At 40.0% G+C, this 252,077-nt stretch overlaps 3 protein-coding genes and 2 long non-coding RNA genes across 13 annotated transcripts; 4 read left to right on the top strand and 1 right to left on the bottom strand.

Annotated features, from left to right (window-relative positions):
* The first annotated feature begins 15,533 nt into the window (after window positions 1-15,533).
* Window positions 15,534-136,156, top strand: CCNY (cyclin Y). 5 transcript variants are annotated; one of them, XM_058824686.1, is made up of 11 exons: window positions 25,682-25,746; window positions 55,772-55,869; window positions 88,874-88,948; window positions 94,625-94,659; window positions 105,160-105,260; window positions 108,273-108,308; window positions 112,492-112,549; window positions 112,654-112,773; window positions 123,458-123,624; window positions 127,324-127,486; window positions 133,228-136,156. In XM_058824686.1, the coding sequence occupies exons 3-11, from the start codon at window positions 88,882-88,884 to the stop codon at window positions 133,342-133,344; spliced, it is 864 nt and encodes a 287-aa protein (XP_058680669.1). In that variant the 5' UTR covers window positions 25,682-25,746; window positions 55,772-55,869; window positions 88,874-88,881; the 3' UTR covers window positions 133,345-136,156. The 5 variants fall into 5 exon arrangements, with proteins under 5 accessions (XP_058680660.1, XP_058680698.1, XP_058680687.1 ...); XM_058824677.1 differs by lacking the exons at window positions 25,682-25,746; window positions 55,772-55,869 and adding an exon at window positions 15,534-15,930; XM_058824715.1 differs by lacking the exons at window positions 25,682-25,746; window positions 55,772-55,869; window positions 94,625-94,659 and adding an exon at window positions 15,780-15,930.
* A 14,208-nt stretch (window positions 136,157-150,364) lies between these two features.
* GJD4 (gap junction protein delta 4) lies at window positions 150,365-154,334 on the top strand. Its single transcript, XM_058819009.1, has 2 exons — window positions 150,365-150,428; window positions 153,154-154,334. Exons 1-2 carry the CDS (start codon window positions 150,365-150,367, stop codon window positions 154,332-154,334), a joined length of 1,245 nt encoding a protein of 414 aa, XP_058674992.1.
* A 17,573-nt stretch (window positions 154,335-171,907) lies between these two features.
* FZD8 (frizzled class receptor 8) lies at window positions 171,908-175,192 on the bottom strand. Of its 5 annotated transcripts, none has more exons than XM_058803910.1 (2): window positions 173,563-175,192; window positions 171,908-173,460 (listed from the first exon to the last, which is right to left on the bottom strand). In XM_058803910.1, the coding sequence occupies exons 1-2, from the start codon at window positions 174,544-174,546 to the stop codon at window positions 172,537-172,539; spliced, it is 1,908 nt and encodes a 635-aa protein (XP_058659893.1). In that variant the 5' UTR covers window positions 174,547-175,192; the 3' UTR covers window positions 171,908-172,536. The 5 variants fall into 5 exon arrangements, with proteins under 5 accessions (XP_058659893.1, XP_058659901.1, XP_058659918.1 ...); XM_058803918.1 differs by having other exon boundaries at window positions 171,908-173,466; window positions 173,572-175,192; XM_058803935.1 differs by having other exon boundaries at window positions 171,908-173,445; window positions 173,572-175,192.
* Window positions 175,193-182,928: 7,736 nt separating this feature from the next.
* Window positions 182,929-186,998, top strand: LOC131565457 (uncharacterized). The gene is made up of 3 exons (XR_009275451.1): window positions 182,929-183,087; window positions 183,961-184,036; window positions 186,912-186,998. It is a non-coding gene; the product is annotated as an uncharacterized LOC131565457 (long non-coding RNA).
* A 3,462-nt stretch (window positions 186,999-190,460) lies between these two features.
* Window positions 190,461-208,267, top strand: LOC131565462 (uncharacterized). Its single transcript, XR_009275453.1, has 3 exons — window positions 190,461-190,517; window positions 207,684-207,778; window positions 208,167-208,267. It is a non-coding gene; the product is annotated as an uncharacterized LOC131565462 (long non-coding RNA).
* The last annotated feature ends 43,810 nt before the right edge of the window (window positions 208,268-252,077 follow it).

Raw genomic sequence — 252,077 nt, 5'->3', positions numbered from 1 at the left:
ATTTGTTGGATTTTTGTCAATAGTTAATTTTCAGCATTGTTATGTAAGTGAGAATTCACTGTTACCTGTGAAACAGTCTCAGATTAAAAACCCAAAATTCTTCACAAGTTTTGGTTTTTTCTTTGTTAGGGAGCTTTAAGTTTGAACATTGTATAAATTGTATATTCAATAAAGTTCCTTGACCCACATTTCTAGTCTAACCTAGATAGTTATTTATTTTATGTGGGTTCCCGATGTCAACTTCAAAAGTTATGTTATTCAGATGAACAACATAAATTAATAATCAGTGCATATCTGAAAATCTTTGAAGATATTTTTGTCTTCATTTGCAGTACCATGTGCCACTGATGCTGACAGCTTTAGGACATGTGTGATTAGTTCTCTCTGCAGACAGAAACCTTTTTTTTGTCCTGTATTTATGCTTTCAGTCTTATCAGTACCTCACCAGAAAATCCTGATTTACAGAGTTGTTATGGATGTTGCTTCTCTAGTTCTCTATGCCTGACCCATTCCATCCCATCTGGAAACCAGTGGTTGCCTTAAGCTCTTGCAGTTTCTGTGCACCTCACCATTCTCTTTGTGTAAATTGATTTGCATTAGGAAGTAGGATAGCAAAGGCTTTTAATTTTAATTCAACAGATCAGCTTGTTGAAATAGGACTGTTAAAATAGTTATCCTTAAAAATGTATGGGTTTTTTGGTCCATATAGTTAAATTGCATATATGATAGGGTGCAGTAACTATAGACTTCAGGATACTCAGATCAATGGTGAATGTAACAGTGGCATAAAAAGTTGCAAAACCGAGATGCTTATTTGTCAAAAAAGAGATGGAGATTTATATTCCTTTCCCAGAAAATCCCACAGATACTGAGTTAGTCTCTTCTGGCAACCCATCAGGGCCTCAATACTTTCTTTAGCAGTGTTTTTCCCTTTATTATATAAAGGAAATTGATTAGTGATGAAGACACTTGCCTCCTGCTATGGCTGGCTAAAAAGACTTGGTTTGCACTGGAATAATATTTCATATCTTTTCTTATAGTAAAAAACCACAAACCCTAAACTCAAATCAAACATAAAACATTAGTGAAGGCTTCTTTCTTGACAGCCCAGGAGTGTGAAACCCCAGAAGGATTAGAACAACATTAAAGTTCCCTGTGATATGTTCCCCTGGTTTCTTCTGATCTGAACAGACCAGTGGGTGTGATGAAATGCCATTTGTTTATGGCTTTTCACAAAATGAGCTCTGGAAAGTATGAAATGTGGTGAGCAAGGTACTCTTTTGTTGGAACCTGTTCTGATAGCACAAATGCCATTTAACTTACATCAATGATGCCCATAACACAAGAAGAGAAGGTGCTCCTGCATGGTAATTCCTATACTCCCCATGGATATGTGATGAAGGAACAGGATTTAGCAATTAAAATTGATTTCAAAATAAGAGAATGAACAGAACAGAGTATCTCATGCACACTTCTCTGTGCAACATATATTAAATGCTTGAAGCTTCGAGTAAATGTGTATTTGGTAATGCTTAGTTAATAGCATAATGCATCTCTCATTGTGATGTTTACTTCTGTGACTTCACAATCTCAAATCTTTGAACTTGTGACCTAATTCCTATTTCTACTATAGCCAACTGTTGTATTTCATATTTCTAGAGTCCCATACAGCCTCAATCATATTTCTAAAGTGTCGTACCTTCTCAGTGATATTTCTTGGGGGCAGGTCTTCACAGCACAGACATCTTCTTCTGCTTGCTGCTGCTCCTTAGTCAGGATTCCTTCCAGACTCTCCCTGACTGGCCAAGCCCACTCCCTTTTATCACAGTTATCTTCACTAGCTACAGCTGCAGCCCAATTATGGACATCGCAGCTGCAGCCCATCAAGAACAACCTGGGCTTATCAGGGCAAGGCCTATATACAGATATTCAAATACAATACAGATATTTTACTAGGACTCCTACTGTATTTCCCCCTTTTCTTTTTCTTACAGTGACAGGTTTTACATATTCTACTTACAATTATACAATACATGTATTTTTCCCAGCTCTCGACTGTATAATACAATACAACTAGGACTCCTACTATAGCCAACAAGGAATAAGGATATAGAAGAAGGTCTAACTGCTACACCAGTAATAAAATCTTGATACTTCAGTCTGTTGCCTAAGCTTCCTGTCCAGTGCTTGGGGATGATAGTCTTGCAAAGGAAACTGTAAATCACATTGGAGCTCTGCTGAGTTGGGTGGTTAGTGAAGATAGCGCAGCTTTATTGTGCAAATGTTTGAGCTAAAAGCAGCATTCATTCCAGATCTTGTGTAGTGATGCAATCTGAAAAAATGGAATCCCAGTTGTGCAACATTTCTGTTTCAAGCCTCATTAGAGAACTGGGTTTTGTGTTTATTCAGACTTAGTGTTTTAATCCACTTGTTCAGATAAGGTCTTGTACCACTGGGGTCTGAGGGTTTGCATTTTATTTGCTATTTGTAAAAAGTGCATTTTTACTTTGTAGGAGTGACTTAATCTTGCTTTCTTTGACTTTGTGCTGGTTTTGGCTGGGGTAGAGTTAATTTTCTTCATAGTAACTGGCATGTGGCTGTACCTCAGCCTTGTGCTGAGAGCAGTGCTGATAACACAGAGATGTTTCAGCTATTGCTGAGCAGTGCTGATACAGCACTGAGGCCTTTTCTGCTTGTTCTGAGGAGGCTGGGGTGGCACAAGAAGCTGACCCCAGCTGGCTGAAGGTGTTTCCACATGCTGATACCATGACTCCACAGGATGCCATTCTCTGCATGTAAAGCTGAGGAAGAAGGAAGGGATTCAGAGCAATGGTGTTTGTCTTTTCAAGTCACCGTCACATGTGATGGAGCTCTGCTGTCCTGGGGATGGCTGAAAAGCTGCCTCTGCCTCCCCATGGGAAGAGATGAATGAATGAATTCCCTGTCTGCTTTGCTTGCATGCACAGCTTTGGCTTTACCTGTTAAACTATATCTCAATCCATGAGGTTTTTTCCACTTTTACTCTTCCAGTTTGTGCTGTATCCCAGCATGAGGAGAGTGAGGCTGCATGGAGCTGAGCTGCTGGTTGGGCTGAAACCATGACAGACTTGTTAGCTAAGTACAGAAATGAGGCAAAGTTCTTTAAGTCTGTATTCCCCAGAGATCTGCCCTAAAAACAGGATGAAGATTGGAGGTGGTGGACTCCCATGCATACAGGAAAGGATTTGGGATATGCCTGAGTTGGGATTTATGTCCCAGGGCTGTTGGTAAACCTGTGCCTTATGCAGATTCCAAGTTCTGCAGCAGAAGCCTGACAGTGTAGGTAGGAATTGTTTCTCTATTAAGTTACATTCATAGACATTCCAAAATTACACTTGCAAATGGACATTATTTTTTTTCTTGAGCATACAGGGTACAATAACCAAGCCACTACTCATCACTGTATGTACTGCAGGTGAGAGAAGCTTCAAAGATGTAAATGATGCTCAAATGCATAAAATAGAGGAACTAAAAAGGGCCTGTGTCCCTCCTTTGAAAATGAAAAGAGTCCCTGGAATGCCCTGACAGACAAAAGAAAGTAGGATTTCCCAGATTTCAGGAGCAAGAAAAAGCAAGAAAACTTGGTATACACAGCTGTGAATATACAATGCTGTAAACTTTTCAGGAAATGTGAAAAATCAATGTACATAGAGATGACAGCCAGATGACATAGGCAATGCATTAGTCCAATGGGAACTTATCTGGGTGTAGACATCATGGACACAATCTGAAAAACTTTGGCCTTTGCCTGTAAAAATATTTCTAGCTGAAGTCCCAGATGTGTACAGCAAAAGGTAAAAGAAATATTTCTGTAAATAAAAGTATTAATGAGATATGTGGAACAATACACAAGTACCTTTATCTTAAAAATGCTCAGAACTAAAACTGCCCATTCTTAACCTAGACTTAAAGAAATGAAGGAATAATTTTTCTCTTATTTCAGGTAGAATTCAGTGAACTTTGAGACAGTTGCAAGGAAGCTAAGATTTAATTTTTCCAGGCTATGCTTGTTCTCTAAATCTGTGAAAATTAGTTTTCTAGGACTCTCATGCCACTGCTTCACATACAAATAATACTCTATAATCACAAAGGAAGTCAGGAAGAACTGAGAGAGCCTTGCAATTCTAGGCCCCTCCTCAAAGGGTAACTCACCTCAAATTTATTATAATTTATTATACATTGTTATATCCTGATGTAACATATTTTTGTTGATTTTGTGATGGTAACAGCTCCTCTTATGCTCAAGTAGATTGCTAGAAGTTAAGATTAGCATGACATTACAACTTTGGAAGTAGAATCAGGTAGCTTGCAGTTTTCACATGTTGTCTAACTAATAGTAAGTTGGAGTGGGTGAGTGATTGTACAATAGCTGTTAATGTTTTCTTTCCGAGAAGCTGCATGAAAAGAGATTAAGTTTCACTTGGCTATATAGCATCTCATTTCCATGAACATTGTTAATTTGTCAAAAAATATATAACTCCTCCTTTGACAGAACATTAAAATTTTAATTTTCCTTTAGCACAGCAGAAAAAATTGCATCTATTTCTAAAAAATATATTTCAAGTATTGCACCAGCAGAGATCCAGCAACTGTGCTTATGAAACGAGATATTTCAAAATTATTATTTCCAGCATGATAGAAAAATGTGGCAGAGTAATAAAAAGCCAGTGCTGGTTTTAGCATCCGTATTACGTATTTCTGGTTCTTGGTCTGTGCTCAGCAATGCTGTCTGATGTTCTAGGTTCTTGAAGTGGAAGCAAATGATATAACCAAAACAAAGAAAGCAGCACAGTGGAAGATTTCAGATAAACTGCTGAAGCTACAGATGTCTGGCACAAGTCAAATTCACATGATTAAAAATCCTCTCCTGCTTTTATTTCAGCATCTTAGAAAAAACATTGAAATGTCCTGCAAAAGCAACTGGCAGTATAGGAGTAGTGATAGGGAGGATTCATGAGAATATATTTGCTCTTGGAGCTGATTCCCAAATTTAGGCTGCTGTCTCAGTCACTTAAGCCCCTTGAGTGAGACTGTGACCCAGAAAAACAGCCCTATCTTTCCCCAGTCACGTATTTCCACTGCTTCTCCTGAGCCAGTAATAATGTTAGCACAATTCCATGGTAAGCTGGGTTGGAGACTAGCTGAAAACTTTGCCTGATTTGCCTTCAAGCAGAACAGGCTGTTTGAGCTTCCTGTATGGCCATACAAATAATAATGTGGGCAAAGGAGAACAGACATGATTCTGCATGTGGGAGATCAGCTGGATTTATGAGTGAACACATGATTCAGAGTGAGTGTCAGTATATCTTGTGTTTTTGAGGAGATGAATATAAAAATTGGCAAACTATAATCGGGGCCAGCAAAAGTTCCCAACTCATGTGCATAGAGAAGGAATTGCAGACAAGGATTTTCCCTCCTCTGGTTATGTGCTGGTCCCATGGGAAGGAAAGGGGTTTTGTGTTTTTCAGTGCTGGCCATTTTGAAACACTTTGTGTACTATTAGTAGGATCTGGAAGACATTCTGCATATTGGATGCATCTGTAGTAAACTGAGATTTTCAGTGGTGCAAGTGAAAATGAGGCTGTTGGATCTTGTTTACTTTCACTGGAAAAAAGGCCTTTACCTCCAAAGCTCAGAGTGGCAAGAATCCCTTCTGAAATGATCCTCATGCATTTGTTCAAGTGTTGCAACCACTGGGCCAGAGTGATTTGACTCTCTTGGGACAGACTCTACTATGCAGTTTTTAGTGATGCACCATTCTACAGGGGTCCCTGACACATTTACTGCTTTGATGGCACCTGCAAACTGCACATTAAGTTTAAGCACATCTAAAAGCAGGATGGATATCTGGAAGAGTGAGCACTTGCAGTGAGACAGTTAACTCAGTGGTTGTATTTCTGCTTCTCCCAGTCAATATTCTGGGAAGTTTTGCTCTGCAAAGCTGGTTTAGGTTTTTTGGTTTGTTTTTGGAACTTTTTAAACTCTTATCAATGGGATTATGCATGATTAAGGGTATAGATCTAACTCAAAGAGTCTGTGAGCCCTAATGCTCTAGATGAATGATAGAAAATTTGTTTTGCATGACATAATGTATAATTTTTTCTCCTTTTGTTTGCTACCCTGTGGCCAGCAGAATGATTTATCCTGAACCTAAACACTTTGCCAACACATATTTGATTAGAAATATTAGCCATTACCAAGACACATATTTTAGCTATGTAGGCAATCCCATACCAGCTGTGAATTCTTAAAATAACTCAGTCTGAACAACTGGGAAAATCATGAAACCAATTAACAGACTCAGACAAAATACTGTATTATGCTAATGGATAATCCACCATATTAAACAGTGAAATGTATCTTTCGCAACTTTATTTTGGACAAAGACAATTAAGGGTGAGGTTAAAAACTTTGTAAGCTTGAATACATAATTAGTGTCCAAAGATTGCATTTCACTGGTTTTCAGACTTTAAGGGGCAGCTGCAAATATCTGACCTGAATTGCCTAAGCACTCCAAATAGGGAAGTTTGCTCTGCAGTCTTGAACCAAATTTTATAATTCATGTAACTCACCCAGTATGAGAAATTATTTTAACTGAGAGATTACAGAAACAAGTATTTTTCTATGTGTTTTTGCCATTTATTGGAAAGGTTGTTCTGCAATTTTAGGAGTTTTACTTCAAAATTTGAAGAAAATGGGCATATGTTTATAGATGGATATTCTGTCCTGTGTTACACAAGATATTTTTCTGGTTTTCAAAATGAATTTGAGGAAGCCTTTCTTTTTTGTTTGGAGCTAAGCTTATCTAGAGGGCTACAATTTATAGTCATATCTTTTTATATGCTTTTTATGAATTCTTTAGACCTTAATTGTCAAATTATGTGACAGTTCAAAGTTCCTGGAATGTAAAAATCTGGTGTCTCGAAATAATTTCTAGTTAAGTAGTTTTAAAGTAAAGAGGAACTCATCACTGAATTAATTGGTGTTACAGAAGTGTCACATGCATGAGCACAACAGAAGTATGCTGCAATAAACCTGGTGATGCACCGAGCTGGACCTAAGAAAATCCCTGTTTCAATGCCCTCATTTTATTTCCTGAATAAATTTCCTTAGCACTCCCTAAGGGGCATTTTTTGAGTGACAGCAGAGGACACTTGGGTGAAGTGTTAGCTGAAGAGTTCCAGCAGTGAAGGGTAGCATTAACTTTGAATGAAAAACAGCAAGCTAGTTCCTTACTTGAGATAAAAATGTCTTCATTAATTATATTCTCTTTAATTTGAAGTGTAATTCAAATTGACTAGATTCTTCCCAATGTTAGTCAGCAGTTTCCTACAGGAATGGCTGTGCTGAGTTCCCTGTTTAACCACACACTGCCAGATGCAACTGCAGGTCATGGGGCCTGCTGGCTGCTCAGCTGCTGAAATTCCAGAGCTGCCACAAGGACTGCAGGACACTGAAACATATTACAATTATTTCCTCATTAAGAGTTTAAAAAGTATGGCTCATTTTGCCTTTTGATTATTAAGAATACTTGCACAATAGTATAATTGTATTTTTATTAGTTGCTCGTGGTTTTATTTTCATGTTTGCTAGGACACTTTATTCTTTATTTCACCATAAAGTCCTGCTTCTTTAGCTACTTTAATTCTTGTCACTTTTAACTGTGTGAAATGGATTCCCAGACAGCCAACAGGAAGTGTTTTTAGGTCAGCAGCTAATTTTCCCAGGCCCATTTTGCAGACTCTTGTGATTTATACCAACTCTATTTATAGAGGAAAGACTTTTTTTAACCTATGAACTTGCTATCCTCATGTTGGCATTTTTTCTATCAGCTGATGTATCTGCTTGTTGAATGATGGTGACAGCAAAGTTAATAAGTTACACAAGTGGAAAAATGTATTGCAACAGACAAGCATTTAATAATGTAATGATGGTCTAGGCACTGCCTGCATCCTGCAGTGTTGGTGTGCATGTCAGGAGCACCATGGGAGGACAGCACATCTGTGATTACAGAGTATTCTCTTCATTTTATTTACTTGGTCCCCTTTCCTGTAACACATGAACAACTTGCTGTTTTAAAGATTTTAATCTTAAAAAAACCCTTTCATATAGTGAGGTTCTATGATTTCCATTCACTGAAAGGGATATGAGATATGGGGGTTAAGTGGTGTTCAAAATTCCTGCAGAGTCTGCAATAGAGCAGAAAAATGAATTTGGGTTCCTTGACTGTGGGCATATCTCTGGGTGGTTATTCTCAATAGTAAAACAATCATTGGTCCTGTCTCTGTGGGTTTGTAGTTTAAAATGTGATAACAAAAACCCATGAGTTTCACCTGACTAAAGGAGAAAACTTTCTTCTTCCCCTCTTTCCCCAACAGAAACTTAATCTAAGGATCATGCCAGGTTTTGCTGTATTTGAGGGGAAATTTTTAAATGTTGACATGGAAGCCTCAATTTCATTTCTGTAGGCTTGCTTGTGTCCTGGATACTTTTTCATTGAGAGAGAAAGAACTCTGGAATACAAAGAAATAATGTTTTTATTACTTTTATTGATTTTGTAGCCTTTCTACTCAAAGAACATTGATATCAACGACCACTTATGGTGGACAGAATTCACAAGTAAAGCTTTTGGCCTTTTTTCATGTATCATTTTCAGTCTTACATTGTTTGTCAAAGGAAAATGTCCTGCCTAATCCCACATAGGATTCCTCCCACATGAGGAAGTGGAACAAAATCTGTAAGAAGTACACACTCAAAATTACATAGCTGTTGATCATTCATTAAGTGCATTAATTAATTTTTGGTTCTTTACCTTTAAGATCCATATTTCTATTTTTTGTATTTTCTAGACGTATACATGGGGGTTTTTGGCCTCTCTACAGTTACAATTGAGCTCCTACAAGTATTCACAATTGTAGTACCCTGCTAAAAATCAAAAAGGCTCATGCCTGGAACTTTTCTGTTGAAAACTTGGATGCTTCAATTTAATTTTCACACTGAGAATTTTCTCACTTTTTAATTTCACCTCTTGATTTGAAAATTAACTCATGAAAGTCCATTTTCACTCAGGACAGATGTTAATACTTACAGGAACTTAGCTTGAGAATGTGTTTCACAGGAATAATTCCTGAGATTCATCTGTACAGCTCACCATATTTAGCTTGATTCCCTGTCTCTGAAACCTATAACTTTTCTTCAGATCTATCCTTCAAACAAAACACTTTTTTTATACTACTTTAAAAGGATGGTCTTCTGGGGAGCTGTAAGATAAAGCAATAAATTTCTATCATATTCTTCATACAGAGAGCTCAGCCTGACACGTGATAGACACATGATCTTCTGGTGAGCCATGTTTCAAAAGACTTCAATCACTTGCATATTACCCTTTATTAGCTCATATTACAGTACTTGTAAGCTCATACTACACAAAAATGTTTTTAACTGTGAGCTGCCACTACTGATACTCAAAATTACGAGGTATTGACAGTTAGTAAAAGTAGGGGATGTTATTTTCTCAAGATGAATCTGAGAGAAGATGGCTTTGTATGAACATGCTGTCCCAAATTGCTGGGCCTGGTTCAGTTCTCATTCTTGGTGGAGATTAGGCACAGCTTCATTGAAACTAAACTAGTTGTATTTGCCTAGACTTGTATGACATAAGAAGAGACTAACACGTACCCCTTTATAGAATGGGATCTTTCACAGGCAGGACAGACTGAAACACAGTAGGCTCTTATTCATACTCCATATAGACTCTCTAGCTAGCAAAGTGCTTTGTGGCAGCACTGCCTGGTTTTACACATTTTGTTTTGTTTAGTTAGGCTTTTCTCTACAAGGGGTTTTATTGTTCAAGAGGGGGCACTCCCACCCTTGCTCATAGTCAAGTCATGGAGTAATTACTGCTCTTTACATGCCAAGATCTCAGAGCAAGAAAAGGCAGCCAATCCTGATACAGGAAGACACACACTGGCACAAAAAAACTAACTAGGGAGACAATGAAGAGAGGAAAACACAGAGTGAGCCTGTATGGGATTGTGCTCTATCTGCCTGTGACAGTAGCATCAGGGGAAATGTTGTTTTTCCCCAGTAGTTTTCCAATATAGTTACTCCATTCACTGATGAATTGAGAGTATGTGAAACTGTGCCAAAGCTAATCAAATCAAATTCCACCCAGCTGGTTAAATCCAATTGCCTGTGCCTTCCTCCACAATGCAAGGGCATGCATGGTACACTGTGCTGAGCTGCCTCCTCCCTCCCAAAGCTCACTGCACGTTTGTGCACTGTGGGTGATCATTCCCCATAAGCGTAATGCGTGGGCTTCTGGCTGCTTGAGTGCAGATCTTATCTTGTTCAATCCCTGGAGAAACAATAAAATAAAAAAGAACAGTTACATATATATGTATATATATATGTGTGTGTGTGTGTGTGTGTGTGTGTATAATATTCTAGCACAGCTGTTCTTCAAATGTAACCCCTAAAACAATGACCAATCTTCCCCTACTTGTGGGGAAACTGCCTCTTTCTGCAGTGATTTCAAGCTGGTGAGAAACATGGCAATAATAAAAAAAAGATTGTAATATAAGATAATACACACTTATCTGGGCTGTGTATGTTTCAGGCAGTACTCCAGCACTCGCTCTCTGGTGTATCACTTTCCTTCTTGAAGCAATTGTGTCCTCCTGTACAGTAAGTGGCAATAGGCAGAGTCCTCTGGCTGCCACACTTCAGAGTAGGAGTGTGATTCAGGGCTTTGCATTGTTGCCTAGAACAGTATCCCTTCATGGGCTAGCATGAGACTAATATCCCAATTTATGCACTAAAGTTGAATACATTAATCAAATAGCCCCAGTTTCTGCCCTGATCTTCAAAACAAATCTTTATTTACTCTTTCTCCTTTTCTCACTGATTCCAGTAAGGCATTTGATTCCTGAGAAACAAATGTGCCATTCACCAGAGGAATAACTCCACTGATACCATTTGGGTATTTTTAAAGCCAGTCCCATCTTTTACATACTCCTTGTTAGGTCTGGGTGTCTTTCCTGTGGACAGTAGCTGCAGCTCTCTGCCATGTGCAGAACCCTCCTCCTCTCTCTGGGGACAGCTCAGAGGTTGGGGCTGGCGCATAACTTGTGTCAGGCTGAAAGGATGTCTTCTGGCAGGCACTGGATTTCTACCTCCAAGAAAGAGAATACTGTCTTAGCCCTGGAAGAATCAAGGGGGAAATCTGCCATAGGAGTAGTCTATGTGCACAGTATACTTGAGGGAGGGAATCTAAGACATGATCCATGAATGCATTCCCTTGAGGAGCAGCACAGTAAAAGGCTTTGCCACACAGCCTGGGTCAGAATCAAGTGTCATGCATTCTGAACTTGCCTTCAGGAAGGAAGTCTGCTAACACTGCTGAATTCAGACTTGTAACAATAAATGCAAATATTAACAATAAGAATTGTCAGAGGGATAATAACATTCCTCAGATGTGTTCATGACTGACTTTAACTGATTTGGAATTTATTACTATCGTAAAAAAATTTAGCTATTACAATCAACAAAGTCTAGGGTATGATTCAGTTGACCAGGCTGAACACTTTGCACATGGGAATGTTAATTTTAAGCTTTTGCTTAAACTCCAGACAATGATTAGCTCTGTGAGAGAACTGACACGATGCATTTGAGAGTGACTGCACACCCAACCTGCGAGTACAACTCCAACCAAACATCAGATGGCGGTGTGGGGAAGGCATTGTGTGACACGACTTTCTCAGGCTGCATTTGAAAGATGAGCAGAACCAAAAGATCTGGTGATCACCACTCATCTATGGTTTTGAGGGTTTTTGTTGTTGTTTTTTTTTTTTTTTCTTTAACTGTACTTCACAAATCATTTGGTTTGTGAGCAGGAAATACTTTTGGATTAAATAATACTTCTAATTTTTATCCGCTCAAAATAGATAAAAAGCTTATATAAGCAAAACACTGACCTATATCTGAGGGTTTGAAACACATTTTTTGACAACGTTCCAGGAAGATTTCAAGCACAAAATTCAATGGGTCACATCATTAATTTTAGCCAATTAAAATCCATTGTCTTTTCTATAGTGGAGTGTTTTCTGTGCAGTGGAGATGCTACAGATTTAAAATATTTTTTGTGCAGGAATAGGCACTTTTAAAACAAAAGTATGTCAGCACTGACCAATTGTGAAAGCCTTGGCCTTAGTTTAGGGACTTTTATGGTGTTCCTCAGCTGATGCAGTTGCTCCAGAGGGCAAACTCATTAAAATACATAAATCATAAATCTCAAGAACAGAAAAATCTCTAATCAAAGAAGGACATACATTGATTTCTAAGCATGTCAGTAAGGTGCAGTGAGCTGTTCCTGCTTTACTGTATGAATATTTATCAAATAATGCAGTTACATTTGCATCATGCCTTTCAGATAGCTGAAATAATCATAATCAAACCCCAAATATGTTTTCATGGTATATATTTCACCTCTTCTCAGCTCTTACATACCAGCAGGAGACCATTACCCTAGAGCAGCATCCCTTTTCTTTGATTTGAAATATGTATTTCAGCACCTTTGTCATTATAATGTACTTCAGCAAGCTCCTAGAGTGAAAAGAGGAGGAATAAAGGTAAAAATTTAGAATTAAAGACTGTGAGTGAGAAAATAGGTAGCTGTACAGAATAATAGAACTAGGGATAGAATACAGAATGGTTTGGGTTGGAAGGGATTTTAAAGGGCATCCATCTAGTGATCACATAGTCACATCTAGTGATTAAATCCAGTGATTACATGGTCACAGCCAGTGATCACAAATTTTAAATACATTAAATTACAATGTTTAGTTTTATAATATTAGTTTTAAATAAAACACAAAGCTTAAATCAATCCTTTCTAATAAAGAAAACATGTCTTTTTAAGCTCTACTTAAACATTTAGAGAAGCAAGCTTCATAACCCATCTCCATCATTACGTGGCCTGTTTTGTTTCAAAGCTTGTGAAAATTGCAGAATAAGTATAAACTGCAAATTTTGTCTAAGATTTTACTACAATAGATTTACAATTGTTACAAGTTTCTAAACAATTAGGGGTTATGAAATGTTTATGAAAAAATGTGGGATTGATAGTGCAAGCCAAGAGTTGCCCAGTTAGCATTACCCAAAAAGAACTAAAAAGACAATGGTGCTGGTGCCCTAGGAGCTGTCACAGAGGTTGAAAAGGCCACAAATGAGCACATGTCCCTGAATCCTGCAGGAAGGTGGAATTTAACAGGGCAGCTCAGACAAGTCTTCCGCAGAGATCTCACTAGCTTGAGGTGCCTTTGTAAGATGTGGTAAGCCAGGCATTTCAGTAACATCTTACTGTTCTGTTGTGTATATACCGAGACAATTTAATTATTTTAAAATTGAGATTTTCTGATTGTTGCTTATGCCCATTTCAGATTTAACCTCCCCTGCTGCCAGGTTAAGGTCAGGCCTGGTCTGAGCAGGCTCAGGCTCAGCTGGAGAGCAGGTGAGCTCCAGTGGAGGGGCTGAGGTGCCCTCAGCAAGGGATGGCATGGTGCTGGAAGGCACTAGTTAGCATGACATCCTCCTAGACAGCATTTCTGAGAGCAGCCAGAGCTCAGCAAAGACTTTCCTTTTGTCTGGATGCAAACCACTGAATACACTAATACAAAAAAGATGCTAAACCTATCCCTAATTTATCTTCACTTACTCAAACACATAGGGACGATGTAACTCCAAATCTCCTGATGTAACCCCAAATCTACTGCCCATCCATGTTTGGGGAGGGCAGTGTCCCTAAACTAGTTACAGAAGACATCCCCAAAACAGTTTGATTTTGAAAAAAACTCACATTATTTTTCTTTCTTCTTGATTCTTTGTATCCCACTAGAGTACATTTGCATCAATAAACATTCAAAAGGCAGTTGAAAATTAAAAATTTGATTTTCTTTGCAATGTGTGATGTGAAAAAAAAAAAGTAGGATAAAAAACTTACAAGCCTTTCATGTAATCATCTGACTTGAGCAGATCTTGTGAACACATCAGATATCATGAGATGCCGGGTAGATTAAGTCATGGCTCCCTGGACACAGGGCTGCAAGTCAAAGCATCTTTTATAAACACAGAAAAGTGCTTTTCTCTTGTCAAATTATCAGTGTATTCATTCAACTACCATGACTCAGACCTCCAGCAGTCAAGAGACTTGCTCAGATTACAAAGATTTAAAGGAAAAAAACCCCACACAACAAAAAAGACTAATGAAAGCCATGCACATCCCCATTACTTTGAGTAGGGCAAAACTGGATTTTTGACTGGGAAAGCCTTAAGCACAGGGAAGGTGTTACAAAGGAGCACTTAACACCCTCTCATTGCTCTGTGGCCTGTTATCTTTGGGACGGTCAGTCCACAGGAGAGTTTAACAAGTTCTCAAAGAATCCGTGCAGTCCCTACAAATCTCTGGGACAGCAGTGACTCTCTCCGGCTGGATGCGGGTCCCCACGGCGGGGCAGGCGCGGGGCCAGCCGGGCCCGGGCTCCGGTCCGGATCCGAGCAGCCAGGGGGTCCCCCTGCGGACAGGAGCTCGGGGGGTCCCGAGGAGCCCTCGGGGCAGCGGGGCGGCCTCGGCCCGGCCGGGCCCCTGAGGGGAGGGGAACGACCGGGAGCGACGGACAGCGCCTGCCGTGCCCGCTCCCCCCGGTACTAACGCGCTGAGCCCCGGGCTGTGGGAGAGGGTCCGTGCCCGCTTCCCCCGGCACCAGGGCGCTGTGCTCCGGGCTGTGGGAGAGGGTCCGTGCCCGCTTCCCCCGGCACAAGGGCGCTGAGCCCCGGGCTGTTGCAGAGGGTCCGTGTCCGCTCCCCCCGGTACTAACGCGCTGAGCCCCGGGCTGTGGGAGAGGGTCCGTGCCCGCTGCCCCCGGCACAAGGGCGCTGAGCCCCGGGCTGTGGGAGAGGGTCCGTGTCCGCTCCCCCCGGTACTAACGCGCTGAGCCCCGGGCTGTGGGAGAGGGTCCGTGCCCGCTGCCCCCGGCACAAGGGCGCTGAGCCCCGGGCTGTGGGAGAGGGTCCGTGCCCGCTTCCCCCGGTACTAACGCGCTGAGCCCCGGGCTGTGGGAGAGGGTCCGTGCCGTGTGCAGGACCCTCGAGTGAGGAGGGCCGGGGACCCAGGGGCCAGCGCGCCGGGAGCCCCGCGGCCGCGGCTCAGGGGGGCTCCGTCGGTGGCTGCCAGGGCGGCCCCTCGGCCGAGTCGAGCTCCGCCGCCTCTCCCGCAGCCCGCCCGGCGGGAGGCGTCACCGCCCGCTTGAACCGGAACCGGTTCGCGGGGGCCGCCCGGGGCGGCTGCTGCTGCCGCCGCCGCTGCTGCTGCTGCGGTGTCGCTGCCGCGGAGGCTGCGACGCTGCCGCGTGGGTGCGTGCGCGGAGCGGGCCCGGCGGCTGCGCGGGGGCGGGGGAGGATGGGGCTGTGCCCTGGCGGGCCCCGCGCTGCCCGCCCGCGGAGGAGGGCGGCTTAGCTGCCGCAGCCCACGCCGGCGGGTCGCGCTGCGGGGCCGCCTCCGCGGATGAGCCGCCGGGGGGAACCGCCGGCGAGTGCAGCCGCAGGGCGCCGCAGCCGCCGCCTCCTCCCCCGCCACCGCTCCCTCTTGTCGCCGCTGCCGCCCATGGCTTCCCGCCACCCCCGCTGACCGGCCGCCCCTCGTCTCCTCCCGAGCCGGGCCGGGCTGGGGCCGGGCAGAGAAGATGGGGAACACCACGTCCTGCTGCGTCTCCTCCAGCCCCAAGCTGCGGCGGAATGCCCACTCTCGGCTGGAGTCCTACCGCCCCGAGGCCGAGCTGAGCCGGGAGGACACGGGCTGCAACCTGCAGCACATCAGCGACCGGGAGAACATCGACGGTGAGCGCGGGCGGGCGCCCGGGGAGCCCCCGCAACCCTTCCCCTCCCTTCCGCTCCCTGCGGCGGGCTCGGCTCTGCCCCGGCCATTCCCCGGCGGGTGGGGCCGGGCCGGCCGGTCCCGCTGCCCCCGGCACCGCGTCCCTCGGGTGCTAGTCCCTGTGCCCGCGGGGCTCACGGGGATGCCGCGGTGCATTCCGCCTCCAGAGCTGCTCCTGTCCCTTGGGAGAGCTGTGCGGGACCCTTCCAGCGGGGGCTGGGAGCATCCTCGCACCGCGCCGCATCCTCTGGCTGGGTGCAGTTCCGCAGCCCCGGGTCTGCGCTGCCGAGACCCTGCGCCCTTCAGAGGATCGTGAGGTGACATTAGGGGCGGTCCGGCGGGCTCGGACACCCGGGCTCGGCCGTGGCCCAGGGCAGCGGCCCTCGCCCTTGGCAGGGCTGGCTGTGCCGAACTCACGTCACCTGCCGGGATGTCACCTGCCAGGCCTCTGCAGGAGTGAGCGTTTAAAGGACAAACCCTGCCGGAGATAAAAGTGGGAGAAATGTTTCCCATGACAACCTTCTCTTCCAGTGACTTTTTCTTCCGTTGCTGTCATGATGAGGCGCAGTGCTCATCATGAATACTGCCTTGCCCTCTCTTTCTCTGCAGAGATATTAAAAAAGCCATGTTCCTGTTGGTTTAGTCGTGACTGAATGTGGTGCCATTCGGGCTGGCCAGAATACAGCTTTATTTTAAAGATGTGGGCTGAGTTAATGTATACATGTAATTTAGTTTTTGATTAGCTGAAGTATTTAGTCCTAAAACTTTACTTGCTAAAAGGTCAGCTATCTCATGGGTTTATTCAGTGAACAAACCCATGAGGCTTTTGGTAGAAAGCCAGAAAGAAGGACTTTGGTGCCCTTCAGTTTGCCGTCCACATTTTTTTCACAGCTTATTACATTGTGATTTTAGTGCGGAATTCAATGTTCTGTCACTTCTTGACACTGGTAAAGTTGTGAATCCCGTGGAAGCATATAGGTACCCTCACCAGTTTCTTTCAGTGAGGTACATTCTAGAAATAGGAATGTTTTTCAGATGTCTTTGCTACATGCAGCTGAAAAATGGAGTGTAACAGGATCAGTAGGTGGAAAAAAATACATAATGGTCTGATCTGAGAAAGCCAGGGAGATGAAAGAACCAATTGTTGATCTGTGAATGATTAATTCTTCCAGCATCAGTGGTGTGCAGTGTAGCAGGATGCAGCTCTCTCTGATGGTACGGATTTCTCCATCTATAACAACACAGGCTACAGTAAACTTTTTGGTCAGAGATGTGTGGGTTTTGTGCCTTGTTCTCAGTGTGCTTTTTTTTTAATGGATGGGAAGAAGAGCTTTGATGGGAATAGTAAGTGCATGTGTGCTTGCTGAAATGTGCATGCAATGCAGATAAGTTCCTGCATCTTAGCAGATATTTGCAAAGAACCCCAGGAGATCTTTATTGGTTGGTGGTTTCATTTGTTGTGTCAAGGTACATGGGTGTTCTCTCTTCTCCTTTAAAGTGTGGCATGTGTCAAATGTAGAGTTGTACCCTGTTGTTAGAACACAGAAAACACCTCATGCATTATTTATATTTACATTTGTTGGTTTTCATCTGGAGCCATTGTCAGTTTCAAATGGGCAAGCTGTCTTCAAATTTGTGAACAAACAGTTATTGGTTTCCTTTTTATGCTTTACTCACTCTTGGCCATTTTTATGGATAGAGTCTGACAAGTAAGTTTTCACTGGGAGGACTGATGGGTAATAGATGTCTATGCATTCAAAACAACTGGACAGACTGGGATAAAACAACTTTCTGAAGCGTGCTTTGTTGCAGGTCTGTTGCACTGCAGTCACGCTCACTGACGGTCTCTTGGTTAGAGGTGATGACTGAGTATTAAATGTAATAGGGTGATTCTTTGTTTCTGAAATTTTATTTTGTATTGGACTAGCTATTATGTTTTTGTTGTTAGATTGTTTGAAGTTGTATGGCATACAGACATTTATGGATGTGACATTGGGATGGGGAAAACCCTTCACAGTAGAGACCTCTGATGATATTTTTGCCATTTTAGAATGAAAGAACAATAGTCTGGTTATCTGTGTTGTGAAGAGAGAATGCTGGATGTTTGTTCCTGAGTGTTCCTGCAAGTCATAAGGTTTCTCAAATTAGTAGTGTTGGCAAATGTGCCTTTTTTTTATTAAATGAATGATGACAAAGACTAATGCACTGAAAGGAAACTTTTTTGACACTTCAAATTTATTTCTCACTGTTCTTCAAGTGAGAGCCCTTCCATCCTGCTTTGGTATGTGTGTCAGTGACAGGTCTCAAAGTGCAAATTCGTGTCTCTAACAAGCATTTACTTTGTCACTGGTACTTTCAGGAACTGTAAAAATCATGTCATGCAGTGTCTTAGTTACTGTGTTTTGTGTAGAAGTTGTTTTCATGCTCATACTGATGGAAATTCAGGAAACAATTTATTTTTTGAAGTGGGTAAATCTACTTGAATAAATGAAGAACTTTTAGAACCTTTAAGTCAGCTGTGGGCTATTTTAAGCTTTTAAGAGATGTGTGGTTTTCACTGTTCCAGGCCCTGTTCTGGCAGTACGGGAGAGACAAAAAAAAAAAAAAAAAGAGGGAAGGATGTCAAATCTTAAAGTGTAATTTAACTGGAAATTTTAGTACTAGTGGAACTGTTTGACGTCTGCCTCTTTTATGTACTGCATAAGGAAATAGTCATCAAATCTGCCTTCAAAAATCATGCTTTTGACTTCTCTAATTCAAGTTCCATACCCAGTCCACTAGTAGTTTTTCAAAGAACTGGTGGAGAAATTATTTTCCAGTAGGAATTGGTTTTATAACAAAATACTTCTACATCACTGGTACTTTGCTAGAAAAATCTCAATTTCTGTAATATTTTACAACTGTTTGTAAATTGGTAAATCTGAAGGAGAAGGGGAATTTGGAAAGAATTTTGATGAGGAGGAATTTATCAAGAGAATTATTCTGGAGAACAGTAAAGTTGAATTTACCTTTTTTTCCTCTTTTTTTTCTTCCCCTCAAATTTCTCAGAAGGTAGTGGACTTCTACAAACATCCACACAAGCAAAATGCCTCTCTGAATATTGTGCAGTCACCAGAATGTTTTGGTTTTGTTTGTTTATGAATGCTTTTTGTTTATTTTATTGTTAGTTTCCACAGGCCCATGATAATGAAGAACAGTTAACAGAATTTTAGTGTTTTTCTCTTTTGAGGAAGAGCAAGAAGGTAACTGTAACATACAGAGATTACCTTCTGGTTTTGATGATTTATTGCTTAGGGTGAGCTTCCACATTTTTCAGTGCTTCACTTTCTGAAGTTAACTTTAAAAAAAATTGTGGCAGTGCATTCAATACTTGTAGATTCCTACATCTGTTTGCCATCAAGACCTTTTTTTACAGCAGTCAATGGCAGCCATAAGTAAAAACGGTTGAGACCTTTGTGTGGCAGATTCTGTATCTCTTAGGATGCAAACTCTGGCCTGTGCAAGCAGCTTGGTGTGTGCTCGGTGTCAGTGCTCGCTGCCTGGGCTGCCCAGAGCCCGCACTCCCCTTGCTCTGTGCTTCAGCAAGGCACAATCAGAGCCAGTTTAGCTTGGGAAAGGTGCTCAGGTGTGATTGCTCTGTTTGGAGCATCATTTCTACAGTCAGCTTTTTAAAGTATGGATCTCTAGTGAGGGAGTGAAAGGAAATGTCTTACTACAAATATAATGGTGTGAAGCAAAGCTGATACCATACAATGAAACTGGCCAAAAGGCTGTTCTTGAAACAGAGACTAGATGGAGAATTCATAGGCTATTTCAAGAAAAGATGGTTCTTAATGTTCAGCTTCTCCCCTTTTTCCCCCTTCATCCCACAAAACTCAGATTTATTTTTTTCCCCTCTTGATAAACTTCTGCTAGTGTCACTAGGTCATGCATTGCTAGTTCACATAATGCCTTGTGCAACTGTGCATCACTGATAAACCTTTTCAGCCCTTTTCAGTCATGGGTCAATCATGTTAATTTTTTTGCTGTATAATGTACAGGCTCCTTAGAACGGACTGCTTTTAAAAAAGCTATTTATTTGTTCATTTATGTTTTTTTTTTTTCCTCCAGCTTCTTGGAACTGGCATAAGAGGGTCTCTGACATGGGATTAGTTACTATTTGTATGTTTCTTGGTTGCTAGGTTTTATAAGAGTTACAAGATTTTAGCAAAATAGAAGGAAGTTTTAAAATGTCTGCCCCATATACCTAATGGAATTTTGCTGAAAGGGAATACTGGTGTTTTCAAGAGCTAGGGCATGATGGGTTGCACATTGTGAAGGAACTGACCTACTTCACTAAAGTCAGGACATAAGCATTTCAGAAGCAAATTAAACATCCAGTGTGCTGCACACAGGCATTCCTGCTAAAACACGGATTGTAAAAGGATAGGCCTTCTTTAAAAACAAAGCCTATTTGGTTTATGAAAATTGTCTTTCAAAAAATGTTCTTGTTTAGCCAGAACTCCAGCACAGAGGTGATCTGTGTATTTTTCAGTACTACTGTTTAGGTGTTTGGTGTTATCTACCTAAGCATTTGTCAGAAGTCATGTATCAAGGTACCCCTGTATTCTGATGCATGAAAAAATTAAAAATGCAGCCTGCTGTGGCCTACATTGTTGAACCTAGGCCTAAACTGCACGTTGCTAATGATGCCTCCTGCACAGCTTTCTTTTTCCTTCTGTTACCACCTCATCTGGTTATTCTGTCTGTGCCCTGCTTCTCCTCAGAGACACCATCGTGTCGTACAGAGCCTTCCTGAAACCTCATTTTTGCATTGTTCACATCAAAATAATAAATTTACACCCTGTATTTTCATATTTAGCTGGAGAAACTTTCAGAGGTACACACACTAAGGCTAGTCATATCTGAACTTACTTCTAAGAAATTTTATTAGTGCGCTGCCATCTGATTAGTATTTTCTTTGCAAGTGAGTTGTACAGTCTTGGCTGGGTAAATTGGTACTTGAAACAGAAGGAAAAACTTCAAATTATAGGTGTCAGAAAATGGAAGGACTACTGTATTTTGAGATGTTTTGGACAAAAACCGGTCCTGGTGGGACACCATACAGCAGCTTACTGACATCATGAATGCCTTTTTCTAGCTGCTGTGGTGTCCTGAGGCTGGAAGGGGAATAAGTGAGCAATGTCTGGCACTACCTGATGGCTGTCCTTGTCCTGCCAGCCAGATGCACATCAGACACAGTCTAAAGATCTTCCTTGCTTAACATCTTTGCAAGAATATGAAACACACTTTGCAAACTGAAAGCATATATATAGCCTGTCTCTGAGCTTTCCATGTAGAAATGAATTGACATTACTTTTGCTTCTTTTCCATTCCTTTGGACTTGGAGAAATAGAACTTCTAAAATTTATTAATTTTCTATGTGCATTCTGACATATGGGGTGATCTTTTTCACTTCATCCTGCAGAATATTTAATATATGTGCCACACCTCTCTGAAATGTATGTGAAGAGCTGGTAAGCATTAATAAATCTTTTAAATCTAGAACTATGGATGGACTAGATGGACTATTCCAAGCAGTGTGCATAGGTGGTGCCTTCACTGGAGTAGTTACTACTTCCTGTATCTTCTGTAAGGAGAACGAGCAGTTTGTAAGGAGTTTTATTCCTTACCAACCAACTTTAAAAGCAAATATTCCAGAATTGCTGAAATGGACTGTTGGGATGTTAATTTCCTTAGCTGAAGCCTTTTGCAAAATTGACCAAAGTTCAGAGATGGTTTTACTGAGCTCAACTTAAACTAGCTTTTGTTGCTGATTCTGTAGGCCGCAGTAGGAGCATCACCAACTCTTGTGCTGCTTCTGGGAGGACTGGTTTTAAATTTGGGGTGCTCAGTAGCCTGAACTGGGTTGAGAAAGAACTTAGTCTTCAGGCCAAAGCTCCTGTTTCTAATCCTTAACTAGTATAGAAGCTGGCTAAAGAGCCATGGTTGGCATTAATGGAAAATTACTAATGAAAACTGGTTGGAAATTTGCACAAAATCCTGGTTTCTCCCCCTTTAGTTTTAATTTGTTTGTTTCCTTTCTCTTCATGCTTATGACATTTTGGGGCTGCAAATTGGAAAGGATTTTTTAGATCATTCAGCTAAGACAAGATTCTCAGATCATCAAGATTTGCATTTTCCATGAACTGGTGTTAGAATCGTGGAACATTTTGAGTTGGAAGAGACCCACGAGGATCATTGAAGTCCAACTCCTACTTATTTACTTCTCTCTTTACTTCTTTGGAAATGAATACTGTTTCTTTTAAGTCAGGGTGATGCTGTGACCATGTTGCTGAAATTCCTTTGGTATGCCATCAATAGGTGCAGTTTGCACTGCAAAACTGTTCTCCTCCTGTAGCTTTTGGTGGTTTGAACAAAATGTATCAATAAAGTCAATGTTTTTGGTACTGCAAGTGGCACTTGATTACTGTCTTTGTTTGCATGAAAATGTTGCAGAAGGCTGCAATAGTTGAATGGTCAGACAAGGTTATGGAATAGAGCTAATCCCAAGATTAAAAGCGAATTTTCATCCACCTTGTGTGACATTTCCCATGCTCTTTTCTACTGTGACTCTTAGAGGGAGAATCTGCACTGTAATATCCTTCTCTCTGCAATCAGAAGAGTCAGCCTTCAACTACTGACTCCTAATTTTCTTTTAAATAAAAATCCACCCAGCCTTAGTTTAAAAAGTTCTATCTCAAACTTTTGGCTTGCTTATCTTTTTTTTGTCTGCAAAATGATTCTTAGCTATGGCTGAGATCCAGAAGATATCAGATGGGAAGTGAAAGTATTTACTTTCAGCAGTATTGAAACCAATATGAGAACGTGTTGAAATTTTAAAGGATTGTTTTCTTTGCTGTGTTGGTATTTCATTAAGAGTGGGAATTGATGAATTGTTCCTTCATCTGAAAGTTGAGTTGTAAGGAGACAAAACTTACAGAAGATGTAGAGTACTCCAGGGCTTTGTAAAGTCAGGCTACACAAAGTGATGTGATGAAGATGCAAGACTTAATGGTACAGGGATTCTTTTCTAGATCCAGAATGTAGAATTACTGGCATGCTTAAAATTGTTTCTGTTCTGCATTTTATCCCTGCACATCAGTATTCTGGGAAGCGGTACCTTTTTTTTGCCATGTTGTTATTTGTTTTATGACATCTTAAGGGACACTTCCAACTTCAAAAGATACTTATTACCATCTTAGTTCCTGGGAAAAAGTCATTCATTTCAGATATTGAAAGTAGTACTGCATGGGAAAGAAAGCATGCTTGGTCAGCAGAGATATTTCACATTGCTATCCTACACTTTTTCACCACTGTGCAAGCTCTCTGTGCAGGGGGTAATTTAGGAATTGTCAGTAGATGAGGCTGTGTATGTGAAATGACTGGCAGCAGTTATGCTTTTGTGCTATTTATCAATAGTTCCATTTTAAAGCTAAATATATGGTTTCTTTATCCTCCTTCCTGACTTTCCTGTGGAAGGACATTGCATTAGATTAGAAGGTCCAAAGTTTGGGAATTGTAGCTGATCCTGAGCACAGCAGACCATGCTTCCCTGCTTTGACTAAAAGAAGCTTTCAGGCTGTGGTCAGTGGGCTTTACAAGCAGTAATTATATCTGTGAAGTACTTGGTGAGCTGTGTTGTGCTGTGAAGTAATGCAAGTCATCTAAAGACCTTGAAGAAGGTCTTTCAACATTTGAAATTAATTAGATCTCTTCATTCCTAGGCTCATGTTAGGAGTTTTAGATCTCATCTGTTTATCTAGCTTGAAAAAAGTTGTCTTTGTGGTATATAGGCAGTTTTCATTCAGTGAACTGTAGTCTCTACTAATTTGGTGTGGGTCTGCCCCCACTTCCTCCTCTTCAAAGAATGCTGTTAGAATAACCAGTGTGAAATACAGGTTGAAAAAGAAGAGGTTACAATTAATCCTAAAAGAAATTTTGATTTCCAGACAGTTGGTTTGCTTATTATAGAACGACAGTTTCCCATGTGTTTGCGAGGTAGAACCACAGCTATTAGGAATTGGGATCTTCAAATCTCTTTTTATTCCTGTTTGTTTTCTCTTTATTTTGGAGAACTTTGAAAGACTCATTTTGTTTTTATTAATTAAGTTTATGAAATACGGAACTGAAATCAACAGAGTTAAAATTAATAACTCCAGTGGCAAAATATTTTGCCTAACAATTCATAGCATCATTCTGCTTTGTTTATAATTAGGGAAAAAAGAGTTTCAGATTTTATTAGAAAGAATTTTATGTCTAGTTGCTGGCAAAGTTTCAACTGCTGCTATAGGCAGAATCTTAAATCCGTTGGATCTCCAAACTCAGTAAAATCTGTTGAGGATGACCCATAATGTAAAATTCTCTGCTCTATTCACTATCACTTTTAAAATAAGGATTGTAATTAGCCACTTGACACAGTTGTTCATAGATGTGGTTTGAAATCCTAGTATTTCCATTTTTAAATAGTAATCAGTGATTGATTTGTTTGCATTTGGAGTGAACAGTTCCTGTATCTTAACTTCAGAATTACGATACATGAGCTTTTTCTGGTTAGTATAATGATATGTCTTGTTAAATTCACATGCAGAAGATTTCATAGTTCAGATAGTACAACAAGCATCAAGGTAAGATCCAGTTTCACAAGGGAGCAGCAAGATCCTTTGTGTGTGCCTGTGCTGTGAGCTGTGTGCCAGTCCCACCTGGTGCTCCCTGTGAATGCTCAGCTCTCAGTGGCCCCTCCTTGGAGCTGGTTGTTGTGACTGTTCCAGGCTGGCAGAAATCCACATGCAGTTATTCACTCAGCCGGTGGAGGCTGGAAGTGTGTGGAGAGTTTGGAAGTGCAATTGTGTTTTAAGCTTTCAAATCACACTTCTGCAGCTAAATGTCCTCCTTTCTTTTAGGATAATTCACTTGGGGTAAGTGTCTAGAATGCTGCATTCATAATATTCAGTCAGACACAGAAATTTGAATTGTAATTGTATGGAGGATTTTCTGTACTTTTTCATGGGATTAGGGACAGGAAGGATTCCTGTAACTGAGATGGTTTTAGAGAGCAAGTCTGTGATAAAAAGAATAAGAAGTAGGAGAGATTTAACTGTTTGTTTCATAGAGAAAAAGAAAACAATACCACCTTTGAAAGCTAAAGGAAACAAAAAAACAATTCAACGTTCCACATATAAGCAGTGATGCAAATTCTAAATCTAGAAAATAGTGTCCCCTGGGCAAAAATGGATATTTAAGTGAAGGGGACAGTGCCAAGTTAAATTGGACTGGAAATGAATGTTTTGTGAAAAGTAAGCTCTCAACATTAAATCACATTTCTTTAAAAAATATTATGGTAAAGAATTATTTTTGTAACAAGTATTTGAGTCACAGTTCATGCAATCCAAACGATAAGGTTTTATATTACTACATGAGAACCTGAATATTATACAACTGCTCTCATACTTTCACATACTTGGTTGTGTATAGGGGGATAGCATGTAAGAAAATACAGTGCAGAAGGTAATCTCACATCTGAGGAGTTGCAGCTGTGCTAATTACCAGAGATTAGGAACAGGCCTGCCCTTAACAGGCCACAGCTGTGTCCAACAAGGACTCGTGCTATAAAAGAGTGGGTTAGCTGGGTGAGGGGAGTTGGTTGTGCTGTGAAGAGAGATGGAGTTTGTTGGCTGCACTGTGAAGAAGGAGAAGGTGTCAGTACTGTGAGGAGTTGTCCATGAGAAATCACCAAGAAGGTATGGAGGCTTTTGCAGTAAGATGGCAACAGTTGTGGGTTGTTTTTTTTATTGCTGTTGTTTTTCTCCTTACTGCATGTTTTGATTTTGAATATAAATTTGCAGCTCAACAGCAGTGAAATTAGGTGTGATTGTGGGTAGAAAAGGAGAAGAGAACTTAAGGAACCACTTCTGTAGTTTTTTTGTCTCTGGTTTTGTGTTGATTTTATCAAAATGGCTTCCCATGGATGTACCAATGTCTTTGTTACTGTAGGGGAAAAAGCAAGTGTACTCATGCTGACTGTACTGGGTGGTTATTTGAGCGAGGAATGGTGCTGGCACTGTGGCTGCTGCCAGGCCTGGGTGCTGCAGAGCAGGAGCTGGCAGTGGCATCCCTGCACCAGGGAAGGGTTTGTGCAGCATGGCCTGGCCATGGCCCCTGTGCCCCAGTGTCCTCCTGCCCCTGGTGGCAGGGTCAGCTCAGGGCCTGCTCTGGAGCTGGGTAACTCATGCAAACCCAGCGTGCCGTTTGTCCTTGGGGTATCTGTGAGCTGCAGGAGGCTCTGGGCTTTGGCAGAAGCAGAGCACATTCTGCCCCAGTTATTTTGTCTTTGTGTGTATGGTCTTGAATGGAAACTTTGGTCTTCAGGTCTTATGTTTAACAAATGTATTGGAATATAATGTTTTGAAAGTAAGAAGTTAGTTTATGGTGTGTTTCTAGTAAAATGGTAAAAGCAGTTTTGAGCTGAAAGATCAATCTGTTCCTTTTAGATCGTTCTTCCAGTGATTTTTGATGATTCCTCCATCCTTGTTGCTTTACTGTGACTGTCCGATTTTTATCTCCTTTTTCTTCTTCCCCTTTGTTTTGTGTCACTCTGTCATAATCTGCCTTACTTGCTTGTGCTCAGCCCAGCCTTCTTCTACCCACACCACACAGACATCCTGTCTCTGGTCTCATCTCCTCCTACTTGCCCCCTTCTATTTTGCAGTTCTTTTGGGGTGATGAGGAGTGCACAACAGTTACAGTTTGTTCTAGAGCAGGGCCAGTGAAGATTCCAGGGTGGCAGCATGGCTGTCAACACTGAATTCAAAGCCCTGTATTATCTTAGGTCATGGTTTCATTTCAACATTTGCTGCACATTCCTACTTTCCTCCCTCTCCTACATGTTTTACAGACAAGCAAATAGTCCTTGTTCTCTTGGATCTGTGTGATGGTTATCCATAAATTGGTAAGGTTTCTGTGTTTCTGGATTGTGTCTTTGGACTTCCAAGTGCATTTTGATATCTATAATTTTCTTAATATCTTTTGGAGATTTGTGTTTTATAATGAGTGTATGTACTGAAATACAGTTTGGGATAACAAATAAGCCATGGTGCATGAGCTGCAGTTCTTAAACAGGCTGTGAAGCTGTGTAGGTTTTTTTCTTTTTAAAGAATGTGGAATGCATATGCACTGCTTTCTTCTGAATAAAAAGCTGAAAAGAGAATTAAGACTCGGTAGGAGTCTTAAGATCTGCATTTCATGGAAGAAATTTCCTGGTAATTACCATCTTTGTAATTGATACTCTGCCCATTATTCAATGTGTCCAGCTGTATGTAAATCTTCTCTAACCGTGTGTTTTTGCATTTCTTTCCTCATGCAAATGAAGAACCTTCTTGGTTTCTATCAGGGGACTCAAATCTGACTGATTTCATGTGCCCTAAGTGAAAGACAGGGTCTCTTGCTGGGAGAGGATTTCTTTCTATTGAAGGAATGGGAATGTGCTTGAGTTCACCGTTGTCCAAACCAGTGGGATTGGTGGCTCTTGGTGGCCTCTTCTGGCCAGGGATACCTGGCAGACCAGGTGGCACCCAGAGAGGCTGGCAGGGCAGTTGTGCTGTCCCTGTGAGTTCCTGGAGTCCAGCCCAGTCCTGTCCTGCCAGGCAGTGATGGGACCATGTCTCGTGCTCCTCCTTCTCTTGGTTTTGTTAGTCTGGGCTCTTGGCCATGTGTAGGGTTTTGTTTGTAGGTCAGAAGAGATCTCTATCCCTGCTGTCTACTTCTAGAAAAGTGTTTTGCAGAAGGCTGCTGATGTGTGCTGGTCATGTGTGCTTGCTGTGCTCCCCTTGCTGGCTGTGCCATCGTCTCCACCAGCAGTCCCTGGTGATGCTGTGCTAATCAAAGCTGGGGCAATGTCACATGCTGAGTCAGCACACTGTCAAATGTGGCTGTAGCTGTATAACTGGTCTTATTTATGCCATAAAATTATATTTGATTGCCGCTAGATTTCATGAGAGTGTGCTGACTTATTTGAACCATTGCCAGTTCTTACACAGAGGTTTTAATCCTGGTTTTCATTGAGGTAAAATAGCTTTGATGCAGATATAAAAGAGATAAGCTGTTACAGGTAACTATCAAATGGAGGGTGGTGTAATTCACGATGAACTGCTTTGGCAGGGGTGCAGCAGTATATAATGAAGTGTGAAGTGTCACTTCAGCAGTGCATATAAACTGTAGACTCCAGTGCATTGCTGGCTGTAAAACACATTTGCAATGGTACCAAAGCATCTAAGCTTGTGCTATCAAACAGTTAACTCCTATGATAAATTTTCTAACCAAGGCCCATGTGAGAATGTCTTGTTGAAGTAATTCAGAACATGGAACTTGCTCTTGCAAGACTCTTAGTATTCAACAAGGCATTTGTTGAAAGAGGATATTGCGTCTGATTTCTATATAGTCCTGTTAGCTTCCTATTGCTTGCTGCACATCTCTTTCCTCAAGTAACTAAGGTACTTTTTTTCTTTGTATCTGATAAAAAATAATAAGGCAAGTATGCACTGGGAGAACTTAATTATTGATGTCCTCTAGAGAGTTGATAATATCTACTTGTAACCTGGAAAATAAAGTTTACCCAGGAGCCTGACTGGTATCTGGAAAGATCTCTGTGGCATTGTTCAAGTAAGATTTGACAATATTTACTTACTGTTTGTGGAAAAACCCAAGACTTAGTTCAAAAAAACAGTTTTATGCCACTGTGAAGTGGCGTTACTTGCCTGTCTTGCTGTTTGGGTCTGGTGGTCTTTTTTCATGCTCTAAATTTTTCTTGTATCTTTTTCTTTTGTCTCCTGTTTATCCCTGTTTGGCAGGGTTTATTATTTGCCACAAGTAAGCTTTCTTACCTATTCTTATCTTATAGCAAACTGAAGGTTTTCCAGGACTCGGCCATTATAGCATTTTTTGGTGCCATAACTAAACTTGGGGTGTATTTTCTCAATGGAATTTAAAGTAGATTGGGAGGAAAAAGCCTGAGTTTCCTTCTGATAATATATAGCAGCTATGTCCAGGCACATGCCTTTGTGTTTTAAATAAATAGCTGGTATTTTGGTAGTTAGCATTAATTATTTCCATTAGCTTCATTCCTTTGATTAAAGGGCATCATTGTCATCCCTGTGGTGGTACCCTGACCTAGTAAACAACGGAGAATCAGAAATTACTTGCAAATGAAGGTGGTTGTTGTGAAGAACAACACTTTGTGCTCATGCTTGTGCTTATTGGCATAATATATTAATAATGGCTAATTTATGTGTTTTTAAGCTGAGACAACAGTAAGAAATGTCCTTGGCTCTCTATTTATCAGAAATATGAAATTAACAAAAACCCAAAAGGATTTGTGATATGAACAAAGAAAGCTGAAAACTACTTGAATATTAAATAGTTTGCAAATACTATGCCTGACTCTTGGGAACAGAATTCATTTTTAAGTTAATATATGTCTTCTTCCCCTTAATGGAAATTTTTATTTCCCTGATATTAAATATTTTTAGAGACAATATCTTGATGCTGCAAGCTAGAATTAAAAATATCAGTTGGCATTTTTCAAGCAAAGCCATCTCCATGTCAACAAGTAATATTTGTGGGAGAATGAAAAGCTCTTAAAGCATGCTAGAAGACATAGTTTTATTCACTGGAGCTGCAGACTGTAGTACAAGTTGCAGCATCCCTAATTTGCTTGTTCCAATACCCTTTTCAGGGAATTTAGTAGAATTGCATTAAGGAAAATTTGTCTCTTTATTTTCGAAGGTGATATATCTTGAAGTGAGGTCTGAGGTTTGACGGTTTCTTCAGGGTGTGGAATTTTTCAGAAGCCTGCAAGAAAAGAAACGGAGATGTTTTCTGCCAGTTTAGACCAAAGAAAAAGTTAATCTAGTCCTTGTGGTAAAAAGAATTTAATTCTTTGCTTCCTTAAAAATAAAATATTGCTGGCAGATTTGAAGTAGATTTTGTTGTAGTTATGGGGTTATTTGGTTTTTTGTGTACATGTACATATGTATACATGTGTTTATGTAAATTCATTTAAAACCCCTCATGACTACAACATTTTGGTCAAGAAAATTCAGGGTTCTGTGTGGCTGTAGAAACTCTTGGGACATGTATTCGTACCAGCTGTGTGTAAATTACATAAAACTGATAACAGCCAAAGACTCACTTTGCTAATTCCTTTACAACTCTGTACACTGTACAATTGCTCTTCTTGACTTCTATTGTTAATTCTCCAAAAAAAAAAAAAAAAAAAGAGAAAAGAGAAATACCTTGGTTTTGACTGCAAACAAGGTTATCCTTTTGGGGTTTGGTGCTTGGTTGCTGGCTCATATAGGAGTCCTTCATTCTCACCAGTCCTGGCTGACAATACTTTCTCCTGTGCTGGCTGTTGAGGTGGGAAGGGCACGCACTGGGAGGTGCCCTGTGGGCCCTGCAGGGCAAGCAGCATGAGGTGGGCTCACTTGGCTGGGATGTATCCAAGACAAGGTCAGCAACTTTGGTCTTCTTTGAAGATTAAGTTGGCATTGAATTATACATTTGACTTGCTTTTTTCTCTTAGAGTGAAGTTCAGCGGAGTCTCTACTTGGAGTTTAATTTATAGCTGTTTTGATAATAGGATTTTTTCCATAGCTCAAGGTTGTAGCTTTCTACCTTTTCAACCACCTGGGTTTTTGCAAAGGACAAATTTTTTTACTATCTCAAATATTTTCTCTGTGAAAGTGTATTTAAAAGGTAGCTGACCAACTGGACTCCTGTCTTCAGACTAAGGGTCTATTTCTGCCTCTGTCCTTTTCTGATGAGTATTTGCAATGTGTATATTATGCTAAGAGACTCACTAAATGAGACTGACTTTTAGAAAGCCAAACCTCTTGATAACTCAATAAAGCTAAAAAACAAATGCAGAATAAGCCTTCACTAAATTTTATTTCCTTCCATGAAGTGCCTTACATACTTGTCTTCAAGTGTTGTGTTTGCATGTAGCAGAGAATTTGAGAAATCCCAGTTGGCCCAGACAATGTCTCTGCCAGCAGCAGCTGCTCAGATAAAGTGCACAGCACCATCTGCACTGTGCTGTGCCAGAAGAGCTTTACAGAACTGGAGAATACCTGTAAACATTTAAGACAGAGGCAAGAATTACAACTGTCTTTAGATGTGACTCTTTTTCAAGGCAAGATAGCAATAGCTGTAAAAAAAATCATTCCTTGTTTATAAACATCTGTATTAGATTTGGATTGCTTCTGGTACAGGAAAGTAAGTTTGTCTGTGGGATTCTTTTGGAGTGCCTGTATTCCCAGGTAGAAGGGCACGTGCTGGAGTCCTACAGAGCTGTGCTGGTGTGTGAGCAGCAGGCATCCTTACATATTTGACACTTTAATTTTGTAAGGCCTAGGCTACATGGATGGTCTAGGAGCACACAGTGACAAGTTTCCAGAGTTGACTAGAATGCTAAAACACACTAATTATTTTTTGTTTACTTAATTTTATTCTCAAAAAAATGATATATTTCCTAAGGACATCCATATCAAGTGGAATTTTCAGTGTGAAATATGGTTTTAGTGTTTGTGCTGCACAGTTGCATGCCCATAAAGGTTGATGTTTGATTTGGACTCGAAGGGAGGAGCAAGGGGGCATCTTTCTCAGTCAGCTATAGAAATAGGATAGGCTTTCTAAAACTCAGTAGTTAGTGTATTTTAGCCTTGGCCTCGTGATTTCTGAAGGAGCTGTACACAGTCTTATGATTTCCTAAGGTCTTAATTTTTTTTGCATAGAATGCTGGGAGTGATCTGAGTTTTGCATGTCCTGTAATTACACTTTGGTAGGAATGCTGTGGGGTCATCAGCTGTGCTTCATGGTCTGGGTTTTCCTTGCCTAAGCAGTGTGTGAAGGGGAAAAGAAACTGGCAACATCAAACTTGAGTTAACAGTTACAGTTTTGCTGCTCTGTGTATTGGGGAGCATTGTTAGCACACACTGAAAAGAAAGCTGGTTTTATATTGGGAAATACATTGCTTCTGGATAAAAGGAAGTGTTTTCTTCTAGAAAAGGTGCTTACCAGAATATACTGCCCTTGATTACATGGGCATCTTTAGTAATAGCAAGAATTACATACCTGAAAGGTAAGCAAAAGTCGGAGGCTAAACTAAAGTTGAGGACTAGCCACCAAGTTGTGTATCTCAAGTCTGATGATGCCTTAAACAGCAGATTAAGGGGAAAAAATTCTATCCCCCCCTTCCCCAAATTCCATACTGCACTTTTTCACAGGACAGATACTCAAGGAGGAAGCAATATTGCAATTTGAAACCACAGGCAAGTGCTCATGCATTTGTGGTGTTACTGTTTCAGTTCCCCTTCATTTCCAATGAATAGAAAAAACTCCTGAAAGATTGTATTTCACAGATTAGTGTTCAGAATGTTCACTTTACAATAGTCAACAGGTGACATTCTACACCATAATTTTTATGGATTTTATCTAAAGCTTATCCAGAACACTGATTAAGAAAACAATTTTACCTTGGCAATTTTGGTTCAGTTAAATACGAAAGATGTAACTTTTGTACATGTCTGTTGGCATGTCTTGATTTGAAGCTTAATGAAGAACCCGTCAGATAAAACCTATAAAATGTAGGTATCAGTATTTTCAAACTGCCCCATATCAGTTAATTTTCTGAAGTTTGAAGTCTTGTCCATTTTTCATCTGTTCTGTCATCATTTTCAAGCTGTTTCCAGTCCTTACTAAAATTCCAAGAAAGTCTCTACATTGTCTGATGCTTGAGAAGTCTGTCTATAAAAGTAAATAGACAGAAGGTGACGTTATTCTGTGATCTGTTATTTTTTGCTGTTATCTATTTGTAGTCACTGCCTGTGACTTGACTGATTCTCAGATGCTCACTTCTGTTTGTTTCCTACATGTAATAACCAACCATTTGGCTTTTTGCCATTTCTTGTATCTAAAAATAAGAGACAACCAGCTGATCAGTACCTCCAGTGCAGGTGTACAGTGTGACATGGGGTTTTATTTGGAAAATGGGCATTTTAACAGTGTCCTGCCCAGGGCTGTTCTCTGGATTCTCTATCTTGCTTTCATTACATGTGTGCAGCACTGGCAGCTGTGTTGGGGACAAGGTACAGCAGCACATGTTGTGTTTCTGCCTGGAAGTGGCTGTATTTAATTGATGGATGAACAGCCAGAGTCCACTATTGGCAGTAGTCCTGTTATTGTTTTTTTAACTAGAAATTGTTCAGTGATGGGCATTGAAATTCCAATGAGGCAGATGGAAAGGCAGCAGAAGGCTTTTAGATTTAACAAAATTGAAGTCTTTGCTTTGGCAAGACTCTCAGTTCTTCTCTCTGTTTTAACTTTGTCATTAAGGAGGGGAAGAAAGTTGCTCTAGTTAAAGAAATTAATTAATTAAATTGCAAATTAATTGCAATTGAAATTAATTGCAAGCAGGTGTTAATCTTGTTAATTCTGGTTTGTGTTGATCCTTTCAGCTGTATCTACTAACAAAGCTATATAAGCATTTTTTCTGTGAAGCTGCTCTTCTGTCATTTTGATGAGACTAAGTTATCTCTTTGACTGTTAGTATGTAATATCAGTTTTAATTGTATTGCCCTTGAAATATTATTGATGTATTCATCATAGATTGTCATGCTTAAAAGAAAAGGTTCTGTTACTCATGAACACTGCTTGTTTTCTCTTTTAGCTGGACTGCCTTACCTTGTTCTGACTGCTGTAGAAAGCCCTATAGACTACTAAAGAATTGTCAGCTCTCTGGATGCCTGGTCTGGCTTCTACCTTGTTCTGCATAGTTAAAGTATTCTGGTTTTGAAATTAATATATTTTCAGAAGCTGCTTGTTGCCATTGAAATCCTATTAATTTACTTCCAGTGTTTTCCATGTCAAGTCATCTTTTATAGTCCTCTTATGTATTTTCAGTTTGTCTTTTCTGTGTTGTGAGAAAAATGCCCTTATGCATAGGGTCATTACACTATGTGATGCTGTGCTCATTCTTAGTTGTTTTTTTTTAAATGCATAGTCCTTCTAGTAACAATGACAACCCCTACATATTCCTACTTGTGTATTAATGTGAATATTCTTTAACGGAGATTGGTTTGGGAGTTTGGGTCATTTATACACTGCAGGATATTGAGAACTAAAGGATACATGTAAATACAGCAAGAGGCCAAAAATATTGCTGTAGGGATTCTAAGCAGATGCAGTGTCTCTGTCCCTCCCTCTCTGTTTCTGTATTACCACTGCTTGATAAATGGTTCATATAGGAAGTTAACATGGATGAATATTTAGAAAATAGATGCATCACCTTGAAATGTAAATGTGCTAGGAAGTGAGACCAACAATGTTTAATTAATGTTTTAATGTTTCTTAAGCTGATCCAAACTAAGAAATAGATATTTTATTGTAATTTGGATTTAGGAATTGATGCTTGCTCAATTGATGCCTAATCATGCAAATTAACTTTTTTTTACAAATATGCATCTGCTGGTTTTCTTTACCATAAATGTGATAAATTATTTATAGACATTTTCAGATAATTATGTTTCCAAAATAAATAACTGTTTATTCCAGATAAATAGTTTCAGATAATTATGTTTCCAAAATCTCCCTGAAAGGAGTGTAACTCAGATTGCCAGCCAGAGCAATGACAGTCAGAATTGTGTACCAAAGTTAGAGAGGACCTGCTGTGCTTATTGTTCTGTTTAAGTAACTTGCTGGGACAGCACTGTGAAATCAAGATACGGGAACCCCATCTCTAAAACCTCTGTTACAGTGTTTAAATGTGTGAAAGATTTGACTGGGTTATCTTCTTGTTCCCTTTGAAGAAAGTAAATGATTCAGTGGGCTTCAAGTATATGATTGAATGGCCTTTTTTTCCCCTGGGATTTTGAGATATGTTATTTTCAGGGAAACAGCAAATCACATCTGTATGCCTTAGTATTTAAATTTTTAAAATACCAGTTTTGTATTGGTTAACAAAATTACTGGAAACTGCTTTTTTATCACAAAGGAGTAGAGCTTCTCGTTTTAAGGTTGCTTTAGCCTGTTGCTGGATGCTGTAAGGCAGACATTGTTCCTTTCCTAGCTAAACTGAAGTCAGAACAGAATTGCAGTATGCTGAGAGCAAAACAGCTTCAGGGTTAACCCTGCTCTCTGTGGGCACATTGATCCCTTGGAAAGGAGTGTTTGTGTGTGCTTTGTCTAGTTCTAATTTTTGCTTCTTCAGTGCAGAAATATAACTGCCAGGTAATTAATTTATTTTTTGACAGATTGTTTTCCTTCACTGGATTAATTTATTTACAGATTCAAAACATTCTAAGTTCTCTGAAGTCCCAAATTCTGATGCTAATTCCAGCTAAACCTGTGACACCTGTGCTCATTTATCTTAACCATGCAATCCCTTTTAAGGGCTTGAATTTTCCTTTCTAATCTGCCAGCTCAGATCACAGTGTCTCCTTTCAAAGCCACTCGTGTGCTCTGAAGTTGAGCACTGATATCATCTGGGGCTGTGGCAGGCTGGAGCCCCATGGGTTTTATCTCTGTCTGCCATAATGTGCCTATAGTAGGCAAAATTTCTGGTATGATCATATTTTGTTTGCATTCTGAAAAGTCTGTGTCAGTTGGTTTTTTTTTTCTGTAGCCCAGTTAACCAGCAGGTAACCAATACAAAACTATAATTTTAAAATGAGCAGTCGATACAAAGCTGCCATGTAAATACTGGACTTCAGAAATGTGTGAAGGACTCAAATTTTATAACATTTGGGAAATGACTGTGCTGTTTATCAAGCAGTGGTACTGTGGGACATAAAATGTACAGCGTGCTTTGGTTTTATCTTGGGGGAGTGTTTGCAAATTGTGTATTTGTTTCCAGAGTTTTATGATATGAATGAGTTAGTGGGCTTGGAGTCTGCAGCTCCATGAAGAATTCCATGCCCCAAAGCAGAAATGCAGCACATTTGCATCCTCTGTGTTAGTCCTGCTTCTTGGAGATTTAATTTAAGGGTTTTTCAGTCCCTAGAAATATTAATTATCAGAGCTGGCTTTGAGATCTTGGCATAATTACATGGGGATTCTGGCATGCTTTAAGAGAGAAATTGGATAGTCTTTCCTTACTTTGCAGTTGAAAGCTCCTTTATGTTTTGTCTGTGAAGTCACTGTGTCACTGTTGCAGGAAAAGGGCAATTAGGCTGGGTTTTTTACCACTACAAATTGACTTATGGCTTCTTCCCTCTGGGAATCAGTTGGGAATGAGCTTGAAATGGAGGTACTGTAAAGCTCCAACTTTAGGCTTCCCATATCTGAGTCTTTATCATAAGAGGATTGGGTAGGTTCTAAAGTCCTTGTAAAGCAAGAACAAATCCTAACCCAGTTATGTCCCTTCAGAAAGGTGAATGGATAACTACTAGAGGCTGTATTTAATTTTGTGTAACAGCAGTCTTGACAGCCAGAGGGTGAATAAGTTGTTTCAAACAGGCATACAGCTTTCAGATAGCAAGGAATTGCAGTGTTCTGTCTAGAGGTAAGAGTAGGTATTAACCATTAAAATATACAGCAGATATAATAACCAATGTATTAAAAACTCTTAAAACATGATATTGGGTTTGAGTCTCTTAAACCTTGTTTGTTTGTTTGTGGGTTTTTTTTTCTTTTATGGGAGTTGTGAAAACAGAAGGATTCCAAAACTTTAGTATGTTTTGCCCCTGAATCAGCAGCAGCATATGCCTTTTCTAAAGAGGAATTTGGTTTGCATTTCTTGATATATTTTTGTCTTCCATATGTTAGAAATGCTTTCAGAGGCCTTTCCCAAAGCTGTGTAACACCTGCAATTTTTTTACCCAGAACAATCAATACATTGTTAAACATAAGCACCAGCTGAGTTCGTGGTTCCTGTAATTTCCCATCTGATTTGTGGGGCTAGCTTGTTTCATACATACTTGTTCAGTTCTGAGATATTTCAGGAACAGATACCCATGAGTGTTTCAGTTGCAACATCAATAAAATTTTTAATGGTTTGATTGACCATTCATATAGTATGTCACATGCTGAGAAGGCTGAAGTATTAATAATAATAATAAGGTATTTTCCCTCATTCTGTCTTCTGAGGACAGGAGTGCTCTGTAATTGGACTTCAGGAGTCATCTGGTGGAGGACTCTGCATAGCTTATTCTTTAAATTTGACAAGGTTGTTGTAATTTTTAAGAATGAGCAATTTGCAGCTGGGAACTGTTTCCCATAGGATGGGAGGAAATGAATCCAAATTCAGACTTTCTGTTGAATTTGTTTTGTACATATTTTTATGACTGGGGAGGAATTATTTTGACTTCATTTCTCTTTGCAGAAATGCCTATCTTCTTTCTGCAAATTAGCTTCACATTTTACTAGGTGACTTTGAATAGGCTTCCTCTTTCTCTTCCTGTCCTTAAATAACCCCTCGTTCAAGTTTGGTGCATTTGAGCTTCATTTTTGCTATCAGGGCTTGTAATTAATATTATTAATTTCAGTGCTTAAGGATCAGTGCTGTTATATTTTAACTTACTGGTCATGCTTCCCCTTGGCTGAACACTTTGTGATGGGAAAGAAAACTCTCTGTGTCTGGCTGATCCAATGTGGAGCCATGGCCTGAGCAAACCAATATTCTCCTTTTTCTTAGAGAACTGCTCAGTGCTGATGCAAGTCTTGGGGGCTTCTATTAGGGCTAGCATTTGGTAACATCATAAGGATGTATGGCTGGCCAGTGGCATGTTAGAGACATGTGGGAGGTTGTCAATTAATTGTGTGTTGGTAGGGGATAGTGTCTTGTAAGAGAGAAGATGTTTTCTGAAGTGTTTGTCTGGAGAGCTCCCTTGCTCCTGCACGTTTGTTCAGATGTCTGACCATTGTTGCAAATGGTCACCCTTCCCAGTGTTTGCTCTTCCACGTGTAGAAATTTGCTTTTCTTTTGGGTTGAAGTAAACCAAGTGTTGATTTGGCTCTGGCTGTCTTTTCATTACAAGTTTTTTTAAAGTTTGTTCTCTCCTCTGTTTTCTGTATAAAATTTCAGCAATAGTGTGATGTTGAAGGAAAAAGACAAAAATATAATGTTGCTTACATTTTTTCTCTTGTCGTTCTCTGGTTGAATTCACTGTTGATGGTGGATCAAGAACCTTTTTCCTTCTTTGTACTTGACAAAACAGAGGAATAGAAATGAATGAACTAAGATTTACTGTTTTCTAGTATGGTCAAGTTGAAAACAAAGGAGGAATGCATTTGTACTAGGAGGTGGGAGTGAAGGACTTAACCTTACATCATCTCTAAGGATCTATTTTACTGATAAGCAATGAGGTGTGCCTGTAGCTTGAGGGCTGTATATAATATAATTTAATGGACAAGCATGTTTTAGTGGATTTTAACTAGTGGAAACCTCTATCAGATGTAGAATGATGAATTCACTGTGTAATACATTAAGCAGAGACTTCTGTTTCTTCTTGGTCATAGCTAAACCAGTCTTAGGTCTAGTTCTGGTTCAAGCCTGGCTCCACTGCATGCAGACATTCTCCCATGAGCCAACTGCATTTTATTTTTTGTGGTTAAACCACAAAGTGTGTGGTTAACGGAACTATTTATCTTGGTTTCCTTCATATTTGTGGAAATGTACTGTGAGGATTTTACTGTGTAAAAAGGAGATTGCAAATAAAGAGGTGTGTGATTCTCCAAATCTTTCCTCTTCCACTCAAATGGGAAGTATTTTGTAGGGTTATGTTTAAATCCTGTCTGAAAAGTAAAGATTTCTATTAATCCATGCAAATGTCCATGTCTCCTGCCCTATCTTGAGTTGGAAAACAGAACAAATTTGAAGTCTTGTTGTTTGTCATCTGTCTGAGATTGAATGAAGGACTGTTAAGAGAGAGTCGCATCCCAGTAAATACAGTCACAGAGATAATTACAAGTTTTCATAGCTAGTTGAAAATAATTTTCCATTTGACAGGCGTTTTGGTATTTACTCTTAATTCCTGCTGCTTTCCCATATGCAGTTTAACTGAAGTGGTGTTAATTATGGTGCTGGATGATGAACATCCTGCAGGCAATGGGGTGGTTGTTCTCTGTTCCTTAAACTAGCACAAACAGAGACTTCTCCAGCTTTTAGCTGTGCTGTGAAGTTGTCAATGCTTTGATTTTCCTACTGCCAGTCTTGTTCAGAGAAACACAGTTTCTTCTCACATGTCCTACTGAGAAATCAGCAGATCCAGATTAAATGAGAGGAGTTTTGGTCATGTGTGGATTTGGGCTTTTGACTTGTGCCAAGACCATGCTCATTTTATTTTAGACTTCAAAGTAAACTCTCAAATACCTTCCAACCCACACAGCTCCCACCATATGGATCAATAACGTTGTGTTTTTTGATTATTAGGTTAATTCAGAGGAGCTACTTCCAATAATTTTTCCCTTTCAAACCACTGAGCCACTGTATTTCTGTATTTAGGTTGCTAACTGAGTGCTAACATACTTTAATATCACAAACTGTTCTTCAAGCTTGAAGGTACTTTCCTAACATTTACTTCAGTAAACTTAGTCTTTGGGGTTAATAACTCGAGCTTATATCAGGGGTAGATGCTCCTTAGTGACATCTTTCTTTTTGTTCCTCGGTGGCAAATACAGAGTGTTAGTATCCTAGAAGAAAGCAGAAAACATGTTACATATATATGAAGAATGGTTTGATTTTGGTTTTTTCCATCAGTCTTCCATCTCTTCCTCCTGGTTTCATTCCTTCTTTTCTGCAGCTTCTGTTGTTGTCAGATCTTATATTTGCTTTTAGTATTGCTTTTGCTTGTGTATGAGGGAAGCCTGTTTGGTATTTTTTAATAAAGAGATTCATGCTTTCAAGGCCAGGTGCTTGAAATTAGTTGTTTAAATTAAAGGAGCTCAATTCTTAATGTCTGTGTTGAGTGCATATAATTTCTGTGAAAATTTTACATGACCAATATTCTAGCCCTCTTTGATTTAGGATACTAATCTGGAGGAAGTGTTCAACTGTGAAGCAACTTGTTATGTTTAGGTTTTAATAATATTGAATGGAAAACACATTTTTGTTCTTATTTTTAGAAGGCATAAATATGACAAAAGCTAAGCTTTTCCACTCTCTCTGTGATGAGGCTTTCAGTCAGGTCCCTTACTTTACCTAGATTTGATAAACTAATCTCTGGGTTGTTTGGTAGAATTTGCCTAAATGTTAGTGTGCAGCAGGAGCAATGTGTGTAAACTGTTAAAAATGATAATTTGCAGGCTAAGTCAGGAAAGCACAGCCCAGCTTCTGCTGAATGGGACCAGGATGTCCCCTTCTGTTCTTAGTCTCTCTTTTTGTGTGTCAGGCAGGTGGCTGGCAATGTCTTTGGTAAGTGGTCTGCCCTCAAGATTGCAACATAAATAACTCCATTAAGACAAAAGGAGGAATAGAATTACAGCGTCTTCCGTCCATTCACAGAAACGTAATTTGGCTGTTAAAGTTCTCTTAATGTACAGTCAGCTAGGAAAGTCTGCTAATGCCCTCTGCAGCCTGGGAATTTTATCTCCTGTCTTTTCTCATAGATTAATGGAAATGGGCTTTCCAGGAGCTGTGAAACAGATGTCAAAATTGCAGCAGAGAGCAGTGACCAACTCTGCCCTCTGTGTTTCTTGTTATCATTGGATCTCAGCATGGTTTCAAGCCAGGATGAAAGGAGCCACATCAACATAGCAATTCCTTTTGCGTGTGGTGGATGTTTATTTTAAGTGTTGGCTTCAGAATATTTTTGATACATTCAGAAAATCTGTCTGTTAGGAGAGCAGGAGAGAATTGGTTTGGGTGTGTAGATGCAGTGTGATAGGGAGTCTTGTGCCTTACAGTTGCTAATGTGGATGGTAGTGTGTAGGAAATCAAAATACTCCCTGCAGTTCCCCAGCTTTCCTTTCTCCTTGGCTCTGGAAATAAAAAAAAACTTAAAAAAAAAAAGTTTTGGAGACTTCTTTTTAAAAAGAGCTTAGTTCTTAATTAGCTTACATTTTTAACATTTATTAAAAGCTGTCATATAATTCCTGCCCTCAAAGCTGTAGAGCTCAGATCTTAAGGGATTTGTTGGGCTGGGAGTTTGCAGTTTGGAAAATGTGCAAAGGTAAAGTAAGGTGCCAGTTTTCTTACTGTCAGTTAATGTTTTTTCCCTACAACTTCTGCAGTCTAGTCTGTTATTCACATATTATTCAGAAGCTGATGTTTTTAGGGCTTGGGAAAGACTAAGATACCACCATAGAAAGATGGTGAAATAAAAACAGGATTAGAAAGTATTCATAAGGAGTGTTTTCTTGTGAATAGCCTGAATTTGTATAGTGCCTTGGTTCATAGGACATCTACACATATGGGGCAGTTATGGACTAGGTTAATGAAGGGGTTTTTTATCCTCAGTGTCTATATTCGGTGTCTTATTTCTCTTAACAGTATCAGAATGGGTGAGTTACACTGAAGGTGTACCTAAATCCAGCATTCCTGCGGCTGCTCAGCTGTTTCATTATGTTCTAGCTAAAGGCAATTCCAGTGCAATTTCATTTCTATGCAGAGTCTTTTCCATTACTTTGTTCATACTTAAATTTTTTTCCATTCTTTTAAATTAAGATGTGAGATTTTCTGAGCCTGTATGGCTTATTTTTTTTCCTATTTGTATCAGTCTGAGCAGGCAAGGGCTCTTAAGGGGTGTTATGTTCAATGGAGATTAGATTGACGTTAATTTACCAGGAAGAAACAAAAATTACTGAGAAAAATTTACCACCCATGCTTGCTCCTTTGGCCTTTAACTGAAACAGAACTGTGCTACTAATATGTTTGCAAAAGTTTTCAGACAGCCTGCAGATAAATATTGGGTGATTAAACAGGTTGTTACTTGTGTCAGGGATGTCAGTGGCTGTGCCCCTGTATTGGCAGTGAGGCATGTGCCCCGTTTCTACAAATAAAATAAAACATCAATTTGAATTTACAGTATAAAGGATGGTTTATACCCATGACTTGATTTTTTTTTTAAATTAGTTTCTGAATTCCTGCCTTAAGAAATGAGGTTTTGAACCATGTGGCACAGTGAAATTGGTCAGTGGCAAATACATGGGAAGAAAACTAAAAATGTCCCATTGCTGCCTTGCTGTTGTATTTCTGAAATCTTGAAGCCACCCCTGCTTGGTCTTTCCTCCAAGAGGTTTGACATGAAGATGCTTCAGTGATTCACCAACGCTGTGCAAATGGTTGAAATATTTTGAGACACTTTTCCTTCAGGCATCCCATGCTGTGTATGTAGCAGGTTCAGATGTTTTGAGATTGTAGGAAGTCTCCCCATCAGCTGAGAGGTCAAAAATATCTATGTTGTCCTTGGGTACACTTCTCCAGTCTGCAGTTAAAATTATAATTCAGAAAAGTACTTCTAAGTTTGCAGTATTGGATGGAGACAGATTTTGTGGAAACACTGTTTCGGGTGAGTCCAGAGAGTTTTATATTGCTCAGATAAAATTATTTATTTCAGTACTGGGCAAATCCAAGCAAGTATTCTCATATGTTCCTTTTTTTTTTTTTTGTTCGTTTGTATAGCCAACTTAAACCGATGCAAGTGTTTACTCTTAAAGTATCAAGGCATTCAACTTCAATTTGAAGACTGTAGTGAGTTGACCCTGGCTGGAAGCCAGACACCCACCAAAGTCTCTCTGTCACTCCCCTCTGCAGCTGGACTGGGGAGAGAAAATATAACAAAGGGTTCATTGGTTGAGATAAGGACAGAGAGAGGTCACTCACCAATACTGTCATGGGCAAAACAGGCTAGAATTCGAGATATTAATTGAATGTACTATTAACAAAATCTTAGCAGGATAATGAGAAGTAAAAACGGACCTTAAGAACACCTCCCCCCCTCCCCTCCCTCCTTCCCAGCTCTGCTGTCTCCCCCAGTGGCACAGGGAGATGGGAATGGGGGCTGTGGTCAGCTCATCACACATTTCTCAGGCTGCTCAGGGAGAGGAGCCCTTGCTCTGCTCCAGCCTGGGGTCCCTCCCAGAGGAGAGAGCTCCCCATGAACTTTTCCAGCATGAGTCCCACAAACTGCTGCAGTGCAGGTCCCTCTTGCACAGGGTGCAGTCCTTCAAGGGCAGGCTGCTCTAGCATGAATCCCCCATGGGGTCACAAGTCCCACCAGGAAACCTGCTCCAGTGTGGGCTGTGCTCTCCATGTTCTGCAGGTCCCTGCCAGGAGCTCCCCACGGGGTCAGAGCTCCTCTCAGGCATCCCCCTGCTCTGGTGTGGGTCTCCTCTGTGGGCTGCAGGTGCATCTCTGCATCCCGGTGGCCTTGTCCAGCACCATGTCCATGTTGGAGCCAACTGGGGTTTGCTCCCTTGGACGTGGAGGAAGTTTCTAGCAACTCCTCACAGAATCCACCACTGTTCCACACCCGCTGCCTAAACCCAGCCATACAAACCCAATACAAACACTTAGAGGAATCACCACAATAAATAAAATGTTCAAGGTTAATGATCCTCACAGGTAAATGTAAGTTTTATCTAAATGTATTTATCAGTGTTTCCTGATTAGATTTTATTATGGCTTTAATAATACGTCCCACTGTATCTGTGCAATTTTCACCTAAATTTATTTTCTTAAGAGTTTAATGCTCATCAAAATACTTGTTAGTGGTTCTTGGGCTCTGAGCTTCCTCACATACTCCTCTGACTGGTAAACTTAATGATTGCCAGAGTGGTAAATGATATTTTTGTTTATAGTCTTTTTTTCCACTAAATAATCAATGATCAATTTGAAACCAAATTAGTAGTTTTCTCCATCTAGCCCTTTTATTCAACCACTGTTTTTCCCCACTCTGCCAGAGGAGCTGGCTGTGTTCTGCTCTTTTTCTGTCCTGTTTGTTGCTGCTCTGATGATAATGGATGGGAAGTTGTGCATCATACAGCCTCTTGGACATAATTTAGCCATAGCAGGGCTTGTCTGTATTCTAGCTGGTGACAGCCTGCCCTTCATGTTGGTGCATGATGTCTGCCAGGTGTGCCATCAACCAGCAGGACCTGGGAGAGCTGTGACACCAAGAAACCCCTTTGTTACTTTACAGTTTGTAAAATAAAGGTTGCTGAAGGCAGTTTTCTAGAAGGTGGCTTTTATGTGGGTTTGGAGGGCTTGTGGAGGTTGTGTGTGTGGCACAGATGTGGGCAGGCAGCTGGAGTGCCCAGCCCATGGGCTGCCCACTGGGCATGGCTCCTGCCCAGCCTGGCTGGGAGGGCCTGCACTGTGCTTTGGGCTCTGTTTGTCACCTGCAGAGCTCTGATCTCCCAGGAGGTGCCTGGTCATGGGCAGGCACTGCACACCTGGTGAGCCCTCAGCAGCAGGGCCTGCCTGGGGCGCAGTGGGGAAGGGAGGAGTTGTGCCTCTGCCCTCAGCTCTGTTCAAGCCATAAACACCGACATGTGAGATGACTTGGCAGGGCGTGCTGCCAAAGACAGGCCAGGCTGGTTACACCCCTCAGGGCCATCCCCAGTGTGTCCCTTTGTCCCTTCCAGCAGCACTCAGGCTGTGCAGGTGGGTGGGGAGGGATGCTGCCCAGCACGTTCCACCTGCTGTGTGTGCGTGCTGCTGTCTGTCACTGACTATTTTATGAAAATCCTTTTGCTAGCATTTTTTTGTCCTAAGAAGCTGAGAGGCCTCAAAAATGACATGTAAACAATAACTATCTGACGGCTGTGCAATGTGGTCTGGAGATGGTTTACCAACTATCAAGGTTGCATCATTGATTGGTCTCATGTGGTTGTTTTTAATTAATGACCAATCACAGGTCCAGCTGTTTTGAGGCTGTGAACAGTTGCAAGATTCTATTATTCATTCCTTTCTTTGCTAGCTTCATGATGTCTCCTTTCTCTTTCTTTAGTATAGTTTTAGTATATAATTTTCTTTTAATATAGATAATAAAATAATAAATCAGCCTTCTGAAATATGGAGTCAAGATTCTGATCTCTTCCCTCGTCTTGGGGACCTGCAAACACAGCTGTCCTGTGGGGGAATCACGGGCAGAGGCTCTTCCTCTGGGGTTAGGCATCCACACTGTCGGGAGGAAATCCAAACACTTGGATCTGTTTTCTGGCACATTGCCCTGCAGGGAAGTTTGGTACTTTCATGGATTTTCTGCCTTAATTTAGAGGGAGGTTATATTTTTATCTACTTTACTGGTCAGGTGGGAATTATTGTACAATTAAATGCAGCAGTATTGAGATTATACAGCTTTTTTTTTATAAAGAAGAATAAAAAAATAGAAGACATGCAGTGCTAATGTAACTTCTATTTTCTTGGGTGTGAGGTTTTTTCCTTGTTGGGCTTTCATTCCACTTTTTTTCCTGATCAACTTTGGTATATGAAGAGCATGCAGCATAGGCAAGCTCAAAGCTTCTTGCTTTTCCTAACCCTGTATGGGCTTCTACTATGCCTTGATAGACCTTTGGGATTAATTAGTGTTCTTCAAAAAATAAATTAGCTATGCTTATTACACTGGGTTTGAATTTTGCACTGAGGTTTCGTTTTAATAAGGTGACTGAGGTGTAGGAGGAAAACATCTGTGACATTTGTCCTAGCTATGTTTTCTGTAAATACAGTTTTTATAGGGCTAGGCTGTAGATCAATGCAATATGCAAGTCGAATCTTCTGTATTAGCTATATTGTTTTTTTAAAAAATAATTTCAACAAATGCTATGTCTTTCTTAAAATTTGAAGCAAACTTCTGCATTCTGAACATGCTTTTATTTTTCTGTTTAATTTTGATATTTTTAAAGTGTCTTCCTTGGTTGTGTATTGATTTTGGAAGATCATGATATATAAACAAATGATACTTTACTGTTGTGTGATTATGTGATCTCTTTAATATGGTGCTAATTTGGGCCTGTGACGTTGATGTTTTTAAGATGTACATTAACTGCAAATGGTGGTTGGTAATTGTGGCTTCTCTTACTTGCCTTGGAAATGTCTCCTGAATTGGAATTTTTCCTTGTGATTTCTTAGTGTCACTGCTGTTGCACTGCAGGTGAGAAGAATGAGGAGTGCTACTTCTCTAGCACAGCAAATTTCTGCCCTACTTTGTTGACAGCATGCCTGAGACTAAAGAAGTACTGAGATCTTGAAAAATGTTTGCTCTTCTGAAAATATTACGACTCTAGTACATAATGTTCTCTCAGCAGTTGCCTTTCTGATAGATAAAAATAAGCAGTGATTCCTGAGGAGGACAAAAGCTATCATAAATTCCATTAAGATCTGAACAAATGCTTCTAAGTGTTCTTGGAAGTAATAATGCAAAAGCAAGTCCCCTGTTACTTACCATATGGCACTGCTTTAGATCTTGCTGGGAGGTCTTGACTGGTTTATTGTAGTGATTGCATAACCTCTCACTCCAGAAGCTTGTTCACATTAATAGCTGGCTGAGGGAAGCCTGGACCTTCACCTTCTTTAGAAGGTATGGACTTCAGGTTTTAGCTTTAAGGGGATTCACTGCAGGAACTCAAACTAGCTTTCCTTCTCAGCTTTGTTCTTGGAAGCAGAAGGAGTCTTCATCTGATTTGGTTTTTTTTTCCTTTCATTTTTCTTTCTCCTCCCTAATCAACGATGGATATATTTTAAGAAAAATTCAGGGTCTGAGACTGCAATTTGGGTTTTTTTTCTTAAAAGGTGGGATTGTTGACATGGGGAACAGTTGGCGTGAGGAATGGTTGACTGCCTCTGAGGGCTGAATTTTATCTCAAAGGATGAGAGATCAGAATGACGTTTGTAGAAAATATTATTACCCACTAATTTTCTACCTTGCATGTTTTTGCATTATATGATTTACAGCCTAATTATTGGTGTTTTGGCAAGAACTGCTAATAAAAAGGGGGTTTTGGTGTTGGGTTTTTCCTCCCAAACTTCTCCTCCAGTTCAGGTTTTTAAATCTCTCAGGCAGTGATATGCTCCCTTTTCCTTGGGGGTTTGTTGTAATTTTGAAGCATAGTCAGTATTATGTTTCTTTAAAGATTCCGCCCAACATCTTTTCTCCAGCTTTTCCTCTACATACATTTTCTCTAATTTAAACAGTGTTAGGAGTTGCCTTCAAGATTTTTTTGTGTACAGTGTAGGAGGAGATGGACTCCAGCAAATTACTGCATCTCTGTGTGCTCTTTATTGTACTGGAAGGACTGTGAGATGTGATTTCAAAGTCTGACAAGACACCACACAAATTGTTTTTTTTGCTTTTACACTGATTGGTGCAGTGAAATGCAGACAAGGTGATTGGGAGTGGGGCATTATGGGCTGCTGTCTGTGTGATTTGTTCTTGGGTGACATTTAGCATCATTTCTTTTTGTTCAGGGATGAATCCTTTGCTTACATAACACAGATGCACATCAAAGCAGTGTCCTCAGAAGTACACTTACTGTATCTTTGATTTTTTTTGTTGGATTTTTTATGTGTGTAAAATACATAGCAGTGTGGGTATGTAATGCATTTTTATTTTGCAAGGTTGGTATATCTGACACTGACTCTTGTTGAATAATTAACTTTCTCAGTAAGGAAACTTTTTTATTTATCCTATAGAGTTTATTTGATAGTATTTTACAGTGCGAGTATTTCTTTCTGACATAATTAAACTTGCAGAAAATAAATCAAACTATTAGATGCAGTATTTCTTATATGGGGAAGATACTTCCTACAGTTCCTCTCCTACTGTCACACCTGCTTTTATTATTGTAATTTATCCATTTCGGTAATGCAGTTTCATGATTGAATTTGTTCTGGGATTACGCATTGTGTCAGTAGGGATCTCCACCTCAATTACTGCCAGCTCTACAAGCCTTTTCCCAGATGAAAAGCACTAGCCATGGCACAAACACCAATAACAAAGCAGTTTAAAGATTTGGGTGGATGTACCATGGGCTTCTAAGGTTGTGTGACTGGAATTTTTAGCCCAGCACTAAATCTATGCTTTCTTTTATGTCTAGTAACAATTATATCTAGTAACAAATTATACTGTAGTCTTCTTTGGCCACCATCTTAGACCTAGATTTAATGCAGGAGCATGTGTAGATGGAAGATTGATTTTGAAATTAATGAACTGAGCTTCTCCACTACCAAGTGAGACCAAATAAACATGTAGTACTTGCTCATTGCTGTTTTTTAGCCCTGGGACTAAAATCTGTACTTGCTTCCCCAGGAAGCTTCATGTTTCCTGCATCATCAGGCATGAGTTATTTGAGCTTCTGGTGTACATACCATTAATGTGCCATTTTTTGTTTCTTGTGTCTCAAGAAATTATTTTCCCTGCCTGCTCTGTGGAAGAGTTGTAGCCTTGCACAGCAGCTTTGTGTTGGACCTTGGTGTCTGCTGACAAAGTCTCAGTCTGTGAATATTGACATTTTATTTGTCTTAGGCCTCCAAGTATATTGAGTCACCTAAGTACTCCTGATGTGGAGATACATCTATTTTAGCTGAGTTTCACAACATCTTCACTAAGTCTTCAGTCTAAGTAGGATGGTTTTTGTTTAAAATGCTGGATTGTGAAGAGAAATCAACATGAACCAACCACTGTGCCAGCATCCCACCTTGTAGACCAGGGGGATTCTTCAAAGCACTCAGCCTTCTTCTTTGAATATCCAAATACTTTTAATGATACTTTATGGCTTCCTGTGCCTCAGCATAAAGTGCAGTTAAGTATATAAACATTATATTTGTTCTTGTAAGGCAAACCTTATTCTGTGTTTTGCAATCCAATTATTTTCCCCTTCCATAAGGGTTATTCATGTAACTAATCCTCCTTTCCTCCTCTGTGTTCAAAAATGAGTTTAATGCTGGGTGATAACAGGCTGTGTAATGGGCTGCCTGTGCATCCTGAGGCTTACTTGAACTCACTCTTCTCATCAGGTACTTACTATTATTATTATTTTAAAGAAGAACGAGGATTGGAGAAATATATACCATATTTGGGTATGGAATCTACTACTCTAAAGAAAATGGAAGAATCTTAATAGCAAGATAACGATATTAAATTCTTGATATGTAGAAATAATAAATTACAGTGGAAACAAAATAATTAATCGTCTTTTTTCCTCTCATAATTTTGGACAGTTAAGTTCAAATTTATTTGTTCATTTATTTCTAACTATGTTCTAATTTTGTTTAGTTTTCCCTGACTAAATCAGTTCATGAAGTACTGCTTTCCTCAAAATAAATGTTTTTTCCCTGACATCTATAAAGAAGTGTTTTATATATTAAATAGGTAGACAGTCCCATTGGCTTTTGTGCATTAGTGGTTATTGGGCTGTAGTGTTGCCTGGGTAGTGTCACTGCACTGCTAAGGGACCACTGCCAAAAGTGAACCTGGGGGGCTCCTGAACTTACCTGAACTTGTGTAAGTTTTACTGTGAGTTGTTGTTTTCTGCCCTTCAATAAAAGTATTTATATTGCATAGAATATAGAGCAAAAGAAAAGTGTGAGGACTCAACAGGCTTCCCAGATCTTTACTTCTGTCACTCGGTTTTCGAAAAAAGCTCTTCTTGTTAGGGGTGAAGAAGTGAGCTGGAGCCAATGTGTCCCGTGTCCCTGTGAGCACGGGTGTGTCAGAGCCAGAGTGGGCTGGCACAAACTCCTTTCTGCATCTGCCTTGGCAGCAGCGAGGAAGGAGCAGTGTTCAGTCTCCAGTAATGCACTTGGGGGTTTTGGGTGTGGGGTTTTGGTTTTTTTATAGTCCCCAGCTCCTTCCTGGATAGAGGTGTGCTTGTTGTGCGTTTGTAGCAATTGTTTCCTATAAATACTTATAAAATGTTGTGTGCAAACAGTGCCCTTTTTATAGCTACTCTTCATTCTTTGTCTGTGGCACAAACCTGCTAATCTGTTTTGCCTTTGGCTTATTGTTTGTCCCCATATCTTCTGAGTCATCTTGAGAAATTAAGTGGTGTTGATAGAATTGGGTAGGCTGTGCCTTGGGGCTATGAATCTGGGGTGTTAAGATGGTATTTATATTTCCCTTTGGCATGGGTTCCTTGCACAAGTGTTTCTGGGGAGTTGTTGACCCAGAGGGGCTGTGTTTGGGCACTGCTGCAGGAGGCACTCACCTTCAGGGAGAGGTGAATATATACCAATATATTACCAATATACAATTTGGTAACTGACCATGCTGCTGGAATGAGCACAAAGAACTCAGGTTCCTTCTTGTGGCCGGTTATTTGGAAATTTTTAAACAAACAAACCCCAGACCAACTAAACCACCCACAGTGTTTTTGACATTGTTTTGAACTCTGAGTGTATTCATGGTCATCTCCAGCAGCAGAAGACCACAGATGCAAGTGTTCCTTCAGGGCAGCAAAAAGCCTCTGGAACATCAGTCTCCAATTTCCCATCTGTGCAGGCACGTCCCAGCAGCTTCAGAAGGGGCTTCCATGTTCCAGTCTTCATTTTCTTTTTTTTTTTACTGACTGATTTTTCCTTATCTGTATGGCTGGGCAGTTCTTTTTGTCTCCCATGCTCTTTTTTTCCATGAGTGCTCTGTGGAGGGGACGGCTCAGCAGAGCCTGCTGGAGAGAACAGTGTGAGTGTTGGCTCTCTGCAGCTTATTCCACAAACCCTGTTTGAAACATTTGCTTTCCTCTGCATTCTGGGTTTCATTCCCTTGGGCATTTTTCCATTATTAGAATGGTAATGGAAAATTGTTTCTATCCTCTCCTGGTGAAATTGGTGTATCTTGAAGCAGCTATTCATGTCTTTCCTTCTTCAGGGTTTAGTAATTAAAGGTTTAAAGTCTCTTACATTGTGCTGCTCAGCAAAATTTTTTGTGCTGCCGTTCTCTGATTTTCTTTAGATTTCCCTTGGTACCATTCATTCCTTTGTTTTGGTAAGGTACCTCCATTTTAGCTGCAAAGTGATCTCTCCTACCCATAGCCCCAGATGCTTTAATCTACGTTTATTGCTTTGAGGAAGGAGCCTTGATTCTTGTGTGAAGGTTATCTGTAAAAACGACCAGATTGCTTTGGATGGATTTGTTAGATTTCTTGCTTTTGGCAGTTGATTGTACTTGAATAAAATGAGGAACATTTTGTGTTTTTGTGTTGTTCTCTTTTGTTATAATTTCAGTTGTGCAAGGCTCAATGTTTTACTTCAAAAATCTATCCAACAAACATTGTGGTTTTTTTGTGTCTTATATTTATATTCAAGGATGCTTCTTTTTTGAGTATTTTAGCTAGAGGAAAATTACCTTACACATATATTTGTGACAAAGATCTGTTTGGTTTATGCCAAGTGTGGTGTCCTATGGAGTGGGCCATGGTGCTTGTCAGGTGGCAGAGACACATAGAGGATAGTGGTTGTTAAGATGGAATATATTAAGAAAATATTAAAATATATTAAATATTTTAAAAAAGCCTCTGCTCCTAGAAAGGAAAATGATGAAACTAGAACAAGAAGGATTGCTGGTGGGGATAATAGATCTTTTTCCTTATACTGCCTTATTCAAACAAGGGCTACTCCCTGGAGTTAGTGTCTGGTGTATAAAGTGCATGGAATGTGCGCCTTAGGTCTTGATTTGATTTTTGCCTTCTCTGGTCAGTATAGATCTCATTAAAGTTGTGGCATCCTTCTGAAGTACTGCAGAGGGACAAGCTGGATTGATTTTAGGTATTCAGAATTTGTCATCCACTTCTGTATATCTGATGTGAAATGTTTCCTTTCTGTCTTTTAAATTTAGTATTTAATTTCTGTATAAATAGGTTCCATTTTCATCTGAAAAACTTTCAAAGTCCTTTTGGGCATCATGAAACAACTGAGCTAATTAAATTTGTTTTCATTCAACTTTAGAGGCACTCTTAGCTCATCAGGGATATTTTTCAGGGGTTTCACATCAGTGGTTCATTTTGTTGTCTTGCTCTGTTTTAAGCAGCCAGTATACAGAGTGTGCATTTAGAATAACATTGGTTCTTACCTTTTAGAATGTAGTGTTTTGTGGTTCAATAGTCCATCTCCACAGGCTGGCACATTTGCCATTTCTAAGATAAGTGAAGCTTAGTATAAGGACAAAGTTAAAGACGTAGATTAAAAGAGAAAAACCAGGTTGTTTTCTTTTGTTCAATGAGGCAATAGATGTGATTTTTAAAAAATGCTTCAGGAAGGACTTGGCTGAACTTCAGTGCACTGAAGGCTCGAGTCTCTAAAGATAGCTCTCTGAAGCAGTAAATTTGTCCTCTGTCCATGAATTTCACTACTTGGTCAACCCTGAGAGCAGGCAGCCTGGCTTTTGTAAGGAAAATGAAAGATTAAAGATTGGTGACGTGCAAAGTAGTAACAGATGATGGAAAGAATTAAGTTAGAACAGTTCAAACAAGGTATTAATAGAAACTTTTTTTTTTTCAAAATATGGTCTGCAAAATGCCTGCTTTCAAGGCTTCTGTTTTTCTGTGTTTATTTTAACTGTCTTCTTGAAGTGTTTTGTGAGATGAAGATTTTAGCTCAGTTTATGGGACACAGCTGTCACTGAAGTGTTCTGCCACCCCCAGCAGAGAGGTAACATTCTCCTTAATCTTAGCATGTTGAATTGCTGCTCTGAAAGGTAAAAAGTTGCATTGGAATTGTTAAAAAATGTGTTTGATGCTACAAGCTAGTATTCTGTGTCAGGTGGAAATCCTTGCACAACCAGGTAACAATTGATCGATTTATTAAAATGTCATTGGCTGCTGTTCAAGGCCAACTACAGCAATAACTGAGCTTATTACAGCAGTGATACTGGTTTACAGCACTGCATTTTCATTTCCTTAAGGTACACTGCTGCCTTTATCTAGCATTTCCTCTTATATTATGACCTTCATTTGCCTTGTGGAAGGTTTCCCTTGCTTTTTTCCCCTTTCATTTGTTTTTTTGTGCAAATTCCCAGCTGTGGATAGGCACCCCTGCTTGCTCATCTGCAGTGTGTGGGGTGGTGGAGAACCTTTGGTTTGTCTGTGGGCTGTGTTTGTAGGGGTGCCAGCTTCTGGTTTATAGACCTCGCTAAACAGGCGTGTTCTGACCCTAACCATTGTGTGATTCTGTGAAATGTCTGATTTGATTTCGCTGCACAATCCCTGGCTGTTGTCCTGTAGCCAGGACCATCCCTCATGGCTGGGTGACAGAGCTGTGTCTGAACTTGCCTGTGTGCCTTCAGTCCTCTGCTGAACTTCCTCACTGTTGCAGGGAGTATTTACTGCAGGCCTAGTCTGCATGTGTGCTGACCCCTATTTAAGTGAAAATGAAATTTGACGTTTCCTTGAGTCTTTTTTGCTGGGTTGTGACTCCCTCCAGAAGCAGACAGTAAGAGTGTCTCATGGAGGGGTCTCCTGGTGCTCTTGAAGGGAACAATTAAAACCACATTGTTAAGCATGAGAAGGACAGAGACATTTTCCTTATGAGAACCTGTTAATGCATTTAATTTGTTTGCCAACAGGCTGTTACATAGTGACTCTTCCAGTTTTCTTAATTTCTTGAGCAATATGTGTTATGGATAAACTTGGTCCAGGTTTACTGTGCCTTGAACTGCTGTAGGTCCTTTGGATCTGAGATTTCCAGCTGGTGTTTTCTTTTTGCAGTTTTCCACTCGTGCTGTTGTCCAGGTGAGGTCAAGTGGTGAGGGCTGTTTTGGGAAGGCATCATGTGTCCTGACACACTGTTCATGTGCCTGTCAAGGGCAGTTATATAAAACCCCTAAATAAGCAGGCATGGCTTCTGACACAGCCTTTTGCAGCCCAGGAGGAAGAATGTAGCATAAGGCTGATCTTAGGCTTCTGGAAGTATGTTATAAACTGCATAAATACACCTCTAGCAAAAACAGCAGAGGGACTGTGGAGCTGTCAGCTCTTTGTCACAGCCTCAGGGTCACTTTGGGCTTGCTCTGCATTTTTCCTACTGACCCATGGTGGGTTCTGCTTCTTAGTGTAGGAGGGTACTTGTGGGACAGCACTGTCTCTCACTTGCCACCCCTGTCAGTAAACTGCTAACAGAGAAACCACCTGGAGATTTTCAATTGGTGATTTTTCCCTAGGGATACTTTATGCTTGAAATTCCTTGTGCTGCTTCATTTTAACCCACTGGCTGAGTAAACAGCCTTCTTTGCAGTATGTATGGCATAACATAGAAGTGGTCCTGCTGCTGTGGATGCTTTAGTTTCATCAGGGCTGCTGACCAGCTGCTGCACAGTTGATAATTGGGATTGAATGGGAACAAAAGCCATAAAAGTCTTTATTTCCCTCATAATTGGGTAAGACAAAATAAATAAGTTTTATTTTAGAAGAAGGTCTGTAAAGGGTTTTTTTTTGGATGTTTGGTTTGTTTTCCTTGTAGCTGAAGTTGTGCCCTATTTAGTGCAAAAATGCAGTAGACATTTATGTGCTTGTAAATATTTTTTCTAAACATATTATTTTGAAATGAATGGCAGGTAAATTGTCAGCTTTTATGCCTTTATCCACCCTGCATAATGTGAAACATTTCTGTTCTGTGGTCAGCAACTTTTGTCATAGGCTAAAAATGGTGTAAAACAGTCATTCCTTTTGCAGGTCTTAAGCATACATCTTTTAATATAGAGTTTAACATTGTAAGAAAGCTCTTATTATATTGCATTGAGATAAAAATTCATTACTGTCTGCTCAAAATAAATTGTGGAAAATATCCATGCAGACAAGTCCTGAATTCATCCACCCTGATGAGGTTGCACAAGGGCCTCCATCATCCACAGCATTATTTATTTTTAAATGTACATCTGTCTTATTCAGAGTCTTTCTCACCTCTCTTCATTATGGCAAGCATCTCTTTCAGTCTGCAGAACCTTTGCTGTCTTTATAAATAACAAACAATTACGTTGCTTCTACACACATCTCTTAAAAATTTAACTACTGATTTAATAAAGAATATTGCCTTAGGAAGATATGTACCTTTTCTGATGAAGATGTTGTGACCTATTTTAGTCATTTGGAGGAGTGTCAGTGTGGTTTTAAAGAGAAAATAATATTTGAACTACATATTTCTTACGTATTACATTACAGTTTCTAGTATTACATTAGTTATTTCCTTGGGGATAGTAGGGTCAGTCCCCAGTAGAGCTTTAAACCTCACTAAGGTGCTTGTTCTCCTGTATTTAAAGTGATGTTTAATAAGCTCCTGTAAATGCTTCATATTATTTTTCCCACTAGCAAACACATTACAGAGTGGTTATGAGTTCATAGGTGGCACATGTGATGCTTAATCCCTCATGTAAAGCCTGGTTAATGCATGTGCAGCATGCAGAAGTGATAGCAAAGGCTTATCCTCAACACTTGGGTTTCCTAATTTGTTCTTCTAATTAAAGATTTTGGCCTGAAATATCCTGCCCAGGCTTAAGTTTTCATTCTGTGTGTGTTGTGTGGTGCAGAACAGAAGAGCTTCTGGAGCTTTTTAATAAACCTAGGCCTGTTGCAAATCAGGGCTGAGTGTTGCTTGCCCTACAATTAGTTTAGAACTCTTGTAGGTGTAAACCTCTGTACTGTTTTCTTTCCCAAAGCAATTAGTTGTTGAGTACATGCCTTTTGAATGTGCCCCTGATGAGTTCACAGGCTGTATGCATGTGGTTCTGTCTTGTTTGTACCAGTCATTTGTGCCCAGAGCAAAGAAGACATCAATAATGTAATGTGGGACTTGAAGGAATTTTCTATGCCTATATTTATGTGGCAATTTATTTTTTTCCACCTTCTGTTCAGTTTGTTCCAGCACTGAAAAGACAAGTCTTTGGGGACTTAAATAGAACGAAGCTTTTTTGTCAGAACATCCTACAGTGATAAATGCCTCAGAAATGTTGGTAGGTATTCTGAAAAACTGCCTATCACTCAAAAAACCATTTAATTCTTCTCGTTCAGTGGTGTGTAAACACCCTTAATTTAGCCTGATATTTACACGCATGCCTTGAATATAGGATGCTGGGAAATACTATTGCTTCAACTTAATGCTAAGAAAATTGGGGAGGTAGTTCTAATAAGATGACCAAGTTGCAGTGAGTTGAAAATGGATAGAATTTTTGACAGGAATATGGTCTACTGTTTTGCTGTGTGACATAATTTTTAACTTGAGTGATGCCTGTGGAGGTGAGAACCTACATTAGCCTTGTCCTTTTTTTATTTTTTCTCTTATCTCTGCCTCTGTTCAACTTCCTCTGAAATTTTTAGTGTCTCCAAGATCCAAGTCTTGGTGTAAGTGGGAGTGTATGTGATGGTACATAGCAGCTACCATCCTTAGGCTCAGATGTACAGGGAGGGGGCAAGCACCTGAAGTGTTTCCTAAACCATCTGTCTGAAGTGTTTTGCCAAGACAGGAGACAGATAATAAAATTTATATCATCAGTTTATAGTAAATTTGATGTCTGCCTCCATTTGTGTGAGATGTATGAATTATATAAAGACTACATGGATAACAGATGCACTGTTGAATCAGATATGCAGTGTGCCATCCTAATGAGATAGCCTTCTGTCTCCTTTTTGCATGTGCTTCTGTTTGAGGTGCTGTGCAGAGCATGTGAAGGAGATGCACACGTTTGATGGGTGTGCTCTAGCTTGCCAGGTATCCATGGTAGGAGTGCAGGCAGTGTGGGAAGACTGGGAGCTTGCTAGAGAAATCAGAGATGTCTGGAGGAGGCAAGGATCAGCCAGATCTGCTGGGAAGGAAAATCAAAGTGCTGCCAGTTGTCGAGGGGGAATTCAGCCCTGTGAAGGGCAGTGAGCATGGGGAGGTCAGAGAAGCTGCAGATCATGTGTGAGAGAGAGCAGAGAGAAGGATTGGAGAGCAAATCCCATTTCCAGCCTATAGCTGGAATTCTTTTTCTCCTCACCAAAAATTCAATTAAGGCAAACCCAGGGCACAGCCACACACTATCAATTTTCAATGTGCTTTTGCAAATTTACTCACCATCTTTCTGCTCTTTGTTTTATGAACACACCAAAATAATGTAGATGTTAATTCCCTGTTAGTAAATTTGTTAGTTTGGTTTTTTGAGGTAATTCTTCTTCAAATTGAGTAGATTGCCCTATTTTATGTTGGAATATCCCCAGAATAACACATAGGCAATAAATTAATCTCTGTCAATTGTGATGGGAGCCTGAGGTGACTGACCCATAATTTAAGCTTTATTTAGCAAGATGGGTTGACTGTGAGCCTAGCAAAATGATTTTGTTCTTTTTTGGGGGGGGGGAAATTAGTAATATTTAACTACAATTTAGTATTATAGTCTGTTCTCTGGTCTAATGTAAGTTCTCACTGTTCTCATGCAAATCCCTTGAATCCTAGGCCATATCCCTCCTTTAAGCTGCTTAATTCTACAGCACAGTTACCCTACATAGCAGTTTTCTGTTTTAGCAACTGAATTTCTTGTATTTGAAAGCATCAACATAGTATGTCCTTTCCATGTGGGAAAATTGATAACTCTTCCCTTGTCCCAGCTGCAGCATCTGTGTGGCTCTCCCAAGTTCCAAATGCTGCTGGTTTTCAGTAACTCAGGGATCCTGGGCCATCTCCTCTCCTTCGCACTGAACCTTTTTGGCGGCCTGAAGCCGTGTGGGCCCTGCGCTGGAGCATTGCCTGTGGGCTGAGCGAGCACATGGGTGCCTCAGCAGTCATTGCCACCTCACCTCTTCATCCTGGAGCTGATTCTCTGTTCTCCACAGTGCTGGAGCCTTTGAGTGAGCCCTGCCCGTTTATTTCAGACTCTGATGTTGGTACTGATGATCCAGGTAGCTCGGCTGCTATAGAGTGGGCAGCCACTGGTGCTGCTGCTTTGACTTGGTTTGGTGCTGCATGTGTTTCTGGATGGATGGATGGAAGTGGGTAAAGAAAATGTAGGAAGTAAGGGAACCTAGTGAAGAAATAGCTGAGTGCTCAGTGTTGATGTCAGGAGAGTAGAGAGAAGTAAAGTTGTCTTCATTTCTCTTCTGCTAAGGAAGAGAAAATAAAATGTAGTAAACATAAAAACCAAAGCCCCAGGGCAAAAGAAATAAGTCCAAAAGAGGGAGAAGATAATTTATGTAACTTTGAAAAATATATACCCTGGGAGGAAAAAAATTGAACTCTGGGGCCATGAAGTGGAAAACCTAGGCTCAGAAAAAGAGATGTACAAATAGGTAATGCTGGATGTTACTGTGGTATTGCAATTCTTTCTGAAAAAAAAACATCTGGAAAGTGTAGGAAAATTCACTTTCCAAATTGATAGCACCAAGAACAGGTTAATGGACATGGGGTGGTGTGATGTCCTGGTTGGGGATACAACAGTGATTTATGCTGTGTACCAGCAGTACGGCACTGACACAGAGGAAAACCAGATGCCCTTAGTTAAGATCTCCCATGTCTTTGCTTCTCATTGCATCTGGAGGTTTTGTTAAACACAGGTCACCTTTATGTCCTTGTTCCTACAGGATATGAGAATAACCATGGAATTGCTGTTCAGAAGGAACATTTGTATTAAATAGCCTAATGCAATTTGCCTCAATTTTTCTAATTTGATTGGAACATAATTTAGCTTTCATCATAGAATTATTAGTGCCAGGGGGCATATTTTAAAGATTGTGGGGACCACTTAGGATCATTTAAATCAGATATGGATAAGTCCCATTAAACAATTGAGCTAATCTTCCTGCCAAGACAGAGCTTAGTATGCTATATGCAGATGTATGTAGTGTTTCATGAGCAGCAAGTCCAATGAAGTTTCTCTGTTAAATTTAATTTCTTTTTTCTTAATAGTTGCTTGTAACTTGTTTGCTGTGCTGCTCTGCCCTACTTCCGCCCATTTTCCTGTCTTTGAATGCACACAAGTGCTGGAAATGGCAAGTTGCTGGCCAGCCACCACCTCTTGGGATGAGCCATCCCTACCTCCTTCCTTTTAGCAAGGTCTTTGATGCACTGCCTTCCCTACCCAGCCTGCCAGCTTTCCCAAAAGGCAGGCAGGTTGTTCCTTTGAGGTACTGAACCTTTTATAAAATTTGTCCAAGTAGGTTTTGTGCTCAGAAAATTTCAGGGCAGACGGCTGAGTGCTAGGGCAGTTAGATATGCCTGATTTCCTTAGGAAGTTAGCTAAAAATAGCGTTATGCTTGGGTATTTATCTACAAGCCAAAACGCTGACATCATCTATTGTCTGTGAGCCCTGTTTGTGAACAACAGAAATAAGCAAGTGTGCCACTTCTGTTGGTGTCACTTCAGAAAAGAGAGAGCTGAAATTTCCTAACCTAGGTAGCAAGATTCTCAGTACTTTCCTACTTAATCTTTTAGCAACATACGACAACTGTTTTGATTCAGTCAAATGCATAGGCCAATTGTTGCATTTATAAATAATCATTAATCATTGTAATGATTATTTCATTATTGTAATCATTTCAAATGTAATCATTATTTCATTTTTTGGTAGACTTCTTGGGCCTTTGGGCAAGGTAGTGTGTTCTGTGTGCCAAGAAATGCTTTGCCAGGTAACCTGAGTTTCACTGAGTTTTGATGAATGTGTCTCTTTGGAAGCCAGATTTAGAATGGTAATAACAACAACAATATCAATATTATTGCATAACAATAATAATGATGATGGAAAGTGTCTGCATATAGTTCATCCCTCTCCCTGTTTGCTTTGCCCAAATCCAGAGCCACTTTCTCTTTGTATGTACTCTATTGCCAAGATGGATAAAGGCAGTTGCTGTTTGAGCAACAGTACTTGTACAAATGCTTAGATTTCCATGTAATTAGACTGTTTATCCAGTATCTTCTGTGAAATACCTGCTAGTTAACAAACAATTGAAAAAAATTTCTCTTCAAGGGCAGTTAGTGTGAAATGTAGCACTTAGTGGAATAAGCACTAATGAAATAATGTCTCAGAGACAGATGATTTGGGTGGTTATTTTTATGCCCTGAATATTGCCTTCATTTGTTGTTCCAATTTTCTTGATTTGTCTTCTTTTTTTTCTATGTGGATAAGCATGGTTTTAAGTGGAAAAAAATCTCACAGGCAAATGATTGCTGATTGCTATTTAATGAAGGACTGGAGATTAACAAGACTAACAGCTAAGCTACTTTATTTACTTGGTAAACACACCATGGTGTAAGAGAGCACACGTTAATGAATTTGAAGAGGCAGCATAAAAAACTGCTTGGGCAGCATCATATGTTTTGTTCTTCATGCAGACCAAATGACACTGGTCAAACACTTTCCAATCTTAGTTGATGCTACCACTTGACTTAAGTAGTATTTATTCAGAGTCTGTGTAGTTATAGCATAGTATGTTTTCCCGTTTACAAACAATTTGCAACTGTTTTAAAGGACTATGTCATTTATTTTATTTTTGGGAAGCTGTCAACCAAGTAACTTTTGCTGTCAATGTGTTCTACACTTGAATTGTAAAGCAGGAACCACTCATTCTCTTGAACATCTTACTGCCCCTGACAATAAAAATGTATATTTATTAGTTCTTGACTTCTGGAGACGTTGAATAGATTATCTAGAAAGAAATAAAGTTTTAGGAGTTCTTACTTATAGGGTTGCACTTGTAGTGAAGAATTTCAAATTCAGAGTAGTTATCTAAAAAGCTATTTAATTTATTAATAGTACATGCTTCATTTTTTCCCATAGTGCAGTGGGGCTTTGTTTGTTTTCATTTTTGGCTAAGCACCTTTTACTTCAGATGACTGCTTCAACAGAAGAAGTTTGCTAAACTGGAAAACCAAAAGAGAAGACCCTAGTTTTAAAATGATATAGTGGTCAGCTGTGAAGCACAGTTCCTGTTCCTTTGAATTTTTTCTGTAAAGGAAGTTCAATATAACATTTCTTGAACATATTATGAAGCTGATGGGTAGTGGACATCCTCTGTATGAATTGTATTATAAATAATCCATTCAAAAATACTAAGAGCCAATAATTGAGCACTTTAAAAATAGGAACTATCAAGAGTTAAAGTTGCCTTTCAAGTTTAATTTATCTTGTTATTCCCCTCTTGCTATGCACAATCCAGAAGTGTGGATTTTTCTTGCCTTGTGCAGTAGCACTGGTCACCTAATGGACTGCTTTTCAGCATCTTTCTTGTTTGTTTGTCACAGACCCAGGTCTCCTACTAATCAAATCTTGTTCCAAGGTAAGTTACACAGTAGTGCTTGTGGACACAAGAATTTTTACTTGTCTTCCAGGAGTTTTATCAGATTTTTCCTTATACTGCAGATGGAGAGCTGATATACAGAATAATTTTGGAAAGGCCTGCTAATTTAATGTTGTTTCTAAGTGCCCAGGAGCTCAGTTTACAGTACATTATGTGCAGTTCATGCTCTTAGTAAAGCTGCTGTTGTTGGCTGAGAGTTTCTACTCAGGAAGAGTTGCAATCCTTTTAATCCTTTCCTTCCTAAAGAAACTTAGGAATCCTTTAGGTTGCACTAGACCTCTAAGATCATCCAGTCCAGCTGTTAACCTGATGTTGCCAAGTCCAGACATGCAGCACATGAAAACTTGCAGCTGTAGATTGCTTCTGCAAAGTTTGGGGTTTGACTGGCAGCAAACAGGCTCTGTGTGAAGGCAGAGGAACCTTTATTTCTGTCATCACTAGAGATTGGTTTCTCTTTACACAGTCCACTGCACACCTTGTTTTCTGTGATGAGAGGAAGAGATGCTTCAGCTAACTGCTCTCTTCATTTGGTGCTGCAGACTTGTTCGTACAGCTGCCTCTTGTGTGTGTAGTGCTGTAGGGGGATAGAAATATAAAGGTAGTGTAGAAAGTAATGTTACCCCTCAGGAGCTGCAGCTGGGCCAATTAGCAAAGATTAGGACCTGACTTTACCAGGCCAGGGCTGTAAGCAATGAGAAGCAGAATGCTACAAAAGAGTGGGGTGGCTGGGTGAGAAGGGAGCTGGAGTCAGTGGCTGCTTTGTGAAGAAGAGTCAGTGCTCTGAGGTGCTGCCCATGAGAAATACCAAGAAGGCGTGAAACTTTTGTGATAAGGAGACAACAGTGTGGAACCCCTGCAATAAGATGGAAACATAGTGACTCTGTAACCATGGGGGAAGGGGAGGTGTGCACCTGGGGTAAGTGAAGGCTGTCCAAGTGAAGAAAGCTTGACAAAGGCTGCACTCAGACCAGACTCCTTTGGCTGAACTTCCTGAAGTCTCAGAACTATGCTGAAAGGTTTCTGGTCACTTTTCTCAAAGTTGTAAGTAATAGGGCAAAATCTGCATATTGGAAACAAGCTTATCAGCTGAGAGTGCTGAAGAGTATTAGCCTTGCCAAGTACAATTTTTTTTTGGAATACAGTGCAATGAAATATACATTAGCATTACCTTGTGTATTTGTTTCAGTTGTGGAGTGGTGCCTTGAACAAGTGCTAAGAGTTTGCTTATTCTGACAAATAGGAGATAGCGGGATATCTCAGGATTTTTACAGGAATAATTAGGGTAATGATTCAGGTTATTTCAGAATAATAGAAACTGGCTATACTTGGTCCTCTGTCCAGTTCTGGGCCCCTCAGTTCAGGAAGGACATTGACATACTGGAGCAAGTCTAGAGAAAGGTGACAGAGCTGGTGAAGGGTCTGGAGAAGAAGTGATTTAAGAAGCAGTTGAGGGGGCTGGGAGTGTTTATCCTGGAGAAGAGAAGGCTCATGGGTGATCTTGTCACTCTCTATAACTCCCAGAAAGGAGGTTGTAGCCTGCAGGTGTGGGGGTCAGCCTTCTCCCAGGCAGTCAGTGACAGGATGAGAGGATGTAGTTGTAAGCTGCTTTGGGGCAGGTTTAGGTTGGAAATTAGGAGGAATTTATTTGCAGGAGGGGTGATTAGATGGACTGTCTGGAGAGGTGGTGGAGTCATTGTCCATGGAGGTGTTTAGGGAAGGACTGGATGTGGCACTCAGTGATACTGTCTGGATGATACAGTGGTGTTCAGGGCAAGGTTGGACTCAGTCTCAGAGCTCTCTCCCAGCCTGTTTGATTCTGTGATTCTTTGATGTGTGCTTAACACCTTTCAGTGTAAATTGCATCAAAATTGTATTTTCACAAATATAATGCAAATTATTTCTAATGACATTACTTTAGGTTTTCTTGGCTACTTTCAGAGAGAGGAGACCGTTGTGCCACATGTTCTGATACACAAGCACAGAAGAACCATATGAGAACAGCCTCAAAGAGGGTTCATGTGCAAGGGGCAGGCACTGATCTCCTCTCTCTGGTGACCAGTGACAGGGCCCAAGGGAATGGCAGGCAGCTGTGCCAGGGAAGGTTTGAGACTGTTATTAGGAAAAGGCTCCTCACCCTTTTAAGGAGGGTGGTTGGGCACTGGAACAGGCTCCCCAGGGAGGTGATCACAGCACTGAGCCAGCCAGAATTCAAGAAGTGCTTGGACAACGTTCTCAGACACAGTTTGATTCTTGGGGTTGTCTTGTTCATTAGTGTACCACTGGCACTCTGATTGCCACATTTGTGAACATAATTTGCTGTACTTCATCATATCCTCATTCTGCCAGCTTGGGAACTCTCCTTTTGCAGTGTCCGCTTGGTACTTTGGGGTTCAGAGCAGAATAACTACGTGGTCTCTATGGTAGAATATGTGACAAGTCAAGGGAAGTGCTCTCCTGGATTCTTGTCCTGTACTGAGGTGCTGACATTGCCAGCATAACAATCCTAACCATAAGTGTCACCAGCCTTCAAGGTATTATATCTGCCTGAGTTATGTGCTGCATTCATTTAATTTAAGTAGAAAATATGTCCATGTAGTGACAATGTCATACATTAGGAGGATAGGTGCCGTTAGAAATTTTGTTACGGAAGCAAATATTAAATGGGATTGTAAAATGACCCTCATGGGCTGTATAAAATGACAGACAAGCTTGCTTTTTGGGTTTTACAAGGGAAATTGAAATTGGTTTAATATACTTTAAAAGATCACAAAATGTATCTGGAGACCTCTCAGATAATACTGTAGGTATTTCTGCTTCTAAAGGCAAAAAGGATACAGGTTCTGTCTATAAAAGAGTAGGTAAAAAATGAAATAACTTCCTTCAACCTATCAACTGTATCTCTCATTTCAGAACATTTTCTGAATTATTTTCTATTACAGGTGTAATACAGAGTAAAACAGGGGTAATCTGGGAGAAATGCAGATGGTTTGATTGAGTCTCATGTGCTCTACCAGTAACATTATTAGTTTTACTATGGAGTACAAAAACATGCAGTTTGCCCTGCTTCATGCTAAGCATCTCAAAGTATTAAAGTTATTCTTAATAAACAATTTACGTTGCCTTTATTTTAGGAATAAGGAGAACAAAAAAATTTAAAATTGAGCTGTTATTCAAAGTACTCTTAATTCAAGCTGTTAAACTTTTATGTCTCTTACGGAGTTCAGGATTACTGACACAATAGTGATGTACTGTAAATCTGTGTAATCTAGAAAGTTGTTTCAGCCTATGTATTTAAGAACTATTTTCCTGGTTTGGCAGGAAGGAAAAAATGTTGTCTGCCTTACAGTTGAAAGTAGGGGGGTAGCAGCTAAAAGAAACAAAAGAACCAAGCTGCTATTAGAGGAGCCAAACCAGCTGACTGTTTATTAATTATTCATGACTGATATGTTCATGTGAAGTCCTTCGTTGTCTGAAGTGTCAGGCTTCCTGATGATATATAATAAACCTCTTGGTGAAAGGTTTCTATTTATACACCTTCAAGCTCCGGAAGGGATGATTGTGGTGATAAATAAGGCCTTGCATATTTTTGAATGCCTGATTTGGGTTTTTTTTTTCTGAAATCTGTTTTGTTTTCCTTGATGTTCTTTTAGGCTTTTCATCTTCCAGCTAATCAACCAAATCTGTGTAAATGTCAAATAACTGAGCGATAAAATTCTTTAGTGTAGCATTTTTTCCTAATGGCTGAAAGTTTTTTGTTCTTTTTCTTAAAAACAAACAACCCTACTGTAAGAGTGTGAAATCATATTGCAGGTTTTTTGCGCCATGTCCATTAGTGTTAATTTTTAGTATTTTTTCTCTCACTCTCGTCATACTTTATTTACTAGCATCTTCAATACTTTGTTTCTTTTAACATTAAAAATAATTAGGTCAAATCAGCTCTGTTACAGCTATCTATCACTATGTCATGTAAAAAAAAGATCAAGGAAGAAGATAGAGAAGGATGAGAAGGGAATGATTATGGGCTTTTAAGTTTTTACTCTTTTCCTGACTCTCCCAATTGCTGAGTTACCTCAAAATTCTACCTCCTTTTCCCCTTTTCCTTTATGTGCTTCAGTCAGTCTCTGCTCCCTGTTGCTGTTGTTCCTCCTGCTGTTTCTGTGCATTGCAGGCATCTGTCATAATTTTCCTCTTGAGCTGTCTTTGGGGAAAGCTAGACTCCTGGGAATTCAAGCAAGATGAAAAAGAGAACACCTACAGGAGGGCTGTGTTGTTTTTAATTAAAAATCTTCCTGAATTAACTCCAAGGCCTAAGGACAATCTGGTTTAAAAAAAAGGAATCTCTTTCACAAGCACCTAAAAGTGTCTGAAACATTTTGGCAAGGGAAAAAATGAAAACAGATCAAGGTATCAAAGCCGGAAATGGAGAGAGCATGAGATTCATATTCACTTTCACTAATGCTGGGTGACATCTCCCTTTGAAGTAATAAGCATCAATTTGCTTGTGAAATAAGCAGCATATGTTTTTGTGGTTTAAAACTAGTTCTGTTTGCCAGTCTGCTGGCAGTCATTCATGCCATTGGTCACTGTGGCTTAAAACCAGCAGCTCTTCTCCAGCCAGTGCAGGAGTGTGGCAGGATGATGGTAGAACATCCATTCGTTTGATGCACAACAGGCAGTTTAACTGTGTGGTACCAGCTGTTATGCATGATAAATTCAAAGGTGCAGTACAAGAAACATGATCCTAAGTGGAAAGCCTTACTTTATATTTTCAACTATCTTGATTTTGGAGCAGTTGGGCGGCAAGATGGTCCATTCCAGCAGCAGTTGTAGAATAGGCTGAATCTGTTTTGTATAGGAATGTTTTTTTATTAACCAGGGAAGAAAGATCTATGGGTTAGATAAGCAACTGTATTCAATTAAAGATTAAAATGTATACAGGCCAATACTTGTATTTCTGTTAGAAGATGCTAAATGATACCTTTTTTATTTGCATGATGATGAGGATCCCCAAATAAATGTCATCACTAATAATATGCAAACTGTTTCAGAATGATAAGGTGTGTGATATATAACAAGGGTATCTTCTAGTGGCATGTTGTGCTGCCTTTCAAAGGTGTCAGTAATGATAGTTGTACTTGATAAAAGTATACACTTGAAACTGTGCAAACACATAGCTCACTTTAAATGTGATGTGTGTCAGGCTCTATTTGCTGGGATGTAGCTGCTGGTGTAAAGTACACTGAATTTGTTCCAAATAGTCATCTACTATTGTTTGGTACCCTCTGGCTGTGTTGAACATGTTTTTTATACCAACTTGGTAACTGGTTTTTGTCAAGGTTTTGCCCTAGACAGTGATGCCTGAAGTTGAGGCCTGGGGACTTTGAAAGTGCACATATTCCACTTTTCAGAGAGTGGTAACTTCTGGCTAAGATTTTGTAGCCTATTGTGGTCTAGAGAATATTTAGAGAGATACTATCCAAATGTTTAATTAGCCATTAGCCAAGATGTCATCAGAAGAACATTGAAAGGCTGGCAACATTGGAAATCGTTGTGAAAGGATGTGCTAGAGCATATGCTTGGATGAAATGGGACATGCATAAGAGGGGGAGCAGTCAAGTGGTGGATGATCATCACCTGCTACGAATTAGACAGACTTAGTTATACTTGGAGATGGGGAAATTGTCATATCTATTGTAGATGAGGTTACTTTGGATGACCTGGCTAAGATCATTCTATTTAAATTTTTTGTTGGGTTTCCTGAAGACTAAGGAAGTAATGAAATCCGGTTTGAAGGGTAATTTATCCAAAACATGTTGCAAAGTTCAATTCTGTGCTTCTGAGAGCAGAAGAGTTAGTTTTTCCAACAATGTAATCATATTTTTAGTTCCCAAAATAATATGTATATACAAATTTCTCAAGAGACTAATAATCTCAAGAGAACAGAACAGACCCTCAGATGGAAGATAACAGCTGGCTGGACACCAGGCTGTATCCAGGGAGGTGATGAAGGGAACAACTTTGCACTTGATTGTATGTGTTGAGAATGTAAATATTTGCAGGAAATATTGGAGTGACTAGAATGAAGATATTCCATAGCAAGATGTTTCTTCAACTTCTGCTTTAGGTCTGAGTGGAAATCAAATAATAACAGCACAATCGGTTCCTCTTTTAATTTAGGTTTCATCAAGGACCTTTACCAATAAACTGTATGAATCTTCATCTGCCTACAATTAACAAATGCTTGAGGTAACTGACCATAGTGGAATTCCATTCTTTGTGCACTGGTCTATCGTTTCTTAGGCCTTTACTACTCTTGCCTTTATGAATAGAAGATAAATGAAGCTTGGGAGTTGCCAATGTAGAAATGATATTTGGAAATGGAGTGAGCCACTGAGAAAGAGGGGTTAGCTTCTGTGAGTGCACTAGAGACTAGGGCAGCCTGCATTGTGTGAAATGTCGTATACATCAATTGACAGTACTAACTGCCTTATGGCCTCTGCAGTGCATTTGCTCATGTGTTAATTTGTAAGTTTTTAAGACTTCTGCTGAGAGTTTTGTTCAGCAGAAAAGCATATGTCATAAGGGAAATTAACACTGAATCAACCATCTGCCTGTAAGTGGTGAAATCTGTGATAATGCAGAGGTTATACATAGCTGGCAAAAACTTGCATTCATGTGCTTTTTTTCATTTCAGGCAATATGAAGGTGGCTTTAAAAATATTCTTAGTCCTGTTAGTTTTCTTTCTTCTTTGAGAAATCCAATAAGGAAAAAAAGATGTTGGTAGAAGAAAGGGAGGAAAATAAACATATTTTGATAACTTCTGTTCTAGCAATTTTACTTTCTTTTTTCTTTATTGGTTTCAGTGAGGGATTGAAGAGAACAATTTTCCACTTGATTGATTGTATCTATGTTACTTTGACAGTTGCAGACATACTAATTAATTACAGAATGGCTATGAAATTTTTCTAGTGATAAGAAGTGGGAGAGAGGGCAGAGAGAGATTTTTCTTATGACAGTTAAAAATAATAAGAAAAATTTTCTTGTGGGAAAAGCATTTAAACAGAAATTTCTTACAGCTATTTGGAGACCAACTTCTCTTTGTTTCAGTCATCTTGGAGTCAGGAGTGAACAAAGCTGTGTTTTTGAAAGGATGCCCTCTGTAAAAATACCATTCTTCTGACACTGGTGTGACCAGCTTGGAACACAAAGTGAGAAAAGCTTATGGTTTACCAGAAGAAAAAGGTGTAATCCTGTCCAATTTTCTGCAAAGTATACGATAGTTTTCTGGTTTTTCAGGTTTAAAAAAAGTGGGAGTAGGCCAACGTGGATTGCCTGTACAAGGTCCTAAAGCTCGAGAGTAGCTCTTTGCATGGTTGCTTTTTGCAGTGCCAGTAAGTGGAAACTTACTCAGGAATGATGGATTCACCCAATGGCAGAAATGCAGGAATTTTGATTTGCAGCGTGCAGTCTTTTCAAGAGTGGATTTGTCTGGTCAGATTGGTGGAACTTACACTAATCAATTTGAATACTCCTCAGTCTCAAATTTTGGCAGTGCTGGGACATCTGCTGTGCTTTCTGTGTCTCAGGAAGCATTCGTATTGTTTCTTTCCTGGCACATCTGAAAGATTTCCTGGTTTTAGGCCTGTTGTTACCCTGTCACAAAGTAGACAGGGTGACACCCCAACTGCCTTCAGCTCTCAGATCTGTGCTAACTTCCAGGATATTTGGAACCTAAATACAACAGCGTCCCAAATCTCCATCCATATTGATTTTCTGAGACATCTCATGCATGTATAGGTGTGTGTTATGTGTCACCCTAAACTATTTAACTGTTTTAAGACTTCACTGCTTTTTAGTTACTAGTAGAAATTACAGATTGGGCAAAAATCTCTACCCTCTGGTCTATTTCCATTTCTGGAACTCTGCTTTGGCTCAGGAGGAAGTTCCACAATTCTTTTGTAAGTGCACCAATATTTTCTCCTTCCCTATCACAAACTTGTCCACAGCCTGCCTGTCCTAGCTCTGTCTTTTGGCTCATTTGGTATTCTCCAGTCCCCAGACTCATTTTCTTAGCTAAGAAAAGTTTTTCAACAATTCCCATCAGTTCTTCAAATACTTGGTTCAAGTTTGGATGTTTTAGTCAGTCCTCTTAATTTGGTGGGTACATAGTAAAGTCTGCTCTAGAAAGGACAGAGCAGAGCATTCCAGGTTATGGCAGCTCAGTTGCAACTTCTGGAAATCTGAAAGTTGTCATAAGCTCTGTGTAAGCTCTTCCTCTGAATCATTACACATGGCTATTGATTTGAAATTGTCTTGTGTTGCTTTAGTGCAGACAGTGCTTTGCTGACTGCTACATGAGCCTTGAGAAGCTAAATGGCATTCTTAGAGCAAGAAACAGCTGTTTTTCTGAAAGGCTTGAAAGTGTCAGTGGTTGAGCCATTAGGAATCTGTGAGAGAGTTGAATGTCCCTGAAGCTCAGGACTCCCAGCCTTTTGCCTCCACTGCAGTGCCAACCTTCCTGTTGCTGTGCTGAAGAAAGGACAGCACTGGAAATGCTGGTAGCTGATGGCCTGTGGGCCTGGAACACTGTATGTGCCTAAAGCATGAGACACGTGGCAGACTTTTGACATGGGTGTCTCAAAAATTGCTCCTGTCTCTTCAGTCATCCTGGTATTTTGAAGAACTGAAATGCTGTGAACTTTCAGAATATGTTATCATATTCAGTTGAGCAGAATAACTTGTGGCATCTCTTGTCATTGTTGAAAAGTGACTAAGATCTCAAAAAGATTTCAGAAATATCAGCTGTTTTCCACTTATTTATATGGAAGCAAATTGGTGGCCAGTTGTGGAAGTTTCATTTGCATATATTAAAGAAGAAATGTAAGGTAAAAAAAGGTCGAAATGAAAACATTCATAAATGTTTTTCAGTATGCAGATATGATCGCATTGAGGACAAATAGTTTTCTGCTTTTGAAGTCATACAGATTGGAGACAGCCTCAAGTTTTAAAGCCTGAGAAAGAGAAAACAAACATGATGCTCATGATTTTTCAAAGGCTGATACATTTCAGCTGGATTCAGCTTGCTAGTGCTTCTGCTGTAAAAATATGTCGAGTTGAACCTTGTCTCTTTTCTATGCTGTTCTTCAGTTCTACGAGTCTTCAAACACAATAATTGGAACTTTTCTTTAGACTGCAAATTGAATGTTGTAACTTCTTCTGTGGTATTTTTCAAAATCTTAGCCTGTCAATGAAAACAGACTGACTTTATTGAGAACTGAAAAGCTGTCATTTGCCTCAAGACCAGGGCACACAGAAGAGTGATAGATAAAGGGAACAGAAGACCTGTCTAACACTTCTGTCACTGGGACTACTGGTGTGGTACATGCCTGAGCGCTTATTGACAAAAGGCTAAGGTTCAGCTGGTCCACAGATTTCAGAAAAAGCTGCCAGCAGCAGTGACGTCAATGTCAGTTCTGGTGACTGTATTTTACAGTGGCTGATCTGCTGGTATTTGGACTGAAACCACTGAAGTTATTGGATAGTATAAATTGGTGTAAATCCATTAACTTTTTTTTTTTTTGCTTTGTTCTTACTTATGGCAGCACCAAGCTCAGACTGTTGTATAATGTCATGCATGTTGTAAATTTTTTTAAATTTTACCCACCTGCCTTTTTGGCCTTTGGTTTTTTTGGTAGCTTTTTTGATGCTGTGAAGGAACTCAATTGTGATTTTGCCTACATGGATGTGTACTTTGGAGAAATATGCTATCGAGCTTTTGAATGTGTAAGAAGTGGCAGGTTTTCAGGCAAGCCTCCAAATCCCTCCCACATATCTGGAGATTATATAATCAAATTGTGTGTTTCATGTTGCTAGGACAAAGTAGAAACAGCAAGTTGAAGTTCTCATTTTTTAAAAGAAGGCTGTGAGGTGCCAAATTTTGCAGCATTATTACAGCAAAAGTAGAAGGGAATTTTTTGAGGGGATGACAGGGATGAAGTACAGATTGGATCCAGACTGGTCACAGGCAGTAGGTAAAGCTGGTCAGTCAAGCCATTTTTCTTCACAACTCAGATGTGACTGAGGGGCAGGCAGAGAAAGACAACTCTATTGCTTTCTAGACAAGAGAGTTTTCTTATGCAAGTTCTCAGAGCCCAGTTGTGTCATTCAAATCATAATACAGCACTGTAAGGCAGTGAGGGAGCATTTTAACATCATAGCTTGAGGATTTTTTGTTTATTTGTTTTATGTTCCATTTCTAATTTGCTGCTCTAGCTGGCAATGATCATGATTTACAAAGTGTGGGAAAACTCTTTTTAAAAATGTGTGTCAGAATGCAAACCTTACTTTGAACATTTTTCTGTATCTAGTTTTTAGAAATATGAACTTGTGGCATTTTGAAAAACATTGACAGAAATTATTTCACCAGGGTCTTGGTATGTTTAAAAAAGAGTAGCGGTTTTGATCTGCATTTACTGGAGTGTTAAAAGTTTATCTGTGTCTCACTGAGCAGTGCTGTTCTTTAGGTGTGTCAGGCAGCCTGGTGTAGGCACCTGGTGAAGTCAGGATCCACTCCCTCCATGCAGCCAAAGCTTTGTTGAAACATCACTTCCTTGTATAGATGCATTATAAGCTGTACATTGAATAACATGTGAAATAAATATCAGTAAAAGTGTTCACCAAGAGCTTCTAGATACTAACTGGAGTTAGCCTGTGGTTTGGCACCTCCCCTGCCCATTGCTGGGTGAGCTTTCACATGATAGTAACCCAGATGGAAACTGAAATCTTGTGTTTCTTGTGTTCTTTCATGGAAGTACCTACAAAATGCTGTGCATTTAATCCACGTTCAAGAAGAAAAAAGAAAGCAACTCAAAATAGGGTAACACTGCAAAACCTAAAGCCTGCCTTCATTTCTACCCAAAAGTAATTTTTTCTGCAGAACTTAAAAAATCTTGTCATTGTTTTACAAATGTTCAATCTGTGGCTTTAGGGTAAACCTATACCAGTAGGAAAAAGAAGGTTCATTAATTCCTGTTGGGCTTGTCCAGATCCTTAGGCAATTTGCAGTGGATGAACATGTATTTAGTTTGAAATGGTGTGTAAGCATTGTTGTTCCAACCAGCAGAACTGCAGCATGGCAGTGCACTGACCTCAGAGGTAACTGGGGCAGTAACGTGGCCTGTAGCAGATCAATAATTGAGCCCTTACTGAACATTTGGTTTGGACTTGTTTCACTTTGGACTGTTTTGATTCCTGCAGCTGATGTACAAGACATGCAGTACTTCCCTTTTCTGCTGCTTTCCAGAACTGCCAGAAGGACAAATGCTTCTGAGGAGGAAGAGCACAAAGGTGCTCTCTGAGGGTGGAAGTCCATATGCTGCCATAAATCTGATGCTGGCTGGACAAGCAGTCTGATTCAGTGGAGACAAGTTAATTAGTGTTAAACTGCAAGGCAGTGACAGCTTTGCTCCTTGCTTAAAAACTACATGCTTGCCTAGAAAATTCCCAGCTTTGGGTTCAGGTAATTTAGATGTTTTGGTAGCTCTCAACAATAAAGGAACTATTTGGTTTAATTTAAGATGTTTATTTTATTGGTTTATCAGATTGCAATGTACCAGGAATTTTATGTGACTGGTGCCTGAAGTTCTGTCAGGCCTTCTTGCCTGTCTCCTCCGTGAGCCAGTGGCAGAATAATAAAACAGGAACATAACAATATTTGCCTTAAGGCTCCACCCTGGGAATTCCCTGAAGTGTTACTATGCACTTTCCAAATATTAGTGAATTTGTCTTCTAGGAACCTCTGTAATCCCTTTTGAACCCATTGGTGCTGTAAGAACTTCAGTGGTGTGTGGAAAGTTGTTATACAGCATTAACGCTGCTAAGGAGCCTCCTCCTGTTGTGCCATTTGAGTATGCCCCTATCTGATTGCTTTTTTTCCCCAATTCCTACAATACATTTCCTCAGAAGGAATATTCAAAGCTTATAACATTGAAGAGGAATTTTGAATGTTTTTTCTTGTCTGCCCAAATTTTTGCATTTATCTGCATCTACTATTTTATCAACCAGTAACTAAGATATTTTTCACAGTTGATGCCATTTGTGATGTTATGTCCTGTCATCTGCAGATTTTGCCATCTTACTGAAATCCCTTCATGGTTTTGAATGTGCTGAAAAATGACAGAACAGTTGTTGAAAAGTGACCATTTCATCCTGTGCTTCTTTTCCCAGCATTTTTGCAATTTGTTCCTGGCCTTTCTGAGCTCTCAGTGTTTGCTTAGTTTTAGAAGCAAGTGGCCTCGTTAAAGCCTTTTGGTAGTCTTAAGCTGTACCAGAGGAGGTTTAGGTTGCACGTTAGAAGGAATTTTTTTTGCAGAAAGGATGATTAGACATTGGAATGGGCTGCCTGGGGATAGGTGCAGTATTTAAGGAAAGAATGGACATGGCACTCAGTGCTGTGGTCTAGACATGGTGGGGGTCGGTCATGACTTGGACTTTATTATCTCAGAGGTATTTTCCAACCTGATTGGTTCTGTGATTCTGTGTATCTGCCAGATCTCCGTTACGTAAGTGTTTTTTATCCCGTTAAGGATAGGACTTAAAGTCTGAGAGATGTAAGCTTCCATTACAAAAGCCTGCTCAATTTTCCCACTCTGTATCTGGATCCTTTCAGTATCAGGACACCATGGTTCTTCAGAAGGGTAGGACCTCCAGGTCTTCCTATGACATGTTAACTTTTCAAGTGACTCCTGCATATATGAAATTGTATTTTTTTTCACTTTTAAAGAGCAGTCAGAGTTGAATTTGGTACATGCTTCTGTACATACAACACATGCCAGTAAAACCTCTCCTATGATGTGAACTGACACATTTTAATGAAGAAAACTTCTGATAATATTTGAGATGAAAAACTGCTGTCCTGAGTAAAATGGCTCACTGTATTTAATTTTCTTATTGGCAGATTAGAGATAGGCCTTTGAATTGGAAAAATTTCACGTCTGCTTAGCAATTGCTTAAACATTTAATCTCTGGTATGACTAGATGCATTTCTGGCAGCTGTACAAATCACTAATGATGTGGTTATTCTTCCCTGTCAGTAGATACCATCAGTAGATTGTCTTGGAGGAGACTTGATGAAATCAGTCTGATTGGCATGCTGCATTAGGTATTCTCTGTTCTGATTTAATACATTGTCTTTCTGATTCTCTTTTCTCATAGCAACTCTTAAAGTGTTCTAGGCTCACGTGTGGTGGTTTGAGCTGTTATGTGGTAGCAATTCACCTTTGCTGCTTTTGATGTGTCTAATGGGTTGAGCATAGGTCTGAATCTGGCAATGAACATTTGAACACATTGAGCTATTAAAGGCAAAAAAAGCTCAGAGGAATTGAACTTGGTGAATTAAATTAGCATTTCCCTGGTAGGCAATAATAGGAAGTTTTTGTTCAAAAATGTTACACTACATATGGCCTGACATTTGGATGTATCTTTCCAGTAGCCTTGGTACCTGGAACAGTTCCCGTGATCTGGAAATAAGATACTGCCTAATAAGTAAGCAACAACGCTTAGTGTCAATGTGAATAGTTAGAAGCATGGCTGGGTTAGTGTAGTGTGTTATTTTACATATTTTTTAATTAATTTCCTGGTAAGGTTGTCAATAAATGTATCAGGAAAGATGAGGGACGTCTGACTGTGTCCGTCTCTGCACCTGAGGGAGAACAGAGACCAAATTGTTTGATATTACTTGACATTTCAGTAGGTCCTCTCCTGAATCTGGAAGGCTTCTTGGGGCAACAGGTATTTCTGAAAAATGGATCCAGATGTTCAAGCAAACTTCATGTATACTCATGGGTTTGAGGAAAGGCTTAAAAGATTAATGAAGAGAAACTGATTCTGAAATTTTCAAGATTAAACAGAATCAAAGAACTTTATTCTGTCTTTCCCCGATTTCTTATATGCCCATGTGTTGTTTTTCAACAGGGCATCCTGTACTGAGAATGGACTGTAAGTAATGCATCAGTCAGTGCAGAGGAGAGCTTGTCTGTAGGAATCCAGTGGGATTTGTTGCTGAAATAAAGGTGTTATATGGAGGACATCAAGAGAGAGTGGGATGTGAAGACAGAGTCCTGCTTTGTTCATAATTCATAGTGAGCAGTCAGCAGCCTGTCCTGGGTGACTCAGTCAAATCAGAAATCTCTGGGTTTATAACCAAGAGAAGAGTAATTTGTGTCAACCTTAGCTGACTGCACCTTGCTTTAGACTGAGTTTGTCACCACTGGATCCAGGTATAGACAGTGGAAATGGGTCAGTATGTCCAGGGTATGATGCATCTGTTCTATCCCAAATATTTGTTTTACGATTTTGTGAAATAGCTGCTAAACAAATGCACTTTTATAAGTGCTTACTTTGTTTATTGAGGGGCTGAGTTAGACATCTAAAAAGCAACTATGAAGTTTGAGCAAGATAGTCCTGTGACACCCTGAGTATGTGCTCTTCTTTTTCTGGCTGCTTAGATTGATGCTTGGAGTCAGTTCTACAGAGCTGTGGGCTAAGTGCAGAACGGCTCTGGGATTTTAATGGGACATTGCTTTTATTCCTTTACCTCAGTTCCTCGCGCAGGTATCCCTGTTCTGGGTTTGGTTTGTAAGGTTTTATCTGCCTGGATTTAGAATGGCTGCATTACGTGATCAGGTCAGCCTCAAGACCTGAGTACTACATGTGATGGCACCTGACTTGGAGGAAAAAAACCAAGAAATAGGAAATTGCTTTTATCCTTTTTTCAGTTGTCCAGGGCTTTTATCAAGAGCTGGAAAGCTGTAAAATATTGAATCTGAAACTAGTTGCTGCACTGTGACTGGGTGTTACTAGTCTTGGGCATTGAGCCAGTGTAATCTCGGAAATAATTTTGTGTTTGGGACAAGGACAGAACATTTCTGTAGGATTTAGACTTAAAAGTAAATTTAAGATTTTTCCGTGGTTGTTTAGAGCTATTCAGATATTCAGTTTAATATGTTAAATCATGATGAAGATAGATGGCAATGTTTGAGATGGCTATAAATTTTCAACAAATAAAATATCAGTGTACTGCTTTTTACCTCGCTGGGAATGGTAGCTCCTATAGTGAGAATTCATAACATATTCAGTTGTTGTAAGGGGCTTCCTCAAGGTCAGCACTTAATGACTCTGAGCTGACTCTTCTGAGAGCAGATGTTTATTGAAGAACTGAAAGACTTAAAATAACTGTCAATTAAAGATCTCTGTCTCTTTTCTTCAAAGTTCAATTATCAATTTCCTTCTTCTTGCTCTTTTTAGTGTGCCTGGTGTATCGGATGCATGAGTGTGGAAGTTGCAGGTTTCCGGTTTTGGAGGGTGTAGTGTCTGGAGTCTGGGTAATAATGACATGGCAGCATCTGAAGTGGATGCATGTTCAGGAATCAGGGAGGTTCCTGTTCTGCCATCAGCCTGCAATGGGACTGAGCCTTCTGGGCACACACAGGGCTGCACGACAGCTGAGTAATGCACCTGTGCATGGGCTGTAACTGAGTATGTTTATGGGCTTTTGCATACATTGACAGATGTAGAGATTCACTGATAGAGGTTTGTAATATCAGTTGACTTTCAGTTTTAGGTGATAATTTTTATGTATGATTTTGACACTGTATCTTGGTAGCTTGGTGATTTGGTTGCCATGTGAATACAAATCTGCAGGGGAAAAATTGAAAGCCTGTTATCAAATATCCTCCTCAGAAAATACTGCAAGTTATATTTTTTGCATCTTAAGAAAGCAGCTCCTGTCCCTGAAGTCAGAAATGTACCTTTGCAAGTGTTGTATAATACACTTGCACTAAATTTTCCGAGAAGCCAGGGTTGATATTTTTCTCTTTGTATTTCACAGATTACCTACTTACTTTAACTTTGGGTCACGCAGCTCAGTAGGGAAGCAAAGAAAAGAAGAGAGCCTGGCACGATGCTATTTTCACTGGCACTTTTAAAAATCATTTCTGTAAGGGAATGAGGAAGGGTAAACTCGTCCTACCCTGCTGGGCTGGTGAGAGCTCCTCAGAGCTTCAATCAATATCATAAGATGCCTTTGTCCAGATGTAGAGTTGAGCTGCAGCTCAGGCTCCTGTGCCCTGGTTTGCAGAATATAATGACTCTTAAGTCATGCATTTTCTTACTGATTTGTATGGCAATAATGTCTGTATTTTGAGGAATGGCGAAATGCATGGACCTTGGTGCAAAGCTGCAGGTAATGCTTCAATCTAAGATTCAAACTCATAATGTCAGCTGTGAAATGATGATTATGCTGCTGAGTTTGTATTGATCTGTGTCTTTAAGTAAAATTGCTTCACTTTGCTGTAGGTTATCACAGCACTTCTGCTGACTGGTATTGTGTGTTTGCCTCAGTGACAAAAATCCCCTACCAGCTGCTAACCAACCTCTAGGTTAAATTTGTGGCAAGAGCAGCTGGGTTCTCAGCCAGCCTCTCTTGGGGCATGGATGGCTTGATGTCTCTTGGTGGGAGAGCATGGTAATACTGTTTCAAGCAAGTGATGTAATTTGGTGCGGCATCAGCTGGTGTAATTTGTTTAAGTCTGTAATGATACTGTGTTTAAAAGATTTTTACATTTGTCAAGTAAAGTTGGTATCATAATGGGTGGTGACTGAATCATAATTTTTTTTCTGATACATGTATGTGAAGAAAAATAACTTGGTATTTTTTTAATTAATAATTTTTAAAAGTCTTTCACAATGCTTTATGTTCCCTTCTGTCTGCCTTTGAATGTGATAGGGCAGAATAATTAACTTTGAATTGGTGGATAACTTAAGTAGAAGTTTGTTAGGGAGAAACACTAAGCACTACAAATGCTAACAAGGACATTAGAGAAATGCGTAAATTTCAGTTCGGGGTTAATAGGACATGGCTTAGTTACTTTCATTGCTACATTTGCTTAAGGGGAGCACAAGTGATGTTGACAAAGCAGGAAATAGTTAAGGTGTTGATAAATCCTGCTAGAGACAGGTGATGTAGCAGTTCAGGTGGTGACGTTCTGCTGCTTTATGTAGAAATGCACTTGGAGACCCCAGCCTGTATTCCTGAAGTGGGCACAGTGATAGGATCACCTCCAGTGTGCTCTAGCTGGCATTTAATCAAGGAAGGTTACTAAGAGAGAAGGTGGAACTGGGAACTTGGGTACTGTGTTCTCAAGTGCCCGCAAGTGTGGTCTAGTAACAAAATGAACAGATTATCAGTGAGAAAATGAGCAGTGATGGGCAATGTGTGCAGCAAAAGCCCAGGAGTGCAAAGCAAGATGCTTTAAAATGGGCACTGGAGTTTCTCTCCCCAGCCTACATTACTTGAAGGCAGCTATATCATATATGATTATTGGGGGGAAAAAAGGTTTTGTGGAAGTGTTCTTATCTATATTACTTGTAATATTTAGAGTGGACCATGCTTCTGAAAAAATGAGAGCAAGCCTTACCCCGTGTTTGTATTCCAACAGCAGAGCTGGAATGCCACACACATTCCTTGCCTGTTGGTGAGAAGTGTTCAGAGCAGTTTTGCTTGGCTTCAGCTGTGTGTCCGTGGCCATGTGCTCACCCAGATGAACTGAGGCAGGTGGCTGTGTGAGTTCTGAGACCTTTGAGGGAGGCTGCTGCATCTGCTGGGTCTGGCTCAGGCCACCCCTGTCTGCTGGGCTGAAACCTGCTCAGTGCCGAGGAGTCAGAAGCTATGGGAGCTCTTGTGTGTGATGAGCTCGCAGGACTCCACTTCTGTCCAGTGCAAGCTTTTCATTCCCAAAGTCATGTTACACAATCTCAGTATGATGAAAATGGTGTTTCAGAGTGAATTTTTGTCCATGAAAGCCTGTGATGTCCTAGGGAGTGTTCTTCCTCAGCTCTGGAGTCAGTTTGTGTGTATTTCAGCATGTCTGCTTGACATCCCTGCATATCCTGCATATAAACAAGTTTTGGGCCCCGTTGTGATTCTTGGGCTAGGTTCTGTTGAAATCTTCCTTAAAAAAAAAACCAAAAAAACCAACAAACCCAAAAATTAATTATTTTTACAAGACTGGTGGGAGGCTCTCTGTGAGGACAGTGTTCAATTAAAGGGTTGTCAGTGTCCTTTACCCTGTAGCATGCCTTGGGCCTGCTGTCAGGAGGAAAGGTGGACATGCTCACACATGTGCTTGTCACTGTTCTTATTAATTTTAACAGGAAACTGAAAATCTTAAAGGTGCCATATTTGAGAAGTTGTTTCACTTTGCTGGCCTTAGGTTTTTAGTCAGATAAGCAAAGGGAAAGTGACATTCTTGTATGTCAAGATTTTTTGATCTAAAGAAGTGGCTTTTAGAATAGACATTGTTCTACATTCCATTATTGTATTTTATTTTTCTTACACTTCAGATGTTTTAGGGTAATGTAAAATGAATCGTGCTTCATGACATTAAGGTGCTGGAGTGTGTCCAAAGGGCAATGAAGCTTCTGAAAGGACTAGAATACAAGTGTTGGGAGAAAGGGGCTGAGGGAGCTGGAGGTGTTTGTCCTGGAGGAAAGGAGGCTCAGGGGAAGATTCTCATTGCCCTCTACAACTGCCTGAGAGGAGGCTGTAGCCAGGTGGGAATTGGCCTCTTCTCCAAGGCAGCCAGTGATAGGACAAGAAGAAATGGCCTCAAGTTGCACCAGGGGAGGTTTAGATTGGGTATTAAAAACCAGTTCTTTACTGGGAGGGTTGTCAGGCATTGGCACAGGCTGCCCAGGGAAGTAGTTGTGTCACTATAGAATCACAGACTGTTGAGAGGTGGAAAGGACCCTAAAGATGATCCAAAACCAGCCCCCTGCTATGAGCAAGGACATCTTCCACTGGAGCGGTTTGCTCAAGTCCTTACCTGGCCTGGCCTTCAGCACTGCCGGGGCTGGGGCATGCCCATCCTCCCTGGGAAATCACAGTTAGGTGCTCCTTGGAGCTGTAGACTTGAAGACAAGGTCTACCTGTTAGCCTGACTCCAGCCTGCTTCATGTCCTCAGTTATCTCCATGTTTAGGTCCTAGAAGGAAATGACCCTCACTGGGATAGGTCTTTAATTTCTGCGGTGTGCACACCTTGAAACATGTTCCGAAGATTGGAACAGTGCAAAAGGAAAAACTTGCAAGTTTTGAGCATTTTTTCCCCCTTTCAATCCTTGGTTCTCTAGGGCTGCTTAAATATTTGCAGTCCATTATTCATATAGCTTACTTTCTAAAATAATGGAATAAATTTCAGTGTTTTTTAAGTAAGTCTGTTTTGACTATCAGTTCTTCTTTGGTACAATAAGAAGAAAAAAAGGACTGAGTAATGCACTTAAATTTCTCTTTTGCCTTTTCATTGCTAATTTCTACAGTTACTCAGTCAAAATTTTTCTTGACCAAATTTACTGCTAGGGTATTAGTCCAGGCTGAAAGACTTAAAAAATTAACTTTAAAAGCATACATTGAAATCTTACAAAGCAGAAGCATATATTCTTCCAGCTGGTATTTGTGTTCACATTAGTATTAATCTCAGAATACTTTTTACTTGGATTTTCTCTATGATTTTAACTTCAACAAGAAATAGTATTTAATGTCTCCATCTTGAGGCATTGCTATTCAAGAAATGTTTTTATTTTCTTGGGGCTTTGCTGTGGAACTTGGGTTACCTGAAGGTCATGCAGCTGTATTTGAAGCCCTGTCTTTGTAGGCTTCACTGAACTGTGTAGCCTGTCAGTGACAATACTGTCCCTGGAGGGATCTTAAAGATTGTGCTTGTGGCACTTGGGGACATGGCTGGGCCATCCAAGTGGTGGACTTGGCAGTGCTGGGTTGATAATCTTGAAAGTTTTTTCCAACCGAAGTAATTCTATGATTCAATGATTCTGTGTTGGACTCAAAAGCCAGAGGAACAGTATTTGAGTATGATGGAAATACATGTATGCACAGTCATGTGTGTTGTGTGAAGCACTTTTTACAGTGGACAGTTGTATTTAAATAAGGGGAATGCTCTGGATTTAATAATAGCACAAAATTGTTGCTCTCTTCAGTTCATGCTGAATTCTGCATATAATGGGGAGAAATAGTTTTTCCTCTCTATTTTCCTGTGGGGAAGGGAATGAAGAAGTGTTTGCATTAGTAATTTTTTTCTTGTCTTCTTGTATCTTACATATCAATAAAACTTTTTAAACTAATTTTGGTTATAGTTAAAAACTAATAAGTGCAGTACTGAAATGTCTGAAAAACTTCCATGAGATGAGCTTGAGAGGGAAAAGATGTATTTATTACTATCTTTCATGTTCTAAATGCAAGGAGACATTAAACAAGAGACTTATGAATCATGTAATGTCAGATCATTTAATTTGCTCTTGAAATGTGTCTAGTTAGTTTGGAGAGACTGCTGTGTAAGGGAAAGCAAATCCTGATAAGTGATACAAAACTAACAATTCTGGATACAAACCTTGTATTTCACCCTGTGGAAAGTTATATCTGTGATTTGCTTCTAGAAGAGAGAATAAATATAGCTGTGCCCAAAAGAACTGCTCTGGGCTGTCACTTGGCTGACTGGTCAGGCATAACTGTACAGAAATGAGCATTATTTGCCACAGAGGGTTTCTTTTATTGACGAACTCTCTCAGCCTCCCTTGAAAGCTGAGATCAGAGCAGAGCCTGGAACAGTCACCATGTAATTGGAACTTGCTGAGAAATGTCGTGCCCTCGTTTGCTTGGAATGGTAGGCTGAGAATGCCATAGCTCCAGGATAGCAAAGATCACATCCAAGTTTTTCCAGCAATCTAGCCAAATCTGAAGGAGTTTATGCTTCCAGCCAATTGGCTCTTGAAAGCCTTCCAAATTCCAACTTTCTTTTCTTTTAATTATTCTCGTTAAAGTCTACTAGAACACGATCACAAACATTTGTTCTTGCAGGAATACTGCATGCAGCTGAGAGGCATCTTCATTTGTGGTGGGTTAGTTGCTGCTTAGATTAGAATTGAAGTATTGTAAAAAGTTGCTGCTGGATCTTGTAGTCTGATAGTGCTGAATCTTTATGCTGTGATTGTGTGGTGTTTGAATGACGTGAGCTGAAATTTGTAGTAATGGATCTCACATCTCAGAAATTTTAGTGTAAAAACAGGTGCAGTTACAGTGAAATCAGCCTATACAATTCAGTCTTGTTTTGGCTTGAAAGTTTTGAAAACCTCTGAACAGAAAGCACCCCAGTGCTTTATTTATTTATCCTAGTGTATTATTTTAGTCACAGTGTTTTATGCATCCCACATTTTGGAGCCATTGATGTACAGAAATCTCAAATGGAAACTTTACTGCTAGATTTAGTCATAGGGCTTTCCAAATGTAAAGTTTTATCATACCTCTTTTGCCTAAATTATGGTGCTTTAAAATAAAGTCAAAGAATATGGATAATAATGGTGAGAGATAGAAACAAGATTGAAAAAGGCTTTGCTCTCTATTTTAGTCTTTGTTTTTAGTCTTCATTTGACTAGAGACAGATGAGGGGCATCCTCTTAGCTGAGGTGTCCTTTTAACTCTCACCAGCTCCTCAGGGAGTGCTAATAACATAATAATGTTTAAGGGTGTATTTTCATTATTGTACTCATGGCTAATTGCTGTTAATTGAGGAGAGCAGCCCACTAGAGTTAGAAAGTAGCAGAAAGGAAAAAGGCGTAATGAGACTTTGGGAATTTATTTCAGCATTTTTTTCTAGGTTCAGTGTTGGGAAACTTATCTCCCTATCTGTGCTTGTAGAATACAGATTTGTTTCTCTTCCCACAGATGGCATCAGCTCATTCCTATGGGCTGGTACAGTGAGGGCAGGAGCACCAAGCTCCCTCTCTCTGCCAGCTGGACAGATTACCCCTCAGGTGCTGCTGGTGCAGAGGTGGGCATGGGCTGGGGAGTCAGAGCTGTGCTGGTGCCCACCCACGTCAGGGCACATGGGAAGCTCTGCCTTGGACATCCCTGTGAACATCATCCCCTTAGCTCAGGTCACCTGTGCTTCCCGTTCCCTTTGCCTCTGTGGTGATTGTTTCTCTTCTCTTCTGACACGCTTCCTTCCTGAAAGAGTGTAGGGCTTAGATGTTACTCATGGATTGCATTCTTGTAATTGCTCAGTAAGAACCCTTGTGGTGTTTTTGTTGTTTTCCACCCACTGCAGTCAGTCACTGTAGTGTCAGGCTGTGGGTGGAGAAAAGATGGCAAAGAAGTAAAGTAATTTGTGTAGTGCCTGGTCAGCTCAATTTCCTGTGCAGTATGCCCTGGACAGGTTTTTTCTTACCTTAAGTGCCTTAAAATAATTTTAAAAAATGAAGCATATGATAAGCCATTAATATGGGATGCTATTTATTTCCCAAATGGTAATGGTGGCTGTGCAGTGGCAGTGATAGGCTCTGGTGCCAGGGGCAAAGGGAAGGAAGGAGAGGATTTCACCAGGTTATTTCAGAATTGAGTAAGACTAAAACCAGTGGTTTACTCAGCTTAGACTTTATTCTGTTATCAAATCACCATCAGAGCTTTGGTGGTGCAGACTTACCTGACTTTCATTGTTCAAAAGGAAGGAAATAACATCTTGTTTTTCTAACAGAATAAACACATTTTCAGACCTGCTGCCTGTGCTGCAGCCCACGTGCGCTGTTAGAAAAGCAGTGACTGTGTTGGTTTTTCCTGTTTGTGTCATGCAGAAGCTTTGATGTGTATTGCTCTGAAGTTAGTTGCTGCAGCACACATCCTTCATTCTCTTGTCGTGCCCTCTCCTATCACGGTAAGATTCACGAGGTGAAGAAACAGTTGGGTGTTTTGTTAAAGTTTTGCCACAAAAGATTTAGTCTCATCCTTTACTGTTTTTTTTTTATCTTGTATAATGTATTCTAACCACAAGTTTGAAAATGTACCTTTTTCTGAAGAATTGCAGCAGAGCTTGGTGCAGTTTTAGAGAGTTTACAGATGTGCCACTGGGATTTGCTGAGCTTTTGTGCTTAATAATTTAAATATTGCTATTTCTGAAGATTTTATAGACCTTAGGCTTGAGGCCCCTGGGATCATCTGATCTGACCTGCATATGAATCATAAGCAAGTAGCTTGCATAAGTTATTCTTAAATTGAGCCCAAATACTCATTCTGGACTAAAGCCCAAAGATGTTTGGCTAGAGCGATCTTCTCAAAAAGGAAAACATCAAGATAAGTTGAGTGCATGTTCCTTGGGTGTGGAGCTTCACTGCCTAATTGTCCTCCCTTTTTTATCATCCAAGCTCCTAATTAATATCTTTCTTTTGGCTTTCATTTTCCACTGTTTTTGTTATGTTGTGTGTTAGATTGGAGAGAGCTTTCAGTAGTTATCAAGTTTTATGTGAAAAGCGGACACCTCATAGTTTTCCTTTTCCTTCAGCTACAGTATCAAGACTCTTAATTGAAGGAATTTTCAGCAGTCTGTCACACTTGTAGCTCACCTCTACACTCATCTAAATTTTTTTCTTACTCTTTGCTCTGCTGTTTCTGCTTTAAAAAGTGGAAGCTGAGGCTGTGTTCAGTTTTTTGTGTTTTTTTTTTTTTTTTTTTTTGTCTCAGTAATGCATTTTAAGATCTTGTTTTTAGATTTAAAATCTTGCCTGGGCTTTAGCCCAAGTCTGAAGCCAAACTGTTTTACAGTTCTCTTCTTTTTATGGCCATATTTGAATGCAGCTGCTGTAGCTTAAGGAATTAAGCTTCTCATAGTGTACAGGGTGAATCTTGTTGCGTTCTTCTGGTGGTGTCTGTTTAGTATAGTTATGTACTAAATTAAGTTATATGCGCAATCTATTCTTTTTTTCCTCAGAGTGATTTTATTTTGATGTGATGCATCAAAATGGCCAGTTATAAAAATTGTTAATATGGCTGCTGCTAAGCAAATAAGAGAATGCAGTCTTAAGTATATTTGCCTGCATTTGTAGCTGTTTTTGTCCAAATCCTCCAAAATTGTGTGAGTTCTGTTAGACACATGATCTCTTATTTGAAGTGTGCATGAGTCTGACTTTGCCTTGGCTAACCAAAAATTAGGTTTCATTTAAATATGCAGCTATCAACTAATCTATAGATATAGATATATGCCTGTGTATATGTATTTAAAGACACAAACCTTTGGTTCCTAATCTTTAGAAGACAAAAGCCCTGAAATTTTCATGGGGTACCAGACTGTTGAGGTGTTTACTGGATGTGGATTATATTTTGCCTAATTTAACAGTTTTTTTCATTTAGTAATGAAAAAAAAAAACCCTAAATTAAACTTGGAAATGATAGAAAAACATTCTAATTCTGTTCAACAGAAAAGAAAGCTACAGTGAAAGATTTGGACTAGCCATGAGACCATGGCTTTTTCTCTTTTGCAATGCTGGATAACTGTTGGAAGAAGTACCCACTGTTATTCTTTCATTTGAAGGCTGTGATGAGTTGCAGAGCAGGCTGATAGTAATGAAGAACATTTTTGTGCAGTTTTTGAGACTTAAAATTCTGGCTCTCATTTTCCTTTCTTCTGAATAACAGATTATTGCTTGTATGAGTTTAAATCTCTTTTTTTATCTTTGACCGTTTCATAACAAATGGGCAAACCTTTCCTATTATGACTGGTTTTCATGGTACTTTTCAAATACTAGAGAAAGAACTAGTAATAACTAAATAACTCAAGAAACAACTAGTAATAACACAAAAGCAGTATGAGTAATCTATTTTCTTTAGGAAGGAGTTAACCTTTTTATGGATAATGCCCTTTGTGATGAGTTACTGGCTTTAGATATTTGTGTATCATTTGATCTTTCTTCTGTAATGTGTTTTGTAGTGACAAATCTGTCAGAATTTGTTGTCACATTCAAAAAGAAAATTGTTTTAAACGTGTACAATGAATTAAGACCTGTAAGAACCACCAGAGACTGAAATCTTTCATGTTGTGAATCCATTCTAATGCTCCAGGGTGCCAGCAGTGGTGCTCTGGAGTGGTGTGGTGCCACAAGTGGGATGCTTGCGTTTGCCTGACCCTTTTTCCTGGAGGAAATGGGGTTGGCCCAGTTGCAGGTGCACACCAAGCAGTGCCTCTGCCTGCAAGCCCTGTGCTGTTCATCAGAGGGATGTGGGGAGCCAGCCTCTCTCAGCAGCACCTCCTGTCCCTTCTGCCACGCTGTGCTGGTAAATCAGGCTTTGCCTTTGCCCATAGCAGTGTTCTCCTGCTCTGAGTTCTGTGCAGGCAGTTTGGGAAGGACAGATGGATGTGTCTGGTCGTTGCTGTTGCTGGGGAGGATGTGAGAGAAGGGATGTGGAGAGAGGAGGATGTGTGCTGCTCTGTGGGGCTCAGTGGTGGGAAGGAGCCACGGTTGCTCCCTGGCTGTGGACCATTGGCTCTGCCAAGACAATTAAAAATCCCTGGACTGTTCTCTGCAGCTGCCGAGATGGGGTTTTGCTGGCCGCCTTTCAGCTCCTGTCAGAAGAGTAACAGTTTATCTAAGAGACAGTGCTTTTTGGTAGTTCATGCATTTTCCAGGCAGACTTTTAAGTCCTCTGTTGGTTTACTGCTTCTGCAAAATAGCACCTTGTAACACAGGCGTTTTTGGGAGATGCTACTTGACTGTAAGATGTGGCAATTGGTTTTTCTTTCTTTTCAGACCTGCAAACAAACTGTGAGCCTGTACCAGGTTGTTATTTTTGCTCAAGCAGATGATTTTCTAGGCTTGAAGGAAAGAAGTGTTTTTTCTGTGTTTTGCAAGCTGGATTCAGTTTTGTGTTCCTGAACCTATTTTATTGACTGAATTTGCACTTCTGTACTTTGAAATGGTTGCTGAAAAAAAAAATACTTGTAGTGTATTAAAAAAGCAAGAACTCTTTTTTTTTTTTTTTTTTTTTCTGGTGATGTATTGTGCTGATAAAAGATGAAGAGGTTGACAAAAGATAATATTGCATTTTTGCTATTTTGCATTTTTAAGTGCTGATTACTCTTCATGTAAGGAGAAGCATCTTGAATTCAGCTTAACAGAAAAACCATCCTGAAATGGAACACAGTCTATACCAGCATTGTCTATGTCAATGGATGGTTATTTTTTTCTTCTATATGTCGAAATAAGATGCATAGATTAACATGAAAACATTCTAGCTCATAGTCCCTTGAAGTCAGAACTCCTAACATAAGATGACATTCTTAGGGTATTCTCCAAACTTGTCTGATTTCTGGGACAATCAGAATAGCTTTCCCTTGAAATCCCTAGATTCCCTTTCCTTTGTGGCATGGATGATAATGATAATAGAGAAGAAGATGAGAAGACGATTTGCAGCTGAGAAGTTGCACTTGTGCATTCTCAGGTCTTCCTTGTAGAAAGATCAAATATTTTCCAGAAGTTGTGCTCAGGTTTCCAGCAGCATGTCAGGCTGCTCATCTCATGGGCTACAGAGTGCAGGGAGGTGAAAAGGAAACCAAGAGAGCATAAAATGGAAAAATACAAATAGAAGGCACATTTGTAAAGAGGTGTGCTAAGGAGAAAAATGCAGGTAAGTGGAAGACCTGGTAAATTATTAAATAGAAGGGCAAGGAGAGCAGGGAAAGGGAAAGCTACAGGGAAAGCTGTAGACAGAAGAACTTGACCCTGGGGCAAAATCACTTTGTTTTCTTTTCCTAAGACCTGGGGCTTAATTTCCAGTATTACTGAGCTTTCACAAGGATATGAAAGGGGAATGAGAGAATTGTAGAAATTCTGGGATAATCGTAGAAGATAAAAATGTCAGTGTTCCTATGTAATCTCACATAAATGCCTGCTTAAAATACAAGAGAATGTACATTTGGAAATAAAATGTAAGAGAGCTGAGGTTGAGAAAGCCACTCTGGGAGAGCAAGGAAATGCTAAAAAAATATGTACTGTTTTAGGAACATGTTTTCTAGTGGATACAGGCCTGTAAGCTTTAGCAAATGGGTAGTAGAGTGCAATTTGGGGACAAATAAATTCAATGGATTTTAAAGTTGATAAGGAAAATCATTCATAGGAGATTGTGTTATGTATGATAGATTTGAATTTGTAACTGGTAAATATCTTTTAGGACTGGTTGGCGTTTTTGGGGTTTTTTGAGATCTTTATTGTAGTTGTGGGGGTTTTTTGTTTCTTTTTTACAAATTGTTACAGCAAAGAGTGTTAATATGTGGAAGTGCCATGTTTTTCTAATCTTGATCACATAAAACACTGTAGCCTAGAGTTTACTTGTTTACATTGAGTATCAATAACTACTTTTTTTTTAAAATCATGTCTAATCTTGGAAACCTGTCTATATGTAGAGGGTTGTGCATTTGTTTGTAATATTTAATTCTTCAATAAGTGCATATAACAAGCTGTTTTCCTGTGCCAAGCTGTGGCTTTGGGGCCTGGTGGGAAGAAAGGGATGGTAAATGGGAAATTCCTGACTTCTTGTATACCAGCTTCTGAAGCTGCTTTATCTGTTTTAATCCAAAAGCAGCCCTTAGAACTGAAGTCTAATCCCAAAGCTGTGTTGATGCAAATGATTTGTGTGCCAAAAAGAGCCACTTGTGCAAAGAAGGATAAAAAAGTGGGCCTCAAGATGGATTCTGTTTTACAGTAGCTGCTTAAGTATGTAAACTTGGTCTTACTAAAAAGAATGAGAAAATCTGTGTCTGCCATTGAATAATCATAAATAGTTTTTGTGCTGTGCTTTCTTTCCAGATTTGAACATGGAATTCAACCCATCAGATCATCCACGGGCCAGTACGATATTTCTCAGTAAATCACAAACAGATGGTAGGTTACTGAATTTATTACAGTAGTTATCTCTAAACCCTCTGTTAGAATGCATGTGATAGTCCTTTAATATGCAATGGCCCCCTCTCCCCAAAAAGAGGCATTTAGAGGCATCATGTTAGTTTTAAGTAGTCACACCTTTAGTTAATTGTCTTGTCAGATCAGTAGTACAAATATGGATGGAGCTCAAGATAATTATATTTTAAGAAATGTTTTCTCTAAATTGAAAATATTTTGTCCGTTTTTTAAATTTTTTAGCACTCTGAACATTAGGCTTCTGAAAAAGGTGTAGAAAATAATTTTTTTTTAAAAATGCTAGCTTATATTAGCTAAAAAGACGTTCCGGGGTTTCTCTGATATAATTATACTGTAAATAAGTTCAGTACTAGATTTTATTAACAAAATAATTCCCATCCTACCCCATCATTCCTTTTCCTTCTCTTGCTATGGATTTTATATAATCATGTTTTTCTGGAGTTTAGTTGATTTTTTTTATACATAGACAAAATGATCTCTAAAATTAATATTTATTAAGCAAGCCTCCTGATAGAGTTTAGTAGAATAGAAGCCATTTACTGTGGCTCTTTTGTTCCCTGTTGGACATGTATGATATGTTGGTTTAGAAATAAATGAATAATGGATACAAAACACATTATTTTCTAGCCGGACTTTCAAAGCAGTTCCTGCATTTTAATTCTGACTGTTCAGCATGAATTCTTTGTCCTCCTTTCTGCTGCCTATAAATGCTGCTTTTGATTTACATAGTAAATTGCAGTGTCAAACACATCACTTGAAAAATAATGTAGTTTTCACTTACTGTATATTTTTTGCTAGTTTTTGAGCATGACTAGAACAAAGAGGATATACATTTAGACCCTAATTGAAGAGTTGATTATGTGAGTATCTCCTTTGACCTTGAGACTCTCCTTCTGAATTCAGCCCTCATTGTTTCAATGCCTCATTATTTGGGTTTGGATGCCATTTACCATACTAATCTGGTTTGGTAGTCTGGCAAATGAATATGGCAATATTTCTATAGTTGTACTATGAGGATTGATGTCTGTTTTATAGTGAATTTGCTGTGTTTTGAAACTGTCTAATCCCATATGGATGCTACTTGTTTCTTGTTACAGCTTGTTGAAAGAAAGGACAAAATAGACCCAAGTTCAACAACTAAGTTTTTGACCAGACTGGATGATTATTCTTTCTTGCGATAGGAGCAGTTAATTTATGGCAATATCAAGCTAATTTTAAGCATTTTACAAAAATCTTTACACCTATGTTAGAGTTGGTCTATGAAGCTTTGTTCTAGTTTAAGTAGTGTGAAGAACATGTTTTTGAGTAAGGGCAATGAATTCAGTGAAACATTATAGAGGTGTTATCAATGGGAGTGTAAGATCAGTTCAGCTGTCCTTGATACCTTGGAAAAAATACAGAGCCTATTTGTTTGTATAAAAATAAAAGGATTCTACAAACATTTATCTCTTGATTTGTTGCCAAGAGCTGTTGTGTTCTGGTGGGACAGCTCCCAGTACTAAGGATTTTGCTTGGCTGTACTTTGGGCCCCTTGTTGAACCAAGTGAGGTGTAGGAGTTAGCGCACTGTTCAAGGGTGCTGCCTAACCAAAATGCAATAAAGTGCTTGTTAAGAGGAAAATAGAGGGATTTTTCAGGGCAGGTAGGGCTGTCATCTGACAGGTTAGGTTACTGTGGAATCTAGGGGACCCCCAAGACTACTTCAGATGATGTAGAAGAGGAGAGCTGAGCTAGCTGTGTTGAAAACACCTAACTTGGGCAAATAACTGCTCCATTACTTGAATAGTATTGGGCTGGAAAACCTTCCTGTTGACTGTAAGATAAAATATTTCTATAGATAAGACCCGTGGACATTTAAAATGCACATTTTACAATACACAGAGAGTCAAGTGACATCAGGATTCAGGGTTTCATCCAGGATCTGGCTCTGGCTGTGAGTGTACATCTCATGGTTTTACAAAGGGAGATGGCCAAGTCCATCACTAGGTGCTAGAGTGACTTGCCAGTGTTATCTTAGGCAATTCCATGTTTGGCTCTCTGGTAGCTCTGTGCTCTTTGAGCCTCACTGGTGGTGTTATATATTTCCTTGGCAAAGCTGTGCTTGACCTGCTTGTGATCAGCATGTGAACAAAGAGCAACAAATAGAATGAGACAGGATGTGGCATCTGGTTTTATTAAGTGGTTTCTAATTGTCTTTGTTCTGTGAAGCCTGGATGCTGTGCTAAGCATGTAAATTGTCCTGCCCCTCTTAGTCAGTAGTCTGAATGGATCTTTAATTACCTGAGCATTCCATGAATCTAGAGAAAAGTTAAAATGACAATAAGTATTAATTTGATTCCTAGCTAGATGAGCTTTTCTAAATGTTTCCATCACTCTTGGGGATTTTCTAGATACTGAATCATATGTGTGGAATTCTTCCTATTTAGGGAGCTGGTACAGAATCTTGCCTGTTATGTTTTTAACTTCTGTGAGTGCTTTATGCAAGTTCTCCTTAATCTGCTGAGCTTGGCCAGTGAGCTGTGGGTGACTGGAAACCCATTATTTAGTGGGTTTTATTATTTAGTACTATTTAGGGTGTGGGGGTGAATAACCCAGGGTTTCCAAACAGCACTTCAACAATGGAACTACCTTTTCTTCATGCAAGAAGGCAGTGTTTGCTCCTCCAGGGTGCTGGTAATGGTGTTACCTGTCAGTGGGCTCCAGCTGCACCCCTCTAACTAAGATTGGGCTTTACACATTCAATGTACTGGTTAAATTTTGCAGTATCAGTGCAACAATGGGCTTCAGACAAAAAGATTTTCAAATTGTATTTATATAGGCAGGTAGAAGTGGAGTAAGCTGCTTTGTCTTTAGTGTTAGCTGGGACCAGTCTTCTCAATTAAAACAAAATTGGATGAGCTGCCAGTTATTGGGAATTCCACTTCCAAAACACAAGATGTTCCTATAATTGTAATAATGAAGAATTTTGTTTTTGATCCTAATATGATTGACATTAAAGTAAATGTATAGAAATGGCACAGTGAGAGTTCTTATTACAGCACAATGAAAAATACATATATACATACAAATACACACAGATGCCTCTGTGTGTATTTCCTCATTCCCTTTAAATTTCAGGGTAAATTCCTCCTATTGCAAAAGCTCAACAGTAAAAGTTGAAAGTTTCTGCAGCAACAGGAGTAGGTCATTAACTGCAGAATGAGGAAAACTGAGATAATTTGGCACCATCTCAGGCTCTACTTGAAGAGTTTATCTTTCAAGTTTTATAATATTTAAAAAAAGTAGTAGTTGAATTGTTTAAACTGACTCCAAATCTGTTTGACTTCACGTCATGAAAACCCCATGCCTGAAATCCAAAATCCTGGAGTTGCAGTTAGGAGTTTATGCTGCAAAATGCTGGTTCATTCTAACATGATGGTTTGGCTTGCTGCAGACCACACTGATTTGTGTGAGCAGCAAAGCATTTTTTATCTGACTGAAGGCAAGTGATGGAATTACCTCTTTATAGTCATTTTGCCTTGTGCAATAGTTGGCTTCCCCTTGTTTAAAATGGGGATTGTGATTATAAAAGAATGGTTGGGACAGAATGTGTTTCTGCTCTGCCTGACTCCCCACTGGTACGTGTTCTGGAGAGAGCTGAGCCTTACACTGTGGCAGAGTGAGCCAGAAGCACGGAAAGGAGCAGCTGCCTTCCTGGAGTGCCTCACCTGAGAGGCCAGGCTAACTGAATTTCTGTTCTATGGGGACACAGGGAAAGGAGGTCAGCATGGTGCTTGCAAGATGTGCACAAGAAGTGCTTCAGAGGCAAAAGGGAGGGGTTTTTATAAATATTTTAACATGTTCTTCTGGAGACTGGCAATAGCAAATGGGATCGAGCTGTGAGTGATGTTCTTGCTTTGGGTAGTAGAGGATTGTACCTTTATGGGGAATTGAGTAAGGGATACAAATACAGAAGAAAAAAATCTAAGGGGTATAAAGGTCATTAAAATGGAATTTGGAGTATATGTGCCAGCTGGCTTTGTAGGATTTGAAGAACTTAGAATGTGGTATAATTATTTGTGATTAAAACTGTTAAATACTTAACTGTGTTCAAAATTTCACTGTTACTAGGTATGAACTTTGAGTTAAGCACTATATTAGGTTTGCACACAGCTTATCAGAGTTGTTTACTGCCTGTACACTGCAATATGTGATACTGGACAAATACTTTAGCTGTTCTTAGAAGTACCTACCATCATTTTATGTTCCCCTGTAGATGTCTTATGTGTGGTGATAAATGCAGTGTGTGGAACTTAAGTGTAGTGCAGTGTTTTAGCAGGATTTCAAGCAGTTTAACAATTTACTAGATCATCAGAACTTTTTTGCTGTTCGTGTTTAATTCTATTTTTTATACAATGTCCATAATTGTGGATTTGAGCATATTCTAAGTGACATGGCTAACATCTGTCATGTATGATTCTCCTTTCTGCTCCCTGGGAGGAAAATTATGTAAGGATTTTTCAAAGTATTTTCTTATTTTTTATTTTCATTTTATGTCTGCATTAAACACAATTATTTCACAGTATTCACACATACAGCCTTGTTTATGTGAGATTGCTTGCTTATAATAAATCACAGAAAATGGCTTCTCATCCAACAGGGAATGGACAGGCTATCCCACCATTGTGAACACTCTTATTTTGCTAAGTGCATTGGTTTGCATAGCTTTCAAATCATGATGCACCAAAGTGCATTTAATCACCTACAGCATGAAACCATTATTATTTTAATCCTGCAGCTTGATTTATGTGTTAGTAACCTCCAGAGTTGTATCCTAAATGCTGTGGTATTTTCACTGGAACAGAGCTCTGCAGGCTCTCTATGGGGTGAGTTAATTGGGCAAGTGCTTTAAAAAAATGAAATAAAGTATGTATAATCAGCTGTAATGAGCATTTTCCTGACAATTAAGACTTTATACATCTATTTCCTTTTTTGTTGCTATTTACTTTCTGACTGTTTTGGCTAATTGTGGCTTTGACTTGCAACCATTGCTTGTGGTGACTGGTTCATACTCACTAAGGAAATAGATTTTCATTGTTACATCCAACATGAATAATAGCTTCAGGCTTGTGCCTGATCATTATAGGGGGCAGTGGTGTAATCCATACAGTTTTAAGGCTTCTCTGTGGGAGTTAGTGCACAGTAAGCTGTGATGAGAATTTGCTAACTCCGTGGTGTGGCTGTTTAGGTGCTTTCATACCTGCAAAGTAGTGTAGGCCACTTTGCAGCAAGGTGCCTTGGATGAAGGCACTGGTGGCTCAGGAGTGCCCACACAGAGAGCTGGGCAAGAATGGCCAAGCCACTGCTACCTTGGATTGCAGCTTACTGCATATTAGCATGCCCATGTGGGCCAGCACCTGGTGAAGTATCCCAATGGATGAGAATTTTAACCCATCACCACGCTAGTGAACATAAATGCCTTTATGCATACAGATATGTGTTTCTTCTGTGTTTGCTATATAAATATACTTGGTTAGTGCAAAAGCAATTATAATGTTGCACGTAAATAGCCGCCTGTTCTTTTTATTATAAATGGTGTATAAGAAGCTTAATCAGGAAAAATAGTCATGTAATATTTCTATCATATTTTGTGTTTTTGCAGTGAGAGAAAAACGCAAGAGTCTCTATATAAACCACGTAAGTGAAAATGCCTCGCTATGCAGCTTTCTCCTTGTTGTCTATATTATAAATGAGAGTTATCACACGTGATTTCCACATTGCTGAGAGGGTGCTGATGCTTCACATGTTTCTTGTGCATCAGGATCCTGAAGTGTAGGCCTTGACTATTGAGTTAGTGGAACAAATATGTTGATTTTAAGACAGTATTATGCACACAAGCAGTGTACATAGGTAATTGGTATCTGGGAAAAAGAGCTGCACACGTTGCTATGATTTTTAAAATTACTACAGAAGCTCTTGAAACTTTAGATTACATTTGTATCCAAGTTTGCATTGGCAGACAACTACAGCATTGGATATTTACACGGTTGTTCTGAAGTGTTGATGCAAGGTAAATGTGAATTGACATGTGCTACATGCGGAGTATGAAGACAGGGGGTTGATATGCTTATATACCCTGGGCATTTTTCAATTCAGTTCTCTTCTGTTTGAATCAAATTCTCAGTGAAGCTGAGAGCAAATGCCCTGTAGCCTGCTTTGGTACAGGAACAGGTTCTTCACCTCAGTTAGAATTGTTTGTACTGCTGAAGCACCTGGAACCAGTGTGTGAAGCCTTGTGCTGAAATATGCGGAGTCATGGCTTAGTAAAATTGAGAAGGGAAAGAACTCATTTTCTGCCAAATGCTGTGTTTGCCTTTAAGGTGAATGGGGAGAAGCTCTCAAGTTTTTCTCTATTTCATTTTTATGACACGACAGCTGCTGAAACAAACAGATATGCTTTATACCCACTTCATCTCTTTGTGCTGAAGTGGACACTTTTCTGGCTCCAGGTAAACTGGATCAGGGCACAAATGCAGGTGGATTCAGCTGAATGCTAAAGTGGGACTCCTAATTGTGATTCACTCCAGGGCTCACACCTGCAGAAAGGGAGGGAGCCACGAGGGCAGGAATGAACTGCTGTGTGGGGTGAGAGGGCAGGGCTGCTTCACTTGTTGATAGAACTGGTTGGTGTTGAGTATTTCTGAAACTGCTGCATGGCTGTCAAAGCAAGCTGAGATTTTCAGTTTCCCAAGAGTTAAGATTCTGAGAAGTCATGGGATACTGTGAGGCTTACAAAACCCTTAATGTTGCCCTCACTAGGTTAGCAGATGTTCTTGGTCCTCATCTTCTAATCCCCTATAAAACATTCCCATTGTTTATAGTGCATGTGAGGGTAATTTGCAGAGCTGTTGTCTTGTTATAAAATTACTTGGAAAGCCAGTGTAGTGGCTTCCTGTGAACTTTATAATGTGTACTCAGTACCAACAATTTCATATGTACAAATTGTGTTGTGAGTTCTGATTCCTCCAGCAGATTAACAAAGATGATTATTACAGATGCTGCTGGAAGCACCCTAGTGCAAACTCTGGTATAAAGTGATTTTAGGTGAGGCTGGACATACCACAAAAAAGAGAAGGGTGATCATATCCCTGAGGAGTTGTGTTGTTGGGAGCTCAGTGTAGCAGCATATGCAGTTGATGTGCTAAGTGCTGTACCTCTTCTTAATTTGTTTTGTTTTTCCCCTCCCAAGTCCCATTCAAAATATTGGCTGAGGTTGCAGTAGTGTAAACTTCCCTCAGTGGTTTACTGCTACCTTAAGTCTTTGTACTTAAAAAGTACTTCTTCTGAATTACAAAGCTAAAAATAACCTTTATGAGGCTGAAGTCCTTACCATGTCTCTGTCTTTATAGGTCAGTTAAGCTTTTTAGGCAATACTTGTAATACTCATAGATAAAAGCTGCATTTTCATACATGTCCTGTAATATTTTAGGTTGTTCCTTCAGCACACCTGTGAGTATTTATTCAGCACCTCCTAAATCTTAAATGCTGAACCTGGTGTACAAACTGGGTGATCCTTTTTGAAGGGGTAGCTGTGACTTGTAACTGGAAACTGTCTTTACATTTTCAGACTGCAGGGAACCATAATGGTTTTTATATCACCTTGTTGGAAGAAATTGAAGGAATTAGTTAGATTTAACAGTTGTATGTGACAAATGATGGGTTTTATTTACATGGTACAATGGTTTATGATATACTCTATAGATTGATCCATTCTTTTCCACTGTTTCTCAGTGTATGCTAACAGGAGCTTTTGCTACTCATCTGTTTCCCTGTTGATGTGAAGTGCTGGGTCCCCACATCTTCTCTGGTGGAAACATTCCAGAGGACATAAATTCTGTACTGTTACTATTTTGTCTTTTTTTTTTTTTAAAGAACTCCTCACCATAATGCAGCACATTTTTCTTTTGTGGTTTTTCAATGATGTCATCTTTTTTGTTGTTTTTCATGCTTATTCTCCTTTTGTGATTATCAAGATAAGCAACAAAGTATTTGTATCTTTTTGTGCAATATCTGCATAATTGGTTATTTTGCAGGCAGAATTGAATTTTTCCCAAGTGATATGGGGGGCTGGTTAGAAAGAGAAGTGTCAAGAAAAGCTGGGTGGGTTTTTTTTAACTACTTGCCAAATTCTGTGTAGTAACAGATTAGTGATTTATACAAATGTTGTTTTGAGATATTACTTATGAAAAAAAATTAGTGTTGACTCTTCCTCATTTAAAAATGCACTTTCTTAGCATGATCACACCACTGTTCTTTTCCCTTCTCACTTGCTTTTGTTTGTAGGATATGTTATTTGCCTGAATAGTTTCCTGTGATCCCCAAACACAAGTGGTGGGCTCCTGCTTTGATTTGTTACACTTTGTCAAGAGCTGACAGTGCCATGTTTCAGATTCACCTTGTCAGTAGGTGTGATGGAAGAAGCCAGCAGCTGCTCTTTTTTTTTGGGGTGGGGAAAGAATGAAAGGAGGGAGTGACAGAGTGCTATGGAGGAGCTGCCATCTCTGTGTTCCCACAGGGCCCAAGGAGACACATGACAGGCTGGGAATGATGCTCAAAGTTCCCTCCCTCCAATGTACCTGACCTGTTTGCTTTCTTCCAGCCTGTTTTAATTCCTGAGCAGTTGCAGCAGACTCTGCTTCTCTTTCCATTGCACTGGCAGTCAGTGTTTTTTGTTATTTTATGGCTTTTTTTATGCTGCCTTGGTGTGCACATGTCTTTTAATCTGCTTAGTCAAGCTGCTGAGAGGGATCAAGATGCAGACTGAGATAGGGGTGTTTCCTTTCTCAGAGAGGAGAGATTGCATCAGTGTCTCTGCCTGTACAAGGAAAGCAAACAGGAAGACAGACATGCTTTGTGTTTTTAGAGGAGGTGGTGGAGAAAGAGTGAATCTTTTATTGTTGTTGCAGTAGGCAGTTCTTTTTTTACTGTGTTTTTTGTAAAGCAAAGGAGCAGGGTGAGGGGAGAAAAAAGGTTGTTTTCTCTTTCAAGTTTTTCTAGAAATGTTCCCTTTCAGACAAGGAGAAACTGCTCTGTTAGCCCAAGTAATTACTTCTCTTCTAGGTGAGATACACTCATAAAATGAATCTATGTTTATGAGTAGTAATACCCCTTAAAAAAAAGGGGTATTTTTCACTTATGTTTCTGTATTTCTGAAGGAAGATAAAGGGTAGGAAAAGGGAAAGAAAATAAAAGGAAATAATGTCTCACCTTTGCATATTTTTTATTCTGGAGACTCCTTGCCAGCCTTGTAGCAACAGCATCCTTTCATCGTTGTCTTTTTTAGGGATCTGGACATGGCTTCCACTGTCTGCTACCTGACAACTGGATGTTAAATTCCAGCAAACTAATACTATTTTTATCATTCCAAGTAGAAAAGTTAACATCTATGTATAGACCAGAATTTTCATCATCTTGGGGAAAAGTTACTGGGCAACACTCATGTCACAGTCCTGGTCTTTCTAAGTGAACCTGTAGTGATTCACATCAGGGGAAGCTTCTCCCCAGACACAGTACTGGGGACTTGGAGAGAGCAGGTGGGTCTTTTGCTGTACATGTCGAGGCAAGAACAATTTCCATGAGCCTTTTTGCATGCTTCCTATGTAGCTCCCAAATTTTCTTGTCAGATTGAATCAAGAGGCTGCTCTGCTTCCCTGTTGTAAAACTACTGGACATGTGACTGATAATCAAACACTCTCAACTAGTGATTAATGAGTAAATAAGATACATGCTGAAATGGGAGCATAGTCTGAAAAGTAGTTTAACCTGTGAAAGCAAAACATAACATAAAACATGAAATGTCGTTTTCAAGTAAACTGCCTGAGGCTGGCTGTTGTAAAGGCTTATAATTGCTGTCCAAATTCCTTAAGATATTTTAATTCCTTACTTGAAGAGAAGAACAAAATAAACTGAAAAATAGGTTAGAGGCTTCTCAGGTGCTCTTGAAGTTCTCCTAGAGATTGCTTAATGTGGCCTTTGCTCCTTTCCATTGCACAGTCACACAAAAAGCAGGTCTAGAGGGGGCCTTTATAGGCCACCTGGTCCATTTAGCAGATTCCCTACACTGATGCCATTCCTAATAGATGCTGCTTAAGATTCTTTCCAGGCATCTAGTAAGTTAAAATTAACAGGCTTTTTTTAATGGCTTACCTAAATTTACTGTTTGAAATGTGTTTTTCTAAAGTCTTCTAGTTAGCTTCTTTTCCTGTCTTCTAGGGTGAAGAATTTTACCTGTCTTGTCAGCCTCAAGGCACTAGGTTATGTGAAGTGATAAACTTTTTAATGGGGAGAAACAAAAGGTGACTTTGGAGTTGGAATGAGAACATGCAGGACAGCTCTTTTACAAGGGGCTGTGTAATACTTGCTTTGCTGGGGATGTAATAAAGTCCCTCTGGTGAAATTGCACAACAGTAGCAATTACACGCTTTGTAAATATAAGCCTTTGAGCTGATTTTAACAGTCAAAGAAATATTTAATCTTTCATGTTTGTAAAGCAGGGTGCTTTATCAGTGGTTAAATAGGGCCTGCATGTGCTGCAGAGGAGTTTACTGGTGGTTGCTGAGCCCCTCAGGAGCTCAGTGGTCTACTGACATCATTTTCTATAGTTGGCATGAGTAAGGATGAGCTTTGAGAGCCAAAAACTTGCAAGTACAGATCTAGTCCAAGCTAAGCTAGTTTTGGGCATTATCAACATTGGTGAAACTTCAGCTGAGGGCAAAGTTGAATCATGAGGAACAAGATGTATTACTTAAGAGTAGTTGGACTGGATTTTTTTTAAATTGTAGTTGTTGGCAGAGGAAGATGAACATACAATGGTGCAGTTTCCTATTACTTTTGTTCTGGTAGATGCACCAAAGGTAGACAATTTTGCTGTATTGGCATTATGCAAGATGAAAATTACTGCAGAGCTTTGCAGAGCCATGCAGAGAATTGTGTTGCAGGGTTTGCTTGATTTGGGAAGTAATTTGTTGACCTGTAAAATCATGTTTCTTCTGTGAAAAATGTTGTCAAAAGGAAATCATGTCCTGAAGCAACAGAAGATCCTCAAGATAGGAACCTCCCTTTTCCAAGTCAGAAGCAGTCCTGGTATTTTTGCTTACTGTTGTAATTTGGCTTTATGTGCACTTTTATGTGCCAGTTTTGCCTTTTAACATCTTGGCCAGCCTCTACTGCCTGGAAGCTAATGGGCATGTCTGCACAGACGGGTGCAAGCAAGCCTCAGTTTTTCCGGGGGGGAAAATATTATTTAATAGGACTTTTTAAAATCATGCCCCAACTTACACCTGGTTTGCAGGAAGCAGAGAAACTACTGTCATTATGTAGTACAGGAGCTCCAAATCATCTTTTGATGGACAAGTGTGAAAGAACACTGGAAAAGGCTGAAAGCTGTTTTGCCGAACTGGAAGCTGGCTGGCTGAGGACCAGCGCTGGTACAAAAGCTTCATTAGGGGAGTGTTGTGCCCCAACAAATGGATCCTGCTGAGTTTCAGGGCAGAGAGCCACCCTAGTGCTGCTGGAGAGGCCAGAGCTGGCCCTTCAGGTCAATTCTGAGTGTGGGTTTTGGGCAATGTGCACCATCCATTAGATGTTACTACACAAAACCCCTCTGAAGTGCCTACTTTAACAAAAGAAATAGTAACATTTCTTCTTTGCCCACAAATTAAACCTAATTTCTAAGTGATGCTTCCTGAGGGAAATTAACTCTCTTGTACGTTCTCATTGTGAAATGTTAGGAATTCATTGTGATCCCTTTCAGAGCAGGTACCCAGAAGCAATTCTGCAGTGTTTGTATGATTTTGATGGCAAACCAAGCCATTAAATTTCTGATAAAATGTTTTTATGTAATCTTCAAGTAAAAATCTGTAGTCCAAACATCTTAAAGCACACAGGATTTGGAAAATTGGAACATGTCAGGATGAAGCTGGAAGAAAATAAAGTGGTGATATTTGCTTAGTACTTTCTGTGCAAAGGAAAAACAACTGCTAGTCTCAAGAGCTAGGAGCACCTGCATTATTAGAAGTTGAATTTTGATCTGTTAGGGCTTTTTCTGTAACACATTCAAAGACTTAGCAAGTTATAAAGCAGAGTTTTCTGTTCTATATCTTTTCCTGTTAAGAAATTCCACAAAGCACCTTTTTCATATTCATTGTGAATAATGAATGTCAGCATTTCTTAGTGGATGTCTTTGGTTCAAATGAGAAAAATAGCAACTGTTTCTGGAGTAAAGAACTACAAATCCTCTCCACCAAATGTTAGAAGATTGGTCCAGAATTCATCTCAAGAGCTTGTTCAGTCTAGTTTCTTGTCGAGAAGCAGAAGCCTGTGTCTAAGCTATGCCTGGCCTATGTTTTTCTCTCTTCTTAACAACTTTCAGTGATGGAGATTCTATCGCTGCTCAAGTAATTTAAGGTATCCCTGCTATTAGAAAAAGGTGGTGGCTTAAGAGGTGATGGCAAAAACACTTCTCACACTTTCATGCACAATCTTAATTTTCCATAGCTTAATATAAGCCTGCTCTTTCTTATCCCACCCACAAGGGTCATGGACAACAATGTCCTTTTCTTTGTAGCTTCCTTCAACATGAATTAAGGCCATTATTTTTGCTTTGTTCCTGGAGAAAACCTTTCCAGCCTGCCAGCTGTCCCTTGTAAACCAGGTTTTTCAAATCTCTGACTGATGTTGCTTCTCTGTCCTCCAGACACTCTGAAATAAATTCATTATTCTTGAATTCTTGAAATAGTGTCAAAAACGGGACATAAAATTCCAGGGGCAAAGTGGATGGGTGCTCTACTCTGTTGCATATATGGTAACTCTATAAATTCTATTGATATATTGCATTTTTTAAAGAAAAAAGTCCTCTGCAGGTTAATGTCAGCTGCAAATTCGATAAAAAATACTTTGGTACTGTGATCCAAGTTTTTGGTCAGTATTTTATGTGGAGTTGACTGGTACCTCTGTAGGATTTCCCTTACTTCAATCTTCCAATTTCAAGTGTTCTCTAGCTGACCAGAATATAATTTTCCAAGTAGTTTTTACCTGCCATGTTTTCCTTGGTTTGCCCTTTGGGAGTTTTATGTGAGATGAAGTTGAGAGGCATGACATCTAAGCAATGTCTTGGCTACAGCAATAGTACTGTAGCTACTGAAAATACAAATCAAGTGAGTCCCACTTCATATCAGTGAGTGTTTTGAATTAGTAAATGTTTGGAATAGCAGAGGTTGTCAAAGCTTCACACGTGTCCTATGCTCATTTTTGCATATGAAAATTTACAAAAGGAGGTGTCCCAGTCTGTCCTTTTCCCTTTGCCAGCCTTATGGTGGAATAGAACTGTAGAAAGGTCTTGTTAGATGATTTGGCTAATTTCTCCAAACGCTCTGTAGTCATTCTCAGCTCTTTCGGTTTTTTTTCTTAATTAGAGCCTCTCTGACTTGTCTAAATGGGAGCATTTTTGTGGTGAGCTGTGATGGATTTGAAATACAAAGGTGTGAAGCTCTTGTACAATTTTGGTCATAGACCTATCCCATTGAAATGGCCATGGGAGTTTGTCTGTAGGACAGTGCTGAATGCTGAGCTGATGCGCAGTAACCCCTTTGGTCCTGTGCAAGGATGCAGAAGGTTCCTGTGCAGCATTTTCTGGGGGCTCAGAAAGGTCTCTTTGACTGAACTGTGGCACTTCAGACATCTCCCAGCTTAGTCAAGATGAAGTATGAAACTAAGGGTGTTTTCCAGCAATTGGCAAAGGCAGAAAATGTTACCTGCTGCATCATATGGCTGCAGTTGGGGATCAGAGTAGAAGCTGGGGATGCTGATCTCCTGACAGGTCAGTTATTCACGTGGCACAGGTGTGTGTATATTTACCCAAGGATGCATAATTTGTAATTGGCTTTATAATTGGCACCATTCTTCTGACTGGCAGAGGTGCTTCTTCCTGCCAAGTTGTTGTGAACAGAAAGTGAGGCATGAGACACCACATATTTTCCTGAGGTGCGAAAAGTTCCAAGCCTAACCAAGTGAGATGTGGGCTGAAAACCCAAGAAGAATTCTGTGATGTGGTAGTTTCAGAAATAAGGTGCATTGCTCTAATTATTGATGTGTCAAATGTTAGAGTGCTGTTTACATAGGAAAATTTAAATCTGATAGTGATGTTGCTATAGAGTTATTTTCTGTTTTTTAGTTGTGTTTGCCTTGAATGAATCCAGTATATTTATCTTAAATTTCATCTAAACCTTTAAAGCATGTTGACACTTATTATGCAGAAAGAAAACTTTCCATGTGTTGGGTTTTTTAAATAACAATGCTGAGATGTGTGTATATCTCCCTTTTTCCCCCTAGCCGCTAGAGTCTCATTTTTGTTGTTTTTAAGTAGCTTTGCCTTTATCATGCCTGTGGAAGGTACTCAACAGACTAATGCAGGTATTTAAACTCAGCTATGGTAGAATAAGAGCTATGAATCACCAGCCTCCTAGTAGTTCTCTCTGTGTGCATCAGTGCTAGATAATAAATTTTATGGCATTAATATTCACAGTATTTCTACTTTTTCTCTTTCTTGCCTAACATACAATAGCTTGGAAGGTAGATGGATTGTCAGCTTTCACAGTGTTACAAAGTACCTTTCTGAAGTCTTGAAGGATTTTTGAAAAGGGGTGTTTTTCATTTTCTTGGTGAACTTTTTCACTCCCAAGAAAAGCAGTTCAGCCAACAATTTTATTGGTCCAGTGAGGGACCTTGCTAGAATTTGTTGGTAAGCTTTCAGGTAATTTGAACGTAATGTTTCTACAATTGTGGCAGCTTCATAAAATGTTGAGTTTTTTTTCAATTAACAGGAGACTGGTTTTTCACTCATAGATGTGAAATACAGAAATATGACTTAGATGTGTGTAGGTTTTGCCAGGAGTCTGTCTGTGTAGTGAATGCTGTTAAGAAGTCAGCTGCCTATGGAAAGTGGAGCATTGGTGAGCTGATGGATGCTGGCACTTGTAATAATATCTGTTTTAGAAAGTGGGCAGGGGAAGATGTGCTGAGGTAGGAGTCACAGGACTGTATCCTGGATACTCAGTTGCTCTGAGCTGGTAAATACCTCTGGATTCTGCTGATGGGATTGACATTGGTCCCTCCACTGAAACACTGCAAACTACATTAATTGTAAGATGAATTAAAATTTCCATGTTGATGTGCCAAATGAATTTTAAACCTATTCTGTAGTGAGTTAAATGTGTAATTTGAGTGATCTTCACTTTCTTGACATAGGTTCTTGGTCAAATTATTTGCTAGTGTAGATGGGATAAGCAAAGATAGAATCCAAGAGGATTAAGAACTGTGAGAGCTATTAGCTGATGTGATTGAAACTGTTCTCTTCAGCCTGGTGGAGTCCTGCCTACTCTAAACAGCTGATGGAGAAGCTCTCTCAGCAAAAAATGTTTAGAAATAACTAGAGTTCTCAAATGCCAGTTTTTTGGCTGGATTTTTCAGTGTTTTTCTATGGTAGTGCAGCAAAAGGATTGAAATATATTGAAAACCTTTTGTGTTAGGATATGGGGTATTTTTTTTTTTTGCTTATACTCTTTTCTTCTGTTCTTTGATCAGTTTTCTTCCTTTCTACTAACAATCTATTATTGATAAATTATTTTTAATGAATTCTCCTTATTAATTTTGTAGTTATAGTGTAAAGATCTCTTTCCCTTGCTTCATTCTGTTAGGAGCTTTTTTGAGGGTTTTAGGGTGTTTTTTTCTGCAAGCATAGTTTTATATTTGTTGCTGAACTAGTCTTTGCTAACACAATTTCTTTTTCACTCTTCCGTTTACTCTTTTGGAATGAGGACAAAAATATAGGCCTTATTCATCTTTGCTTTCCAAGTGTGTGTATGTATTTGAGTAAGCCTGCAGAAAAATTTTTGCATGTTTTTGGGGAAGGAGAGACACAAGGGATTTGGGACTTGAAAGCATTAGCAAGTCTCAGGCAGGGATTTTTGTGACTTTTGCACTGTTAATTATTCCTCAACTTTCTGAACTGCTTCCAAACGTGATCACATTACTGTGTGCATCATGTGAGAGAGAAATTTGTCTTTTTAAAATTCTTACATTTCCTCTAAAAATGCTTTGGTATTACATATTTGCTATTGTTCTTTTGCATGTTTTTGATAGCATCCTCCTGGGCAGTTGAGAAGGAAGTACAGTTCCTGCTCCACTATTTTCCTGGATGACAGCACGGTCAGTCAACCAAACCTCAAGTATACCATCAAATGGTGGGTTTTACAATTTATTTGTTTTTGCTAGCACTTACATTTTATGTGTGTGTTTATGTATACCTATTTATGAACCACTCCTAAGCAAGCTTCAAAGGTTTTAGTTTTTTATAAGTAATAAAATTGTTTAATCAGTCATGCTGCAGAGTTACTGGGTGATGTCTCAGATGAGTGTTTTAAATTTCACTGGTGTCCTTTTACTGTTGGAGAGAAATGAAGTTGATATTTGTAGAGTATTTTTCTTTCCATTTTGTACAGTAAGGGAAAAATAGAGACCAAATGCTCAGGCATTTTGTGCTCTTTGTTAGTGATTGCTGATAGCCTCTCTTGAGTTGGCTGTAGGTTGGTTACCTTGGTGTACACAAATGCAAAAATTTAAGACAATATCTCTGCTGCAGAGGTGTTACATGAGAGACAAATCTATTTAGACTAGCACATCCAAAGGAGTTTGTAATGTGGTTACTAAGGCAGTCCTTAATTTTTCTGTTAAAGGAAAAACAGGGGAGAGGAGAAAGGTTTTGTAGTTTAAACTGATGCCTGATTCCTCATCAGCTCTTTCTGCCTGGAATATAGTCTTGCTTTTCTTCATGTTTCTGTCACTAGTAACTTAAAAATAGTTCTGATTAACACTTGAAAAAGGTTTTCCCTTTCTGAGGTGTTTGGGTTTTTTTCCTCCTTGAATCTCATACTCTTCTGCTCTAAAAACCTTTGTACACAGCAGAAGTGCAGCCTTTTGGGTGGGTTTTGGGATTCTTTTTGCATTATACCTGCCATGACTCGTGGGAAGAAGAGATGAGTTCAGGTGCAGCAGCCAAGAAGTATTTTCAGGTCACAGAAGGACGAGCTGATAGTGGGGAGAAGGTTGGTGTGTTTGGGAGGGACTCAGGTGCATGGTGGGGACAGAAGAGCTGGAGGAGCCCGTGCTGGGATGGGGCAGGGTTCTGCAGGGCTCAGGCCAGGCTGCCAGCATGGGGAGGGTTGGAAGCTGCAAGGGCTCAGAGGGCTTGAGAAGGGACCACAGAGGGTGAGAAACTGAACTCTGGCACACAAACTCTTTGCATCTGCTGTCCAGCTGCACATTTGGCAGGTTGAAAGGTAAGGAGACAGTAGGATTATTGCTTCTGTAGGACAACTTCATTTTTTCCCCCACACCTTGCAGTCTCTGCAGGAAAATAAGTATTGCACATAGATAAATCTATGAGGGAGGCATTTTGCTCATCTTTTCTAGGTCATGTTATGCACTGGTGTGTTTAAAATATTGCTGTATCCACTGCAGCATCTGCAGCAGTCAGGGTGGCTGGGGTAGAGTGATGGAAAGCTCCATAATCATCATTTCTGCACTCTTAGTGCCAGCTGAACCAGTGTATGAAAGGTAGAATGAAACTTGGGTGAGTTACTCTCTTGCAGCCCTCAGAGACTGTCAGATTCTGATACAGATTTCTAAATAGTAAATATTTTCTAAACTTAATTTGACATTTTGTTACAAAGGCAACCATTTGGGCAGCAAGCAGAGCTGTGCACATGGATTCTTGCATCTGCTTTCATTAAGTGAACTGGAGCTGCAAGTGTGTTCCTAGGGGCATAATTTAAAATTAAATTTTAAGATTAATTCATCTTGTGAATATCTTTCTGTCAAATCAAATTCATTCATAAATGTGGGTTTTTCTTGTGTTCAGTAGCAGCTGTGGTCTTTAAATGTCTGTGGTACATCCTGAGTCCTTAAATATGTGTTTGTAGAAAAAAGCCAAATTTAAAAAGCATGTATGATCTGAAAACGTGTAATACAGGTAGTAAAAGCTCATAAAAAATTTAATAAAATATATTTGCTTTTAATGGAGAAAAATGTTTGCTACTGTACGGCTGTTCAAAAAAACCTCCAGTCAAACCTGAAATAGTATAAAATTCTGCTGGAGTTTCAGCTCAAACATTTTCTTTTCCTAACATGCAGTATCTCAGTTTTCATATAAAAATTCTGAAATAAAATCAGAGAGCAACTGCTTGACCCTTAAAAGGTGTTTCAAGGAAAAGAGGGGAATTTTGCATCAGTATAAGACCTAAACATCTTGCAGTGAATCACTGATGAAACAAACTGTCCACAAAGAGAATCAGTGAATTCCCTCCTCCATCCTCTTTCCCCTTTAGCTTAAATTGGTTTTATGCTGCTGCAGTAAGTAAGGGAAGAGTGCTGGCTCGGCTTCATTCTTCAATAAAAATATGTTGTGAGTAAAGCATGAGCTGGGAGTTGGGAACTGTAGGATAATCACAAGGATCCATGCTTTAATTTTGTTCCATCTCATGAGAACAAAATGAGATCTGTTAGTTGTCTATGTAATCAAAACCTTAACTTTCTGTGAATATAAGGACACTTTTTGTCTGTGTGCAGAATATAAGCAGGGGTGCTTTGATGTGTGGCTGAGAGTAGGGGAAATGCATAATGCAGTTAGTTATTCAGGGAGTTGTCTTTCCTGAGTTAAAATAAGTAAGTTGATGCTATAAAACTGTAGGAGAGTGGTATTTGAGTCTGCTGTTTGAGCAGCTATATAAAGACAGACACAAGCAATGGATTTAAATATACAATCATAAGCCAATGGTGATTAAAACGTTTTGTGTTAACCTGGCAGCAAACCTAAAGAGAATGTCCAATGCCTGTGGTGCTTTGTCTTCAGCATTGCAAGTCAGGAGTTTAATCATTGGTTTAGTGGAGTAGGGCATTAAATGGGAAGTATGTGCAACTTGATACATGAAATAAGAAGATAATATGAATATGCTAATAACATGAAGTAAATTTCTTAATTACTAGTAAAAAGGATATAGTGGGAGTGTACAAAACAAACATTATAAAATTGTCTGTTTACAGCAGTTTTCCTGATATCTAAGAGTGAACAAAAGAAAATTGACTGTTGACCATATACTGTTTGTCATGCTTTGTGCTACGTTTTAAATTTGCATGCAATATGACAGAAAACATAATATGCCAGTCCTGAGATATTAACTCTGTATTTTTCTTTACAGTGTAGCTCTTGCAATATATTACCACATCAAAAACAGGTATGTGAATAGTTACTGAAAATATCTTTTATTGAAACAAGTGAACTGCTCAAACCCTAAAAATCCATGCTTAGTTTCTTTCAAAAAGTTTTTGGGTACTCATTTTCTTAACTTACAGGCTAGCAATAAAAAACACACACATTTTAGATAGGTATTATTTTACGTAGAAAAATTAAAATTGGAGGATTAAGTACCATAAAATTGGAACTACAGCTCAACATTGAAAAGCTCTGATCATCCAGTGTTTGGTTTTATATGGGGCACTTCTGCATTGTTGCATATGTTGCACTTACATGTAGAAAAATCTGAACAGTATCTTTCAATTTTGTATTTTTAGCTGCACCTTTGTAAAGGTAACTGTGTTTATAAGTGACCAGTTAGGATTTTGAAATAAAACCCTTGAGTTATACAGTAAGAGTGGCATTGTGAATAGATGTCATTCAAGATGCCTCAGAAACAGAGCAGGTCCTGGCTTATCTCTCCTGGTGTAGTCTGTTTTAGATCTCTGCTCAGTCAAGTTAATGGAAAATTAATAGAAAAAAGGTTCTCTAAAAAGTGACTTGGCACATATGTGAGTTTTCTTCATGTTGAATTGTGCTTTTGTATCTTAAATTCTCTGTCCTCATTATACGTCACAGTATCCTAAAATAATATTTCCTAACATTTCTAAGGAGAGGTTGTATAAATAATTCAAGTTACTTTTGTGTCCATGGTTTTTCAATTGGCCTTTTCAGAGAACTTGGCTTAGATCTTGATTTATCAAGCCACTTAGACTTTTATTCTTCTGGACTATCAGAAGTCCAACTAGAACAAAAGGAGTTACTCATGAGTTCAAAATTCAGCTGGTACTGAACCATTCAGGACCATGGTTCAGGTCACTGGAACCCATCACACTTCTTGAAACAAGGCTGACATCTCAAGAGAATCCTTTATATGTGCAGAAGGGCTTAGGGCTTGATTCCCTCTGTAAGCTCTTGGAAGTCTTTCTAAGACATCAGTGGGCCTTGGACTGAAACATGGCAGTGTATAAAGCAAAAGTTGCAGTGAAATCTTCTCTCAAACTTTTAATCTCATTTACCAAGAAATAAGGCATGAGTGGTCATGCTTGGATTACTTGTTTATCCATCTGTGGTTCCTTTTCCCCCTCTTTTCCATAGTCCCTGGATTAGTTAGCTAGTCAGTTTTTGCTATGCTTGACTAAATAATAGAGATCTCAAAGATAATCAGACCCCAAAGTTTTGTGGAAATAAATTAAGTGTTCTCCGAAGTATCATGGCAGCTGAGTAAAAGGCTTGAGAGAGTTGGACACATCAGAGACTGCAAGAGGTAAGAGACCTCAGTAAGGGCTCTCAAGTGAGCAGGAAGAATCCAGAGCCACAGTGTGTCAGACATGGCCATCTATGCTGTTTGCCATGGAGCTGATCCCTGTCTGCAGTAAATTATACCCATTTGTTGGCTTGCAAGGCCTGATGCAAATGTGACCTACAGCTGGTAGACAGAGAGACCAGACCTTTATAAAATAAAGACTACTCTGTCAGCATCTCGAAAACAAATGCATTCTGACTGTTACTTTCTTGGGAAAGTTGCTGTCTGTCCTTTCACTTTTGGGATGGAGAAGTGATTGATTCAGTAAACTGCTTGCTGCTGCTTTCCCTGGAATGTGCCTGGGGTGGGGAAGTGCTGTGCCTGCCCTTGGGACAGTCCCAGCAGTGATGCTGGAGCCAGGCTCATGTGTGTCAGTGAGAAACTCTGGAATGAGGGATGTGAAACAACTGCTGACTCTTGGGTTCTCTCTGATTTGGGAATGGAGGGACCATGTGATAACAGCACTCAGTTGTGCTTGCTGCTGAAACAGCAAGAGCAAAATATATGTTCTGTTTCCTGCTGTTATAGGAGAAAAGGAAGTTGTTGACGTATGTGGGAGATTTTGGTTCATTAAGGGGGATGGGGAGTATGAAACCACTGTGACTCTTTGACTCAAGGTTCATTTTGATAGAAAATTAGTCAAGCATCTCCTTTTCCAGAGAATTAATTCATTTTAGACAGTATTTAGTTGGTCCTGTTCTCCTGCATAGGAGACTTAAACCAAAATTACTTCCTAATGTTTTAAACCCTCACCAATCTACATTTTTTTGAGAAGCTATGCATGAAATATCATATTTCTTCACATGTTTCTCACAATTCATTTGATTGTAGCGTTCCAGTTATCATTCCTCCCTTTCCCAGTGTCTCCTATCATGGTTATACTGATCGGTGTTCTTAATGTTTTGTTGTCTTGGCTACTCAACAAGTAATTAAAAAACTAAACTCATCTTGTTTTTGAAGGAATGCATAAGCATTGGTGAATTTGCTAAAGAAATAAAATAAACCCCAGCAAGCTGACCATAAAGAATGCTTGAGTAATCAGTAGATGGTCCATTTTTGAAAGAGTACAATGTAAGTTTTAGTGAAGACAAAAACCTCTCAAGTTTTTTAAATAGATTTTTGAGGGCAGTCAGGTGTGACTTCATAGCATACAGCAGCTACAACCTGAAGAAATAAAATAGGAAATTATTTGCATTGTGAAGTGCCATAGTTCACTGTAGCACACCACCTTTTCAGGGAGACTACTTCTGCATTAAGATACTGCTTTTTTAGGTAGGGTTAAAGAGTCTGGCCTAGACTCCTTGCTGGTAGGAATTTTCTAGTAATTACCCCAGTCACCCCAGTCCAGGTTTTGGGTTTATTTTTTATTTTGTTTATTGTTTTGTTGTTTGTTTGTTTTAATTTAGATCTTCTTTTTTTTTTTTATTAAAAATGTGTTTCTTTCCAGTGTTAGCCTCCATTTTAGTAGGAAGAAAAGTCACCTTCAGCTGTTGAGTTAATAAATGTATTTTGCAGACATGAGTCCACTGTAAAACTTGTGGTTTGCATGCTCTGAGAGACATGTGCTGCTAAGCAAAGATAGAAAATATATTCAGTGGTTTGTTTGTTAAGAACTATATGATCAGAGTACCAGGGATGCTAAAAATAAAGATGGGACTGTAATAAGTAGGTCACAGGGATGCACCTGTCCAGAAAGTGCCAGTTCTCGTACAGTTATACTTGGTTTTGTTTGTTAGTGTCCTTGCCAAAGTTACATACAGCAAAAATCTTATGTTGCATCCTGGATGTTAGGCTTGTGAAGTTGCATCAATGTGCTTGCTGCTGTTGATTTACAGGCATTTCAGAGAAACATCTTATGAAACCAGTGAATGAGAATATTATTCTGTCTGAATTTTTTTTGTATGTGCTTCTTTTGGCTTTCAGAAATCATTAGTACAATAGGGTTTTTTAGATAAATGAAAAGTGAACTATGTATGTATTAACTAAAAGATGACTGTAAAAATAACATTGCCTATTAGTGAGCTATTGTAAATGCAGGTCCACTGATGAGGGGAGAGAATGATGCATCTGACTCCATCTTATCAGAAGGCTAATGTATTAATTTATTATACTATATTATATTGAAGAATACTATACTAAAGAATACATAAAGGATACTTACTGAATGCTAAAAAGATGATAATGAAAACTTGTGACTCCTCTCTTTGTCCTGACGCAACTTGGCCTTGATTGGCCAGAGTCAAAACAACTCACACCAGAATCCAATGAAACAATCCCCAAACACATTCCACATGAGCACAACACAGGAGAAGCAAATGAGATAGGAATTGGTTTCTTTTTCTCTGAGGCCTCTCTTGCTGCCTTTCAGCTTCCCAGGAGAAAAACCCTGGGCAAAGGAATTTTTTCAGAGAATGTGAATGCCACAGTAAACGTTTACAGTGTTGGTAATGAAGAAGGAAGAGGAGTTGAGAGATTGCAGGGGTGGACATGAATAAGTTAAAAAAAGGAGAGTAAGCTGGCCTGATTTTATCTAGTTCGTAGTAGTGCTGTTTAAGCCTCGTAGTAAAGAGCACAACAGTTTTGTATCTTGGGCACTGAAAGCTGAGTGTTTTAGCATGTTTTGTAGTATGAATTTCATGTTACACGAGGAGCTTATGCCAAAGTAGGTCTAACCTCTATTTGAAAATCACATTTCATCAGTGTTTCTAAGCACCCCACAGCATGGGGAGTGTTGGAGTTTGGATGGTGCACTGTGTCTGTGAGGGTTGTGTGCTGTTGTGTTCAGATAATGACAGTGCTTTGGTTTTAATACTTTTAGGGACACAGATGGAAGAATGCTCTTAGATATTTTTGATGAAAACCTTCATCCCCTTTCGGTAAGTTCATCTGCCTCTCCTTCCCTTTCATGTGAACTGTCTTTTTTTTTTTCTGTCTGCTTCGTTTTGTTTCAGTCACCTATTTGGAAGTATTTCTTCCTTAGAAATCCGAAGTGCCACCAGACTACGACAAACATGACCCGGAGCAGAAACAGATTTACCGCTTTGTCCGGACGTTGTTCAGTGCTGCTCAACTGACTGCTGAATGTGCCATTGTCACCCTGGTGAGTGTCTGAAGGATGACATCAGCCAGCTGACAGACCCAGTTTTGTTCTCAAAAGCTGTGTTTGTATGATTTCATAGATCTGGGTGCTGCCAGGGAAATTTTTTCTCACTATGGAGACCGAGGAGATTTCTTGATGGGAAGAGATGCCACAGTTCATTTCATGGGTTGACTAAGTGAGGAAGAAGAGATTGGGTAACATGTGACACAAAACCTGGGGTCCTGCCTCACAAAATGAGTGTGTTCCAGGCCACCAAGGTGACTCATAGAAAATGTAGGTGGACAGGGTGGTCTGAATGTGAGAGAATGTTAAAAGCAGAAAGTCTTCAACTTCCAGGGGGTTTGCTGTGTCTCACTGCAGCTCCCAGGAGAGACTTGGGAACAGCTGTAGGTGATTTGATAGCACTAATAAGAATTGACTGGCACATGAAGTATTCAGTGAGTGACTGGGACATGTTGGCTCTCTTGCGCTTCCACTATTCTTGTTGTGGGATTGAACAATTGTACTCAAGTCTGAAGTTTAGCTGCTTTAAAATAGCACAACACAAAAGAAGGTTCAAATTTTCAGCTGGTATGGATCAGCATAGCAATGTGGATTAAAAGAGCTAAAGTGATCTCTACCAGCTGGGAGTTTCTTAATTTTCTTGAAATTTATATCCTGCCAATTCTGACAAGTCTCTTCAGCTTTCAGTCACAATTTTGGCCATGTTCTTCTCTTAGAGGTTTTAAAATAACAAAATGGTTTTTTACTACTACAACATGTGGTTTCATGACAGCTTAGTTGTGCATTTTAGATGGAGGAAGGAGAAATTGGAGAAGGTGAATTTTGAAGCCCAGGCCTACTCATTTCCTTTGTTAATCTATTTTCCTTGGCTTTGAAGATTAGTTGGCAGGCTTTTCTTCTTCAGACAGAATGAGTTGTACTAGCCAGTAAAGAACAGGAATGTGGGAGAAATGGGGCAAGAAACACCCCCCAGTGCTCTACCCTTCCATTTTGTACTCTACCTAGTTGCTTGACAGCCAATATTTGTTTTCTGAAATGACATTTTGCCTATTTTATATAATTGTACTAAGTGTTTGTCCTTCTTCCTTTTCTTCCTAATTGTTTTCTGCTGGAGACAAGATACGTTGTGTGAATCAGTATGTTCTTTTGTAATTTAATTAACCCACTGTCAAATACATTTTATTTGTCTGTTATTCAATCTTAAGTTATGTGATCAGTGTGTGCACTGTTTAGTAGAAGACAGGGGTCTTTTTTCCCCTTTTTTTAGTAGCATTACCTTTCTGTTACTGCAATGCATGAGAAGTGCTTTCCCACAAGTCTTATATAACTACTTCCTTGCCTCTTCTGGTTCTTGTGTGGTTTCCTTGCAAGTAACTCTTTTGAAGCATAAATTTTTTTAGTTCATTTGGTTATATTGCAGAAGCTGTTTCCATAGTTGTTAGTGCTTGAAAACTTAGGTGACTTGGGTTTTTTTTTACTCATTACCATGTGAACAGGAAAATGTATTACAGCCAAGTTCTTAGAGAAGCCATGCAGATGTTTATGGATGAATTTGGTGCAGCTGATCAGTGTTTACCATTCTGCTCTTCTTGCCTGTGTTGTCAGGATAATAACACATGCCTGACCCCCCTTTCCACAAACCTTCAGAGGTTATACATAGTGTTTTACAAGTGTGAATTCTACTGCTGCTGTTCTCAGTTTCCTCTGTACTTCTAGATCCCATTTCTTTATTCCTTTGTGTCATCGGGAGGGGCCCCAGACACAGATCGTGTTGTTTTTGAAATACTCATGCATGGAAACTAATCTGTGAAAAAGCAAGCAGCCCTTTCCCCCTTCCCACACTCCTGAAATCTTAATAATGTTGATCCTGCTGTTTATGAACCTTGCAAGTGCTTTCAGTTTTGATATCCTGTCTGGAGAAGGAGGGATCAGCATTCCCTGCTGTGTTTGCCATAGTCTGGCTGTCCGTCAGCAATCTGATAGCCCTGTCTGCCACTTGCTCCTCTTGGGAGCGCTGCCAGAAGGCAAGAAGTGTGGGGATCTGGGACATTTTGAACAAGATGCTACAGTTGTATCGTTCTTTCACTCGCCCTAATTATTTTTAAACAGTTCTAAGGACCCTTTTTTACTGCCCACATTATGAACGTGGTCTGACGTGCGTGGTTGTATGCACCCACTGTTTGTCTTGGTACGTGCATTAACCAGGTAAAAGCAGCAGTAACAATTAGTTCTACAGCAGGCTGTGTGCATGCAGGTGCTGAGTAAATGTGAAACTCCAGACTCTGAGATAAGCTATTCTGCTGCAAAAAGCCAGCATTGTGTGGCTTCAAGCACTTAATTAAAATATTTCAATTAAAGCCTCCGCTATTGCAGCAAAACCGATTTATAATTAAAGTAAAAAATTTAATTTTCACATGGCCTCCAGAGCTGCCAAGAGATTTCCCATACTGATAGGTAGAAAATTAAAACCTCAGGTTGAAACAATTAAATACTAATTCACATTATTTATTTATAAAATAGTACCATAAGAATAAAATTAGTTTTAAGAATTGTTTTGCTAATTTAAAGCTTGTGACTAGTGGTTCTAACCCCAGTGATCAGCATAACTGTGTTCTGTGACCTGACTTATTGAAAAAAGTCTCTCACCCCAGAGTATTCCCACCTTTGCTAAAACTGAGGAACGCCTGTCTCCTCTTTAGCATCTCCCTCAGTGCAGAGGTGGGAAGTTGTACTTGTGTTAATCTACTAATTGGATGGCAAATAAAAATGAGAACAGGAAAACAATACAGTGTTTGCATGTCAGGAGAATTAAATATTTATGCTTTGTTCTTTTGTTCTGTGAAAACAATCCTATGAACTAGACCTGAAGAGCAGAATGGTCCAAGTTTTCTGCTTTGCCTTGGCACGACTTTCTGAGTTTTTTGCAAACAGGCCAAATTTAAGGCACTTTTATTATACATCTGTGTCCCTAGTGGTTTCATTTTGCATTTGCAAGTGTGCTGGGTCTGCATGCTGTAGATAGATCAGATACAGTGATATGTAAATACATACAGTACACAGGCTGAATTATTCTGACAAGTTCAGAGGAGCATGCTTTTGGAATACCTTAAAGAGCTCATACTGTGACTGAGGGGATTTGATATTAGCAAACTTGAAATTTGAAGTATGTAGGAATAAATTCTCCTTATGAAAAATAGGGATTTAATTAATCCAGCCAGATGTTCCTGAGTTCTTACTGTATTCTTCAGTCACATTTTCAGCACTTAGGTCAAGAGACAATACTGCTGAACTGTATTGTAAAAATTATTGTATTTGCAGATAATTTTGATTTGTTTTCTGTGTATTTGGAGGAATGGTGAAAGTTTATTGGTTTCCTTTCACTGGGATGTTTTTACTTTTGATTGCTGATAAAATACTTTATTTAAAAAGTATTTCAATTGATGTAAAAAAGTCTGATACTTGTTTAAAAGGAAAGGAAAACACAAAAGGGTGTCCAGAGTCCATAGAGACACTTGATCTGCAGAGGTCCTTTTCTGCTGGAGTGTAACCTCCAACCTTTCCACAGCTGATGGAAGGTGCAGGTTTCCCTGAAGACCTTGGAGTGCCATCCAAAGCAGTGCTTGTTGCCTGGTGTGACTCTGAGGCAGCCTGAGTGTGGCTGGGTGAGAGCCAGGGCAGGCAGTGAACCTGGGCTCTGTGGTAGGAACCCCTGAGGAGAGCTGTGTGTATCCCCTGGTGCTGGTGTCCTCCTTTGTCCTGATCCTCAAGCGTTCCTGGGGAGGTGCCAAAGCCCATCACTTGGGCACGTCAGAAGAAGGTCTTCAAGGTGTAGAGAGAAGGTCCCTTGACCTGTGCTGTTGATCCTGAGCTCCCTAGAAGGAGGAGGAACCTGTGCTCTGGGTACTGTGGGACAAGAGATTCTGGCTCCTGGTTTTAGGCTATTCTTGTCTTTTCACTGCAGTCCAATGTCTGACACACGAGAGATTATCAGTTAATACTTACACATCTACTTAGTCAATTCTTGCCTTAGAGTTAGTTGCTGGGATATGCACTTAATGAAAAGAGAACAATAGAGGTGGGCACTGAGGGGGAATTCTCTTTAAATTGAAAGGGAAGAGGACATTCAAAGAGCCTGTATGTGCTGATGCCTCTTGGGCTTCTGTGTGGGCAAAGAATGAATGCTGATCCCAGTTTTAGACTGCAAAGCCAATGTTGCCTAACAGTTCAAGTGCATTTGACATGGATTATAGGTATTTGTCTTAAAAAGAGTAATTTTGGGGGCAAACCTGGAGATGTGTGACTTTTCTCTCGGTTCCATTTGTGCTTTCTATAAATATCTGTAATGGTGCTTTGAAGTTGTTCACCTTTTTTCATAGTTCTATGCTTTTGTTACTTCTTTTCACCATTTGTTCTCAGAAATAAAAATGGGATGAATTTGCAAGGACCACAATGAGATTATGTCCTTTTCCACCAAATGGGTGGCACCAAACCTTTGTGGAATATTTTAAATGCCCAGCTGGGCAATTGCAAACCACGGTTATTTCTGGAGAGTCGTGGTGAGGAACTGGCTGATGGCTTAGAACAGAGCATATGGCAGTTTAGTGATTGGATTAGAGCCTGATTTGGCTGTGTGAGACCCGCTACCAATTATAATCTTTTCCATAAAGATATCATTTCAGTTTCAAGGCATTGTGACACACTGAAGTTTTCTCATTAGAGAGAGATGACTCTGTATTTTTCCATAACATGTTGGGATGGAAATGTCTTTGTTAGCTACTCTGTGCTCCTGCAATTTACAGTGTGGGTTACCTGATGAGGAAAGGAATGAGGTGTTTGCAAATAAAGGTTAATTTGTAGATTCTCAATTATAGTAATTAAAATAGCAAAGCCATTGTCTCCTTTTTGTCCATGTCAATCAAGTGATAAATAACTTAAGCTCCTAGAGTTTTATTGGTAAAATAGAGGTGGAATTTTACATAAAGCCATATAAAAACCACATGGGAGAAGATCATGTTTTGCTCCTGCTGCTGCCTCAAAATTCAGAATTATTCTAGTCATGACAGTGACATTCCTTGGAGATTGCCCATTGCTGAGTGTGCTGAGACTCCCAGTCAACTTCCTTGGGGGCACCACACAATTCCTGACCTCTTACTGTGGCACCACAGGAAATTCTAGTACTGCATACAAATATAATTGCATAATAATTTCAGTTAGAAGGGACTTTTGGGGTTGTGTCTGGTTTGGCCTTTTCTTAAAGCACAACCAGGCTAATCAGGGCTTGACCAGTTGAGTTCTGACTTTCTCTGAAGATGAAAATTTCATAACTTCCACAGAAAACCTTCTCCATTGCTTTAGGGAAGCCTAAAAAAAGAACTGCTGTATTTTTAGTGTTTAGACTGCAACTCCAATGTGATAAGAGGTATCAGTGGAGTATTGGAAGATAATGTTGAACAGCTTCAAGATGAAGTTACAAAAAGAAGTGAAACTTGTATAGGAGCCCTGTTGTATTTTGAAAAATGAGTGGATTTTGTGATTGTGAAATACTGAAATGAAATTATTTCACATTTTAATATTAGATATATATCCTCCTGAAGAGGGGAAAAAAGGGAAAGACGTATTATCCAGTATTTTCACTTTTCTTTCTACTTGAATGTATTATATCATGTCCAAAGCATGCTAAAATATCCTCTGAGGTGGGAAACATGAGATGCTGTTTCACACTAATTAAAAATGAACTCTTCAATGCTATCTTTAGTTTTCAGTTTCTTCAATCGATTTGTGTTCTGTTGATTGGGATGTTGTGTAACCAACACTCTGCTATCCAGGATCATGGGGAGCCTGACATCTTAGATAACTGGGACAGCACAGGATACTGTGGATAGTTACCATTAAACACTTGGGGAGAGCAGGATGGATTCACCCACCTGCAGATAAACACCCTGGGGATTAGCTGAAGCTCAGCAGTGGCCCTGCTGGAGCAGCACTGCTGGGCCTTGGATGCTGTTGCTGATGCTGATAGTTTGTGCCATGTTACAGTTCTGTGTTTGGATAAAAAAGCCCCCCAGGACCAGTGGTTATAGTGGATGGCCTTGTGCCATTTAGCATGCCACTGCAAGTCCAGGGCCTGGGAGTCAAGATCAGAGACATCCAAACTAGGTCAGCATGGAGTTGTTTCAGGTCTGGCAGATTTAACAGCTGAAGATATGTGCTGAAACAAATCAGTTCTGTACTTCTGCTAGACCTGAAATGGCTTTGCAAGCCATTTAACTGCATTCCTGTGGTGCTACATCTAAGCTAATGAATCTCTCCAGAGTTCATTGAACTTCCAGCCAATTTGGGATTATCTATACACATGGAGTGGTAATTTTATTTAATTAGTATAAAGAAAGTCTCTTTCATTCAGATAAATGAATTTTTAACAGAGGCAAATCACCAAATTGGTTTCACTTATGATTAAATAATAATTTGCTAATACTCCAAGTATAAAGGTCAGTCATTGTGAAAGCCTGGTGTTAGTCTGTGGGAAGAGATAGAAAATAATGCAGTATTGTTCCTTTGAAATCTTAACTCTGTGCAGTGTGCATTCTGACTTGTGCTTAGTTATTAAAACATCTCCAATGAGGTGCAGCTGTTGTCCATCAAAGCTTGTTAGCCTGACACATGTGAAATCATGTGATTCATTCCCAAATGCAGAATGTAGGCTAATCATGATAGTACCAGACTCTGAGGTGTTGAATCTGTACATAAAAATGTATGGACAGACCAGGCCACTGGCATTTTCCCAAGCCGAATTGTATTTTCATTTCAGCTCGGATGTGAATTATGGTACAAATGAGCTTTCAATATTGTAGTGTTGTTGTTACTGAGTTCTGTTGGTTCTTTGCAAGCTGGAAAGAGTTCAGAAGTGTGAAACCACTGAAAGTTTTTGCTCATGTCACATTTGGTAACTTTAATCTGTATAAGTAGTCTTGTTATCATTCTGTAAAAAATATCTATACATACAGTCATAGAACTAAGTGGGCAATGAGAAATGTGATGAAGATGACTCTTGGATGCTATGAAAGTGCTTGAGCAGAACTAGGTGTTAAATTAATGCAGAATAAACTTGAGTCTTTTGAGAATTCAGCTTTTCAATGTTTAGTAGAGAAGTACTGAAAAGCTCTGCCTCAAAAGCTTACGTTCAGGATGAAGCAAATTTGGAAAAAAATAACAACGGTGCAACAGCTTCAATTTGTTTTAAGCTTTAGTTCCATTCTTGAGCATGGATACAGCTGTTAAAAGTTGGTGGAGGCAAATAATATTTTAACCTCTGGACACTAAAAGCTCTTTAGTTCTAGTTCCATAGAGGAACACCTGTCAAAATAATCAAAAAGACAGATAGTTCTTAGACTTATGCTTTAAAAAAGAAGGAGAAAGAAAAATAGCATTTTTTACGTTGTTTCTTTTGCATTTTTTGTTTTTTGCCATATAAACCAATTTTTTCCAGCATTCTGAGATGGAAATTGTAATATTCTTTTCTATTGTGACCTTTTAAAATTAAATTTTATTATATTGCTTCATAGCAACTAGTTGTAAAGTAGATGTTGAAAGTGTTTTGCTTTTGAAAATTAGGCCAGTGAAATTCATTACAAGAGAAAAGTCCACTGAACCACATAGTACACTCAAAATCCCAGTCTGTTTGATACAAAACCCATATTTAGGAAAATGACCCTTGTGTTTAAGACACTGTTTAATGTTTAGACATAAATGCATACAAATGGTATTTCCATATCTCACATTTACCATTCCAGGGCCAACATTTTCAGTGATTTTTTTTTTTTTTTAAATGAGGTGGAGCATGCCTCCCTGTGTGTGTGGGAACACTCACTGGCTTTTGCCAGCAGAAGCAGGTGGTGTTCTCCCACCAGCAATGCATTTGTTTGGGATGAGTAGTGTAGTGATTAACCACCCCACCAGCCTTCCTCTTCAAACAGGCTGGGAGCCACCTGGCCGTTCTCCAGAAGTCTCTCCTGATTCAGCACATCTTTGCAGCAGCCAGAAGCACCCCCTGCAGTAGTGAGAGCATGGCAGACTCTGCCTGTCCTGCTCTGATGTCCCATCGTGGGACATTGTGGGCTTGTACTGTGTCCCACTAGGCCATTGAAATGCTCTGAAATGAAACCAGCTCCATTTATCAGAAACAATTAATTTTGGGCACATTTACATTGGAAACTGCTCTATGTGTATTGCTGTTACGAGGTTGCTCTACATCAGCAGGGCAAGAGCTCAAGTATGTACCAGCCTGAATTTGCCAATCTGCAGTCAGTGGGTTCTCTCTGCGAGAGAGACACAGGGAGAGCTGGAAGAAAGACTGTCTATGTGGCTGGGTGAGCTTGATTAAAAGTTGAATACTTACACTAATGTCTCCCAAAGGTACACTGATGATGTCACAAATCCTGGATTACTGTGAGTTCGCACACTGACTGAGGACCTTATTAAACTTTAACAAGTGTTTGCTGCAAGTAGTCTTGTTCTTTTTCTGTCTTCTCTTACTTAAAACCCAAGACTGAGTAAAGGAGGCCACAGCAAGTGAACAAAATAAATGCTCATTTAAGGCATGTTCAAGAAAAGAGTTGAAAGCTACACTAAGTGCTTTTCTAATGGAGAGCTGTTTATCATCCTCAGTTTTAGTGCTGTATGATAAAGAGCTTTGTTCCAGCAAGCAGTGTATCTGGAGTCAAGCCCAAATTATCACCAGGGAAGCAAGAGTGATTTTTCACAGCCCTCAACATGCTATTGGAAGATGCATCAATATGGTAATGAAGTAGGTGTAGGAATAGTCTCATCAAACTCCTATTTAAATTTTAATTCTGATTTCTCAAGTATGTGCCGGTGGGAAAATAGTGGCAAGTTTATGCTGCCTTTTTACTGAGGTGTAATTTCATCTGCTGTGCAGATGGACCCTGACAGGCTTGAGAGGCTGGCCTGTGCAATACTCATGAAGTTCACCAAGGCCAGCTGAAAGGTCCTGCACGTGGGTCAGGGCAGTCCCAAGCACAAAATGCAGACTTGAGAGCAGCCCTGCCAAGGAGAACTTGGATGTGTTGGCTGGGGAGGGGCTGGATGTGTGCAGTGTGCTCTCATAACTCAGAAAGCCAAGCGTGTCCTGGGCTGCATCCAAAGCACTGTGGGCAGCAGGTGGAGGGAATCTGTCCTTCTGCTCTGTTCAGCCGAGTGCTGCATCCAGCTTTGGGCTCTCTGACATTAGAAGGGCATGGATCAGCTGGAGCAAGTCCAGAGGAGGGTGATGAAGCTGGTCAGAGGGCTGAAGCACATCTCCCATGACAGGCTGAGAGAGCTGGGGCTATTCAGCCTGAAGAAGAGAAGGCTCTGGGGATGCCTTGCAGCGGCCTTCCAGTACTTGAAGAAGGCTTACAGGAAAGCTGCAGAGGAACATTTTATGAGGGTTTTTAGTAATAGAACAAGGGCTATAAATGGCTTTAGCCTGAAGGAGGTTAGATTACATGTTAGGAAGAAATTCTTTACTATGAAAGACACTGAAACAGGTTGCCCAGAGAAATAGATACCCCATCCCTGGAAGTGTTCAAGGCCAGGCTGGATGAGACTCTGAGACCCTGTCTAGTGAAAGATGTTCCTGCCCATGACAGGAGAGTTGAAACTACATGGCTTTTGAAGGTCCTTCCAAGCCAAACCAATCTATGATTCTATGTCTTTCCTTGCAATATAATTCTTACCTGTTTACATTTTCTTCTCTAAGTGCCTTTGAATTTCAGCCCCCACAAAATCCTTACTTAATTGTTTTTATCTTTCTAAGCTATAAAGTTCTCTCTCTTTATAAGCTAGAGTTGTACATTAGAAAAGATAGATTTTTCTGATTTTTGTATGCTCTATCTACTATAAATATGGAATATTCATTCTAAATCTGCTAAAACTGGATGTGAAAAGTTGGGATTTAAAAGGTTTGCATTAACAGTAGAGAGTCAAATTCTGCATTGGTGTGAAGCAAGTTATCTGCTAATTTGAGTGGTATAATATTATAACTTCCATATGTTCTCTGCTTATGGAACTCCCAGTGCTAGTGTATTGCTTTAAAGAAGTTTTCTGCTTCGCAGGGATGACTCCAGGGAATGCTGTATTTTCATTATTTGAGGAGCAGTTTTGCTTGCAAAGTTGATAAATTGCCTTGTGTGATATAGAGTGTGAGGAGCTTGTTTACACAGGCTGTCTGGAAAAGACAGTGTTTTGCACCGAACCCCCTAGTAGTGCAGACATCAGGGAGAGCTATGTGCCATCTTCTTACTGAGCTTTGTGTTTCTGCAGTCTCAACATAACGGATTTTGTACATCAAAGTCTTTTCAGAATGATCTGCTAAGTAAAAAGTCAAACTTCCATCTTCACTAATGGGCTTGACACATAATTTGGAATTTTGTTCTTAAATAACAGTGATTTGCCTTCCTTAAGAAGGAAAATATTTTATAATATTTTTATTTTATTTTTAATAAATAAAATAAATATATAAATATAAAATATTTATATTTAATTATCTTACAATAAAATAATCTTCTTGAAAGCATTTTTGACAGCATACTGTTTCAGAATTGCTGGAATGTGAATAATTTTCTTTTTCATTTCTATTTAGTAGCAAAATAGATCAAGTCTTGATTTTGATGTGTTTCCACAGGTATATCTTGAAAGACTCTTAACTTATGCAGAGATAGATATCTGTCCAGCAAACTGGAAGCGAATAGTACTGGGGGCAATTCTACTGGCATCGAAAGTGTGGGACGACCAGGCAGTGTGGAACGTGGATTACTGCCAGATCCTGAAGGATATCACAGTGGAAGACATGTAAGTGAAGGTTGTTTATCTTTGTCAATGAATGCCAACATCTGTGTCTGTGAGGGGGGTGGGAAGTTCTTTCGTAAATTGTGTGAAATTTGTATATTTGTGTTGTATCTAAACATGGTGAATGCTGATAGATGGCATGAGGTCGGCTTGACAGCTGCTTACATGAAAGACATGAATTATTTTTGTTTTCTGGTTGAAGTGTATTTTACCACTGGATATTCAGGCACAATAATGAAAACAGATCTACGGAATATTTAAATGTATGATTTGATAAAATTCCCCACATCCAGTGAGCCTGCATATATTCACTTCAGCATCTTTTCCTGTCGTGCTACTTCTCCATGCACAGAATGGACATGTAAGGCAGGAAAGGAAGTTATCTTAATGACCTTTAGATGATCACCCAGTTATTTATTGCCATTATTTAACATGGATGCTTTTGGGTTTTGACATTTCTCCCCCGCCCCCCCCCCCCCCCCCCCCCCGGTGTTCTGCTCTACTAGTTTTCAAGATGTTAAAAATCCAAACAGAATGAGGTTTCCAAAATAAAAGAGAGATATAAGATGGACAAGACCCAAAATCAGGCCCTTCACATTTCTGTGTGCAATATTCCGTGCCAAAGAATTTGCTAATGTTTCCTTAACAGATTGAGTGGAATTTGAGTAATTTTACAAGGTACTTTTCCCCTTGATCCTTTTCTTATGCTTTTTGAGCATTCAGTAGCAGTGGGGGTCTCCCTCCATTCGCTTCTCCTGGGTGCTTTTAAAGTGTTGCTGAAGCTGGGACCTGAGCTCAAGTGCTGAACAGCTTGAAGCAGTCACAGGTTTGACTGTGCCATATGACAGTATTAATCAGGAATGGTTATAAAAGTGAGGTTTGAAATGGATAATTCTCAGTGCTTTTCTTGAAGGCGGTGTGAACGGAAACAAAAAAAGAAGTTATTGTTTCTGACAAACACATGTGATGGTGCTGCTGTTAGAAGCTGCACTTGAGCTGTGTAACACCCATACTCACATGGCAGACCTGTGCTCACATCAGCCCTTTTCTGCACTGCTTATTCCCTAAGCCAAACTGTGATGAGTCCTTGTCCCCAAGGATTTTTAGCTTCTTACCCTTTCCTTGTAAGATTTTAGGATTCTGACAAACTGGAAACCCTGAAGCCTCTGAGGAGCCTGCGTTTTCTCTGTGTACTTGGTGATCTTCATGGGCTTTGTGTTTAGGGCTCTGTGTGAATCCCCCAGCAAAGATTCTGGTGCTAATATTCCTGCTTTCAGTTTTCCAATTTTTGTTTTCATCCTATCTGCAATGGATTTTTTTGGTGGATTTTTTTTTTCCTTCTTATTTTTTAGTTAGCTGGGACAGTACAGTATGATGATTTTGAAGTCTCTGGCTCTAAGCAAGACAGGGCCTTTCATTGTATTACTAAGGCAGAAGATCTAGGTCAAAATCTTCAATTTGTGTGAATCACTCAGCATAAGTGTATCTTGCAAAACATCAGACAGACCTTTCAGGGTTTTATAAATTAGTATCAGTGCAGTGAACTGTGCCTAAAAGTGAGTGGAGAACTTGGGAGTACTGAAGTGCACTGGGTCCCTGTAGTCTTGTATGTGGCATTACATTGAATTTCTGACGAGTGGCCCAGGAAAGCACATACTTAAAGCAGTCTGAAGGAGATGTATGGGGTAAGAAGGGTATGGTGGTTAGTTAAATTATATAAGTTCAGTAAGAAATATTTGTGTAGTTTTGTCCTTTCTGATCTGTAGCTAGTCTACTGATCCAACTTTGAGATCCTGGAGATGGGAATAATAAGAAACTAAGGTATTTGAGGGTACCCTTCAAATGGGGTACAGCCAATGTCTTCTGCTAGTAAACTAGGCTTTATATTATCAATTAATATAACTTTAGGCTTATCTTGCAGAATGTACAACCTTGGCAGTATAAAAGCACATGTAAGGGTAGTATTTTGTTTCTCTTTATGGACATTTTTTACTTGGATTTTTAAGTTGGAATCTTCAACAATGTGAATTTAAGCCAAAGACTTCATATATCCAGCTTTCAGTTATTAATTGGTGTTTATCATTAAATAAACAGAATTTTGACACAGAGAGTGAGGATAAGGAAGGACAATGCTTATGATGTAAGAATTATAAAAGGGTAAAGAGTGAGAAGGAGAAAAAAAATTCAGTGTTAAAAAACTACTGCACCAGTACTTTTTATCTTCAGATCCTTCCTCTTCTACTGCCAACCGTGCAACTTCTCGTTCATATTTCTTGCGCATTTGTACAGCAGTCAAAATGTGCAAAATTGAAGACAATTCCCACTGGTAGCACAGCAGTGCAGTCTCTGGGCTCTTTAGGAAACATTGATGGCTTTCACCACCCATTTATTTTTTTTTATTTCTCATATCTTGAAATCATTGTTTTGAATGTATCATATATCCCTGCTTAAGTATTAAGTAGGATATCCAAACAATTTATGGAAATATCCAGTCTTTCATTTTGTCAGTTGGCTTATTTCTCAATGTACTTTTTAATGTATTGGTGTAGGTAATAATGTTTTTGTATACCAAAGTTTTACAGGGTAGGAGCCCAAACAGGAGCTTAGTTCCTATCAGATATTTTGACAAATATTTTCCTTTAGATGCTGGAAAACATGTGATCACCACTGTGAATTTTGGTTGCCACGTCTAAGGGAAAAATTGCTTTATTCTGTTCATAAAGAGAGTATGATGAAAAATTCAGGTTTCCCATGACTAATTCTAAATGATTGATTATGAGGAGCTGCAGGGAGTAAATATGTTCTTCAGTAATTTATGTGTTAGAGTAATTTGCAGCGTTTATGAGAGGAGCCTGACAAATTTAGGACAAATTTGTGTGTGTGTTGTTGTGGCATAGCTGTGTGTGCAGACCCACCTAGTGGAGGTAAAGCAGAAACTACGAGAAATTTTTTTCCCTGCTAGGTTTTCTTTCCAAAATCGTGTTAGCTAAACTGATAAAGGTGCCCTTTCACCAGCAAAACTTTGTGTCTGGATTTGATTGGCATTGCAGTGGCAGCTGCAAGGTGCAGCATTGTTGAAAGCGAAGGGAGATGACCCATCTTGTTGTTGATCAACATTGACTCCGATTTATTGATTAAATCAGCCACTTTATATTACAGTGTTAATTAACTTCATGCATATTGCAAAATTCGAGCTCACGATAGGTTACAGAGAAAACTCTAACCCCTCCTTTTGTTTTACAATACCTGTGGTTTGTTTATTGAAAACAGGACCAGCGTTCTCACTGTGATATGAAAAGTTCTCAAAACCTTCATATCTGTTCCCAGAGCAGCCAAAGACTGTTATGAGAAGACTGTCTGAGAATCCTGCTGTTTATAGAAAAGGTGTCTGAGAACCTAGTTATTTACAAAATCAAGCCTGGGAACTGCTGCTTTACAGCTGCCTTTTACTTTCCCATCAGCTGTATACTTTCATGGCCTCTTTCTTTAAGCCATGCTTGAACCAGGCTCTCCACACAGCATCTCTCATATTCCTCATTGGTGTGATAGAACTTGGAAGAGGAGGTCAAACCTTAGGCTGGGATAATGGCGGATAGCAAGAATAAAAAATGAACTTGGTTTGTACCATTTTCAATTTAAAGTAAAATTACATTCAGAATGCACAGTCTGAAATATGCTTCCATGTTTATCTTCTTTCCACAGGAATGAGCTGGAACGCCAGTTTCTTGAGCTGTTACAGTTCAATATTAATGTTCCCTCCAGTGTTTATGCCAAGTATTATTTTGATTTGCGTTCCCTGGCAGAAGCGAATAACCTGAGTTTTCCCTTGGAGCCCCTCAGCAGGGACAGGGCATATAAACTTGAGGTAAGGCTTTTTAGATTGCTCAGTGTTAAATGTATAGGGGGAGTGGGAATTTCTGTGCTGTTTCTCCCATCTCTTCCCAGATACTCCCATGAGATATTAGAATATCATAAGCCTGATTTTCATAATGGTTTTGTTTGAGTATTCATGGCTATGGGGACAGCTTTTAGACCCAGTTTGCTTCTTACCTTGCCTTCCTTTCCATTTCTTTTCAGTTGCAGTTGTCTGTATTGGCCTTGTGGAAGTACCCACAAGTTTTATAATTATTGTATTCACAGTCTAGTGTTGTTTGTTCATTTGGTTTCTTAAAACTGATTATCCACCTTAAATGACACAATATTAACAACCATTGCTGATAATAGCTGTTCCATGTTCTTCTTCTGTAAGTGCTCAGTTTCATGTGGATCCAAGTTTATCTCCCATGATGTTTTTCTCAGTAAAGGGAGAACAGAAATGAGCACATGCCTTCAGTGAATAAGTCATGGATGCTTATGAGATGTGGATATCCCATATGCCAGAAGCACTGTTGGATGGTGTGGGCACTCCGTCTCACTGTGAAATGCTGGGCACTGTGAATACCACAGACAAAGGAGGAATTGAAATTATCAGCTAATTGTGGGCCCTTTGCAAGACTGCAACATATTTTTCCTCATTTTTTGGATATGATTTTTGAAATATGGGCATTATTGCACTGGGTGTGCATTTTGTTACTAATTTTGAAAATTTTCGTTAGATGCTGGCTGTTTTTAACAGTACACATCTTTAATTACATAATGTCTCTGCACTGGAGGTTGTTTGCCTGTGGGTTAGACTGAGCTTTGCATGTTCTGAAATCCTAGTGCTCCTGTGGAGCAGGCAGGCAGTTCTGTGCACGTTTTTGTGGGGGGGAAATGGTGCGTGGGAGAGTTAATTGACTTGTTTGTGACTCTAATGGGAGCTAAAAGTGGTGGAGAAAGAATCAAAGAAAATTTCATTTAAGTTTTATTTCCCATTCTTTCTAAATATTCTTCCTAAATTGCACAGGTAGCTTCAATAAGAATGTCATTCTCTGTATGGAGTGTGATCTAAATCTGCATCAGATTTTGTTTCTATTAAAGAGAATATTAAAAAAAAATAATTTGGATTGTAATTTTACTTGAAAAGAGGTGTTTTACTGAGTTAGGGGAGTCTTGATAGTAAGTGCTATTATATGTATCAAAATTAAATGAATTGCTTTTTGATTTAGCCCACAGTTTCTTAAAACTGTCCATCTATATCACACACAATGTATAACAGCATGTTACAAATGAATGCAACAATGATGCTCCTAAAACCTTAGAAGGGAAAAAAAAATGGGAAATTATGGTAAATAGACAAAGAATACTGGTAATTCTTCTGTACTAGCTAAAGAAAGGGCATATTTAAAAAGAACTAATGGAATATTTTTTCAATAAATCTGTATTATTAAAAACTTCCCCATTGGGCATGCTTTGAGCTGCCAGCAGAAGTTGGCTGTAAATAACCCTGCCAGCCAGGGGATGTCTTCAGGGTAGAGGAGGAGTATCTGCTGTGAACCAGCTTGGTCTGCCACCTCCTTGCCTCTCTGTTCTGTGGCCAGAAGGAAGGGAACTGCCTTGTTCCCTGGCAGTACATGGTTGTCATTAGTGTGCCCTTGAAACTACTTGACAGCATAATTTATAACCCAGTTCCCTGAGCACAGTGAAGCATTTTGCTTGCCAAGAGTCATCAAAATGCATTTGCAGCACTTCTGTAGTCTCTCGTGTGCTGTTCAGACCAGAGTTCTCTGTTTTAAAACAGTTGCCTGGATTGTCAGGTGGAGTAGATGAAGTACCACACAGGCTGTGATATTTTTGATACTGAGAGAAGAGCTGCAGTCTGTGATGAAAGACAACAGCCTCACAGCAAATGTATTCATGCAGGGGAAGGATTTGCCTTGTGTGATAAACTAGAGAGACCTTGCTCAGTCCTAAGATTAAAGCAACTTATGGCATTTGAGATCACAAAAGGTGTTGTGTGGAGAAATAGCTGTATTATAAAATATTTTTGATATTTTTGCATTTTAAATTAATTTGTTATATCTGAAGTAGAAGCATTAGATCTGACATGGCAGAATCTGCATTGTGATTTCTGCAAACATCATGGAGTTGACATAACCATGATGATGAAAAAAGACCCTAAAATGACCTAAAAGGATGAGGCCAGTAAGAAATGTACCTCATCACAGGGAAATGCTGGACAAGATCCATCAGCATAGAGGTGTTACGAGAGATTGCAGTACTTGTTAAGCATTACATCACTTTCTCCAGCATCTGCAGTGGATGTTTTATCTTACGTCATGTTCTCAGAATTGACACTTAAAAAGCGGCTATGTCTTTTAAATGACAAAATGAAAGTAATTTTTTTTTTTTACTTTTTAATTATCTGTGGACTGAAGTGTCCTGATTTTGTTATACCAGTCCACCTAGTAGCCAGAAACCATTTTTATGAACTCTCTTGTTTTTTTCTCCTGTTCTATGGAATCAGGCAGGTTAAAAATGGCAAATAAACTTTCATTAGATCATCCACTCTGTCCACCTGCCAATGCTGTTTGTTCCAAACAGCATGTGTTATAGTGTGTTTTGTTCTTCCTTTTAATTATGTCAAATGTTACGGCTTTCTTTGCTTTTCCTGAGACCTGCTTTCTAATATGGGAGAATTTTTTCTGCCAAGAAGGTTGTTGAGTGTCCAGCCTTAATCTGTTATTTCATCATTTCCTACTCTTGCACCTGGTTTTTTCTGCCATCTACTGAGCTAAATATGAGTCAGATTCTCCTCTTTAGGTTAAGTAGACAAAATGTGTCTGTCCTATTGCTGCTTGTGATCTGTGCTTGTTCCAAGGTTAGATTTTCTAAGAGCATTCATTAGTGCACTCCCAGTTTAACTGATGCTGTCTGAGATCTTTCTTGTTAGGATGGTACTTGAGCACATAGTTCAAACCCTTTGAAATACTTGCTGTTTTCTTGACCCTAAAGAGATACAGTCCCATAGATCAAACAGACAAAACCAGGAGAAAAATATGTAAGTTACAGAGAAGTGTCTGTATATGTCTTCAGCTTTCCACTGTCACAGTAACTTGATTGCAGTTGTATGATCAGAACCCTCAAAGCCAGGAGGAAAAGGAAGAGCAAAACAGAGCAAAACTCACCTTTTTGAGTCTTAGGAGTAACCAGTTGTGCTTTTCTTGTGCTTTATAAATTAAGGAGAACTACCTGCTGTTTGTCCCTGCTCAGTTTCCTCCGGTTTGTCAGTTTTTGGAGGGTGTGCAGCACTCACAGTCTGTGCCTTTGTGCATTCCTGAGAGTGAGCCCATAACCAGCTGTGCTGCTTTCCTGCCCTGCACAAATGTGCATGCAGCCAAAATTTGTACTGCTGCTTCTACTATTACTGCTGCTGCTACTACAGCCATTCTCCAGCCTTCTTTCTCCTTACTTGTCCCCTCTTCCAGTGATAGAATCTCTAGGAGAGTCCTATAACTCAGCAGAGGAACTGACTCGAGTTCTGTATGCATGGGTATAATGGAAGAATAGATATGTGTATGCATTCTAGCTGAATACATACATTACAGCCAAGTCCAAAAAAATTCACATGATGAATTAGTGTTGCTGGTTTTAAAGAATGTTTTGATTTGAGATGAAAAATGGTCCCTTGCAACTGTCAAAAATTGGTTTCTTTTTCTAGCGATAAAAGCAACAGAATTATCAGATGGTAGGTCATTATAGCTATTTTGATTTATTTTAACTGAAGGACAATAATAAATATTTACCATTTTCTGCTTTTTTTGTTTCACCATATGTTATAACAAAGTTGACTAACTACCTTGCCAAGTATGCTCCAAATGTTGATTTTCTAACTTACTTGCAGATGAAGAGGCATCTTTAGATACTGAGCTGCTTTAAATGGCAGTGTGTTTCTTATCCATATGATTCATCAGCATAGCCTAGAGATGCCAAATATTAAGTGCCACTTCCAAGCAACAATTCATTTTGTCTGACCAAGTGCCAAAACAGAAATTTTCCTGTGTCACACAGGCAATTTTGAAGTGATTACCTTCTCTGACTGTTTGATGCCTAAGGTAATAGTCTGATTTGAAAGCTGAAAGAAGCTGAGCTCACCTAAGTACACCTCTTTGTCATGCCATGCCTTGGCACATGATTTCATGGATAAATGTTTTTAACCCATTGAATTGCCTCAACTCTCTTAGTCCATTAAGTTCCTGGTAAATTAAATAAGGTTTTATTAAGCAGTTGTAAGTGAATGAAGTTACAGTCTAAGAAGTAATATGAATACCTTTATTATTTTATTCTGTTGTTCTCTTTGTGTGCACCATGAAGGAAAAACGCGTTCAAGAGTAGTCTTAACAAAAACGTAGTTTTCAGCTAAAAAGTAGCATCTGTTCTCTTGGTGGTGGTAGGTTTTATGTTGGTTTGGGTTTTGGGTTTGTGTTTTATTTTTCTAATTTTATGTTTTGTGGATGGCTTGGCCAGAGCATTAGGTGAATGTGCTCTCAGATGTATGAGCAGTATGTTTCTGCCATACCTGCCTCTGGTCTTTGCAGGACTATTCAAATTAAAGGACTCTTCGCTGCTACAACTTCTATAGCAGTGCTATAGAAGTAAAGATGAAGAGTGAAAATTATGATCCATGGAGTCAGGATGTTTAATTATTTGTAATGCCTTGTGTTATAATCAAACATTCTACTGGGTTTGTTTGTACAGTGGTTTTTATTAAACATCTTATCTTAAGGCATAACTTGAAAGCATTCCTGAGTAAATAAAAAATGCTGCGTTAGTTTGTTGTATTTTTGAATTTGACCTTGAGTACTCCTTGCAGTGAGCTTTCTCTGCAGCTCTGCAGTTTGATTGCCAGAGTTAACATCCCTACTGATGCCAACCACAGCTTGTCCCAGCCATATGAACTCTAATAGACAGGCTATTTTAGGGAACAGTAAATTCATGCATGTGAGGTCCATAATAAATACTATTTTTAAACTTGGCTAAAACAATAGAAGAAACATCAAACATTAACTCCAGTATAGCATAAAAGGAGTTGACATTTGAATAATGTTTGTCTCTCTCTTCAAAAGGTTTAAAAATGACTATGTATTTATAACATGAATTAAATTATTCTGAATATGAGTTTCATTTCCCTATATATATGGAATTATATAAGATAGCCTGGTCACTTAAAAATTATCATCTGCTTCTGAAAGGTGGGTTAACATCAGCTTGGGAGGCAAAGCAGAGTGAGTGTTCTGCAAGACCATTTCTCAAAAGAGAAAAATATAATACAAGATTTTTAGGAAATAAAACATTTAAGGGCCATTCCATTTTTGAATTCTCCAAATACAGTTTCTATAGTTGTTAAGTTTTCCACGATTTTTGATTTATGAAGGATTATACATCAGTTACTTTGTAGAAATGGATAAGCATTGTCAGCTGCCTCAGTGAGGTTTGTGATGGCTCACCTGCAGAGACAAGGCTTGGGGTATGCTGAGTCCTTCTGAAGCTGCCACATTGGGCAATGCAAGCCTTTCTTCCAAGACAAATGAGATGAAAACTAGGATTTGAGGAGAATGTCTTCATGTCTTTTGCTTAATGATGTAACTTTTGTAATTTCACCTGTATGAAGAAATCTGCATCTAGTCTTGCTTTACCTGTACAGCTGTGGGCATTGCCATTGAGGGTTTTTCATCTTGTGTCTTGCAGGCCATTTCTCGCCTGTGTGAAGATAAATACAAGGACTTCAGGAAAGCCGCAAAGAAGCGGTCGGTCAGTGCTGACAATCTGACTGTGGTTAGATGGTCCCCTGCAATTATCTCCTAACAGAGGAGACTGGAATATTCCTACGGACCTACTGTTTCATCCATCCATTTTTTTCAGAGTGGGCTGGGGGCGGGGGGATAAAGAAAAAAAGACTTTTGATTTTTTTTATTTTTAAATCTGTCAAGCTGCCTTTACAGTGCCTCCCCATTGTGTAGCACACGAGTGAAATGCCTAACAGAAGGAGAAATGCAGAAATCGGTGTTTGGGAGAGAAGATCGGCAACAATTATTTTCTCACTTCTACTAACAGCTTTACACTTTTATGAGGAAACAGCAAATCAGGTGCTTGGAAGAAGAAACAAAAAAAATGAAGTAGAGGCAGAAAAATATTTAAGAACTCTGCCATTTTCTATTATATTGTACTCATGAAGGGAAATGGCAGCATGAATAAAAACCCATGTAGTCAGATGACTGTGCACTAGAGGAATGACATTGGGAGAGTTCCATCTTAAAGGTTTCCCTTAATATCTTTTTGTTGTTGTTGTTGTTGGTTTTTTTTGCATTCCTCATTGCTGCTTCCCAGGATAAATTCTTCCCCTTGCACAGCAGGAAATACAAAATCTGTATTTACAGTAGCACAAGCCCCTGAATAAATAGTGTTGGGTTTTTTCACTGCACTTTTCTCTGTAACCTGTCTTATTAGCATTATTCTTCTTAATTATTATGCATATGTTACATATGTTTCTTGTATGCCTTTTATTGTATTTCAAAAGAGAGAACTTGACCATAGTGCTGAACCAAAAGTGTGTACAGGGATCAGAAGATCTTTGTAATTTCATGATGTGTTTTATTTATAGTATACTTGGGTGCGTGTGCCTTCCTGAGTTCTTGGAATCATTTATTTTTTCCTTAATATAAAGATACAGTTGTTAAAGTCTTGAGATGATGATGATAAGACTTGGGCCAAATCTCTGAAATTTGCAACAGATCTTGTGATCCTTTTCGCAGATTTTCATAGCATTAGAAGTTTAGCAAAATTCATCCATTTTGAAGGAGATTTTTTTTTTTTTGTGGACTGACAAGTTCATTCCTTCACCTCCAGGTCCATTGTTGCAAGCAATATTCTCAATTTTTATATGTTTACTTTAAATCAAAGTGAGTCTGTTTGTATAAAATAAAAAATAATAAAAAAAATTGTTTGAATGAGAAGGCCTCTAGAAGAGCAGAATGGAAATCTTAATAAGGTATATGTCACAAGGAGATTTGATTTCGAAGCTAAATACAAACCCTCATGTTTTTCAGTGTAGGTGCTTATAGAAATTAAAAGTAACTGAACTGTGAATATAATTTCCAACTCAGTTGATTGAACTTCTCTGTTGTTATTATTATTTTGCTCTTAACTGTGGCTGTTCCCCCCTTGGCAATTGTAAGAACCTTTATACAAAATAACTTGTCAGTATAAGGATATTTGCTTCATACCACCACAGGGTGATTTTTTCCCCCAGTTGTTTGTTTGTTTTTTTTGGGGTTTTTTTTTGCACAGTTTAGAAAGATAAAGCTGAAAGCTCTCAGTTCCCTGCAATGTGTCCTTGTGACTGTCGCTGAAGGGAATGGCAGCAGATGTCCCTGATTTGTGCACTACTGTTGTAACCCACAAAGATTCCATGTTTGTTTTGTTAAGCCCTATGGGCTTGTAGCTTTCTGGGGGCCCAGAGATGCACACCTGGCTCCCAGAGCGATGCTGATCCAGGGCCTCCGGGCCAGGAGGCACCCACAGGATCACAGCAGAGAAACCAAACAGCTTCCTGTCAGCTTTCCAATGGGATTTGTTTAGTTTGAGACATGAAGGCTTTGTCCATAAATTCTCCTGATGTTCTTTGGGCCTTTAAAATAATCTAATTCTCATCACTTCTTGTTGTGCCAATGCATCAGAACTGTGAGTATCCAAGTCCATTTTCCCCTTGAACATGGAATGTAAGGCAAGTGTTTATAACAAATTACAGCATTTGAAACCTCTTTACAGATAGTATCAAAAGGAACATTTTCAGAACATTTGAAATTCATCCTTTATAAGCATAAATTTAGGCTTTAAAATATGTAAAATATTTTGATTTATCAACACTTTGCTAAACTATTTTCCATTTAACTTGATATCAGGAATATTGGTTTTATCCATTTCTGGGTGATAGAGATATGAACTTTGGATTATGTAAAGATATCAATGCATCTACTATAATTTTTGTGAAGTTTATTAAACTACTTTAAAGATTGTATAGTCTATTTATTGTATGTATGTACATACAGTCTGATACTTTAAAAAGTGGATTCCGTAAAACCTGGCTCAGTCTTGTTTAGACTATTGAATATCGTTTTAGCCTTGTGCACTGGACTCTACCTCTGTATAGGAGAATTTTCCATATTCTTAATTAGTACTGATTCTGTGATTAACTTGGTTATGTTTCTTGCACTAAGAATTAAAAAAAAAATCTGCTGTAAGTGTGGATTTTTTCTTTAGTTTTGCCATATGAATCCTCTACGTTTAGATGGATGTTTCATTCCCTCATGGTTATAGAGTAATTCTTTGCTTTTTCTTCTGGTTTGTTCCAAGGTTGCCAAAAAATACAGTACCTGTCAGTAAATCTGAAAAGTGTCTTTTGTTTGCAAGGTATTCTATACCAGGTAATTAAAAATTAATTATTATTTAGGCTTATGTTGTGTTTAGTGTAGTTTTTCAGAAAATACCATTGCAAAGTTAGAGCATCACTGGAGATGTAAGAAGGGAGGAGAACCATATGACATTTTGATTAACAGCACAAAGACATTGTGTATTGCTGTAAATGTTTTCTGGATTAAGGTTTTCATTATTGCTTTGGTCACCGGCTCAGAACTGAAAAGGTGTAGGAGATATAATAAACCTGTCCCTTCAAGTATCATTGTCTTAATGAATTATTTTTATTTGTTGAGCCAGTGGGCCGCTTGTTTGGTCATTTATGTGTTGATAATTGGATCATTATTTGAAAAAGGCATCTTGTAGGGGTTTTAATCATTCATCCGTATGCAGCCCAGAGTTGTTACCATAATTCCTCTTTCCACCTGCAGACCTCTTTATATTTTATTTGCTGTTTGTATTTCATTGTTTGTCAGTGGAATATATCATTCTGACAGTGTCATGTGGGACTGAGAGCACTGGAGTCATGGGATGAAGTGCAAAAACAAAATGATCAAATCACCTTTTTCCACCTTTCACAAACCCAGTCAGCTCTTCAAATGATGCATGTTTTCTATTGCTAAAAATATACAAAATCCTGTCCTATAGCAGGGTAATGGATTTGTTTTGTTAAGGATTTGGGGATTTTTCTTAGAGAGAGAGAAATTAGCATATATTGCATAATTGCTGGTTACATTTATGGAGTCTGAACTAATACTTGGTGTTTTAACACCTTTCTCTCCAGCTCCCCTAATGCCAGAAACCTTAGCTATAATATAAAGATTAGAAGTAACAAAAAACCTCATCAGAAAAAGGCAATGGTGGCAGATGACAAAATGACATCTGTTAGTGTTGGCTGTATAAAAATAACAGTATGTGGGAGGGAATAGAGGAACTGAAAGAGCAGAAAAAAACCCCAAAATCTTAACACCTGAAGCAACAAATTATTTACAGTTATCCTTAGTTGGTAATGAGCATTTCATTTCCTAGTGATGTGTTTAAACTCCTAATTGAAGTGCTGCACATCCCCTTCAGGCTCATGTTTCTCTCTGCTTCTTCATGGTCTTCATGTGGAATGCACTCAGCTTAGCCTTTAGCACTTTCCTCACTTCTGTGTAAAACACATTTTTCTGTAATCAGAACCTTTTTTTTTACTTGAATTGGCAGTTGTTGATAACATTTGCCTACTCTGCAGTGAGGTTCCCACTTAGTGTCTCTAATGGTTTCTGAGAAATCAGGTAACTATAAACACAAACATACCTGTGTGAGTTCACTAAGATGTACGTGGAAATCTACTGCACCTGAAGTGCAATATGTGTTTTTCTGCTGGTTTTGTCTGTCTTCTCATCAACTGAACTCCATCTTGAGGAAACCACAGAACTGGTGAGACTGAGCTGCATGAACTAAAGGTAATGATGGCAGATGTGTAGTGACCACTGCTCTGTGAAAATGCTTTAAAAAGGGAAACAAGATTTAGAAGAAAAGCTGCTGCTTATAAGGAAAACAATAGTGATAGCAGACGTAGATTATGATGTTGAAAAGGATTGTTTCACAGTGTGGGAACCTGCTTTCCTGGATCTTATGAGAATCAACAAAAAGTAACTGCCGAGTTGCAGAACCACAGCTTGAAAAGGACTGAATGCGTTGAGGACGTTGAGGCACTGCAACAGGTTGCTGAGACAAGCTGGAGATGCCCCTTCCCTGGAAGGGTTCATGGCTGGAGAATTTGAACTAAATTATCTTTAAAGTCCCTTCCTAATCAAGTTTTTCTATGGTTACAGCTAAGAAAGCCAGGCTCGAGTTTATTTCTTGCCTGGCCTGGATCACTGTGCTCTTCCCACTGAAGAAAGAAGCAGCAGGATGGCAAATTGAAGAAAGGCAGGTGACAGAGCAGGACAACTAGACTCTACTTCTTGTGTTCCTTCTAGAATAGTTGGCCTGATGCAATTTGGTGTGGAAAAAGAGTTGTTGTTTCATGCCCTTTACACCATGTTTAATGTATTTCAGTATTATCAGCAGAGGCTTTCAGCTGTTACACCTGGAGATTTTGTTTGGTGAAGATCTGCTAAGCAAGCTTCTTGGTGTGGTGAAATGGGGCTGTACACCCATGAGTTGTCCAGAACCTCTACTAAGAGTTTGTAAAGCTGGATATGTCAACGGTCTCTACAGATGGAGAACAGCAAATAACAACAAAATGTCAGAAATTGTATTTTGTAAAATACAATTTCTCGATGTACTAAGGTCATTTACCTAATGTACCTGATTTAGTTTCAGACCTTTTTTCCTTGCATCTCTGACGCATAGACTGGGGTGCTGTGGTAACTAATGCAGTAAAACTTTGAAGCTGGAAAATCTCTGGAACTATCACTGCCACCCCTTTGAATTCACTGGCAGTGAAGTGAATCCTCAAAAAGCAGATGAAGATTTACTCATGTGGCATGAGGGCTTCTCTAAACAGGCATTAGAGTAAGACATCACCTTCATGTAAGAGATTCCACAGCACACTTAAGTATAGAGCTAATTCTTCTCTTAGCTGTAGGTTTCCTTGCTTCACTGCTCTGGGTTTTCATGCCCCTGTAGTTTAGATGTTAATATAAATTATTCTCCATGGAAACAGTATCTTGGGAACTGGCAGCTGTGATACCCTTGCTGTCTTATATTTAAACGATACAGATCATCCTGTGGCCACATCCTTCTCTTTCATGTATTTCAGGCAAGTGAAGAAATCTGCTGTAGAAAAAAGAGAGGCCAAAACGATGGGGATTGGTGTGCTAGAAGGGCTGTGAGGCACAATTCAGTGTATATATTTTTAAAATAATCCAGGAATTAAGATGGAGAAATGTATTTGTACTTTCTATGCTGTCAATACCAAAAGGCATTGATGATACTTTGAGAAGTGTGATGGTGTTGAAGCTCTTGGGCAAAGAGTTTAAGGGATTATTCAATGGGACCAGATATGCAGAATGTTTTTCATTGATCTGGGGAGGAGGAAGACCAGGCTGTACTGAGCAAAATGGTACAGAAGAACATGTAAAATACATACACCAGATAATCTTGAACATCAAGCATTAGAATGGCAGAACTAGCTTGATGTTGGTACATTATTTCAGTGTTTGCAAAGTATTGGTGGTCCCCTTACTTCAATAGTAACATCCTTTTTCTTGTGTGGCATTCCAGTACAAGGTGGTCCTGTGTAGGCAAAAGCTTAGTACATGTTGTTAATTATTAGAATATAATCAGTAATACTTGAAAGCGGACTTTACAAAAAAAGCTAAAATAAAAAAGTAGTAAGAGTTCCTGTTAAGAACAAAAGGTGCAGAGGGTAACCTGATGCTGCTGTAGAGCTTCATCAGTATGAGCATTAAATAATGAGAGTCTCCTGCTTGTGGCAGCTCTCAGTACATGACAGTCCCACTTCTGAAGTCACAGGTTGGGAAGGTGAGAAGAATTGTGGAGAACAACCTCCTACCCATGTCCCCTGGTAATGACAACCCAACTCCAACTACTGTAGTTACAGTAGTTTAGCACAGCAGAGTTTTGAACAGAGATGGAAAATTATTCTTCCAAATTGCATCATTGCTTTGTACAAAAGTAGGAATTGTTTAAATGTGTAAATCACCACCAGCATTTGTAATATTAAATATTTAACTTATTACTGCCAGCAGGTACATACCTTACACCCTGCCATGGGAATGAGTCCACAGTCTGAATGTGTTCTCTGGCAGTGCTTTGTAGGGCACCTATTCTAAGTCTGTCCTCTGGAGGAATGTTTCTTTTAACCCTGGAAAATAGTTGGGTGTATGTTGATAATTTTGAATGTCAGGTAAGGTGATCTTCCAGATCTGCCTGATTCAAGGCTTTGGATCAATGGTTCCTTCAGCTGAACAGAAATAAATGCTTCAAAGCATGAAGTGACAGTACTGACTTCATCTAGAGAAATTGTGGTCATGTCACCCTGTCACTGAGCTTCAGTGATAGAAGGGCTGGCCTGGTTCTTCTGCTTGCCCATTTAATCATGAGTCTCAGTGAGAACATCATTCGTGTTTCTGACCTGGGAGAAATCTGGCCTATGAAATTGTTGCTTTTCTGTGGTGGCCTGTCATTGTAGTACATCAGAAAGGTTTTTTTGTTCTGCTCTGTTTTGCTGGCATGTGGCAGAACAAAGTTGTTCTGTCCTTCAAAGTGTGCAATAGCTGAACCATGTGTTAGCTGAAATTGTGTGCTCAGACATCTGATTCCCAGCTGTGACATTTTCCCTTAACCTTTTCTAAAATAATTTTCTCTTAGAAAAAGGAACCAAGGCAAGCAATAAGTTTTCTCCAAAATATATGGCAAATCAGCATCTTAATTTTTCTATTTCAGATTTTTCTTTATAATTTCAGACTTGAACTTTTCCTTAACAACTCAGTATGTGTGAACATTTATTTTTGGTTCTAATTGCATTAGATAAGGAATTTTTATGGTAGTTGCTAATAGAAAAGGCAATTATTTAAAATGTTATTTGAACCTGTTGTTTGCCCCCTGAGGAATGCATTTATCTTTGACTTACTAAGAATAGGTAAATCCAGTGATACAAGATTGCAGATTTTTGCCCTATCCGCTTCATCCTATTACATGAACAATGAACTTTTAACCATTTTTCAGTATTTGTAAGAAATTTTACAGATTTCTAATACTTTCAGTATAAACTGAGAGCTTCAGAGGACCAGAAGTACAGAGAACAAAAGAAATCTGTAGCTTTGATTTCTAACAATTAGAGAAAAAAAAATTAGAGCAGACTAGTATCTATCTCCCTCCGCTTTATTTCTTAATAAAGTGTCCCTAGAAACAGCTTCAGCATCTGTTTCCAAATGTCCTGTGTTCTCCTGAATTTCTCAGGATTTGAACAGAAAGTCACAACCTCATCAACTGTTTTAACCCTGAGGTATATTTCTGGGGAAATCGGGCTGAAATGCAATATGAAATGGTATGTGACACAGGAGGGTGGGGGAAGGTCTCCTGAGGCAGTGGAAAAGTGCCCTTGAGCTGAGTCAGCACCAGACTGAGGAAACAGGTGAGGAGCTCAGGCTTCCCACCCCACAGGTTCCTTATCCTCATCCTTGCAGCCTGAGCTGCCACTCTGGGCTTTGAAGTGATTGAATTCTGTGGGTCTGCACTGGTTTGTGCTATCAGGTGTATGTGTTTAGGGCACAGGTAAGTGAAATTGGGTCTGTATGACTGGGCAGCCCCAGTGCAGCTCTCACCTAACAGATTTGCAGCTGTTTTTCCCTGCATGGATCTCATGCATCAGTCTTTGCATCTTCCTGGCCTTCCCCTGTGCTGTCCCTGTCACTGTGCCAGTGTCTGGGACCTGGCAGTTCACCTGGCTGGGCCTCCTCCCTGCTCCAATATGTGATATTTGCATGAGCAGCAATGCCTCTCTTGTGTTAGGTTACACAGATGATTGGTGGCCATCCTAGAATGGGTTGGGTCAAAGGCAACCTCAAAGATCACCTCACTCCGAGCGCCCTGCCATGGGCAGGGACATCTTCCACCAGCCCAGGGACACCTTCCACCAGCCCTGATTGCTCAGGGTCCCTTCCAGCCTGGTTTTGTTGCTTTATCTGCACATTCTTCAGCAGTGTCCTTAGTGAGATTTGTGCATGAAATCAGTGGCAAGATGGAAAACTCATCATTTACATTTGTGTAACAACACCTGCCCTGAGAGCAGGGCACTCACCTGAGTGACTTTGGGTTGCTTTATCAACATGAGAAGAGTTGAAGCCTCTAAACCTGAGGGATGAATCATATAATTGCTGAAGGCAGGAAGGGGCAGTAGGGGACCACATTACTTGAACTTAAAATTGCTTTTGCCTATCTGACATCACAACCTGGGACAGGAATCCCTGCAGATTAGAAAAGGGTCTGGGGGATTCTGACACAAACCTCTAAAGGGGGAATTGGTCCATACATGAGTAGCTGTAACATTGAAGAGAAAAACTTTATCCTTCTGATTCTTTCTGTGTGAGAAACCACATTATTACTGTGGGGGAATGCATTTTAAGCATGTCCTGAAGCACTCATGCTAAACTTCAAAGATGTAAGACCTTCTAAAGTCTACTTTTTTGTATATAAATGAATATGGCCATTGAAAGAAAGGTCAATTAAATATACATAAATACAAAATAACTTCCTTTGTCATGTACATAAAATAATACAATTTATTCAGGAATGCAGGTATGTCACATACTATGATTCTGTTTGGTGATTTATTGGATTGATTCTCCAGAAATGAAAACATCATTGGCAAATTGTGTGGATTAATGTACTTAAACAACTGCTTTTTGAGGTGTTTCCTATGAGTTTTTTGATGGCCTAAATATTTTTTCCCCAGGAAGGGAAGGCAGTCAAAAGAGAAAGCAGCAAAATGTAAAATATGTGGGGGGAGAAAAGAGGAGAAACTGAAATAGTAACAGCAGTGAGGAGGCACAATACAGGTCACAGGGGAATATATCCATAAATACCTGTGGCCAGTTCTCCTGGGTTTGCCAGTGCTCAGCCCACACCAGTTCAAAGAACTAATGCAATTTTTAATAGTGTCAGGAACACAGTAATTGGTAGCAGTTTTGTAGATTAGATTTAAATGGCAAAGCATCTGTCATAATGCAGAGGAGGCAGAAAGATTGAGCTAATGGCCCTGTTTTGTCTTCTTGTGCTGTGTTTGTGCCTTGCTGTAGTAGTAAAATTTCATTTCTGTTACTGGTACTGAAAGAATTTTCAGTGGAAGCTATTTGCTATCTTGGAGTGACAAAATCACTTTGCTCAGGTGCTCTGAAAGGTTTTGTTGAGGCAAAGGGGGTTGGCTGGAGATATTTCTCAGTTCTGGGGGGGAACCACCTTTGGAAAAAAGCTTTGGGAGAGCAGATGTAGGAATGGGAGGTGGTTTATTCTGTGTTTGTGCAGGACACAGTAAACTGAGAGGCTGAGTTGCTGCTCAAGGGATGGGCAAGTAAATGGGGCATAATCAGTAATGCCTGCTCCTTCATGGAAAATAGACTGTCAGACTATCATTGAAAAACAGGACATAAATTGGTGTTCTTCCCTCTAGGCACACAGTTTGTGGTGATTGGGAGCGGGGCTGCGGCTGAGCCCCATCCCCAGTGGGCACAGCTGTGAGAAGCAGCAGGTGAGCAGCACTGACAGCAAGGAGCCAGGGAGTGCCCAGGGGCACTGACCGACCACCAAAGAACAGAGGGCACACAGGTGCCATGCACCAACATGGGGGATGGAAAAGATTGGGCCAAAGAACAAGAAGAGCCTACACCTACAGCCTTCTGAAGGGCCAGGATGGTGCTCTGTATGGGCAGACACCTGAAGCCCTCTGATGAGGTGAGGTGTTACTGTGTGTGGGTTGGAGCTTTCTGGAGTTGTATGGTGACACTCTGTGTACTGTGGCTGCCTTGACTGCCACATGTGCTGTGGCTTGTGCTGTGACACTTGCCCATTTCTGCTGTGTTTACCTTCCTAGCAAAATCTTGCTGCTCTCTGCTTTGGCCCCAGCAGGATGTTTGCCAGTGCATTTATCCATCGTGTGAGATTTCCTTGCCTCTGGACAGCACTGGGAGCTGCTCCAAGGTAGGGAGCAGTGCTGTGTGTCCCCAGCCTGCCTTGGGCATGGGTCCTGTGGGGAAATCCACTCTTAATCATTCCTGTCTGTTTTCCTTTGCTCTCTAAGACATTGGAATAAATCCTTCAGGCTCCTTGTTACCCTTTTGATGTTGTGGTAAGAGTTTTCAAAGGAATGAATGACAGTTGAGTATTGAACTCTTATCAATGGACTGAGCCATCGAGCTGAATTTTATGATGCTTTTCTCTTTAAAACAAAAAATCCTGGTTGATAGAATACATAGAATGTATATACTCTTGCAGTTTAATTAGGGAATTCCTTGTGTACTGCCCAGTATGTGTTGAGTACACTAGCAATGATTATTAAAAATGGCTTTTGGAAGAAAACAAAGCAGAAACCATGAAAACTGCAGGCAACTGGCATGGTAGGACTGTATTATGAAGCAAAAGTTTGGGGCTGAGGGCAAATTCAAATCCTGGAATAAAAATCTGGGGTGATTTTTCCTAATGCTGTGGAGGTTGACCTATCTGAATTTTGTTTAAATGACTTTTTACAAGGCCACACTAAACCTAGACTATTAGCAGGTCACAGTTTAAGGTCAAAACAAACCTCATAAAACCATAAGGTGATGTGGGTGCAGAAACTCAGTTTCCTGTTGTCCTTTAAATGCCCAGATGTACATACATAAATTGTACATCCTGATATCGACACAAGAAATCCAATCATTCTTTTGTCTAGTAAGCTGTGAATAGCCATTATGGGCACTATTAGATTTTTCCCTTCATTGTTCATTAAACAGGGCTAAATATCAAAATTTCTCATTCTGAAGCAGTGTGATAGATGTACACATTCTTTTTAGACAGAAGTACTCTTCTGGATAAGGATTTTATTATGCACAGGATACAGCTTTTATTTATTTAAAGCCATATTTTTAAGACAAAGATGAGATTTAATACAATGTACTTTTTGACATCTGCATAGGAATGAATTTGACTTGAAAATGACATTTCTTCACGTGTTAGAAGAAATCCACAGTTGGTACTGGCTGCAGAGATTCCTGAAGTTTAAGTTGTATGTGAATTAGAGGGGGGAAATCCCTTTTCTCTTTTCAGCTTCCTTCTTTCATTCAGCCTTTTCCCCTGTGCTTGGTTTAATGACCACAGGGTTCCAGTGCATCTGTCCATGGTGAAAGAAAAAGCAGTGTCAGTGTTCAATAACAGAGACAACAGTAAAGGTTTTGTTCCTTAAAATGATCAGCCATGAAATACAAGAAGGTGTAAAGAACTCTTACTTTAAATGCACAGTGGCTGCCTGTATGTTAAATCTAAGATGACAGATTTATTTACTGAAATCCACAACCAGCACAGTAACCTCTTTTGTTGTGCATGGTGCAAACAGGGATATTTGCCCTCCACAGGTCTAGCAATATTCACACTTGGAAACCAAGTATTAAATTTAAAACATGGTGACCCAAAGATTTCTTGCAGTTTTCTGTTTATTATGAAATCTGTTTTCCTATTACCTAGGGCCTTTTCCTTATTTAAACAATTTCCATGGTATCAGCTCACCATGCTTTTGCCTGCCTGACCATTGCTAGGACCTGCTTGAGGGAAGAACTCCTTAGTGCTGGATGTTGGGCACTAATAAAACATGAAATCACCTGCTTCATCATAAAATACAGGATCCTTAAACATTCCAACCTTCAGTTCTGTCTTTGGCACTGTAAAGAAAGGTAACTGTAAAACTCAGTGGTAAATGTGAAGTGCAGAACTTAAAGAAGAGCTAGAATCTCTCTTACACAAGATTTTTTTTGGTGTGTTACAGCAGAGCAAATTTCACTAATAATGTTGTGCTCATGTAGCTACCAATTTCAGTGGGAGTTAAGCAGGTACTAATAATGTGCTTTTGAAAATCCAGTGGACTCATTTTGTACTTTTACTACTTGGTAAATTAAATACTTTTGAAGAAATTGGCCCTGAGCTCCTGAATGAGAATCTATTTTCCATTACTTAATTTTCCTTCATCTCTGTCTTGAAGTGTTCAAAATTCTTGGCTGAGTAGCTGTGAAGTTTCTGAACCAAAGTCTGAAGAAGAGCTGCTTTTTCCATTTGTCATCCTCTTAAAAGCAGGTTCTCTTTAGAAATACAAATTCTGAATATTCAAACGTTTAGGATAAGGGATTCTGTTTGAGACAATGTGGGAGAATGGTCTAAATCCTTAAGAGCATGCAGTAGAACACAGTCTGTTTTTAGGTGTACTAAATTAGTAGAGGAACAGTGAGACAACAGAACACATGCAAGGAACTGAGGCACCAAGCTTTGGTGTCCAAGGGGACAGAGCTGGTGTGGAAGTCAGCAAGGTTGAATCCAATCAATGTGAGCTGAACTTCACAATTCTCGGTGTCCTTCTAGGCTGTTTTAGACACACGTGCATTGGCATTTCTGTACATTTGAGCATGTGTGCATGCAGCTCCTCCCTGGGAATGGAAGGCTGGAAGGGATGGGGAAGAGGGAGGAGCGTTTGTTGGAAGTTTCCTTTCCTTGCACTCAACTCTGCTGCTTCTGGGGGCTGATGAGTTAGAGGCTGAGCAGTGGGGAACAGGAGCAACATTGTTTAAGCTCCCCATGGAATGCTTCATGATGGGACACATTCACTGCTCCCTACCTCAGTGTGTGAAGGCTCTGTAGCCCAAAAGCTGTGCTTGCCTTGCCTTCTCCATGTCTGAGCAGCTCTGGTGGCTGTTCTGGGCACAGGCTCCTTCCAAACAGCAGCAACACCCAGGGAGTGCCAAGAGCGCAGTGCTGGATGTGCCTGTGCAAAGCAAAGGGCTTTCCCTGCTGCGCTGGCTCCTGGCTGTGGGAGTGCTGTGGAGGTTTACATACATGTGTGTACATATGTCCTAAAAAGAGCATTTGTTCCGGACAGCTTTTCCTACTAATTTACTATTGTCCTTCATGGCTAGCTTGTTTCTTTCTTTCCCCCTTCTGCTGTATTTCACAAATTTTAAAATGAGGCCATCAAAATAAATTTTAATGTTTACTGTCCCTGCATTCACAAATCACCTTTGGAAGAGCAAGATTTACTGCAAGATTCCTCACTAACACATAATTTTTGCTAACTAAAAAAATTCTAAGTAACTTTCTTACTTAGACTTTAAAATAGGTATCTGTGTTTTTCCTTTCCTAAATTATGATATGCCAAAGGACCTGGACTAAAATGCCAGCTCACTTTGGCATTTAGTCTGTTAGGGAAGCTGCTATGCTGATCTATTTTGCCTTACCATTAATTATATTGGTAGAGGGATGTTCCTTCATTGCCAGGTGTGGGGTAGGGTGCAGTCTCCCTCAGTAACTCTCACTTCAGTGTCATTACTGTAGGTCTTGACTGGGTAAAACAGATGGGTCTGGGATTTGCTGGGTCAGAGGAATGTCTTTATTTTCTGGGAACTTTTTTGATGTGTGATGGGGGTTGATGATCATTCAGGTGACAGATTTGATCCTTAAGTGGCTTCAAGCTAACTCTGTTTTACCTCTGGATGTCATTCTGAGCCAAGGACCAGCTGCAGTGTCTTTGCTCTGTGAAGTAACCCAGATCTAAGCTTGGGGATGTGGCACAGGTCCACACTGCAGGGAGATGCAGTTCCAGTGCTTCAAAATGTTTCAGTGGCTCTCTCACAGTGATGGAATCTGTGTATTTTTGCAGGATCAAGCCCTAGACCTATGATAAGGGGTTATAAATGTGGACAGCAGTTGTAAATTTTAAAATAGATTAAAGTGTGTCTTCTCATGTTTCACTGTTTGTCTCTGAAAGTTTTCCAGTGGCTTTTAGGGCCCTTCCTAAAACGAGATGTGATGAGGTACTGCTGGATTTCCAAGTTTAACTTTACCCAATACCATGTCAGTTTTTTCTACCTGCCTTTTGTTTTTACTGGAATGCAGTGCAAGTTCACAGATTTGAGAGTTTTTTAGGTTGGGAGGAGTTGTTTGTGGGATTCTAGAGCTGGAGTGGTGGGGCTGTGCACCATGTGCCCCTCCTCTGGTGTGGGAAATGGTGCCAAACCCACGGGTGGCACTGCAGAGCTGGGGCCCTGTCTGCAATCTGCTCTCCCTGTTTCGTCATAGTACTCACAGGACAACAGGGAATACAGGGAACAGCTAAAGATAAAGAATAAACAAGGGGGATTGTGTGGTGATTATGTTCAGCTATGATGTGGAAAATGTTCAGGTGGGATCCCTGCCCTGAAAGATGGGTTTTTGTTTCCTCATCCCTTTGCTCAGCAATGTGGGTCTGTGGAGACCAAACATTTTATAACAACCACCACAGACTGGAGCCAGTGGGGACTGAGGCAGAGGCTTGGGAAGAGGATACACCACAGAAAGGAGAGGCACTGGATTCAAGTGAGATATGAGCTGTTAGAAAAGCTAAAATTAAAAAAAGCTAAAGATGTCTGAAAAAGCTAAAATGTAATTCAAGCTTTCTGACCTGAGCTAAGCTGCACTGTGACAGGAGGGTGCCTGCTTTCTTTTGGAAGAAAAAGGCCATCCTATCTCAGTGCATCCATGCTGAGGGATCAGATGTTGTTGCCTGGTATAGTTCCTCAGGCAACAATCTGGGGGCTTAAATTCCTAGCTGTTATCCCTCTTCCACAAATGGTAGAGGTCTCACAGCAACCACAAGCAAGGATATTTTAACCAACAATATTGACAGAGACAATTTATAGCCTATTGTGTGGATGCAGCTGCTGAGCATTCATATCCTGCCACCGTCTTGGCATTCCTGACTTTATTTTTGACAAAGGGTGTTTAACCAGGAATACCTTCAGAACTCAGCATAATTCATATCTTGGCTATTTGCATCTTTTCTCTATTGACTTTCTCCAGCTTTCCTTCCTTCCCTTACTTCTCACACATACACACATCTCTGGTTGAAAAAAAAAAAAAAAAGAAAAAGAAAATCTGTGTATGTGTAAGTAAATGAAACTAAAATCATCATCACAAACCATAAATAAAACTTGGTATCAGAAGAAATGGCAGTTTGGCAAATATTTTACATAAATCAATTCTGAAACCAATAACATTTCTGTGTTTTCTACTGCAATTAAAAATCTTTTTACACAGATAACAGACAAAGGGTTTTGAAGGACAGTCTTTTCAAACCCCACTTTTAGGGTTTCCTTAGGTGCTTACTGCAGAGAGGATGCTCAGTGTGTTCTGCCAAGGCATTGCAAAGCCTGTGAGCAGGGAGCTGGGGAGAAAGTCTTTGTGCAGGTATTTTTTACCTGATGAAACTATCAGTTTTACCTTTTACCCAGGTAAGAATTGCTCAGTCACAGGGCCCAGCCCAGCTGCAGTGCCCCCAGGTCATGGAGTATCTCCATGCAGCTCCCTCTGAGCTCCCCAGAGCAGTCCTGGGTCGAAGCACACAAGCAGGGCTGCAGTGCCCAGCTGTGCCTGGGCTGTTGGCACCCCACAGGAGTCAGGAAATCACTTTTCTCCCTGCTATATCACACAGACTCCTTCAGCTGCCGTTGCAGGGATTGTTCCTATTTCCTGACTAAGTTTTCACGGTATGTTCATCCTTGCCACAGCCCAGGTTAAAAAGGACAGAGCAACATCCCAAATCTGGTGGAACAGTGGCTGGAAGATGATGGTAAATTATTTTCCCCAAGGTAACCTGGATGAAGAGTGAGGCAAGGAACAAAAAGCTGAGAGTCTGATTTTCACCCCTGCTTTTTCCTGGTGTGCAGCACAGTGGCACAATGTCCAGGACACGCTGTGCAGTTGCATCTTGCTGAGCCCATGGGTGTTCTGCTCCAAGTGGGAGCTCCCTCTACCACTGCTGAGAGGCTGCTGGGTGTGAGAATGATGGTCAATCACCCTTAAGATCTTTGAGTCATCTCCAAGCAGTTTGAGTGAAGTACCGAGCAATTTCAGCCAAAAGCATTGATATAAATTAAAAATTAGTGACTTGCAGCATCTTGAAAAGCAGCCCCACGCTTAGGATTTTTATTTTTTAAAGCTTCCCCTGTTTTTCCTCTTGCCTGCAAGGAGGCTCAGCCTGCTGGCTGGCTCAACACACAGAGGAGAGTTTGGGGTGGCTTTGATTGACAGGGCCATGGTGTTCTGTCAAGGAGATTTTGATTTAAAAACCAAGTGGTTTTGGGAAATTTCAATGGAATAGCTTCCAGTGACCTGAACTAAAGCTGCCTTTCAAAAACCAGGGATGCTCATCCTTTTCTATCCCCTTCCTTCTCTAATCCATCTGCAATTCTTGTGGGGAGACAGAGAGGTCTCTGTTATTTCCTGCTCTATGCTATTTTCTCCTCTCTCCCTGTCTTTCAGCACTGAAGTATCTCAGCAATGCCAGGAGGCTGGTATGCCTGGGAGGGTAAGAATAGTCTACAATGGCAGAGATCACTCCTGCTGTTGCTTGTCCACTTGCAGTTGCCTGGACAGAGGATCCACACAGAGGTGGGAGCAACAGGATCTGACAAGCTAGAGCTTTTGTAAGGCAATGTGTTAAAGCCTGAAGAAGATCAACATTCAAAACCAACAGTCCTGTTCAAATCATCAAAATAATCCTTCATCAACCCATTGTTTTGGCTGAGATCCTGATTTCTGCCTTTGACCCTCAGAAAAAATGCCTTCCTTTTTTACTTTTTCTTCCCTTTTCCTACCCCCTTTTTTCTCTGTCTAGGTCTATTCTCCTTTGGAAATGACAGAACTGTTAGGACATCAGGAGCTGGAAGTGTTTTGAGCCTGTTCAAACATGGAGCACTGGGACTCACTGGGATTTTTGATAGTCACACTCAACTATAATGTGACTATTGTAGGTAAGTATTTTAAAAGAGCTCTCCTCTTTCTTTAGCTGCTTCAAATCCTGAAGCCACTCAAGTGCCCTACTGATGATCAATTTTAATTTCAGGCTGTGGTTCTGTGATCTGTACAGTGAGTTCTTTCCTTGATACCTGATAGAGTAGATTAATGTATTTATTTTCTTGTTAACAGATTGCTTCTCTTTCTTTGATAGGTTTTTCCTGAACATTGCATAAAATATTCTTGCAAGGTTTTCACATTTGGGTCTTGATGACAGGGCTCCCTGTCAGCTGAGAGAAGGGATCATGGTAAAAACACACAGAAGTAATGCTGATTGCTTCTTATACCACCTAAAGTGAGTGGTAGAATGCATGCAATAGTTTAGTAACAAATTAAAAAACTTAAAGAAGAGGACAGAAGAACCACTCTCTTTTACAGGAGGAAGTTTGTGGTTACTACCATTGGGGTTAATTATTGCTTTTCATTCTTTATTTTTGTAAACAAATAAGGATCATGCATTAAAAAAAAAAAAAAAGCAAATCCAAGAAAAAAAAAAAGCAAATCCAAGAAAAATAGTCTTTTCCTTAGCTGTTTGCTGTTTATTTTTCACCTGTGTAATTTAAAGAAGATTCTGTTCCTCTATCATGGGCTACTTTGAGCAAAGTGTGAGCCAGAGGAAAACTTTCAAGGGCCCTTTAAAGATCTTTGCCTGCAGCAGTTGCTGTGGTTTATGCTGTGCACTGCAGGGAGCATCCAGCTGAGCCCCAGCAGGGCTGCTGGAGAGGTTTGTTCTTGTGTGTTAAATCAGGATTGGGTCTTTAGGGACAGGGATGCATGGAGGGGTTATCTCTCAAATGTATGTCACACTAAACTACTTCCTAAGGAGCCATTGATTTTTCTTAAGCAGTACTCCCCATTGTACATGTTCAAATTAAAAATTGATAGTGAAAGAGCATGTAGTGTTTTGAGCCTAATTAACTAATGAGCTTCAAACACTTTGAGGTCCTCACAGGGAAAGAAATGCTACCAAAGGATGAAACATGGTTTGCTAAAGATGACAGATTCTGTAGAGCTGGTGTTTCCTATTGACCCACTGTCAAAAAGTGAGTAACAGCACAGGCTGCCAGCAAACACAGGTGGTTAAAGATAAAATGGAAAAGCCTCAATTTATTTATAGTTGGATAATATATTATTTTGCCAGGAGCAGCAGTTTCTCTGATGATCTCTCATCAACCTTAGATATTCTTCAGGTTTTTCACTTCAGAGTGCAGTTTTACTGTTCCAACCCATAATCTGTCTGCTGGCTGGCCACAAATGGTTTTCAGAGGGCACTTGAAGTGTATGTTCAGTACAATAATAGGTATCACACAATGTTATGGAAATATTTGAATATTTCAAATTCATACCAACTACTGAGAAATAGCTTTATGGGAAATATAGAAGAAAAATCTCCAAGGCACTGCCCGTAAATAGTTTTATAGTTTACAGAAAAATCCTTTGTGACATTTTTTAAAGCCTTTACAGTGTGTATTGGTGCTATTTCACAGATTGCACACAAAACGTTGTGTGAATATAAGATGTGCATTCACTATTAATGACTTGAGCTTTTCAGTACATTTCTCAGCCATTAATTCTGTATAATATACTTTAGTCACTGAATCTTGCTCTTTCTCTGCCTGTGTTTACAATTCCTGTCTTAGCAATAATTAAAACAGAATTAATCTTATAATTCTTTAATGTTGTTTTTTCTCCCCCCTATTTTTGTTTTCAAACAGGCTTTTTCCTCTTTTTTTTTTTTTTTTTTTTTTTTTTTTTTTTTTTTTTTGGTAGGGGATTATTAAATTAAATTACTTTTCCAAAACTATATAGGGAATTGGTGACAGGATTCAAAAGGAAATGTGAGAAATCCAAATGCTAAACTGAACTTCAGATGTTGAATATGTGTTTGTACAGAATGCTTTTTTAACTTTTGACAACAGAATGTTATATCTTCAAGCCTTCCTATCCTGCCCAGGAAAAAGTTTTAGAATTTCATAGAATCATAGAGTGGTTTGAAAGAAGGGAACTTTGTCTGATTGGAGAAAATCTGCTCACAGAGGTGAGCAAAGGTCAGAAATCATGGCCAAGATGGGGCAACCAAAGAGGCAGCAGAGAGAAATGTCTGGGATGCACAAATGTACTTTTATAGAACACTTTGCATAAATTTGCTAATAATAAAAATAATAACTAATTAACAGCTTGCTAGTAAATACCATTCTAAACACAGCAGAGATTTTGTTGGCCAAAGTAAACTTGACATGCAATGTCATGGCCAAGACCAAGAACAAATATTATGTCATGGAGCAATGTTTTTTGTCTAAATGAGTCTCCTACTGTGTTACCTGAACTGTATTGTTGAAATAGGACAAAATTCAGGTGCAGGAGCTCAACAAGGAAGAACTGTGAATAAAATGGATTGTTTAGTCAGTTTTGATTTCTTTTTATTGGAGTGTTTTCATTAAGTTTCTGTTGGCATGGCTTTTTGTATGTTTAACTCCAACATTGTAAAGTCTACATGAAGATTATGGAATATGTCAGAAAATACACATTTTCACTGGATTTTCTGTCCCAGTCAAAAAAAAAAAAAAAAAAAAAAAAAGGAGAGATTGTTTCCTCAAATGCCTCATGTATAGAAAGAGCACCACTGCATGACCTGCCCTCCTTCTCAGGATCTGACCCTTTCTTACCTTTCCTTCTCCTTAGGGAAGCTCTGGCTGGTGCTGATGACCCTGCTGCGCCTGGCAGTGGTGGTGTTAGCAGGGTACCCCCTGTACCAGGATGAGCAGGAGCGCTTTGTGTGCAACACCCTGCAGCCAGGGTGCTCCAACGTTTGCTACGACTTGTTCTCCCCCGTGTCTCACTTCAGGTTCTGGCTCATTCAGACTGTGTCTGTCCTGCTACCCTATGCTGCGTTCAGCATTTATGTGCTGCACAAGGTGGCTGTGCACATTGTCAGCATGCACTCTCTGCTGCATGGGTGCAAGAGCAACAAGGGTTTGTCAAGCCCCAAAGATGTGAAGCAGCTCTGTAGGAATGCAGTTGTCAATAGAGCAGATTGTGGTGCAGACAACCTAAGTGTCCTTAATTTTTCAGGGGCATATACTGTTCATCTTTTTGTCAGGACCCTACTTGAGGTTGCCTTTGCTGCTGTGCAATATTTCCTTTTTGGATTTTTTGTTCCTGACCGCTTTTCGTGCCACCACTCACCTTGCACGAGCACAGTTGACTGCTACATCTCCAGGCCCACTGAGAAATCCATCATGATGATTTTCATCTGGGGGGTCAGCAGTCTGTCCTTCCTGCTCAGCCTTGCTGATCTCATCTGTGCCCTCCGGAGAATGACAGCAAGGAACCAGGAGAACAAGCAGCTGGCAAACCTCTGCACAGAGCAGGAGTGCAGGATACACCTTCCCCCAGCCCAGCACAGCAGCTCCTCTCCACCTCAAAGCAGGGATGGCCCAGCAGCAAACAGCTGCCACACCAGTGATGGCTCCTGCTCACCTCTCCCTGAGGAGGAAGAAGAGGCTGTTCTTCATCCTGGAGGTGTCCCCCAGCAAAGTGCCAGCACTAACCTCAGCAGCAATAATTTCTGTGTGCCAGGAGACCTTGCTGCTGAGCAGCAGAGCACTGAAGCGCCCTTGCGTGCCAGCGACCACCAAGGAACTCCCTGCAGCCAAGTGAGACCCAGACTGCAGCAAGACTTCATTAAAGATTCTGCCCTGGCTTTGAGACCTCAGATGGAGTCTCCCCTTGGGGTTTCTTCCTCTGCTGTTCAGGGCAAGCTTTTAGGGTTCTACCCTTCAGCTGAGCTAAAAAGCCCTGATGAGCAATCGCATTGCAGCAGCTCTAGCTTCCTGAGGTCAAAAAAGTCTGAATGGGTATAGAAGCCAGCGTGAGCCCTGTGCTGTGACCTTGACAGGCAAATCATTGCGTCACTGAAGAGGCTTCAGGGAGTTTCAGCTGAATCCCTTGGCTGTGGTCATGCTGCAGAGACACTCGACTCCATTAGAGAAGAAGAAAAACTTTGAATAAGAGTGTGAAGGGTTTGAACGTTAAGGGACATGTTCTTTAGAAAATGGGACATTTTTATGGTTTTCTGCATGTAGATGGTTTAAAAAGGCTGTGAACTGTCACTGATGTGACTGACCTGGTTTTTCAGGAGTATGTGTGAACACTTGTTTACTCTAACCTAGTTTTATGGCAAAAGATTGAGCTTAGCAAAGATGGGTTGTCTACTCTCAGAAACCTAATTTATCTCCTCATACTAAATTCTCAAAGCCCATTTAAAAACAGGATATTCAAGAAGACGACTAGACAGTGAATAAAATAAAAACAATTGTTTTGTAGCAAAGTGTTAATTTGTTAAAACCCCTGGATCCGATTGCTTGAAGGCAATACCCCACTTCCAGCTAGCAGTGCTGGGGTAGTTCCTTTCTCTGACACTGATACCAGCTGCAGTCTGACCACGCTTGAGATTTTCAACTATAACACCTTCCAGTACCTAGAGGAGCCCAAAGAAAAGCCAGAGAGGGACTTTCTACAAGTGCGTGTAGTGATAGGACAAGGAGAAATTGCTTCAAACTGAAGTAGGGTAGGTTTAGATTAGATGCAAAGAAAATTTTATTTTGCTTGATGGCGGTGAGGCAGTGGAAGAATTTGCCCAGAGAAGCTGTGGATGTCCTGGATGTCCCACACCTGGAGGTGTTCAAGGTCAGCTTGGATGCAGCTTGGAGCACTCTGGTTTTGTGGAAAGTGTCTCTGCCTATGGCAGGGGTGGTAGAACTAAATGATCTTTAATGTCCCTTCCAACCCAAACCATTCTATGAGCTACATCAACCTCCAAAACAGAGTGGCTGCATCCACATCAGCTGCTGGGCATGGTTCTGTGCTTGGGAATTTCCCAGGAGACAGCAAGGAGGTGAGAGCCAGAAGGGTGGCAGGGGGTGCTGCAGCAGCTGACAGGGACTGAGCAGCAATGCTCCTGCTCTGCTGCACTGACACCTCTGCAGGTGTGACATCTCAGCCTCAAATAGGCACACAGGCTCTCAGTTTCAGGAGGTGGGAATGAGTCACCTGACCTGCTTTAGGGGTCTCTAAAGGTAAGATGAGTCACTTTCTAGATACACCTATTTCTCCCACAATGTGATTATCTCAGACCTGGGTTTAGGGAAAATGGTTTCTACCCTGAAAGAAGGATACAGTGGCAATGTCTATATCAAAGTGCTCACCCTCTTTGTCTGACAGACTCATAATGCTAATAGTTTGAAAACATGTCTAAATTGAGTGAATCACAGAAGATTTTATTACGATTACACTTTGTGCCCTCCTTCAGTGTTAATTCTGTCGCATTTGCATAAGCGTGGTCCAGCACCAGAGCACAGCAGTGCGTGAGATGAATTTTCCTTTAGCTACAAGTCAGTGGGGTTTGGAGGTTGCACTTACCTGCAGATCACCAGTGGGAGTGGATGTGGAGGAGCATGTACCCAGAGAAACGTGCTGCTGGTAGTGTCTTATAAAACAAATTATTCTGAGGGTGTCAGGAACTGGTGTTTGTAGATCCTGCTTGGTGCTTTGATGCAGTTTGGAGCAGGCACAGGTCCAGCCTTGCTCCTGGGCTGCCAAGTAACAAATTTCTGTAATAACTCAAGGGCTGGCTCCCATGTGCAGGGCATGAAGGGACAACAGCTTTCACAGTCTGTCTTTTCTCTCCTATGAGTGCATAGGAGTCTGCAAGACAGGCTCATCTCACCTGTGTATTATTTCTCACATGTACAAGGTAAAGACTAGCAATTATCCCTTCTCTTCTGCATTGCCCCAAAATCAGGTGGCTTGATAGGTAGACAGAGCTGCTCTTTGGGTCAGGAACAGAGTGCTTTGGGATCCTGAGGTAGGCTGTGGGCATTTTTAATCACTACCTTCTAAGTAAGGTTTTCCTCTCCATTAGCTCTGTTTGTTTCTGTTACTGTGCATGCTTGTTGTGTGATTTGTCATTTCCAGGGTAGAAGCAGCATTAATTATTAAACTTATCATAGGCAGAAAAACATTAAATATTTAAACTTCTCGTCCTCCAAAGCCTCTTTAATGGGGTCTGTGCTGATTACACGTGCCATGACAAACCATTGCAACAATGAAACCTTTTATGATTCATTGCTTCTTCTCAGATGTGAAAAGGAATGCAAGGAGCAAATGTGGATTCAGCCTATTGCATACATCCCACAGCATGAGATATAATAAATGAGGTAGGAAAAATAATAAATGCATTATGGCTGGACACACTTTGGGTTTTTTTCTCTCTGGTTAGACATTTTTTAATGACTGAAGAGTCTCATTTGAAATTGGAAAGATCCTCTTTGTGTTTGAAATGGAAAGTGAAATTAGTGGATGTCATTGTTTGTCTGCAGAGACTGTGGCCTTTGGGTTGTGCTGCACCTCTGCAAACCTGGCTGATTTTGGGACTTGTGGCTCCATTGAAACATAATTCAGTCAGTGTAACAAGCACTTAATGTGTTTATAAAAACTGCATATTAAAAGAGAAAGATTTGGTGTGGAATTTTCCCTGGGGAGTGAATAGAAACCTATGGCATCAACAACCCGCTCCTAGGGCAATGACTCAGGACCTTTTACTGCTATTTCTCCAAGTCACATACAGCAAGGTCAGCTGATTTGTCAGCAAGGGAAGAAAAAACAAAGATCAGCTGTAATTTCCCCTTGTATTCAATATGTCTGAATGTGGAGGTGCTGTAGACATGCCTGGATGTCTTAGAGTGCAAAAAGAACTGATAGATGCGAACCAAGGAAGCAGCAAGGCTTTCTGCTCTTAAATATTTAGTCTTTTAAACTCATGTATTGGTGTTTTAAGTCCTTCCAGAAAATATTGCATACTCAGAAAAAACATTACAAATGGTTCTTATTATGTTTAATGATGTATCTTAAATAATTTCTTAACCTATCTGCTTCAGAAAAGCATTTCAAAGATGGGTTGGAAGCACAATTCTCCTCAAACTGCCCTCAGGGACCTTTGCCTTGTGCTCAGAGTGCAGGTGTCACTTGCACCCTGAGGTGGCTTTATGGAAAAATACAGAAGAGATATATATTTCTTCTCATCCAGCCTCATGTGGTGCTGACCATGAGATTATACAGATAGAATTGAGCTCCCTGGAAATAAGAGTTGGAACTGATCAGAAAATCTAGGATAAAATAATTTCCATGTAAGAAATAAAATTTTTATTGGAAAATTATCAAATTAGGATCTTCAATTGCATTTCAATAGCAATTCTCTTGCTAAATAAGTATGTAGTAGGCTTTGGAGGCACAGAATTTTCATGTTTTCTGTGCTGCAAAATCAAGTATCACTGGAAGTTTCTGCAGTATGAACATGATTGAAAGAAAAAAACATCAATTTTGTTGCCTCTAACTAAAATATATTTACATTTTTCTCTAAGCAAATATTTTTTCAATTTTTTTGTTTTGTTTTGTAATATATTTTTGAATACCATAGTCAAAGTCAAACTAGTTTAGAAGCCAAGTTTCAGTCAGTTATAATCACTTTATCCTCTTCTTGCACTTTTGAGGTTGGGTGACTTTGATTTACTCTCAGCAGCATAACAGAAAGGTGTGACTCTCTCTTGTCTTGTGAAAGACGCTGTAGACAGGTATCTAGGGAATGTATAATTTCCTGTCAGCAGCAGTTGTTCTCCATGAATATCTCAGTTCAGCCCAGAATAAGTATTGAATCTGAAGTTAGCAGTGTAGAGACATCCTCAATGTATTCTTTCAAGTTATTATCTGCCCTTAAATGATACATCATTATTTCAATTAGCTTTCTGAAACAAATCCTTAAAGAGCATATTAATTGGGCATTATATTATTGTAATGTCCTGATTACAATGGAGAACAGATAAATTGTTACTGCTTGTAGTATTTTAGGACCATAAAGAAATATATCTCAAAAAATAGGACAGTGGAGTAGTTCAAAAGGCTGTTCTTTAATTTCTGTCTTTTGATCTGCTTTTAATAGCCTGATGTACTCCACTGACAGAGAAGTAATTTTACAGCACAATGTCTTACGTTGTAATTGAGTTGCTGAAATGTTCTGCAGATTAGATGGTCCCTGCTCACTCCTAGCATGAACTCTTGCCCTGTGGTACCCAGCAATGGCAGCTCTGAAAGATGAGTTCACCAAGGCAGAAATCTGATCAGAATGTACCAACTGCATCTCTGTGTTAAAATTATCCAGTGTCCATGTGGATAGGTTGCAATCACAATCTGCCTCACTGGCTGCTGATTCCTCCCACTGTACTGTCTGTTTCCTTCCACTTGGTTTGGCAGGCAGGAGGTCCCAGGCACCTCCACAGCTGGAATTTATTCACGGCAGTGCACACCCAGTGCTAATCTGAGAACACTTTCATAACCCCGAGCTGCTCCCACTGCTGTGGGAATGCCAGAGCTGGAGAGCTGTCTCCAGTTCAGTGTCTGCAGGTAACACTTTGTGCTGAGCACTGGATTAGCTCTGAAAAGCTTTCACTGATGGACAATTTACTGAGTGAGGATGATGGGGCATTTGAGCTTGTTGTTAGAAACTGCTGTTTATATATGGTGCTCTCAGGAACGATGGGGGATTTGGGCTCAGCAATCAGAAGTAATTTCCTTCCTTTCTGGCTTTCCTATGTGAGTAACATCTATTTTGCCAGTGAGACTTTAGGCACCACAGCATTTTCTGGCACTGAAAATGTTACCTTTAGAAAAGAAATAACAACAACGGAAATAAATAGGAGATTTTGACCTAGCAGAATAGAATTCTGCATTTTCCCCTGTGATGACTTGCCTTTTCCTTGCACTGAAGATAGGCAATTTTTTTTTTTAAGAGAAGCCAGGATAAGATGCTTTCAGAACCCCACTTGTCCTGACAAATTAAACACCCACTTAGACACCCACTCCTCCTGCTCATTTCTCTGAGTCAGTGTGAGTGATTCTTGCTTCTGACAGACAATATACAGTGCAATGAGCTCCTTCTTTCTGGCACAAACTTTAAAGCTCTGTGCTATCTTTGGAGGTCTAGTGGAGATATTCAAAGGTAGGCAGATGAACATCTTGTGTGCACTGGCTAAGAAATCCAAGCTGTTTTCTTCTTCAGCAAGCCTCTTTCTGAAGCATTTCTCTGAAACATAAATTAGGAATATCTGTAACACAGTTTACCAGTTGTGATGCACTGACAGACACCTGTTTGTCCAGGTTCACCAGAGACTTTCATGTACATCTCGGTATCTTGGTGGGATCTAATCTTGGAATGACTGATAAAAGCTCAGGATTTGCATTGCAGCCCCACTTTGGTCTCCCAGCAATCACTCAGAACTGATCCCATGGACTGCCAACCTCTATGAAATTCACAAGGTGACCTGATTTTAAGGAATGGTACAAATGTAGACCTTTTTTTTGTGTGATATAGACAGACAGACGTGGTAACAATCCACCTCATGGGCTGGAGTTACATGAAACACAGAGCTACTTCAATTTAGAATAAATCAATCCTAATTTTCAGAGCTTATGGCAATAGATTTTAGAATGTGCAGATAAATAGGAAATATTTTTTTCCAAATTACCTTTATCTGAGAGATATATTCCATGACTTTTACACAGAAATATTGACAACCCCTTAGAACAACAGTCTTACATTCCCTATTTACTCAGCCCTTTGTACTTCAGCAAAAATCCTAAAAATAGTATGGGGGAGAAGGAGTCAGGGGTTGATAAAAACATCCAAACAGTTGCTTTATTTTTACATGAAGTTCCTGAAATATTCCTACAAGGATCATTTCCAGAAACAACTTGGCTCAGCACACTTTATCTTCTGAGAAGCTTTGCTACAAATTGAAAGCAAAGGCTTAAGCAAAGCATTTAGGTTGTTTATTTCTGTTGACATGCTCACTGGTATCCATCAGTAATATTCTTGTTGTGTAGAACCTGGGATTCAGCCCACTAGAGCCTGGACACCAGGTCAGCTGAAACATAGTCCCACACAGCTTCTGACACAAATTCTACACAAATTCTGCCCTGATTTTTGAGTATGCGCAGGCATCGTAAGAATAGTCCAGCTGGGGCACCAAAATACAACTTTCAGTGTCTCCAGTCCCTACAGAGCTGCTCTCTGCATCCCTCAGGCAGCCTGCAGGCCCTGCCAATACAGACTGAGCACCCTGAACTCTGAGGACTTCTGCTGATAAATGAGAATCACTTCAGTAGATCACTTGAAGCTGACCCTGTGCTGCATTGAGAAATTGTGGCAAAGCTAAGGCCAGACAGGGCAGCTGTTTATTGCAATTGTGAGCACAAGTCTGTGGCTGCAAAGTTAGCTACAGATAAATTTATTTGGATTGGAGAATCATCAGGATCTTCCTCAAAAATGGGCTATACAAAGCATATAATGAGGGTAATGGTGCCTCAGTCAGCACCTGACAAGAGCTCACCCCCATCTCAGGGAGCACTGAGCTCCCCTGGTGGAGTGTTCCCTGGAATTCCCATGTTAGTGTTGGCAGGAATTAGTTTGTAAAGAGGAAGTGCTGGTAAGTGTCAGCTAATTCCCATTTTGCCAGTGCCTTTAAATTCTTTCTGCCCTGATTCCAGACTGGCTCTTGTGGTGCAGAACGCTGTGTTTGTCCAGTGCCCCAGCTGCCAGCACACACCTCAAAAAGCAGCAAGGTGCATTCTCCACCATCCACCCAGGAGCACCTCTTCCATAGTTTCCAGGATCTTTGGCAGTGTGTTTCCAAAAGGTGAGGAGGGACTTGGTTGGCAGGTTGTCTGCATTGCTGTATCTGACAGATCCAGCCCACCAGCAGCAGCCATGCAGCTCCTGAAGAGGCAGAGGCCTGGTATGAAGGGTGACACAGGAAAGGGGAAAATGGGATAAACATTGTCTTCAGCTGCATACAAAGCATTCCTTGCTGGTTTTCCCCTCTTTGTCTGACTGGATCAATCTCCTCCTCCATGTTATGCTGGTATGCTGGGGTGAGCCGAGCATCCTTGAGGCAATGGAAAATGCCAGCTCATGGCAAATCCATTTTCCAGAAAGGATTCCCTCGCTTCATTGTGGCCTTGGCAGTCACCCTTACACTGGTGATGGTTTCTGTCTGTCCAGAATTGTCTCTCAGCATTCTCTGTGTCCAACAGAGGCTGGGTGGTAACTTTGGGGAAGGTGGTTCCCATTTGTACCTGGGTACCTGGCAATTTGAAGGGAATGCCACCAGCACAGGTGGTAGTGGTGATGACATGAGGAACTGAGGAAAAGCTGCTCTGCTTGCGGCCATGGGCTTTTTGCAGCTCTGGAGTTGGATTAATTGATCAGGCTTTTAACTGAGAGAAAAACCTTTCCAAAAGTTGCTTTAGACAGTCAATACAGACCTGTAGCCATGATATTTTGTGGAAAATCCGTTCCTTAGGATTTTTCCTCCTGAGAAGCTGAGAGGCCTCAGGAACAAAATGTAAACAATGATTATCTGCTGCTGTGGAATGCAACAGGTGCATCTGTGATTGGTCTCATGTGGGTGTTTCTAATTAATGGCCAATCACAGTCAGCTGGCTCAGACTCTCTGAGCCACAAACCTTTGTTATTAATTCCTTTTCTTTTCTTAGCTAGCCTTCTGATGAAATCCTTTCTTCGATTCTTTTAGTATAGTTTTAATATAATATATATCATAAAATAATAAATCAAGCCTTCTGAAACATGGAGTCAGATCCTCGTCTCTTCCCTCATCCTAAGGCCCCTGTGAACACGGTCACACAGACCAAGGAGCTTTACTGCCAGAAAACCTTACCAGAGACAGGTCTGTGAACATGAGCATGTTTTTGGAAGCTCTGTTATATTGGTTTCCCCATTAGAATGGGTTTGCATTGTTAGGACTGTGCCAGCTGTGTGAGCTCTGGGGCAGGCAGCTGTCAGTTGTGCTGGGAGGCTGCTCTCAAAGAACAGAGGGACCTTTGTCCTCCTCTTGAAGATTTATGTAGCATTTAGGTCCAAACTCCTGGTGGCATTAGCCTGAAGACGTCTGTAGCTAGAAAGGTTTTATATTACCTTGGCAATTTTTCTTAACAAATAAAAGAATTGTGGCTCCCTGTCAGCTCCCCAAGCCCCAGTTAGTGCACACCAGGAGCCAGAGTCCCATCTGCCAAACGCCCACTGATGGACACGAGGATGGAGAACTTGTGGGTGTTTTTCTGAGAGTGAGTGCTTCCTCTTGGCTGCCAGTGCCGTGTAAAGATGGAAGATTTACAGCCCACGGATCTGGTGTGCATCCAAGTCTGGTCCCTGGCCCAGGCTGAACCCCTGTTGCTTCCTTCTCCCCTCTGCCATCAGATATTGGAGAGCTGGTGCTGGCTTTTGGAGAGGGTAGGAGGGTCCACACTAAATATCAGGGCTAGGACAGTTCTCAGACAATGCCAGAAAATGCCAGGCTCAGGTATAAGACCTTCATCCCTCATAGTTTTTTGCTCTTTAGCAGTACTTAGCAAGTTGAGTTACAAAAGACTTTGTTTCAAGAAACATTAGGTTGAAGCGTGCTACTATTTTATTTGAACATATTTGCTGCTCTCTAGAGGAGATCATGGAACTTGCATGATTTAAGGATATGTGGTTATGTACTTTAAGTGGTCCTAAAATTTGGATAAATGAAGAAAATTTAAAAAAGAGGAAAGCCAAAGTAAAAAAATAGCCTCTCTAAAATTTTGTCAGGAAATGAAGCAACAGCAAAATAAAACTTAAAGAATAGAGAAGTTAATATACCACAAAGAGGCAGAAGAAAGCAAAAAGAGGCGATACTAAAAAGAGGTAATTCTAAAAGTATTACCAAAAGAGGTGATACTAAAATAACACCTCTTCAATAAATTATTATACTGTATAAATTAATATTATACCAATCAAAGGCCTTGTCAAGAATAACACCCCCCTTCAAATCCTTAGCAGACAAGGTGCAGAATGCTTTTAAGGGGTCAAAGAGGTCAGAGCAGTGGCTAAGAAGAAACCTCTCTACACAACAATCAAAACTATACATTGTGCCAGCTTGTAAAATGACATGAGAGGGCCCAGCAAATATTGTAAAACTTAAGCAAACAGCAATTAAAGAACCCATCAACAAGAAAATACTGAAATCTTGCAACAGAGATGATAGAAATAATCAGCAGCCTCTCTTGGGAGGGTTCAGCTCAAGGTTAAGACACCAACACTTTGTCACAGAGCTGTGAGGTCGGGGTCAATAGTCCCACTGCTCTTTGAGGAGATCTGGTCAAATCCAGATCTGGGCTGCAATAAGCTGCCCACAAAAGTAACCCCTGGTATTAGAGCTGCCAGAGGCTAACTGAGATATTCACCTGTGTCTTTCAGACATGCCAGAAAGTTACAGGACACCCATGTCTCCTGTTTGGAGACGCAGGGAGAGACTGGATGGGAATCTCCAGGATCACCTGGAGCCTCTGTCTGAGCAGCTGAGCTGAGGCCCACAAGTAACTTAGAGTCCAGATTCTGCTTCCATGACCTACTACAGCATTCCTAACACTCTATTGACTGCAGTAAGAGTTCAAACAATGCCTTACCTAAAAAAAAAAACCCTATACTGAGACACCTACCTGCATTTACACATCCTAATCTTGAGCTGAACCTCAGCCTTCACCTAAACGTGGCACTTGGAGGGAGGAGGGAAAAAGAAAAGTATGAAAATGTTGAGAAATATTTAGGCAGTGATAACAGCTAGAGAAACATTACTATAGAGGATGTTACCTTTCAAAAAACATGATACTGGTTTTTATTCAACAAGGGAGACACAGAAAGCTAATTTGGGAGAACCGTATTGCTGCTGACCTGCAATAGCATATGATGCCAAACATTTTCACAGTAGAATTATTTAGAAAGAGAGCACAAAAGGCAAAAATCACACTGGTCATACAATTTAGATGTTTCAAAAAGACACCTTGCAAGCCAGCACCACAACGCTCCAAAATCTTCTAAAATGCAAAAAGAAAAATTGACACTAGAGTCTGACTTCACAAGTACAGTCAATATGGCCACATGGTCATGGCACTGAGGTCTTTGAATTCTCATGTGAGCTGTTGCTAAAGACATAGTTGAGAGAAGTGCATAAAAGAAGTGTTGTATTTCCAGAGGAATATGGTAGGAAATGTAAATACACAGCTGGAAAAATGCTTCTATAGAAACAAAAATATTATCCAGTGTTGACAGAGACAGATGATCTCTTGGTATCAAGAAAACACAGTTGCATCAGAATCTGCCACTTCAGCCATTACTTCAAAAGACAAGACATTTAGAGGTAGACACATTTTATTTTAGGAGACATTACATAAAAAGTTTGTTATGCCCACTGACTGGAAACAAAAAATGGCAGGTGTTTCTTAAAAACAGTGTTCTTTTATCAAAGACCAAATATAATATCACTTAATGTAGAACAACTTATCACTTTCCTTCCAAGAGACTGAAATTATCTATGTAACACCTTATATTCAAAAGCTTCCATAATTTAGTTGAGATGAAGTGAACAGATAGTCTATAAAAGTTGCTGTATGCACATTATTTACTTTCAGCTTTCACAGATTGTTCACTGTTCATTTTGGACCTTACAGAACATTCTAACCAGAATAATTTTCCATTAACTTCTTCTATGACAAGCAGAAATATTCAATTTTAAAAAGTATTTTATCTACTCTATTTTCCCAGAAGGAATTATGTTTGAAAGCACTGTGTAAATTCATGGGTAAAACACTAATTCAGAAAAGCACTCTTGTTCAGAAAAACATTTATGCACATGCTTACTTTAAGTATCTTATAAAATCTCACTGAAATCAATGGGACTTTGGCATGCACTTAAATAGCCCTTACCACCCTACATGCTTATGATCCACTTCTATTCAAGAAAGCAATCAAGCACAAGTTTCTGAATCAGGATCTAAAGGTATTCTGTGAAAACCATTTCTATTCCAAGCTCTACTAATAAATTAGGTTTTTTGTGATTTTGCTTTTTTTTTTTTTTCCATTAAGAATGTATAACGTGAATGTGCTTTGCTTCATTTTAAGCTGCAAAGGCCCATTTTATGTACTGCTTGTTAAATCAGATTCTAATGATTCTTTCCCTCATGCAAATCTTTCCTCTCATTCATGGATTGTATTTAAATTCTGCTCAGCTTGTATTCATGATGCCTTGTCAGTGATTTGCATTGCTCTGATGCATTTGCCCTGGTTGCACCCCTCACTCACTTTGGCTTGAGAACATAGAAGCCACAAATAACTCTTTAGCTGCTAAAAACAACACACACAATTCTTGTACACTAATGAGCTCGAGGATGGCAGCAATGAAGCTCCGTGTGGGTCTCCGTGGTTTCCTGATCTGGCTATTCCAAATGCCCTGCTGTGTCCTGGAAACTAAGATTTTACAACTTGTTATAACAAAATATTCCTTCCTTAGAGTTTTGCGAAAAAGTAACTTCAGTTTAAAACCCACAATGATAAATGTGCTTTCCACCCCGCAGGTTTGGAGAGAGAAAGTCGTGCAGCTCCCTGCAGAGAGGCTGCAGCGAGTACAGAACACACAGTGCCCAAAGCTACACGGTCTGCACGGGAAACATTGCCCCTTCCTTTCCTGAGAGATTTAATTCTGTTCCCTCCCCACATCTGGACAGAAAGGCAAAGCAAGTAATTTGTTTCCTAAGCCAGATGGCTACATTTTCTGATTTACATTGAAAGAGAGCATTTAGATTTCAACCACTGAGAAATGATGAAGGTATCATGTCTCAAACACATTTATGAATAAGTCTCTTCATAGCATGAAAACCATTCTTTTTTATTTCAGAAGATGTGAAAATTGGACATTCTGGTTGTAAGTTTATTTTTGGAAAAAAGTCAATAAGAAAAAAGTAGTTTGAGACTAACGTTTCTTTGTGAAGAATGTCACATACAATTATCAATGACAGAAGTTTGGAGGAAAGAACTTCTAACTAATGCTTTTAAAGTATCCGAAAGCATCAGATATACTTGAAAGTATCTAGTATACAGCTATCCCTGAAAGTATCAGGTATACAAGTCATAGGTAAGGCAAGACTGATGGGATAACAGCCCTTTTTAATGCAACATATTAAAGAAGTTCGATAGTGTCCAAGAGAAATAGCCCAGCTTTCTCCTTTATAATATATTAGACGTCTACAGCAATGTGGCCACATCTTTCCGACTAAATTTCTCTTTTCTTGCAAAGCTGGATTTTAGGGAAGAGCATCTTAGTTCTGCGCTCTCCCCTGTTCATTGCAGCGGGGGTGAGCCCTGTCCCGAGGGTGTCCGCAGTGCTGGGCAGGGTCGGGCAGGGAGCGGCGGCTCCCATCTCCCATCGCCCTTCTGCGCTCCGCGGAGAGGAGAAGCTGCGGGAAGGGCGGGAATGCCGCGGGAGCAGAGCGGGGAAGGCGCTGGAATTCCCGGTGTGCCCAGCGGAGGGCACTGCGGGATGGCGAGCGCTGGAGCCCCGGCCCCGCCGCGTCCCGCTCGCCTCAGCCACCGCAGCCCCTGCCCGGTGCAGCTCCAGAATTGCTGGAAACCTCCTTTTCCCTACCTGCCTGCCGTAGGGAATGGGAGGAATGAGTGATTTTCCTCCAGTACAAGCCACTCCAGCCTCAGCCCTGGGGCATCCAGGGCCCGGTGGGGTCGGGAGCGCGCCGGGCAGAGCCGCGCTCGGGGCCGCGGGGGCTCTGCGAGAAACTGTGCGAGAAACTGCTCTGAAAATGGAGCTGGACTGAGGACACAGCACAGTCAGGAAATCCAGGTGTTCCTCCTAGAATGCATTTAGGTTTCATTAGCCTGGCACTGCGATTAATACTCTCTACTGCAATTTCTGCCTCGCAAGAAGAAATCTGACTATTAATTCACAAGTGAATGTAAAGTGTTTTGAGATGACAGATAGGAGACTGGTAGGAGTGAAGAAGTGTTATCTCAGCCTTCAAAAAGCTTGGTTCAGCATTTGACCTTAGGTACTAGTTTCTGAGGTGCTTTGACTGTCCTTAGTCACCTCAGATTATTGCTCCACATTTTAATACCAGACACTAGTTATTTCCATGCCACCATAGCATTTATTATGTGTGATCCTTTCTGCTGAACTAGTGAAACTCATATACCTGATTACAGTAATGATGGGCAGCTGTAAAACTTAAATAAATAGAGCTGCCTGAAGATTTCTAATTGAGTTCTCTCAAAGGCTGCCTAGAGCTCATCATGACCACATGCAGGGAGCCTGCCTTGTTTAATGTTTTTTCTTTGGACTGACATTTTCAGATCTCTTTATTCTTTTCAGTCTCATCCTATTGTTTCCAGGGTGCCCTTTGTTGCCCAGCCTCTTTAATTCCAGGCACAGATGTGCTGTCCTTCCATACCATCCAGTTTTGGTGTGCAGGAAAAAGAAGAGGGAACATGGCCAGGAAGGGGAGAGATTGCTCCTCACTCCCTTTGCTGCTGGGCCAGCAGCTGCACTGGCCATGGTGTGTGGGGGTGGAAGTGTGTGCCTGCAGAAGCACAGGCTGTGTGCCTCTGGAATGGGGTGCAGGAGCAGGGCATGCTGCAGGCAGGTTGGAACAGGCACTCTGGAGACTGGCTGTGATTCCACAAGCTGGTTTGACTGGTCCACACTGAGCCTTCCTCCAGCATGATCTTGGCTCCTGGTGAGTTTTCACTCCAGGAGCATCTTTTGTAATTTTTCAACACACATTATCACTCGTTCTCTCTCTTCCCTCACATTAGGTGGCCTGTCTCTCCCATGTAAAATGTCACGTTTTTGTTGCTTAAGAGGGTTACCTTACTGTGCAGGCTAGGTCTGGCTTTTGCACTGCATCTAGTGCTTGTGACATAAGTGTGTTGTGGGATCAAGAAGTCGTCTTGTATTGAATTCTCTATTTCAAAGTAGAGCTGGGTTTCTCCCAAGGCCTTTCTTTCTCAGCTAGTGATTCCTTTTTAAATTTGGGCATTCTGCCTTATCTCCCAGTACCAGTTTCCTCTTGTAAAAAACTGTCATTGCTTTCTTCTATAAGCCACTTTCAGGTGTCTGGAGATGTGTCCACCTGAGGGAACCTGGAAAAAGCCCAGGCTCTGAAGCTGTGGTGAAAACTGTGGGTAGGGTGTGCACAGAGGCACCTCTGCCTCTAGATTTCCTACCCCACCTGGGACAGCTTTGAGCACCCCAATACATTAAATATTGTGTAAGAAAGGAGAAACACTTATTTTGTGCCAGTCTAAGCCTTCCCAGAAAGCCTGGTCACATCTGTATTATTACAATATAAAAGAAGTTCCTAATTCCTTCTTTTCTTGAAGCCCCTTCCCAACCAAAAGATTGATTACCAAAGCTTCAGGGACTTCTCCTGCACAGGGAAAACTTTGGAGCACACTTCCAGCTAGCTCCCAGGGACTGTGCTGTGCAGCAGGGCCCAGGGCATGCCCTGTGTCCCTGCTGAGGCTCTGCAGCTCACCTGCACTGCTGTGCCTCCTCCATGAGGCCCACCAGAAGCTAGGCCAGCTCTCTGGGAGGCTGCAGGGTTTTTTACTTTTTGCAGCAGAAGAAAGATCTGTAAGATCTCCTTTCTGAAGCAGGAGCATGTAAAGTAAGGAGGGGTCCTGGGGAAAAAAAAAAAAAAAAAAAAAAAAAAAAGGAGGGAGAATAAAAAAATAAGAGAGCTCCCCAAAGGTATTTTGCTTATTAGAGAAGAAAAAAAATCCCAAACAATGTTTTTGTGCTACCTTGGTCACCCACCTGAGCAGAGCAGTTTGGCCTTTCTGTGGGAGGCTCTCAGCTGCCTTTATCCAGCCCCCAGATGCTGCCATACAGGTTGTGCTCTGGGCCATATCAGTGACAGCAAAACTTTCCCTTGGCTCTCCAGAGCCAGTGTGCGTGGGCGCTGCCCCTGGCCATGGATGAGCCTCTGGCACAGGGATGCTGTGGGCACTCCTGCTCTGCAGGGCAGGGACCATGGCTCTCCTTGGGCTGTTTTCAGTGGCTTTCTGTCAGATTTACAGAGAAGGCAGTTTATCATCAGATCTTGAAAATTAACATGTTATTTCTATCACCTGACCAATACCTTTTGGATCTTCATAGCAAATTTAAATTTTGATAAAGGGCATCCTAATAATGTGAAGTTCATTGCAGCTGTGGATTTTTATTTTTCATGTACCTAAATGCCTTGCTTTTGGCGTTTCTGATTGTTTTTTCCTATCTACAAATTTTATGCTGATTCACAAAAATCTGCACTTCTAATGGAGCTTCTTTAGCTCCATTTCCCCAGGTCTGTGTTTCTAGTGGTTTTAATTTTACCTGATTTTAATTTGTTTAACCTTTGCATTATTACTCAGTCACTTCCAAAGCAGGCATCATGTTTACCTGGCTAGCTCTGAGGCCCCTTTTTTTAGTTCCCCTGTAGCCCCTCTTGGCTCATTCTGGAGGTTAAACCAAAGGGCTACTTCTTTCTTTTACCATAAATGCTTTTATCTCAGTGCTAGCAACCTGCACCAGCAGCCTGTGGGTGAGAGACCTCTCTAAACAAGTTCTCAGAGAGGAGTTGTGGCTGTACCTCTCCTCTGTCTTCCTTGCTGGAACCTGGTGGAGGGGAAGGAACTCAGATTTTTATCTGCAGAACTGATTGTGCTGTGTGGGTCTTCCCCAGCAGGAAAGGAAAGCTGACAGCTGGGAAAAGTGCCACGTTGATTTAGCAACAACCTTGAAAAGAATGTTTCCAGCAATATAGAAAAATAGTGTGGCCTTTTTAACTTACAGCTCTGTCAATTTTCTGATGCTGGTCAGTTGGTGCATAAATAGGTACCATGTGTAAATCCCAGGGGATTTTCCTTTGCATTTAAGAAGTTAAAATTATTTTCCCCATCAAGTAGTTAGTTAGCATTTTAAATTACTCCTTTTCATGTTCCTGGCAACTTTGTAGAAGTGGGGTCTATTAAGTCAGGAGATCTTTGAAAGGGACACCAATAATCAAGTCAGTGCTCAATGAAACAAGGTTTTTCCCACAAATCATGACTGATATCTGTGTCATTAGTAGGGTAGCTGCCCATCTCTTACCATGATTGGCAGGTTAATAAGGGACCTGGGGCTTTTTCACTGCTAGCACACAACCTAACCAATTGCTTTTAAATGACTGCTAATTTGACAGAATATAAGCAGAGTATGTAAAAATATCTGGAGTAATGTCTAATGCAGTTTTTACTCATGGTATTCTGAGATCCCTCATTTTAGAAAACAGATTAGAATGTTAGTTAATAGATTTTAAAATTTTTTGGACACAGTTTTTAAAGAAAATCTTGTAGTTGTTCTTTGGTTCAATTAGGACCAAAAGAGAAGGGAGTTTTGTAATGCAATTGTCCTGTAAAGGAAAATGTTTTAAATTGGGGAGATTATGTGAGCAGACCACCTGTAGGGCATTCATAGCTCTTTTCTATAATGCTCCAAGCCATGCCTTGCTGCCTGCAGTCTGGCTAACAATGCAGGGAAAAGCTGTTTAAAAGGCTGTTCTCCCTTTTCCCTCTGGTGTTCACTAACTGTTACAAGTCTTCCTCTTAAAATAAAAAAAAAAAAAAGTCCCATGTCCCTTTAATTGAAGAACTTTAAGGCTCCATGGTGGCCAATTGGTCTGCAACAAGAGGAACCAGGCAGCAGGGAAAGAAACTTCAGACTATACATCACGTTTGGTGAAGAGAAAAGATCAAAGTTTTCCCAAACTCAAAAGAAACCAAGTTCCCTACAGATTAACCCTATTCATTTAGCTCCTCTTAAAGGAATGATGTTCTGAGCCACTGGGCAGACAGGTAAAAAGTTCAACAATTGCCAAAGCATTCTTCTGTTAATTCAACAGCCTTCTGCTCAAATAAATTAGCTTACTCCTGACAGAAGAACAATACCTTTTCTCTTGAAAAAGGACCATATTTGATATACAAAAGTTAAGATGTTAGTTTAATCTGTTTAGAAGAGATTGATCTAACAAATCTCAACTCACTGTTCCACCACAGTACATGAGCTATGAATTTAAAACATTAACCTTTTACACTTCAGTATGCATCCCAGGAAAGGCAGGTGCTTACAGAAGTGTAGACAACAGACATGAGAGGTGGGTGTGCACATTCCTAAAATAACACCCGTTTTAAAAGGATACTTAACATGCCACGGGAGATGACTCTTTTGTAAAGGCTCAAAGACATCATCATCTTTCAAAAAAGGAAAGAAGTATGGTAAAGCACCTCCCAATTTTGGCAAACACTTTTTCAGAACAACTTGTTGAATGACTTGTTTTCTTGTGTCTACATATCTCACTTCTTTAACAGATAATGACTGGAGCATGAATGTAGTTCATAGTTTATGGAACTACCTAAAGATACAGCAGCTGGAATAACCAGGGCAGGAGGAGAGGAAAATAATGAAAAAGTCATTTATCAAAAGTCATTTTATTGACAAAATAGAATACTCATATTTGCTCTTACAGGGGTAGCCTCTAAATTTTTACAAAAAAATTTACAGACTGTATAGCTTTGGATATATACATATTTTACACATCTGTACAAGGTAACAAATAATTATATAAATACATCCTTTAATGTAGGAAACCCGTATTTAGCTGGGGTGTATAATTAAGACATTTTTTGATTCAGTCAATATTGTAAGGCATTTGCCTGGTCATCCACATCCCAAAAACCTGCAGTCCCCAGCAGACTCCCACCTCAGGACGGGGGGAGGAAGACCCTCTCTCCCATAAAGAGTAAAGAGCTGCTGTTAGTCCAGAGTGATTCAGAAGCTGCTGTGCCTTGCCCTCTGCAAGACACGGGTGAGCCTCTACCCTCCTCTGCCAGCAAAATAATAAGCTGGCTCCTTGAAGTACATGCTCCCTGCATATGAATGGAGGGGAAGGAGGAGGGGGCTGGAGCCTGGGGCCTCTGCCAGCTGCATTGTTCTATACAAGCTGTGGCTAATAAGGACCATTAGGGGTTCATTAATGGCACCAAACAGTGAGGAGGCATTTTAGGCAGGCCAGTGTCCCTCATTCCCTAACCTTTGGCCTCTTTCCCCCTCCTCACACTTGAGACAGGGGCATCTGCTTGGGATAGGAGACAGAGCTGGCGGTGCCTGATCTCCAAGTCAGGCCGGTGCTGACATCGCTGTAGAGTGAGCCGCCAGCTCCGGCCCCGAGCCCTCCTGCCGCGGTGATCACCGCCTGTCCCCCTGCCCCCGGCCCCGCGCTCCCGGCCACGGCAGCGCCTTTGCTGGCCCAGCAGCAGCGGGTGCACAGGGCCCTCCAGGACTCCAGGGTCTTGCCGGACCAGACCCAGACACCCGAGGTGATGCCCACCACCAGGCACATGAAGTACTTGAGCATGAAGACGGCGTAGTCGGGGCGGCGGGCCTGGTCGGGCTGCTGGTCCCGCAGGCAGGGGCAGTTGTGCGTGGCCTCCCAGCGGGGCCGGTTGTGCTGCTCGTAGAACAGGCAGGCCACCACGCTGGCGGCCGGCACGGTGTAGAGCACGGTGAAGAGGCCCAGGCGGATCATCAGCTTCTCCAGCTTGTGGGTCTTGGTGGGGCCACCCTGCTGCTTGATGACGCTGCGGATACGGAAGAGCGAGACGAAGCCGGCGAGCAGGAACATGGAGCCGATGGCCAAGTAGATAAGCAGAGGCGCCAGCACGAAGCCCCGTAGGTTCTCCAGGCTCTGGTTGCCCACGTAGCAGATGCCGGCCACGGGGTCCCCGTCCACGGAACTGAGCGCCAGCACAGCGATGGACTTGACGCTGGGGAGCAGCCAGGCGGCCAGGTGGAAGTACTGCGCGTAGCCGGCGATGGCCTCGTTGCCCCACTTCATGCCCGCCGCCAGGAACCAGGTGAGGGAGAGGATGACCCACCAGATGGAGCTGGCCATGCCGAAGAAGTAGACGAGCAGGAAGACCACGGTGCACAGCGCCGGGCCGGTGCTCTCGTACCGCACGTGCTCGGCCACCGCCAGCTCCGGCTGCAGCTCGGCCGCGCCGCCCGCCGCGCCGCGCCCCCCCGCCGCCGCCGCCCCCGCTGCCGCGCCGCCGCCGGCCCCCGCCGCCCCGGCCCCCGCGCCGCCCGCGCCCGCGCCGCCGCTGCACGCCACCTTCTCGTGGCCCGCCACCAGCCGCACCAGGTAGCCCAGGGACACGAAGAGGTAGCAGGCGGCCAGGAAGATGATGGGGCGCTCGGGGTACTTGAAGCGCTCCATGTCGATAAGGAAGGTGGAGACGGTGGCGAAGGTGGAGAGGAAGCAGAGCACGGACCAGAGCCCGATCCAGAAGGCGGTGAAGGCGCGCTCGTCGGGGCTGAAGTAGGGGTTGTGGCAGGGCAGGGCGCAGTTGGCGATCTGCCCCGTCTTGACGCGGTTGTAGAGCGGGTGCCGCTCGCTGGACACCGACACCATGGGCGCCCGGCACTGGCAGCCCGGCTCGCAGGGCGGCGGCGGCCGCGGCTTGCGCGGAGCCTCGGCCGGCGGGGCGGCGGGGGGCGCCTTGGCGGCGGTGCCGGGCTTGGAGCCGCGGAGCGGGGGCTTGGCGGGCGGCGGCGCGGCCGTGGTGAGGTCCGTGCGGTTGTAGTCCATACAGAGCGTGTCCGGGCTGCCCTGCTCGGGGAGGCGGTCGCAGCGCATCCTGTCGGGCCAGGCGAAGCCGTACTGGCGCATGAGCGGGGCGCAGCCAGCCTTGGCCCGCTCGCAGACGCTGCGGCAGGGCGGCAGCGGCTTCTTGTAGTCCTCCAGGCAGATGGGGGTGTACATGCTGCAGAGGAAGAAGCGCAGGTCGCTGGAGCACTGGATCTCCACCAGCGGCCAGAACTGGTGCACCTCCAGCCCGGCCTCGTCCTGCGTGTCGTGGTTGAACTGGTTGGGCATGTAGGTGTAGTTGTAGCCGATGCCCTTGCAGAGGGGCACGGTGATCTCCTGGCACGACAGCTCCTTCGCCGAGGAGGAGGACGAGGACGCGGCGGCTGCGGCCGAGGCGGCGGCGCAGCCGGCACGCTGCAGCAGGGACAGGGCGGCGAGCAGCGAGGTGATTTCCAACAGGTAACTCCACTCCATGCTCGGCGGCGCGCGGGCGGCGGCCCCGGCTCCTCTCCCGTCCCGCTCAGCAGCCGCGGGGAGCGCGGCGCCACAGCACCCCCCCGCCCCGGCTACCCCCGGGGGGGCGGAGGGCGGCCCCCTCCGTGCCGGTCGCAGGTGAGAGGTCTCGCAGCTCCCGCCGGACTCCGTCGTCCGCGGGCACCCGGTGAGGGGGAGCCCCCACTTGGTGCCGGAGGATGGGGGGGCGGCTCACGGGAGGCCGCTCAGCCGCCGTCGCATCGCTCCCCGCGGGGTCGCTTTCGCAGGGGGAAGCGCGGCTCCTCTCGCCGCTGCTCCAGCGCCGGCCGGGCACGGGGCGGCGGCGGCGGAGAAGTTTCGCCGTCAGCCCCCGGGCGGCGCGGTGAAGAAGGCTGAGGCGTCCCGGGAACCAGGCGGTGCCGGGCTCCCACCGCCCCGAGCGGGCGGGCAGCGGCGGGGCCGGAGCTGGGGCGGCCGGAGCGGCTCACTTCTGCCGCCCGCCCGAGAGCAGGGCCCTACGGGTGACCGCTAGCCGACCGCTCCTCGCCCTGCGCTGGGTCCTTCTCCGGCTGCCGGGCGCCCCGGCCGCGATCGCACCACCTGAGCCGCCGGTCGAGCGCGGCAGCGCCTCCGCCAACTTCTCGCTCTCCGGCCCCGGCCGCGGCGCTCCGGCCACCGCGCTCTCATGAATATTTATAGCGAGCGCCGCCAGACCCCGCCCCCGCCGCCTCGTCCGCCAATCAGCCACGCTCGGGCGGGACGCGGGGGGCGGGCCCCGGGGCTCCTTAAGGTGGCGCCGGTGCCGGACTGTGGCGGCTGTGGGTGTTGCTGGGTCGCGGTGGCTGCGGGGACGTGGCGGTGCTGGCTCGGCCCCTGCCCGTGCGGAGACGCGCGGCAGCCACGCACCGGCACGGGCTGTGCAGGGATCTCCGTCTCCCTGCACGGGATCCCGGCCAAGTCACAGTCACCGCAGCCGCAGTTTAAGTAGGGCTCGGGGCTGTTTCGGAAGGGGTTTCCTATCACCTCGTTCTGCCCGCGGGATCGCCGCCCGTGCCGGTGTGTGCGTTGCCGCATCCCCTTGCACGTGTTGGTGATGGGGTCCCGGCAGCACCGCAGCCCCGGCCCCGCCGCCCCGGCTGCCCGCGGCCCCGGCCCCAGCGCGGAGCTCCGAACCACGCGCGGGGCAAGCGCAGCGCTGGAGGCTGTGCCTGGGGTCGGGGCAGCGGCGTGTGGCGGGTGACACGGGGACCCCCGAGGCGCGGGCACCCGCGGTCACGGCGCTCGCCGGGGCGCGCTCAGGCGGTGCCGTGTGTGCGCCCCGGCCGGCGCCGGGAGCTCCCGGTGGGACGGCGAGGAGCAGCCCCGCGCCCCGGCAGGTGGACACTCGGTTCCCAGCCGGGCAGGACGAGGTGATAGGAAACGCTGGGCGCACACTGCCCGCGGAACATGAGCCCTCACCGCGGCCGCCTTCGGCCACTGCCCCGCAGCCCAGGGGCAGCGCCGGGAGCCGGTCCTGGCACGGCCGCGGCTCCGAGCGCCCGCGCCAGCCCGGCGCCGCGGCGGTGACTCGCTGAGGAGCCGCCTGCAGGCTCCCAGGGCGGCGTGTCCCGCCCGGGCCGGCGGAGCAGCCATCCGCGGCTGGATAGCCCCGCGCTGCGGAGCCCCCCCCGCTTTCCACTCCCGGGGCCGAGAGAGGCGCCGCTGCTTTTCCTCCGCCTGCGGCAGGGAGGGGGCGGGCGGGAATTCCGGCGGCCCCGCCGTAGCCAGACCACCTTAAGGGGAGCGGCGGCGGCGGGCGCGGGCTGCGGGCGCGGCGGGGCCGTCCCGGGGGGTTGTCGCGCTCCCGGGACGCGGCGTTTGTTTGTTAATTGAGGCGCTGCTGCGCCTGGCGCTCGCGCGGCGCTCCCGCTGCGGCCCTAATGACTGGAACGGCGGGAACGCGGCGGGGCCCGTCTGCCGGCGGCGGGAATCGTGCGATTCGCGGGGAGGCGCACCGAGAGCAGCGGGGCCGGGGGGGAGCGAGCCCGCCCCGGGGGGCGGTGCGGGGCGCCCGGGGAGGAAATGGAACGCGTGAGGCCAAACAAGGAACAATCCCCGGGTTGTTGGCCGAGCCAACAGGCTGCTGTCGCCGTGTGAGCGAACGCGCGGATTACCCCGTTAGGAGGAAATGGGCGATGATGGGGCGATAAACGCGCCCGCTGTGTGACCACAATTGATTTGCAATTGACCGAGCGCCGCTCCCGACCCCGCGCCCGCCCCGGTCTCTCGGGCTGGGAAGCTCCCGGGGGCCGAGGCCGCGCTCCTCCGCCTGCTCGGACTGGGCGGTCGGTCCCGCTGTTACCCGCGCGGTGATGGTTGTGACCGCAATCAGAACTTTCCCAAAAGTAGCAGGTGGTTATTTTAGCGCTAATTTAGTTAACGCCATTGTGAAAAGTCTTAGGGGATCGAACAATGCCCGGTGAAGAAAACGTCTGGCACAGGACTCAGTGAGGGATAGAGGTTTAAAAAGTCTCCAGTCCTGGATGCGATGCTCCATTTTAAGAAGTGACTTTTTTTTTTTTTTTTGTGTGGTGGCTGCTTGAAGCGCACCTTATTTAAAAATCCCTACAGAATGTAAAACTGAGTGAGTCTAGTCGGGGGAGCCGGGCGAGTCTGTAAATTACCGCTCTGTCAGGATTCCTCTTGCCTCTTACAAAGTACCTTTTTATGCTGAACTTAAACTTTACACTACAGAGACAGCAGATGTGAGGTGATGGCTTCCAAAAGCAACACAGATGCTGTAAAATTTCCATTGCTATATTTCAGCGAGGAAGCTCAGGAGACACGCTGAATGCTGCAGTTTAGAATTACACTGTAACTCTCCTAGAAATAAGAGAATACTAAGTTTCTCAACAGTACATTTGGCTTCATTTTGGCTGTCATTCATATGCTCTTGTTTTCTTACAGCGAGAAGAAGAGATGAAGCACAAAGATACTGTGTGTCTTGAAGCTGTTCAGTAATGACAGAATTGGTAATATGGAACTTTATGGTAATTTAGTAATGACTGCATATCCAAATTCCCCAGTAAGACCATGATAATTTTCAAAATTGTCTTTCAGGTATATAAAACAGCACAGCTGTGAGGAGGCTGCTTTGCTTTATGTGACTGAAAAGCAGCCTGGTTAGCTCAACACTCTGGAATCAGAGCCCATTGTGTGTTCCTCATACTTGGAGACTTCCCTGAAGTCCCTAGAAGTTCTGTGATGAAGGAATCAAGGGTCAAGTCTTTAAAATGGTTTGTGTGTTTATTCCAGAAAATTCAGTAGCTGCTTTTTCTGAAAAGCTGAACTTTGCTATAGCAATGCAGAATACTTTAGAGCACTTTTTCCCCCTGGGATTTCAAAACAGATGTCCAGTCATCAAATCCTGCAAAAATATGAAGCTGGCAAGAATGTTACAGATATTATAACTTTTTACAAAGTTACAGATTTGACTTGTTGTCAAATCTAGTCACTTTCTGACTGGTCTTTGTCACTACAGATCTTTGCTGCCACAGATACTCACCCTCTTTTAGTCAAATAATTCGGTTTGGTACTGGCCCCTCTAACATAAGCTTCGTTTTTCTGTGTATCTGAGGCTTTGCATTTGGGATTATATGGATCCCAGGTAATGGTAACCACAGGACATTTTAGTTCAAAATAAGTAAATTTGCCTTTTTTTTTTTTTTTTAACTGGAAGTAAAAGTGCCGCATGAAATCTTGGGTTTAACATGCTATTTTGTTTATGTAAAAATAGAGACGTTTAGTTTATAAGATTGAAGAAAAATTGCTTTTTAATTCCCACTGAATGTTCTCCAGTAAATTTTAGTGTGGCATTGTCTGCACTGGATAGGTCACTGAATGGTGCTTTTATAAAAGTGTTTGAAAAGAAGAACTTGGTCCATGGAAATTGTTCAAATAATCTTGTTAGAATGAAGCCTTGACTGAAGGCAGTAATTTCATGGATTAAACCCAGAAGGGCTGGCTGGGCTGATCTCCTTCCTATCGCAGGCCACAGAGCTTTGTGCAGAGACTGTCTAAGCAAATGCTGGTTAGCTGCAAGACATGGGGGATTTTGCATGGACAATACATTGAACAACACCATGAAACTGGAAACTGGAACTTTGTGAGGACAGGATAAATAGGAGCTGGAAGAAAGAGTATTTTTACAGGCCTTTTAGTAAACCCAGTGAGGTAGAGTTGTTGCATCTAACTATGTTCAGATTTCCCTTAAAAAGTTCCAATTAAAATTAAGAGAGACTGTTTCCCCCCCCCCTCCAGTCAATCCTTTTCTCTCACATGCCACATGTGGTCCAGAACTGAGCAACATGATGGCACAACCAAGGAATTGCCTGGTTTGTACTTCTGCAAGCCTGAAAAGCACAAATTATGAGCAAAAATCCAGTGCTGTGAAAGCTGAAGAGAAATAGAGATAGAAGAATACAGTGTGCATCTGTCTTGCAGTCCGATATTTTTCCATTTATAAAAATAAATAAATAAATGACATTCATACATCTTCTGAGTCAGCCTGTACTTTATTGTGATTCATGAGAACTTTTTGTAGGCAAGAACAATGTTCTGCTTGCATTTCTTCAGGCGTGTCAGATCTGATTGGGGATGGGCACAGTACCATGGTGGTGCTGCTGTTGTTCAGTGAGATACAAGAGAGACTTCAGGAAACCAGAAAATTGGCTGACTACAATGTGCTGCCACAGCTACTCCTGGAGTGCAGTGAGCAGGTGACAGAGGAGGAGGAGGAGAAACTTCTGGAAGAGTACTTTGTTATTGCTTTGTCATAAAGGATGATCACAAAGGGTTTGATCACTGCTGCGGTCTGAGTATTGCTCTGACACTGAAGCTGCGAGTTGTGGCCCTGAATGTGGCTGGAGGATTTTCTGCTGACCATGTTTAAATTTCTTCCTGAGGCTGCTTTGAGTGCATGGGCTGCACTAGAGAAGGAGTATGAGCTGCAGAATGAGTGTAAGGACTTTGGGAACAGTTTAGCATGAGGGCAGTATAAAATGAGCTCCTATTGAAGGGCTTTAGCCCTGCTCTCCCACACTGTGCAGTTGGTGATTGGGCTGGCACTCTCAGTGTAATTGTATATTGCTTCCATTCTCATTAGTGAAACAATGCAGGAGGAAGGAATACAAAAAAATACAGATTATAAAGATTGTGAAGGAAAATCAGTGTTCTTGAGGTTTTTTTCTAAAATGCTGTATTTTTCTTTTCCCACCACTAGTTAGCAAGCTGCATTTATAATCCACCTGTGCTGCCGATTGTAATACCTCATGGTGTGGTGTTTCACACATGATAAATCATGGGACTTGTGAAGACAAATTGCACTGAATTAAACAGTCTGTTGATCCACTGTCACTGGATGTCAGCTGTCTGTTGCTCCACTGTCGTTGTCTCTATTTGGAGAACAGCACAAACTCCATGCAGTTGAATTGCTGACCATAATGTATGTGAGGTTATAAGGACAGAGTGAGTAGTGCTGTCTTCCTCTGATCACCCAGGTAACCATGAATTTACTCTTGGGCTACTGCTAGAACATTAGTATGTAAATGCACTCCTGAATCTCAGGATGGTTATGTGCATTCAGGTTGGTAAGGTATTAACCACCAGTCTGGTTTCTGGGGGTTAATATGAGAGTATAAACTTGCCCCACTCTGAGAGTAAACATGCACCATTCTCTTCTCAAAGCGGAAGCATGTCCAGGCCTCTGGCACACCAATGACTCCTGCAGTTATGTTTGTGGTTCTGTCTCCATGCTCCACCAAAATGTAACTAGTGCTCATATATGCTGGAATGGCACATTCACCATCACTACTCCCAGCATGGGCTGGGAAGTCCATTTGGTCTTCAGTTTTGGAGACCTCACTTTTAATGACTTGTGTACAAACCCCTGCAAATCTTCTGGTAAATACCCACTGCTGTTCCATTGCCCCCTGCCTTGCCTGTCTGGGATGTGGCCCTCTGGGATGGGCAGCTTCCAAATTCCAGCTCCCACCTGGCCTTAAGATGGCATGACCCGCAGGTACCTGGACTTTGATGTCACAGCTTTGGGGGAATTAAGGGACTCCATCATTAACTTGACCTCCTTGACTTTGTTACTCAGTCCATGCTTGGGTGGTAGGAGATGGGTGAATAGCACATTTAACTCTGAGTGTTGGTACTGACAGGGTGAAAGGAAGGGCCACAGCAGAGGGGATGGGGAGTGCAGGCTGTCTCTCATGTGGGGTAAGTCACATGAGATGTCACTCACGCAGCTGTGGGGGCACTCCTGGCAGGAAACCCAGCCCAGCCTGTGTGCAGCTCTGTGCCAGCTCACCCAGCCTGGTGGGAGAAGGTTGGTGCAGGGACAAGATCAAGCAGTGTAGTCCTCCTTGAGCCAAGAACTTCTGCATAAGCTGCACGGAGACATTAGCTTGCACATATACCTCTCACATGCTGTAAATTACATGAGAAACTAAAGAGGTGGTGTGCTTATGAGTAAGAAGTGAACTGATGGAAAAATGATGCTTTGTTTTGAAAGGCATGCAAAAGAATAAAAACCAGATATAAGAAAGCAAAACTTCGTGTGATTGATTTGAAGAGAAACATGTCATTAAATCCTTGAACAATGTGAAGTTGGTCATCAATTCTGATACTATATTTTGCACCTTGGAGGTCAGTGAAACTGTAAGTTAAGGGAATAATGTTTTGCATATGTTTGAAGTAGACATTTTTTAAGTTTCACTGTTTCCAATCCCAATTTTTGATGGATGCCCAGTAGTAATTTTTAAAATACTGAATGACAAAATCACATTTTATCCAGGAGATAAAATTGAAATAACAGATGTATCTTTCATCACTAATTTTGAATATTTATTCTTTGCATTTCATTTATCCTAAACATTTTTTTTTATTTCTATAGTTAGACCCTGACTAATTTTTCACTGTATTAGTTTTGCTGGGACAACAGTGGCTGGTTATTCCAAATATGAGTAAGGACAGCAAGCTTGGGCTTGTACTAATTTTGATGAATAAATTTGCCTTGAGAATGACAAATTGTGTTAGTACTTTTCACTTTATAACATTAGACAGTCAGAGATGTTAACACTTTGTAGGGAATGAGCATTAGGCAGTGTTTGGAACTGCTTATAGGGAGCTTTCAGGTGCCTGGTCTCAGCAGAAACTGCTAAAAACCTTTCTCTATTTTTATTTTAGTGAAAGAATGGTGTGATTGAAAAGCAAGGTGTTGAAAGGAATTTCACTGTAATAGCAAAATGTCCTTCCTTTCATTTTACTCCCTGAGTTCTAAAATAAGGATATTTCTTTGCCAGTTCCTTTGAATTTTCTTGATTCTGAGTTGGCATAATGATGGCAGGAATAGTCCATAGAGGAATAATCCTCTCTGTGTATGGTGAGAGGAAAGAAAGAAGTACCCCACTGGCATGAGATTTTCTGCAGTTGTCTTTTGTAGGTTCACAACAGTGTTACAGAAAGTGCAGTCTTGATTGATTTCTTGTCTTTTATTTATTTTCTTTATACATTTATTTTGCAGTTGGGGTGAGGGGATGCAATTGTATGTCAGGAAGCAGCCACAAGGGGAGAGAAATACTAGAAATTTAGTTGTAACGTTTTTCCTGGTAGTATTAGTTGGGTGTTTCTCTGTCTTGGTCTGGTCAGGGCTTGGTTTTGGATGAAAGGCTTTCAGTTCTTCCAGGGGATTGTGGGGTTCCAAGAAAAGGGATGATAATAGCTGTGTAGGGATAGCTGATGCTTTTTATTGTATTAGTCTTATTGGATTTATTCCTTCTGGATAACTTTACTGAAAAGAGAACCCTGGAAGGGAATAATAACTGGAGTGTCTTATTTTCTTGCCACTTTGCTAATTTTGCTATACATATTTTTGTATTATAGATTTCTTACTCAGTAAGTGTAGCCATTGTATGAATCTTATCTTCATCCTTTGCTTTTGTAAGGTAGGCTGGTTGGTCTTTTATAGGATAGGGCTCATACATGAAGTTATCACACCCATTCAGCTCTGCTTTTGTTTGGGTTCAGCTCCTTGGTTTTTGAACAGTCCTGCTCACAGAACTGTGATAGAAAACTTGAACCATTTTACTGCTGTTTAATTTGTTTCTGATTTGTGGGTGGGTGGGTCCAGGTGATATCTTTGAATCTGCAGGTTAGTGAGAAAGAAAGACCTTTCTTGACCCATGAAATTTCCTGCATGAATTTTTGATAAAAAAATAAAAATCTTTTTCTGTTTCTTTTTTGTCTTAATTTTCCAGGAAACACAACATGCTTTGACAGAACTCAGAGCACTTTGGAAGACTTTGTCTGGAAACAAAAACTTCTGCATTTGAAATGTGTTACTGTAGTCCTCCTGTGACATTACAGCCTGGATGCCTGCTGGCCCTGCTCTGCAAGGCTGAGGCTGCCTTCCACCTTTGACATTGTGCCATGATCTTCCTCCTTGAAGGGATGGGGAATCCCTCAAAATGATCTGTCCTCAGAATTCTCATTTAAATGGTAAGTCTGGTTGATAGAGATCTGCCACATAAAGCAGATAAGCTGGAGATACAATGAAATGCTACACTAGCATTTCTTGCTAACATACTGTGTTTTCAATCAAAATATTTTTGTTGATAAGTTTGGCTTTTTGGTAAGGAAAGTATACTTGCAGAAGCACATATTTAGACATGCCAAAAACCCCCAAACAATCCAACCAGAAAGTGTTTAGCTGAAAACCTCATTTCCCATCAAAAATAGATGCAGTGGAAAATTTTCAAGCAGCCCTATATTTAACCTCCTTGGATCAGAATTTGGTTGTTGGACTGAGGGAGGCTTACAGAGGATTTTGGCTGCTTTTGTTAGGGTGTCTGTTTTTTCACTCATGACATCTGCCTGCTTTTCAAGCTGTATTCAACCTTGTTATAACTCTTGCTATTGCAGCATTTAACTGTGTTCAGAATGCTAATTCCCACTGGACTCCACTCACTCGAGTATGTGCAAACTCAGTTTCTTTCAAGGGGTGCATCAATCTTGCTCCTTTTTTTATTTATTTATTTTTTAAATTTTGTGTTTTACTAAGAAAATGTGAGTGCTGTGTACTGACTGTGCTCAAAACAGTCAACACTACAATGCAGCTCCTAGTTCTTTGCCCAGGGTAGCCTTGCTTTGGCACGTTGTGGATACAAAAGTTTATATAATTTCAAGGGATAATTGGATAAGTGAAAGAGAAGGTCCATTGGGCAAAATAAATAAATCACTAATCAGTCTCAGGAATTCTTGAGACTGGAATATGGTTGAAATGCTAGAGAGTTATTCTGGGAAAAATGTGTTTGATTTCTTTGCTCATGCTCTCTTCTCTTCACTCTGACTTATGTCTGCTTTTGGAAGCAGGATACTGACCTAAGTGGACCTTTGATCTGAATTGTCATAGCTATCCTTGGATGAGGAGAAGTACACTGACAAATGAGTAAGTGTGGGCTTTGGCCATCTGGATTTCAGCAAAATTTATCGAAAATTATTTTATTTTTCACCAAGAAAAGTACAATCAAATCACTAAATATATGAGCATAGGAATAGAGAATTTTGTCTGAATAGATTGTGATTCTGGAGTCAAGCACTCTGTTGATTTATTTTTTTTAAGTAGGTTTTGCAGCTTCATTTCTTCTTTGTTGCTTTTTGTAGAGGTAAAAATATGCAACAACTATGTCTCAAATACAACTGTGAACCTTTTTTGTGTTCTTCCAAAGTTGGTGGGTGTAACATTAGTGAAAGAATCCTGCAAAATCCATTGGACATTGTATTATGACAAGAAGAGAAAACAAAGCAGATATTAAAAATCAGGGAGGAACATTGTTAGTATGATCGGCATTAGTTTCAGCATGAGTTATATTCTGTCATTAGCTCAGTGTCAGAATGCAGTTTGTAGCCAGAAGCTACCACCAACTGGCAACGTGCGGCATTTCTTGAGCAAAAGTTGATTTTTATTCTTTATTGCTTGTTTTGTATTCTAACAGCTTCACAGAAATATCTTTCCAGATATTCTTAACTTTGTTTCCATGGTAGTTTAACTTAGTTCATGACTGCTAAGTAATACTTTGCTGTTAAAGTCTTCACAGGTATTAATGGTAAAATCTGTAAAGGAGAATACTCTTGGTAAAACAGCAGGGGTTTCTTTTCTATATTTTTAATAAACTCTTCAGAATTTTTATGATTTCCTGAAAATAGATATATTTAGTTTTACTCCTGTGTGCTTAAATTTACCTGGGTGTTATATTGGCCAAAATAGGTGGGACCTCTTTTATTTCTTTTCCTGACATGGCAGACACTTTTTATTCAGATTTCTGTCAGCACAAATTTATTATAGTACCTTGTCAGTACTCAAAGTTCCCTTTTATTATTTTAGAACTATTTAAAATAAATATTTGTAAGAAAATACAATAGCCAAACAACATTTAGAAGGAAGAAAGAGTTTGAGTATTGTTGAGAAATAGATTCATCAACCCAAAGTGTGGCAGGAAGGACAACAGAGAAAGGAAAGCACAATATTGAAGCATAAGAGTGAGCTCATATGGTGCCAGCTGGTCATGTGTGGAATCTAAACACTTTCTGAAGCATAGTGCTCCACAGTCAATTAGCATTAATCCAAATAATCATTGTAAAAGGAAGAAATTTTAGTGCATTAGAATTCATGAGTTGGAAAAAGAAAACAAAAATGTTCATGCTTTCCCCCAAAAAAGCAGTAAAAAATATGTAAATGCTATTAAAATTAATTTAGAAATTCTGTGAAGTGAAAGAAGATATTGTAATCCTGTCTATAGTGTGTCAAGAATGGCAGAATAGTGCAACTTCTCTCACATAATTTGTATGGCTTAATCAGAATTTTTATGTTAATGTCAAGAACTGAGAAGCAAATAGAGTTGCAAAATCTGTCCACTCTTGAAATTGAAGAATTGAGGGGAGTAATTGGGTACAAAATAAACATGTGTTCACAGGTAATTGGACTGACACTATTAAATTTCTTTCATTTCAGTACTAGGTACTAATTACTTTAACTTCAAGGAAAAGAGAAGATTACCTCCTGTAAACTTTCTCATACAAAATAATCTCTCCTCCTGTGATGCTGGTTACTTGAAAATGTCTGTTTGCTTGAGAAAAGGTTTGTCAAATCAAGTGGTTAAATGGGAGACAGGAAAACAAAACTGTTTTTTAATGGGAGTTAACTTTTGGAGGTGTGGGGTAGAGAATGGACAATGAATATCACCATCTTTTAAGTGTTCAGTACTATTAAAACTGTTTTCCTTATGGAGAGTACTTCATTGGCAGAAAATTTGTGAAATAGTGAGAGCAAATAGACAGTGAAGGCTGTGGTAAAATATATATAAAGAATCAAATATCAAACCCCAGAGTTAAGGCATACATCTACAGACTTAGGAAATTGTGAGGATAAACTGAAAAAGTGTTTCTATGCTTAGAAAGCCTAATTGTAATTGTATATATCAATCTCTTGTCTGTTTTGTAGACATGTTTGTGCTATTTAACTATCATTTTTGAAGCAAATAATATTTTTACAAGAGCCACTAATTTAGTTTGGGATATAAGAAATAGTTGTTAGCTTTATGGGTGTTGTTAACTTTATGGGTAGTAAATGTGAATGTAATAATTTTCAATTTTGAATAAGCTGCTTCATTCTGTATGTAAAACGAAATAGCTTCGAGGTGCTTGGTTTTGTAATTAACAAATGTCTAGTTGATCCAAAATATCCTCTCTAGGATGAGGCATGGAGCTTAGGCTAGACTGTGTTACAGAATAATGTGATTATAATGATTTCCTTAAGAGAGCACAAAGCAGCATCTAAGTTTCAGCTGACGTTTATTGACACACAGCATCTGTTGGGAGCCCCATCAAACTTTCTATTCTTTTCTGTTTACCACCTCCTGCTTTTATTTACAGTCAGCATATCTGTTAATTAGCCTCTGGTAGAGCCAGTTCTTCTAAGAAGATCTCTTGTCTTCCTGGTGATGGCCCCATGAGGTGACCATGTACACACAGTCTGGGAGTGAATTAATCTTTAACTCCTTAATTTCAGTGCCTGATTCTGCAGTGTTTAACCGCTGGCTTGGGTTCCTGCTCAGCAATTTGTATTTGGGGAATTGTGATCCTTGACTTCTGCCAACCTCAATGTCATGAACACGTCCCATGAGCTCTCAGCTTTTCATGGGTGACCTCACTGAAAGTCATATCTTCCTGTAGGTTTTTGGTTTCCTGTGGTTGGAAATGCAGAATGCACAGACTTCCTATGTGTCACTGAGGTTATTGACCTAGTTTTTATTGCATATTTGCAGAATAAAATTACTCCTGCACTTCCTCATATCCGAATGCAGCATTTTGCAAAAAATATCCCAAGTGATGTTGCAACACGTGGATCTCACAAGAGGATGCTCTGGAAGGTGCCGCGCTGTTTTACAGAGCCTCGGTGAGACCTTGTGATGATGTGAAGCTGTTTGTAGCCACAGGCTGGGTGCTAGAGGTGCTTGGGGTGCACTTCTCCCCCAGCTCGGCTCCTTGGTTAGAAACGAAAAGCGTTGTGGCTGTACTTGAAGGAAGAACTCAGGAGAGGATTCAGGGATCTCCAGCCAGGCCTGCAGTGTGTGCTAGAAGTGCTTTGAGAGGTGAGAGCTGACGTGTGCATCTCCCCGGGGTGTTAATGGTTGTTTGTTTCACCTGGAACCTGAGAAAGGAGCGACTGGGCCGCTCATTTGCACAGTCAGCTGCGGGCAATGCCTTAAGTGATGACCGAGTTCCTCACTTTTGCCCTCTCCCTCCTCCAGCTGAGGAGCAGCCAAGCTCTGAAGGGTTAAGCAAAGGTTAAAGGTGTCCTTGAAATCCTGCCCAGTGCAAGTGCAAGTATTAAAAGCCATAAAGTACATGCTGTGGCAATGTGAACGTTTTTTCATAATTTAATGAGAGCTATACTGATAAAAATTCACAGTTTCAGTTATAAAAAAATGAAAAGAAAAAAAAAAAAACCCCAACAAAACAAACCCAAACCATCCAACCAACAGCATAATCCCTGGAATACATCCAGCTTTTGTACTGGAAAAGTACCTCAAAGGAGTATGATCTTCTCTCTTTAGTGGGAAAGTTTTTTTGCTTATCTAAAAGGTTTTATGCTGGCAGAACTGCATTTCATTGTCTACTTTTTGTGGCTAGACAGATCCAGGTAAAGTAACTTAGTTTAAAGGAACTACAAACCTTAATTCCTTTAAATTAAATTCCTAACACATCCACAAGTCCAGGATGCTGTGAAAAAATACAAAATAATTAAAAATAGAAGCTGGATATTTGCTACTGATAGTTCATAGCTTTGGAGGGCCAGTGGTGGTGCAGTGTTGTGATAAAAAAAATCAATGTAAAAGTATCAGTTAAAGTTTCCTTTCACGGCTTTAATTGTAAGAAGTCAGTGCTGACTGATCTGTTAATGTTTCATGGGGAAAGTTGACACTGAGGGGAAGGGATGGGTGACATTTCTTCAAAACGTGGTAACTGCATTTACTTATTTTGTGGTTGAAGGACAGAGAAATAAGAGATGCTGAAAATGTTTTCTAAAATTATGTGGCCTTTCATCAGTGTTTTATAGGTATTATTTAAGCCATCTTTGCTAAGGAGAAGCTCCTTTGCTATTAATATGCTGTCATCTTTCAAATCTCATCAAGGCAGCACCAGGATTTTTTTACACAGATTTCTTTTGACGTACAGCCTCAATAAATATGGAAATTACAACTTAAATATCATTTTTTTTTCCTGCAAAGCAGTGCAGTGCCCAAATTCATTGAATTTCCACTTTTATTTTTTCTTAATGTTGAAAGACATATATGCAAATTTTATTAACAATATGCATAGTTAAATTTAGCTGTAAATTCCAGTCAGGGATTTTTGCTTTGTTTATTGTCCAAGTCAATATGTCTGTGGAGAAAACCTCCTGCTGTGCAGGAATACATAGTCAGCTACTTGGAAAAGTAGAAAGCTTAATTATGAGAGTTTATTCTGGAAAAAGGTAAAGCAAGCACTGGTTTTTGGGTTGGGTTTTTTTAAATTATGACTTCAGCTAAAAGAAATTCAACATACACAGTTTGTTTTGACACTAACTGTTATCAGACAAACCACTTGATTTTTCTTTAGCCTGGTCTTCTGTGTAACTGAAAAAGTAGAGGTCATGAATAAATGATGCATTTCTTAAACTTGCAAGGTAGATCATGACATAAATGAAATAAAATCCAAGTGTGAAGGGAAAAAAGAAGCATAAACACATGTATTGCTGACAATATCTTCATTAAAATATACTTTATCCTATGAAGATATTAGTGTCAGATGCAAATTTCCTTTGTTGCTCTCTCTGAAGTTATTCTGATTTTTTGTGTGGTAGCAGTGAAGTACCATTATACAAGGTTTTTGAGTGGAAGGGTAATTTATTGCCAGGGAGTATGTGTTATAAATGGTATCCAAACATATTCTTGTGTTTGTAACAGAAAGCCCCCCAAGACTGTAGTTACTGAAGTGGTTCCCATGTGTTCAGTTTTTGTAAGTCATTTTCATGGAATACATTTTATCTAGCTGTGTAAAAAACTCCATTGCTTTCAAAGAAGGTGTTTCTCCTGTCTACGCAGAGTTTATGTAATAATCTGTATTTCTCCTTGTGGTTCAATTAATATTTTTCCTTTCTGAACCTGTTCAAATGTAGTATGAAGAATGTTTTAATGATAATTCTACTATGGATGTATTAATTAACTTTAAGGGAATAAAATTTTTAAAAATTATGTTATGGATACTGTTTGGGTTGCATGACTCACATCAGGTGTGTAAGCATGTCCTTTATTTCTTTTCATCTGTGTAGGACTGATCCATAGCCTGGACTTACAGGTTCTACAGTGACACAAATGGCACATGATAATTGTGTGTGGAGAAAGGCTGGCAGCTTTACAGAGGAAATTTCTGGACCTGTGCATAAGTTCAGAATAAGCAACTGCCTGTAGCTTCCCTTCCCCCAGACAACTGAATCTTTTTACTGAGTGTCATTAAATGGTCCTACGTGTGGGACATGAAATGTATTTATGGTAGAGTGAGAGTTTTGTTCTGAGTCACTGGTGCATCAAGAGTTTCTTCACAATGTTCTTGTGGCTGCCTGACCAGTGAGACAGAACCATGAGAGACACAGACTCCGTGGGAACAGTCCCTGAACCCCACCTGGCTGAGATGTGGAGGTGCCTAATTCCTGTAGAAGTGAGTGGGACTTTATGTCCTTAAATAGAATTCAGCAACCTAAATACCTTGTAATTCTCCATGTATAAATCTTAGTTGTAATATAGCCTCCTAACTCCCCACACATCCCTGCATTCTTTCATACATGTTTCTCTCTTTGGCAGTTTGGATGCTTAATTATGCTTCTGTTTTGGGAGCTGTTTCTTGCTAATCTTATCCTGTATTTCTCTGGGATCTCTGTTCCTCTTCAGCTCTTTCCACTCTTACATTTTCTCTACATAATAAACACACTTAATTTCCAGTGACTGGCTTCCCTCTTACCATGGCAGGTGTGAACCATAGGACTGCTGGTATTTTTAGAGCACCTTGTAAAGATGCTATAAAAGGAATCATTAGGGCTCAAAATTGACAGGGATTTGATGATTTTGTCCAATCTACTTTTTGACCAACTGTAGGAGGATAGAATATAAGTAAATAAAGGTAGTATAAAAAGTAATCTTACTCCCTAAAGAGTTGCAGCTGAGCCAATTATTAAAGATTAGGAGCAGGCCTGATTTTTACAGGCCACAGCTGTAGCCAATAAGAAGAGTGTTATAAAAGAGTGGATTGGTAGGAACAGGTGTCAGTTGCCTACTGTGAGGACAAGGAAGAGTCAGTGCCTGGAGGAGATGCCTACAAGAAGCATCAAGGAGGTATGGAACTCTTGCAATATAGAACTCTTGCAATGTAATGATAACAACCAATCAATATTCAAGTTGCATGTTAGACAAATTCTACTTCATTTGAGTGCCAAAAAGGGCATGGTAGGGGTGTGTGTTACAGGTAGTTCAAGGATGCAGAACCTTGTGCCAGCCTAATGTTTTTGTCATAGGAACTACTCTCTGCTCTGCTGTTTGCTCTTCTGAAACCAGCAATAGTAAACCAGGGCATAAATCAACATAACACTTTCTTCCCATGCTAAACTTTATCTTAGTTTTAGGAGTAGGATGCAGTTTGGGTAGGGATTTAAGTGCTTAGATATTGCAGATTCCTTTTCATTTCTGAAATGTTTTCCTTCTTTCTGGCCAATAAAGTAACATGAATTAATGAATTAAAGAAATTAATGTGATTGACTGTTTCTTGTGGCTCAGGGATTCATGCTGTTTGGCTAATCGATGGCTATGAGTGTTGCATGTGTAAGTAGTTATAAACACTTTGTTTTATTCATGCTGACTTTATCACAGAGCATCTTAGTTTGTACTGAGGAGCGCTCCAGGTAGACCATGGCCTGTGCATTCCACCCCAGTGAGGGGTGCTTTCAAAGGGCCTTTTGTTGCTCTGTCAGTGCAAGGCCTAAACATATTCCATAAACTATCTCATAGGATCGGAGAGTGACTGAACTGGAGATGGACAGAATATGGTAAATTATGTTAGGAACAGGCTGGTGATCCTTGAGGGACCCTCTGCAATACGGCCTGTGGCAACATATCTTCTTCCAATCATCTCTTCAGCTCTGGAGTTCTTACCATGTGATAGATTTATACATTTAATTGTCTTTTCTTTAAAGCTATCCAGCTGCTTTCAAACCAATATTGTTAACTTTCTACCTAACGAGGCTGATAAAAATGAAAGATGTTTGTACTTGGTTGGCTTCTTCCATGATCTGGGATTCATCTGGGAATTTGATCTATAGAATCTCTTAGAATTATCCAAATATTTCTGAGTGCCAAATATAACCAACTGAAATATCCAGAGATTAGTAGTTTTCAAACAATTTTTAGACTAAATCTCAAAGTCACAGCAATTTTTTAAAATAGAACTGTTGGTGCTTCCCATTCACAGGATTTTTTGTGACATTAATGTGGTGTAAATAGATAATTTTTACATGGAAATGCAGAATATAAATGGTTGGCTACTGATACATTTTCTTCTACTCTATATGTGTTAATACAGTACCATACCAGTGCTATGGTCATGAGAGATTCTGCTGGTGGAAAACATGATCATGGGACTTGACCTCCTTGGAAGCAAGGACTTCTCCAGGTCATGAAAGGGCAAGTATTCAGCTCATGACTAGTGTAGAAGTCTTTTTCTGTCATAACAGAAATACTGACACCTGGTTTGCACTTGAAAGTGTTCTCAAGGAGGCCTGTCGGGGAGGGATATGAATTTTTTGCTGACATAGCTATGCCAGCAAAAAACCCAGTGCAGAAGCTGCATAAGGAATTCTTTTACCTGTACATTTTACTTCTCTTGAGGGATAGGTGTGGATTGCTCGAGAAGAAGAGTCTTGTTACTGTAATTTCTATATTAACCTTTCTAGTGTAAATCAGCTGTAAGCCTCATCCTGCAGGGACTCATGTGCTAGTTTATCACTGCACACAGAGATGATACATCATAGCTTATGCTTACCTTGCTCCCAAGAATGACCTCCAGAGCAGCTCTAAGAGCAGTGTCACTGTCTCCTGTTCATCTGCTGCCTTCAGGCTTGTCTTACAGCTGCAAGTTCCTGACAATGCCTGAATGTTCATTTTTGGTATCTGTCCTGTTGATGTTCTAGTCTTGGGGATACCTTTGGGCCAAGCTTAGGAGATGGTACAGACAAAACCATTGCTTAGCTGAACTACTTTCAGGAAAAAGAGGGCAGGAGGTAGATGTTGTAAGGGGATAGAACATAAGTAAATAAAGGTAGTATAGAATGTAGTCTTACCACCTAAAGAGTTGCAGCTGGGTTAATTATTAGTGGTTTGGACAGGCCTGATTTTAACAGGCCATAGCTGTAGCCAATAAGAAGAGTGTTATAAAAGAGTGGATTGGTTGGTTGAGGGAGAACTGTAGTCAGGTGGCTGCTGTGAGGACGAGGAAGAGTCAGTGCCTGGAGGAGCTGCCTATGAGAAACATCAAGGAGGTATGAAACTCTAGCAATATGGAACCCTTGAGATATAATGACAAGATATAACAATGAAAAGGAGGGAAAGGAGCGCCCTAGTAGTGAAGCTTTTGATGTGCAGCATGCAAACTAAGGGATGAGAAGTACAAAAGTGGAATTTTCCTTAGGTGAATCGGTTCTAGCATAAATAAGCATGTGGGAACACTTGGTGGATCATGATTGTCCTTTGCTAGTGCTACATGCCCTACCATAAGTAACAAGTAGCTCTAAAGAAATTGGTAGTGGAACAGGGGAGTAGAAATGGTTTGAGTGAGCTCAGGTTATGACTTGAAACCTTCCCTTGTCTCTTACCATGCTCTTCCTGTAAAATAATTGTTCATTTAGAAATTCTACCTTAGAATTGATGCCCTAAAGTGTGGGCTCATAATGTTTGTTGCAGGAAGGACTCCTTTTTCTTTATGGAGAGACAACTCAACTAGAAATTGCGGCTAACCTCCAGTGTGTAGATATTTTGTATTGGTTAAGTTACTTCATAACATCTGAAGTGAAGGCTGGACCAGATACCAGAATACATTATTTGCACTAGTAGAAATAATTTCACATCATACTCTGCAGGAATTCAGACTTGTTCTATTTTTGGGCTTGAAACAGGAACAGCTTGAACAAGCTAGGTGATGTTTTATTTGAGACAAAGGTTTCTTTTTTCCTCAAAGGTTTTTTCAAGACATGAGGAATGCCCATTTCAAATAATACTGCCAGGGTTAGATCTGCAAATGTAAGCTCTGTGCCTGTGCACTGAGGTTGATTAATCAGCCAAGGTTAATTGAAATTGGTATTTTCATGCGAAGTCCTAGAGACTCACTTTGGAAATGCATGAATCTGCAGGTCTGCAGTCTCCCTGACAGATAAATCTAGTCTTGAGGATTGCAAATTCGATCCCTGCTGTTACCAGTCCAACCACAGGGGCCATTTAACAAAAGATCCCCGAGTTAATGATTGCTGTTCTATGACAGGGATATTGGACTTATTATACACTGAACACAAAGGTCTCTGATCCATATTTGTGCCTTGTTTCCTGCTTGGGATTCAGCACCACATGGTGGTAACTGTCTGCTTCATGCAGGAAAGAGTTCTGCTGTGATATCAGTGAGTGATAATATCAGAAGAACATCCATTTCCCATGAATTTAAACTATTACTGCAGTTAGGTGCAATTATTGAGAATCCCTGTAGAGATGTACAAAAAATGTTGTCTCTGCCCAAAGATGTTGATTCTGGAATGTAGCAGTGCCAGTCTGACATGCTTAGTTTGGGGTCTCAGTGGCTGCTACAAATTGTACCCTGGAAAATGGTTACTAGGGCTATAAAGTACAGTGCTGCATTTCAAGCTCTATTTTAAGTATCAGTGGCTTTGTCAAACTATACATGTAATTTAAATCGAATTTATATGGTGAAAATAAGTTGAAGAGGAACCAATGGAATAAGATGACTTCATAACAAAGAATATTGACTTTGCATATTAACTTCATTAACTTAATGCAGTCTCTTGTGTATTGGGAAATTGTTCAAGTGAGAATAATAGCTTTTGAACTACTTACAGGCTAATAGGTAGTGATTGTAGTCACTAAGACTTTGAATAGCTGTGGCTGTTGATTACACAGATTAAATGTGAGTGCAGTTTTCAATATGGGAGATTTTCAAAAAACTAATTTTCTGTCCTTCATTTTGACTTTCATGGCTAATGACACTGACTTCTAATGCATATTAAATTCTGAGAGTGGGAAATTAAATTCCTCTTCTGTCTCAGACATGACTGCAGAAGCTCCCATATGCTTATTTTAAATTGTTCAAGAATGAAGCTGTCAAATATAAGGTTGCATTAGTGGAAATTCTCATACAGTGGGACATGCTCTGTTGAAACAGCTACAGCTGATTGGTTATAGATGATTGTAGTGTTCATAGCACTAATTTTTTATGCACTCCTTCCTTATGTGTTTTTCTCTTCATTTCTGAACTGTGTGCTCGTCTCTGCATCCGCTGTGATTTCTCACTGAATGCTGGTTCCCAAGTTCTTTCTCTATTCTCCCCTTTTTTTTTCCTCTTTTTTTTTTCTCCAGGACCTAATTATGAAACAGCTTCAAATAAATACAATTTTTTAACAAAAAACATTCTGCTTCCTGTGAACAATGGGCTGAATTTTTCTCTTTATTCTTGGGGAGTTCTTATTCAGTTGGAGTGCTTTGCAGTTGGCTAGGCCTGAGATTTCTGGGAGCTGTAATTGTGTCTCATTAATTCTTACAGTAATGTAGGGTAACTATAAGGAGCATGCAATTAGTGGTCTGGTCAATGAATAGAGCAGTTAATCAGCAGACAAAGGATGGGGCTCAGGACCTATTAGGCTGAAAGGAAGTGTTACTATTGTCACAGGCAGTAGGAATGCATGCAGACATGCCTTCAAGTTGAACTGTTTAAGGGAACTGCGTATGTGTTTTGATAAACCAGTTTTCCTACCTATTCCACTACTTGAGAGAGATTCATTTAAGCTTGCCTGCTAGAAGTCAGAGACCATAGCAGGGGTTTCCAGCAGGCTGAATGGGCTTAGTGTATTCTCTCACCTTAAGAGGCAGCCCCAGGGTTTATCAAAAATAAAAAGCGGCTGAAGGGATGCAAGGCATCCTTAGCTGTTCCTCCTCCTCCTCCTGCTCAGAAAAATGGTTGGTGAATGTAAAGTTTAAATCAGCCATTGTGTGATTGTCAGTCAGTCATACTCAGCATGTTTGTCTTCATAATGAACCTTGTTTGTTCTGAATGGCTGTGCTTTCAGTGCATGTAAATGTATGCAAATACTCATAACAGTTTAAAAATGGTGGCTCTTATGGTAACAAATAACCTCTCCTACTTTTATGAAGACCTGACTTTTACTATATCTAGGGTTTAAAATGCAAAAATGACTCCAACTTTTGACAATGCTTCAGGGTATTTTGTTAGCTTCAGATCAGAACTTCCAGTTGTTTCTGCCTTTGAAAAAATATGAATCTCATGAATCCTGTGAAATGTTATGACATATGATGATTATTAAGAAAAAAGCTTTATCAATAAAACACTGCCCTTGAGTAACTCTTATTTCTAGTAGGCAATGCTTCAAATAAAAAGTCATTTCTTCTCCTAAGTTAAGCAGACACTTGGCATAAAAAAGCAGTAATTAAAATAACTTTTTTTGGGGAAAAAAAGGGAATCGAACTTTTATTAAACTTATATTCAGAGCCTAGTGTTTTTCTCAAAACTGAAAGTAATTTTCAACTGTCTTCTTTGTATTAACAGGTCTGTGGTTTTATCTCATGATATTCACATCAGCAGCAAGTAATGTTAGAAGAATAAAGTCTCTCAGGCTTTATATTAAGGATTCAATTATTCTGTATAATTAGCCCTGATTTGTTAAATATTTGAAACATTTTCTACTCTTAGGTATGGAACAGTGTACTGGAGTGATCAAAACCATAAATAACTTGTACCTTTACTCAGAAAATGCTTTTTTATCAAATAATAAGAAAGATTAAGCCTAAATCTCTCTCTTTTTCTGTTTGGATTTTATTCCTACAAGAAATATCACTTTTGTCCACAATCTCTCATGTATTTCTATTCCCTTGAAATACAAAGAGGCAATGGATTCTGGTATAAATTAGGTAGATTTAATGAAATTTATGAGTTGTAACTTGTGCCTTGAATATAAAATACTTGAGTGAGGCATAAGGTATTTTGCTGATGCCATTGTTGTCACCTGTCTGGTTTTTTCATTCTTCTGTGCATGTTTTTTGAAACACTTAGGGAGCTGTGGAGTCTTGGGAATAACAGTTTCTATATGCCATACATAGCAAATCTTTCCAAGGTCATCATTTTCTGTCTTCTTTTAAAGAAGCAGGGCAGACCTACCCTGAAAAATGAGAAAGTGGTATTACTTCCCTACTCAGAAGCTGACTGTTACCTCATATACATGCTACTTTCCCAGTGTGTGATACTGCTGAGAGAAACCACTGAACATATCTTTTTTAACCTGAGATTTGGAATAATAAGCTCTTTAAGTCCAAAATGGTGACTCTAAGGGTGCCTCCTTAACTGCAGTTCAGCCCAGGTGACACCTAAATCCCATGAGCAGCTTTCCTGTTCCATGGTGGGTGCAGCCAAGGTCCAAACCAGCTCCATGGGGGCAGAGCTTGTTCCCTGCTCTGGCAGCTTGACTGGGATGCAGGAAGCAGATGCTATGGGATCAGAATTACCTGGGACAGCTGATCTGTTCCCAGAGCTCACAATATCCTTGAACAGCTTCATCTCCTCCTGAAATGCAGTGACAGCAGCTGCTGCCGCCAGAAAAATGGAGCAGCTCCCTTTTACATAACATTTTAGTAGCTAGATATTCACCCAAGAGATGTCTGGATGGGCTTGTATCCATTCTGTGTATTGCCTTGCAGGCCACCCTAGCTCCTAGAGTAGAGGCTAGACTGAGCTAGAGCTAAAAGAAAATAGTGCTGGTCCTTGAATGTCTTTACAGATGAAATGGTTTGTCAGGAATTTGAACCAGAATCAATTCAGTGACCCAGAAGAGTATATGGAGTATTGGTGTGCAGCATGCTCTGTGCAATTTGTCACAGCAAATAAGCTGCTCTATAGGCTACTTGCTACAATTGTTGTATAACATTTTCTAGATACAGTTTCTTTAGCAAACTTGCCTGAAAGAGCATGAATTAAAATGACCAGGAAAAGGAACAGGTAGTCTTTCTGATGGCTGTGCTGAAAGAAAATTTCTTGTGACTGTTGTTACTTATTTCACTCCAGTCTATAGTAAAGAAAGAAGTAAAACTCTTCCTGACTAGGAGTTGTTCCAGCTGTATTTGAACTGTGATGGTTTGGGCCATCTGTGTGCAACTTAGAAATGATGGTTGACATGGTGATATTGTCACTATGTTGCAGAATTTCTCTGCATATCTGCTTTAGTTCCCAAATACTTGATGGCAGGAAAATGAATGCTGTACTTTGAGAGTAAGTTTTGACTTGTGTATCAGAGAGACTGGTGGCATTGGAAAGACTTGTTTTCTTGCAGAGACCTAAAAAAAGCAATGCAGAAAATGTCCACATTGGAACAGCATGATGCCAGGTAATAATTTACAGAAAGATCAATTTTTTTTAAGAATGAAATATGTAATTGAAAGACCAGAGGAGGATAGGGGAGATGATTTGACTCCAAAGATGCCCTTAGACTAATCCTGAAATCTATGAGAAGGATTTTTGGACAGTATGAACTTCTCTCGGGGGAAAGGCCATTGTGATCAGAATCTGCCCAGAGCTGACACACCTTGGTTTGAATCTCTGCACTGTCAGCTGCTGTGCTTGCATCAACTCCAAGTTTCATGTGATCCCTGAGTTGCACATAACTTTCTTCCTATCCACATTTATGTCTTACTACTATCACAAAGGAGGAACAGTCATACGGGATCAGACTAAACATCTGTCTAGCTGGGTATCCTGTTTCTGACAGCAGCCTGGGGTAGAGTATAAGAAAATGTCAAGCACGTAATGATCCCTTCTTGGTGTACTCTCCTACCTTCTACTGAATCATGGTTTTGGGACTTCCTGAGCCAGAACTAATGCTGACATTTTTCATCCCTCCTCACAGTTCCATTAGTGGTGCTACCCTTGAGACTTACTTTTTTTTTTTTTAACAAGTCTTTTGCCTTTTGTATAAGAACTTTTATTTTTTTAATGTGGTGTCTTACACAGGCACTCTTTCTTACAATGAACTGCTAAGCTTATATATCTTTTTCCCTGTTTAAATTCCTCTTTGGAATTCTTTTCTTCCTTGACATCTATCAGAATAAGTTTGTTGCTAATTTATTTCCATTTACTTTGTTAGTTAGCTGCTCATTAATGTGATGGGAAGGGTGTGGGGGATCCCTAGGGAGGCTGCTGGCTGTACAGGCTTCAGCAGGATGGCTCCATTTTAGCTGCTGTGCTAGAGAACAGGGAGGACTTAAGGTACTCCGTCCAAGACAAAATTTTTGAAACCTAACAGTTGCAGGAGCCTTCAATTCCAGAAACCTCACATTTCTCTGTGAGACAAGCTTGTTGTGCAACCCAGGTCCCAGCATGACAGGAAGCAAGCCAATTGCCACTGACACAGGCTTTGAATGATGTGGATAATCAAACAGTAAAATAATTTATTTGGCTTCTTGTTCCCAGCAAGTTGTGACTGGTCCTTTTCTAAATCAAGCCTTGTCTGCAGAGGATAAATGGTGCTGCACTGCACGCTGCCTTCCCTCCCCCTTCCTTGCAGCAGGAAGTAAAAGCGTCTGTGGAAGAACTTTGGTGTGAGCAAACACAATCTTGAGCCAGGAAATGTTTATGCAAGAGCATGTGAGGACCTGAAGGAAAATGTAGATCTAAAAAAATCCTGTACCTAACAACTGCTTCCCTCACCTCATCAAATGTAAAGGAATTTAAAATTTCTCAGTGTTTTAGCGCATGCGGTCTTTAAGAAAAATAACAAAATCTTCTATGACTACTATAATTTTGAGTTAGATCAGTTCTTTTTCACTTCAGTGTTTACTATGTCTGTTGGAGAACTTGATAAACCAGTGTTGGTTTCAGGAGGAGTGGATCCCTATCCTTTGTGGCTATAGGTATATAAGTCCCTGGGCTCCTACATTGAAAAAATAGCTTATTTAACATATCTTACCACCAAACTGTTACAACTGTAACAATTCTGACTACACAAATTCTTATCTAGATGTAAATGAATAAGAAGGGAGGAGTGCTCTCTAAAAGCTTCATACATGGGAAAGAAAGAAGAAATATTACTGAGTCATTCTTTGTCACTTAGTTGCCAAAGCCAGCTATGACAAAGAGTTTATAGTTTTTTCTGTTGCCGCTTTTGCATGCTGATAGGTTTAAGTGGAGTGATTAAACCCCTGGAACACGAGATGCAGTTTGTGTCAGCTAATCCAGTGCTGACCCCAACTTTCTCATCTCTGTGGGAAGGTTCTCTTCTGCTCCAGCATCTTGTCAGCTACTTTGACTGCACTTAATCCTACTCATATTTTGTGGTGTAGGCCAGGCCAAAAATATGTTCTCATAATTTGGGCCAGGCAAATTAGAAAGGCTTTGCCTGCTAGGCACGCTCATTATTTTATTGCTCAAATGTTTCACTGTGAAATCAATGTATTTTTCTTTCTCTGTGTCACAACAAAAATAGTCTAGAATCACCTGCTTTTCCATTGTTGTCCCCTTCATGTCCAGTTCTCAATTTTGATGCTATGCAGGACTCTTTATGCACCTCTGTTTTTCAGATTTTTCTCCCCCATCCATCAACTGACCCTCAGATTTAGAATCCTCCTTTGTTGCCACATGGCATCCCTATTGCCAATCATCTGTCAGGGTCAGCCAAATATTGCTGTTCTTGTTATTGACAAACAGATAAAAGAATCTGGTGAGTGACCTGCTATAATAAACTAAAAAATAACTTTCTGTCATGAGTAACTTGTGTCCTGTTTTTGAATTCTATTCCTGAAGTCTTGTTTGTTGCGGTCAATTTTCAATGGATTGATAGTAGGTTAATGTTATGTTTTCAGGATCTGTACTGCTTGAGAGCACAGGAGGTTGGAGAGCACTTGTAGGAGGACTAGCAGCAATGCTAACCACTTCTTTTTTGAGGTTTTCAGTCACTCAGAGTAATATAGTCCTTAAAAAAGTGTGCTTAAAATTTCAAAGATGTGATTTTTTTTGCTTATGCTAAGGAACCCTTCCCATCCTTTGGAATAAAAAACCTGGTAATAAACTGGGACTTGGAGGTTAGAACTTTGTATATGTAAAAAGTTTTGTTTATTATCCTCATGGATTGGACTAATAGCTATCAACAAAGCAGACTATGCTGTTGGTGGGGAATGAGCTTTACAAGAAATTTTATGAGTTTTGGGAAATAAAACCAAATTCTATCTTTTACATGAATGTCTCTGACTTAAAAACCGCCAACTTCACTCAGATGGAGTATAGTACTCCTTTTCATCCACTTGTTTTTATTTTGATTTATTGAATGAAGGTAGATGATGAGCTAGAGGATACAAAGAGAGTGCATGTATGCCAGAACCTCAGTCAGGATTATAGGCTAAAATTAAAATAAGAATTATAAGTACATACAGCTATGGTTACATGAGGGTTTGTGTGTTTTCTTTGCTGGTTTGTCATGAAAGGTTTTTTGTTTGTTTTTTAATTGTATTTTTTTAGATTTTAATTTTTTGTAATTTTTTAAATTATGACAAATGTTGTATTCATCTCCAAATGTTGAATCTTTTGCTGCATTTGTGATTTGGAAAACTTGCACTGTGCTTCCCTCTCATACTGCTACTACTACTTCTATTAATAATTATAGTTGAGTAATGTTTAAGGCATGCTAACTACAACAAGAATACGCAAGAGAGTTCTCTCATTTTGGGGAACTCCTTCTGACAAAGAGACAAACCAAAGTGCACAAATGGAAACTGTATTCAATAGCACAGGTTATGGGAACTGAGTGTATTAGTAGCAATATTGTTACTGAGGTTTTTGAAGGCTTCAAGGAAAGGAGAGGATGAAAGTGGACTTGAAGAATAATGAAGTTGCCATCTAGTTATTTCTGGGGATTTCAGGGAGACAGCACTGCAGAGAGCACCAACAAGGTTGCTTAGGGGACTTAGGGGCTTATCTGGGCTGCTTGATACACAAAACACAGGAGTCTGAAAAATGGGCTGCATATGAAAGTAAAAAATTAAGTATCTTATGTTTTAAGTAGAAGAGCATGCTGTATGAAAAGTGATACCCTAGTTACAGTGAAGGAAGGGCATGGATCCAGTGAGTCATGGATGAACTCTCAGTCTCCAAGGCCAGGCAGCTCTTGGGCACTGCCTGTCTGTGCTGATGGTCTGGACAGGTGGGGCTGGGTCTTACAGACACCCAGAGTCTGAATCCACTCCTCCACTCCTGCTTTATCTTCATGAGGTGGAGTGGCTGTTGAAATCTGACTTTGCATGTGTGTTAATCATCACCTGGTTCATTATGAAACTATTTATAACGTTTTAGTAGCCCTGTCTGAGCCCTGTCTCCCATCCCTGACACATTGCCAAGACCCCATCGTTTGTATCCAGCCTCAAATTAGCTGTTGTTTTGTGCAATGTCATATTGCAGCTGCTCCTAAAGTTGTGCTTGCAAATCCACATTCTGCAGTTGTAGGATGATGCTCATGTGCCCCTTTATGGATGCTGCTGATACTCTGAATTGTAAGGCTGTTGATATTCTGCTGTACTGAACACAGAAACTGAGGAGGCTTTGAGTAAATATGAGCAGGATGCACAGCTCACCAGAGCAGCTTTTAATGAAAGTGGAGGCAGGCTGTTGGCAAGGTGTCATACAGGAATGGCTGAAACTTACCTGACAGGTTCTACACAAAATTTAAGAGATTTAAATAATTTTTTTGAATAGTCAATTTATCTTGTGTGCTGAGTATTCACTGCAGCCTCTCCATCCATTCCTCTCCCAGATTTATCGTGCTGCAACTCTTTTACTCACCACATTTTCTGCCTTTAAAATCAAGACTTTAATCCTGATTGCCTCCTCTTTCTCAGCCTTCTGCATGAGGCTTCCCCTGCCCGGGACGTGCATTCCAAAGAATTAGGGGCAAGTGTCTTGTGAGTTGAATAAGAATGGTGATAATGCAAGATTGAGTGATACAGCCCCTTTGCTGTCCTTTTCACTTATGAATTTTAAATAATATTTATTCCCCGAAATTCAGAGAATAAAATTCAGCTATGAATTTTAAATAATTATTCCCTGAAATTATGTCAATGTTTTACTGACTTGTAGCTTACCATTGGGTTTATTAATTGTATTTTTAAAACCTAATGCCTGCTATCTTACCCATTGTTTTATAGATGTGTAAAGGGCTCTGAAAGCGGCTACATGGTGGAATTTAGCAGTGCATGATACATTTTATTAGGATTAAGAGCTTGTAAATTAATATAGAATTTCTGAGAGCTTCAGAATATACCTGCCTGAAAAATTAGCAGTAGTGACTTGATATGATATTTGTAGGTTTGCTTTTAGTTTGCAGAATGTCTCTGAGAGACAAGCTTCCTGCTAGCCAATTTATTTTTCAGATAACAGGGACTGTCAAGAAGTACATTCAGAAGGAAAACACAGTAATTAATTTGTCACTGAAACCTGAGGGGTCCTCTTCCTCATATAGGTGATAATGAAGGTTTTGCATGTAATTAGCAGGAATAATTAGCACATTTCTGGTAACAAATAGACTGAGTGGTTCTCTGCAAATAAATTAATTGTTGTGCTAACACAGGCAATTGTCTCTTTATTGTCTGACAATGCCCCTTGTTTGCACTAAAGCCTATTTCCGACCTTAGCAGCTTTTCACAAATATGAAAGAGAATCTATAAAATTGTACCTCATCCATCTGCTTTTAAGAAACTTCAGGACCACCAAGGGACTTGTTTGTTGAGACTTGTTAAACAATTTATAATCGTGAATGTTTTTTTCACTATATTAACAAATGGATTGTTCAAATCAGCTTAGTGGTAAACCAGAAAACCAACACTAATCAATCAAACGCTTTTCTGAGCATCTAGGAGAAGAAATGCCTCTGAAAAATAATACAGCAGTAAATTCACAGTGAAGACGAACAAATCCCAGAATTCCACACATAATCACACAATGAAGCAGTACAGGTTTTATGTGGTAGATGTTCCTCATAATGCAGAATCACACTGTGATGTGTGCTCCCTCTGCCTCACGGCTGTAAAAAGTGAAGGTGTCACAGGTCTGCTAAAACATCCTCTGAGCAGCCTTAGTCTAGGCAAGGCTTACTTTGCCTATACTGTCTTCATTTACTCTTTTCAGAAGATCTAAAAAGCTACAATTGAGCTAGGCTTTCTACTTCAGGTATTTTGTTTCATCATTTTTCTTTCTTTCCTTTCCCCCCCGTGTTTCCTCTGCTTAGGCACAACTGTCATCTCAGCAATAAGCTTACATTAGCTTCTGGGTCTTCATAAATATGGAAACTGTTGGTTATGGTGAAGCCTGCAGATATATTTCATCCCTCCCATGTGCCTGTGGAGAAGATAGAAGAGGAAATAGAGAATATTTAGTTGGAAGATGGGGTGTTGCATATATATGATTGGGTAAAATAATAAACTTTGTTCAGGGGAGGTATTGCTGTTCCTATGTTTTTCTAGAGTAGTAATTTTTCAGTCTTCCACTGAAATGGCAACAGTGAGAATATAACTGATAGGTGTCCCTTTTCCTTTGAGGGTAGGGTTATCATGCTTTGCCAAAATAACAATTCATCATTTCACTGCCAAATGAGTATTTATATTGATGTTTTGATTTTTATATTTTCATTTTCCCTTCATTATATTTTTATATTTGTGTTTTGATTTTTATATTTTCATTTTCCCTTGCTTTTCTCTAGCCATGGAACTGTGCAGTACAGTTAAATCTTGAAACATAATGTCAGCAATTATTGGAATTAATGTATCAAACTGTAACAGAAACCAGTCCTGCATTTTTCAGTGAAAGTGTTGTTTAATAGCAATGGTTTCCTAAAAATAAATAAAAAAAATTAAAAAGAGGCAATCTCCAGCTTCCCAAATGGGTGTTGTCTGGCATTATACATCAGTGGAAATTTAACCATTGGATCTACACTTCCCATTTTCCTGCCTTGTTGGGGAAATGCTACTCATTGTAGCTATATTCCATTGTTCTTGTCACTGTTGACTAGGATGGGTACAAGAATACGGAAACCACCATCAAAAAAACCTTCACAGCCAAACAGTGCTTTTGCAAGTGTCTGTACCATTGTGAAATTTAACACTTGCCCAAACATGTGGCTGGTTGACTTCAATGCCTTCTCACCAGTGCATTGCATGTCAGCCAGACAACTCCTGTTGTGCATCGTGTCAGGTGCTGAGTTGTCGTCTATGCTGAGTGAAACTTTGTAAGTATAAAAATAATGCTTACTAAGAACACATAAAAACTTGCATCTATCAGATTTTCCCAGGGATATCCTGCAAAAAAATTTGGACTTCCTCTACTGTTTGCTTCTGTGACCATCATTGGTTGTCATGCCAAGGTATCTTCTGTCTAGAAATGATCCTGTGGAGAGGGATGTAAGCCTTGGATATTGTGCAATCAAGCCTTTTACTTTTTGCAGGAAATTTCTCAGTCCTGAACTAAGATTTGGACTTTATTGTCCACATAGGAGAAGACTTATTAACAATGTTAGTATTAATTGATGGTTTATGTGGAAGTGGAGGCACAAGTGGTTGATGAAAGCTGTCTCAGATTGGGGAAGAGGGATTCTGGATGGGCTGACTCAATATCAGGGTAGGACTTCTGAATTGTTTGGAAAATGTGGCTTCCATGAGATGTAGAGGAGTGTCCTTCAAGCCTTGTTACCTCTTTCTGTCTGGTGGATCTTTAGGATGCCACTGTTCTGTTGCTGTATCCAGAGTGAATTTTCTATCCTATTTTTCTTCCCTGTACATATCCAAGTGCACAGCCAGCACTTTCACTTGTTGTGTTGTGCTTGGTGCTGGCTGCTCTCTGCCTCTCTTTAGCTACTCTCAAAAACCCCCACTGACCAAGATGGTGGCCCTGCATGAATTAAATAATACAAAGCTTGAAGGAAAACCAGTTTTATGCTAGCAGCAGAGGCAGAAAAGCATTCCAGTTTTTCTGATTCAGTCTTCCATCAGTGTCTTCATTGTTGAGCCATGGGGCTTATGAGGTAACTTGGCCAAGTCATACAACATTCTTCTCAAAGAAGAGAAATATTTTATGATAATTTTAAAATATTATAACATTTTCCTTTTTTGTTACTGCAAAATTGTGTTCCTTTTGTATGTTGCTGATTGTCAACAGCTAGAAAAGCGAAATTGAGCAAAGGATTATTCATGTCACATGGAGGTGGCAGTAGAAGCCCTGGTACAGCCTGGCAGAATAATTGACACAATCTGTGACCCACTGTGTGCTCCCTGTGCTCTCCAGGGTCCCCTCAGCTTTGGATGCCAGTGCATAACCTGTCCCCAGTGCCTGCAGCTCCTCCTTGCTGCCCTCCCAGGACAGCCCTGTCCATGTGTGGGGTGCACAATGAACCCCAGGGTGGGTGGGCAGGCCAGCTGTGTGATTCTGTGACGAGCCAAGATGTGCCCATGCCCAGGGGCTGTCCCTGAGGGGTGCAAGGTCAATGTTGGCAGCACAGCTGGCTCCAGACAGCTCCAGGCCTCGGTGTGTGTGCAGCCACAGGGCTGGGCATCACCAGACAGTGTGGTAAGTGACTGTGTAATTTGTACTGGTGACAAATGTTGACAGAAGAAAGATAAAATCTAGGATTAATATTGTCCTCATTAAAATGTTTCCTTTGGTGCTAATTCTGCCTGCTGAGATATGCTACTTGAACTGCTGCTGTACACAAAATTTGGTAGGATGAACCAAGTTTAATTCCTCAGCTTTTAAGTAAAGCATGAGTTTTCTTTTTAAATAAAGGCAAGATTTTTTACTTCTGTTGTTTTGTAAATTTTTATATGTGATGACAGCCTTGTGGTGGTGAAATAAATGTCTTCTCCCTTTGTGTTCCACTTGTAACAATGTGCTAAATTCATGTTCTTTATATTTCGCTCTATGAAGCCACTTGCAGAATGGTTATCCAAACCAAAATAAAGTGTCAGTTGCTCATCCTGCACCTCAGTGCTTTATCTATGTTTTCCCAAAATTGAAAAAAATCAGGGTGTGATAGATCTTAGCAAATTTCTACTGTGGCTTTATAACAATCAAATAACACCAGAACCTCTGGGAATCACACATAATGTCATGGTACATGACAGTGGGGGATGCAGACATAAGATTTTGTAATGTTTGCCCCAATCATGTTCTAGAAAGCTTTCTAATATTGTCCCAAATCCAGTACAGAAGGAGAGAACTTAAGCAAACAGGTAGTTTAACTTTCCATGCTCCTTTTCTCTGAAGGCTAAAGAGTACTGATAACTTTCAAAGGAATAACTTTCTGGAATTTGCTTTTAGCATTGCTGGTAGCCTGACTTTACATAGTAGGATTAGCTGAGGACATTTACAAGAGCTGGAAAAGGTTTTCTTTGACTGTTGTTTAGATTTTTTATTTTGCTCTTGATTTAATTTTAATCTAATCTCTTCTGGGCACCAAGCAGAGCTGAAAAGTGAGTGACATTTTATCTAAATTGAAGTGACAGCAATTGATCAGGTTTTCATCATCTGTCTTTGCTGTCATTGGTGCTTCCTCTGTGATCTGCAATTGACTGAGAGAAATGAAAACTTAATTGAATTCTTTAGTTCTCTAGTTGTTTATTTATGGATAGGTACGTTGAAGCATGGTGATGTAGGACAGAGTTCTCTTTCTTGCTATGAATAAAAAGTTTGATTTCATTAAAAGCAGGGACATATTTGACTTTCGTGAAAAAGCAGGATGAAATTTAGCTTGGTATCATGACTTGGGAGTTTGTCATGGTGACTGATGATAGAACAGAGAGCTGGTCACCTTGGTGAGGTTTCAGGTAATGCTTATCTCCCCATTTTTAATTTGTTACTGACAAAAGAACTGAGAAGGTTTTTAGAAAATGCATTTTGCAAAAATATGCTGGTAGCACTACCTTTGTGGAACTTGAGAAATACCTGGTACAGTCTTCAAAAAAAAATCCCCAAAAATATTTTGTTTTCCCTTCTGCTTTAGTTTCCCTCATTAAAAAATGACATTGATTTGGATATTGTGCTTTATGGATTTTGCACCATTAGAACAACAGTGTTACTGTGCATTAAGTAGTCAAGAAGAAAAGCAAAATTCAGCCTTGTCAAAGGAAAATTAACCTCATAAATGTTTGTGAGGAATAAAAAGCATGTAATTATCAGTTGTTTTTTTTTTTTTTTTTCAGATGCCAGAAGTATTATCTTAAACTTGGAAAGGCAGATATTTTAATTGTCTTATGGCACATGGTCACTATAAGACTTTTCAGAGGTATTTTTCCAGGTAGATATATTGTCTATGCCAACTCCTGTAATCATTGTGCATTGATTCCACCAACACATGGGGAATTCTAGTCCAAGTTAAATATTAATAGGGTTTCCTGCTTGCAAGCTCTCTGCTGCTTTTCTGCTTAGCAAATAAGCTCCTTGCCCAAGGATTTGGTCAAGTGACAGAGGAAAAAGCCCAAATCACCAAAACAATACCTTAAACTTTAGTTTGTTTGATTTTCTTTAGAATGGACCAGGACATAATTTTAACCTTTTTTCATTGAGTAATTATATTTCCAAATGTCATGACATTGAATAAAATTCAGGGCTTTGAGGGGTATATATGATATTTACTGTGATAAATGCCCTTGAATTCTTATTGCTAATTATCCCTACATTGGCAGAACTGATGTAAGTCTTACAGCAAACATTGACAGCTCATGTTATTAGGAAGCACAGAAGAAAGATCTAAGAATTACCAAAGACTGGTGTGTACAGTGAAGGTAAAGACTTTAATTTTATTTTTTTTTATTTCCCATGTGTTGGTGGCTTTTCTCCTGTATTAGAAGCCAAAATAAATGTTGTCTCGGAGCAACAGCCTTTTTTTTGTTCAGATCTTTATGCATTGCTCCATCATAATGATGCTCACTGAAGTTCACCAACAAAACACCTTGCAACATTTATGCTCTCACAATCTGCAAATTGAGGATAGCAGCTAAGCTTTTGTTGGGTATTTTTACCACTCTCGAGGGGTAAAAATGGTTTCTACAAGCATTAGAATTAAAACATTCCTAACACTAATCCCATGTTTCTAGCAGTCTAGTAAACAACTCTTATTAAAATTATAGGTAATACTGGAAAATATTTCATCATAGGAAAAGAGGTTCTTGGGGCAGTTTCTTCTTCTGCCTCCTGAGAGTATTATTATTTTAAATTTCTCATCAATTGTAGCCTGATTTAATCTGAATGAATGGTCTTGGTGTGAAAGCTGCTGTGGGTGGCCCTGTCCCTTTCTTGTCTGAGGAGCGTTTATTGCTTTGATAGTAGGAAATGAAATCATATGCAGTGGGCTGGTGTAGATGTCACTGCATGCTGGAATCTAAAGATATGAAAATATATTTGGTGGCAAAGTGGCAAAGTTTGGGGGTGGCTCCTGTGAGAAGCCACCAGAATCTTCCCCTGTGCTTGACAGAGCCAGAGCAGAACCAAAGCCAGCTGGCCATGGCTGAGCCCATCAGCAGCAGTGGTGGATCCTGTGAGCTAACACTCTTAAGAAGGGAGAAAATTCACTGATCAAGAGAAATCTGCAACTGCAGACAGAATATGAGAGTGAGAGAGCTCTGCAGACACCAAGGCCAATGGAAAAGGAGGGGGGAGAAGGTGCTGCAGGTGTAGAGATTCCCTTGGTGGCTGTGGTGAGGACCACGGTGAAGCAGCTGTGCCTCTGCAACCCATGGAGGAGCAGAGATCCACCTGCAGGCCCATGGAGGAGCTGAGATCCACCTGCAGGCCCATGGAGGAGCTGAGATCCACCTGCAGCCCATGGAGGCCCATGGAGGAGCAGAGATCCACCTGGAGGCCCATGGAGGAGCACAGATCCACCTGCAGCCCATGGAGGCCCATGGAGGAGCAGAGATCCACCTGGAGGCCCATGGAGGAGCACAGATCCACCTGCAGCCCATGGGACTCCGCACTGGAGCAAGGGAGGCTGTGGCCCCATGGAAAGGCCACGCTGGAGCAGACTCCTGGCAGAACTCCATGTGGACCCATGGAGAAACAGGATCCCACGCTGGAGGAGGTTTGCTGGCAGGATTTTTAGTGGAGGACTGTCTCTGTGGGAGTGACTCCTCATGAGAACAGGAGAAGTCTGTGAGGGGTCGTTGCCCAGGGGAGGAAGAAGTAACAAGAGACAGCATGGGATGGACTGACCACAGCTCTGTGAAAATGAGCTTGAGGAAAAAGGGAGGGATGAGGGACAAGCTGTTTCAAGATTTGGCTTTAATTCTCATTCTCCTACTCTGATCTGATTGGTAATAACTTAATTTTTTTCCTCAAGTGGACAGCAATTGATGAGTGGTCTCTCCCTGTCCTTATCTCTACCCTGGAGCCTTTTGTTATATTTTCTTTCCCCTGTCCAGCTGATGAGAACAATGATAGAGCAGCTTTGGTGGGCATCCAGCCAGGGCCAACCCACCACAAAGAGATACCAGAACAGATGTGGTAATGTCTGTGAGCATTCAAAAGGATACCTGTGGATTATTGTCATTAATTATTCCTATGGCTTAACAAGAAAACAGCAATAATGACAAACCTTAAATGTCATCAGGAGAGAGAAAACCCTTATTTTAAAAATAATCAAATTTGTCCTTTTCTAATTTGTAATGTTTAAAATTTGTAATTTTAAATTCTTTACCAAGTTGAGGGTTCAGCCACTAACTCTGATTTTATACAGATGATCAATGAAGGGAGGACTTGAGTAGAAAAGAACTAATACTGACTTTCTTTCATATAAAGTAGAAGAACATAGCAACTTCATAGCAAAAATCTTCCATGTGCTCAAAATATTAAGCACCACCATAATGTAGCCTAGGTTTTTCATGGCTGTTTAGAAACAGCTATAGCAAAATGGATCCCAAACTTGTTGTTTTTTTTTTTTTTTTTTTTTGACTCCTCAAAATAGAGGCTATTTGCCAAGTTTTGAGCTCTATAATATAAAGCCAACTCAGTCATCATAGGAGTAATTATGCAATAGAAGGGGCTGCCAAGGGCTGTCTCCTAACCAGTATCGCTGGAATATGCAAGACTCAACAAGATACTTATCTGTCAGGGATGCTGTAGGAGGCTTGGATTTAGGTACTCCTTGAAATCCTGTTGACAGAAATCTTTCCTAACCCAAATGATTCTAGGAATACTGCTATGTAGGGGGATTAGATTTAAAAAGAAAATGTACATATTTTTCAAAATATTCTTAATATTTTAATCTTTTATTATTTCTTGCAAAAGAGGTTAATTTCAGACAGCATGAATTTATCTTCTATAGTGTCTGACATCAAAAGTAAAAAAAGAGCAGAATTATATAATTATATGTGTGTACACACTTTTATTGTGGTTGACCTTTCATAATGAGCATAGCTGTTTTCATGTAGCAGAAACTCTCCATAACCACTTTTCCTTGAGAAGAATAGGTGACCTGGAACCCCTTTTTGCATCAAAACAGAATACTGCACCTTCCCATGAAGGATGGCCTGGCATTATTATTCACAAAATTATGTGAAACATAATTTTCACAAACACTTCTGTCCCTGAAACAAATCCTTTAGGTAGGAAGTTCCACACTGTATTGGATTCCCCATGTTCCAAGGGTTTTTCCTGTCACAGCCATGGTTAACATCCTTATGGGTCTGGTTGCTCCTTCTGGGAATGGATGTGTGACTTTCCTTGGGGAGGACATTGGGCTCCTTGGGGCAGTGCATTACATTAACCCAGCAGAGAACCTGGTCCAAGGAGCATTTAGTGTCTGGGACAGCAAGATAAACACCCCAACCTAATAAACTGGTGAAATTTTAAGTCTTAAAATCATTCTAGAATAATGCAATAATTTAGGATTAATTGGCATTAATCTAGTACAAACCCCTGCTGAAAGCAGGGTGAATATCACAGTTACACCTTGTAGTGAAGAATGAAAGAACACCAGAGTAGTTCAAACCTGAAATGTCAGAGGAAACTTATGACCAATCAAAATCCCCAGGGAGTCCTAAAAATGATTTCTGCAAAATTATTTTTGTGCATGCTGAAGGGATGAACGCTCCTCAAATGTACTGAATGCTGATCATGTTATCCATTTTTATTGGGCTCACATGTAGTAATAATGTTTAATTTTTCCACTTTTATCTGGAAATTAATGCTTCTGTTTACAATGCTCTATTTTCCTTACCTTTCCAATTTTTTAAAAATCAGGTTTTGTCTGACTTTCTTTGTTCATAATCTATTGATAGATCATCTGTAACAATACTTCCAGTTGTCTTTTTTCAGAGGTCCTGTGTAGGTTTTGAAAGTGTCAAGGAAACTTCCTCTCATGACCACATGCTCTTTCTCATTCTTGAATGAGTTGTCCATACGAGTTTTGGAGTGGGCTGTCAAATAGAGGTTGAATTACATGTGGAGGAACTGCTTTTTCTGATGAAGGGAGGTATTCCATGGAGGATAGTTTAACTTTGAGATTGTCTCAAGTAATTAAACTTACTAATTTATACTTTTTTCCTGTTCTGAATTAACTAGACTTTTATAAGATTGATATGACCACAATTTATTTCACATAACTTTATAAATTTTGCCAAAGCATATCAGGTGGGAGTGTAGGTAACTCCTAATGACAGATGAGCACCTGCACAGGGTGAGTCAGCAGACCAAGGCTGATATTGGCAATACAGCATTTCTCTGTTACAAACCATCTCTAAGTCACCCTGACCTGGGAAAACATCTTGACTGAGGGCTTGACTATACATTGAGCTAGTCAGGAACAGCCATTCCAGAATCCTTTCTGAATATTGTGTGTGCCTATATGTTTATTCCAGTTGTATCTCCCTGTACTCTTGGTTATTCCTGGTTGTTTGTAATAGACACTGAAATTTTATATGCTGTTTCCATCCCAGTTGAAGCATAAAAAGGCTCTAAGGAAGTCAATAATGTTAATGTTAAGCTTTTCCTCAAGTTACATTGTTTGTAACGTAGGAAAAGGCTTTAGGAAAAATGCTGTAACTTGGGTTAGTCACAGCTAATTCCAGCACTAGACTGAGGTATTGCTGATAAGGATATTCTCTTTACTCCTCCCTCTGCAATTACACACCTGTGGATCAGGATTACACAGAAAACCATCCAGCATGTCTAATGTATGTCTGTGACTCTCTGTGATAGCAGAAGAATCCTGAGATGAGAGGCTGCTGGGGGGTGAATCAGGACCAGGGTCACCAAGACCTCTACTGGCACAGAGGGTGGTATTCAGACTTGTGTTCTCATTGATATATTTTTGTAGCCTCTAGGATACCACAAAATTACCCAGATCTTCTGGAAAAATATTATTGTGTAGTTTGAATATCACCCAAGCCCTGATTTCTGCCCTGCTTTCAATTTTATTGTAGTGTGGACTCCAACATTCCAGGAATTTTCAGCTCCACCTAAACTTTTTCCAAGTATGTGGTATCTCAAATGGGACAAGTGAGTGTGTGTAAGGAGAATGAAGGTACATGTGAAGGAAAGTTCTTACAGATAAAGAAATGCAGGACCTAAGACTGATTAGAGAAAACCAAAAGAGTTGATTCATGAGAGTAAAGAAGCAAAAGACAAAGGCAGTGCCCTGAAGTTGGCAGCAGTTTTACACAGATATGCTGAATAATGAGTTGTGGTATCTCAGTAAACTCATGAAACTTCTGTTTCTGCTATAGGTGGGATGGAAGTTGAGGCAATGATGTCTTGATTCCATACCTAAATCTGATAGAATGTACAAGCTGAAGACCTCGTTCAAACACAATGGTCTTACTTGGTGTGAAGAGTGAGTGACTGTCACCTGGGGACTGCATGGTGCAAGGTAGCAGTGAATTACATCTTCTGGGGAAATCTGTTGTCCTTTTGTAAAAAATGTTTTTTTCTCTGTGAGGATATACATCAAAGTGATAGATTTCAAAGACAATCCCTGAGCAAGCTCCCCATCTCCCCATTAAATAGGGACATGGCTTTCAGCAGCACAACCAATACATTTCAAAACCACACTTATAATTCAATGATCTGTTGTTTTTCATCTTTGAGAGTCAAGGAGTGGGCACCTTCATTACAAAGCCTATGAATCTCACCTAAATTACCTATTGACCTTCTACAACCAACCCAGAAGGTGATAGCCATTAATTTCTACTCATAAAGGGAGGAGATGGGTGTGAACCAGAAGGAAAGTGAACTTTCTTAGAATGTTTCCTACATTTATAAGAACTATTTGTTAAGCAATTTCAGACAGGCACATTTGCAGCTGATGCAGCTGACTGTGGTTAATTTACAGAAAGTAAATTATTAAATTAGTCAAGTAAATTCATCAGGTTAAATTTACCCACTTTCCTGTTGCATCAGACTTTATCACTTACCCATGTGACATTTACTTTGCTTACCTAGAACCAATAATGTCACACATTTTTGGTAAAATCTTGTTGAAATTAGTGGTGAAACTCCTCTAGATGTCCATGAGGATTTCTCTCTTACAAAAGAGCCTTTCAGAAAAAAGTGAAATCTGTTTAAATTTCTGTTTAAATTTCTGTTTAAATTTCTGTTTAAATTTCTGTTTAAATTTCTGTTTAAATTTCTGTTTAAATTTCTGTTTAAATTTCTGTTTAAATTTCTGTTTAAATTTCTGTTTAAATTTCTGTTTAAATTTCTGTTTAAATTTCTGTTTAAATTTCTGTTTAAATTTCTGTTTAAATTTCTGTTTAAATTTCTGTTTAAATTTCTGTTTAAATTTCTGTTTAAATTTCTGTTTAAATTTCTGTTTAAATTTCTGTTTAAATTTCTGTTTAAATTTCTGTTTAAATTTCTGTTTAAATTTCTGTTTAAATTTCTGTTTAAATTTCTGTTTAAATTTCTGTTTAAATTTCTGTTTAAATTTCTGTTTAAATTTCTGTTTAAATTTCTGTTTAAATTTCTGTTTAAATTTCTGTTTAAATTTCTGTTTAAATTTCTGTTTAAATTTCTGTTTAAATTTCTGTTTAAATTTCTGTTTAAATTTCTGTTTAAATTTCTGTTTAAATTTCTGTTTAAATTTCTGTTTAAATTTCTGTTTAAATTTCTGTTTAGTGTTAGATTTAGTTTTTACTATTTAGTATTTATTTTTACTATTATTATACTATAGGTATATTTACTATACCTATTTAGATCATGTTCTTCTTTACCATGTTTTCCTCTTATTTTATCTGTATTTAATTAAGAAGCTACCATTTCTGCTTGCATTATTCTACATTCTGGAACTTAAAATTCCCATATCACCTTGAGTATCCCACATAACCTTGAGTATATTTCTATGAAAATATCAATATTTTTTCTAATTTTGACCATTTCCTAATCTCTGATGCTGATGACAGTAGATGAGTTTAATCTTTTAATTCTTTCTGTAAATTGATAATCAAACTATGAAGAATACCTATCTGATCTAAATCCCACGCAAACAATTCTTGCCATATTATGATGAATGGATACTTTAAATTCTCATTTTCTTCTTTCTGTCTATAAATCTATTACTTAGTCTTACGATTTTCTTTACCCAGTCTCAAAATTTTCCTTAGGATGGCTACCATCTGCACTAATCCATCATGTGAAACATTGTCAAAGGCTTTCTGAGAGTCAAGATTGCAGCTGCTGTTATAGTTCTTCATGTCAATGGCTATTTTCCCTAGAATCTTGAGGTTAACAAGATGTTTTGATGTAATTTGGTTCATAAATCCAGTCTGATCTGGTTTTATATATTTTTTTTGCCATTAATACAGCTTTTATATCTTTAACACTGCTGCTACTGGCTTTTAAAATAATTTTAACTGGTCCTGAGGTCAAGTTAATGCCACAATTGAAGAGTTCACCTATTTGAGATCATAGAATATCCTGAGTTAGAGAGAATGCAGGAGGATCTTTGAAGTTTAAATAATTTTTTAAACTTTTTTAGCCTGATATGTTCTTGCAGGGTTTATTAATGTGCATTGTAAGATATATGTAAAAATCTAGAAGACTTACATAAAGAAAAGTAAGGAAAATGCCAGTAGAAAGCAGTAACAATTGCTTAGGACTGGACAGCAAGAGGAAATCACAAAGGCCTTAGCAGCTGAGAACTGGAGTGCTAGATACAGTAAATGCAGATGATAAAATACAATGGTAGACAATAGTAAGGGTAACTGTTATTGCTGTGTTTGTATGGATGCTTTTTCTTTCTGAAAAATATTAGATGGATGGGCACTTTTTTTTGGGTAGCTTTTCCATAATCCAGCCAGTCAACAGCCTTGGGAGTCAAGACATCTGCCTTGGAGATGTACTCATGTTTTGATGAACCTTAGAGCATCATGGGGTTTTGACACAATGTTGAAATGAAATCTTTGATGCTTGGCAACTGTTGGCTGCAAGGAATGCTCTTTTTTTTTTTTTGCCCTTTTAGTGTGATGTTTACTACACATTACAGGAATGTGCATCATTTTGAAGAACAGTTTTAATTCCCTTTATCCAGAAAGCTTTCTGTAAAAGGGATAAATTCTTAAGAACGTCCTTTTGGTGAAGAATGCTGGCAAATTTAACAGCTGTAAATGTGTATGTAAAAGCAGAGCCTTGGGATAAAAGGCTGTGTGAAGCTTTGCACATGGTAGCAGAGAGATGCCATCAGATGAAATGCTGGAACTGACAAAATCATCTTGGTATCCCTGAGCAGGGCTCACTGTTAACCAGAGAGGAGCTGCACCTGGGAGGCTGTCAGCTTCACAGAAACAGAAGATGTCCCACAGAAGGGATTGCAAATGCTGTTACAGCGCTGCTAATGCAGGCTGGAAAGCCAGATGGGATGGCTCCTGTGGCTCCTGCAGGGCAGGAGGGCTCCCCTGGCTGCAGAATTCCTGTGGCCATGGGGGTCTGAGGGGAGGAGGATGGTCCTGCAGCACAGGAGTGGGCAACTGCTGTTGGCAGCAACATCTGCCTTCTCCAATCTGCAGTGATCCCTGATCCAGGTAGGACTGATAGCTCACACTGATGCTATGACAGCCCTTAGGGCAATTTCTGTGCAGCATTTTATTTTGTGTTTATTAAAGGTGGCATCTTTCCAGCTGCCCTTCACCAGCAGTAATCATTTTTCACTCATTCTAAATGGGAAGAATGGTGACCCCTGTCTTTATGCAGAAATGGTAGAAACAATAAGAAGCCAATGCCCAAGACTGTGGAAATGCCAAAATTGAACTAAAACCAATGGGAAAAGAAATTCAGAGGGAATGCTTTCCAGGGAATGCTTTCAACTGCTTTGAAGGTGTCCTTGTAGGAGGGACATCAGTAAACAAAAAGGTAAAAGAATTAAGAGAAGTAAACATGGAACAGGGACTGTGAAGGTGTTCACAGAGCTTAGGTCTACAGTGCTTAATGGAAGGGCAGATGTAGATTTCAAGGTAATTATATTCACCTTTGGTATAGATTTCCCCCCCTTTCTGTTCAATAAAACAGGATTTATGCATTCTTTCCTTTCCAAATAGAAGCAAGAGAGCAAGGCCACAATTACCTGACAAGGTGTAGGATTGAGTTCTTGGAAATCTAATCAATACATTTCTGTGCCAAAATGGGGACAAAGTTCATTTGAAAGCCCGTCTGCTGAGTTAAGTGTCTAAATGTCTAAAAACTGAATTTTCCTGAAAATCTAGCCTCAACAGTGGTAAGTTCTACTGATAACCAGTTTAACAATAACATGGGGCCAGTATTTTTAATCCAATCCTATGTACCAATACACTCTCAAAGGTGAAAGACTTAATATGAACTGAATAATATGTGTGCTACTGTGGTTGTTTATTTATTTTGTAGCTTAGTTACACAACTGTATCTAATCAGTGTAAATCTCATGTTCAATTAAATTTAAACACCACACATTTTTGCAGATGTAGTTGCCTGCTTTTGATTTTCAAAGTTAGTTTTACCATTATCTCTCAAAATCAATTTGCAGTAATAGTCAAGGTGGTACAGATTGTGTTCATACACACAGACCTTGGATCTTGTGCTAAATCAGGATTAGTCTTTGCTCTGCCTGTGTTTCAGAACCACTGCTCTGCTGACTGCTGTTTTATGGATGTGGCTAAGGCTGTTTTTATCTATGCCAGGTTTATTGGTTGTGTTATACTTACAAATTTCCATAATTTAGACTGCAAATTCCATAATTACGGCTTTAAATGAGAACATTTTTTGCCAGAGCTTACTTTGACTGTGGTTTACAAAAAAGGGATTTTTTTTGGTGGTGGTGGGGGATGATACCACTTCAGTTATGTCAGGATTTCTGTTGGTCTAGCAGAATTCTTTCCTCCTTTTAACAATGCTGTGGTAGTGAAAGTTTCAGTTTTAGGCAAGTTTTCTGATTTATTTAGGTTTTTTGAGATTCTAGCTGCTACCTTGTAAAATTACCACCCATTGTGGACTTGGAAACAGAATATGAAACTGCATTTTACTTGACTATCCTTAGTATATACTTAAAATATAAGCAAGATGGAATAACTTTATGGCTCTTTTATACATAAAAAAAGAAATCTTAATATTATGCAGTAAAATCATGATTATAAGCAGTTCAGGCAATTCCTGTTTTTTTCCTACATATAAATATTACCTCATAGTATGAAAGATATTTATGAGCCTTATTAATCAGCAACCTATGATTTGTGGTTTGTGACACTCTCAAGGGTTGACTCAGTGGCATAGGAATTTCTCTAATGCATCAGAAGCAGTTCAGGCTTGCATTTTTGCCACTAACAAGTACCAGCTTTGGTGTTTTCTAGAAAGTTTTCCTCTATTAGTGATAGCCAAAAGTAAAAAAAAACAGAGAAGTGATGTCTGGATAATCCTCAACATCGCACAGAATGTATTTCAAGATGTTATTACATTTCAGGCTGAAGAGATCAGGACAAATTAAAAGTTTGTGTCCTGTGGAGAGAAAAAAAACCCTATACTGTAGTAATGTTTAAATTCAAAAAAGGAAAACATGTAAAAAAGGGAAAGCTGCTTTAAAAAGAGCAGCCAACAGGGTAAAATGATTAAAGACCCTACATTAGAGGCTCAGAGTAACAGTGTACCACCTATCAATTTAAATATTTAAAAAAGAACCTTTTCCTAAACCTGGCTTGGCCAGCAGTACAGCAAGATAGTACTCAGAAGTGCAAATGACAGATCAGCAGGATGAGATGGATTGTGTCCCAGGATTCATGGTGCTATTGTCAGAGTTCTAGAACTTCAATATGGAATTTTAAAATTATTAGCTGCAGTGTGGAATTTATGTTCTAATCAGCCTGAGGCTGACAAATGAGTCTAATATCTTTTAAACACTTCCTATCTTATATATTTTGCTGGGGGAAAAAAATGAAAAAAGCTAATTAAAAACTTACCTGGTGATTCAGTCTAGCAAACCACACATATCTCAAACAGTACAGACATATGCACCATTGATTCTCTATTTAAATAGTATGCATGTAAATTTAATTTAAAAGGTCTGAAGCCCTGCTGTATTGGTGAATAAACATCCAGCAGTAATAATATGTTTGCTATGTGAGTGCCAGTGTTAACTTAATTCCACTTCAGGATATCAAGAATCACAGACACCTTCTTCCCGGTTAATTGCTATGTTTAATTTGTTTGCTCAAGTAACACAATACTTTAGATTATAATAGAGACCAAAAGGTCTCAAACTGCTTATTCCCCTGAGCAAGCCAAGAAATGCAGAAGAAGTCCAAACATGTTGAATATCCATCCTAAAGAACAGCTAGATTTTTGCAATTTTTGATAACAATTTACTGATGTGAAAATTGACTATTATGTAGTTCTTTTGAAATGCTCCTGTACTGTGAATTTTTTAGTTTGCATGAAGGAAATTTCTGATGGTAGCAGGGTGCTTAATTTGGACAATGTAAAATGAGCTTCTGTAAGCATCTTAGATGAAATGCTGGCTGAATAATCATGAGATTAATTGCAATTCTGAATAATTTTCTACTGTGCCTGCCACTTGGTAGCTAGAAGCCAGGGCAGACATAGTGCTCATTGGTGATTGGTTTTGTGGTGCACACTTGTGCATCCTCTGGTAATTATCAAAGTAAACTTTCCAGGTGGGAACTTTTGGAATAAATTTTGGTGGGTAAACGCTGATAAATCCACCTCATCTTAATGGTATTATAAAATCTCAGGGTACTGGAACTGTTGAAATTGAACTTGTCTAATATGAAAAACTTCTGTTTAGTGTAAAGTAAACAGGTGTTAGTTCTTTTCCTTTCTGCTTCCATCTGACTAGGTCAAACCTTTTCATGGATATGTGCTGTCTGATTTTTTTCTTCTTAAACTGAAAAATCTGTGACTTCATAAACCAGCATAATTTTAAGTTTCACTGTCCCTGAGGTTCTTCAATATCAGTTATCTAATCCTTAGCTGGGAGATTCACCATCTTTAAATTAAACTTTAAATTAAGCAAAACATAATTGCCCCAGCTGAACAAATCTTGGGAAGACACATCATGAAACCAGAAGTTCTGCAAGTCGCTTTTCCTTGTTGACTATATTTCTTTACTACTCTTTGATTTCAACTTTCAAGATTTCTGCTGTAGCTGGAATAAACAGTAGATAGGATGCAAAAGATATCTATCAGCTCCAGAGAGAAGCCATAATGGCACAGATAATTCCCTTAGTAAGCAATGATTTCTTGAGATGATAATTTATGTGACGTGTGTGTATTTAACCAACAGAACTAAGCATTTACAGAGGGTGTAAGCAATTTACTTACAGGTGTTGAGTGTTTTTCCTTTCTGCTCTTTTGGATGAATGCACTAAAATCTCCCTTTCCCCTAAATTTCATAAACCAAGCATGTGCATACCTGATTTCTATGAATTTGAATGCCCAAAGAATTCTTTAAAAATGTCTCATTCACTTTGGCCCTGAAGGTTTCTCTGGAATTCATGAAGAGCACTGGCTATCTGCATTGCCCAGCCACTTGTAAAATGCCATCTCTTCAATTCAGCAACCTAGAATGATGCAGCATAATTTTGGGAAGCAGCAGCATTAAATTAGAGATGCAAACTGCAGACTGTAATATTAAAAATGTGTTCTCCTACTGTGGCCTAATTTGCCTTTTCTTTTTATGCTGATAATGTATCTGAACCCACACTGTGAGCAGTGTGCAATAAGTTTCTAGGCTTTTGGCATCTGTTATGGACAAACTGTGGATTCTTTGCAGCTTCAAACAGCAAGTGAAATGAGAAGATCGATGGAATTCATGTCGAGATGTGTGACATGGAAATGTGCCTAAACAAACGTAATTTTGCAGCAGGAGCACCTAAATTGTGTTGAGGCTGAAAAACAGATCTTGCTTAAAACATGAATTAATTAACTGCAAAACATTTCTTTCTGCGGTTGTTACACAAAATAAAGGGCTGGGGATTTGAGCCCTGTAATTCAGCATATAAAACTGCTGTCAGAACCTCTGGCTTAGGAAGCCTTGAAACAGCAGGATGCTGGAAGTGTAACGAAGGGAAGGATCACGACGTGCTTGCCTTGCTTCTCTGCTTTTCCTTAGGCATCAGCTACTGACCATTGCCAGAGCCAGGACATCCAACCAGATGGACCTTTGGTCTGACCTGGCATGGCCACTCTTAGGTAAGAATACATAGGATCTGGGTAGTTTTGATTTTCGGCCCTTTCCAGGGCTGGATCACCACTGAGGATGAGTGAAACTGTGACTGGAGCTCATTCTAACTCATTGTTATTCAGGTTTGGAGTAATTTCAGGGAATGTTGTGCTGTCCAAAAATATGAAAATCCACTGGATATACAGTCCTACTCCGAAGAAGGAAATGGTATATGTTCACATATTCTGAAAGGATTTGAAGTAGAAAGGAAATTGTAACCTTCTGATTGGGTAACATGAGATACCATGATTGTGTTGTACTTAACCTTGTATACACTTCTGGTGTTAGGTGTGTGCCTCACTTTTACAGGAATGATCTGGAAAAAAAGCATATTTTCTCAATATCCTTGCCTGTTTATTTGCTTTTTGTTTTTCTAGTTTTCTTTTTTATTAGTTTGTTTGTCTATTTGTTTGTTTTTAATATAACATTCTTTGTAGCAAAATCCCCTGGCCTTAGTGGCTGGAGCACCAGACACAAGGAGCCCCAAGTTCATTTGGTCTGTTCAGGTGTTGCTGCATTGCACACATGCCCATGCGTTCAGCTGAGATGGTAAAGCCAGTTTGTCTGAGGGGATATTCAGTTTGCTTTAGATGCACCTTCTCTTTCCGGATCGTAGACATTTATGTAAGGCTGTAAAGTGTAACTTAGAGTTCTGCTAGCAGTGGAATAAATAATTCATTCTTTTGTTTAAGTGACACATTCTCGTTCCTGAATCTCTGCTGTCAGGAAAGCAGGCCTGGCCCCATGTTATTGTCTCCTGGTCAGTGTATAAGAATAGAGGCCTGAATTTGACATTGTCAAGTTGCCTTCTCAGGGCCATGGCTAGGGAAAACTGCCCTGGAAGGGGGCAAGTGAATTCTCATGTGACCCCAACTGCTGCTTGAACCATGGCTATTCACATTGCAGCAAGCAAAATTGGGAAAAAGGGGTGAATTCCATTGTACTCGTTGAGCCTGTAGCTAAGCTGTTTCCAGTCTCTGGTTTTAGACTGCACAGTGTTTGGACAGAAGCAAGATGTGCTGGGGAGCTGATGTCAGAAAGGGAACTCTTCACTATGAGCACAGATTTTTATTGGTATTGACCTTTCAGATGTTTGAAACAATGCAGCAACAGTGTGCAGGTGACTGAGGTGTCCTTTTGATTAGTGCTGAGAAATACCTGCTGGAATTAAACACACAAAGAACAGCATGGAATGGTTTGTCTGCTGTGGGAAGAGCTTCTTGTCCTGTGCAGGTCCTTAAGTCTGCTGGACTGACTGAATTAGGGCAGTTCTCCTTCAAATGCTCTTTGGAAAGCATGATCTGAAGGTGCCAAGTGAAAAGGGAGCTAAATGTGTTCTGCAGTATATAGACCAGAAAGAGAGAGAATGTTACAAAGGAGGCAGGAAGTCTGAAAAACTCTTGATTTAATTTCCATAAATGTTTGTTCTAAAGATACAGTAAGTACCAATATGAAAAAACTATTATATTAATCCCATTTCTCCTGCTTTTCTGGAATCTTCCTGGTTACAACTCCTTCTATAACATTTAGTGTTTTTTTTTTTCCTTTTTTGGGTGGGTTGTTTTTTTTTTTTTTTGTTTATCTTGGGGATTTTTAAAATTTTATTTAAAATACTTTTCTTTTTTTTTTTTTCCTTTGAGTGCTAATATTCTGTGCAGTTGCACGAGCCTGTATTTAAAGCTAATTCAAAGGGTAAAAGAAAAGTCTCTGGAGCACATATGTGAATGGCCACAGTTTCTGGTGAAATAAAGTTTTTAATGAATTAGAATCTCAGTGACATATTGTGAATGACTTCTCTCTATTACACCCCTAAGATTTATGTAGGAAATGGTCCAGACTCCTACAAATACTTGTTAATAGTGAGGAATATATACATTATTGTACCAGATGACATATCTATGTGCCAGATTAAAGCAAGTGAAGTTTGAGTGTACATTTCAGCTGGGATGGCCTTCTGGAGAAGTTCACTGTCTTTCTGACCATTTTAAAGCTCTGTTTTATTGATCAGCTGCTTGAGAGTGAAAGGTTGAACTAATTCAACCTGAATTAGTTTTGTCTGAATATTGTAAGAGTATAATCTTTGCTTACAATAAATGAGGGACATGAACTTACCCAGTGGTCTGAACTTTTTGGGTATTAATTTCAGATGCTTATACTTCAAGTGAATATGATTTAGATAATTATGAAACATAGTAAATATTTATATATATTTTTAAGATGACTTTAGGCAAAATATGAGAATAAAAATGGAGTAAGATATTGGTTTTTTTAGTGATAATGGAGGGGTTGATGTGATCATGATTTGCCTGGATGCCTTTCCTATGGAATTTGGATAAATTGACTGGCCAATGTATAGGAAAATAAACAGTTTTGTTACACTTACTTCAGAATGCCTTCCTATGTAGAGATTCTGTTATAGAGTAAAATCTGTTAGTTTTTTAGCAAAATCATTATTTTACAATGCAGCGTTCTTGTGTTATTCCAGCAGAGCATGGAGTGCATGGAAAGGTATTCTGGGGGGGAAAACAAAATCCATTGTCCTGGATCGTCACAGGCCAAGATGCCAAGGTTAAAGGGGTCAGTTCATTTCTGTTTTCCCTGTAGGCTGAAATTTCCCATGTGTGTCCCAAGACAATGGTGTGTCAGTGACAGAGCCAAATGTCCATTAGGATGTGGAATAGGGATTATGCTCTTGGGAAAATTTTTGTTTGTTCATTTGGATGTGTTTGTTTGTATTTTTAGTAAAAATATATAAGAAAAATAAGGAACCCAACATTTTAGAAATTAAGTCCTGAGTTTTGATCATTATTTTATGTTTCGGAGATTTTCTAAAAATGAAGTTCATATCTACCTTGAGCATGTTCATGTTCATCCAAGGCCATGGTTTCTTAATTATGTTTTATGTTGCTGGCATTTTCTGTTGTTCAGGATAAAATATGAAGGATTCTCTTTTTGTTCTAACTTAGAGAGAAGCTTGAAGTTTTTCATGGCATGGAAACTGAGAAACTTAATTTTTAAAATTCTGAATTACTGTAACCCGATATGTGGGTGATTTTGCTTTGTTAGTATTGACACATGCTGTATCTCAGTATTTTATGGCAAAGGTATATAACAAGTGAAGTGATGAAGTAAAAATATAATGGAAATTTAAAAAAAATACAGCAGCAGTTGTTTACTAGAAACTCACATTTGCGTTTTGTTAAAATTGCTTTTTCCAGAGAATATTACTGATTAAATTTTCTTTCCTCTAAAATCTTCCTGCATCAGTATAGAATATCAGATATTTCAAACATGAAGGGAAGAGGTTGTTTGCTATTAGGTGTCCCAGACTGAAAACTGTGCCTCCATTAATATCAATGAGGATTAAAGGTGAAACAATACATAGCCATTCATTAGTCATCAGTATCAGATGGTCCATCTAGCTTGAAGATCAAGTATTTGCTTTAAAAAGGAGCAACAGCTGTATCAATTGCAGGTGTAATGGGTTTGAATAAAAAGTTTAGAGTCCAAATTGCCTATATAGTTGTGCAAATACGTAGTGAATTTTTGTGTGCAGTATCTACAATCTCTAGGGCATGTCTTTGCAGTGGGACTGTGGGATGGAGGTGGTGAATTCCTGTTCATCCAGTCCTGAGGAAACATCTGTGGATATGAAAGAAGAATTCACTCCAGCAGATACAGGCTTTGAATCTTGGTGTTGTGATAAGTTGCCACTTCTCTTTTCCTGAGGTTTGGTTTCTGAAGTGGCTATCAGACTGATATTTTTGGTTGGAGGAAGGAAAAAAAGACTTTGGTGGCATTTACTTGAGATATTTTAAAAACAATGAGAAGGATTGGTATGAGTAGTAATAAATTTAGATGAGGTTGTGGAGGGAGAGATCAAGACTGTGAAGGGAAAAGGAAGAAAGGAAACTTCAGAGATTAGATAAGCAGCCACAATTTTCATGGCACACATGATCCAAGCCTCAGAAGACATGGTTCATATATCATTGGACTGTGACCTGTGAGGAAAATTCTTTTTAGCAGAAATACTGTAATGAACTGGCAAAGCCCACATACGTTTTCTCTGAAACCTTTTGTCTTTATGCCAATGTAAGCAAGAGAAATGCTTTTACCATAAGCCTTTAGATTTCTTATAACCCATGATCCTTGCTTCATTCTTAACACACTTAAGCAGGGGGTTAAAGTTTTTTCCTTGCTTTTTGTTTTTTTAAGAACAAGTCTAAAGGTTTTTTCTTGTAATTAGGGTAAGGGGGGAGGGGAATATCCCACTGGACAATTACTTTCTGCATATTTTTCGGTCTCTCACATTCAATAGAGCTCATCAATGGGCAGTGCTGAACATTAAAATGCATGAAGTTGAATTAGGCTGTTCGGCCCCCAAATGGCCCCATAGGCAGACACCTTGAAAGAACTGTCATTCAGAATACAACTAGCAAATAATATGTATTTTAGGCTGGAAGCATAGAAGCATTTAAAGTTTGAATCCTAATCATAAATGGATGAGTATCAAAAGCAGTTATGGAATGAAGCCAAGAAATTATCGGTTTTTCAAAACACCATTTACAAGAGGAATTTTTGATTTTTCTTTGGTTACAAATCCGTAGTTATATGCAGGCAGCATAACGAATCACGACAGAAAGATCTTTGGTGTATGAGGTGATGGGGTTTGTTTCTTCAAGTTTTTCCTTTGCTGTGTTTAATCTGGAATTGGTCCCTATTCCTGTTAATTTTAATTGTATGCTCTGAATTTAGAGGTTTTATGTTGGTATACTTGGCATGCTTCCATTTTATCCTTCCTTGCCATGCTGGAAGTGGGCTCTGGATCAGACACGGCAAAGGACATGCATTTGCAATGATGCTTTTGAAAGCAGGCCTATCCCCAGCAGCACACATCTGCTGGTTGGTGCTGCTGCTCAGCTCACAGTGCTGGCCATAGGTGCATTCTCCAGTGTCTAGTAATAGTGGGTCAGCCCATGCAGTGAGAAACTCTCTCTTGCTTTTCTTTTGTAGGTTTTTCCAGGCTGTTTTTGACACCTAAGGGATTGAAAACAAATCCTGAAACATTGTCCAGCACCAGGAAAATTTGGATGCTGCAGAAGAAAGATGGGTTTTCCTTCCTCTTTGTTTGAAACCTCTCTGGTGAGTTGAAATGTATGCCTTCTTTCTATATTGACTAACATGGTTTTTCTTCATAAATCAAATAGAACACATCTGGAGACACCTCCTGCCAGATATAATGCTGTGATTTGTACTTAGAGGATCAAGGATGAGTTGCTTCACTTCAGAGGACAATTCTTCAGTGACAATATTCTGACTTTGTTGGGCCCCAGTTGCACAGAGGAATATCTTGCTCTTTGGAGCACAGGGGAGGTGTCTTCCATAATGGTTCTATACTCTCATCTATACATTTTGTTACTCTGGGACTGTAATGATAGAGCATGTTGCATTTTGGTGTTTTAACAGAATTGCAGGGTCTTTCCAGATGTTTGTGGAGACCGATCTTCAGTGGTATGGGAGGAAAAGAAAATTATCTAAAGGAGGGGAGGAAAATTCAGGTGTGAAATGCATGCAATGTCCCCTAGACTCTGCACTGCCCTCTCATGCATATTCTGATAATCACTAACTTTCAGAAATAAGGCAATAAATAATGCAGTATCTCCCACACTGGTATACCACACATGCATAACCTGATGCTATTAATGCACATCCTCCTGAATCCCACTGCACTTTTCTGCTTGGAAATTGGACCTCAACAAGACAGGAAATCTATTTGCCCCTTTCTGCCATGTGACTACATGAAAGTGAATCAGAATTTGGGTTGTCCTAAAAGTGTTACCAGTAATGCTATAGAGCACATTTGAAGAAAGCCAAAGCTTTCTGCTTGAGTAAAATTTGTTTTGCTGATGAATTCCGTGGAACTTTAAGTGGAAACCCTCTTTGGTAACTGAACAAAGCCATCAGGTATGTTATCTGACTTGACAGTCTGGTGTTTGATTAATCAAACTGTTAATTTGATTTTAAATGACTGATGCTCTTTTAGTACATCTGACTTAAGTGCCTGTTTATAATTACGGTACTGAATCAAAGGCTCTTCCCAGCCATTGTACAGATTAGTTTGAAAAGATGTGTTTTGATTTTAGTAGTCGTAAAAAAATAGCATTGGTGTTTACTTTAAAGCACAAATATGTTCAAAGAAACACATAGTTAAAGTGATAAAGCAGTGCCCTCACATTTTTTATCTGAAAAAGGAATGCAAGGGTGCAATTTTTAATAAGTTATATAAACAGCACACTTTATCTTCTAAAGACATAACCAGTTTGGGGGCATTCATAGCAGTTTGATTGGTGGCCACTTAGCTTTGTGTAATGAACGTTCATCATGCAAAACTTTTGTAAAACTGCTGGAGGTAGGGGATTTAATCTTGTGTGCAGCTGCTTGCATCTTGTATTTTGCTGGGAATAAACTCCTGTGGAACTTGAAATCCAAGTGATGGCATATAGTGACTCAGTGTGCTGTGGTGTATTTTCAAGTGGATTGGAGCAAATGTTCAGATATCAGGAGAGCTGTGGAGGTTCTGGGGAAATGGAGGTTATGGGGAAGGTCCTAATCCTATAGACAGTCAAGCACACAATTCCTTGAAATAATCTGTGTAGTCCCACTTGGCCTGATAGTTGTATGAATTATATCAACCCTTAAATGTAAATTAAACTGATTGGTTTCTGCAGGCTTCACTTATGGTTGTATCCATAACTGCATGAGAATGTCTGGAAAAAAGGCCACAAATTTCTGCAAAAAACACTTTTTAAAAATAGTTTAGATTATGGCTAATCACTAACATGGTAAATTCAATCTCTAGTGAATGTGTAATATACTTGAAGAGTGTCATTTTGATGTAGCAAATAAAAAATGTCTGGAGGCCTGTTTTCTGCCTATTTTTAAACTCTGCATGTCTCAGATAATACATTATCTCCGATTTTCCTCACAATCAGCTTGAGTATCTCAGGGGTACATATTGCAACACTGTAATTATACAGCAGATAATCTGATCACATTGACACTATTTCTTCCAAGTGTGTTTTTGGGCATTGTAGCTAAATGGGTGTTTAAAAATATTCTAAATTTAAAGAAAGTTTTCCATGCCTTCTTTTTTTGTTTCCCAACTACATATTGGTTCAAGAGGCTTGATTTGCAGAGGAAAGATACTCGGCACTTTCTGGAAACTAATAGCCACATAGGCAATTCAGGCACTGTAAAAGCCCAAATCATCAGTCATTCTTGAAAACCTTGGTTGAAGAACACTAGACAATGCAATCTCTATTTCTGTAGGGTTTGCTTTTTCCTATTTCTTTTTCTCATATCACAATTTCCTAAATTCTTCAATCACTGCAGCCTTTCCAGAGTACACAGACATGAATTTTGACCATAAAAACAAGGTAAAACGCCTCCTTGATTCTTCCTTTTAGTTTTTCATCTATCATGTAGAACAGTGTGAAAGAATGAAACAACACTCTTTTTTTTTTCTTAACAAGGCATTTTTTTTGGGGAAAAAATAGTCTCTAAAGGAAAGAAGCATTGTGAAATTTAGTTTTGTCTCTTCTCCATCCCCATCTGAACCCTAGAAAGCTGAATATTCTCACTTAGGTTTCCTAAATGACTCTTACTTTGTTGGCATGTCACTAACCTGGCTTTTTAAAGCCTGGTTTATAGAAAAAATACTGAACTTGGCTGGGTTAATGGAGCTTGTGTCCCTTGAATGAGGTAAAATGTACCCTGAGAAGAAGTTACATAAATATGTGGACTTGATTTTAATTTTTTTTTTTTAATTTTTAAAATTTCATGCCTCTATGTTCTTCCTCTGTCAAATTCACAACCAGGTTACTTAGAGACCAGAGCACCTTTGTGAGAGCTTTGTATCCTCAGGATTCCAGGGTGCACTGAATCCTGGATCACGCATGGAGAGGGTTACTCTGGGCTCTGTTTTAATTTCTCCATCTGTGTTCAAAAACACTGCAGGTTTGCAGTGGGGAGCCACATCATTGTTCTTTTTTATTCAGCCTGAGACTGTTGAAGATCCTTCCTGGGGACTGGAATGGCTTAGAAATGGGGTGAATTTGAAGTTCAAGCGAGATAGCGAGAAATGTCTACTGGGAATACTGAATGCAGTCTGAGGCAGTGGCAGTGGTTATGACTTTGTGAAGCCATAACACCAGTGAGAATGGCATTTTCCATAGGTTTTCAGAAGCCTGCAGGGCCCAGTGAAAGACAGGAGCATCTGTCCTATGTGTTTCTTGCGTTTGTGAGTTAAAAAAAAAAATGTTTCTTTTCCTTTCAGAATGAAAGAAAAAAGGGCTTTTTTTTAACTGTAGGAACCCTAGGGATGGGGCCAGAATTAATTTCAACTAATTGTAATACCCAGCTGAGATTAGGAGCCCTGTTCTATAGAGCATGAGAAGAGGCAATTTTAGAGTAGCAACACTGAATTATCCTTTAAAGCTGTCTCTCAGCATTGACTTATATAGGCAACCTTTGTTGATGTGCCTCCTAATTAGGCACCCCAGAGAAATTCCTGCAGTTAGTGAGATGAATTTGGATCTCAGTGAAATAAAACTTCCTCAAATTTATCTCCTGTCCATAGCAAAAAATTATATAGAAGAACATACAAGCATTTAAATTTTACAGAAATGTGTATTTTTAATCTGGGGGCTTGATCACTAAAACTTACTTTGGTTTGCCTTGCTTTGCTTGGCTAAAAAGATGAGTCAAAACCTAATTTTTTTCCCCAGATGATTTTTATTTGCACCATCTTTATTACTTTTGAACATATTTTTACAGCCTGAAGTTCAAAATTTCCATTTGTGTATCACAGATGATGAGTATATCATATTTGATAATGCACTGCAGAAATATTGTTTAATTTGGAGGACTCTGTTACAGAGAAATAGAAATAATGGTACAATTTACCTGAAATGGCAGCTGTGAAGTTCTGAAAAAAAAAGTAATATTTAATAGATAATAATACTGCATGTGACTAAACATTCTTTTCTAACAAGATACGAATGGGCTCTTTTCAGCAGTCCAAAATTTGACATTAGATTTTGGACATATTTTAATCACTCTCATTCTTCTTCTACCAAAACTTAAAATTTAAATAGTGAAGAGCTTAATTATACTTTTTTTTTTCTTTTAATTTGCATTTTTTTGTATGGATCTCTGGCTAGAATTGCACTAGGGCAAAACCTAGATTATTTTCATATCAGGTGAAACAGCAGCATGGCAGAAGAGTTCAGTATAGAGGATTTAACATTCTTAAAAATATGTTATTACCATTCATTTAAAGAAGTCTGTGCAAGTTGTCCAGAATAACTCTTGGAGCCAGAAATAGGCATTTTCTCACAGTGTAATTCACTCTCTTCTCTAGCAGTGACCTCCCAAAGAAATTCCTTCATGAAGAAGACATTTCTGTGGGGAAAAGGAGGAATGTGAACTTGTGTATCCTGATAAATACCTGCTGCTAAATTATTAACTGGATATCTCAGCCTCAATTCTGGCTGTTCCAGCTCTTGCTCTCCTTCAGAGCAGCTTTGTCTTTAAGTGTAATAATTGTTAACTATAGCAGGAACACTGAAAGTGAAGGGAACAGGAGTTTGCACTTAACAAAAACCCTTGCTGCAAATCTCTCTTGTTAAGCTGCCCTGACTTAGTTATAAATAAATGAATGTGCTTTATTTCGGTTGTACTCAGATGTGGGTGGGTTTGTGTTGGTGTGGTTTGGTGGTTTTTTTCCCATTTTTTTCTTCTCTTTTTTTTTTTTTTGTTGGTTTTTTTTTTTTTGGTTGGTTGGTTTTTTTTTTTTTTTTGCTTTTTTTTTTTTGGTGAGGGGAAACAGATTTTTATATATGTAATTAGGTAATTGGTTCTGTACTGCCTATGGATTGAAGCCAAAAGCTATTAACTTCAAGTATTCACAGCTTTAAATGCACAAGGCAGAGTGTTTGCAGGGGAAGAGAACACCTATATGGATGCACTGCTGTGTGCAGAGAGAAGTTATGGGTGCTAGGCCACACTATTTGAATTTCTTTGAATATACTTAGCATTTAATGGTGAGGTTGAAGGGGAATCTCCTCCTGCTGCACAAGTTCCTGAGCACTTTCACCTGTACACCAGTTTTGGCTGGGAGCTTGTGCTGGTTTTAGTTGGCTTGGATTTGCCAAATTGGTGATGTTCCCCTCTGGATTGGTCACTGCCAAGGAGCTCGGCCCAGGTGAAAGAGGACTTGCAGTAGTTTGGAAGGGGAAGGAGTTTGCTGAACCCCAGAGATCCAGGAGAGTGTGTGCAGGGTGGACAGAGTCCAGGCAGCTGGTGACAAGGGACTTCAGAGGGTTTCTTTTGAATGTTTTTGTTTGCACATTTAGTCACTATATTAAAGATCTTTACTTTCAAGAAGCTGATGAAGAGTCAACACTGCCTAGCTGGTCTCAAAATCCTACAAAATATCTTTTTTCCTAGTCAGACCCAGCCATCAGCCCCTGTGTGGCTCCACCAGAGCAGGATGATCTTAAATGTCACCTGCAGTACCTGTCCCATCTGCCTGTGCTTCACTTTGCTTTCTGTGCTGCTGATGGTTTTTGTTAATGCTTCTTTGACATTAACACACTAATCCTGCCTGAGAAATCCTCTCTCCATTCTGGAACTAGCAGAGTTCTTGCTGCCACCTCTGCTGGGCACAGCTCTCAGGGTATTCTCCAGGGTGGGGGGCTGTAGGAGAGTGTGTTCAGGTGTTTAACTGGATTTAACTGAGCTAATTTCTGTACAAGGATTAATCCAGTTTAGAGCTCTGCACAGGTTAATGTTGTCCTCTTCCAAATTAACTTGAGAGTTTTCTGCTCTGGAGCAGAACTGTTCTTGGTACTCATACAGGTTTTGAAAGCTGCTTTGTTTAGTCAGACTGTAAGTAGATGGCAGATATGTTTGTGATCCTCCTCTCTCTCCTTTATGTGTTTAAATCCTAACTGGGGAGCCTGGAAATAATCTTGCCTAACTTCTAACAACCAGATTTTCTTTTTAACCATCTAATTCTTCTCATATAAAGCAAGAAGTCCCCAAGAGGGACTCTATGAATCTCTAGAGTTTTCCCTTGTCCTTATGTCTCTAGTTGTGACTCATTGCAATATTCTGTATTTGGGCAAAAATCCTTTTTTTTTTTTTTTTTTTAATCTGCATTAATGAAAACTTTGGAAAGCGTGTTGGTGATTCCTGGAGTGTTTGGGGAGTGAAGAAACAAGACAGTGAGTAGTAAGAGAAATCCTTCATCTAGTCTGCAGGCACTCCTGAGCAAACTATATTCCTAATTTTCTGATTAGAAAGAATAAAATATGTATAAAGTTAGTGATGAGTGGCTGTCACTCTACAGTTTAGACCAAGGCTTGTTTAGATTAACTGGATAATTTTCCATGTCTACTAGATAAGTTGGAATTGGATGCTTCAGGAAATTTTTATGAATGGCATCTATAATGTAATATTTTAAAGACTTGTTAGCACCTGATAGAAGTTTCTAGTCTGACAGTGTGGGAGGGAGAATATCCCATTGGACACAGCTCTGGTGAATATGTTTTCTTAATAGATCTGTAGATGAAAGTAAAAGACTTTTATAATTGTCTGGCCTGATGTTACTGAGATGAACAAATTTCAGTCACTAATGTTTTTAGGAAGCCTCCTACTTGTCTTTGAACAAGTAGTGTATAGTACAGGTTATATCTTAAATATTTATACACAAATATAAGTACATGCATCATAAACTTAATGAATGAAAATTTGATTGTGGTCAAATTGAAGATGTGGATTTCCAGAGAGAAATTATAATGTCTGAAGGGTAACCTTAACTAGAACAGAATAATGTAATTAAAACAAACTATTGCAGATTCATTGATAATACTTCTACTTCAGAAACTGAGTTGGCATGTCTTCATCTATATTGTTTATTAAAACTTCTCCTTTCTGCTTTGATTCTTTCATGCTGTGCTTAGAACTTCTATTTGCTGAGGAATTAAGCATTCACATTTGCTTCCTGAGTCTTTTCTTAAGCTTGTGTCAGACAAAACGAAAGAAAGACAAAGATTGTCTGGAAATTCTAAAGTAATTTAGTTTTATAAATCCTTTCAGGAGATCCTGTGTTTACCAAGTGAACTGCATAGGGTTAATTTGCTAAAGTGTTCTGAAGGACTTGCCCAAATGAGAAAAGAAACATTACCTAGAGTTGCTGTTCTTTGCCAGGAACAAAAGTAAAACAAATCAGTGGCAGGATGAGTGGATCCGGTTAAATAATAATGTCTCTCCAGCAGGAAGTCTGTCTGTCAACTGAAAGGTGAGACAGCAACATAATGACAATGCCCCGTGGATCAACTCTGAGAGTGAAAAAAAACATCCCACAACACAACCCACCCCCAAAAACCCCTCAGTGAAAATATAAAATGACAGAATTCACAACAGCATTTTTTTAGTCTTTAAGCTCAAGTGTCTGGAAACACATTTCTTTTCCAGGGTTATTCACATGCAGATTCCTCCTTGTGGTGGAATGCCCCAGGGTAAGGAGAGCAGAATTTGGCCCTTTCTGTTTGCTCACTGAGGCCAAGTGCTGCTTTCTCAGTGAAATACCTGCCTTGGAGCTGTACAGCTGTGATATGCAAGAGTAGCTTTGGCATTTCCTTCTTTTCCTTTTTTTTTTTTGGTCTAGGAGGTGAGTCCTGTGAAAGCTGAAGACTTTGTGTGAAAATGAAGCACGCAGGGGTAGGTGACATGCCCGAGTTTTGGCTGGAGTGGGGATGCTTTTGCAAAGATAGAAATAAGGCTTATCAGAATTAATATCGAGTTAAAACATCCACAAAAGCTTTTCAGTCTGGTGCTCTGTTATTTGTATTTCAGTTCTGGATGAGTGCAATGCTCCTGGAACCCATGAAAATTCCCTGGAACCAAGAGTTGTAAGTGTTCATTGTCTCTGAGAGAAAATAGCATGTTATTTAAATATGATTTAACAGCTGACAGAAGTTTGAAAACTTTGGTCTCTGTTTCTAGGACTTTCAGCATATAATTTTTCAAAATCAGTGTATTTTTTTAGTATATGAAGCCTTCTCACACTGGCATTGAGAAATCCCAAATTGCCATTTGTGTGTTAAAACATCTGCAGGAAATGAAGGTGTTGGGTTGTGCTGCAGTGATGGCTCAGCTCTCATTTCCATTTGGTAATTGCTGTGAAAGGTTTACCTGCTGTAGTGTAGTTTATGTTGTCTGGAAACGCCTCTGTCTCTGCCTGTGGCTGCTAAGCAACAGCCCAGATATTTACTGTCAAACAAATAAAACAAAAGCCTCATCTGCCACTTGGAGGCCCGACCTCATTGTTACCCAGCCCCTCAGCTGGCCATCATACTCAGAGTCAGCTCTAAACTTGGTTTTTGACCACACAGTAATTTAACTGTAGGAATCCTTTCAGTCTTCATTAAGTACTTCATTAAGTAGAGAGATTGTAACTACATGGAAGTATTCAAATGCCTCATATATTATTTATTTTAAATTGTTATGTTTTTTTCTCCATCAAAGCGTGAAAGGAAAACTTACTTTGTGAGACAGCTTAATTTTCAAAATTAGAATTACCTTTTTGTTGACCCTGGAACAACAAGGGATTTCTTTAAGTTCCTGCCATGATTAGAGCTGAGCCCTTCCTTTCTATTACCTCTCTTGCTTGACCCAAAACAATAACTAAAATGTATTTCTTGGTATTGGTCTGGAGATAAAAAAAGGAATATAACAGAAACCCAATTTCCAGAAGGAGCAGTCAGGCAGAAATGTTACTGACAAAGGGAAATTACCATGGAGGCAAGTAGGTAATCAATAGTAATCAAGTTGGTGGCTCTAAAATACAGAAGTTTCCTTCAAGACTTGTATTATGTTTATCTGCAGTGGGTCAGAGGCCAAGACAGACTAATTGCAATTGAGGTAAGCTTTTCAGAAAGATCTGGGAGATGTGGAAAATTCAGTTTTTAACAGCTGGAACTTGTCCCCTTCTCCAAGGCTGTGATTGCTAGCTGCACCCTCTGTCCCCATGACCACCAGTACGTGGGTGGCTCCTTGCTGTTCCAGCAGATCTGTCTCCTGGTCGGTCTGGGAACTGCAAGTGGCATCTGCCAGGTGTCTGTACAGCCCTGCATAGGCAGAGGCCCTAAAAACACAGAGAAGTGGTTTTGGGAATAACTTCAACAGTGCTGCTAAAGTCTGTGGCCAAAAGTAGGTACCCAAATATGTCTTTATCCCATGTACTATGCACCTGATTGTAGGGTTATGCAAATATTTTAATGTAAGCTAGATAAATGAATTTTGGTCTTTTCACCAAGATGTGCTGGAAATGAGTGCCCCTGGAATGGTGAAAGAAATATTCAAGGAAGCCATGGCACCAAAATACCAAAGTGTTCTAGAATTGCCTTTTGCTGTTGCAGGTTTCAGTATTTGTAGAAGGAATAATAAACAAGGCCTGAAAAATAAAATCCACTAAACTGACTTCATGGATTTTGAAGCAGTTAGTTTCCATACAAAGTCCTGCTGTGCATGGGTTTGGAATATTAATTTTACAGGCTAATCCATCTGGCCATCTGCTCATCTGAAATTCAAACAAGGCTGTGTATTGCAAGTTAGTATCCTATAACAACCAATAGCTATAAATGATCAGCAGAATGTGTCATTCTGTCTTGCTCCTCCATCAGTGAATGACTGCGACATGTCATTTAATACTTCAGCCACTGATTATTCCTGATGGGGAGGAAAGGTGAGAAAGTAAATTATTGAGCTGGTAGTGATATTTGGCATGCATCTTGTGGCTCCACTTTTTTGTCACTCTCTCCCATGGTCCAATTATTATGGGTTGTGCCAAAGGCTAGAGGAAAGACTGTGTTTAGATCTTTAGATTGGAAGTAGCGTGACAAATAATTTCCTCTGAGAATTACTTTCCTGTGGAAAGAATTGGTCTTGACTATCCAGTCAAGACCAATATTTCAAGCTCTTGACTAGCCTCTGGAAACCATGAATATATGCAGGTTTTTTTGAAACCTAGTAAAAATTTGATTTAATGTAGTTCCAACCACCAAACTGAGGATTTCTGTGCAGAACTGAGAAATACGTATTGAGCTTTTTAATTTATACCTGACTTCATTAAACATTCACTTAGTAGCTCCTACTCTCAGACTCAATATCTTTAAATCACCAGTATTTGCCTAACAATTTTATAATTCTAACTCAGATATAACAAAGCCAGTATTTTTCATTGTCTTTTTTTAAACTTTAAAAGTAAATTTTAATTATTTTGTTTGAGAAAGGATGCCTTTGCAAACCATGTGGTTTGAGTAGCTGCTAAAGTCTTTGTCATATCAGTGGAATGCTTGAAACATTTAAGATTTTTTAATACTATGATTATACTCTTCTAGTTTCTGTACCTTTTTGATGTGATTATGGCTTTAGTTATGTAATAAACAATAGTTAGTTATTCATTCTTTATGTTCTTACAGGCAAGTACCACAACAAGGAGAAAAAAAAGAATTAAAGTGTGAGGTAGGATACAGTTCAGAGGCTTTTGATAATGGTTTTGGGGCTGATCACGTTTGGTGCCTTTGGAACACTTCACCAGTGAGATGCTTAAAGTAAGAACTTTATTTTTAAATAGAGATACCTTGTCTTTCCACCATTTTGTTCCATGAAGTAGCCTAATATCTGGGTTTACACTTCCCATTCTGCAAAATACATGCAGCCACAGAGTTCATTGAATTCTTAGGAAAAAACCTGAATCAAACTCCATATGTTCCCAGAACCTAAGTGTAATTTACTTTTGGAGTAATTCCATTAATTTTCCTAGTCTGTGTGAGAAGTGGTAGCAGGAACTGAATCACAATGTTTGGAAAGAACTTTAAAGTATTTAGAAAGCTATAAAATATTAAGTGTGTAATTAATTGCTGAAATTCATAGTCTTCCCAATAGGCTTACTTTGTTGTTGTAGTAAAAAGAGAAATTAGATTGCTCTAGGAAATATATTTTTTTTGTAAATTTTGAAACCACAGCAATTTGGATAACATATTTTAGCCTACGTTATGGTTATGAGTTGCTGCATTACAAGGATTCCACACAAAACCACTTCATACCATCAAGGGTAACATCTCTGTGTAGGTGAATAATAACCATAAGAAATCAAAGAGGCTCAAAAGAAATTAAAAAAAGAGGAAGATGAGTGTACATGAGGGAGATAATATTTTTGTTTTCTCTGCTGTTAGTTAATACTGAGAGAAAAGAAAAAGACTAATTTTTTAAATCTATTTGATAATGAGGAGGAGTAAGAGAAAGAAACCCTTTTGCTGAGAGCTCTGCATTAGTTTTGTTTGGCACCACTCAGGTGCTGTAGACCAGGATAACAAAGGAAGCTTTCAGTTTGCCTTGTTGAGGTTCACTGAAAGGAAAGCGCGTGACTTTAGGAAGAGTTTAGGTAGAAGCTAGAGAGGCAATTAAGTAATTTAAATATTTCTGTTTGCTTTTCACTGGAAGACAACACAGAGTTTGGAAAACACACAATCAAAAATATTGTGCATTTCCCAAGCAAGCCTGTCATTGCTATTTCCTGCCTTGCCACTACCTAAAACGAAGAAGCAAATTGTGATACATTTAAAATGAATACCAAAAATCTAAGTGCAAATAGGGTTTAAATTCTGGTGAATAAAGAATTATAAATGGAAGAAATATTAATAATGCAGATTTTAAATAAATCCCTCATAGTATTTAACCTTTTCTGAAAATGCTTGCACAAATATGTGACTAGAAAACATCTCATTGTAGATATTAGTAAGAAACTTGCTAATCTGATAAACTGATTGTACTGAATACACACTGTTTTCTTCCAAAATATACCTGGTTTGCCTTCTCCTTCTATGTTATTTTTTATTGAGGTTTTCATTTAATGTGACTGGAATAATCTAAAAATTGTGTATTGAATACTTTCTGGGAGTCTGAAAGTCGTGGTTTGAGACAAGTGAACAATTAGTATGTTATTTGCAAAGTGTTGCTAGTGTGTACATCCTCATGTCTGTGTCCCAAGGAAAAATGTAAGAACTCTGTTTGGTACTGATTTACTTTCCATTTTTCTGTTGTTGCTCTGTCTATTGCCTATTCTGACAACTCAAAATGTTGAACAAACAAAGTAAATAAGCACTATGGAAACCATACATCATAAAATATTCATATGCTTAGTAAAAACTACATATTTAAGTTTCTTTTGGTCTCTTCAGGATGACTTTTGTCTCACTGTTTCAGTTTCAATAAAAGAGACAGCATGCACTAAACAGATAAAATATCCATTTATGTTTGAGGACATCGAGCCAAGTTTTGCTATCAGCTGTACTCCTGTAAGTGCTTAAACTTCATTGGAGTTACTGTGGTATTATCTTGACAGAAGTAGACAGCAATTAATGAGGAATATAGTTGCTGGATATTCTAGGAAATCTTGAATAGTGATATCTAACCACAGGCCAGATTTCTCCCTTCATCTCCAGTAGGAAACTAAAGTCAGACTTGGTTCTAGATGAATTCAGTGGAGGTTCATGTATTGCTCTGTGATGCAGGGCAGAGCCATGCCAGGGCACTTTGATCAAGCTTTAATTTAGTGGTTAGGGCAGTTTCTTTGAAAATAGGGGATGAACACCTTTTATCTCAGGAGAACACATCAACCAAGTCTCCCAGGATCTGATGATATACTTGAGCTGCTCTACTGTCATTTAAAGCAAGAGCACTGACAGTTTTTCCATCAGTGCTGAAAGTGTGCAGTATTTCTTCTCATGGGAGAGAAACAGATAATCTGCCTCACTGCCTATGTGCTGGAAAGTCCCACCATTCATGAGCTGTGGCTGTTTTTCTGGGATTTCAAAGAAATTAGAGGTGTGAAATATTTCTACATGACTGAACTTGTGTTAGTTATATATGTCACCAAAAAGGCAGAAAAAAACCTTAGAAATTTTACAATCAAAAGAGTGATCTCTGTTTATTGGGTTACAGGTTCAGAACTCTTAGAATGCAGTTACACACCCATTAGACACATGGCATGGAACATCAATGAGTTTCCTGTGTTTTTATCAAAGTGATTTACCCAGTAATTCTGTACCTGCTGGGTGTGAGCATCCAGGTATTATAAGCAGTAAGGAGACAAAAGACTGAAAAATGCAGTTACTTTTTTCAGGTGCCACAGAACAGACAATCTCAATAATTAGGGGAAAAAAAAAGGAAAAAGGCACAGTAGAAAGTGAGATTTCTTGGACATAGACCTTGCTGTATTCCAAGTGGAGAATGCAGGGAATTTGTACCTGCAGTATAGTCAATTATTGGGATGGGAGGATTTACATCAGAGGGTCTTGTGCTGCTGAAATGTCATCACATGCTCTACAAAAGAGTTTACGATTTAAAATGTAAACAGTCCTAGAATTTCATGTTTTCAGATTACCTAAATCAGCTGGTAAAGTGTCAAAGCTGCTCATCAGAAAAAGCCCAAAGTAAAGCAGGAGGCATGTGGAGAATAAGGAGGCAGAGGTCAGCAGTGTGGCAGCTCCTGGGCAGACAGGAAAGCTGGTTTTGTAGTGATGAGTTGGTTTGAATGTGACAAGAGAAATCCTTCTCCCCTGCTCACTGCATGTTAGGAAGAAAGAGGGCATTTTAAAATCTGAAATGGATACTTGTAGCAAGGCAAAAATATCCCTCAAAAAAAAAAAAAAAAAAAAAGAAAAAAAAAAGATGATTTCTTGAAATATAACAAAAGTAATTAGATTTTTCTTTTAGTTCAAAGTTGTTATTTCTCAGGTAATCTTCATCATTTTTATTGGATGGTGGAACCAATATTTCAAGTGCTATGCTGTTTGCAAAGTTTAAGAAACCTATTTAGAGAACAAAACTTTTATTGTCTGACTGGTAGAACCAGTCATGTGGCTGAAAAAGTGAATTCCAAATGTTAAGTCCACAAATGAGTGAAGAACAGGTCATGTGCATCCACTTATATTTAGTTTTTTTGTAAGCAATGAAGGCTAAATTACTATGAGGGATTCACAAAAATTATGTCTTGCAAACAGCCTATTTGTGAAAATTGAGCCAGTTCCCTGTGAATGGAATTTAACTAGATTTGAGTATGAGAAACAGATGTTCTCTATTTACATATATATATTTTGAAACGCATTAGTTTTTACAAAAAAAAGTTATTGTTCACATGCAGTCAGGAAATCCTGAGTAAAGACTGATGACTGTCTCCTCTACCTTGCATCTGATCTAGAGGCTTTCCCTGTGCAAAACAAGTGTAAAATGCTGTCATACTGATAAAGACATAAATGATAATGTTAGACAGAGAGGAATCCCCAAAAGAGTGGTGCATGTATTAGCAATGGTAGGCCTTGGGTCAAAACAAGCTTTATTTTTAAAACTACGACTTGCAACCCAAGTTGCTTAATTACTTATGAGCCCTCTATTAAAACTCCAGTAGCTGCAATGAGATAACCAAATACCAACACAATCTTGACTAAATCCAACATAAAATTTTCCCATCACCTGTCTCACAGATCTAAAAGAAAATTATAATGTCAGTATATGGGATTTCATTCATTTGACTGTCATCTTCCATGCTAGCAAGTTACCAAAACTGAATAAGAATGAAATAATTTGTAGATGAGAACTCAGCAGGAAAGGACAATGCTGTGCAGTGAGACTGAACCTGGATAATCAGCTTTAACTCTGGAATTTCTCATTGCTATCAATATGTGTCAGTAGGCTGTCATTACTCACACCACTATTAAAAAAAGAATCAATTTTACTGCTGGAAACAAGAATCCCTCCAGGCAGAAACTTCACAAACTTTTAAAGATATTTCTTGTTTCATCTGAAATGTTTGGGCAGAGGATTGTTCACTTTAGTATTAAAATAGAAAAAATACTGATGCATTAATTTCTGCTGATTTGGTACAAGAGCAGTGTCTGCTGCAGTGCTGTTTGCAAAGTCATCATCCATCTGTTGATTTTTTTTTCCTAAGGAAGCAGAAATCATTGTGCTTTTTATCTGGGAATATGATAAATACAAGTCTGTGGACTCTTATATTACCATAAATATTGTTTCTTCTTCAAGGTCTGCAGCAAGTGTTTGAAGGAAGTCTGTGATGCACAGCAGAAGTTTCTTGGCTGGCACTTGGGCTCTGGCAGTGGTCCCACAGCCACATTTAAAATGAGGATCACATTAGAGGTTGTCAGGTTGGCCTCACCATGCTTGAGGGATCTCTCCACTGGTGTCGATCCTAGGTGTGCATGTGGAGAGAGTAAATTTCACTTAGAGTGAAAAAGATTCTGGAATTATTTTTCTCCAACAGTTTTGTGTACTCACCAGAGTGTGCTCCCTCCTTTAGCTAATATTTGCAGTAACTTTATATGTTAAAACAAGGCTGTGCACTAGCTGTTGGTAGCTTAATCATGTGGCTACAAAATTAACCTTTGGCCTTTCTTAGCCTCATCAGGAAATTGATTTCAGGAGCTATTCCTTAACCCAGGATATGTGGTTAAAGTTAAACATCACTAATAGGAAGTCTAGTAACAGGAAACGTGTGAATGCTAATCCATACAAACATAAACAAACCTTTGGCTTACACACAGTTTTATTGGAATTTTCCTCTTGACTCCCTTTCCTCCAATAAGCCAGAAAAAATTATAAGCAGCTTGTTAAACTCTTGAAAAAACTTGAGGGTTTTTTTGTTGGTTATAAATTTAGATTTCTGCTAAAGGAGACTTTCAGACTTGGGTAGAATTTTGTTAATAATCATCTCTGGACAGTTACATACAGTTCACCTTCACTGCAGTTCTGATCAGTGTGGCCACTCTAGAGTGCTGATCACATTTTTAGGCAAAGTACAAAGAGGGGAAATTTCTTTCTGTGTAACAGAATTGGGTGATTTAGAGAAAAGGAGCTGACAAAGAAATCTCTTTCCATAAGGTTATTTTGAAATATTTTTATTAAAAAATTGTCAGAAAGTCACTGAAATTATATTAATTTCAGGACTGAAAAGTAACTTTGAGAATTTTTATTAAAACTTTGAAACATTTTTATTGTTTTCATTGAATTCCAGCTACATTTCATTAGGAAAACAGGCTGGTGGGACTTGCAGCTAAACACAAGCCAGTTAATCACCACAGACATAAGTACAGACCTTACCTTGGAAACCTGTGACTTTTCATACTAAATCATCAAAACCTTCATGTTCATATTGAGCTCCACTAAGTTCAGTGGGATATTGTGCATATCCATTGACACAGATCAGCTCTCAGGATTAGGGCCAAAGTGACTTTTCTGGGAGGAATTTCCTTGAAGTCAGAGGAGGATCTTATGGGAACAGAAAAAAAGTCTAGTCTGACAAAATTGTTTCTCAAAACAGGAAAGAACAAGATAGCTGTAAAACAGTAGTTTACAATCTCTGTAGTTCCTCTTTTTGTCCTGTCCAGGTTGAGTAAAATCAGTGATATTCATAAAATAAACCCAGGCAAAACATTTACTATACATATTAAAGCAGGGGATATGTATGGCATTAGAATAGTGTCATAATGATATATGTTCTCTTATTTACAAAATTGGCTAACCCACAAGCCACTCAATTCATGGCTTTACTTTGCAGATAATTTTTTCCTTAGGGAACATTTTCAAAAGAGTTCTTAAGATGTACTATTATGTTAACTTCAATAAAAATGTTATTGCATGTAAAATGAATATCTGATGACTATCTAAAATGTGTTTAATGATTAACAGCTGTGAAGTAAACGGTAAACATATCAGTCCAGCCTTGTTAAATAAATTTGAGATTAATTCAATTTGCCTTAATACAGTGTCTCCTCTAGAGATCATAAAAGCTTCTCTTTGGGGTTTGATAGTTCTTTGAATATTTGGTTGATTTTCCATTTTTGGAGCCCCATTTGCAGACTGATGTATTGTCTTCACTCCACTGTAGTCCAAAAGCTCTTTGCTTACAATACCCAGGCAAACTTGTAAATTGATTTTGATCACAGCCTCATTAAATACATGTTTTGCAAAGTGAGAGTGATGAGTGAGGAATATGCAGCCTGCAAGAGCCCTCCCACTTAAATGTAATAATGTTAAAAATGGAATAAAAAGTTGCTATGTAGAGGCGTGAAAGTATTTATACAAGCAACTCTTACAGCCTGATTCTCTCATTAGTCTGGTGCTGTTGGAATCATTCCTGAATTCAATAAATTTAAATATAACTCAAGATTTGATCATAAGTTAATGGAATTTAATGAAAAGCTATAAAGAAGAGGTGGAGTAAGACCCAGAGTAGTATTAAACAACTTTCTCTTTTGTTTGCTAGCAAAAATCAAATATTTCCCTTTTTAAAATATGTTACTATTTGGCAAGGGGTTTATCAGTTCTCTGGAATACCAGTTTTATAGTGAATTTCAATCAGGCAATAAATTTAATATTTTAAATTTTTGAGCCTTGTGGCACTAGTCTTTTTCTATGGAAAAAACCCTCCATGGTTTTCTTATAAATCTACCTTTCCCCCCCCCCCCCCCCCCCCACCACACCATTCAAATATTGCTTTATGTTTTCTGTTTAAAAAACTGCTGGTACTCATGAGAAAGAATCTGTCTTTATGATGCTTGTTTTGATAGAACAGAAATCGCTGTCAACGTGAGGCACAGCCCTTTTTACTTCATTACCTTAACAATGGAATTCTAATGAGGAGTGTAATTTGCCTAATTAAAAGGTTATCGGTAAGATACAGCTGTCCCTGGTGCTGCTGGAAGGAGCACAGGGCGGGGCAGGTCTACCTGGTGAACCTGGGAATCCCTTACTCCCCCCAAGAGGGAGAGCTCTGGTAACTCACCTGGAGAGGCTTTGTAGTTGTAACTGCTGGAATACATGATGAGCAATCAGACCCAAGTTCTACGTTTCAGACACAAGATTATCTTCTGATACTTCAAAGGGTGGTGCTGCCATCCTCAGGGATCTGGACAGGCTGGAGAAATGACATGAACCTTATAGAGGTGGACAAGGAGAAGTGACAGGCCTAGCACCTTCAGAGGAACAGCCCCATGCATGGCACAGGTGGGGGCTTAGCTGGCTGGAGAGAGGTTTTGAGGAAAACAGCCTGGTGTCCTGGTGGATGCCAACTTGTCACCAGCCACAAATGCGCCCTTGCAGCAAAGGCTCAATGTATCCTGGGCCATATTGGGAGAAATGTTTCCAACTAGTCAAGGCAGGAGATCCTTCCCATTCTGAAGTACTGATGAGGCCCCTCCAGGGTTCTCTGTCCAGTTCTGGGCCCCCAAGCACAAGAGAGACATGAACATACCATAGAGAGTCCTCTGAAGGGCCATGAAGATGATTAACTGACTTGAGCATCTCTCCTGTGAGGAAAGGCTGATGGAGCTGGAAAGGTTTAGCCTAGGGAAGAGAAGGCTCAGGGAGGCATTTCTCCACATTAGGAAATATATAAAGGGAAGGTGCAAAGAGGATGGTGCCAACCTCTTTTCAGTTGTGCTCAACAAGACAAGAACAATGGACTCCATCTGAAGCAGGAGTCTCCTTCTGAACAGGAGGAAACGCTTTTTCACTCTGTAGGTTGCTGTGCTGGCACAGGGTGCTCAGAGAACATGAGGAATCTCCCTCCCCAAAGATATTAAAAAACTGTCTATTCATGGGCCTGGGCAGCTCTTTGTAGGTAACTCTGTTTGAGCAGTGGGGTTAGACTGGATGACCTCTAGAGGTTCCTTCCAGTCTCAACCACTCTGTGGCTCTGAATGAGTGCTGTATTTGTTTTCCAGACTTTCATTGGCAGTGCATCCAGTGACAGATCAAATGAAGGCTATATCAGTAGAGTATGTTGCTGGAACAGCCACTTATTGATCATGTGAAATAAAACAGTTGCCCAAATCTTGAGTGGAAACAGAAACCTTAAGTAGGAGAATATGCAATGTATGGCTGTGGGGCTGCTAGTTTTAGTATTTCTGTTATTACTTCAGATTTATGTAATGGAATGACTTTATTACACACCTAATGGACAGGTATCCTAAAACTGTAAATTTACATTTTATTTAGTTCTAAATTATACTCCTTCTGGTGTTCTTAGACGTAGAGATGGTACTAGAAGATTCAGTGTTCTATTAACTTGTCCTCCATCTTTAAAGAATATTGTAAGCGACACAATGATTGCTTATAATATATTTTATGTATAAGATGTCAACCTCTAGAGAGAGTGGTCAAGAAAATCCGTTTACAGAAAAAAAACAATAATCTAGATAAATTGTTAGATTCTTCAAAGTTTTTTATTCCTCATAATTCACATAACTGCAGCTTTGAAAAAGACAAAACAGAATTTTTGATATGTTACTATAGCACATGCCTAAGTAAGCAACGGGCTCTAAATGAACTTTTTCACATCAGGAGTATCCCATAGCCAGAGTCTGTGACTCAGTCCTCTTTCTATCCTGTATGGACACCTGCTTCTTCAGCTGTGCGGCTAGTTCACACTTGCAGTGAAATCCATTTAGAATTAAAGGCAGTTAAGGTTCATTAATTTCAAGCTGTTGTTATGATCATATGGGCTACACAATACATATTTGAAGTATTTTCATTAAATGCGTGTATGAAGGATGTGATGAGCAGGTTTACACTTTTAGAAGTGCTGAAGGAAAAGCACCATTTTGTTGTGTTACAATGAGGCTAAAAATTGTTATCAATGGATATTTCTTATCATAGCATCATGGTAATAACCAGCAGTAAATGTGTGTGAACATGTTAACAAAATGTTCCATCTTTCTTAACAAAATCAATGCAACCCCAAAGAACTGTCTTTTGGTTTTGGATACAGCAAATTCTGTTCAACATTATCATCACAATGCAAATGAGTTTGGAGCTCCTTGACCACACCAGTATGGCAGGAGAAACCTATCAAAATCCAGGGATATTTTAGGAGCTCTGAAGTGGATGGTGGCTCCACACCATAATAAGAGATAATAATCTCTTCCCCATTACTAACCACTTGCTCATGGCTGAAGGACTACACTACATGTATTTGACAGCTGTTTAAAATATACACAGCCCCCAAAGTTGCATTTATAAAATAAAGTAAAAAGATTTTGAAGCCAGAAATTGGGAGCAGAAACTAAAATTCTCTGCAGCTTTTCATTCTGCCTTAGTCTCTGAAATGTCTTTTTAAAGCAAATAGCTTAAATTTCGGGGCATGGTATTTAGTCAACCCAAAATACTTTGCCACAACTCCCTTAATTCCCAAGTCCTTGTGGTTGAACTCAGAGTCTCTGTGTTTCATTTTTACATCTTTTGGTGGTTTAATATGTTTTCTTCTCTTCTTGGTTTATTTGAGGCATCTCTGTGCTGAGCTCTCTCATCTGAAAGAGGCTGACAGCATATGAAGGCAGACAAGGATCCTTTGATGAGAAAATGCAAATCCCAAACAAAACATTTGCAGAACCACTAATAACCATTTCCGTACAATTAAGCAATGATATGGTATTTATTATAGAATGACTCAAAGGTAAGGCAGACTCCTTATAAGAAATCCAAGAAAAAACTTCATATACACCCCCTCCACTTCTTTCTACAGAGGGTAATTTTTACTTATTACAATTAGTGTCAGGACTCCCTCAGAATTTAGTGGAACTGAGGTTTGATCTCGTTGGTTTGAGGAATGACTTGTGAGTGGTTTAAGTGCTGCACAGTATAACAGGAAACTACTTTGGCAAATACAGTCAAAAGGAGTTTCTAAATTTGGAAGAAGGTGTGGTGCTCTGAATTTGATATGCAGAGATGCTGGGTAACCCCAGCTGTCATTAGTTTTCATGGATGCAAATTCAACACTTTGAAATGAGGGAACTGACAATGCAAAAGTAACCAAAATCGCAAGTATGGAAAGCATTAATCTTTTAAATTTTACTTTTTTGACTTTATGGTTGCAGTTATGGCTACTTCATTAATTAATTTTCACAATACTATTTGATAAAGAATGGTATTGTGAAAATTAATTAATTATTATGTATATAGATCTGTGAATTATGCATATAGATCTGTGAGCTTGTTTTTTTTTAAATTTTTATTTTTACATGCTTTCCTTATTTAGTTAAACTTATATTTTAAAATAATTTAATTTAGCGGAAGCTATTTTAATTCTTATTGAACTGTAATTTAAAGCTGTGGATATTATCATTACATTTAATTATAATGAGCATGGTTTTTAAAAAGGCCTATTAGTCATGTTTGGGTTTATAAAAAACACATAAGTTTATGGTGCATTTAAAGTCTGACATTCTACTCTGTTAAATCTTGTTTATTTCCACTAGTAGAGCTTGGCTAGGAAAATTAATTCAAACCAAAGTTCAGCTATAGCATTTTTCTGTATCTAGTAGAAACACAGATCCTATAACATCCAGATATTCAAGAGTGAATGCTTTAGGCACACTTCCATTTCTGATTTGGATTCACAAAGGTTGAAGAAAATACTTCACCAAAATATCATTTTACTTCTCTGCATTGCAAAAATCAGAAAAGGAAGCTAAGATGGAAAAAGCTCAAAGTCATTTTACTGGTGGAATACAAAGTAGCTTCATTGCAGGGTATTATATATGTGGAGTGCTAGGAGAAGAAGCATTTAGGTGTACTGAGTCTAGCAGCCTGCAGAGTCTTGTCTCCATTGTCAGCAGAAGATTAGATTGTGTTCAAAATTTCTAAGCTAATAATTATGCTTTATTTATTAAGTCAGACAGAGACTGACTCATTTGACTTAACAAAATCTAAGGTGTGATCGATCTCATTGTAGTGTAGATCAGCAAAAGTAGGTCAGATGAATCATCTTTAAATACTTGTTTTTCTTCTTGAACTTAAAAAAATCCCAAAACAACCCAAATTTACTAGCTCAAATATAAACATCTACACTCTAAGGGATTAAAATCAGACGAAATCTACCCAAAATAGTTACAGTTTTGTCCCATCTGGATAAAATAGGCTTTAGTATGTTTGGTTTGGCTCAGCTTTGGTCTTTATAGGTCATGCAGCTGAGACCCTGGTCTGTACTGAAAAGCTAATTGCCATCCTTAAAAGCTTAAGATTTTGGGGCATACTTTTGCTAAGTGCATACCTACAGGTGATCAGTGTGTTTGTAGTTGGCCTCACATGCTGGCACAGACCTACCTAAAGCACCTGGTTCAGTAGGAAGAAGCACTGTCCCTCCAGATTTGTTCCTCTTCTGATCACTACTGGCCAGTGGGTCAACTTTCCCAAAGACTTGCAGCCAGCAAAAGTAGAAAGTGTCTGTTAGAGACTATGACCAAGGAAAGAAATACTTGGGATATTGAGGTGTCTCCAAGATAGAACATCCCAAGAGAAGGATGTTTGATCTGGTAAGCTTTGGGTTTACTTTTATGCTGAAGGAAAGTAACTCAGGGAAGGTTCATGTCATACTGAAGGGGTGGCAGAAGGGGGACCCACAAGTTGTCACTTCTGTTTGAGAAATGCTGTGTCTGTTGTCCTGCCAATTATATAGGGAGATCTTTCTGTAGGTCAAGTGGCTCTACATTGTTAATCCTAGAGTGAATGTATCTGAAGAAAGCCAAATACTGAGAACATCGATAAAATTCGGGTGTACATGTTTTATTAGGAACAGAAAAGGTGTAGGAGTCTCTGAGTGTGCTGAAGAGATTATTTTCTTAGGCTTTGTGTTTTGCTGGTTCATTCATTTTGATTTTGAAAATCCTTTTTATTTCTTCCCTTCAGTTTCAGACCAATTCTTTAACTTAAAATTATCTTGCACTGTCTCAAGGGAAAGAGCTGAAGCTGCTCCTGCAGTTTTCTAGCTTAGTCCTCTTTATAACTTCCTTTTCAGAGTTTAACTCAGGATTTGCCAATAATTGACCATGAGTTCAATTTTTTTTATTGAACCTCTTTTTGTAGTCTATTTTTCTGCACTTTCCTAAGCTTGCTATTGTTGCCTTGAAAATGTATCATATAACGAATTGTATTTCTTGGAATTAAGCTGACTCTTGATTTCATCAGTAGTAAATCCCCATCAAGTCAACTATTTTTAAACTCAATTGGACTAGCAATTGTCTTTAACAAGAGATTAAATGTATACAGTACCTGAGGTAATGAATGTGTTTTTAATTTGCTTCCAAAGTTGGTATGAAGTTACTTCAGATTGCTGTAATTAACCTGTAGCCATTTCTTCTGTCTTCAGTAGCTTTGTACCAAAAACAAGCAGTTGGATCCCTTTGTGGTTCTCCTCCAGCATCTGCTGCTCTTCTGTGTTTCTACTTGGCTCCACAGCTCAGATCCATGTAGCCTTCCTGCCATCAAACACTCTGCTGTTCCAGTAGAGCATCTTTTAGTTCTCTGGTTCTTCCTGTTAATCTTCAGGTTTGTAGGTGCAGGAGAGGAATTACTAAATTATTTATATTGGCAATTTTATATCTTATCTCTCCTACTTTAATTTGGGATACAACTGAAGCAGTGTTTTGAAAGGGAGTGAAGCTAAAAGCAAGGTTCTGTGACCTAATTGGGTTATGCATATTTTGAAGTTGTCTACAAGGAAGCAATAGTTTTCTAAGGGTTATAATTCTTTCAGTGAATGAAAGAGTCATTTCATGACAAATGCTATTATTATCTACCTCAAAGGTAGAGGGAAGAGGTAAAAATGAAGCCACTGCTTGTGCTAAATATTGCAAGTCACCCTACCAGTGCTGTTTACTTTCAGAGTAAAACTGACAAGTCTGAAATATCTAGTTCAAATGTTTGCCATTGATTAGCAGGCATTTGTTTCTAAAGCTGGTAGAAGCAGTTTTCATTCTTTCTGCCTTCTCAGTGATTGATCTCTTTCTTTCTGGTTTTCTTTTGGAGAACTTAATTGCATGATTTTTTTAAAAAACAAGCACATCAAATGTCACAACATTAGCATAATCATAAAAATGTCAAGCATTCAGTGTATTTGCAATATGCCAGAGCTTACTAGAGAACACATTTTTTCATCTGATTAATGTGAGTCTCTGCCTTTGAATGGGCATCTCTTTAAGAGGTGACTAGTGGTTGCTACAGATGATACCAATTAGGGAAAAAAAAACAGTTTTTCCCTGAAGTAGAATAAAATTGGTCCTTAAAAGCAGTAGATCCTAAAGGAAAAGAGATGTAAAAGGTCATCTAAGAAAAGGAAATGTTACTGATAGAATCATAGAAGTATTTTGGTGGGAAGGGACCTCAAAGAATATCTAGTTCCACCCTCCCTGCCATGGGCAGGGACATATTCCACTACACCAGGTTGTTCAAAGCCCCATCCAGCCTGGCCTGATTCTGTGTTGTGTCTTGTGCAGATTTTTGTGTCTGGCTGGCCATATTGATCTCCAGCTGTGAGAACCTGGAAAATGACCACAAATTTTGGTGCCTGTCATAATCTGGATACTGTCATCTGTGTCATGGGTAGTATTTTTAAAAAAATATAAGTAGCTGATCAATGCTGTATATTTAAGATGACCAGAAAAGATAAAAAGCATCTGGTACATGCTAATAAATGTACTTTTTTGATTGCATCTAAACTTGTGCAGAATCTAAACTTTGCTCCACTGCTTGTACTAATTGCAATAGCATATTTTTGGTCAGTAATTTAATGGAAGGATTTGGGACTGTGAATCTCAGTTGTAATAAGGATGGGAAATGGGAGTTTCAGATACCCTTTGTAAAGCAACTATTATACATTCCTGTGCAGAGTCCCTTCATTTTTCTTGGCTGTTACAGAGGGAAATAGCCTCAAAATACAATTAAATACATTAAAATTTGAGCATAGGAACCCAATGTATTGTCAGCGCAGTAATTTTCTTCCCAACATCCTCTTCTGGATTGTGTCCAGAGCTCTTCACTTGATTTGTGAAAGCTTCCTTCATTAAGCTCTTGGCTGCACTTGGTGAGGCTGTTATCTAAAAGATTCCTTGGCATTGTTTTTTCCATGCATGGAAAGCCACAGACACAGTGTGCAGAGTCCTGGTATGACACAGGCGAGGAGGGCAGGCATGCTGTGAGCAGGGGATCTCCTCCTCCCTACAGCCTCTGAATCTCCTAGGGGGTTTTTCTGGTGAGTGTCCTGTGGTGTCTCAGGACATTTCTGTCTTTGTTCAGATGGGCAGATTGTGCACATTGCACTTGTGAAAATACAGTGGAGTATAAAAAGGTCACACAGCTGGCAAAATGTGCCAAACTGAAACTTTCTCCCTCTAAATATGTTTGTACAGAGCAAAGGCCTTGTAAACCCCTCCATTTATACTAAGGTCAGAGTCATTACAGGTAGCTTTTCTTAATGTCTTCTCCCTTTAAGGAATAAAATTGTGTCCCTGCTTGGTTCACTCTTCTGCTCTGTGATAAATCTGAAACAATGCCAGCTGGTGCTGGTGTGGTGGCACCAGGTCATGCTCCCTGGATATGGGCTGCAAGAAATGGGTCACTGCCATAGGGCCCTCAGGGGTTAGACACCACTGGAAAAGAACTGCCAATCAATGTCTGGATCCACATCCTCTGCTCTTCTGACCTGTTCTGTTCTGAGAGAGTACTTTTATGCTGCTTTTTCCTTTTTTTTTTTTTCCTTTTCCCTACAGATACCTTTCTGAACCTCCCAGCATGTTTGATGTTCATTGACAGAGGTCATGTGAAGCTGCACATCCCTCTCCAGGAGCAGAAAGGAGATCGCAGTGGCTTCATTCTGCAAACTGTGAGTGAAGGGGAGAGATGTGCCCACGCCCACATGGACCTGCTGCAAGAGGACATTTTGCTCATTCCTTCTACTTCAATTCTCCTCACATTCTTCTCTAGC

The sequence above is a fragment of the Ammospiza caudacuta genome, chromosome 1 (genome assembly GCF_027887145.1).
Source record: "Ammospiza caudacuta isolate bAmmCau1 chromosome 1, bAmmCau1.pri, whole genome shotgun sequence".
In the NCBI taxonomy this organism is placed as follows: domain Eukaryota; kingdom Metazoa; phylum Chordata; class Aves; order Passeriformes; family Passerellidae; genus Ammospiza; species Ammospiza caudacuta.
This window is presented reverse-complemented; position numbering and strand designations above follow the sequence as displayed.

What these genes read in the sequence shown, in the direction of transcription:
- CCNY (XM_058824677.1), top strand. Translation starts at nt 15,777, where the DNA reads ATGGGGAACACCACGTCCTGCTGCGTCTCCTCCAGCCCCAAGCTGCGG. An exon ending in GATATCACAGTGGAAGACAT is followed by an intron (nt 123,625 to 127,323) that starts GTAAGTGAAGGT and finishes TTCTTTCCACAG; the next exon opens with GAATGAGCTGGAACGCCAGT. An exon ending in ACAGGGCATATAAACTTGAG is followed by an intron (nt 127,487 to 133,227) that starts GTAAGGCTTTTT and finishes TGTGTCTTGCAG; the next exon opens with GCCATTTCTCGCCTGTGTGA.
- GJD4 (XM_058819009.1), top strand. Translation starts at nt 150,365, where the DNA reads ATGGAGCACTGGGACTCACTGGGATTTTTGATAGTCACACTCAACTAT. An exon ending in CTATAATGTGACTATTGTAG is followed by an intron (nt 150,429 to 153,153) that starts GTAAGTATTTTA and finishes CCTTCTCCTTAG; the next exon opens with GGAAGCTCTGGCTGGTGCTG.
- FZD8 (XM_058803900.1), bottom strand. Translation starts at nt 174,546, where the DNA reads ATGGAGTGGAGTTACCTGTTGGAAATCACCTCGCTGCTCGCCGCCCTG.